Source organism: Chlorocebus sabaeus, chromosome 24 (genome assembly GCF_047675955.1).
Source record: "Chlorocebus sabaeus isolate Y175 chromosome 24, mChlSab1.0.hap1, whole genome shotgun sequence".
Classification (NCBI taxonomy): domain Eukaryota; kingdom Metazoa; phylum Chordata; class Mammalia; order Primates; family Cercopithecidae; genus Chlorocebus; species Chlorocebus sabaeus.
Window position 1 is genome coordinate 12,721,607 of NC_132927.1, and position 288,358 is coordinate 13,009,964.

General features: G+C 39.6%; 3 protein-coding genes, 1 long non-coding RNA gene and 1 other non-coding gene across 24 annotated transcripts; 2 read left to right on the forward strand and 3 right to left on the reverse strand.

Moving 5' to 3' along the window:
* Positions 1-14,636: 14,636 nt before the first annotated feature.
* On the reverse strand, positions 14,637-36,711 carry MBIP (MAP3K12 binding inhibitory protein 1). Of its 7 annotated transcripts, none has more exons than XM_007986505.3 (9): positions 36,507-36,711; positions 32,718-32,837; positions 30,721-30,945; positions 30,545-30,641; positions 27,978-28,043; positions 27,592-27,744; positions 24,088-24,185; positions 16,850-16,888; positions 14,637-15,257 (listed from the first exon to the last, which is right to left on the reverse strand). In XM_007986505.3, exons 1-9 carry the CDS (start codon positions 36,633-36,635, stop codon positions 15,153-15,155), a joined length of 1,032 nt encoding a protein of 343 aa, XP_007984696.1. In that variant the 5' UTR covers positions 36,636-36,711; the 3' UTR covers positions 14,637-15,152. The 7 variants fall into 7 exon arrangements, with proteins under 7 accessions (XP_007984696.1, XP_007984695.1, XP_072867035.1 ...); XM_007986504.3 differs by having other exon boundaries at positions 14,637-15,260; XM_007986506.3 differs by having other exon boundaries at positions 15,165-16,755.
* A 118-nt stretch (positions 36,712-36,829) lies between these two features.
* Positions 36,830-138,614, forward strand: LOC103228833 (uncharacterized). 9 transcript variants are annotated; one of them, XR_005235334.2, is made up of 8 exons: positions 36,844-36,954; positions 56,942-57,098; positions 57,987-59,249; positions 61,613-61,775; positions 66,521-66,753; positions 71,454-73,313; positions 75,718-75,834; positions 79,837-81,005. It is a non-coding gene; the product is annotated as an uncharacterized lncRNA (long non-coding RNA). The 9 variants fall into 9 exon arrangements; XR_495768.3 differs by lacking the exon at positions 57,987-59,249 and having other exon boundaries at positions 36,830-36,954; positions 56,942-57,031; positions 79,837-81,006; XR_012090943.1 differs by lacking the exon at positions 79,837-81,005 and adding an exon at positions 136,203-138,614 and having other exon boundaries at positions 57,987-61,775.
* On the forward strand, positions 117,918-117,978 carry LOC119619123 (U7 small nuclear RNA). Its single transcript, XR_005235561.1, has one exon. It is a non-coding gene; the product is annotated as a U7 small nuclear RNA (small nuclear RNA).
* Positions 138,615-184,205: 45,591 nt separating the features above from the next.
* Positions 184,206-225,429, reverse strand: LOC140708546 (surfactant-associated protein 3-like). Of its 4 annotated transcripts, none has more exons than XR_012090945.1 (4): positions 223,559-225,429; positions 201,842-201,932; positions 187,699-187,854; positions 184,206-185,972 (listed from the first exon to the last, which is right to left on the reverse strand). XR_012090945.1 is itself a non-coding variant. In XM_073010936.1 (4 exons), the coding sequence occupies exons 1-4, from the start codon at positions 223,598-223,600 to the stop codon at positions 185,960-185,962; spliced, it is 297 nt and encodes a 98-aa protein (XP_072867037.1). In that variant the 5' UTR covers positions 223,601-225,428; the 3' UTR covers positions 184,206-185,959. The 4 variants fall into 4 exon arrangements, 1 of the variants encoding a protein (XP_072867037.1); XM_073010936.1 differs by having other exon boundaries at positions 187,699-187,849; positions 223,559-225,428; XR_012090946.1 differs by lacking the exons at positions 201,842-201,932; positions 223,559-225,429 and adding an exon at positions 188,466-201,311 and having other exon boundaries at positions 187,699-188,191.
* Positions 225,430-226,826: 1,397 nt separating this feature from the next.
* Positions 226,827-231,970, reverse strand: NKX2-1 (NK2 homeobox 1). Of its 3 annotated transcripts, XM_007986514.3 has the most exons (4): positions 230,511-230,617; positions 229,924-230,068; positions 229,441-229,826; positions 226,830-228,478 (listed from the first exon to the last, which is right to left on the reverse strand). In XM_007986514.3, the coding sequence occupies exons 3-4, from the start codon at positions 229,811-229,813 to the stop codon at positions 227,736-227,738; spliced, it is 1,116 nt and encodes a 371-aa protein (XP_007984705.1). In that variant the 5' UTR covers positions 229,814-229,826; positions 229,924-230,068; positions 230,511-230,617; the 3' UTR covers positions 226,830-227,735. The 3 variants fall into 3 exon arrangements, with proteins under 3 accessions (XP_007984703.1, XP_072867036.1, XP_007984705.1); XM_007986512.3 differs by lacking the exon at positions 229,924-230,068 and having other exon boundaries at positions 226,827-228,478; positions 230,511-230,852; XM_073010935.1 differs by lacking the exons at positions 229,924-230,068; positions 230,511-230,617 and adding an exon at positions 231,012-231,970 and having other exon boundaries at positions 226,829-228,478.
* Positions 231,971-288,358: the final 56,388 nt, after the last annotated feature.

The following is a 288,358-nucleotide window of genomic DNA, read 5'->3' on the forward strand; positions in this document are numbered from 1 at the left end:
GGTAATTTCTCATACTTTTATTTTGCCGATTAATTTTCCTACCTTTGGCCTATACATTTTCCCTGTTATTCTGTTTTTACTCAAGGTTATCTCAGCCTTTCTCCTACTCATCTGCTGCCTAACTTAGCAGTTCTATAAATGTATCTGCCATTTGTTACAGAGGCAAGAACATGGCCTTTGGAGAGGATGAGGGCAGGCTCCCCAGCCCTGTCTCTTACAGAGGCCTTCTCACCTTTCTGAGTCTCAAATTCCTGTCTGCAAATAGAGATAATAATACAGTAACCTCTTTGCTTATTGTAAGGATTAAATAAGATAATGCATGAGAAGTCCTCATGCACTACTCAGAATTGTTAGTTCCTGCCAGTTCTTTCTTCCTTTTTCTCCATTTTTGCCTCTTATCTATTAGTAAAAATTCACTGAATTGAATAAAATTGCAGATGTTTGCTATACAGATAATTACCTTAAAAACTACATTTAAACAGATGATAATAAGATATTTAAAAACAGGTCTGTGGCTTATTCAATACCCTTTTCTGAAATTTTTGCTTTGAGGCCTAGAGGTTAAGATCCTGTTTACAATAATAACTTGTTAACCAAATGTAGTGTACCCGAGCATAGTAATCCATTCTGCACACTGTAGCCAGAAGCCAGAGTGATTTTTCTAACAAGCAACTCTGATCCGGCCATCCACCTGCTCTTCCCACCGACTCCTTAAGCCAGTGTTTTGCAAGGCTTTTAAAATCTAGACCCTTCTTCCCTCTCAAAGGTCCCTCTCACACTCTTCCTGCCTCATCGTATCACACAGTGCTGCATGCATGACAGCTAAACAATGACAATAAGTTCAATGAATAAATGAAGAACAAGGTGGTTACATTTTCTATAGCTTTTACTGAATGACAGAGTTCAACAGATGGCCTTTCTACTGCAGAAAAAAGTTTATTAATTTTAAATATAATAATTACCTGTATTTGGCTGCTATGAAAGAAGGGACATAATTGGGCAATTCAATCAAAATGTTTTGGATTTTTTTAAAGGCAACCATTATTTCCCCCCATTGGAATTCTCTCTTTTGTCAACTATGTGTATGGTGTGTTTTTTGGAAGATATACTTCTTGACTACAGTTCACAGCACATAGTTAGCTTTGAATGGGAATCAATTATATTAACCTATGTGCCTATGTATTAGATGTGTACCAATATTAAGAGTGGAAAGATAGAAACACCTATGTTTTCCCATGTGCTTTCATAAAAAACTTCCAACTCCAACACAGTGGGAAAAAATATGCTGAAAAATAAAATTATTTCACCACAAGTTAAATCTTGCTTTTCTGCTGGAACTGGTTACTTGAAGATGATTTTCCAGAAGAGGGAGACAGACAATACACATGATATTTAAGTGAATTAGGTAGTTTGTTGGAAGATGCTGAGTGTTACAAGGGGAAAAAAATATAGAGCAGGTGAGAGGAGTCTGGAGTTGGGGTGAAGGGGAGGTGGGATGTGCCTGCCTCAGGGTAGAAACCGTTGTAAGGCTACCAACTAGAGGAAAACAGTAAAAAACAACAACAGGACACCCAGTTAAATGTGAATTTCAGATATATAGCCAAAACTTTTTCTGTATATGTGTGTCCCATGCTAAATTTGGGAATTTGGGGCATGTGCTAAGATGCTATTCATTGCATATCTGAAATTCACATTTAATGGGTGCCCAGTATTTTGTCTGGCAATGCTATCCCATTGAAAGTAAGATTTCAGCTAAGATATGAGGGGATATGGAACAGTAACCCAGGAGAGCATCTAGGCAGTGAGAAGGCTAGTGTGGTGGGGCTCAGGAGTAAAAGGGGACTTGTCAGAGGAGGAAGGGTGGTGGTGTGGGCCAGGCAGATCATGTAGGGGCCTATAGGCCTTTGGAAGGACTTTGGTTTTTATTCTTGAGTGAACTGAGAATCCATTGTAGGATTTTCAGCAAAGAAGTGACGTGAACTGACTTCCGATTGTGAAGGATCATTCCGGCTGTTGTGTTAAAAATAGAGAGCCGAATGGCAAGGTCAGCAGGGGGACCACAGGGGGCTTTTGCAGTGATCCAAGGGATTAGCATGATGGCGGCTCAAGCTGGCGTGGTAGCAGCGAAGCAATGAGAGAGGGTTAGATTTTGAATATATATTGAATGTAGAGACCACGGCATTTTCTGACAAAATGTAAGATAGGAGTTAAAGATGGCCTCAAGGTTTTTTGACCCAAGGGCCTGGAAAGAAGGGAATTGCCATGCACTGAGATGAGAAAGACGTGACTGGAGCAGGTCAGAGGAGAAGATCAGGAGTTCGGTCTTCAAAGTGCAGAGTTGACATGACTCCAGACATCCAAGGAGGAGATTTTGAGTGGGCCACTGGATACTGGAGTCCGGTCCAAGCAGGAGATGTAAATTTTATGTTCTCTATAATCTCCACTTAAATCAGCGTTCCCAAAGGGAAAAGACATGTCACAATTCTCCCAAGGAAATGTTTGTTCCTCCCTTCTAGCTTTAGTTTAAAAAAATATATCTTTCTTTGAACCTATTGCTTTGTTTAGCTTCCTATCAACCATCCATCACTGTTGAAAGATAGGGGCTGTTTGATGCTTCATGACATTTCTTTGCTTTTCTGCTCCTTGAAATCCAGGAAAGTGGGAGAGTTGTTTTTCCTACACTAGATTCCTTCTAGTGAGATTTTTCTCAAATTTGCCTTTTCCAGCCCAATTTTAGGTACTCTTGGTCTTTTTCATTTTGACTTTTGGCTCTTTCCAAATATTTTCAGAACTTTTAAAGTAGGATTTAAAGTCACACAAGTGTCCAGGCTGAGGCTTGCTGAATTCTGAGTTAATATGGAATATGTATCTAAGAGGGAAAAGGGATAGAACCATTTGGAAAAAGAACATTTGAACCTAAAAAAATCTAAGGTCCCTAAATTTCAGGGACCTAATAGCTGGGGCTAGATTGGAGAAGGTAAAATCTGAAAGAAGATTTTACATTTGAATTTATTCAGAAGTGAGATTCTGATTATTTTTAGTTTTTAAAATAGCCTTGCATAGCATCACATAATTTTAAAGTACACAAGATCTTGCCAAATTGGTCCAAAAACATTGGATGAGGAATAAAGTAATTCAGTTTTAATCCTGATCCTTTAACTACTTAGCCATGAAGCTTGGGTAATCTTTTAACTCTTGACATGTCCCAGTTCTCCCATCTAAAAGATGAGGAGTCAGCACTGTTACATACTCCTTCCCGGAGTAAGATGAGATGTAACTCAGATTATTGTATGAGAAAGCACTTTGAAAACATAAAATATGCTACAAATTCAGTGGATTATTGCTCTATTGTCAGCAGTATCATTTTATCCAAGAAGAATTTCTTCTACTATAATAATTAACATAAAACATAAAATTCGACTCATTGGCAAAATATAAAACAGGAACATACTTTTATTTCTTGAGGGAGAAGAGTGTCCTTTCAGTAACGGTGTTTCCTTGATGAAATGAATAAGAGTTTAACTATTGAGTGATGCCTAATTTCTGTTATATTTCCCATTTGAAGTTTCAGATTTGTAATTATTGCTGAGAGCAAGAAAATATCAGGAAGATTTGTGGTTTATGGAAGAATAGGCACCTTCCAAAGTTAATCTTGTCTCCCTATTGCAGGTAACCAGTATCTTCAGCTAGGAATATCAAATGCAAATCTGTTAATCAATTTGTTTAACACAGAGATTTTAATTTCCCATTCATATCAGTGTCTGAATACCCCTGAGTTTTACACAATGCTTGTCCTCCTTCAGTTGGTTTGTACAGTATTGTTTTTTCCAGTTACAAATAGAGAACATTGGGCATGTGGGTTATCATTTTTAATTGAGCTAAATTAAGCTAATCATAAAAATTTATTCTTCTTGCCAGTGATTAGTTTAGGAAGAAACATGTGATACAATTCTGGCCAATGAGACATAAGAGGTCTATTTCTTCTGTTGTCCTATATTGTTTTATCTGGACGTGGTACCTGGAAGTGTGGCAGCCATCTTGCCACCATGAAGTGGCCTAGAGGCTTCAGATCAGAAACATGAGAACTTAGGTCCTCAGTGACAATGTTACAGAGCTTGTGAATTAACCAACTTGAACTTCTCTTTACATATAATAATAAGCCCTCCCGTAGTTTAAGCCAGTTGAATAGAAGTTGTCTGTAATTTGCATACAAAAGCTGCATAATGAATACAGGTTAAATATCACAAATCCCAAAATTAGAAATCTGAAATGTTCCAAAATCTGAAATTGAACGCCAGCATGGCACCTCAAGTAGAAAATTCCACGTCCGACCTCACATGAGGAATCTCAGTCAAAATGCAAAACTTCATTTTGTGTACAAAATTACCTTCAGGCTGTGTGTATAACGGGTATATGAAACAGAAATGAATTTCATGTTTAGACTTGGGCCCCATCCCCCAAGATACCTTATTATGTATATGCAGATATTCCAAAATCTGAAAAATTCTGAAATAGAAAAGTCTTCTGGTTCCAAGCATTTCAGATGGGGGATACTTAAAACTATACACAAACCCTAATAATGTTTACCTCTCCTGCTTGTTTTCATTCATGCCTCCTCTTGATCCTGTTAATTATGCTTCTTGGGTGTTTCTGGAACCCCCTAATTTTCTTGAAGCAACTAGGGCTGTTGTCAGTGCTATGGGGAAGAACACATACTAGTTAAAGCTTAGGAGGGCAGAAATTCCATCAGTGTATTCCCAGCCCAGCACAGTCCTTGTTATTCCATATATGTTGAATGAATAAATAGACTTTCTATAATTCTGTTTTTTAATCACAATAACACATTGATTTGATAGTCTCAGCCAAGTGACGAAGGTTAACAGAATGAATGCTCTTTTAATTCCTTTGTTTGGATTTTACCTTATACAGGTAAATAAAGGTCAGAGGCCATGACCTTTCAAGCATCAGTCATATTTTTTTCTCTAGATTTGTTAATTGGCATGAGAGTTCATCTACCCCTTGTCTTTCTATTGAGGCAGAAAAATGAGATCAGGATTCTGAGAGCAGGAGGAAAAAAAAGGCAGTGAATAGCTGCTATTTAATAGGCTGCCACATGAAGGCTGGAGTTCTTTAGCAATGCAGTGAATTTCAAAGCATAATTCCCAGGCTATTAAAGCCTAGATGTTTAAATTAACTGAGATGATATAGGAAAGAAACAGAATTGCCATAGTTAAATATCAAAAATACACTTTATGATTGGTTATACTTTCCTGTATACTGCTAGATATTTGTATGGTTTTGTCAGTAATACATAAATAACTTGTTAATTTTCATCCCTCTTTTAAAATTACATTCTAGCAAATCTTTTAGGTAGCTTATTTTCCATAGTTGGAAGCTATATGCTGGGATAGCTACTCACTCCAGAGGCTAGTACATACAGGTCAGGATCCTGTACAAGAAATACAAGAAGTAGAAACAACTTGGGTATCTCCTGCTTGGGAAATGAATAAATAAACTCTGGTTTATTCATATATTTGAGATATTTAAATAGCAATTAAAATTGGTAAAGTAGAGCTACATCAATCAGTATGGTTAAAACTCAAAACCAATATTTAGTGCAATGTAGCAAGTTTCAAATATGATATAATTAACAGAATGTGTTAAAAACAAAACAATGCTAAAAATGCCTGAGAATGATGCATATGAACTTCAGGAATGTGATTCTCCCTGGAGAGAGAGAGAGAGAGAGAGAGAGAGAGAGAGAGAGAGAGAGAGAGAGAGGTATGTTTGAGAGGAAAAGAGAGAAAGAGAAAGGGATAGATTTTATCTATGTCTGCACTTGGCCTAGTTCTTTAAAACTAAAAACTTGAAGCAAATATTAACATTTATTAAGTCTAGGTGTCAGGACACAGTTGTTTGATATATGATTTTTTTGTACTTTTCTGTATGTTTGAAAAGTTTATAGTTTTTTAATGGACTCCTAATTTCACAATTCTAGAATGGCAAAAAAAATCTATTAACTTGATAATCTAAAATTATATACATAATTCAAACTTTAATTTTTAAGATAACTTGGAAGAAAATTCTATTCCTTAGTGATTTAAAGTGGTGTAGACAAAGACCATCCTACAAAGGCCATTTAAAGACAAGAAAATAGTACTTGTAATAAATTGGATTTCTCACATAGTGCTGTGGTTACCAAAAACTACAAGTCACAAGGATAAGAACATTTGAAGCATTCTGTCATGTAAGGATGGGTTATTTTTGAAAGTGTCCCTACATAAAAGGACTTTATTTTTTAGAGAGGTTTTAGGTTCACAGCAAAAATGAGAAGGTACAGAGATTTCCCATATACCCCCTTCCCCCACATAGGCATGGACTCCCCCATTATCAATATCCTTTATCAGAGTGGTACATATGTTATAATTGATGGACTTATACTAACATGTCATTTTCACACAAAGTCCACACTTCACATTGATTCACTCTTGGTGTTGTACATTCTATGGGTCTAAGCAAATGTATAATGGCATGCACCTATTATTATATTATCAGGGAGTATTTTCACTGCCTCTAAAGGTTTCTGTGCTATGCCTATTCATCTCTACCCTCACTTTCCCCCACTCAACCCTTACAGTCTTCATAGTTTTGCCTTTTTCAGAATATGGTATAGTTGGAATCATTTAATATGTAGCCTTTGCAACTTGGTTTCTATCACTTAGTAATATGCATTTAAATTTCTTCCATGTCTCTTCATCATTTGATATTACATATATATATTTTTTTTTTGAGACAGAATCTCACTCTGTTGTCCAGGCTGGAGTGTAGTGGTGCCATCTTGGCTCACTGAAGCCTCAAACTCCTGGGCTTAAGCAATCTTCCCGCCTCAGCCTCCCAAATGGCTGGGACTACAGGCTTGAGCCACTATGCTTGGCTCAAAGGTTTTTTTTGTTTTTTGTTTTTTGTTTTTAAATTTAAGTTCTAGGGTACATGTGCACAACGTGCAGGTTTGTTACATATGTATACATGTGCCATGTTGGTGTGCTGCACCCATTAACTCATCATTTATATTACGTATATCTCCTAATGCTATCCCTCCCCCCTCTCCCCACCCTACAACAGGCCCCAGTGTGTGATGTTCCCCTTCCTGTGTCCAAGTGATCTCATTGTTCAATTCCCACCTATGAGTGAGAACATGCAGTGTTTGGTTTTCTGTTCTTGTGATAGTTTGCTGAGAATGATGGTTTCCAGCTGCATCCATGTCCTTACAAAGGACATGAACTCATCCTTTTTTATGGCTGCATAGTATTCCATGGTGTAAATGTGCCACATTTTCTTAATCCAGTCTGTCATTGATGGATATTTGGGTTGGTTCCAAGTCTTTGCTATTGTGAATAGTGCCGCAGTAAACATACATGTGCATGTGTCTTTATACCAGCATGATTTATAATCCTTTGGGTATATCCCCAGTAATGAGATGGCTGGGTCAAATGGTATTTCTAGTTCTAGATCCTTGAGGAATCGCCACACTGTCTTCCACAATGGTTGAACTAGTTTACAGTCCCACCAACAGTGTAAAAGTGTTCCTATTTCTCCACATCCTCTCCAGCACCTGTTGTTTCCTGACTTTTTAATGATTGCCATTCTAACTGGTGTGAGATGGTATCTCATTGTGGTTTTGTTGGCTCAAAGTTTTAAGAGGTATTGCATTTTGGCAATGCAAGCACAAGAAGAAATGGAAGTAATAAGGAACTGGGACCTAAAAGAAATATATCTGAGATATGGAATCATTATTTACAAGGTGGATATCCTCCAGGTTCATTCACGGCACATATTGAGCAGTTACATTCGACCAACATTGCCCATTTTTACCTTCAACACTAAGAAAATATAAAATAAAAATTATGTTTACTGTGTTTAAATTCTTACTAAAATTTCTAATAAAGTTGATTTTTTAAACTAGCTCTTTATAATTCAGCATATTATTCATAAAATAACTTAAAATATATTTTCTTTATTTTTTGAGACAGAGTTTCACTCTTGTTGCCCAGGCTGGAGTGCAGTGTTGTGATCTCAGCTTACTGTAACCTCTGCCTTTCGGTTTCAAGTGATTCTTCTGTCTCAGCCTCCTGAGTAGCTGGGATTACAGGCACTTGCCACCAAGCCTGGCTAATTTTTTGTATTTTTAGTAGAGACGAGGTTTCACCATGTTGGTCAGGCTGTTCTCAAACTCCTGACCTGTGATCCGGCCACCTCGGCCTCCCAAAGTGCTGGGATTAGAGGCATGACCTTAAAATATATATTTTTTAAAGTTTTAAGATTCATTGGAACTACTAGATGGTAAATGGTGATTACTGTTTTTCCTGGCATGAGAGTTAAGATATATTTTTTAAATCTGAAGATCTTGGTAAAGTCCAAATGCCTAACATGAAATTTTTTAAATAGTATCAACATTTTTTTAAAAAATCTATATTTAGGCAACATAAAATCACTTTCAAAGGATTATTTTTTTAAAGTGGCTCCAGAAAATTTGAATACATGTAAGATTGCTTTTCCCCCTCCCCCTGACACTTCCTCCAGGAAACCTTAGCCACAAAGAATGTATAAAAGTGTTAGAAAATGTGAGGATTGTGAAATGTTCACATGCCTCTGCTTTTTAAAAAAGTCAACATGCAAGGCTGGCAAACTGCTTTCCCTGTGTAAAAAGTAGGGACAGTGATTCAGTGCTCAGAAGAAATGAGCTAACAGGCTGGGTGCAATGGTTCATGCCTGTAACCCAAGCAGTTTGGAAGGCCGAGGCTGGTGGATCACCTGAGGTTGGGAGTTTGAGATCAGCCTGGTTAACATGGTGAAACCTTGTCTCTACTAAAAATGCAAAAATTAGCTTGGATGACAGAGTGAGACCCCATCTCTTAAAAAAAATAAAAAAATAAAAAAATAAAAATAAAGTCTAAAGCTTTAATGACATAATTTTATTGAATGATGGCGATTATTGTAAAGCATTTTCATTTGTAGATTTATAAGCACCAATTAGAATGATTTTTTTTCATTTCTAAATCTTTTGATTTTTTAAATCACCTTTGTGCACATAGCTATCTTTAGCATTTTTCAACTTCGGAACTATGTCAAGTAAACTTTGGTGGATAAACATCATAAAAGATCAAATACTGTTACAGCATTTAGCAAAATCAAATGGTCCAGGTTCTTGTCACAAAATATTGCATGATTAAGCTCTTCTCATTGAGTACCTGGCTGGAAATACTATTTCCTTGTTGTCCTTGGAAATATATGGTTCACTCCCTCATCCTTGAGTATGAGAAAACTCATCTAGAACGTGCATCTTTAGACTCATGGTCTGAGATTTTGCTTACATGATCAATTTCACCAACGTCATCTAGGGTCTAGAGTACTGCCTGCCCTCTGTCTCCCTGTGTTCAGCTTCTGCTTTAATGATTGTGGAAATTCTTCTGTTTTCTTCTACTTGCTATTATGGACAAAACATGAAAAATTCTGAACTCTTAACTGTATTCACTGAAAGCTTAAACAAAAAGGACTCTAAAGATGGTGTTTCTACAGACTTTCATGCCTTCTTGAAAGATGATGTAATACTTTGGCAATGCTATATTAAAACTGAAGGATGTTATAATAATGATCATTTATTTTCCTATCACTGTATCTTTTTAGGTAATTCCATCAATGTTCCATTTCCTTTTTATTTTAGTCTTTATTTTTATAGCATAGTTTGGAATAATTGATTAGCAATGATTAAATAATTCCTAGGATAATGAGATAGTAAGTTTTGAAAGATACAGAAAAGTTCTCATAATATGTCTTAGATTTATGAATCCAAAGAACCCATATGATATTTACAAAATAGGAGCTTTATTCTATTTTTAAAAAGTAAATTTTCTCTTTGTCATTTGGAGGATAGCTAAGAAAGAGTAAAAGTCGTGAAATATTAATTCTTACAGTTAGAACTGCTCAAAAAAGAAGCCCCAAACTAAAATTTTTTACAATGAACCTGGATGCTATCTCTCGGATCAGAAAGTATTTCCAGTTAATATCACTGAAAAAACAGTATTTTTTTCAGGCCAGCTGCATTTTCATCAGTCTAGGTAACAGGGTCAGGGGTCTTAGCTCATGCTTTCTTTGTTGGAAGTGCCCTTCATTCCCCAAAGGTCTGGGCACATGAGGCTATTTTGTTCTTGGAGATTCTACCATTTGAGCCACAGGTCATTGTTCTGGGGTGGACAGTTGGCCCAGGTTGAGAATATCAACTCCTGTTTCAGATTTTGAATCGTAAGGAACAAACAGGGTATACTGGAAGCAAAGAGCTAGGTCAGAAATAGCTCCACAGAGCCCAAAGCCCTGGGAAAGCCTAAATTGCAAGGAAGCAGAAAGGAGGAAATCTTCAGAGAAGGCAAGCTCCAAAGGGAAAGAAGCGGGTGTGCAGAATCCAGACAATGTGGCCCAGTGAGGGATAAAGGGTAACAAAATCTGCCTAAACTTCCTGCAGTTTGGATTCCTTACATTCTTTATACCACCACCCCTTTATTTTAGAATTGGGCTACTGTTTCTTGAAAACAGCAAATCTCTAAAACAGAAACTAGTGCCAGGAATAGGATTGCTCAAGCAACAGATCCTCAGTGAAAATGCAAAACTAACCGTGGAGTTAAAGCCAAGAGGAGGGATAGGGGTTGGGGGTGGACAGAGAGGATACCCTGTTCTATGGAAAACTGGTGCTTTGAAGGTAAGTGATAACAAAAGAGCTGAGCAATGGCCTATTATCTCTTGGGACCCAAATCACATGTGCAGGTTGTCTGACTAAAAGCAGATAAGAGAAAGGCAGGGAAAATGACCTATGTTTCAAAAGGGAAATCTGCTGAGATTGCTGGAGACCAGGTCCAGATATTATTCATGAGTTTGAAAAAGCTCAAGGGGCCAGCAATTGAAAGGAGACTATCTAACAGTACCCAGACTAGTGTGGGAATCCTAAGCCTTTCCCACAGGATAAACATGTTGATGCCCAATCCCAGCCCCACCAACCCCTTGTAAAACACTTTTATAGACTGGAATGTAACCTGTGGAAGGGAGAGATCTATAGGGCAGAGTAGGGAAGAGGCGCTTTCCAGTCCTTGCAAACAAGCCTCTTTCCAATCACTTGTGCTCCTTTATTCTCTCGAGGACAAGGCTGTTAGAAAGAAACAATGGGGACAGAAAGCTGAATAAGGAAAGTCCTGACGGAAAAAACATCATCAGGCAGCCTTGTGATGAAGGGAGCAAATTTATCCCACAGAAATTCCTGGCAAAACATTTCAGTCAAAGATGTACTCAGGACAATGATTAAGAGCCCACTAATGTTCTGGGGTAGTTATCACCAGAAGAACCTTAGTCTTGGACAAGTACCTATCCCAACTCCTATCAAGATGGTGTTGAATCTTGAGCCTTTTCTGCAGGCTCCAGACTCAAGTAGAAAAGGCTGCTGGCACCAGACAATAATTACTCAAATGGAGAGAAGACTCCTCTCTTAGGTCCCTAAGAAGGGTAGGCCTGAGGATAATGGAAAGAGGGAATCCTAGTGAGATCCTAGGACTCCCAAAGCATGACTTAGGAAGTTATTCTATTACCCAGGCAAGAAACAGACTCATGACATTTATTGGTCTGGACTAGTGATCAGTGTATGATCCTGTTTTCTAAGTTCCTTCCCTACCACCAAGTCAACCTCCTTTTCTAACTGATAATTTTTAATTTTTCATTTTCCCTACTGAATGGCTGGTGTGCTGATAGTAAAATGTGTCACTAAATGTGGAGGATGTCATTCTGACAGGATGATGATCACATGGACCAGATGCAGAGTGGGGAATAGGTATTTGTAGCTGTACTTATAATACGGGATCATGTTAGAAAAGAACATCTTGAGGGGTAAGTTTGCTCTGCAGAAATGAAATACAGTGGTAAGTCACTGGTGGAATCCACCTAGCCCACATCTTCTTGGGAATGATTCCGAAGCCTACATTTTCTATGAGGTGACCACAATTTCAAGGCTGCCACAAATGGTTGTACAAGGTTGTATGTAAATTGCAAACTTCTACAAAGAGGTTCGGCCCCATCTGGCCACAGTTGACTGAGATGCCTGGTCACACTGAATCTGATTTAATCTCTGGAGAATATGAGCTAAGAAACACAAAACATGAGGTAAGCAGCAGTCACTGGAGTTGTGAAGTTCTAGAGCTGAGTTCAGAGTTTGCACCATAGCAGCTCAAACACATTAATAAGCCGAGGCTCTGAAGACAGGACTAACACACCCCATGTGGGGAAGCAGAGATAAAAAGGTCTTCGGAGAAACCAGTCCACAGAAGGATAATACAGTAGGTATATAGACGATTATGTTTAAGATTAAAAAAACAAAGGCAGAGTGACAGAGACAAAGGCAGAGGGAGAGCAGAAAACAAGGTGATTAGAGGACAGAGACAAACAGAGTAAGGGGCAGTCAGAGACACAGAAAGAGTTTAATTGCTGGTGACTTTCTAGATCCTACAATGTTTCACTGTACTTCCTGCAATGAAGTTCCAGATTTCTGCTCCTTTTTAACAACTCCTCTTTTCCAAACTATTGGTAGGTTTCTGACTCTTGTAACCAAACCTTTTTTGTTTTTTAAGACAGGGTCTCACTCTGTCACCTAAGCTGGAATGCAGTGGGTTACTGCAGCCTCGACCTTCTGGGCTCCAGCAATCCTCCTACCTCAGCCTTCCAAAGTGCTGAGATTACAGGAGTGAACCACCAAACAATTCTTGACCTCAACAACTGCTACATGAAAGAATTTCCACATAACAGTAGCTGCATCTTTCAAATGTTTAATTTGTAACCGTGGTAATGAGAGGTGACAATGTGCTAGCAGCCCTCACTCTCAGTGCCTCCTGGGCCTCCGCGTCCACTCTGGCGGCGCTTGAGGAGCCCTTAAGCGCACCACGGCACTGTGGGAGCCCCTCTCTGGACTGGCTGAGGCCGGAGCCGCCTCCCTCACTTGCCGGGAGGTGTGGAGGGAGAGGCGCGGGTGGGAACTGGGGCTGCGTGGGCACTCGCAGGCCAGTGTGAATTCCGGCAGGCGCAGGCAAGGGCTGGGGGCCCCATACGGACGCTGAGCGGCCGGCTGGCGCCGCTGGCCCAGGGCAGTGAGGGGCTTAGCACCGGGGCCAGCAGCTGTGGAGGTTGTGCCTGGTCCCCCAGCAGTGCCAGCCCGCCGGGGCTGCACTCAAATTCTCACCGAGTTTAGCTGCCTCCCCGCTGGGTAGGGCTCTGGACCTGCAGCCCGCCATGTCTGAGCCCCCCAACTGCAATGGGGTCCCGTGTGGCCTGAGCCTCCCCTATGGGCTCCGCCCCCTGCTCCGTGGTGCCCGGTCCCATCCACCGCCGAAGGGCTGAGGAGGGAGGCGCGGCTCGGGACTGGCGGGCAGCTCTGCCTGCAGCCCAAGTGCAGGATCCACTACGTGAAGCCAGCTGGGCTCCTCAGCCGGGTGAGGACTTGGAGAACTTTTACCTCTAGCTAGAGGATCTTAAATACATCAATCAGCACTCTGTATCTAGCTAACCTAGTGGGGACTTGGAGAACTTTTCTGTCTAGCACTCTGTGTCTAGCTCAAGGATTGTAAATGCACCAGTCGGCACTCTGTCTAGCTCAGGGTTTGTAAATACACCAGTCAGTACTCTGTGTCTAGCTCAAGGTTTGTAACTACACCAATTGGTACTCTGTTTATAGCTAACTCTGTATCTAGCTGACCTAGTGGGGACTTGGAGAACTTTTCTGTCTAGCACTCTGTCTAGCTCAAGGATTGTAAATACACCAATCAGCTCTCTGTAAAGTGGACCAATCAGCAGGATGTGGGTGGGGTCAGATAAGGGAATAAAAGCAGCCTGCTGGAGCCAGCAGTGGCAACCCGCTCTGGTCCTCTTCCATACTGTGGAAGCTTTATTCTTTCACTCTTTGCAATAAATTTTGCTGCTGCTTACTCTTTGGGTCCATGCTGCCTTTATGAGCTATAACACCACGAAGGTCTGCAGCTTCACTCCTGAAGCTGAGACCACCAACCCACTGGGAAGAATGAATAACTCCAGACGCGCTGCCTTTAAGAGCTGTAACACTCACCACGAAGGTCTGCAGCTTCACTCCTGACAGCAAGACCATGAACCCACCAGAAAGAAGAAGCTCCAGACACAGCTGAACATCTGAAGGAACAAACTCCGGACACACCATCTTTAAGAACTGTAACACTCACCGCAAGGGTCTGCGGCTTCATTCTTGAAGTCAGTGAGACCAAGAACCCACCAATTCTGGACACAATAATGTATGTACTGCCTAATAACTGGGGTATTGTAAAGGTGAGGCTCTCAAAAGAGAAGTACTATAATTTCTTTGTAACATCCTAATTGCTGTCCAAAACCAGACCTGGTTTTATAATATTAGCTAACATTTACTGAGCAATTCCCTTGGGACAGACAGTTTCAAACATACATGATCTCACCTCTTCTTCATAACAATAAGGTAGTTTCTATTACTGTCATTCCCATTTCACAGACTGGGAAATGAGGACAAAGACAGATTAAGTAAGTTGTTCAAAGTCACACAGTCAATAAAGGGATAAAGCTGGATCTATTGTTTATTTACATGAATACTGACACCTTAGAAATTAAGAAAAACAAGTTCATATATCCATTTAAAATTCATTTCAGTCAATAAATTTTTGTTGAATGCCTATTATATGCAAAGTACTGATTTAAACTAATAAACTGGTTAACACCAATGTTACAAATATAAAGTCCTTTTAAAGTATCAATATCAAAATAAATTTTCTTTTCTGTGGTCCACAAAAGAAAAAAGATGTACCAGCACTTTTAAATTAAGTTTTTCAATTTCCAAAATACCTCCTTTAAAACAGAAGGGAATAAATTCCAACAATGCTATTTTCAACACATTCATTATTTCAAAACTTACTGGAATATCTGAAGATTACTTGCTGCAAGCTGGACTCGTGAAAATAAACCTTGACTTCACAGAGAAGTCTACATTGATAAATATATATCCGTTGAATTAATAACAGTGTAAGTTACACATATGTATACAAAAAAGTAAAATGACAAGGATGGAGGGGAGTTTTTCATGGAAGGTGGTGGGTTGCCATGGATTCTGCTTCTCTTGATTTTCTGAGGAGGGCTTGTTTGAGGGCACTAATTTTCTCATCAAGTTCAGCCAGTGAATAGTTCTGCTGTAAACAATAACGACACAAATTGCTGAATAAGATTCTGAAGTATCTTAATGCAGATAAAGTGCCAAATGAACTATAAATATTTAAAATATTCAAAAGCATGATCAAATGGGTTTTTTTCCCTCATGAGAATAATCTTAAAACTGCACAACTATATATGTTGACTATATCATAAATTTAAAGGCATAAAATAACAAGGCTTAAAAATTTCTTTTTCTCTTTTCTAATGACTAAGCTCTCCTGAACCTTTTATACTTTGAAAGAGTAAGTTTACAAAAAAAAAAAAAAAAGCCTGATTATTAGACACTGGAGCCTATTTGAAGATGGGAGGAGGGAGAGGACTGAAATATTGCCTATCGGGCATTATGCTGATTACCTGGGTGACAAAATTGTCTGTACACCAAGCCTCCGTGACATGCAATTTACCCACGTAACAAACCTGAAAACTCCTTGAGCTTAAGTAAAAGTTGGAAAGAAGAAGAAAAATGCTAATTATACTACTACCAGGAGAAAAAAATCATTTGAGATCCATCAGCTATCCCTTTTAATAGAAAACTTTCTATGTTGATTACTAAAGTTAACCTGAAGTGGAAAACAGTGAAGAAAACACTCCTTTTGCTTTCCAATAAAAATTGGATTTGTTCAAGTCTATCTATGTGAACACCCTCACTTACATTAATATTTCTAATTTAGACACAAGTATTATGTGGTGACTATTAGGGGGTAAAGAGAAAGGGCAATTGGGACTGAGTGCTAATAGGTACAGGGTTGGGGCGGTGATGGAAATGTTCTAGACTTAGTGGTGATGGTTGCACAACATAGTGAACATACTAATAGCCATTTTAAAATTATGAATTTTATGTTATGTGAATTGTATTTTTAAAGCAGCAACAAAATGTTACAGTTTACTACATAAGAGAGTAACTTTTAAAAACCTGATTATTCTCATAATCAATAGTAAAAAAAGTTAACTTTAAAAGTAACTGCTTAAAATACCTAGAAATTCTCTCTTGAGGGATCAACTACAATAATTTACTTCTGGAAAAAATAATTGCTATCAAAAAATTTACTCAGAATTTTGTAAGAAAAAAAATGCTACTCTTAAAAATTAGAAAGTCTTCTCCAACTTTAAATTCACATTACCCCTATTAAAGTCTAGCAAAGCCTTACTATTTAAGGTTCAGCTAATTAGTAAAGTAGCACTTTAGACAGGGCCAGCTGAAGTCAAACTCTGCCAAACACCCTTTTTGATGTAGGTGCTGCTAATCAGAAGTGTTCACAAAAGGAAGGGATGGGGGGAGACTGAAATTACTTGAGCACTTACTATTTTTAAGCACCTGATGAATGACACATCCTTGTACTACTAAAAGCAGGACAAAGGTTTTATTTATTTAACCTATCTGAGTCATTCCATGCCCTTAAAAGAATTTTTCTATTCAAGTATATTAGTTTATACTGCCCTTTTCTTCAGTCGTAAATTGTACCAGGGTATGACCTAAAAGCAACCATAGTAGAAACTTTTATTAATAAGAAAGGTATAAAACTAATCAAACTATTTCAGAAACCAAAATGAAAATGCAGTAACTTACTTGAGGTGGTTGAACTTTTCTTCTTTTTCCAGAAAAGCTCTAGATTAAAAAAAAAAGTAATCAACGTTTAAAAAAATCTAAGCATTATTTTTTTCTTTATAAAATACCGTACAAATTATGTACAGCCTTGGGAACTCTGACAGAAAGAAAGCCAACCAATTTACCAATACCAATTATTGTCTGTAACCAACATCCACCTTATATTCTGCAAGTTACCCTCTAAAGAGGATGACATTAACAATATATAGTAGTAATACTGCAGCAACATGCTTATCTTTGGCAATACATACTTTCCCATCAATTACCAGCTTCTAATGAGCCTGGGTGATTGTGGAAAGAGGTGCTCTGGGGATTTTCTGCTTAGTTTTTTTTCATAACCTTTCCATCCCAGGGTGTTGAACAAGCGAAGTGACAATAGACAAAGGAAAAATGTAATCTGGTATATGAGGCCAAGAGGTGAAAACACACACACACACCCTGGACTGACTATAATGGACACTGTGGTTGTTTATGCAAGGAGCTACCTATCCACTGCTTCTCTGTGTGGCCCAAGCCAATGGCTTCCTGGTCTTATCAGTGACTGAAATGGGCATGGGTCCAGTTCTGGCCAATGAGTAAAGGAGAAGACTGCTGGAGATTAAGAGGAGAACCTCTGGAAAAAGCTTCCTCACGTCTTTTGAGAGAAAGCCCTCAAAGAAGGCAGTTTCTCAGGATACTGCCGTATCTGGGCAAGACACCTGAAAGTGCTGTAGCCATCTTGCCACCTGCCTGGGAAAGAAGGTAACACCAAGCAGAGTTAAGAGGGGAAAGAAACCTATTTTCTTACAATTATGATTTAGTCACTGAATCAATTAAATCTGAAGCTTGTGCTACCATGGACTTCCTATTTTATAGTTTACATAATGTTTAAGCCAGTTTTGAGTTCAAATTTCTTACAGTTGAAGCTGACATTCTCATTGATCCACTAATGAGCCTTTTAAATCTTGGTCTAATGAATTCTTCCTAGACTTTTTCTTAGTTTCACACAAGCACTAGCTTTTAAATGGCAAATTAGTAAATTAGTATATTTGACAAACTGAATCTCAGAGACAAAATGTTCTCAATGAGCATTTCTAACTATTGAGATTTTGAAGATAGCATTAAAACTCACATTTTCCTTTGTGTCAAAAGTTGATTCAAAGAACATCTAGGTATGCTTCTTATCAAGTTACAATAAGTTGGAAATCATTAAGTATTAGTAATTATGAAATAATAGAGTTCAGATAATTATGCTCCTTCCTTTGCCAAACCAAGCTGCATACCTGTGGTAGGGCCTATCGGCAAATAAGGAATCAATGTTTAATTTGGCAATTGATCAGTCTCCTAACTTCCTAAGAGGTGGCTTTGTATACACTTAATGCAAATATAATTCCCCTTGGCCAGGCGCGGTATCTCATGCCTGTAATCCCAGCACTTTGGGAGGCCGAGGTGGGTGGATCACAAGGTCAGGAGATCAAGGCCATCCTGGCTAACATGGTGAAACCCCGTCTCTACTAAAAACACAAAAAATTAGCCAGGCATGGTGGCGGATGCCTGTAGTCCCAGCTACCTGGGAGGCTGAGGCAGGAGAATGGTGTGAACCCGGGAGGCGGAGGTTGCAGTGAGTCGAGATCGCACCACTGTACTCCAGCCTGGGTGACAGAGCGAAACTCCGTCTAAAACAAAACAAAACAAAAAAAATTCCCCTTGTTCTCCTAGTCATTTAACCTGTAATATATCGACAGTTTCTATGCTATTAAACAGTCAGATTACTACTGTATCATAGAACCAAAGCAAGAAATATCAAAATAAGGAAAGTAAGGTCATCAGTGGTTCAATGACTTAAAAACAGTAAAATGTGGCCTTTTGGGCTTGTTTTACGTCTGAGCAGAATATTTTGATAAGAAGAACACTTAGAAATACCGTATCTACTATGGACACACCAGATTAACTTTACTATTTGTTTTAGGTGTAAGGAAATCTCAGTACAGTTCCTGACTTACGATGGCTAGATAAGGCTTTTCAAATTTACAATGCTGTGAAAGTGACACACATTCAGTAGAAACTGTACTTCAGATGCTGAATTTTGATCTTTTTCTGGGCTAGTGACATGTGATACGATGCTCTCTTGTGATGCTGGGCAGTGGCAGTGAGCGAAGCTCCCAGTCAGCCATGTGGTTATGAGGGTAAACACCCAATACTCTACAGTGTACTGTGCTGCCAAGTGACTTTCCTCAACTGTAGGTCAGGGTACACATTCTGAACATGTTTAAGGTAGGCTATGCTAAGCTATGATGTTTGGTAGGTTAGAGGTATTGAATGCATTTTAGACTTGATAATATTTTTAGTTCTTGATGAGTTTATTGGGACATAACCCCATCTGTATAGAAGTATAAATAAAAGGTGGACATTTTAACAGGTGTTGTTACCTGAGAGAAAATACTTGAGAGCACAGCACACTAAAGAAAGAGCTGGAGAAAGGTAATGCAAAATTGTCTCTCCTCACCCATTATTTTACCTTAGTACGTTCCTAGTCATGCATCGCTTAATGATGGGGATATATTGAGAAATGTGTTAATTTTGTCATTGTTTGAACATCATATACTTATAGAAACCTAGATGGTACACACCTAGGCTATATGGTATAGTCTATTGCTCCTAGCATACAAACCTGTACAGCATGTTTGTGTACTGAATACTGTAGGCAACTATAACACAACGGTATTTGTGTATCTAAACACATCTCAACATAGAAAAGATACAGTAAAAATACCACACTATAATTTTATGAGACCACTGTAATATATGCAGTTGACTGTTGACTGAAACATCCTTATGCAGAGCATGACTGTCATACACACACACACACACACACACACACGCAAATCCAGGGAACCAGTGCTCTAAGGAACCTCAAGGGTAAGGAGGCCTCTTCCATGACTGGCTGCTTTCTTTCTGTCAGTTGTAAAAGGCAACTGATTCTACACGTGCAGTATCTAAAATGTTTTTCTTCCCTTCTAGTCCCAGAGCCCTGATTCAGACCTTCATTTCTCTCTGGCTTGGATAATGACATGTTTCCTAAACTAGTTTCCTTGACTCCAATTTCTCTCCAACTCAGACTTTATAATGCCACCAGACAGGGACCTAAATTACAGGTTTCTCTTTCTCTAAAACTTAATTGTGCTCCAATGATACTAGAAGTGCAAACTGTTTAGTATGACCTTCAAGGCCCCCTGAAATATGTTTACAATCTAATTTTCTAGCTGAATCCAGTTGTTCACTCATGCTTCAGACCCAGCACATGTTCACACGCACATGGCCTGTGTACATGATGTTGACCTGGTTTTCAGCATTCCCCTCCCCCGATGCTTCCTTAAGAACCAGGAGTTACTGTTACAGACTAAGAATTACACCGAGTCAGTGCTTTGAACAAAGTTAACACACCTTCAAAGTCCAGTAATGAGCTATCAGCCAAGTCCTATCCATTCATTTGCACATCTACTTGATATCTACTACATTCTGTGTCTCAAAGATGAACAAGACACAGTTCCTGCCCTTGAGAGTTTCAAAATATAAAGTGAAAAACATGTATAAACATATAAGTAATAAATGCTATAAAATGAACAAAATACTTATAAAAGCATGTTGGTACTTACTGTTTTCAAGTATCATACTTTAAAATCAGTAAGTCTTTGGAAATACTGAAAGATCATATATTTTAAATGAACTGTTAAGGCCATGCCCTTAAATTTCTGAAAACATTACATTTAAAGCTTTCCATGGCTAATGCGAAGAATAAAGACCTTTAGAATTCTTACATCAAAATGTCCAAGAAGTATTATTAACTTTTGCCATAAATCCTGTTCTATACACATTATAACATATTTTGGAGTTTTATGTCTGGCTCATAAAATGAGAACTTTATATAATCTGATTACATTTTATAAAACAAATATAAATGACATCTTTTTTCCCAACAAATATTTGTTTTTCTATGCCAGCCTTCAATGTTACCCACGATAATCAATCTCCATCCAACTGTAAGAAGCTCCCCATGTTTAGAATTCATCTACATGTGAATCTGAATAAACACATTTCAATGAAAATCTTTTCAGATTTCAGGAGTTCCAACAAAAGTTCAATCCTTAATAAATTTAATGGGCTCAACTTTTCTATCTTTAGAAGCTATAGGACTGTGCTACATATGTAGTTTCTTCTGTATACTTTTGAGGGATAAATATGTAAAATTATGCAGTTACCATACATGTACTCCCAGCATGACAGTGAGGGTGATGAATAATGTACTATGTCCTCTGTAAGGTATGTGCTCAACTCCTCCTGTTTGCAAGGACACTCTTAGAGCTAGCTGTATTCCAAGTGAGGTTCCTAAAGATGGCTCATTCATCCTATTATAGAAGGGTGAGTATGAAATCTTCTTTCCCATAGGGCTTGTGTCATGTATGTTCACAGGCCTAAAGGACAGAATGAGTCTGAATATTTAAACCTTTCCAGTGTTTTGTTCTTCCTTGTAGCTCACTACTAATTTGATATGTCACTTCCAACACTAATCCAGAAGCAGTTCTTCTAAAAGATATATAGATTTTTTTAACATATTTGGAAATACTTTTAAAAAGCACCTGTTTTATCACAGGTTGCCACCATCCATCCTTTTCTGAATGCTTAATACATATATGCCAGTCCTCTGTTTACATTTACAAATGCTTCTTACCCCTGAAATTAGGCAGTCACCAACCTTCAGACTTCAGGCCTCAGACAATCTCAGTGTTCCTATCCATCGATGGACTCTCACCACTACACAGACTCTCCCAATTGTCCCAAGTGTAAGTGCTATATCTCAAAAAGCTTACCTGATATTTTTACCTTCATAACCTCCTCTGCCTTCAAATTCACATTTCCCCCAAAGTATCTCTCTCTCTAGATTTTCTTATTTCTATCAATGGTATCATTTTTCCAATCAGAAACTGGACTCTATCCTTGTTCTCTATTTCCACATCCAATCATCAATATTTGTCCATTTTTTTCCAACCTGCATCAATCTTTTCCATTCTCACTCACGTCCCTATTTTAGGATCTAACTTCACATCTAAGCTAGCATAACACTATCTCCTTGTCCTTAGTTTCTCTCTTTTGTCTCCCACAACTGTATTAGATAAATCTTTCTAAATATCATGTTCACAAATTACTTCTCTGCTCAAATGCTTTCAGTAGATTCCCCCTGCTCCCTGCCTGGAAAATAGATTTTAAACTTCTGAGCACAGCACTTAAGGTCCTAACAATCTGGCTACTTTACCTCTTTACCCACTCCATCCTATGTGTAACAGATCAAAACAAAACAAAAAGATTATGATGTGGAAGGCTTATTCTTTTGTTAAACAAATCTATTAATTTTTTTTTTTTTTTTTTTTTTTTTTTTTTTTGAGACAGAGTTTTGCTTTTGTTGCCCAGGCTAGAGTGCAATAGCGCAATCTTGGCTCACCACAACCTCAGCCTCCTGGGTTCAAGTGATCCTCCTGCCTCAGCCTCCCGAGTAGCTGGGATTACAGCCATGTGCCACCACGCCTGGCTTATTTTTATTTTATTTTATTTTTGTATTTTCAGTAGAGATGGGGTTTCTCCATGTTGGTCTGGCTGGTCTTGAACTCCCGACCTCTGGAGATCCGCCTGCCTTGGCTTCCCAAAGTGCTGGGATTACAGGCATGAGCCACTGTTCCTGGCCTATGTTAAATTTTTATAAATCAGAATCAGAGAAAAGAGATGAATGATACTGCAGTAAGTTCTCATTGGAGGCATCTGATACTACCATACTCTATTGAAAGATCAGTTCTATTGTTAGTAAGAATTATATTAACAAGGTATGAAATTGAACTAGAAAAATAACTTTCCTAGGTTACTAGAATGGGAAAAACTTATGGTAGACTACTGTAGGAAAAGTCATTAAAAATCTTTATGAAGTTTCCTAGGAAAACATTCAAAGAATAATCCTAAAAGTGAAAAGACCTTTGTAATTATGTAGTACAACCAACATATTTTCTAAAATTAGACATCTTGAAGGCCAGAGGAATACAGTGACTTTTCCAGGTTTATACAGCTACTTCATAGTTCTGAAACTAAATAAATGCCAATGAGGTTTTTACCATGTGGTAAGCAGTATGCTAAGTGTTTGATCGGCATTATCTCATTTGATCTTTGCTTCAGCCCTTAGTATTTTTATAAACCTCATTTTACATTTGAGAGCAATAAATCACTAAAACTCTTCTCTGAAATTTTGTCATTTAAGACTTGCTGCTCCCTTTTGTTACGTGACCTGCCTTCTTCCTCTGGAAATACTTCTTTTCTGTAACTCATCTAATATTCCATCTATAACTTTGGAAGATTGCTGTCATATCTAAAATAAATTTTAAATATATTTTCACCACTAACTTGCATGATCCATGCTAAAATGGGCTATCTCACATAATTTTTCAGAAATAGGAGTTTTGGTATAATCTCACTTTGATATTATTTTAGTTCCAATATGGTACTGCTTTAAAAAAAAACTTAAAGAAGGCAGGTATTATATATGATCACCTCAGAAGACTGAAGAAAACACAATGAGCTCAGGATCATTTTTCTGAAAAAAGCTGATGTGCCAAAGATACTAACTTACTAGCACAACACTGTTTCTTAATGTTCTTGGAAAAAGGGGTAAGAATGAATGAATGCTAGAGTTAAGGAATTACAAAAACATAGAAAGTCTGGTGGTTAAGGTAAAGAGTAAGAATGGCAGCTTGAGGTGTGCGTTTGTTTAGTATTAACTGCATGTGAGCTGAGGGAAGGAGCCTGGTGGGGAAGAGAGATTAAAGAGGCAGAGGGATCACTGACAGAGCAAGGTTCCAGAGGAAGCCTCTGTTTTACAAGGTAGCAAGTTCAGAGTAAAAGGCCCAACCACCACCCAGTTTGACTTACTATGCCATGAAAATGGCCTAAGTTTGAGAATGTGGGTAATATATAATAGAAGTATCCCTTTTTAAAAATTCTAAATTTTAAAAATATTCAGAACCAGAGTTTTTAAGGAACTAGATATATCCCCTACACAGGACTATGTTCATTCATCTTTGAATTATTAAAATAGTTTTGCTTATAGATCAATGAGTGACTGTAAAACCACAACGAATCCAGAATAACATTTTAATTTATTTTTAAAAGACACTTATACTCACTACAGACTGAAAATATTCAGGAGAGATGCCTTCCAATTCAAGGATTTTATCCTCGAGCTTTTTAATTCTCTGATAAATGTCTCTTGGCACTGGACCACCTAAATACATTGAAAAAAATTCTGAGATGCTGTTGAATAATTCTTTCTTCTTACAATTTTTATTCTTAAAATACCATGCAAAGACACTTATGCAAAGGAATGGAAAATACTTAATAAAAAAACAAAAGTAAAACAGAATGAAGTCCTTAGGTCATATTTTCATATTATACACTATTGGACATATTGTACTACACTTCCTCTCTCCAAACCCCATTTATGCTTCCTATATTCTAGGAGTTTCATGTTAAATTCATTTTACAAGATATTGTGAATAGCTTCCATATAGAACAATTTATATTTCTGATATGCTTTGATAACATGGGAGGACAAAAATGCATAGTGACAAATGATGATAATTCAATGCAGTGGTTGCAATATGTCATATTAGTTTCTTCAATTAATACTTCTTCCTACATGCCATATTTTTTCCTTTGACCTAAAAGAATGTAAAAAAGGGGCTTTACCATAATTTTAAACTAATAAACTTTCTGAGGAGGGGAACAGTAAATTATGGCCACTCAAATTTTAAATTTATGATTATATCAAGAATCCTTCTACTTCTCACCCCCTCCACACTGTGGCCTTTTTGGTCCAGACCACTTCCACCTCTCCCTGGATTATCGCAACCCCCAAACTGGTCTCCCTGTTTCTGCCATGCTTCCATAGAGTGTATTCTCAACACAGGAGCCAGTGATCCTCTAAAAATGTAAGTTAGATCACGTCATTTCTCTGCTTCCAATACCTGATCATTTCACTCAGATTAAATACCTTCCAATATCTGATCATTTCACTCAGATTAAATACCAAAGCCCTCACAATGGCCTACAAGGCCATATACAATTTGGACATTCTCCCTATGCCCACATGGTTCCAGCCACTTGATTCCTTTTTTCTGTTATTCAGGGAGGTCAAGCACCCTGTAAGCTTTAGCTAGTTCCCTCCACCTCCATAATCCCAAGTCAATTTCAAGTCTTGGCTCAAAAGTTACCTTATCAGTAATGCCTTCTCTCACTATCCTGTTAAAAACACCAGTACTACGACTTCCCTACCCAGCACTCCCTTATCCTCCTTACCTTAATTTTCTCCATTCCATTACTACCACCCAACATTCAGTATATTTTCTTTCCATATTGTTTGTTTCCCCATTCTAATGTAAGCTCCAAGAGGAGAGTTTTATCTGTTTTGTTCATTAGGTAGGGCTGTGCAGTTTGTGCACTGCACAAACCGAGGAAGCATTAGTTTGTAAGACTACAATGCCTGGCAAAGAGCTGGTGCTTAATATTTACTGACTGAATGAATACATGATTAGCCAATCATTATGCAATTAAAGAATATAGGTACATTTTTATATCAAAATTGTCAACTTGTTATGTATAAAAATTCTAGAAAGTTTTTTTGAGGATTTAAAAAAATCTTAGGACTCTGGTTGTTCTTGTTCTTGAATAAAGTAATTTGTTCATTTGACTTTGCTCTTGCTGCTCCCTTTACCTACAATGTCCTCTGCCTTACTTCTGTATCTGTCAAGAGCCAGTTCAAGCTTCACTGGGTGACGCAGGCACTGCCTAAACCTCTTCATTCGCATAAAGGCTCCTTGTGCCCCCCTGCATTCTTCAGTGCTCCTGAGTTTTTTGGGACGGACTCTCACTATATTGTCCAGGCTGGTCTCAAACTCCTGGACTCAAGCTCTGTTCCCACTTCAGCCTCCCAAGGAGCTGGGATTATAGGCACACACCACTACACCCAGCCTTTCATTACTCCTTTAAAACTCTACTTCACTATTAATCTTTCTCTCATCAGATTATAAAGTCCTTGAAGCTGGGGACTATGATTATATCATCTCAGTATCCCTTGTGCCTAAAATAGTGCTTGGAGAATAGTAAGCATTCAACAGATGTTTTTCCAAAAAATTAACTATTTCATATTATTGAGACTTAACCAGTCAATCCTTTTATACAGTGGCATTTTAAACCCACCCACTTCTGAGGGAGGAGATTAATTCTTAATGCCAATGTCTTATTACTCTCAAAGATTTACTCATTCTGTTTTCTTCTTCTACCTTCATCTGGTTAGTATAGCTTCAGATAGCTAGTATACTCCGGCTATACTGGATTCAGATATCTCCTGAACCATATTTTGTGTTTTTGTCCTTTTTTGCAAATGCTGTTTCCTCTTTTTGGAATGCTTTGCTTCTGCTGTTCCCTCTTTTGGGAATGCTTTGCTCTGGGAAAATTCCTAGTAATCCTTCAAGGCTTCAAGTGTCACTTCACAAGGATGCCATCATCCCTTGACCTACCCTGAGAGAGTGAAACGCTAACTTTCTGTCCCTCCTACATATATCCGCAAAGGTAAAATGAGCAACTGTTCATTCAATAAACATTTGAGCACTTGTTTTGTGCCAGGCACTGTAACAGGTACAAAGTAATTAATATGACAGGCATAGTTGCACTCTCACGGACTATCTAGCAGAAGACAGACATTAAACAGAACCATGATAACTGCTTTAAAGGGCAGCAGGGAATACCAAGTGCTATATAAGATTATACAAAAGGTGAATGTGCACTGGTCTAGGATTAGGAAGAAAAAGCATGGACAGAACGGCATGAGTATAAAGATCCTAAAGCAGCAAAACAAGTGGGAGATGGGAAGCCCAGAGGTGTAGCTGGAACTACAGATGTAGATAATACTATTTAAAATTACAACCCCCTCCAATCCCAATCTCCAAATTTTTAGCTGGGAAGAAACAAGATCAAATTTGAGTTTTATAAAAAGCAATCTGGCCACAGCATAGAGAATGATCTAGAGTAAGTCTAGTGGCAAAGAATCCAGTAAATATCCTTCCATCAGTCCAAGCAAGAGATCACAGCAGCTTCAACTCTAGTAGCAGCAGTAGAGATAAGACAGAAGTGGGCAGATTTGAGAGATATTTATTCAGAAAACAGAATCAACAGACATGGTGACTAAATGGAGAGGGAGACTCAGGCTCTGCACCCAGTGAAGATTTAGGTTTGAGCAGGGTGCAGTGGCACATGATTGTAGTCCCACTGACACAGGATCCTGAGGCAGGAGCATCACTTGAGCCTAGGAGTTCAAGTCCAGCCTAGGCAAGACTGGACTATCTCTGTTCCTTTTTTTTTTTTTTAAAGAGTTGTCACTTACTATCTGAGGCGTGTTGCTTGGGCTCTTTAAACTTCAATTTATTTATCTGTACAATTATAACAGCACCAACACCTCAGAAGGGTATATGACCTTTTAAGTGAACTGACATATACATAACACTTTCTGAATGACTGGCACTTATCGTTCAAACAATGTTAGGAGCTACAGGAAAATTTGGTGACTAAATGAACTGCAATTTTTTAACCATTTGCAAAGGTTCATTATGAGGTCCACTTAGCACTCTGCTTACCTGTCTGTAACCGCAAGTGGGCCTCAATATTTTGTAGTCGTTCTTCTACAGCCTGATTACCACAATCTCGAAGCATGCTGTTAGGTTTATGACCTGACCCTGGAATTCCTTCAGGTCTAGTCTGTGGTCCGTATGTATTCACAACTCTAGAAACTAAATTAACAAACTTTTGAGCCTATATACATTTATATTTCAAAGATCAGAAATTCTTATTCCCTAACAGCACTTTGTATTTTTTTCATAAAGACCATCTAACCACAAGTATGAAGGACGGCAAGATGTTTTTGTTTTAAAATAAAATTTAGATGGGAAAGTTATTTCTATTCCATTTTGCTAATAATCTAGACTTCTGTCAGTGACTCGGATGTCATGTGGTGGTTACTTACCTTTTACGTGACTTTTAAATCCGGGGTAAGGAGTAAAAATCGCATCAGTTCTTGCACAACTATTTTCTAAGGAGAATTTAGATAAATATAAGTTTAAATATATTCTTCCCTTCAAATGTATGAGATTTTAATAAACTTCCAATCATTCATATTAACATTTTACTCATAATAATTTTAATAAACAATAGTAACAATAAATTACCATCGCACACAGGATAGAATTTAGTGACCTTCTTTACCTGTCAAAATGTATCATGATATCTAATATTCTTACCTAATATTCAGATTTATATACAGAAAAGCCATCAACATTAAGTGGCACAAATTGATACAGTTTTGAAAACCAATGTCACTATTCGGGCCTCAGGAGAAAATAATCTACTGTAGAGTATTTAAATTCTACTTCATCGTAGAACTAGAACTCATCATTTTTACTAGAATTCTTTTAATTCAGCATGTTTTATTTTAATGCCAAATTAGTGAACACCCAACACAAAGAATTATGTATTTAACACATTTTTATTTCAGAACTCCACATAAAGATGACCTCAAAACCTCAAGTACACACACATTTCCACTCTACCTAGACTTCCAGTGCTCATTTTAGAAATCCGTCATCACAAAAGTCATCTACTTCTTCTCATCCTACCACTTTCAAAAAAGTTTAATTTTAGGAAAGGTCTGTTGTGAAAATTTGTTCCTATTTTTTTCCAAGCTGAAAAGTATAGTTTCTTTCAAATTAGATATCAATGCATAAATTACAAAGGGGGAAAATTGGAAAGATGTTAACATATAATACAACTAATATATTAACATAATTGTTATATATTAACATATGGTACTACATAGTAATAATATATACTTGTGTTTGAAACAATGTATAAAAGCCACACATTGGCAGTAAGTCTCCTGTAAAATTCCCTTGAATATTTTGTAAAAAATGGCTGGTAAATGAGATTCTTAAAAAAAAAATTCCTTCCCCCACCATGAAATTTGATTTTTAAAAATTCCACTGCTTATAGTTAGATTTGTACTATTAAAATTCCTTTTAATAAAAAGGAACACACTAACATATTAAAATACATTTATATTTTTTCAGTTGAACTTTCCTTAGTAGTTCTGTTGATAAATCAAATAGTATGCATAAAATTCCAAATCCACTTAGCTTTTATATCCAGAGACTAAACAGTCATCTTTCTTTCTTTTTTTTTTTTTTGGAGGCACCTCAAAATATGCTTAAAAGGCCATCCTTTCTCCATTCTCTTCCTACCATTTCATGGGGCTAAGGGTTAAAAAAAGAAGCTATCATCCATTCCAGAACTATATTCCAAACATATAGATTAACTGACCCATCAGTGAGAAATTCAGCATGGTGTGAGTATATGAGTGCTAGTCACTCTCCACAGCAATTCTTTCTAGCACTGTTTTGAGCCAGCAAGGAATTGAATGGGCCAAGGAATCCTGCTGAGCATTTCAATTCTTGTCAATTTCTATCCCCTGGTGGTTTATAATAATAGAGTTAGCAGGGAGAACAGAGGAATAACATTAGTGACACATGTGCTTGCTCTCGCAACAAACCCTTTCTCATAGTCGCTTATAGCTGGTTGTAGTACCTGAGATTTTGCCATTGCTGCACCTGTTCTGAAAAGCTAATAGGAAAATATACCAAATTTAGAGATGCACATGTGTAATGTTAATAGTAGCACACAGCTAAATTCAGGACCCAATACCAGCCTATATTATTTCATTATTAAGAGAATCAGTGTACCAATGTGATATGAGTCAGTTTTAGGTTCATCTGACAATTCTATGTTCATAATAATTAGTCATGAGATATTAGAGGCAACAAGAAACATGTTCATCCCAATTATGAATTCTTCTCCATAATTTTTCCTAAGAACTAGTTGTTCTGATTATTACTATGGTGCCTAAGTATGATCTATGGCACTGCTTTGCAATATTTTGTATTCTGCAGCATAACTGCAGATTTGTAAATGTACTATAGCATCAAGTAGAGAGGTAAAGGAGAATCTGATGAAAAACAGCAAACGTATGCACTATGGCAGAAAGGAAAAAAGCAAGACACCATAGTCTTCATGATAAATTGGTTGCATTGTGACATAGGACATTTCAAACAGCTCAGGAGTAGTGAGAAAACTGCTCCCTCTGGAGGAATATTAACTTTAAGTTCACTTATGTATTAACATCATGATTTCACAGTACATGTATAGGTTTGAAATTCATAGAGCTCAGTTCCTGTTACTAGTGGGATTGATCAACCTTGTCACTCATACCTCACATTCATTTCCTAAAGGAACTTTAAAATAATCTTCGCCAGTGATAAACACTTTTAACGTTAGCATTTACTTTGTGTAACCAAAATGAAAACCAGTTTGCAATATAGTCTATTATTAAGCAGAAGGAAACTCTACTATCTTAGTTCCTAACTAAACCCGTGAAATAACTTGAATTGTGTTCTTAAAGCTATTCATTTAAAAAATAAAAGATTAGAGCAACTATAAAAATTGTGCTTAAAACCCTATGAAAATTAATTTCTAGGTAGTTACCTTGATTACAATCAATAACATTGCAAAATTCCCTGACGTTGTTTTCATTGATTTCAGCTTGCTTTCTTTCAATAAATGCAGATATTCGTCTGTCAATCTACAAACAACAAGTTTTAACAGTGTAAACATAAGATTTTTAAAAATAATACCCTCTCACCCCCGCCAGAAAAACTTACTTCTGCTTTTCCAGCCTTTATCTGAACTACTTCTGGATCAAAATGGAGCTGTGTCTTTTTCACATCTCCTAAATCACTTTCTTTGTGTTTTTCTTCCTCTTGTAGGTCACCAATGGAAAATTTGTCATTTGCTTCATTTTTGTTCCCCATTTCTGTTTTTCCTATCTCTTCAACAGCAGTTGTATTCTCCTCTTTAATTGGAGACTGAAGTTTTGCTAAAAAAGGCTGAGAACAACACAATTCCATCTGCTGAGGTTCAAACTGACCAAAATTAATTACACATTTAATATATTTACATAAATTTCTGCTAAGTAAATGAAATACTTAATATCAGTTAATAAATATAAAAAGTTGGTATACCAAGACACATAGATCTGACCACATGTATTTACTATTCTCTGCTATTGTAACCATTATCATTTGCTATAGTTTTAAAAAAGGAGAGGAAAAAAGAAAAGAAAAAAGAAAAGAAAACCTAAGGAAATTTAAAATTTTCTTTGAGAGAATCATTCTGTCACTCATCTTTTATTTTGTGCCAAATCAAAGCCTTCAGCCTCTGGCACCAATGCCACTTAATTAACATGTCATTCAAATGCCTCCTCAGAACACTAAGGCTTAGTATTTTTCCTCCTTAACACGAGAGCCAGTGCTCTCACTCAGCAAAGCCCTGCATTATCACTATATCACTGGAGATTCTCCACTTGAAACTGCAGTTGGCCAATGTGAATGAGGAAGATAGACATGAAATATATAGGTGTTAGGTTGAGTGAACACTCAGACATTTCCTGACATGGCAAGATCTCTTCTTGGGTCATAAAATTAAATTTTAAAAAAGAAAATGAACAAGAAAAAAAAAAAAAGATCTATAGCTGAAAACAGGCAGAGGCCTATCGCTATACTACAGGGGAAAACCCCTGTTGTAGACTATAAACTATATTACCCATTTACTGTTCCCCTCCCCCGCTCCCCACAATTAGGCCTCATTTGAGTTCTACAGCTCACTGCTCTGCCCTTTAAAACAGGGTTAACTATTACTTTTAACATGGAACAGTTAAAATTTCCCACAAAGTCAATGAATGGAGGGCTGAAAATTAATGCCTTATTCCATTAGTCAAAACACACTAACACTGATAATGTTCCAATTATTTTTTTCATACCCACAATTTTGCTTCCATTGTTTGCTATACTACTCTTTTGAAACCTTGTAACACCTTAATCACAGTAAACTGACCAATCCAAGCAGTTCTTCCACTTGTCTTTTTGACACTTCACATTTTACACTTTGATTAGAGATAAACTGCAAACTTACATCAATTATAATTGCAAAGATGTTCAATTAGAAACCAGCAAGGTCATAATACTGTTCAGTTATTAACATGAAATATTTAAAAATATAACAACATTATTATAAATACAGATTCAATATTAACTTCTAATACAAAGAATGAATTATTTCAAATTGTTAAGGAAAAGAAATGATAAAATAGTGACTGGCTACTTACAAAGATGAGACATTAATGTCACAGAAATTACTTTCTTTTTAAAAACTATGCTGAAACTGTTTAATTGCAACAGACACTCCAGGATGTGTCATGCTGGGATAATGCCCCTTCTTGAACCACTGAAAGCACTCCATGAGCCTCCAAACTCACCCAAGGCATGGAATCATTATCATAGCATGACACACACCTGCCGTGTCTTATTGCTTAATTATAACCCACCATAGATGGAACTGTATTGACTTTTCAGTGCAGGTCTAGAATTGAATAGAATTGCATTCATTCACGCTCATACCCACATTGGTCTTTTGGGCTATATTCCCTTAACTGTCCTGATCACTACTGAAATTAACAGATTTAGATTAAATCTGGATGTAAATAACCTTTTGTTAGCAACACTATTAATATAGTGTTTAGAACTGTCAAATACTCCAACTAATTTAACCACAATTAATGTCTATTTTCAATATCAAGTTATCATTTTAGCAAGAAATTTACCTGTAAATATAAAATGTGTTGTTCAAGTGCACTAAAGAGCAATGCAGGCTGGAATGCTGAGAGGCTCTGGAGCTTGTTCCAATCAATTGTAATTTTCACCACATCATCTCTGAGGTTAAGCTTCAAAGGGGCAAACCAGCAACATCACAAAAATTACACAATTAAGCTGTACATATGAATTGTCACAAAAATAAGATTTCTAGAGTAACGGGTCTATTTTGCTCTAAGTTATCAAGTTTTTAATAATACACTGAAATGCTCTACGCAGTTACCATTTTAAGAGGCCAAGAAAGCTACAGATTTTCATAAAAAACAAAAACAACATGACATGTCATTCAAATTCTATTCTTGGGTCTGTGTAATGCGACCATTTTAGAGGTAAAAACCATTCATGAAAGATGAAAAGATGAAGGCTCTTTTGATACTTCAATATCTACAAACCTTTGGATGGAGTCCAATATAGGCCTGCCCTATTCAGAATCCTACTACTTCTAGCTCAGAGCCTTAAACAGAGGAAGTACAACTGTTTTGTGAAAGTTTTAACATGCATCTTTCTCTTTAAGTAGGTACACAAATACATATCAGAAATATATCATTATTCTGATGTCCTCCAAATCACATTTTTAGTTTTTTAACTTTTAACCAATTTTTAAACTAATTTAAAAGTCAAGATTATTCATACATATAAAGTGTAGGGATAAATGGCAACATGTTTATTTCAAATGAAAAACTATTATTTAGCTACGGAAGTCTGAAGCTGAAAAACAAAGACTTCTCCACTATAGTGAAATAAGTTGCCAGACTGGATGAAATGTCCAGATCTTTTGCTAAATGCTAAGATATGAGTGCTCATTATATGGAAATTTCTATCAGTTGGTGATCTAATAGAATAAAATCATACCCAGAAAACTACCAACAACCTGAATATAAGATTATCATCAAAATGAGTGAAAAGTTTACAATGAGAGCGCCCATCTGCAGTCTTTTGAGTAAATAAAAGTGAACCATCACAAACTTTTCTAGGGACATGTGTTTATAGCATAGTAGAAGAATACACTTCATAGTGGAATCAAGTTAACATAATTTATTCAAAATGAGTCATCTTTTCTACAAAATAAAGGTGTTACATGAGTTCAAATACAGATTTTATGAGTCATAATTATAATAAAAAAGATGAATCACTGTACAAAGATCAAAAAGATGTAAGGTTACCAATAAAAAGATAATATATTGAATACTTTGTGACAGAAATGTACTCCCTTTGAAGATGAGAACAGAAGCATTTAGAAGTCCATATTAGACAAGCGTAAAGATACATGAAATTTCATGTAGGCTGCACTGGCAAAGATTAGAATGTTAAGATTTTACGTTAAAGTGAATGCATTAATTTACATTACTTTAATTCCTATAAAGATTTTGTTAGACAACAACCTGTATTATGTACAGAAGTAACCTATTATTGTACTTTCATAGTCTTCAAAGAGATCTACAGTTGATCACAGAAAACTTAAGAATACAGCTTGGGAATAAAGCAGGCAAATCCTCAACCAAAGCAAAGTATCACATTTTCTAGAGAAAATAACTTATAGAAAAATAAGTCTTAATGTTTCATTCATAGTGTCATTTCAATTCAGCAGAATTACATAAGCTTCAAGTGCAATTAAGAATAACTGGTCTTTTAAGAAAATCACATAATAATGTCACAAATTAATTTTAAAACTATTCTAATACATCTAACTATTCATTCAACAAATTCATTATTAGTAATATGAATTCTATGCATTTTGCCCTACAGAACTTGGAAGAGTAAACCATTCACTCGAAAATCTCTATTAGTCTGCTATTAATATAGACTATTTAAATAAATATTTTCAGTAAACACTTTACTAAATTAATACAAAAATCCAAGCTAAAAATAAATAAGTGTTTAGCTTGGTAAGATGGACCATCCAGAGGCAAGCAAAAAGGTTAAAATTAGTAAATTTTGTGATCTTAAGTAAAAAATTCTTTTTAACATTCAGTTTTATGTTTCCTACTGAGATCTAATAATACAATGATACTTAGGGATGTCACAGGATGAAGTTAGGCATGTTACAACATACCTTCTAGAAATCTTTTAAAGTGGTTGCAAAAGAAAATACTGATTTCTCTGGGGGCAATTTTGTAAGTGTGGAACTCTGGCTTTCACTCTTAATACTTCTCAAAATATAAAGTATTATGAAAACAGTTTGCATTTAACTGATGAAACAATCATATTTTTGACACCTGTATAGGAGGTCCCTTCACTGTGTCATGGTAAAGTAACCAAATATTTACTGTCAACATTTTTGACAGGTGACACAAATAAATTGTAATCGCTTCTTTACTTGTAGAGTACTTGAATGTTTAAAATTTTCTAATGAGTTTGAAAAATTCAGTATGCAAAATGTTTCAAAAGAAACGTTTAAATCATTGCTCAGTATTTTTTAAAAATATTCCATCTTCTGTTAATAGGTGAGCATAAACTTTTTTCATCTTGACATTAGAAAATAAACAAACTTAAGTTCCAACGTCGCCATAAAAAGTTCTCTAACTTTTAAACCATTTAAAAGGTGTTGGGTCTTAAGACTGGAATATATAACAAAACACCCCAAGCCTTTAAAAAACGATTTCGGTAAGCACTTGGCAAACAACTGAATTTAAAAGTTGTATCTTTAAGCAGACTCCATTAATAATTGCGTCATTACATAAAACCGTTTAACTTACAGTAATGTTCTTTGTAAGACACAACACACTACGATTTTTTAAAACTGTAACTTTTTAAAAAGCTGATTGTCCATCTACTCAAGGCTTTAAAAATAATTTTCACAAATCAGACAAATGTTCTATTTTCATAAGAATTTACCATTATCTTAGACACAAATGCCTGCCGTGTCCACATGCGCTAGTGCCAGCCTCAAAACAAACTTTTACGGCTAGAAAATGGTCTATGTAAGATAGAAAATATTTCCTTTTAAAAGGCAGGTAAACAAGCGTACTTTTAAATTGTTTCTCATTTAAAACTTGCTTTGAATTTTACACCGTGAAACGAAACAGTGACTTGATCGAAGAAGCCCACTAAATTCAAAACCAATTTTACTATGACATTTCTGCAAAAGCGATTTATCAGCCAGTTAAACTAGTTAATAGTTAAATAACGACAGTTCTAACGCAAACAGTATCAATGATGGATAACTCATCCAACTTTACGCTAGAAGTATTTTAAACGAATTCCTTTTACTTTCCTCCCCATTTGAAAGGGTTATAGATGCCCAAAACAGCCCGAAGGAAAAAAGAAATGAACAAAACCAAGTAACTCATAAGAACAAATTACTCCTTCCCCCCGGCCAAGAAAAAGCTAATAAGCGCGCGCTTTTCTATAAATCTCAGGCCTACTGACCAACCAATTCCCATAAAGAGTAAGTTGGAGGAAAAAGGACCCTGAGCGCTAGGCGCCTCCTAAACTCGCAGTGAAGCTTTTCCACATTCATTCTCCCCAAGCCTGCCTCTTTCGGAGCCGAGTTTTCACTTAGACCAACCTCACCCACTCTTGGGGAGGACAGCTGCAAGGTAAACTACTCGGCAACGGGTACCGCCGTCCTACTCACTCCGAGCGAGGCGGCTGGGCCCGCGCTCCTCCCCGACCTCGGCTTCAGGGACCGCATCCCACACCTCAGCAGGCCTAGCTGCCCCCGGCCCCTGCTAGAGGAAAAGAATGGAGGGATGGGCCGGATGGCTTCCATATTCCCAGTCCCTCCGGCCACCTCTCACCTGTCCAACCAGGGTTTGTAGGGAGCGAAAGATTTCGTAGAGCACCTCTCGGGAGAGGTTGGGGCTGCATCTTCGCTCCAGGCTCCTGTCACCGCTGTTCGGGCGACTAAGCTCCGTGGCAGCAGCCATGATGCCTTCTCAGGCCGCCCCACCACCACCACCACCACCACCACCACCACCGTTTGCTCACAACCCCGCTCCCTCCCTTCCAGCTTTAGTCGCTTGGCGATGACGTACAACACGGCGTCTCGTTTAGATCAGGCTTTGAGGCCCCACCCTCTCTATGTGACTGACAAGCACGTTACACCAATCAGTTGCAACTGTGACATTACGCCGAGGCTCTGAAGTGGGTAATTGCAGACCAAAGCTAGGCTGGAAGGCTATATTTGAGGTGGTCATTAGCGTTGTGGTCTGTACCTTGACTCCCAGATGTTCACTGTGAATCTTGGTAAGAGGAGACATAGTTAAATTTTGTAGTTTGAGTCCCCAAATTAAAAGTTGACATTTTAACATGGCGGTGTGGAGTGGGTCTGGAGGAAGCTTGCTGGTCAGGGAGGGAGTGGTGCCCACACGCGTTTCTAAACACTGGAAAACTCACACGGAATTGTCATGATTGGATAGAACATTTTCATCTCTTCAAGTTTTAAGTTGTTGTTTTGGAGGCAGAGTCTCACTCTGTCGCCCAGATTGGAGTGCAGTTGCGCCATCTCAGCTCACTGCAACCTCCGCCTCCCAGTTTCAAGCGGTTCTCCTGCCTCAACCTCCTGAGTAACTGGGACTACAGTTGATATTCTCCGTTATAACTGTAGAGACTCTTAACCCTAAAATTGTTTCAAAGAAATGAAACACTGTCAATATAATCCAACAGGAATTTAACCTGGATAAATAATATGCAACCACAGTCTTTGAAATTAGGAGGACATAAAACCGAATTGAAATTTTACAAAGTATTATTTATCATAATAGCTTTATTATAAAGATGTTCGTGGGGTTTTGTAATCTTTTAGTCAGACTCCAATATTTTTAAAAAGTGTTATCCAATTTTAAAAAAATTACAAGAATTTTTAGTGTTAAATTTTATTCAAAAACACTTTAAGAAATAAACATCAGCTTAGAGATAAGGAAGGTGGGATTTAAAGCTCTTCATTCTGTTAATAGTCTAATGCATTTACAGTAGAGAAAGCAAAGGTGGAAACTTGCACAATGTGTATTCTTTAGTTTTAGGGTAGACTACATTAAAGGGAAGGACTAACGCATGGAGGAACTAGGATAAGGACGATGGAGATAAAAGAACTCCTTTGACCTGTCCCTAGGGAGTCTCTTAATTAGGCTTTCATTTCCAAAGACAAATGGGATCACCAGGCTTGACAGAATCTTGGAAAATCTTTTCTGTTCCCTTGTTGGCAGCAAGATATACAACTGATATTCCAGCCTATGTCTACAGCTGGAAAGATACTTCGCAATGTCCAATCTCAAATTGAGCAACCTTCTTATTCAAGCCACTCATCCCCATATCTAGCCTAAATTCATGATTCTTTGCCATGTTAGCATGTTTTGTTTGCTTCTGGTTCTCTTGTTAATAGAGAATAATTGTAATGGGGTAACTGTAAGTTTTTGTTCTGTACCAAATTAGCAATCAGTTTCAGATCACTTGTTTACATTGAGGTGTTTCATATTTTTTCAAATATGGAGAACACTGATATGCAACACATTTGGGAATATGCTTTGTACATTAAAAAAATGTTGTCTTCAACAAGGTGCTGCTCATTCCTTTCTTTGCCATCACTGATTTTGAATTTTCAAGTTTTACTTGTTCTTTTGAGCCTCTAATATATAATTAACTGATGACCATTTGATTTGTGTATTGCTTCTCCATGTAATTCTGTGATTTGATATCCAGACCTGCACTTGTATCTTAGTATTCTTTACTTAGGTACAGGTTGAGCATTCCTAATCTGAAAATTCAAAATCCAAAATGATCCAAAATTTGAAACTTTTTGAGCACCAATACCTCAAGTGGAAAATTTCACACCTGATCTGACATAACAGGTCATAGTCAAAATGTAGTCAAAACTTTGTTTCATGCACAGAATTATTTAAAAACATTATATAAAATTACCTTCAAGTTGTGTGTGTAAACTATACATGAAACATAAATGAATTTTGTGTTTAGATTTGAGTCCCATCCCCAAGATAGCTTACATGTATGCAAATATTCCAAAATCTAAAAAAGGTCTGAAATCTGAGACACTTCTGGTCCCAAGTAGTTCAGATAAGGGATGGATACTCAACCAGTAATACTTAGAATTTGTTAACTCTTTTGTGCATTATTCTTTCTAAGGACCTTTCTTATTCCTTCTTGATGCCTATTACCTTCATTTTGGAAATTTTTCTCTTTTTCTTGTTTTATAATAGAAAATTCTATTTTAAATAGAAGAGTTTGTAGCTTGAAAGATTTGGATTCCTCTGGGCTAACTCAAAATAGAAATGTGTAGATATTGTATGTGTGTATGTATGTATAACAAAAGTATAATACAAACTATGAAATTTAGAAAGGGAATAAAGGGAATAATTTTCTCTTTATGGAAAACTAATTACAGTTTATAAAGTGGGTTGCTGAAAAATCTGCTGCCTGGCAGAAATGATTCAAAGTGTTGGTGTTGGCGTTAGCAACAGAGTTAGAAATACTGTCCTGCAGGCTTATGCCAAGAATCAATTGGGAGGATAGAGACTATAAATGAAATCTAGGCTATTTACCTTATCAACAAAAATGTCTTTTATAATGAGCTTTTATGGCACAGCTCTATTAAATAACCCAGTTCCCAGCAAAATACCTGAGGTATTATAAGGGCTCAACTGATGTTTGTTGCATATATAATAATACAGATTTTATTTCAATGCAGAAGAGTAAAAATAAATGGTATTTGTCATCCCTGTCTCCCCATCACCTGCTGCATGAGTCCAAGTTTTTTAGAGCGACATTAAGGCTCTTATGATCTGGCCTTTGCCTAAATTTCCAGCCTCATTTTCTGCCACAAACCATCTGGTGCTTAACTCTTCTGCTGAAACTGCTTTTATGTCTTCAGCACTTTACTATTTCTTGCCTCCATGCTTTGATTTTTACCCTGTGCCTGTTGTCTGCTTGAGAAACTCCTTTTCCATTTTCAAACTCCAGTTAGAAAATCTTTGGGAAATCCCTCCTCATAAAGAGCTTATTTTCTCCTCTGCTAAACTACTCCTACAACTTGTATATACTTCTATTATTGTAGTTATCACAGTGATACTTGAATTTATTTGACTATATCTGTCTCCCTATTGAACTATAAGCATTTATATGTTGGTGTATGTAAGGCTTAGCATAGTTTCTGGCACAGAGTTAATTGCTCAGTATATGCCTGTTGAGCTGAATTTATTTGCCTTCATAAGTGAACAGATTTATAAAATGGAAAAAAGTAGACAAGTGCCTGTTGTTGGAGGAAAACTGTAACATATAGGCTGCTATAAACAATTTATTTTAAATAATGAAATGTCTGTTTATTCTCTTTTGTGGCAGCAGATTCAGAGTGTTCTAAGTTTTCTTAAGGGAGTAAATATAGCTAGTCTTCATAACCATTCTCAAGAATTTTACCCATACAAATTAATTGTACCCACTATATACCAGGCACTATAATTGACATTGACCTGCAAAGATGAATCAGACAAGGACTGTTACTTAAAGAGCTCCAGTTCTAGTGGGATAGGTAAATATATAAACAAACAACTATTCATATAATGTGACAATGGCCATATTAAAGGTATGCATAAAGTAATACAGCCAGTAAAGCCAATTAGTTCCTTTGGGGTGGGGGTTGGGTTCAGAATCAGGAAAAGCTATAAACACTTAAAGTAAAATATGAATTGATGTTGATAAAAATATGAATTTGATATCAAAATATGAATTGATAAATAAGAATTCTCAAGGAATTTATAGAAAACATGAATAGCAACTTGAACATGCTTACTATGTTCAGGGAAGATACATTAAATAGAGAAGTATGGCTATGCAAGCATTTCCTAAAGTGTATTTTATGGAATGCTAGTCTATAAGGTGCTAATTTTAACAAAGTAGTTCATGATCAAGTAAATTGGGATAATAATTGGCAAATGGTATTGCCATTTCATGCAATAGATCTTCCTGTCAGCAAGGAGTTTAGCAGTGCAGTCAAGCCCAAGGACATAACTAAACCAATCTCAAACTCCGATTTTTGAAGATTTGCTTACTGGGATAAATAAATCTCATACCAATTTCTGTATCAGTTGAGGTTTAATCAGGAAACAGAAGCCATACATGTTATCTGAACAGAGAAAGTTTACTATAAACACTGTTAATTATGGTAAGTGGTTAATTAACTGAAAAGCCAATAAGAAAACAAAGTATCACAGAGGTAGTACATTCAGGAAGCATTTAATCTCTAGGGCTGGGGGAAACAAAAGAAAGAGGAATTATTAAAATTGTGAAACTTAGAAGAACAGCCCTGTGGAGTCCCTCAGAGAAGAGGGTGTTGCTTTGCTACAGATGGTTGGGCATCATAAGAAATGATTTGGGAAGTACTGAACACTGCAAATAGCATCTAAGCACTGACGGACATTATTCAGTCTGAGGTACATGTAACTGAAATCCTAAAAGGAGACTAGAGAGAGAAAACAGGGCAAATAAATATTTCAAGAGATGATGACAGGAATTTCCAAAAATAGCGAAGGACGTCAAACCACAGATCCAAGAAGTTTGGAGAACCTCAATATTAGATATGCACTACTGAGCAACAAATCACCTCAAAATTTAGTGGCTTAAAACAACATTTCTTATCTTGTAGTTTCTGTGGGTCAGAAATTCAGGAGTGGCTTTGCTTGGTGTATTATCACCCACTCTGAAAAAAAAAACTAGCAAGACATAAGCCGTATCTGTTAGGATCTAGTCTCTCAAGTTACACATTGTTGGATTTTATTTATTGGAAGCAAGTAATTGTGTCTGGCTGACACTCAAAGGAAGGGAAATTAGACTTCACATCTACATTTCGGAAATGAAAGATAAATAAAGATTTTTGGAGGCTGAGGCAGGAGAATGGCGTGAACCCGGGAGGCGGAGCTTGCAGTGAGCTGAGATCTGGCCACTGCACTCCAGCCCGGGTGACAGAGCGAGACTCCGTCTCAAAAAAAAAAAAAAAAAAAAAAAAAAAAAAACACTAATATAATTTATTACCAGTAGAACTGCCCTATAAGAAATGTTAAAAGAAGTTCTTCAGGCAAAAGGGGTATGATACGAGGAAGACACCTGTATCTAAATGATGAAACAAAAATCTTAAGAAATGGTTATGACAAAGTGACACATGAGATATTTATTTTTGTTTTTATTTGCCATCAAGATAATTGACTGTCTAAAGCAATATAGTGGCAAATTACTGTGGATTTATAGCATATATAAAGAAATATGTTACACCATAGCACACAAATTGGAGGGAGGAATTGTAAGTACACAGTTGTAAGGTTTCTACAATATAGCAATATAATATTAATTGAAGGTAGTCTAATAAAGATATATATTGTAAGACCTAGAGTAACTAAAAATATTTTTAAGAGATATAAATTATAAATTAATAATGGCGAATCGTGACAATAGTTTATTCAAAAAGTCGTGAAAAGAAATCCCAGAAACAGAAGAAGAGATGGGACAAATAGAAAAGGAAGTAGATTTTAATCCAGCCATATCAGTAGTTATATTAAATGTAAATTATCTAAACAGAGATTGCACATTGCATTAAAATTAAGATTATGCTGACTAAAGGAAACTCACTTTAAATATAAAGACAGAGGTTAAAGTATTATAAAAAGATGGAAAAAGATATACTATGCAAGCATCAGTAAAAATAAAGCTGTAAACATTTTAATATCAGACCATGTAGTTGCCAGAAGAGCATGATGTAATGTTAGAGTTAATTCCCCAAAGGACACTTAATACTAAATGTGTATTAACAACAGATCTTCAAAATACTTGAAACAAAAACTGATAGAACTGAAAGAGGAGAAATATACAAATCCACATATATACTTGGAGACTTTAACACGCCTCTCTCAGTAATTGGTAGAAAGAGTAGAAAGACTGTGTGAATTACTACTTTTAGTGGACTAAATCAACTGAAAGAAAATAAATTCAAGGAGAAAAGGCACTTTTAAAATTTCTTTTCTCATTATAGTTATTATATATAGTTATTATATAGAAATACTTCTATTGAAGTTCCATTTGAGGCCGGGCACGGTGGCTCACGCCTGTAACCTAGCACTTTGGGAGACCGAGGTGGGCGGATCACAAGGTCAGGAGATTGAGACCATCCTGGGTAATAACATGGTGAAACCCCGTCTCTACTAAAAATACAAAAAAATTAGCCGGGCATGGTGGCGGTCACCTGTAGTCCCAGCTACTCAGGAGGCTGAGGCAGGAGAATGGAGTGAACTCGGGAGGTGGAGGTTGCAGTGAGTGGAGATTGCGCCACTGCACTCCAGCCTGGGCAACAGAGAGCGACTCCGTCTCAAAAGAAAAAAAAGTTCCATTTGAATCTTAATTGTGTCTTCCATTTCTCTCCTCATTATTATCATGTTTTCTCATATTTTCTTGAACATATGGAGCATATTTGTATTCGGTATTTTAATATTTTTCTTTGTTAGTTACATTATCTCTTTTTTCTGGGTCTGTGTCTATTGGATGTTTTTCTTATACCTTCACACATACTTAGCCTTCCCCATATAATGATATTCCCCCACCAAAATGGTAATATGTTACAACTGATCAACCTACATTGATACATCATGATCACCCAAAGCCCATTTTTACATTAGGGTTCACTCTTGGCATTGTACATGCTATGAATTGGGACAAATGTATAATGATATTCATCTACCATTATACTATCATAAAGACAATTTTCACCACCCTGAAAATCCTCTGTACTCTGCCTATTCATTTCTCCCTTTTTCCCATATGGAGCTTTAAGAAAAAAAAAAAAAGTTTTGCTGTCAGGAGTACATGTGCAGGTTTGTTATATAGGTAAACCCGTTGCATGGGGGTTTATTGTACAGATTATTTCATCACCAAGGTATTAAGCCTAATACCCATTATGTTTCCTGATCCTCTCCCTCCTCTCACCCTCCTCCCTCCTCTCACCTTCCTCCCTCCAGTAGACCCTGGTGTCTGTTGTTTCCCTCTATGTGTCCATGTTTTCTCATCATTTAGTTCCTGCTTGTGAGAATATGTGGTATTTGATTTTCTGTTCCTGCAATAGTTTGCTAGGAATAATGCCCTCCGGCTCCATCCATGTTCCTGCAAAGGACATGATCTTGTACTTTTTATGGCGGCATAGTACTCCATGGTGTATATGTAGCACATTTTCTTTATCGAGTCTACCATTTGTGGGTATTTAGGTTGATTCCACAACTTTGCTATTGTGAATAGTGCTGCAGTGAACATAAGCGTGCATGTGTCTTTATGACAGGACAATATATATTCCCTTGGGTATATACCCAGTAATGGGATTGCTAGGTAGAACAGCAGTTCTGTTTTTAGGTCTTCAAGGAATTGCCACACCGTTTTCCACAATGGTTGAACTAATTTACTCTCCCAGCAACAGCGTATAAGCATTCCTTTTTCTCTACAATCTCACGAGCACCTGTTATTTTTTGACATTTTAGTAATAGCCATTCTGACTTGTGTGAGATGGTATCTCGTTATGGTTTTGATTTACATTTCTCTAATCAGTGATGTTGAGCTTTTATTCATATGCTTGTTAGCCACATGTATGACTTTTTTTGAAAAGTGTCTGTTCATGTCCTTTGCCCACTTTTTAATGGGATTGTTTTCTTGTAAATTTGTTTAAGTTCCTTATAGTTGCTGGATATTAGACCTTTGCCAGACGCATGGTTTTAAACAATTTTCTCCCATTCTGTCGACTGTCTGTTCACTCTGTTGATAGTTTCCTTTGCTGTGCAGAAGCCTAGTTTACACAGATCTCATTTGCTGATTTTTGCATTTGCTGCAATCGCTTTTGGCATTTTTGTCATGAAATTCTTGCTCGTTTCTATGTCTAGAGTGGTATTGCCTAGGTTTTCTTCCAGGGTTTTTATAGTTTTTGGGTATTACATTTAAGTCTTTAATCCATCTTGAGTTGATTCTTGTACCATATGGAGCTTTTTAAAATTAAATTTGCTCAGCATGAGATAAACTTTTAAAATATGAAGATGAAATCTTTTTTTTTTAATTTCTGGGAAATTGTTAGTTGTTCTTGCTTAAGATGTGCCTTCTCATCATTCTCTCTATTCTTTCTTTCTGAAAAGATTTATCCTAAATGTCTTATAGTATTTCTTTTATATTTCATATCTTTTTATATGTTGGTGCTGGGAGCTTTCTTTAGTTCCATCTTCTGGCTCACTAATATGCTTTTCATCTGTATTTAGTTTTCTATTTAGCCTATCTTTTGAGTTTTTTTAAATTTCAAATAGAGTTTTATTTGTAGAATGTCTAATTGGTTATTTTTCCTATCATTCCTGTTTTATTATATTCTATTTTTGCCTGCTTGTCGATTTCCTCCTTTTTCTCTTTCTGAAGGTATTAAAATTATTCATTTAAAAATTCTTTTCACTCTCTTACCTTTAGCCTGGAGTAAATTCTTCTATTTACTAAATGTATTTGTTTTTTCATTTTTTGATATTAGTCTTCTATTTTTTTTTAACTGGACTTTTTATGTGTTTGATTGCTGATATACTTTGACTTTACTGGGTTATTTATTTATTTTTAGAGACAAGGTCTTGCTCTACAACCCAGGCCAGATTTCAGTGATGCATGCATAGCTCACTGTAACCTCAAACTCCTGAGTTTAAGTGATCCTCCTGCCTCAGACTCCAAGCACCTGGGACTACAGGCATGTGCCACCATGCCAGGCTAATTTTTTTTTTTTTTTTTTTTTTTTGTAGAGACTGCGTCTTTCATATGTTGCCCAGGCTGCTTTTGAACTCTGGCCTCTGAAAGTACTTGGATTACAGGCATGATCCACAGGACCCAGCCCTAGGTTTTCTATTTTTGATTGTGAAATAACCTCTGATTGTGAAGACACCTGCTTTAAGAGCTTTTTTTCCCCAAAAGAATTATAAAAACGCAGTTGTCTCTCAGGGGATTTAGCCTCATCTTGCATGAGAAAAAGGTGGAGGTGTATCGTGAGACTTTGGACATGTGGACTTCTTCCAGTGTTGGACATTTAGTTTCAGCTTCTCTTACAGTTAGATGCTGGTATATGACTGAGTTTTAACCAATGAAATGTGGGCAGAAGTGATGTGCATCTTTTCCAGACTTGACTCCTAAAACCTGCTGCATGGTTCTCTGTGTTCTATCTCTTCTCTATCTGCTGACAAGACATAGAGAATCCAGGACACGCCTTTGAGGTGTAAGGAATGCTACAGTCACCAGTTTAGGAGTTTCCATTCTAGGATCCACAGATCCCCTAAACAATTTACGGAGAGAAATCAGAGAGTCCCTAAACTTGATTACGGAAAAAAAAAATCACATATTTATTTTCACTATCTTTTATCTGAAATTTAGCATTATCTTCAGTCATGATTGAAAGCAAAAAAATCCTACCAAATTAGTACCTGTAACTTTGATATCAACAGAATTCACAGGTTTTTTTTTAAATCACAGGATAGTTGTAGATCATTTGCATTCATTACTTCTTTGAAATTATCATAATTACTGATTCATTTCTGGATTTTATTTCAATACTTTAATAAAGAAGCATCTATTGCTATTTTATTATTTTGATAACTGTATTTCAGTATAATTGTTTTCATTTGTAATTCTAAGTGTTTTGTTTATTATAATCTTATTTATTGTCTGCATTTTACTTATACTTAAGAAAAAAAATCATCCTGAGAACAAGTCCAAAGCATTCACCAGACTCCCGAGGGGCCCATAGCACCCAGGTTGACCTGTGATGTGAATAAAAAATAAATCTCTGTTGGTTGAGCATCTGAGATATTAGGGTTGTTTGTTACAGCAGCTGATGGTGAATAAAACAGTCTAACTGTAGTGGATTGAATTATGGCCCCTAAAAGAGATGTGTACCCAGAACCTCAGAATGTGACCTTAATTCAAATAAGGGTCTTTGTAGATCTAATTGAGGTAAAGATCTCAAGATGAGATCATTCTAGATTAGGGCAAGTCTTAAATCCAATGACAAGTATTTTTATAAGGAACAGAAAAGAAGGAGACAGTGAGAGAGAAGGTCCTCTGAACATGGGAGCAGAGATTGAAGATATGTAGTAACAAACCAAAGAATGCCAAGGATTGACAATGGCTTAGGAAAAAGGCGGGGAATGGTTTCTGTTTCATAATCTCCAGAAGGAACCAACCCTGCTGAGAACTTGACTTTGCACTTCTTTCCTCCAGAACTGTGAGATAATAAATGTATGTTGTTTTAAGCTACCAGTTTGTGATAACTTGTTACAACAGACCTAGGAAACTAATACACTAACCATTTTTTTAAAACTTAGCATCTTAGTATCATTCTTCTATATGTAAGTATCTACCTTTGGTTTATCTGTTGTATTTATTTTTCCTGTCTCTTCTTTTGCAAATTCTAACACTTAATAGCAGTACGGTTTTAAGTAAGTTAGATCAGGGCTCCCCAACCCCTGGGTTGTGAACCAGTACTGGTCTGTTAGGAACCAGGCCACACAGCAGGAGGTGAGCAGTGGGTGAGTGAGCATTGCCCCCAGAGCTTCAACTCCTGTCAGATCAGCAGCATTCACTACTCATAGGAGTGTGAATCCTATTGTGAACCATGCATGTGAGGGATCTAGGTTGCACCCTCCTTATGAGAATCTAATGCTCGATGATCCCAGGTGGAACAGTTTCATCCTGAAACCGTCCCCTACTTCCCTCATCGCCTGACAATCCCAGGCCATGGAAAAACTGTCTTCCATAAAATTGGTCCCTGGTGCCAAAAAGTTGGGGACTGCTGAGTTAGATAACCTCTCTGTGCCTGTTTCCTTACCTGTAAAATGGGAATAACTATAGTCCGACCTTATATGGTTGTGTAAGGAGTAAATTTGTTTGCTTGCTTGCTTGCTTGCTTGCTTGCTTTTTCTTTCTTTCTTTCTTCCTTCCTTCCTTTCCTTTCCCTTCCTTCCTTCCTTCCTTCCTTCCTTCCTTCCTTCCTTCCTTCCTTCCTTCCTTCCTTCCTTCCTTCCTTCCTTCCTTCCTTCCTTCTTTCCTTTCTTTCCTTTCTTTCCTTTCTTTCTTTCTTTCTTTCGGCGGAGTCTTGCTCTGTCACCCAGGCTGGAGTGCAGTGGGGCAATCTCGGCTCACTGCAAGCTTCATCCCCCCTGGTTCGCGCCATTCCCCTGCCTCAGCCTCCCGAGTAGCTGGGACTACAGGCACCCGCCACCACGCCTGGCTGATTTTTTGTATTTTTAGTGGAGACGGAATTTCACTGTTAGCCAGCATGGTCTCAATCTCCTGACCTAGTGAAACGCCTGCCTCGGCCTCCCAAAGTGCTGGGATTACAGGCGTGAGCGACTGTGCCCAGCCAATTTTTTTTTTAATACATGTGACGTGCTTAGAAATCATGGCACTTAGTAAGCACTCAATGTTAGTTACCATTACTTTTAAAATTTCATTTATTTTTTATATATTTTTATTTTTAATTTTATTTTATGTTTTGGGATACATATGCAGAATGTGCAGGTTTGTTACATAGGTGTACATGTGTCATGGTGGCTTACTGCATCTATCAACCCATCATCTGGGTTTTAAGCCCTGCATGCATTAGGTATTTGTCCTAATGCTCTCCACCTTGCTCTCCACCCTGTGTTCTTTCTCTCCCCGTGTCTATGTGTTCTCATTGTTCAACTCCCACTTATGAGTGAGAACATGCTGTGTTTGATTTTCTGTTCCTGTGTTACATTGTTGAGAATGATGGCTTCCAGCTTCATCCATTCATTCATGTCCCTGCAAAGGACATGATCTCATTCGTTTTTATGGCTGCATAGTATTTTATGGTGTATATGTGCCACATTTTCCTTATCCAATTGTTACTTTTAAATTATGGTGTTTTTCGGCATACAACATTAAAAGCTTTGCACAAAAATCACCAATAAAAGCTATGACTTTTTATTTCCTTTTTGGAGAACTTAAGATATATGTGACTAATCATAATTCAGGTTGGGGAAAGAATTTTCTGTTAGAAGAGTAAAATATGTTGGTAATTAGACCAGCAATCACGAGTTCATGTGGCAGGGAGTAGCAATTGAAGCCATATCTGATGAGGGTTGCTTTATGGGATTAGTAATTTTTCTAGGTAAATAAAGGAGTTGTACAGGTTAAGCATGGTATGTATTTTCAGAGCAAAACATACGTGAAATCAAGCAAAATAGCAGCAGAAACTGATAATGAATTAATCACAGAGTTCACTAGGTAGAATGTGTTGAATGATGTTCAGCCTTCAAGGTAAAGGCCATCCTGAGAAAATCTTGCCTGGAATATTAAGAATGGTGGAGCATATGTAAAGGGAGTGTGCTCATTATGGGATGTGGTTAGTGTGACAGTAGTAAGGCTGGGGTGAGGGTAGGCTTGCTATATCAGCAAAAGAACATAGGGCAAAGTCACCCCCTTAAATCTTGGAGCTACAACTTGTTTCTGTGATCATGCTAGTCCTAGTGATGAACAAAAGTCACCTGACAGGTCTTCAAATGCATAGGTCGAAATCACTGTGGTAATCCTGGGGAATAATAGCAATAAAGTAACATTTATTAAGCACTAACCATGTGCCTAGTTTATTCAGCCCTAACCCTGTCTGTGCATGATCTAACACATGTAAATGACCATGTGGAGGATAGGTCCTGCTTTCAGGTAGTAAAAGTGATATTTTCTCTGCCCTGCCACTTTCTCTCCTGAAGCCATTGCCCAAGGATTTAGATATGACAGAGAATATACAGAAGGCATTTGAGTGCCCATGAAAGCTTTGATACGAGAACTATCTGTTGCCAATGTGGTACTTTACCCTTGTCTAGTTGTTACTATAGAAGTTACCCCCTTTACCTACATTCAGGAACAGGCTCAGTTTCAGACCTGGTAGTTCTCTTCCTATTGATTTTTCCTAGCCAGTAACTTTCTGCTACAGGTAAATGTCACCTTAATACAGTCTCCATTTGCCACAAATCTTACTATAAAACAACACAGTACATAATGGGTATCTTTCCTCCTACGAGGTACATTTTCATGTCCTTTTTTTTCTCCTAAATATAGCCTCGAAAGTCAACATGCTTTATCTTTCACCCACCAGAACCCTGATTGTCTCTCATTCCTGCAACTCCTAATAGTGCATATCAGTGAGGGCAGAGCACTGGCACCAAGGGACTGACTAGCAGTTCAATTAAGAGGGTAGATTGATTTTCCTCTAAATGTGTAGGTTATCTTTGATTTACCTTTGCATATTTGAATCTGCAGATTACTTAAGTATGTACATTTTAATTTTCACATTCTTATGCACATCCTTCTTATGGTATAAAAATAAATTCATGTTTTAAAAGAAGAATTTGAGAAAATCTTATGTGGATATGACATTGAATTTTTAAAAATACTTATTTTCAAGTTCACTGGCTTAACCATTCTATGATTTTTTTTTTTTTTTTTGTCTCAGTCCATCTTTTGCTAGTAAAATACATTAGCTTCTATCTACTGGTAATGCCATTAATAAACCATGGATGTCATACATTTACTTTCTCAGCTTAGCCCAGACAAGCATAGCCTGTGGCATTTTTGAAATAACTACTGGTGCCATTCCAACCGGATCTTCAAGCACCCTCCTATACACTCATTATCTCAAAATATATTTGCAAGTGTAGCTTGACTGAACTACTTGTGCCTGCCTGCTTGCTTTCTCTCTCTTTTTTTTTTTTTTAGCAATAAGATACCAAATTTTATTTATTTATTTATTTATTTTTATGCTCAGATTTCATTTTATTTATTTATTTATGTATTTATTTATATACTTTATGTTCTAGGGTACATGGGCGCAACGTGCATGTTTGTTACGTATGTATACATGTGCCATGTTGGTGTGCTGCACCCATTAACTTGTCTTTTACATTAGGTATATCTCCTAATGCTATCCCTCCCCCCTCCCCCCACCCCACAACAGACCCTGGTGTGTGATGTTCTCCTTCCTGTGTCCAAGTGTTTTCTCACTGTTCAATTCCCACCTGTGAGTGAGAACATGCGGTGTTTGATTTTCTGTTCTTGCCATAGTTTGCTGAGAATGATAGTTTCCAGCTTCTCTCTCTCTCTCTGTCTCTCTATGTCACTCTCTCTCCCTCTCTTTCTTTCATTTTTACTGTCTTTGGGGCTTTCTTTCTGCTGTGCCCTGAAGTCCTGAATGCTCTACTTTTTGCCAGTCCAAGACTTGCGGTCCTTTTAAAGGTTATCTCAAGGTCCATATATAACAAGAAACTAATTCTTATAGTCCTTTGCAATGTACCAGATACCTTATTATTTATATTGTCTGTTTTGTCATGTCAGATTGCTATATCTATAATATAGCAATCATATAGATTATACAGCAATTATATAGAACAAGACAGAATATAAATGAATATAATACATTTCATGCTCTACTTTATGTTTGACTTGTTTCCTTTCTAAATACTTCACATTTGAAAGTCTTCTAAAAGACAGTGGTGTTTAAGGACTTTAGAATTAACTTCCCATGTGACTTTAGGAAGTTTACCTAGCCTCTTTAAGGGGCAGTTTCCCCATTATTTGGGTTGGAGCAATAAGACCTGCCTCACAGGGATATTTTAAGGATTCAATGAGATGTGTGTATAATGGCAGGCAATTAAATAAATAAATAATTGTTGTTACTATTTCTCTTAAAGATTGTAGGCTTATAAGATCAGGGATCATGTTGTTTTTTTCAGTTGTTCTTTTTCCATGGTGACTAGCCCAGTGTTACAGGAAAAAAAAAAAAAAAAAAAACTTGTATAATAGGTATTGAGTAAGGACAAACAATTTTCACGGCTTTCTATATTTTATTCAGTTTTTAAAGACAGATTTATTTCTGACTGCTTATCTTTTTAGGGCTCCCCTTGTCTCAATTGTTTATTTTTAATAAAAATTTTATATATCCATTTATTTCACTTTTGCCCAGCCATCTTTTCCCCTTCCCAACCCAGACTTCTGTACCCTGTAATGCATTTGCTGGTCAGTTTCTTCCCTGGTTTGTGTGGGAATAATTTTACTTACTTCATAGCATTGTGAATATGAAAATTAGATAACATAAAAAACTTCTCAGCATAGTGATTGGCACATATAATAAGCCTACTATTTTATCACTTTTTTCAAGACATTTGATTATTTTCCTTTCTTTGATCCACATTTATTTATTTATTTATTTATTTATTTATTTATTTGAGAAAGAGTCTTGCCCTGTTGCCCAGGCTGGAGTGCAGTGGCATAATATCAGCTCACTGCAACCTCTGCCTCCCAGGTTCAAGCGATTCTCCTGCCTCAGCCTCCCGAGTAGCTGGGATTATAGGTACCCGCCACCACGCCCAACTAATTTTTGTATTTTTAGTAGAGATGGGGTTTCACCATGTTGGCCAGGCTGGTCTCGAACTCCTGACCTTAAGTGATCCACCCGCCTCAACCTCCCAAAGAGCTGGGATTGCAGGCGTGAGCCACCACGCCCAGCTGTTTTTAATTTTTATTTTTCGAGATAGAGTCTTGCTGTGTTGCCCAGGCTGGAGTGCAGTAGCATGATCTCCGCTCACTACAGTTTCCACCTCCCAGCTTCAAGCATTTCTGGAGCCTCAGCCTCCTGAGTAGCTGGGTTTACAGGTACCTGACCTCATGCCTGGCTAATTTTTATAATTTTAGTAGAGAAGGGGTTTCACCATGTTGGCAAGGCTGGTCTTGAACTCCTGAGCTCAAGTGATCTGCTCGCCTCAGTCTCTCTAAGTGCTGGGATTACAGGTGTGAGCCACTGTGCCTGGCCATGATCCTCATTTATATTCCCATTCTTACTCTTCTTTTTTCAGCCATCTATTATTTTAGAAAGAAAGAAAAAGGGTACTCAATAAGTCATGCTCCTTCTGCCAATTGTTTTCCCCTTTCATTTTTAGTAGTCTCTAAGTATAGATTCTACAACAACCCTCAAGATCAGGAAGTGTCTTTTTGTGTACCTCTTGCAGGAATGAGAGACAATCAGGGGTCTGGTGGGTGAAAGATAAAGATAAACTGAAATAGGTAAATTCTTGTTATCAATAACTGAAGGGTAATACAATTTATATTTTGAGCTTTTGTAATGAGAGCTCTCTTTTCAGTCAATTTCATCTCATTTATTTTTGTCAATACAAATGGGTTTCCAAAACGCTTGGAAAACCTCCCTGAAGAAAATAAACTGTATTATCTCCTTTGTTATTGTTTTTAAACCCTTTCACCTGGCTTTACCTCCTATCCTTACACCCAAACAGCAGCATCATCTCCTTCACAAAGAAAAAAGGAAAAACTATTGAGATTAAAGTATAGTTTTACAGCAACTTTCTTGAAAAGGTAAGTTAGTTAAATCATGGGCAAAGAAAATACTAAAATTTATACGAACAAATGCGTGCCTATTAGGCAACACATTAACTGCAAGCAATTTCATATGTAAATTACCTATAATTTGAATGCAATTTTCTAAATTTTTTTAATGTGAGTAGTTCCAAAAGTTCTTTGGTGTTTAATAACATGTGCTATTATTAAGACAGTTGTTAAAGTGCAGATGTTTTGTTCAGTGCCTGGCCCTTTCAGTATACTGTCTAAGAGAATGTTGTTACTTAGAACTGAAGCTAACTGTCTTGGGCCTTTAGGCTTTCTTTCTCCTCAACATTAATTATATGTCTGATGCTTTGGTAGGCAATGGAGATTCAACTGTGAACAAGTCAGATACAGCCCTACTCTTGGGTTGTGCAGAGTCTAGTCACACAAATATTCAAGTATCTGGTGTGAGTCTGGCCCTGTCCTGGGAATTTTAAAGGAAAAGATACTCCATGTGCTTGAAGAGCTTCTGAGTTCTTATCCTCTTGAGTGGTATTTTCCTGAGAACTTCACAGCAACTTACACTAACCCATCCACCTAGTTTTCTAAGAGAGGGGAATTGAGAACACTGTCATTCAGCTTCTTTTCATTTAAAACTAGGAATCCATTTAAACTGAGGAAAATCCAGGTGTCAGAAGATTGGTTAAAATAAAAGATACGGCCGGGCGCGGTGGCTCAAGCCTGTAATCCCAGCACTTTGGGAGGCCAACACGGGCGGATCACGAGGTCAGGAGATCAAGACCAGCCTGGCTAACACGGTGAAACCCCGTCTCTACTAAAAAAATACAAAAATCTAGCCGGGCGAGGTGGCGGGCGCCTGTAGTCCCAGCTACTCGGGAGGCTGAGGCAGGAGAATGGCGTAGACCCGGGAGGCGGAGCTTGCAGTGAGCTGAGATCCAGCCACTGCACTCTAGCCTGGGCGACAGAGCGAGACTCCGTCTCAAAAAAAATAAAAATAAAATAAAATAAAATAAAATAAAGTAAAATAAAATAAAAGATACTAACTCTGCCATAGTTTTAAAATTGTGCTAGATTCAATCATATCATTTTTGAATAAGCTAATGCCATATTGCCATATGTTCTTACAGTCATTTCAAATATGGAGACACATGGAATATGTAAATTCTAGGTAGATAATGAACAGCATAAATAAAAATCATAGTAGCTAAATCAGTGGAGGCTGTTCTTTAATTTTTATAGATTTAATGTCCTCTAAAATGGTCTCATTTATTCAAAAAGGGAATTTATAGGGTTTGTTGTATGGAATTTCCAAAATCTCATAATGGAAGAAGTAAATATTATTTATTACTTTAATACTAATTTTTATAATATCTTGCATTTAACATTTATATACTTTTACAAAAGTTCAGGGTAGGAGTTTGTCACGAAAAGACACTTCCGTGGACATCCTGATAAAAATAAAGAATTCTGCAGTAGGTTTAGTAATGTTACTGCTATTTCAGAAGTCATGTTGAAATGCAATTTAGAATAGAACAGTTTAGAAGACAGTAATCCATTTTTTTATGGGTTAATAATATGAGGGAAATATCATGTAGCATCAAGTTATTTGGGGGAGAGAGGGCTTGCCTTTAGCAAATGTAAAACTCCACTTTCCTTTTATTAAATCCCTATCTTCTCTCCAGGCCAGTTCTCACCTTCCACCACCACCCTACGTATGTGTTTCCCCTGATCTTTTTCCTGTACAATAGAGAATTTTGTTAAAACAGTATTCTTGGAGAAAGTCATACCACCATATGTACCTTGGCCTACTACAAAAATCAATCTCTCCTATTCCAGCTGGGTTCTCATTGCTCCTAGGTTATCTTGATATTGATCTCCTGTTTATTCCCCAGCACACTTCCCTTAGCCGATGCTTCAAGTCTCTCATTGCTCACACGTCTAATTCACTACTTACCCTTTCCATTCTCACCAGATAATAACCATCCTACTTTACTGAGAAATTCACAGGTAACTGGTGTGTGCTTTCTCATTTCTGTTATCTCTACCTTAAAGCAGCAAATGTTTATTGAGTATCAACCATATCCTAGGCAATGGTATGCCAATAGTGATGTAGCTGATTGTCTTCGTACCCATCATATCCAGAACAGTTCCTGGTACATAGTAGGTGTCCAATAAATATTAAAATGAAGGTACCTATGAATGAAAAAATAGATCTAGTGGCTGAGATGCTTTAGCTAGAGGAGAAGGAAAGTAAGGAAGCACACAATAGGTGTTGTGACCTCCTCAGATGTTCTTTCATGGTAAAGTATGATTGTTGCTCTGTCAAAGGAAGAAGTGTTTTTTATTTCCAAGACTAAACTCATACCATCCCTTCATGCTTCCTCTGTGAACTTGATTTATCTCTCCCAAAGGAGGACATCTTCACTATTCCTGAACACATATACTCATATGCTCACACACTATACACCACCAGCTTCAACAACTAAACCTCCACCATGCCTTGTTGACTGGAAACATCCTATTTTCATAGTTCTATTTTGCATAAGTCGTTTGCAGTTTCTACAGTATACTCATTTCCTTGCCATCCATGTTGTCTCCCTGCATTTTTACTTTTGTTTTATTACTCATATATAAAATAGGTAAAATCTCACCTATTTTTTCTAAGACTCAGCTTGAGACTCACCCTTTCCACCAGGCTTTCTCTGGCCTCCTCATAACTGGAAGCTTCCTTGAGAGAGCTAGCATTGTCTGTGCTATTCTTATGACATATATCATTACCTGCTGTCCTAGTTGTTTTGTGTTGCTATAACAGAATACTACAGACTGGGTACTTTATAAAGAAAATTTTATCTGGCTTATGGTTCTGGAGGCTGGCACTGGGATCTTCTCAGCATCTGGTGAGGGGTTGCCGTGTCATCTCATAGTGGAATGTAGAAGGGCACAGAGTGTGAGAGCAAGAGCAAGCAGGAAGGGGGCCAAACTCATCTGTTTTATTAATATAAGGAATCCACTCCTGTGATAACTAACCCACTCCTATGATTACTAACCCACTCCACCCACTCCTGTGATAACTAACCCACACCTGAGATAACTAACCCACTCCTGTGATAACTAACCCACTCCTGAGATAACTAACACACTCCTGTGATAACTAACCCACTCCTGAGATAACTAACACACTCCTGTGATAACTAACCCACTCCTGAGATAACGCATCATCACTACTTAAAGGTAGGTCCCATGTCTTAATACTGTCACAATGGCAATTAAGATTTAATGAGTTTTGGAGGGGACATTCAAACCATAGCATCTGTTTTCTATTTCCATGCAATGTCATAGATTTCATTTCCCTAACATAATCAGGGTTCAATAAATATTGGTTGAATGAGCATTGATAAACTGAATACCTTCAATGGGAATGGCAAAAGAAAAAAATGATTAAAGTTTTACAATATACATATTTTTGTATAATAACTCCAACAAACAATTTTAAATGCCATTTCTATTCATGTCTTATCACTCAAATGAAGTTTTCAGAAATTTGTCTAGTTTCAGTCTTAGCTAGCCAGACATTGTTAGAAATGGTAATAGTGATATCATCTTAGTTCCTTCCTTCTATTGTGGGAGGAAACTAATGTCTAATATAATGTGTGTTACAAAAGACTCAATTTATCCAATAAAACTTCAAGACAATTTCAAAGGACCTCTGAAAGACTGATTTCTGAACCAATTCCAAGACATATTACTTAAGACTACAAATGAGGATTTCTGGTTTGCTTTCAAATGGTTCTGATGTTCCTCATTTTGTTATGTTTTTCAGTTGGTGCTGGTATCACTGTACCTCTCAAATAGCTTCCCCATTTTGACTAAGAATGAAGAGATTCTTGGATAAAGAACTTGTAAAAATCAGGTACAATAATAAAGTTGTGAATGGTTCTTGGAATTTGCTAAAATGAAATGCTGCATCTAAGTGCAATGTAAGTGCAACGTCTTAGCCATGTAAGATCATTATCATAAAGTAATCATCGTGATTAAAAAAACCCTAATTGAATCATTATTCTTTCCAAAAGATCAGAATTCTAAGAATACTTCTCAGAAGCTCTCAAGTTTAATATGGAGCAGGAAATATTGCAATGAGTCCTCAAGAGTGAGAAGTTAAAAAAAAAACAGTTGTGCCATTCTTTCATTATGCTTTTTAATCATTTCATTATTCGTAACTATACAGTACTTATGTGTGGTGAAGGATGTAGTCATAGAGGAATGTATCTGTCAGCATATTGATATATAAAAGAGAATAAAAGTAAAAAAATAAGTATACTCAGTAGGTTCTCATATTTCATATTTGAAACTTTAGATATGTGTTCCTTTTTTGAAACACATGAAAACATTTATTTATTTATGCTATAAATAGGTAAAAACAACTCTTAAATAGATCAGCAGAGCCAGACCAGCGATTTCTTATCTTGACTAAATGGACATACTAACAGCAAAATAAAGTCAAAAATAGGCATATAATTTTACAGCTGCATCTATGAGGACACGAATGATATTTTAATATTCAATCAGAAATATTACATACAAAAGTTACAGAAATCTACCACTAAATTTTCTGGTGGTTTAAGATTTTAGTGGAGTCTGTGGAGTTTATAAAATTTTAAAATTTCAAATTAATGTGCCAAGTGTGAAGGGGCGATGCATACCAAAGGGGAGAAAGAAATGTAATTGTGAACAACTCAGAAGATGTTTGAAGGATCTATAGAGCTTAATTCTTTACCTACAAGTTTCAGAAATGAAATGCCTAATCTAATATACTTCTGGATCATATTTGAAGATGCTTTAATTTAGCCAATCATTTTGTTTTTCAGTCTCCTCCAATTTTGGCATACTGTGTCCCACCTTGACATTAAGAAGTTATTAGTCAGCACTGGAGAGGCTGTGCTGCAGTAATGAATGTTGGTGACTTAAAACAGGGCAAGTCTGTTTCTTACTCCTTTTACATGGTGGCTGTAAATTGACCAGGAACTCTGCTCTACATTTTCCTCATTTAAGGACCCTGGCTGAGGAGGGGGCTCCATCTTCATTCTTCCACAAATACTGCAGCAAAGAAAAAGTAAAATGGCAAATAGCACACAGACTATTAAATCTTCTCCCTAGAATGACTATTTGTCACTTCTGATCACACTAATTGATTAAATCAAATCACGTGGCCATGTTAATTTCAAATGGGGTCAAGAAGAGTAATCCCCTCATGTGCCTAGAAGGAAAAAAGCCAGAATGTTTAGTGCACTAATGATTTCCACAGGAAATTTCCACAGGAAAGATTAGAGATGGCAACTCTTCTAACCCATTCTTAGTTCAAGCCAGATTTCAGTGTGGAATTTCTTCCTTTTCTAGTTGTAGAACTCCAGGAGTATAACAATGGATGATAACTCTCTTCAAGGATTTATGAGAGAATAGTATATGAAGCATTAGGATCAACTGTTTTACTATTCATTCATTTATTTATATGGTCTTTCTTTTGCCCCCAAGTGAGAGTTGAAGCCAGCTGGACTTCCTGGGTAAAGTGGGGACTTGGAGAACTTTTCTGTCTAGCTAGAGGATTGTAAACGCACCAATCAGTGTTCTGTGTCTAGCTAAAGGATTGTAAATGCACCAATCAGCACTCTGTAAAAACGCACCAATCAGCACTCTGTAAAATGGACCAATCTACACTCTGTAAACTGGACCAATCAACAGGACGTGAGCAGGACCAAATAAGGAACTAAAAGCTGACCACCCAAGCCAGCAGCAGAAATCTGCTGGGGTCCCCTTCCATGCTTTGGAAGCTTTGTTCTTTCCCTCTTCACAATAAGTCTTGCTGCCGCTCACTCTTTGGGTCCACACTACCTTTATGAGCTGTAACACACACCGCCGGGGTCTGTGGCTTTATTCCTGAAGCCAGCGAGACCACGAACCCACCGGAAGGAAGAAACTCTGGACACATTGGAAGGAGCAAACTCCAGACTCACCATCTTTAAGAGCTGTAACACTCACCGGGAAGAAGGTCCCTAGCTTCATTCTTGAAGTCAGCAAGACCAGCAATCCACCAGAAGGAACCAATTCCAGACACACAAGGAGGATATAATTTGGTAGAAAATATAGGTCTAGTCTCCATGAATCAATTAGGAGGGCGAGGCTAGCCATCATATCATTCAAGTGAATGGTGATAGGCCACATAATGGAAAAATAAGGACAACTCACGTCTGTAATCCCAGCACTTTGGGAGGCCAAGGCGGGTGGATCATCTGAGGTCAGGAGTTTGAGACCAGCCTGGCCAACATGTTGAAACTCCATCTCCTAAAAAGCAAAAAAAAAAAAAAAAAAAAAAAATTAGCTGGGCATAGTGGTGGGTGCCTGTAAGCCCAGCTACTCAGGAGGCTGAGGCAGGAGAATTACCTGAACCTGTGAGGCGGAGGTTGCAGTGAGCCAAGATCACGCCACTGTACTCTAGTCTGGGTAACAAGAGTGAAACTCCATCTCAGAAAAAGAAAAAATAAGGACAGATGAAATTACATGAAAGATTAGTGTTAAGTGGAATCAGTTAAGAACATTTTGTTGAGAAAGTACACCATTAAGTAGACACGAAAGACTAGATTTAGATTGATAGAAAGAATAAAAGAGGGTATTTCTAGTCAGAAACACAGTGACTTTAAGAGTCCAGAAATGGGAATGAGCAAGGAAGAAACAGAGATGAGATTTGCTCAGTTGGGCAAGGATGAGATTAGAATCGAAGTGGCATATCAATTCAGATCAAGTTTTCTATGAATTGAAACATGAGGCTAAAAAGTTCAGATGTTTAGAAAAGATTTGTTTTGGTAGGCAACACTGACAAACTCTGGATTCAACAAAAGCCAGAATAAAAAAGTGTTTTAAGTTGTAGGAGTTTTATGGGGTACATCTAAAGATGAGACTCCTAAGAGGCTGTGTTTTGTCACAAATCTTGAGAAAGTTGAATACAGGGTTCCTTTTCAACCTTAAAGAACTTCAGTCTGGTTGGGGAGATAGTGTTTAGTCTTTGAGTGAAAATTTTCAGGTGTAAATTTGGTCATGGAGAGAAACTCTTTCACTTTAAATAGTTAAGAAAAACAAAACCCTAATTCAACTATCCAAAAAAGTTTTGATTATTTTTCCTGGAGATAAGAGGTTGGTTTAACTTATGTCATAATGATAAAAATACACACATATATCATAAAACAGAAAATGTACACATGCTACCTAATAAAAGAGCATGTTGCATTTTCAAATCATAAATACAAATTTATTTTGTTCTGTTTATTAAAACATAAACCATGGTTTCATAGGACAAGTATGGTCTTTAGAAGGATACAGACCTGAATCCAAATCCAAGCTCTGCAACTTAGTAGAAAAGTAGAGAAGGTTAATTCATTTTATATCCCAAAACCTCAGTTTCCTACCTGTAAAATAGGGAAAATAATTGTACCTGACTCAGATGGTTGTTGTAAGGATTAAATAATAAAACATTCATAAAATACTTAGCACAGAATAGGCGTACTGGCAGTAATGATGATGATTATATATAGGCACTTTCTAAATATTATTTAATTGAATTAAATTTAAGGAAAGGTTTCTTAATGTCTTTATATTTATAAGGATTATAAACTTAATAAATCCTAATTTGCTATTTATTAACTAAAGTTGACTTCATAATTTTATTTATATTTTATTAAACAAATATGTAAAAAGAAATAAAGAAGAAAATAAAGCTTAAGTCAGAGAATATATTGTTGTATTTATGAAGTATTCGTGAGCCTTTATTGGTTTCGTTCCATTTGTTGAGCATTGTATTCAACAAATAGGAATGTTAAGCATTACACTCCTATTTTGCAGATGAGGAAGCTATACAAGATAATAATTGCTTATTTACAAAGTTAGTTGAAAAAGCAGTCGTTTCAACTTTTGCCACTGGTTTGGATTAACTACTATCTTGATTTCTTTTTCCCCAGTAGTTTTATAGTACTTGCCTTTTAGGTTAAAAGTTGTAGTTTTGAGTGTGTCGATTTTCAAATTGTATCCTAACAACTATATTTTAGTCAATCTGAGATTCCTAAGAACTTCACCACTTCACAAAATTGCCTTCCTGGTTCCTTCCTCATATGTGTACCACACTTTAAATATAGAAGAATTGACAGTGTGATAATCACTAAAATGAAAATGAAGAAATAAAATAGAAATTCTTACTTAACAACTTAAAGGTAGTAATCATGAAATTTTAATTTGAAAATGTTCTAAGAACAGCCATATACCAGTATGCACATTTTAATGTCATATATGGTAATAGGGCCATTAGCGTAATGAAGTATTAAGGTCTGATATTTCCTCTGATTGGATAGAAATCCACAGTGTGGAAATAATGTTCTTAGTCTGAGCACTTATGAAAAAATAAAAAATGCTAATTATTTTTCTGAAATATTTACTTTGGTGGTTCCTCAAGAAATGGTCCAGAGTTTCTGCTTTCCTGGAGAATCATTCACCCCATTACCCCTCTGGCATTACTGATCCCGGATCTTAAAATGAAGAAAGAGTGAATGTGCAAGTGTATAGGAAAAATGGCTTCAAGTGACAAAGTAAACCCTTTTGTGACTCAGTTGGACCAGGTAAGTATTTATTTCAGCCTTAGTGTTTCACACTAAGGCTGGGCAAATGCGTTTGATAAGCCACCAAGGAAAAGATGGCCTTCGTTGTTATACTTGAGTGCTGTTATGCCATACAAACAAACAGAAATCAACTCCCCCGCCCCCCCCCCAAAAAAAAAAACAGAGAAAAGGAAAGGAAAAAACTCCACAGCTTAATATAAAGATTTTGTAAGTGTTTGGCTGTTTTATCATTTCTCAGTTGAAACTACAGGTTTTGGTTTTTTTTTTTTTCATCTTTCTAGTTTTACACACAGCCCAAAAGATGGACATTTGGCAAATCATAATAGACTGCTCCTTTCCCAGGTATCTCCTGTTTGTTTCCTTTATCTGTGAATAGGAAATGGCTTAAAGGCACCTGTGTGATGAAGGTCCCAGGGGCAGCTGCCTGACTAGTGAATGCCTGATTATGTGTTAACATGCTTTGTCAGATATTGGCAGAATCTGTTCTCTTCTTTTGCCTTTTCAGCGAGGGTACCATTGACAGCCCGGCTACCCATTTATAGAAATGTTGTCCATCAAACTGTGAGGAAGGACAATAGTGTTTTTCTGTGGCCAGTGACTGTGGGAAACTTTTCTTTGGCTATTCAGGCAATTTTTGTAGCTTGCTCTGAAGAGGAGAGACTGATGAGTGCAAAAAGTACAATTAAGCAAAGCCAGACTTCAATTGAAGGCTGTAGTGTAGTCTGCTGCTCTCATTTTTTTTTTTTTTTTTTTTTTTTAGAGGGGAAAAAAACCCTATGGGTTTTCACGTTGCTGTGTGGCATTCAGCAGGGGGCTATTACAATCCTAAATTTTTTTTTCTAGACCACCTAATTCTAAGTTAAAATTAAATGTAATGAGAGCCACTTGGAGTTCTGAATATTTTAAAGCATAATTCCCACAGAAGGGATTCGACCTAAACTGCAGTGAGCATCAGTTGGCTAATTATAGCTGCATTTTATATTACAGCAGGTGTCAGATGCAGTCATCTCAATAAAGTCCACATAATACTCTGGAAAATAACAAAGACTTTTCTTTGAATGTGGGTACTAATTTCTTCTAGGTGTCATATAAGCCTTGATACTTCTTATTGGCATTAACAAGAGCACTGCAGCACTCAGAAATGCTTTTTGCTTGGGATGAATTGATACTGTAAAGCACTTACCAGTCAGAGTTGGCAGATGTCAGTAGTTAATACTAGTGTTGCAGAGGTTGGAATATAATGCAAAGAGTCTTATGTAAATACTCTTAGATGATGGGCTGGTTTTGAGAAGGCGCCTGAGCACTGCACCAGCTCACTTAATGAAAGTTAAATAGATAGCAGTGGGGTATCTGCATTTACTTTGGCTCCTGCTTTATTGAAAGTCCTCCAGAAGTAAAGGGCAGATGGTACAGCAGTAAACTAGGTGAACAAAATACCCTGGACTTGGATAAGGACTTGTTATGTTCACAGTGCTTTCCTTGAACTTGTGTAGGTGATTCAAATTATTGAAGTGATAGCAAGTACAAAAGCATGCCTGGAGATAAGGACTCCTTATAGTATTAAAAAATAAATTTAATTTAGAAAATATGTCTTCACTTGAAATACAACTGGACAATGGGTTAGGCAAAAAGAATGTTACTTTAAAATCAAGACATTTGTTCTACACTGCTTCATTCTTCTAGGAGAGTGACAGTTTATCCAACCTGTTTAGTCACATTAGTTCATAGCAGATGAGATCAAAATGAAGGATCTATTTAAAATCGTATTGTGGAATACCAACTAAGATACAACAGATGTGAACTCTTTACACATATTCCGTTCTGGAATCAACTCTGGGTTTTTTGTTTGCTTGTTTTTCCTTTTAAAGCTAATTCACAGCTAGCAAAACAAAGATGGGTTGCCCTTAATTTTGATCCCCAGAAGCAGCTTTGGGTTCCCATTTTGGCAGATTGCAATTTATATATATCTCATAGCAAACCCTGTAGGGTGTTGTCAGCAATTAACTCTGACATCAAGGAGTTTAACAGTCATTCAACGTTGATCCAATGATTGAGCACTGGTAGGCACAAAGCAGCATGAAGCCCAGCAGTGAAATTTAAGATGAGAAAGATAACACAGTGTCTGTCCCCAGAGTGCTGACTATCTATTCACAAGAGTAATGTCCCTAATAGCTCTTTTGCAGATTTCTGTTAATTTTTGCTTCGATCAGATGTCCATGGACTTTGATAAAGCCTAGGACAGAATTGTGAAATAGTGTAAAAAGTCACAGAGAAATCACTCCAAAGGAGCATAGATAATCTGCTAATGACAAATTGTTTCCGCATAGTACCCACTCTTAGTAATGTTCAAGTATTTTTAACACCAAAAGTCTCAATTGTGAATAATTTTTATTTCTTATTTTTCTTACATGAATGTATGATTTGTTTTTTATAGAACATTTAGGAAACATTTAAAATACAAAAAAGAAAATCCATGTTTCTACTATCTAGGCTCAAATCACTTTATTTGTATTTTTGTGTGTATCATGGTTGCTTTTTCTCCATTTATATACATATAAAATCCCATTTAAGCAAAGGAATTTTACTATTTTATAATCTTTTAAAACAAACCTCATGACATATTTATAATATCTTTTTAGTTCATAGTCTTCCTCAACATCAATTTCAGTGCTTTCATAATACTCTAGTGCATGGATATGCCATACTTTATTTCTATCATATTTTAGAATTTCCTATTACTGCACATTTACCTTTCAATTTTTTGCTACTATAAATGATACTGTGATGAATATACATGTAGCTAGATTTTTTTTCCCAAGTCTATGATTATTTATTTGTTTGTCACTGCTAGTGGAAATGCTGGATCAAATGACCTCTCCAATTTTAATTGAAGCTACAGATTCTAAGACAATTTTCATAAAGAAGGAAAATACGGTTAGCATGAAATTTTTAATTCTTTTCATCTAGGTCTCATATTTTGTTAATAGACTTTGAATTAAAAGTCAAGAGTTTCACATAAAATACTAAATTGTGAGTAAAACAAGATCTTTCAGTCTGACTAGGAAATCAATCAGTTTTTTATCTGATAAAAAACATAAGGTTTTTGGTATAAATAGGATCTATACACTGCACTTAAAATATGCAGTGCCTGGGCTTGGCGCAGTGGCTCATGCCTGTAATCCCAGCACTTTGGGAGGCCAAGGCAGGTGGATCACTTGAGACCAGCCAGGACAACATGGTAAAACCCTGTCTCTACTAAAAATACAAAAAATTAGCCTGACATGGTGGTGGACGCCTGTAATCCCAGCTACTCTTGAGGATGAGGCAAGGGAATTGCTTGAACCCGGAGGCAGAGGTTGCAGTGAGCTGAGATCGTGCCACTGCATTCGAGCCTGGGCAACAGAGCAAAACTCCATCTCCAAAAAAAAAAAAAAAAAAAATGCAGTGCCTGGCAGCACAGTGTAAATATCCAAGGTTACTGGGCCATTATTTAGACACTTATGTGGAAACAGTTCTGGTATATATTTAAATGTTATACATGTAAAGAGTCCTGATGTACATTTAAGTATTAGGTGTATATTTTAAAACTAATACTATGCCATATTAAATGGTGAGTTCATTTAAAGAGTGAAAAGGCCATTAGGCTTTAACTGTTTCCAGTTTAAGCCATCCAGTTTCAATTGGCCTTAGCTGTGACTTAGGATTCCTTTGGTACATCAGTTCTTCCCATGCTTCACACAAAAATTAATCTAAAATCTTCATTCTTTCCCAGGCTAATCCAAGAAGACTCTGGAATTAGAGAGACTAAAGACATTCATTTCTGTTTTGCATTAATAATAAAATATGAAACATTTTTGCTTTAATAGAAAATCAGGGATAGTAAGTGATGTTGGAAATATTGCTGGGCTTTACCTTCTTTCTGAGTAGGGTACTATAACCATAATCATTAATCTTAAAAACTTGGAGAGGTTAACGGATCATATAAATCCTGCATCTAACCCACACAGAGAGCTGAGACATTTCTACTTTGGAATATTTTCTTTTTTTTTTTTTTTTTTTTACTTTCTTTTTTTTTTTTTTTTTTTTTAATTTATTTATTATTATTAAACTTCAAGTTGTAGGGTACATGTGCACAACGTGCAGGTTTGCTACATATGTATACTTCTGCCATGTTGGTGTGCTGCACCCATCAACTCGTCATTTACATCAGGTATAACTCCCAATGCAATCCCTCCCCCCTCCCCCCTCCCCATGATAGGCCCCCGTGTGTGATGTTCCCCTTCCCGAGTCCAAGTGATCTCATTGTTCAGTTCCCACCTACGAGTGAGAACATGCGGTGTTTGGTTTTCTGTTCTTGTGATAGTTTGCTAAGAATGATGGTTTCCAGCTGCATCCATGTCCCTACAAAGGACACAAACTCATCCTTTTTTATGGCTGCATAGTATTCCGTGGTGTATATGTGCCACATTTTCTTAATCCAATCTGTCACTGATGGACATTTGGGTAGATTCCAAGTCTTTGCTATTGTGAATAGTGCTGCAATAAACATACGTGTGCATGTGTCCTTATAGCAGCATAATTTATAATCCTTTGGGTATATACCCAGTAATGGGATGGCTGGGTCATATGGTACATCTAGCTCTAGATCCTTGAGGAATCGCCATACTGTTTTCCATAATGGTTGAACTAGTTTACAATCCCACCAACAGTGTAAAAGTGTTCCTATTTCTCCACATCCTCTCTAGCACCTGTTGTTTCCTGACTTTTGAATGATCGCCATTCTAACTGGTGTGAGATGGTATCTTCAAAGAGAATAAAATACCTAGGAATCCAACTTACAAGGGATGTAAAGGACCTCTTCAAGGAGAACTACAAACCACTGCTCAGTGAAATCAAAGAGGACACAAACAAATGGAAGAACATACCATGCTCATGGATAGGAAGAATCAATATCGTGAAAATGGCCATACTGCCCAAGGTAATTTATAGATTCAATGCCATCCCCATCAAGCTACCAATGAGCTTCTTCACAGAATTGGAAAAAACTGCTTTAAAGTTCATATGGAATATTTTCAATTAAGCCTCTGTGTCCTGCCTTAGTAATGTCATAATTTAACATAGGCTCTAACTTCCCAAATCTAAGTTATTTCATATAGTAGGCACAAATTGAGAAGATTGCTTGACACTTGGCATTTCTGCAACAGCCTGTCTGGGCTATCTGCCACTTGTCTTGGGGGGAACCACTTCTTCCCCACCTCTAGACATTAGTGGAGTTTAACATCTGAGTGTGGTCATGGAAAGAGTGACTGTGGGCATACCCTGAGGTTTCCTCCCTGAAGAGCAACATCAGTTTGAACACTGGGGCATAGAAGGGAAGGAATTCACTAAAATAATCTAGCCAGTCCAATTGAAGAAGCAAATAACAATAACAAAACCCAGAGCAGGGAGAAAAGTACGTATCTTATGTGATCCTCCTTCTTAGACATGATGGTTGATCCAGAGATGGGCAAAATACCAAAGCAGGGCCAAAAAAAGCCTTCCCTGATATGTTTTATGATGGGATATGTTGGGTAAGATTTCTCTCCTCTCTTTTTGAGAGGATCTGGGGATGTGAGCTTAGGGCTGCTGGCAACCATGGCGCCCATTGTACACGGAAACTTCCTGCAGTGGGAAACAACAAAACTAACATGCAGGAGAGAAATAGAACGAGAGGCAAAGGGTGAGGAGCAAGACCAAGAGAGAAAGCATGCAAGAAACAGCTGGGCTCTGCTGTTTGTAGATGGACACAAATTCTAGTTTGGGATAACCTGATTCTAGTTATCCCAAAGGCCAGCTTCAGTGCCTCTCCTTGTGTTGTAGCTGCATAAGCCAAGCACGTCTCCTTTTTTCTGTTACATAAACTAATTAGAATTGAGGTTCTATTACTTTCATACAAAGTCGTAGCTTTAAAACATTCTCTTTCTTATTTATCTAGCCTGAGAAAAATCTCTAGCTTTTATAGTGAAAAAATAGAACTTTCTCTTCCTAGAGCTCTTAACTGGGAGCCAAAGAGAAATCCTGACAGAGCTCACATGTGAGAGTCCACAAAATATTATCATTTTTGTTTTAATGACTGTGTAATTCTCATGTTTATTTTAGTTCTCAAATGAAAGAATTCCATCATTAGTTGTATAATCATTTATTGATATTTTTCCATGTGTAAGGAGCAGAAGTAAATAAAATAACTCCCCTTAACTTCAAGAGGCTTACAGTTTAGTATAACCATGCTAGCAAATGCATGTCAGGGTATTGCCCTAAGTTTAACTTGTCAATTCCTTTAATGCCCACAACAATCCTGTAAAACAGGAGTAATTATTGCCTTCTTTTTATGAAGGGTGATACCAAGTCGCAGAGATTGTGCATAGCTTGTCCACTGTCCCACAGCTCAAGAATGATGAAGCTAGGGTTTAAAACCTGGGATGTGTGGCCCAGTGCCCAAGCTCTAAACCTCTGCTGCCTTTTCTAGTACTGAAGACTCAAACTTTATAATAAGGATTCTTTATATAAGAAAATATTTGAGGTGATGGATATCCTAATACCCTGATTTGATCATTACACATTGCATGCATATATCAAAATATCACATGTACTTCATAAATACGTATAATTTTTATGTGTCAAAAAAGAGAAAGTATTATCATCATACTTAATATAGCATATTAAATTCTTTATATAGTAAGTTTCAGAAGTACTAGATCCACTTAATTGTACCTGTATAAAATGAATTTACAAGTTGTTAAAATATTTACATATGCAGAAACATCCATAACATGGCAGTAAATAGGTTTATTTACATGTTTAGCAATTAAAGCTTCTTCTCATGAGCACAAGGCTCCTTAGTCTTTTCTAACACTTAACCACTATTTTATCTGATTCCAGAGATGATACATTTATTTTAAATACATCAAAAATACAGAAAATTTTAAATTACTCATAATTCCATCATCTGCATATATCCATGGATAATATTTATTATCCCTTTCATGTTATAATCTTATCATTTTAATTTATGTCAGGTAGAACAGTAATACCAGCAAGTTATATTTCTCTATTTATTGCAGATATGAGAATGTTGATTTTAATGCATTATAGAGTTTCTATTCCAATTTAAATTCCAAGAGATGCTTTTCAGTACATTATTGGTTTTTTTAAAAAATAATTTCCATTGAGATTTGTTGATGCAACACCAAGCTACATTAACATAATTCCTAGAAACTAAGAGTGAGCACTAATTATATATTTTACAGCTATTATACCTCATTTAATTTAATTGCTGGATACCAATAAGCAGGGAAAATAGGCCACTGCTTATTTAGGAAGCATCAATCAAATTCCTTTTCTTCAAAAAACAATTCTCCTTACCTCCTTTCTGAAATACAACTTTAAAAAAATAGACTCACGTGATATTTAAAGGGATTCGATTCTTAAGATTGCATTATTAAAATATGAGTACTCTGAAATCTTAATAACTCTAACTAATATCAACCAATGTCATAACATGTAAACTGGAAATAGTTGAGTTAGTGCTCTGAAAAAGAAACCAGTTTCTGGGAGTGAGGAGAATGAGAATGAAAGTTTAATAGTCAAGTGGCCTGGGTTCACATCCTGCCTCTGCCATGGTCTGATTGTATTTAACTTCTCTGTACCTCAGTTTCCATGTCTGAAGAGCAGGAAACATTATTAATAATTATTTTCATTGATTGTTGTTACTATTAGTGATCATAGGTCAGCATTAGATGAGTTAATACATGTAAGATGCCAAGAATGTTATCTTATTGAATATATTTTTAGTGCCCACCATGTGTAGGACCCTTGAAGGTGCTAAGGATTCAGCAGTGAGCAAAAGAGATTAGGGGAAAGAAGCCTCTGACCAAACACAGTTTGTATTCTTCTGGAGTGAGAAAGACAAAAACCAAATAAGTAAATATACAGTATCATAGATAGTGATGAATGGGGGGGAAAAAAGCAAAAGAGGATAAAAGTGCCGGTTTGGAAATAGAGTTCAATGTTAAATAGGGTGTTAAGGGAAAGCCTTGCTAAAAAGATGATTCTTGAGCAATCATGTGAAGGAGGAGAGAGAGTAAGCCCTGTGACTATCTAGGGAAAGGGAGTTCTATACAGAGAGAAGAGACAATGCAAAGGTCTGAAAAAGCTGCAATTGTGGATAATGCAAAATAAGTCTCATATTTAGAAACTCTGAAATGTATATGGGCTATGGGCCATGCCTATTTAAAAAGAATGTAGCCAGTTAAGAAGTTAAGCATTGAGTTAGGGAAATCAACTGGCATGATAGCATGAGGAGCTTTGCTGACCCACTTTCCAATGAAACTGGTTAAAATTTTAAAGACAGGCCGGGCACGGTGGCTCACGCCTGTAATCCCAGCACTCTGGGAGGCCGGGGTGAGCAGATCACAAGGTCAGGCGATCGAGACCACAGTGAAACCCTGTCTCTACTAAAAATACAAAAAATTAGCCGGGTGCAGTGGTGGGCGCCTGTAGTCCCAGCTACGCAGGAGGCTGAGGCAGGAGAATGGCGTGAATCCGGGAGGCGGAGCTTGCAGTGATCCGAGATCATGCCACTGCACTCCAGCCTGGGGCACAGAGCAAGACTCTGTCTCAAAAAAATAAAAATAAAAAAAAAAAAATTTTAAAGACAAAAAAATCAACCATTCAAAATATCTGGAAATGGTCCTAAAGGCAAGTGGCAAGTGAAGAAACAAATATTCTATAAACTCTGTAGTTATTTCTTGTCTTCTGCTAGCTTTGGGATTTGTTTGCCCTTGGTTCTCTAGTTCTGTTAGTTGTGATGTTAATTTGTTAACTTGAGATCTTTCTAACTTTTCGATGTGGGCATTTAGTGCTATAAGTTTCCCTCCTAGCAGTGCCTTAGCTGTGTCCCAGAGATTGTGGTACGCTGTATCTTTGTTTTTACTAGTTTCTAATAACTTCTTGATTTCTGCCTTGATTTCATTATTTACACAAAAGTTACACAGGAGCAGGTTATTCAGTTTCCATGTAATTATATGGTTTTGAGTGAATTGCAGCACTATTCATAATAGCAAAGATATGGAATCAATCTAAATGCCCATCAATGATAGACCTGATAAAGAAAATATGGTATGTATACACCATGAAATACTTTGTAGCCATAAAAAAGAACAAGATCATGTCCTTTGTAGGGACATGATTGGAGCTGGAGGTCATTATCCTCAGCAAACTAACACAGGAACAGAGAACCAAATATTACATGTTCTTACTTATGTGTGGGGGCTAAATGATGAGAACACATGGACACATCAGGTGGAATAACACACACTGGGGCCTTTTGGAAGGTGGAGGGTGGTAGGAGGGAGAGGATCAGGAAAAATAATGGGTACTAGGCTTAGTACCTGGATGATGAAATAATCTGTACAGCAAACCCTCATGACCCAAGTTTATCAATGTAACACACCTGCACATGTACCCCTGAAACTCTACTCCAGCCAAGAACACAGGGCTCTCTCTCTCCACTGGGTCTCAGGTAGAGTGCTTACATCCTGAAAGGAGCAGGATTTTGGTATTTCTCATCCTTTCCCTAGCAGCTGTTGCTGAGGCTAAGTTCTAGGATTGCAGTTTAAAATTAAACTTTTTCTCTCACAGATACAGACTCTACTTTGTGTGTGGCATGCTGAGACTACTGGGACCCTGATAGCCCTATTTCTGGCTCCTGAAGTGGTGGTTCCATGCCAGACAACCTGAGAGGACCTCAGGCTGACCCCACCACCAAGCACTCAGCTCCTACAGCAGGAGTGTAAAACAGAGAGAAGCACTATTCTCCCTGCCTGCAGTTCCAAAGTCCTGTTTCAGAGATTTTGCCTGAGAGTTAGACCCATAAACCAGATTGTTCCTAAACTCTTCCCAAAGGAACTGACTTTATTTGCAAGAGAGTGTGAAAAAATTTAACCTACACATGATCTGAAGAACAGGAGAGATTGTGGTAAAAGGTAATGAGGAGATTTGTTAAACTAATGAAGATAAAACAAGACTGTAGGGTGGCTAGTTTGTAGGAGAAAAGGATGAATAAGATAGCCAAGAGGAGACCTAGGCTCAAAACTAATATCAAATTCTGACAAAAAATATTTCAAAGTAGCTATTGTAAAAATGTTCACAGAGCTAGGGAAAAGCATGATTAAAGAAGTGAAAGGAGGTGTGATGACAATGGCACATCAAATTGAAAATATCAATAAAGAAATTATTAAAAATAACCAAACAAATTCTGGAGTTGAAAAATATAATAATGAAAATTTGAAGAAGTGCTCAGAAGTAGATTTGAATTTGAGTTGGTAGCGGATAGAGTTTGTGAACTTGTATATAGATTAATAGAAATTATGCAGGCTGAAGAACAGAGAAAAAAGAAAAATGAATAGATTTTCAAAGAAATGTGGAACACTATTAGGTATGCCAATGTACAAGTAATGAGAATATCAGGAGAGGAGAAAGAAAGAGAAGAAAAAATATTCCAAAGAATAATAGCTGAAAGCTCTCTCAGTGTATTGAAACATAATAACCTGTGCAACCAAGAAGATCAACAATCTCCAAGTAAGATAAATGCAAAGAGATTCACAAACAGACCCATTACAGCAAAAAATGCTGAAAGTTAAACATGAGAGAAAATCTTGAAAGCAGCAAGATAAAACAAATGAATCAATTATAAGGGAGCCAATAATAAGATTATCAGCTGATTTGTCAGCAAAAACAATGGAGGCCAAAAGGCAATAAGAGAACATATTCAAAGTGCTCAAAAAAAACCCCTGTCAACCAAGAATTTTATATTCAGCAAATGTATCTTTCAAAGTTCAAGATAAAAGAGACTTTCCAAAATAAACAAAAACACAGATAATTTGTTGCTAGCAAACCACCCTGTAAGAAATACTAAAAGAAGTTCTTCATGCTGAAAGTAAGTGACCTCAGACTGTAATTTAAATCCACACAAAGAGCAAAGGCTCCTTGGATTAATGTGCCTAAAAATAGAAATTGCTCAAAGAATGATAGAGGTATGTTAAAGAACACACAAGCCAAACTGAAGGGACTTCCACTGGATAAATTGGGGATAAGTTGACCACCAAAATTTTAAAAAATTGATTAATTGATTATAAACTATTAAATAGTGAACCATGAACACACACTGATTAAATACATAACTTTATTGATTGATTGGAAGTGTGATGAGGAATGGGATTTTAACAGTTTTAAAGCATATTTCTACCAAACGTTTATTAATTACATAAAGAAAAAGAGTAAATCCTGGTAGATAATACTTCATTTAAATAATAGATATGAACTCCATAATAGGGCAAACTGAAATTACAAGCCACTATACAGTGTGAAGAACTAAACATCTTTTTGTGGTATTCTGGAAAAAGAATCTTTACCTGGGCATGAGGAATCATGAGAAAACTTTGGACAAATCGGAATGGAGAAACATTTTACAAAAACCTGAATTAAGGAAGATTCCAGAAGGTAATATTCAAAAGTGTCAAGGCCACTATAGTGGATAAAACCTAAGATGATCAGTCTTTCCTCCCCCTTGCCTCCCTGACCCCCACAGTGATCCCTGCCCTTTGGTGTTCATGCCTTTGTATAATCTCCTATCCTTCGGTTTGGTAAGGATCTGTGACTTGCTTTTAACCAGTAATATATGGCATAGGTGATAAATGTCACTCCCATAATTACATTATGATTTTTATATATGTAAAATCATACAAAAAGTGATATATATACACATATATATGTCCTCTGTGTGTGTGTGTGTATATATATATATAACTCTAGCTTACTAACAGAGGTGCTAGAGAGACAACTCCTTACTGTCCTTGAAGAAATAAGCTCCTGAAGTAAGTGGCTATGTTGGCGAAGCCCACATGACGAGGAAATGTGGACACGTTGTAAGAGCTGAGGGTGGTGTCTAGAAGGAAACTAAAACTTCAGTCTTGAAGCAGCAAAGAAATATCTGCTAACAAGCTGAGGGAGCATGGAAGCAGATCTTTTTTAAGTCAAGGCTCTGATGAGACCACAGCACTGGCTGACACAGGGACTTCAGCCTGGTAAGACATAAAACCCTGTCAAGCCTGATCCACAGAAATTTTAGATAATGAATGTGTGTTAAATTTTATCTTAAATAAATTTTAAGATAATACATTTAAGCTGCTAAATTTATGGTAATTTGTTATGAAGTATAGAAAATGAATGGAGTTAGAAAGTCAATGAAAGACTGAGAAGCTGTTCCAATTAAACAAAACTACAGTAATATGGCAACTAAATGCATTTAATTATTCTGAACTGGACCCTTGGGACAGATGGAAAAACTTGAATGGGGTCTGCGTATTAGATGGTAGCAGTATATTAATGTTATTTTCTTGATTTTGATGGTTGTTTTGCGATTATGTAGAGGAAAATGTGATAGGAAGTAACATAAAATTATTCAAGAATGAAAAATATGTAGTGAGAGTGTTGTTTTTTCCTACACTGTGCACAACATGATTGACCATTTTTCTGATTAATTAAAGAAATAATGTGGTATCCTGTAGACAGAGCTAATTAAGCATTGGTTCCTTTTGCCTTCCTTCTAATGGTTAGAGAAGGGGATAAGATAGCGGGAATTAACATTTGGTGATCAGTTACTATGTGCCACAAGTGTAATATCCATGTTACGTGACTTATCTGGTTCCATCCTCACAACACGTGCTAAAATAAATGTAACTATCCCTCCTTTGTAGATCAAGTAGATAAGATTCTCATCCTCAATTCTTCACTGCCTCCGTTTGCTGTGTGATTTTTCAATATTTCCCACAAGAGAAAGCGGAGGCTATTTCTTCACTGCAGTGATGTTGAGATTGGTCATGTAACTTACTTTGACTAAGTATATGTGGGAAGACATGATGTGAACCATAGGTTAAATGTTTGTGTGAATTAGCTTCTTTCATCCTGTGCTTCTGCTGTTCACCATTTAAAGAATCTACCTGTATTGCTACTATTTTGAGGAGAATAATGAAAAATGTGGAGTAGACCTAAACTTAATTCAGAGACTGAAGCCAAGCCAAACCAACCCAATCCAAGCTGAGCCCAGAACTACAATCCACCCAGAGACTTGGTGAATGAATAATATATGCTTATTGTCACAAGCCATTGAAATTTTGGAGTTGTTACACAACATTATTGCAGCAATAGCTGACTGATAAACTGGCTTAAAAATCATACTCTCAGTTAATTGGTCTGTTTCACTTTAAAACTTGTCCTCTTTATTACTTACTACACTACTATAACACAATTCAGTCTACAGTTATGAAAAATATTAGTGTTAATTGAAATCATTTCAGTGTCTTGATTAACTTATTTTTGCTTCCTACATTACATATTTATATATATAAATGTTTTTATATGTATATATATTTATTTGTGTATATATGTATTTATATATCTGTTTATAAATATGTATTTTATATATATATGTATTTTATATGTATATATATGTATTTTAAACCATCATCTTTTAATAGTGTCCTTGGGCATTTATCATAAAATCTAATAAACTTGACATATCCATACTGGTAACTTTAGGACTGAGCTATCTTGGTATAGGATATATTGCTTATGCTTTTTAAATGAGAAAGAGACAGTATTAGCACTCCAGGAGAATTATTTAGGATGTTGCCAAAGAGTTACCCTCCAAATAATTAAATCCCTAGGTGGCTTATGGGGATTTGAAAATTTTTCAGGTTAAATTCATTTGGTATAAGAGAAGCCTCTGGTACCTCATGTTGTATCCTCTCAGCTTATTTCAGCCATGACTGTGGTGGACAGTTGATGCAAGTTTAGTCTTAGTCTGATAGTGTCTCACTTCAAGCATGCACTGTGTGTTTTTCAGCCTTCTGCCCCAGAGTCTTCTCCAAAGATACAGGAGCTTGCTGGACCCACTTGCAAGGGAAGACTGGAAGTTGGGGAGTTAATGCCGTCATGACACTCTCAACCAGTGAATCATGAGGTTAGTGGACAAATGCTCTAGCTTTCTGCCACTGGGTGGGCCATTCTGGAAGGCTTATTTCTCAAAGGTCCAGGTGTAATTTCTCAAAGGTCCAGCCACCTTTGCCCAGCAAACGCATTGATAACCTTTTATTGATAGCTTCTCCTTCCCTGCCCTGCTCTCTTTACTCTTTCACTGCTGCCTCCCAGGTTCATCTCCCAAGTAAACTACCTGCACCCAAATACTTCTTAGGCAGGAACCCAAACTAAGACAGAGGCATTTCCTAGAAGTTTAGGAATAAATGCTTCCCTTTTAAACCCCTATCGTGGCAGGGGAGATTAGAAAGGCAAGCTCAGAGCTCATTGGGTATGCCCTCATGTTTTGTTACTTGTGTCACATTGCCAGATGGCCATTTGGCACCAGGAGTGTACCAGTGCCACACACTGATCTTGAAAAGGATCTGGACCACATTCCCAGTTATTGGCATGTGCTTACCTTGGTTTTTTATTAAGGAGACATGTTGCTGTGACACAGAACAGCAATGAGGAGGAATGACCTTTAGTGCTTAAAGCCTGACTCTGTGACTCAACAGATACCTTTGAGCCTGTCGCTAAACCTCAGTTTTGACTTCTGGAAAGTGAGGATAATAATACCAACCACATTAATTTGTTGTGAAGATAAAATGAAAATCATGTAAATGTGACATTTTATAGATTGTAAAAGACCTTAGAAAATATTAGAGTCCCCACTGCATGTTCATTACGAACATCAGGAGTAAAACTACTTGTGTCCAACTTACTAGTTATGTAACTTTGGGCAGGTTGCTCTTTGTACCTATTTCCTCTTCATTCAATGGAGATAATAACAGTACCTACTTCAGAGGGTTCTTGAGAAGATAAAATGCATGGAAAGAATTTAAATGGTACCTGAAACATGGTTAATAAATATTAAGTATTATTATTAATAAATGTTAAGTATTATTAAATGTGTGTAATTAAACAAGTTATTGAGTGCCTGAAGTAGGCAAAGTTCTGTGCAGGAAGCAATATTGTTGTGTTGTATTGTGTATTGTATTGTAAGCATCTGATGTTACTTACCTTGATAAATATAGCCCTGTATTCAAATATGTACAATACCAAGCAGTCTGTACAGAAAGCCGATGGAAGGCTAGAGTTGAGCAGAGCAGGTACTGAAGGATGGTTACTATTGTGACATATGGAGATGCAGACTGGGTGTTTTGGTCAGCAAGAGGTACAAAAGCAAAGGTACAGATACAGGAATGTCGTGGGATTTAAGGCTAGAGAAGTGTGTTGGGTCCAGATTGTAGAGTTCAGAATTGCAGGCCCTGGAGTCTGGATTCTCTCTAGAGAGCAGGAGAGACCCACTGAAGGACTTTTGAGCAATGTGATGTGAACAGACCACCGCTTAAGAAAATCAACCTGACGGCGCCTTGTGTGAAAGAACAGCAGAGGGAAGGCCTAGACACCAAGAGATCAGTTGAAGGAAATGTGCAGTACTCTAGAGGTGAAGTGATAAGGGCCTGAACCAAACTAGGGCAGTGGTAGCAGAAAAGTCAAGACAGATGTGAGAGGCATATTGTTAAACAAGCCAAGAGGATGATAGGTTCTTTACTGGGTACTCAGAACAGAGCTTACCCACCTGGTTCACCTTAACACATAGCATAGTCAATATACAAATAACCAGGGATTCATACACAGGTGCACAGCACATTCATACTTATGGTATACTTTTGTGGGGTTCACAAAAGGTAACCTCTCCACCATGAGGCTTGTGCTTTATCATGCTGAAGAACTCTGAAAGGTGACACCGGAAACATTTAAAGAGGAGTTAACAATAGGTAGTAGCAAGTGTACACGTTTCTTGAGCAGTAACTATTCCTGCTGATGAATTATTCATGACGTTAGATTGACCCTGTAAACATTACTGCAGAGTCACTAGTGAGTATTATTATTATCCTTATTTTACAATTAAGAACATAATGGTTCAAAATGAGAACGTTATATGCTCTCAAATCCTGCCCATCCTTTCATTCTTTTCGCAAATGTCATTTCCTTCCTGAGAAATTTTCAGAGTTGGAAGCAATCTGAACTCACTGAATGCTTATATTCTTTCATCACATATAGAACTTGCACTAGAGTCATTTGTGGGTATGTGTTATTTCATGTATTAGATTGTAAGTTTCTTTAAGATAGAGGCTTTTGTATTCATTTTTGTATTCCCCATAGAATCCTAGTGCCTGACACATAGTAGGGGACTCAATAAATGTTTGTAGAATTGATTAAAGTGTGAACACTAAAAAGCCCGAGTCTGCTATGGATATGTTTATTTGGATGTATAATTGGTAGTTTCCCCATGGATCCCTTCAAGAGTGTGTTGATACCCTAGCAGCTCTTTGAAGTTATGGTGCATTTAATTAAATGTGTTATCTTTTTAGAGTTCTTGTACCAAGAAAATAGATTGCATATTATAATGTATTCATTGTTCATTCCAAAAAAAGACCTATGCATCTGTTTAAGTATTCAGTTAACAAAGATACCAGAGATGAGAAATAACAGGTGTTCCAAGTAATTACCAATTCTAGTCAACCAAAAATTAGATATTTTAAAATCTTCTCTTTTCTGTTTCATATTCTTTTTTTTTTTCCTTTTGATCAGAAGTGATTCCTTCCTAGATAATTCCACATGGTTCTGTTTTTCCTATTGTCTTGACATTGTGTAAGAATTTGAAAAAGAATGTTGCAATCTGTTTCTCTGAACTGTGGTTTATCAAGAGGATCTGTTTTAAGCCAAAGAGAGTTTCCTTGTATGGGATTATGCCAGAAGGGTGTGTGCACCTTGCAGGCCTACGGAGGACTGCAGCCTCATGGACTGATGCTGCTGTGGGGGCTGTAGGCTCCTGGCCCTCTTGGAGGGTGGATATTCCATGCCTTCTATCATATAGCCTTTAGCTGCTGGCATCTGCTAGGCTTTGGAATACCCAACTCTGATTTTCTGGGAGGCTTTTATGGTATTACGGCACTGTTTCTTAAATAGGGTTGATCTTAAGACCCACTTTGGTTGCTTGTAAAAATGTTAAATCTCAGGCCTTACTCTAGAAAGAAACTCCAGGGGAAGGACCTAGAATGTCTGTTTTGTTTTTGTTTTTGTTTTTTTGTCAAGCGCCTCAGACAAGTCTTATGATCAGGCAAATTGAAACACTTTCATATACTGGCTTGAAATAACTGGCTGCAGTAACTTACACTTAACTGGCCATGTGAATCTTTTCTTTTTCTTTCTTTCTTTTTTTTTTTAGACCAGTCTCTCTTGTCACCCAGGCTGGAGTGCAGTGGTGCTCACTGCAACCTCTACTTTCTAGGCTCAAGCAATCCTCCCACCTCAGCCTCCCAAGTAAGCTGGAACTATAGGTGCATGACACCACACTTGGCTAATTTTTTATAGCAACAAGGTCTCACTATATTGCCCAGGCTGGTCTCAAACCCCTGGGTTCAAGTGACCCCCCTGCTTTGGCTGCCAAAGTGTTAGGATTTCAGGAGTGAACCACCGTGCCCAGCCCCATGTGAAACCCCCACTCACATGGGACTTTCCAGTCTGAATGAAGAGCAACTTACATCCCCTCTCTAATTTAGTTTCCTCAACTGCAAAATGGGGATAATTATAGTATAATCCTATTGTTAGGATTTTAAAGAGGATTAAAATAAGTGATATGTATGTTAAATACTTAGCAAATCACCTGGGACAGAGTAAGTACTCAATAAATGTCAGCTACATCGTGAACTCTTCTCCCCTATTATTATATCAGCAAACTTGCCTTCTAGAGGATGTTTATGTACATCCCTAGTTCACTTTATTCAGCAGGAAATCTTTCCTGTCTAATCTGAAAAGATTATTTGAAGATCCCCTGGGAGATCACAGTATTTTAGAATTGGAAAGGACTTAGATGCCTTATAATCCAGTACCCGAATTTTGTTTGCTCATTTTTGGTCTACTCCCTCTTCATTTTCAGCTAACTTCTGACTCATGTGTAGTTGAAGCTTATCCTTCAAGGACAGTCACCCTCCTACCAGCCACCTAGACTGGGAACCTGGATAACCTTCCAGACAAAGCCCTCTCATGCCCAGAAAAGGCCCTGCTGTGCTGTTCCTTTGATGGTTAGTAGGTTTGCCCATCCGGCAAGCATAGCAGCTTTGCCTCCCTTCACCAAAGAGAAGTTCTGTAAATGCTTGTCCTGAATTTTAAAAACCAACATGTTTTCCTCACTATTAGCCATCTAAGAGTTAGTCTTACTAAATTTTTGTTATATTTGCCTAGTTCTCTGTCTGCTTAGATAAACCTGAATCAGTGTTATCTTTATTAGACCATGTATTCTTGAAAATCAAAGATTTCCATTTTTTCCACTGGAAAAATTCTAATTACATCATAAAGGCACAAAAACATAATGCTGATGCTGATGCTGATCATAAATACTCAGACTATTATAATGTCTTTGTCTCAATAAAATTCTTTTGGTCCTGTGATTCCATCTCATTTTAAAGACAATTTAATGCACAATTAATCTTTGTCTCCTGCATTTCTCGAACCACTTCTTTGTGTGTGCTAATTTGTCAAGCAAAACTTTAACCAACACCTCCTGGAAATTTAGAATAGAGAATTTTGAGGCATTCATTTGATTTCCTTGTCATTTACTTCCTTAAAGAAGTCAAAAAATTATCGAAGCATGACTTTTTCATTCCAGAGACTGCATTGGCTATCCTTAATCAAGCTGTGCTTTTCTCAGTGTTCCCCATTTAATCTCCTAAAATACTTCCTAAGACGTTGCCCCCTACAATGGAATCAAAACTAAATGGTCTGTAATTTCCTCAAGTGTTCCCAGATCCTGTTGTAAATAATGACATTGTGCTGGCCACTTTCCAGTCTGAATGAAGTGACCTTGTAAAAATGTCTGCTTACTCTTCTATAACGTCTTTTTCTACTTTCTGTAGGGCTCTTGGATAGAGCTTGGCAAACAATACCTATTCCAAGAAACACCATTCTTCACCTCAGTCATGTTATTTCCTTCATATAGGCAGTACTGTATCCAGAGCTAAAAGACTTTTGCTTAAAAGTTAATTAGTATTTTAAAATAAGGAATTATAGGTACGCTGTGGCAGAAGGCCAGCCTGTATGACCTATGAATATTTGAATTGACAGGAAGAAAATCTATTGTGGTTTGTAAACTCTTCAAGAAAATGTTGAACTTCCATTCAATCATTAGATAACTTTTATTGTAATCATGTTCAGTATCTTTTTTTGATTAAAAAAAACCAAAAAACATTTCCTGCGTTATAGCACAAAACTAATTATTCCAAGCTGGCAGTTAGAAAAGGAGTATTTCACTCTCTTGGTAGAGACAGTTGTTCTTTCTGAGCAATTACATTGTATTCAAATGAGAAATATGTGATTTCTGGTTAAACCAATGCTTTCCCCCTCTTCCCTGCAAAGAGGATCAGGACATCTGGTATTGCCTAGGAAAAAGCAGCTAAACTCACTGAAGGGGCAGGGTACTTCTCACATGAAGACAGACTAAAAATACAAAAACCTATTAGTGTGAAATAACAAAAGCTGAAAGGGGAGAAATAACTAGAACCTCTGAATCCCAAGCTATGTGGGACCACCAGCTAGACAAGCTAATTAAAATTTGCAGCCCCCTTTTTTTTTATGGCCCACATGGGCATACGAGTTTTGTAAATTAGATGCAAGTTACTGCAACTAAAAGAAGTTAAATAGATGGAGATATTGGTAGTGTTCAACCCAATGGCAGTGATTTTATTATTTTCTTTAAGAAAAACCAAAGGGTAATAAATTTATGGGAGCATTTTGGACTTGAGAAATCAAATCAAGATTTAAAAACATTCTTGGAAGTTATAAAGCTTACAAATAGACCGGCAAAATTTTTTCTTAATAAGATAAGTGCAAAATAACTATTTAAAAAATGGCTGTTTCTGATTTTCGGCAAAGTGATTACCTTTGCTTGTGCTTTCATAAATATAAACATTACATGCATTTGTGGGGGTCAGTGTGTACTCTTTTACCTTCCCTTGGCATTGCTCATCTCTATCAAACACCTACAACACAGTGTGCTCCATTATAGGAGACAGGCAGCACGGTTCTATTTAATTAACTAATTGGATGACTCATCCTACACCTAAATTAGCATTATTAGGTCTTTCATAATGATTGTTGAAGCATTGTAAATTAATTTTCTTACTGGCTATAACCATTATTTGCTGCTATCACAATATTAAGAGATAATCCCATGCACAGTGGGAAATCTCTATGGGCAGAAAATCAATGTGGTCATCCTTGGATCACCAATTAGGAAACCTATTGTGTGGCAAAAACATCATTTCTATGCTGTAATATGATCAGATAACCATTAATTACATTCACTAGTAAGAATTACCTTCTTTGTTGGAGAAGTATTGCATTCCATATTATAGTTCAAAAATGTCAGAGGAAACCAGCAACAAAAACATCAATTTCTAAAAATGATACATGTAATCTAAATCATATTAACCTAACACGCTACATGTCAAGTTAAATTAGCATAAGCTTTGTTACAGAACCTGAATAATATAGCTTATCTCTTAGCCTTTAGATGTATTGATTAAATAGGTCATCCTCACCTGCCTACAAATACAAATATAATCAAACTGCACTGTTCTCTAGGGAACTGAATGGCAAAAAACCTCTAGTAAGTGTCCAATCCAGGCCTGTTTCTTTGTCTAATACAGAGATAACAGAATGAAGATAAGCAAGTCCCTGCAGCCTGGTGTGTTAATGTGTGTGTGTGTGTGTGTGTGCATGTGTGTGTTTGTGTCTATATGTGTAAATATGCATACTTCCTATGGACAGAATCCAGGAGCTTTCTTGAGATTCTAAAGGGGATCTATGACAGACCCCTTGCCCCTCTAAAGTGCGCTGACTTGAAAGGTTTATGGAAGCAGCCACTGTGCCAGACTTCTTCTGCATGATTTCACCATTCAGCAGCCATGAATGAATGCAAGTGCCAACCTGAGGTCTGTCTTGCTTAGCTTGGCCGTTATAGCCTCCCTGGGCAGAGGTATGGTATGATGGTCAAGAGAGGGAGCCCTACATTAGACTCTAGGGCATGGTCCTAACTCCTACCCTTTATAAGCTGTGCCACCTTAGGCAAGTTACTCGAGCTTCTTTGTGGCTCAATTTTAAGACATTACTCACCTCAAAAGTTTGTCATGACTATGTATATTCTCAGGGTGATCCAAACACCGGAAACCATAAAATGAAAGTTTAATAAATTTGAATACACAAAATTAAAATTGCTACAGGACTATAATGATCATAGATAAAAATGATACAAAATGATATATTTATTTTAAAATAATTCAACAGGACAGCAGAAGAGAAGCAGTGTGGTGGGAGTGGGGGATGGGTATTAAATGAATTAAGTTTTTTTATATATTTTGATAATGCTGGGTAGGTATTTGGACCATAAGAATTTATTAAGCTATTCTTTCTATTTTGTAAATGTTTGAAATTTTCTGACGAAAACATTTAAAAGTAAAAATAAAGCATTTAAAAACATAGACAATATCATAAGAATAATGACAAATTAAGAAAAAAGATATTTGTAAGATATATAACACCTAAGGGACTAATTTCTCTAATATATAAAGAAGCCAACAAATCAATAGGAAAAAGAACAACAAAGTGACATTTTAAAAAGAGAAAATGGCTAGGCACTGTGGCCTATGTCTGTATTCCCAACACTTTGGCAGGCCAAGGCGGGAGGAACACTTGAGGCCAGGAGTTCAAGACAAGCTTGGGCCACATAGCAAGACCCCATATCTGAAAACAATAAAAATAATAAGTTAGCTGGGCATGGTGGCTCAAGTCTGTAGTCCTGGCTGCCTGGGAGGCTGAGGCTGGAAGATTGCTTGAACCCAGAAAGTTCAAGCTTCAGTGAGTCATGACTACACCACTACACTCCAGTCTGGATGATAGAGTGAAACCCTGTCTCTAAAAAAGTTCAAATTAAATTTAAATTTAAAAAATAAAAATAAAAACAAAAGAAGTGCAGTTGATTTACAGAAAAGAGGAAAACTACATCAAGTAATGCTTATTTTATTTTTATTAATTTAATAAGATTTAGATATTATTTCTTTTAATTTAAATACATATATTTGTTATAAATTTCTATTTATAGTTTTATGAACTGAAATTTTATTGTATTTAAAATACATTAAGTAATGATCATTTTATTCATAACAGGAGAAATACAAATTAAAACAGTGAAAGCTGACTTTTGACTGATCAAATTGACAAAGATCAGAAAATTTGATAGTACATTGTAGGCGAGTATAAAGTAGCACAACTTCTTTGGAGAGCAATTTTATAATATCTGTGAAAAGTTAAAAAGCACATTCCTTTTAACTCATAAATTCCATTTCTAGGAATTAGCTTCATATATACTCACACATGAATTCAAAGCAAAACATATATGGATATTCAATACAGTTGGTTGTAACAGCAAAAGATCTGCAATATTCTAAATATCTGTCAGGAGGGAAGTGGTTAAATAGATTATAGCACATCTGTAGAATGGAATACTAAGAAGCAGTCTTAAAAATGAAGCTCATACAATAGCAGTATGAGCTGATCTCTAATACATTGAAAATGAAAAAAGCAAGAAGTATAACAGTATATTAGTACATGGTCACTTGTGTAAAAACATATACATGTATATGTTTGCATATGCACAGAATATGATGTATCTCTAGAAGGATATACAAAAAGTATAGCAGTGGTTGCCTTAGGAAATGGGAAATGAGGTAGGGAAAGATATAAGCATGAGAAGGAGTCTTACCTTTCACTCCATATGCTTCTGTTCTTGTAAATTTTTTTTTTTACCATGGTTTTATATTAGCTATTTGTAAATTTATTTTTTACATTTAAGTACTTAGAATAGTGTTGGTATGTATCAAATACTCAATAAATGTTATCTACTCTTATTATTATTCCACTGTTACTCCAACCACCATTTCTGGCCCTATCTTTCACTACATCACTGCAAAACCTTTTTACAACCATTAAAGCGAGTAATAACCAGTCCCCAAATATTCCATATGGTTTGCTATTTCCATGCTTATATTCACATGCTTATGTCTACTTGGAAGGCCATTTTTCCATCTTTACCTGTTGCAATTCTACTCATCCTTCAAGGTCCAATTCAAATAACACCTCCTTCTAAATTGTATACTACCCCTATAACCTTGAAATGTTTATGTAATTGTATAAGTCTCAGTTTTCTTATCTGTTAAATGAGATATAATAGAAACCATAAAGATTAAGTGTGATAAGGTGAGTAAATCTACTCATGCATTTATTCAACATCTATTTCTTGGCTGGGCATGGTGGCTCATGCCTGTATTCCCAGCACTTTGGGAAACTGAGGTAGGCAGATCGCTTGAGCCCAGGAGTTCAAGACCAGCCTGGGCAGCATCATGAGATCTTGTCTCTACAAAAAGTACAAAATTTAGCCAGGCACTATTCAGGAGGCTGAGGTGGAAAGATCACTTGAGCCTGGGAGGTTGAGGCTGCAGTGAGCCTTGATCACACCACTGCACTCCAACCTGGGCAAGAGAGTGAGACCCTGTCTCAAAAGAAAACACACACACACCCATATATTTCTTGACCAACTATTTTATATAGGGATTACAGTATTCACTAGGGCTAGAACCATGGAAAAGTTGACAGTATCTCTGTCCTCATGAAGCTCACAGTCTAGAAAGGAAATTTGAATACAGTTGATAAATGCTATGGCAGCTTTAAGCATAGGGTATGGAAGTACAGAGGAGGGACATCTAACCAAAAAAAAAAAAAGCAAACCCACAGGGGAGAAATAGTTGGGTTGGAAAGAAGGTCAGAAACAAAATCAGATTTGTTTTGTTTCAGAACTTTGAGTGATCTTAAAGAAGTTACAAGCAGGAAGCAGCAGAGAATTTACAAAGACTAGTCTTGGTACCTCTCAGGGTCATTTGTCTCTGTGCTTCTGATAATCTAAGGAAATTCACAGAAAACAGCGAGTATCCACCTGCTCTTTGCCCTGACAGTTCTCAAGGAAATTGTCCTCCTGCTGCCCCAAGCCTGTCAGCCTCCGTGAAACCAAACCTTCCAGACTATAATACACAAAAGTAAAGTCTTTGACTGAAGAATCAGGCAGATGTAGTGTAGTAGTGTAGCTAGGAGAAACAAAAGTTGAACTTAAGTGTTCCTTTGTACCAACCAAGGAATGGGGCCTTCCAGTATTAGGAGTTCTGACGGATACCCCTCCTCAGCTCTCCAACATGCTGGCTTTTGCCAGAGGGGCCCTCCTCATCTGAGCTCCCTTTCCCCCCTCTGGTTTCCCCACCCCTCCTCATCTCAGATCTGTCTTTAAGTTCTCAGTTAGGTGACCCCAGTGCTCTCTGGGAGAAACCCTGCCTTTTTCCTCAGGAGGGAGCTACTTTCTATGGCTCCTTCTCATACTTACAAACTCAAGCAGGGCTTCAGGTTTGGTCCGGATGTAAGTTGAAGTTCTCCACTCAGTCTGTAGCATCCAGAAGACTATTTTCATTCCCTTAAGAAAATTTACAGAATTTGATAAAATCAGCCTGCCCCACAAGTGTACAACTGATAAGCTGTAATACATTTGAGCACTGAATTTTTCAGGAATATGTCTCTCCTCAGTTCCAATCCCTTAGGGCCATCAGGTTTGGCAGGCAAGCATATTGAAGACTGAATATGAAGTTTGTTTTTATTAAATAGAACATCATTGGCATTTTCTTCCAAGATAAAATGGCTACATAACTAGATATGTCAATTCACAAAGATGGAGATAACAGAACATAAGGTGATATGGTTTGGATCTGTGTTCCCATCCAAATCTCATGTTGAATTGTAATCCGTAGTGTTGATTGTGGAGCCTGGTGAAAGGTGATTGAATCATGGGAGTGGTTTCTAATGGGTTGGCACCATCCCGCTAGTGCTGTCTTGTGATAGAGTTCTCAAGAGATCTGGTTATTCAAAAGTGTGTGGCACCTTCCCCTCCCCTCTCTCTCTCCCTCTCTGTCATATGAAAAAGGTGCTCACTTACACTTTGCCTTCTGCCATGAGTGTAAGTTTCCTGAGGCCTCCCCAACCACACTTCCTGTACAGCCTTTGGAACTGTGAGTCAATTAAACCTTTTCTTCATAAATTAAAAGAAAGAAAGAAAGAAAATTTAATGACAGTCTAGGCTCCCCACTGGTGAGACATGTGTTCTCAGTGAAGTAAGTGCAACTTGTAACAACAATCGTTCATCTTCCTAGACTCCATAAAGGAAAGAACATTGTTTTTAGCTTGATTTTGACCTTCACCTTTAGGAACCACCACTACCATCAGCCCCTGCCATCATTATGCCAAGAAACATTTTTCTCTTACAACTGAGGCCTGACAGCTTTACAGAAGCACCAAGTTAAGCTTGTTGAAAGAATGGGAACTAGTTCACATAGAGTAGCTCTGATGTGATCCTTTTGACTCTAGGGATCCTTCTGGTGGAGGTGAAGAGAAAGTTTTGCCAGTCCATACAGCTACAAGTTGAATAATTTCTCTTTCAAGTATTTAAGTTTGGTTTACCTTTTTTCGGGGAGGGGAGTAGAGTTTAAAAAACAAGCAAACAAAAGAAAACACAAACAAACCAAAAACCGCCAAACAAATATCTCTAAGCCAAAAATGAACCTCTGTGATCCTGCAAAAAAATCCTGGAGTAGGCTGGGGTATCTCCCCATGGCCTCTACAGCCATGCCCAGCTGAAACAATAGGCAAGAGAAGCTTGTATTAGTTTTGATCAAGAAGCCATGAGTTGGAGATATGATCTGGTTCAACAGCATGCACAATCACATGGCGTCCCAGTGGCACTTGTCAGACACACCCCCGGTTTCCAGTCTGCCTTTCATTCAGGATGACGCCCATAGCCTCTCTGAGCATGTGCAAGGCAACAGATTTATGCTGCCCTCTGCTGGTGAGCAGCTCTACTGCAAATCTTTTACAAGGAGGACTGAGTCTGGGTTGGTTGACTTCTTCTCTTCTCCCAGCCCCACCTCCTAGTAGACTCAAAGATAAATAACCCTGCGAGACTTAGAAGTTGAGTTCTGAGTGGGGCTGAGGTAAGAGTAGAGTGGTGGAGAATATAGACCAGGAGAAGCAGAAAGACCACAAACCAGGGATATGTCACTGTCATAATCCAACCTAGCCTAGGGGGCTCATCTGTGTATTTGCTTTCTGGGGGGAAATTTTCATTCGAACTCTCTCATGACATTTGAGTTACTTAGTACTGAATGCATTTTGTGACGTATTCAGAAAATGCATTTCACTAATGCTTCCCTAATTCATGAGGGCTGCTGTTTTACCAGTCACCATGATCCTTAATCAGTGGAGTTGTATAGCATGTAGATAGTCTGTAAAAGTGCTTAATAAAAATCATTTAATTCTAAATTACATGAGTGCACTTAACCCTAAAGATATTAAAACTGATTGTTTGATGTATTGCCATGAGTAGGTAGAAATTCAAAAATAAAAGCTTCCTGCACTTAAATCAAAGAGCACCAAGCTCATAGTCACTCGCTACAAGCACATGCATCAGTGTCATGAAGCTGGGCTATGATAAACTAACCCATTTTGGGCTTTTAAACTGTAAATATGAAGTACTTGAATTTGATCAGAGATGAGATACATAAGTGAGTTTTTCTGAGCAAAGTACTGTGTGTGACCTGATAGTTTGCTAAAAGCCTGTGGAGAGATCACCTGTCACTTATTTGCAGACTTGGTGAGGGTGGCACTGGGGCAAGCTGCTGATGTTTGGCAGGGTTAATGTGCACTGCTAGTCTAGACCCTAGGCTAGAGGCAGGCCTAGTGTGAGCAAATAGGAGAGTGGTGATTTTCATTGACTGAGCTGTTATCCTTGGGTTCTCATTGTAGCTACATTCACAGTTGCTTAACTTGCTCAGTACAGCCCTCAACACGATGCCCTGTCCACAAGGAAACTTAAATCAGTCTTGATTACAGATCACAATAAATTTTGGAGGGATATGTCTGTTAAATTTGAGGGAATCTCAATAATTTCCATGGTTTAATGAGTGTGGCAAAAGAAAGTTATAAAATGCATACAATCTCTCATTATCTCTCTCTTTCTGTTCTAGATACTAAGTATGCTTACACTGAAGCATTAAAGGTTTTTTCACAGTTAAGAGACTAGCTTTCTGGGTTTTTTAAATAAAAACCTTCTTCTAAGTGGTTAACCATAGATGAAAAGAAAAGGGGTATCTTCTTTTCTCCTTCCCTCCATGTTAGCAATGCTTTATGTTTGACTTTCAAGGCTTCTGTGAATCCTTGAAAGAAAGGTGGAGATTTCTAGAAATATCAGGGACAATATATGGATCCCATACATCCTGTTGAGAACCAAGCACAGAGCTGGCTAATAAAGTAGCCGTTGCAAGTTATCTATGCAGTACCGGTTGAGTGCACTGTAATATGGTAGCTGGTAATGCAAGGCATCAATAAAGAAATAGAAAATAAGACACCATATTTTTGGAGAATGCAATCTAACAGGTCTAATTCTGCTAGAAAAACACGCACTCTGTTAAATTATCCTGTAAGTGCATTACTTTTATTCTCAACTGACTATCTAAGGCAGTTTCTTTGGAAACAGACCGAATTGAAGATTGTGGGCAGGAGGTTTATTGGAAGAGTATAGGAAGTGAGAGAAGCAAAATTGGGCAGAGAAAGAAGTTGAGCTACATTGCAGTTTCAATAGAGGTCTCAGCTGGTCTGATGGGGAGCTCTGGGGCTAGGATGGTCTTTCAGAGTGGTCTCAAGTTGAGGCAAATGAGCCTGGATTTTGTACTTCCCTGCCTTGACTGGTCACTGGATGCAGGCTTCCCCATGGAGGGAGCATAGTCTTGAGTGAGACAGTTCCCTTTGGCCCAGGGAAATGTCCAGAGAGAGAGTTAGCCTTGAGGCTTCAGCAGGCAACACTCCCAGCAGTTACAGGAAATGAAGGAGGAAGGTCCTGAAGGGAGGTTTCTAGGTGGTGCATGATACCAGTAATCCCCAACCTTTTGGCGTCAGGGTCCAGTTTCGTGGAAGACAATTTTTCCACAAACCAGGGAGCAGCGAGGATGGTTTGGGGATGATTCAAGTGTATTACATTTATTGTACACTTTATTTCTATTATTATTACACTGTAATATATAATGAAACAATTATACAACTCACCATAATGTAGTATCAGTGGGAACTCTGGGCTTGTTTTCCTGCAACTAAATGGTCCCATTCTGAGATGATAGGAGACAGTGACAGGTCATCAGGCATTAGATTCTCATAAAGAACACATAACCTAGGTCCATCTCATGCAAAATCATGATAGGGTTCACAACCCTATGGGAATCTAATGCCTCTGCTGATCTGACAGGAGGCAGAGCTCAGGCGGTAATGTGAGCAATGGGGAGCCTCTGTAAATACAGATGAAGCTTCACTTGCTTACCTGCTGCTCATCTCCTGCTATGCGACCCGGTTCCTAACAGGCCACTGAATGGTGCCAGTCCATGGCCTGGGGACTGGGGACTGGGGACTTTTGCACTATAGCATCCCCAATAGTCCAACCTGTATGCTTCTTGGATTTACTTGCTTCTTACAGTGAGTTTACTTTACGTGGAAACAGCTTCTCCAGGGTTCTGGTTGGTGTTGCTTCTTGGGTACACTTACAGAATGAAAATAGGAAAAAAATGGCATTTCCTGCTGCTGCAGCAGCTGGTCTCAAAGATCATATCTGATACTCTTTGTCTTCCTCCTCTATTACCCATTCTAGATTCCTTTCACCCTTGGCTAGCACCTCTGCTGGTCTAGGGAGCTTAGTTGGTGGGATAATCTAGACTCAACCCTGTGGGGGATGAGCCCCTGGTCACCATGCACTTCTCTGCCACATCGCTGCTGCATGTGTCCTTTTGCTGCCAAAATTGGGCAGGGGAATTCAAAAATACACCACTGCCCCTGCATCCTTTATGTCATTCTCTCCAGGATATGATAATGCTGTTGATTAGTTGGCAAGTGTGGAAACAGATTCAAAGGCTTCCACTTGGCCTTCCCACCTATAATAACTCTTACTCCACAGAAGAATGAACCACAGTCAGAGTTCTAACTACCAAATATGTTCATTACAAATGAGCGTTCAAAGACTTGCAGGCTAGGTGCAGTGGCTCACGCCTGTAATCCCAGAACTTTGGGAGGCCAAGGCAGGCAGATCACTTGAGGTCAGGAGTTCGAGACCAGCCTGGCCAACATGGTGAACCCTGTCTTTACTAAAAATACAAAAAATTAGCCAGGTGTGGTGACATACACCTGTAGTCCCAGCTACTTGGGAGGCTGAGGCACAAGAATCGCTTGAGCCCGGGAGGCAGAGGTTGCAGTGAGCTGAGATTGCACCACTGCATTGCAGCCTGGGTGACAGCAAGACCCTGTTTCCAAAACAAAACAAACAAACAAATGAAAACAAAGACTGGCAAAATGAACACTAGTTCAGTGGTCTCAGTGGTCCTAGAGCGAGTTAGTCAGGATCCCATTTCTTATCTAGTCCCAACACATTCCCCAGTAACAAAAGGGTTATTCAAATATTTCAGATCTCAGTTTTCAGTGTCAGCTCAAACCCCATGTCTAACTGTCATCAGAATGTCTAGGTATTACCCATATCTGCTCTGCAACTACCTTAGTATTGATATATGGTCTTAAGTCCCTTTGGGGAAGGACTAGGGGAGTCATTACTGTATGTACCAGCTGTGATGCTGCAGTGTCATAGCCCCTTATTTAACAAATGGACTTCAAAGTCTGAGAACTGGCTCAGGTCCAGAAACTAGACAGGGGATCATGGTTTTTTTTTTTTTTTTTATTCGGGTGGTTACCCTGAGCTTCTTGGTCATTCATCCTTGATTTCTGCTGAGTGTATAAGTTAAGTAATATATTCGTCAGCTGCTCATCTGTCAGGCAACTGTCTCCTTAATTCTCTGACTACCCAGGTTGCCACTCTAACATAACTGTTCATTATGAGAACTGTGTTCACCTTGCTTTTGACAGCTAAGTGCTACCACCTAGCCTCTGCACCTTTGGGATATTATTAGCCCCATTCTACCATTACCAGTTTTGTAATAAATTTCCTACCATGAGCCATGGCCCACAGAAGACAGCCATAATCTCTGAAAGTCTCAGCAATGCTAGCCTTCCCTCTCACCAGCATGTTCCTTATCACTTTGGCAAACAGAACGCCCTCCAGGCCATCCCATAACACATTGTCTATTGGTGCTTATTTCTGGCCCTTTGGAGTATGTCTGCTGTGACACGTCCCTTTCTCTGTGCTTTTTGAACCTATCCTCCACCAACTGTCATGGACTTCTCATTTAATGTGGGCAATTGCTTTTTCCCAGATTCCCACAGCATACTAGTGAGGTCCTTGTCAGAAATTAAATCCTGTGTCCCAGGTGAGTGTTCCCATACTGATACATTCTCCTTCATACAACTTGACATTCCACTCTTCTTTATCCAGAGTCTTCAGGATCCAATCTTATAATACTGTCCTGGCTTCTGCAAGTACATTTTGTCTAGATTGCAAAGATTCTTAGTATATAGGCTTTCCTTTCTTATCGGCCCAGCACTTCCTCGGTTGGGTTATGTTGTGACTTGATCCTAGTTATTGGCCTGGTGGTCAGGAGGGAAGGTGAGGGTAGACCCTGAGCAGGATTTGTGTGATCTGGCAAGCAGAGGCCTGCGTCATCTTCAGTGAGGGGTGAGGGTGCACTGGCCATTAGTGCGGAGGAGTGGTCTCCTGCAGGCCTACATGGTTTAGGCTGATCTGTTTTTAATGTTCTTGAGAACAATGGCCCAGGAAGTTCCAAGATCCCACTCCTCAATCAATCTTGGTGTAGGAGACTTGGTGGGGTTCAGAAGTTAACCTTCTCAGGGACTTTTCCACCCTTAAAACTGGGTCCTGGTCCTGATCCTCAGCATTGTCTGCCCTCCAGCTGTAGGAAATGAGAAACTATATATGGCCAAGGAGACCTTCTGACTTTTACACTTTGCCTTTAGTTGGTGATTAATTATCCTCTGTTTTTCATTGTCTTTCTTAAATATATTGATAATACCCAGCACCAATCAATTGGTTTCCATAGTCCTTATGAGTAGTACTTTTCCTGTACCTCTCAAACACCTAAGATTTTGTACCAGTCAGTACATCCCCTTCCGCTACCTGTGAAAGTTCTTACTCACTACCTGTAAAAGTTCTAAGAATTGCATGGATACAGCATGCCAGGGCCTACCAGTACCTCACTTACTACAAGTTATGGTGTGCTTATTACCAGTTGGACAGTGAATCATGCAGCCAATTGGAAGCCTCAAAATTCTATTGTACAGGAAGTCTTAGCCGAGCAATCAGGCAAGAGAAAGAAAGAAAGAGCATCCAAACTGGAAGATAGGAAGTCAAACTATCGCTGTTTGCCAATGATATGATCTTATACCTAGAAAACCCTAAAGACTCCCCTAGAAGACTCCTGCATCTGATACATGAATTCAGTAAAGGCTCAGGTTACAAAATCAATGTACATAAATGAGTAACACTGCTATACACCAACAATGACCAAGCTGATTATCAAGTCAACTCAATCCCTTCTACAGCAGCTTCAAAAAATAAAATAAAATAAAATACCTAGGAATATAATTAACCAAGGAAGTGAAAGATCTCTACAAAGAGAACTACAAAACACTGCTGAAAGAAATCATAGATGACACAAACAAATGGAAATACATCCCATTCTTATAAATTGAAAGAATCAATATTGTGAAAATGACCATACTGCCCAAAGCAATCTCCAGATTCAATGCAATTCCTATCAAATACCAACATCATTTTTCACATAATTAGAAAAAAAATCCTAAAATTCACAGGCAACCAAAAAGAATCTGAATAGCCAGAGCAATCCTAAGAAAAAAAAAATTCTGGGGGCATCATACTACTTGACTTCAAATTATACTGCAAGGCTATAAGAAACAAAACAGCGTGGTACTGGTATAAAAGTAGATACCTAGGCCAATGGAACAGAACAGAGAATCCACAAATAAAGACAAATACTTATAACTAACTTATCTTTGACAAAGCATACAAAAACATAAGTTGGGGAAAGGACACCCTATTCAACAAATGGTGCTGGGAAAATTGGATAGCCACATGTAGAAGAATGAAACTAGATTCCTATCTCTCACCATATACAAAAATTAACTAAAGGTGGACTAAAGACTTAAATATAAGACCTGAAACATAAAAATTTTAGAAGAAAACCTAGAAAAATCTCTTCTGGCATTGGCTTCTGGCATTGGCCTAGGCGAATAATTTATGACCAAGACTCCAAAAGCAAATGCAACAAAAACAAAAATAAATAAATGATACCTAATTAAACTAAAAAGCTTCTGCACAGCAAAAGAGGTAATCACCAAACTAAACAGAAAACCTACATAATGGGAAAAATATTTGCAAATTATGCATCCAACAAAGAACTCATATCCAGAATCTACAAGGAACTCAAACAAATCAGCAAAAAAAAAAAAAAAAAAAAAAAAAAAATCCCATCAAAAAGTGGGCTAATGACATGAATAGACATTTCTCAAAAGAAGATATATACAAATGGCTAACAAACATATGACAAAATGCTCAACATCACTAATCATCAGACGAATGTAAATTGAAACCACAATGAGATACCACCTTACCCCAGTCAGAATGGCGATTATTAAAAAGTCAGAAAACAATTGATGTTGGCATGGGTGCGATAAAAAGGGAACACTTATACACTACTGGTAAGAATGTAAATTAGTACAACCTCTATGGAAAACAGTATATAAATTTCTCAAAGAAGTAGAAGTAGATCTGCCATTTGATTTAGCAATCTCACTACTGGGTGTCTACCCAAAGGAAAGTCAGTCACTGTATAAAAAGACACCTGTGTGCATAAGTTTATCATAGCACAATTACAGTTGCAAAGATATGGAATCAACATAAGGGCCCGTCAATGGATAAATAAACAAAATGTGGTTATCTATCTGTCTATCTAGCTATTCTGTCTGTTATCTATATATAATTGAATACTACTCATCCATAAAAAGAATGAAATAATATCTTTTGTAGCAACTTGGATGAAACTGGAGGCCATTATTCTAAGTGAAGTAACTCAGGAATCAAAAACCAAATACCGCATGTTTTCATTTATAAGTGGGAGCTAAGTTATGGGTATCCAAAGTTAAAATTGAGTGATATAATAGACATTGGAGACTCAGAAAGAGGGAGGTTGTGAGGGGGCTATGGGATGAAAAACTACCTATTGGGTACAGTGTACACTATTTCAATGATGGGTGCACTAAAAATCCCAGACTTAAGCACTATACAATTTATCCACGTAACAAAAACCCACGTGTACCCCTAACGCTATTGAAATACAATTTTTTAAAAATTCTATTTTATGATCAGCATCCTAGGACCATTCTTGGTGCCATCTGTCTTAGATCAGGTTTCAGGAAATAGACTGTGAGACGAAGAGTTGCTTGCAGGATGTTTATTGGAGATATTATTGAAACAACACCTGTAAGAAAGTGAGGGAAGCAGGATTGGGCAGAGGGAGAAGCTGAACTGCAGAGTGGTTGCAATAGAGACATCAGCCAATCCCATAAAAAATGCTGGTGCTGGGATGGCCCTTCTGAGTTATCCCAAACTGAGCCAAGGGGGCCATGTTTTTGTACCACTGCACTAGATGTGGACTGGACCTGGGGAGGGAGTGTGACATTGGGCAAGACAGCTTCCTTTGGTTAAATCAGGGTTTCTCCACAACAGTACTATTGACATTTTGGACCAGACAGCTCTTTCTTGGAGGAGGGAGGCTGTCCTGTGCATTGTAGGACACATATCAGCATCTCAGCCTCTTAAGTACTAAATTTCAGTAGCATTCCCCCTTGATAATCATAATGTCTGCAGATATCACGCTGTGTGTGTGTGTGTGTGTGTGTGTGTGTGTGTGTGTGTTTACATTTGTGTTTGTGTGTGTGTTTCCCTGCCATGTGAGGACACATAAAGAAGTATCCCTCTGCAAATTAGGAAAAGGGCCCTCACCAGAATCATCTACCACCTTGATTTTGGACTTCCCAGTCTTCAGAATTGTGAGGCATACATTTCTGTTGTTTAAGCCACCCAGGCTGTGGTATTTTTGTTATAGCAGCCCAAACTGCCTAAGGCAGACCTTCATCATTTTTCACCTTGATAACTGAAATAGCGGACACTGTCTACAGCTTCGGAAGACCATTCCCCATACATCTTCCTTGTGTTCTCAGAGTATCTTTCATAAATGCAGGCATGAGCATGTCACTGCTGAACTAAACACCTCTCACCTGCTGTAACATTTTCCAAAATGGGGTGTGCATTTGGTATGCTTTTCAGAAATGCTGATTCCAAGTCCTAACTCATCAGGCTCAAAGTCTCTGGGTGTATGGCACTTAAAAATTACAGTTAGACAACCTTAACTCCTTTTTATTCTAAGTGCAAACTCCTTTTCATGGCACAGGGTACCCTTCAGAAACTGAAATCTCAGCCTATCTTCTTGGCTTCATCTCCACCATTCACTCTCCTGTTTGTACTAAAAGCTGTGCCCAGCTGAACTACTTGTGTTTTGTTGAAGCATGCCAAACATGTCCCCATATCTGCACCTCTTCACACATTACTGCCTTCTTTTCCTCTAACTGCTAAAATTGCTGTGTGTTTTAAAACTCAGCTTCTCCTTGAAGCCTTCCATGATTATGTTCTTCACCAGTGTCTTCTTTTCCTTGGGGCTTCCATAGCACTCACCCTGTTATTCTGCATGTTATTCTGTTCCTAACCTCACCCCTGGGCTATTCCCCTGTAGATACCTGCCTCTCTCCTGGAATGGCAGCCCTCTGAGAGCACAGCCCGGGTCTTTATTCTAGCATGTTAGTCACTCAATAAATGCTGGCTGAGGGAATGAATGAGCATTATGATACTCACTCTGGGTCAGTACTGTCTAATTGAAGTATAACGTGAAACGTGTGTAATTTTAAATTTTCTGGCCACCACATTAAAAAGAGAAAAAGAAACAAGTGAAATTAATTCTAATTATGTTTTTATTTAATCCAATCTATCCAAAATATTGTTATTTCAACATGCAACTCATACAAAAATATATTGATATATTTTACATTATCTTTTCCTACTAAGTCTTCAGAATTCTAGTATGCTTTCATACTGAACACATTTCAAATTCACATGCTCAGTAGTCACATGTGGCTAGTGAGTACTGTATTGGAATCACTAAACAGCATGATTCTATACTAGAGAGGATGCTATTGAGATATCTGTGAGAGCTTTTGCCTATCAAGTAAGCAGTAGTCTAGTCCAGGGTTCATACTTGGTGGTTACATGGCACTTGAATGGTTTTTACCAAGACTGTGTTAACCTTGGTCTCCTTTGTGTGCTGCATGTAAATGCAAGAGCAGGTCTGACTGAGAGAGTACTGCGTGTGAGCTATGCACGGCCTACAGAAAGTCAGCAGGACTGTCAGCAGCTAACAAACCTACTTCTCAACCAGGTAGTTGGAGCTGAAATGCACAAACAACCTATTTTGGGAACATTAAAGGCATTAGATGAGAATGCGACATTCTTTGGCGTGCAAAGCCACACCCTTCAAAGCCATCATCAGTGAGGTTCTACTTACCAAAAGAAAAAGCCACAGAAATGTAAATACAGTTCATTTGTAGATGCCTTGGTAGAGGTGTATCCACGCCCTCTAGGGACATCATTCCATCTAAGGGAGGAGATAAATAACATTTCTTAAGCAGGAAACTTAGAACCATTTCAAGATGTGAACTATTTATCTTGCTCAGGCCTGTCTGCTGGCTCCATCTAACTCAGACGGCAGTGAGTGTTTGCTGGGCCCAACCTCTACTCTCTTGGAGTCAGAACTGAAAAAAGAAAGTGATTCTCCAACTCCCGGCCCCACACTCTGGTGACCTCAGTTGAGAAGCCTGGTGCCAACTGGCAGCAAGCATAGGGTGGAACTGAGAGACGACTTGGCACTCTCATCCTGGCACCCTCTTGGTGGGCAGGAACCCAAAGCAGCCTTTCCTTCTGCTTCTGCTCCCTTAGAGCAAGAGGCCTCATTTTCAATCAAAACAGTCAGATACACAAATTAGCATCAGAACCAAAATGGTTTCCTGGGAAACTAATGACAAAAATTCCAATTTTAAAACATTTTCTTTGCATCCTAGAGAGAGAAGCCATGTTTTTCACAAGGACAAAAGTCCTGCACCAAAGAACTCCATCTCATATAAAGAAGTGTCATTGACCAAAGACTCTGGAATAGATGAAAAGTACTATTTGAGGCTTTCAGGACATGCTTTATGTATTTTTCTATACCTCGTTCCCATATAATCCTGACCCATTCACTCATGCCTGTTTTTACAGAAGTGAAACATTTCCTCATTAATTTCTTTTCCCAGCTGTCCTTTGTCCTGTAAGAAATTGAACTTTTTAGCATGCAAGCAGCTGGAGAACAGGTCAGAGATTTTAAAAAATTATTAGTAGGTAGAGAAGACTTAGAATTATCATACCTCTACCCATCAAAACCTATCCCTTGGAAATTATCTAAGAAAATAATTCACATTCCGATGATGATAATATACATTTGTAGAGTGGTTGATAGTCTACAAAATGCCTTCACATATATTTCCTCAATTCAACAGTTTTCTACTCAATAGTTTGAGTAGAAATACAAGGTCTAATCTTTATGTTCTGTCTCCTAGGAGCATTTATTCAACTGACAAACACATACTGAGAGCCCTCTCTGCGCCTGGCCTTGAGGAATGCGCTGGGGAACAGAGGCATCGGGCATCCTCCCTTCTGGGATGAGCTGAGTCTTGGGAAAATAGAAAGCAATTAAAATTCATTAAAAATCAGATGTATATACAGCATGCTGCAGGAACATATAAGAAGGGCCCTCAATGCAGCATTTTAATATTGAGAAATCTCTTAATCTGAAGAAATTAAACTTCTTAAGGGTGGAATTTGTGGTATCCTAAAAAACCAGTAAGGGAGGTATTGGCAGGGAGGCCTTCCCAAGGCCCTCTAAATCACACAACATTGGCAGTGTCTCACCTGAGGGTATAATGATGGTATGTGTATAATATGTGCATCAGGCACACCCCCTTTTATTGTGCTTCACTTTATTGCATGTCACAGATATTGTGGTTTTCACAAATTGAAGGTTGCGGCAACCCTGCATCCAGGAAGTCTATTGGTGCCATTTTTCTAGTAGCATGTGCTCACTTCCAGTCTCTGTGTCCATTTTGGTAATTCTGTTAATATGTCAAACTTTTCCATTATTATATCTGTTATAGTGATCTATGATCAGTGATCTTTGATGTTAGTTACTATTGTAGTTGTTTTGGGGCACCATGAACCGTGCCCATATAAAATGGCATTCTGACTGCTCTATCGACCAGCCTTTCCCCATCTCTCTCCCTCTCCTCAGGCATCCCTATTCCCTGGGACACAACAATATTGAAATTAGACTGACTAATAACCCCTACAATGGCCTCTTAGTATTCAAGTATTCTCACTTTAAATTTGAAGTTAGGAATGATTAAGCTTAATGAGGAAAACATGTTGAAAGCTGAGATAGGCTGAAAGCTAGGCCTCTTGTACCAAACAGCCAAGCTGTGAATGCAAAGGAAAAGTTCTTGAAGGAAATTAAAAGTGTTACCCCAGTGAACGCATGAATGGTAAGAAAGTGAAACAGCCCATTGCTGATATGGAGAATGTTTCAGTGGTCTGGATAGAAGATCATACCAGCCACAATATTCATTTAAACCAAATCCTAATCAACAGCAAGGCCCTAATTCTCTTTAATTCTATGAAGGTGGAGAGAGGTTAGGAAGCTGCAGAAGAAAGTTGGAAGCTAGCGGAGGTTAGTTCAGGAGGTTTAAAGAAAGAAGCCATCTCTATAACATTGAAGTACAAGTGAAGCAGCAAGAACTGACAGAGAAGCTATTGGAAGTTATCCAGAAGATCTAGCTAGGATCATTGAGGAAGGGGGCCACACTAAACAACAGATTTTCCATGTAGACAAAACAGCCTTATATCGGAATAAGATGCCATCTGGAATTTTTATCACTAGAGAGAAGTCAGTGCCTGGCTTCCAAGCTTCAAAGGACAGGCTGACACTCTTGTGAGGGGCTAGTGCAGCTGGTGACTTTAAGTTAAAGTCGATGTTTCTTTATCATTATGGAAATTTTAGAACCCTTAAGAATTATGCTAAATCTACTCTGCCTACGCTCTATAAATGGAACAACAAAGCCTTGGTGATAGCACATCTATTTACAGTATGGTTTACTGAATATTTTAAGCCCACTCTTGAGACCTATTGCTCAGAAAAAAAGTGATTTCCTTCAAAATATTACTTCTCATTGACATTGTACCTGGTCATTCAAGAACTCTGATGGAAGTGTACAGGGAGATGAATGCTGTTTTCATGCCTACTAACACAACATTCATTCTGCAGCCCATGGATTGAGCAGTAATTTTGACCTCAAGTCTTATCATTTAAGATAGGGGTATTACTGCCATAGATAATTATTCCTCTGATAGATCTGGGCAAAGTCAGTTGAAAACCTTCTGGATAGGATCCACCATTTTAGATGCCATTAATATTCATGATTCATGGGAGAAGGTCAAAATATCAATGTTGACAGTTTAGAAGAAGTCGATTACAACTCTCATGGATGATTTTTTTCTGGGGTTCAATATTTCAGTGGAGGAGGTCACTGCAAATGTCATGGAAATTGCAAGAGAACTATAATTAGAAGGGGAGCCTGAAGTTATACAATCCCGTGATAAAACTTGAACAAATGAATGGTTGCTTCTTATGGATGAACAAATAAAGTGGTTTCTTGGGATGGAATCTATTCCTGGTGAAGATGCTGTGAACCTTACTGAAATTACCACAAAGAATTTAGAATATTCCATAAACTTAATTGATAGAGCAATGGCAGGGTTTTAGAGGAGTGACTCCAATTTTGAAAGAAGTTCTACTGTGGGGGAAAATGCTCTCAAACAGTATCACGTGCTAAAGAGAAATCTTTGTGAAAGGAAGAGTCAATCAATGCAACAAACTTCATTGTTGTCTTATTTTAAGGAATTGCCACAACCACCCCAACCTTTAGCAACCACGACCCTGATCAGTCAGCAGCCATCAACATCAAGGCAAGATCCTCCATCAGCAAAAAGATTACAGCTTGCTGAAGGCTCAGATGATCATTAGCATTTTTTAACAATAAAGTATTTTTTAATTAAGGTATGTACTTTTTTTAGATGTAATGCTACTGCATGCTTAATAAGCGATAGTATGGTGTAAACATACCTTGGCCTTGGCCACTGAGCCCGGCCAAGCAACTACTTCTGAATGTAGATATTGCTTAAAACATTTTATAATACCCTTTTATTGGCATTCTCTTCAGAGTCTAGAGGTAGTCTTTCCCCTATTCTTTTTCTCTTGTTTTTTTAATTGCACGGGTAATGCACATAGATACTCATGTAAACAATTTATTACACAAATATACAATTTTAAAAACAAAAATCTCACAATCATCTCCCCAAAAACAATTAACAGTGTGTGATATGTCCTTTCAGGGTTTAAACATGTCTCTGTTTACGCATATTTTTTAGGCCAGAATAGAACCACATTGCACAACTTCCTTAAGAGACATACAGCTCGATGCTTATCTTAAATATAGATATCTTTCTGTGTTGGTAAAGACATAGTATTCTTTTAGATGACTATATAGTCACTCAATATATAGATGCACCATAATATATTTAAGAAGTCTTCTACTGATGAACCCTAGGTTGTTTTTATAATTTTTCATTCTTATGAACAAAACTGTGACTAAAATCCTTATACATATTGATTTGGACATTAGTTTGAGTATTTCTAGAAAATAAATGTCTAGGACAAATTCCTAGCATATTCTCTGCAGATCCTCAATGTGAGCAAAGCTTTAAATTTAAGACTAATAAGTCATTTAAAAGTATTTTTGGTCAAAATAAAACTTTACAGTAAGTGGGGTGACTAGGTACTAGGCATATTGAGCAGCTAAGATGCCTATACCTCTCATGCTGCTAGAAACTAGCATTATCTCATCACCCCTGGAAATTCTGACAATTGTGGCATTACCGTTCCCATTTTAGAGATGAAGAAATTGAAACACCGAGAGGCTAAGCTTTTCCAAGGTTATGCAGTTAGCAAGGGGCAGAACCAAGACTGGACCTAGGTCTTTCCAATTCTTTTGACTATAGCACCTGCCTCTCAGTAGTATAAAGCCATGTTACTGGTTTCTTGGTTTAAATTCCAACTGCCTCTAAAGAAAATATCAAAAGTGTTTTAGTCAATTTCAGAAATGCTGAAATAAATGTAATCTTTCCAAATCTATATATAAAAAATACTTTGCATTTGAATACATAAATTTTGCTATGTTAATTATAAAATGTCTCAAGTTTAGTCATGTCATCTCCCTTTTCTTACTGAATAACAGTGCTGTACTATAAAAAACAAGGCACCCAAATACATACATTTCTTTATCCTAAAATGTTTCAGGTCTGGATTTATACAAATTATATTATTCAGAATGGATAGTAAAGAAGCAAGCTCATTACGAAGTCAATTTGGCTGCCAGCTTCATTGTACTTAGAACTAACCTGTCATCTGAGAGTCTGTTCCTTGCTGTTTAATTACCTCTTTCCTTTCAAGCCCCTTTTGAAAATTCACCAGTTCTATAGTATTTTTCAGAACTTCTCTCTAGGGACAGGCTCCTCTGGAAACAAAATACAGATACTGTGAGAAAAGGTGGGTTAAAAAAAAAAAAAAATAGGGAAACTAGGAGACCTAAAGAACAATATTCAAATGCTACTCTTCAGAATGGTTGTGTTTCAGTTGGTTCATCTTGGATTGTCAACTCACAAGGCAATACTAATGTTTTCCAATGAAATGGTTTAATTGTATATTATGTGCTCATTAGCACTGAGTTCCCCCTTTGTCCTAGTGTCTTTCCTGGTACCTCATGCACTCCCATAGCACACCGTGCATGCACTCATCATATCATTGACTACAGTTTCTCATCCTCCTTCCTCATTAGACTGAGAGTTTCTGGATAATATAAACCATGTTTCTGTTATCACTACGTTCTTAGTTCATAGCACAGCATCCAGCTCATGATAGCTGCTCATTTCATTTGTTGCTCAAAAAAAGGTCAGAAAATTTAAGGGCAGCTTTTCCCAAATGCAGTCTCTGTTTCTACCTTTCACCAATATTAACACAAAGCTCAACACCTTTACATTCCCCCAAAAACAATTCATTCACACCATGACCATTAGTGAGCAATGTGGATTTTGCTAAAGATTTTGTAGGCATATTAGGGGAGGGTGAGCCATGTAAAACTCAGGATCTAACATATTTGTTTCCTGCATTGTTTTTCCCCATTGTATATGTTTTAACATATTTGTTTGTTGTATATGTTTTAACATACTTGTTTTTCCCCATTGTACTTCAACCTCACAGGCTTCCTCCTCCTAGTAGACAGAACAACTCAGTGTTTTGCCAAACTCTTCCTCCAAACTCGCATAGCCATGCCCAGCAGAGCCCATGGTAGACACATACCTTTAGAAGTGGTGGGTGGCTGTGTTTAAAAAAAAAAAAAAAAAAATTCCCTATTACATCAGCATTTGCAGCTATTAGTGCTTAGATTTTCCAAAAAGCTTTATGATATCTAATGTAAGCAAAATCATGCCTCTTCCAGGCATACCATTTTGAAAGTCACCCTCCACCTCTCCAATCCAAAGAAGAACAAGTCCTTATGAGTCAAGTGAGGTCCTTCCTGCTAGGCCCTCAGCTGTGTTCACATCCACTACCCCTGGTGCTTCATGGTTCCTGGTCTCCAAGTAAGAAGGCCTCCTCACCTGAGGGCCTGAGCTCACTATGCCAACCGAGGCAGAAACCTCTCACCTTATGACTGATGTTTCCCTCTCTCTGACCTCTAGGAAATCTTCTTTTCTCTTATTAATTATAATTAATTAAATTTATATATAATTATATTAAATTATATCATTTAATATATATAATTATTATATTAAATCCATTGTTATATTAAATATAATTAATAGATGTAATAATATATTATGCTGCAAATTTACTAATCTGCTGCTGTGTGCCAGACACTGTGTGCAGCACTTCTTTATAAGTTGCCTCATTTAGTTGCCAGGGCAACCCTGTAGATGGTTACTACTGCTCCTCTTTCACAGATAACAAAACTTAGGTTAAGCAAAATTAAGTCATTTGCCTAAAGGTGTTTCACTCCTGTGGAATTTGAACACAGTGTGTCTGCAACACCTGTGTATGCTTTGACCCCTCACTCCCTGTATAGACCCAGCATTACATCCCTGCTACAAGCACAATCTGAGTGTTCCCCTTCCTTTTTCTATCTTTTGTGGATCTAAGAACCTTGCCCTGCTCTGCAGGCCACCTCTGCCATGGTCAACTGTCTTGCTGTTAACTCAGGCTGTGTCTCCCCTCAGGATGTGGTTTCCTCCCTAGCCACTGTCATAGCCAGCTCTGAACTCTTCTTTTTCCTTTTTTTTTTTTTTTTTTTAATTTAAATTCTACGGCCTTGGCTGATTTGCTCTCATCTTTTTTCTACTTCCTCTTCAGTATTTCTACCAGTTACTGGATACCTCCTGAGAAAGATTTCTGGCTCTATTCACATCTGGCCGAGCCCCAAGAAACTTCCCAATTTTCCTTTGTTATAGCATCTTGGAAAGTTCCCTGCAGTTCTTAAAGGTCTCCCAGTATTTAGTCTTATGGTTCCTAAAGAATAATAATTTTTATCAAAAGTATAGTAACTGAGAAAAGATATCTCTAAGTCATATTATTAAGTGAGAAAGACAGAATGCAGAAAAGTAACTATGATATGCTACCAACCACATACAAAGGACAGAAAAGTTACCTGTTTTGGGTAGTTTTGGAGTGAGATGATTTTTACTGAGCAGATGAAGAATAGGAGCAGGAGGAGATTTCACTGTGTATCTTTTACAGTTGATGTTTGAACCATATGAATATATTACCAATGTCAAAACTAGATGACTGATTTCTTTTCCTAAAGAAATGCAAGTAATTTTCCTGATGGGGAGGAGAGGGCATTTTGCTACAGTAGTTTATGAAAAATAATAAATGAAAAAATAGTTTTGATAAGGAAGACAAACAACTTGTTCCAGAAGAATGTTCAGGTCAGTGAATATTTCACATAAATCTGGCAATCCAAAACACCCAGCATTATGGGTAATTTGGACAATGGTCTAAAAGCAGTCAGTTAGTTGGTAGTGGAAAGTACCAGTCCAACTATATGTGTCCTGTTTCTTGCACTGTACACGCCTAGGGGTTAGGAGGTTTCCTCTCTCATACAGCTAGAACTCAGTAAGTGTTTAGTGGTAATAGGGAAAAATTGCCCCACAGAATCCCTTCAACACTAAGGGGAGCAAGAAGCCATTTCAGTGTGATTTGTTGAGTCCTAAAAAACAACAGAAACTTTTAAGCACAATCAAGTTGACGTCAATTCAATCTCTGCTTAATAGCATAAAATAGAGGGTGGTTGAATAAGCAACTGTGCCCTCGCTCACATTCCTAACCCTAGTCTTGGAGAATGCATAATAACCATGCTCTAGCCCAGTCCCACATAGTGACCAATACATGTGACTGAGGAAGCTAGGGTCAGTTCTCAAGAGCCTGAAGACTACTAGCATTCACTTCTTACCTCCAAATACTCTTGACCACATCTGAGGATAGAATAAATCCCCAAAGCCATCCCCCAAAATGACTGGCCTTCTTAGTTTTCTTTGGTTTGGAGATGACCAAGGGTTGACCTCCACCCTGAGATTGGAATAGATTGGACATGACTCCAGGCCTTTTCTACATTTAGATCCATCTTCCTGGGAGCAGAATAAATAGTAGCCTATTCCTGTCACATTATTATTCTAGCAGATGGGATTTCATCCAGATAGTATTTTTTTTTTCTAAGCAAGGGAAAAGATTCCTACTTTTTTTCATACCATAGATGCAATTTACACTAAATTGGAAAAGCACAGGGACGCCTCAGCCTTTTATTTTTAAAAAGTTTTAATTGACAAATAACAATTATCATATATATTTATTGCATGCAACTGGTTGTTTTGAAGTATGTATACATTGTGAAATGGCTAAATTGAGCTAAATTATCATATGCATTACCTCAAATACTTATCATTTGTGTGGTGAGAGCACTTAAAATCTACTTTCAGTGATGTTCAAGAATACAATACATTGTTAGTAACTATAGTCATCATGTTGTATAATAGATCTCTTGAACTTATTATTCCTAACTGAAATTTGTATCCTTTGACTAACATCAGAGAGAGATGTTGGGCAGATAGTGTTAAACCTTATTTTAGACATCTTGAAATGACTAAAAACAATAGAAGCTATGTGGGTAGAAAGCTGACTTTCAACTCTCCCTAATCCTGAGAGTTGTAGACAAAGTCTAATGAATTAATCGAGACCCAAGTCATTCCAGACGAGGAACACATGGGAAATTGCCAATGGATAGTTGGATCCTCTCATTACAGAAACCTAAATCTGAGATAGTCATTGAAATGTCTAATCACCAATCTGATTTTTTTTAAAATAAGAAGACTTTAAAAATAAAACAATTCTACAAAATCTATATGAGGTTGTGTGCAGAGTTTATTGTAGGGATGCTGTCAGTAATAGTACCTATAAGGGAGTGAGGGAGACAGGATGGAGCAGAAGGAGATGTTGAACTATAATTCAGTCACAACGGAGACTTTATCTCATCCCTTGGGAGGCTCTGAACCTAAGATGACCCTTCAGAACTTTCCAAAATTGAGATAAGGGGGTGTGCCTTGTACCACTCGATAGACCAATCACTGGATATGAGCTGCCAAAGAAAGTGGGTATAACCTTATGTAAGGCAGCTCCCTTAGGCCGAAGGCAAATCCTGGGGAGGGACTCAGCTGCACGTCTTCCCCAGGCAGTGCTCCTGGTGGCTGTGAGAGTAAGCTGGTAGCTTGGTCCTCACTGGGGATCTTGGCAGTGTGCAAGATCCACTCCATAATCAAATGCCAAAATGAATACCAAACAAAGACATCCTGGTTTTGAAAGTTAGCCCAGAAAATACAGTAGTATGAAATTCAATGGAGTAGTGCCCTGGCTAAATATGTTAGTAAAATTCTTGAAGCCATAATTGTCTGTGTATGATTACCTTCTGACTGAAATTGCCAGTTCAGTAAGCAAAAGGAGGTTGATTAAAGTCATATCTATTCTAAAACCCTCAAAGGCGGGGCCTCTCAGAAACAATTCAAAAGGATCATTCTTACTACAGATTCTTCCACATTTTTTTCCAGTTCTGTATATTCCATGGGCAGGTGGTCACTACCTGCAGCTGATAATTATAGGCTTTCTGTATGCTGCATTATGAAAGGAACCTGTTTATGCTGCCAGGGCTGACAGGGAAGCATGCAGCATATGTTTGACCCTGTAAAAGTGGGGAGACTCTTCTTTTATTATGGGCCATAGGGTTTTCAAGGCTGCTATCCATGGCAAATGTTCACCATGTTCAAGGGCTAAGGGCCAAGCACATGATCTTTTAAGAGCTTGTCAGCAGAAATTCCTTTCACTGAAAGCCTTGGTTGTCCCACACAATCGGCTAGTAATCAGAGCTACATTGTGCACCCTCTTTGTAAGAAGGCAAAAGTTCTATAGCTTCCACCACTGAAAATATTTAATATTGCACCTTTAATTTTCAATAATAATAACAACAATAGATAAAATGCTGCCATGGACTTTGTAGATACAAATGGAGGTTTTGATCTTCAGTGAAACATTTCCTTTCTAGAATGGAGCAAAGCAACCATTTTGACAATAACTAAGAAAATTACACAGAAGTTCTGGGCAAGAATGTTGTGAAAATGCCACTGAAGCTGGGCACAGTGACTCATGCCTGTAATCCCAACACTTTGGGAGGCCAAGTCAGGTGGATCATGAGGTCAGGATTTCAAGACCAGCCTGGCCAACATGGTGAAACCCCGTCTCTACCAAAAACTACAAAAATTAGTTGGGTGTGGTGGCAGGCACCCATAATCGCAGCTACTTGGGAGGCTGAAGCAGGAGAATCACTTGAACCCGGGCAGCAGAGGTTGCAGTGAGCCAAGATCTCACCACTATACTCCAGCCTGGGTGACAGAGCGAGACTCCATCTCAAAAAAAGAAAAAAAGAAAAGAAAGTGTCATTGAAGCTACAAGAACAGTTAAAGAACTGGTCCCAACATGGGTAGTTATGTCTTCCCCTCTCACCCCACTCCCAATTCACATCCACTGATAGCCATCAAACTGACGTTTATTTATTATATGTACTGAACAATATTGCATTATTGTGTTATTATGATTAGAGTGTTTTATTCAGTATTAATAATCAGATCATTTATAATAAGATGCTAAATTAGGTCACAAATTGATAATAGGGAAAAGTGAAGTGAGTGTTTTCTACTGTGACAGCAATAATTTTGTTCTTTCTGATTTCTAAAATGATTACTTGAAAATATGAGAATGTGCTGAAAAATCACATACTATTTATTCAATCATATGAATATTGGGGGGTTTAAGACAAAACTGTGAAATTTTAGACTTATAGGTTACCTTTGAGATTACTAGGTACAAGTCCATCTTTTACAAATGAGGAAAGAGGGTTTGAATTGCTCGGGTTTCTATTCTCAGGACAGTGATCCAGGCCTCTAGTTCCCTGGCAATCTTCTTTCCACTGGAAGAAACATTTGCTCTGGTTATTAATATTATATGTACATGTTAGTGGAACATTCTCGTCGGCTAAAAATAAAAAAAAAGAAAGGCTTAGATGCCTTTTGACTAGACTAGGTTCAGAGAAAACTCAGACAGTGTGAATCTCAGATTGATTTGACCCTTAGGCACACCTGATTACTACCTTGACTCAATAAAGCTCATTGACATGTGACTCCCAGCATACAGGCTGGAAATTTCAGCATTTCTGGCTTTCACATCCCAGTGACCAGAATCCTTGCGGACCTTAGAGAGTGATTATGACAGCATCACCTAGTGAGACTTCTAAAACTTCTAATAGATACCAATGTATGTGGAGATTCCTGTGTCTCGTTTTATTTAGATTCCCACATAATGGTAAGCATTCATTCTGCCATGGCTTGGATGGTTTCTTCTACCAAGAATCTATCATTCTGCTATCATTGTGTTCTGCTGAGGCTAACCCTACAGATCCGGCTCCGTATACTCCAATGTCTAGAATGGTGAAAAGACAGCCAGAAAGGTCAGGATGCAAGTAACTTGTATGAAAAAGCTCCCATCTTTAGTGTATAGCCTTGAAAGTGGTACAGAGACCTTCAGAATAAAGCACTAACCTTGAGAGCATATTTCTTACTTTTTATTTCACAGGACTTTTCCATAACTGCTAAGTTCCCAGTTCTCTGTATGTCTTGAAAAGTCCAGTTTGGGAGGTGAAGGTGAGCATGAGATTCAGGCATTTCCTCTAGAATGATATGCAGCTCATCCTAACTGATCCACCTGCTCTGCAATACCAGATGATAGTGCATGTTGATTAGTAAGCAATGTGCGTATTTCTTTAAATGAAGGAGTTGCAGATTTGTGTTGCCAGAGACAGATGACAAAATCTAACGGCTGATGACTGATGCAGTACCAGTTGAATTTGTGTTAAGTCTGCAAATACTGACTTAATGTGCCTGTATCTTCTGGCAGTCTGCAGTTTTCACAAATATCCCTTCCTTTCCCTTTCCTTCTTGCTTGATCCAGGGTCTCTATCATGAAAAAGAGGGATCCCTGAGAGAGCCTTCTGACTTGTGAGTGTGAACTACAGCCAGAACATTTCAGCCATCCTGAGCTTCACATGAAGCTGGGATCTTGGCATTAGGATTTGTAGTAGGTTCCTAGTACTGCTGTAATAAAGTACCACAAATGCGGTGGCTTAAACAAAGAAATCACTTGTCTCACCATTCTGGAAGCTAGAAGTCCAAAATCAAAGTGTTGGCAGGATTGATTCCTTCTGAGAGCTGTGAGGGAGAAACTTTCATGTCCCTCTCCTAGTTTCTGGTGGTTTCCTGGTAATCTTTGGCATTCTTGGCCTGTAGATACATCATCCCAGTCTCTGCCTTCATCTTCACATGGCATTCTCCCTGTATGTGTGTCTGTTTCTAGGTCCAAATTCCCCCCTTTTATAATGATACAGTCAATTGGATTAGGCCCAATGCTAATCATCTCATTTGAACTTGATTATATGCAAAGCCCTTTTTTCGAAATAAGGTCACATTCACAGGTTGAGAGCTAGGACATTAAAATCTTTTGGGGGGACATAATTCAGCCCATAACAGGGCTTCTAATGTAGGTCCAAGGAAAAGGATATAAGCCATTGGATTGTGCAGATCCAGCCTTAATCTCCCACTTTCGTGCCCTGCCAGGTGTTTCTTTCTCTACCCCCACCCAGCCATCCCATGGATGGGCTTTCCCAAATGAAGCCTCCTATTGGCTTAGGCTGGAGGGGAGCTTTCCTCTGTCTACTGAGGCCTTGGGCCTGTTGCCCAGATTCTAGGCCTGGATTCTGGCTCTGCTAATACTCAGCCTGTGCCTATGCTGCTGACATGTAGTGGTGTGGAAGAATTGTCTGTTCTCCTGGCCTTTTTCATCTAAACTTATACATGACATAATATAACCTAGGAGCTAAGAACATAGACTCTGAATCCAGCATCTCAGCTCTGAAACTTCCTAGATGTGTGACCTTGGACAAGTTCCTAAAGCTGTTTGTCCTACTTCCTCATCTGTAAACCCATCACCTCAAAGATTTGTTAGGATGATAAAATGAAATAATTCATGTAAAGCAGTTTGAACAGTGCCTGGCACATAACTCTAAAGTTAGCTGATACTATTATTAGCTTTTCCCTGACCCAGTGAATTAACACTGGTCCTTGGAAGGACGGGCCAGGCAAGGATGAGAGGGGAAGTGGGATGAGCAATGAAGAAGATGATCCCCTTTAGGGCAAGCATCTACAGTGAGGATTGGAGGAGGCCAGGCCTTAGCAATGAAGGAGTAGAGAGGGCAGCAGGGCTCAGGGCCCTTCTGCGCAGTGGACTCCCAGAGGTAGCTAAGCAAAGAATCTGAGGAAAATCTCCAGGACTTCTTGTCTGCTTCCTTACCACAAACAGAATGACCTCAAAGTGTGGACAAGCTTGGGCCTCAGCAGACACACATAGAGGTAGATCAGTAGCACAGGTATGTGTGTGTATGTGCATGTGCATGTGTGTATGTGCAGAAGTCACCAGGAAGTTCTTTGTCCCATTACCCTATTACCTGAAGTGCTGTCCTATATTCTGTACTTACAGTTTAAGAAGACTTTGGGGGACCATCCTCACCCTTTGAGCTTTCCCTTCACTCTCCTCAGTGTCAAACCCATGTCTTTCCCTCAGGACAGCTGCCACCCTGGGCTGTTGCTGCCAGCAGAGGTGCTCTGCTTGCAAAATCCTCTGTTTAGTTGTCACTATTTGGTTATTACCCTACTGCAAAGGAACAACTCAACAAATGACTTTAAACTATTCACTTTTCAAATATTAGGTTAAGGCTATCTGAAGTTTGATCAAGATATGGTGGATAAGAAATCACTGCCCCTCCTAAAAATTTAGGTTATGATTCAAGTGCTCTTTTAAGAGACATTTCAGAATGTTGACTGTATGCATTATCCCAGTGCCCAGCAACCGTGGCATAGCTACATTTAGGCAGTCTTTTGTGATGAGACATATATATGGGTGAAGCATTTGGTTTTTCAAAAAAGCACCAAACTTCCCCTGACCCTGCTGTTACCTTAAAGTACCACCCTAGCTCTCACTTTCCGCCTACTCCCCAAATTGTCAACTAGTCCATACTTGCTGTTTCCACTGCCTCCCCACCCACAACCACACTGGACTGTATAATTCTTAACTCTCTGCATCCTGATCACCCAGGTATAATTGCTCTTTGGAGGTGGTCTTTACCTGTCTCATCACCAAATCCAGTGGCTACACAATCATCTTTAGGCTTCTTAACTACTCTGTACTTTTAAAATCCTCTCGTCAGCCACCCTAGGCTTCCTGTCTTCCTGGCAGTTCCTTCCCTGGATCCTTCTTTAGCTCTTCTTCCTTCTTCCTCCTAAATGCAGGTACATCCAATGGATATGTCCTCATGACCTTCTTCCCTCTCCTTCTACCATCTTCCTAACTGTTTAGTTTATTGGATATGGAAGCCCTCCCCCAACAGTGGGCTGTTGGAAACACAGACTATCCAAAGCCAGATACGTTTAGCCATGAGACTTTGCAGAATCTCCTACCAGGAAATGAGAGTAGGCACTGGCCCAAACACCAAAGCAGAAGAATCCAGCATAACAGTGCTGCCCTGGGACACCATGCTGGATGCAGCTTAGGACAGGGGATGGGCACAAAGGGGTTTGACCATAGAATAAAGTAGAGGTCCAAAGCTGTAGGTCAGTCAGTGTGCTTGAAGAAGCTTATTTCTAATGGTTGTATATAGTAGGCTTAAGTGTTCCCCAATCTCTTCACAGGGGTTAGGTATCCCTCTTGTACTTCTCCATCATGTCCTTTATCACACTGGATGCAGGGTATTGTATATTTGCTAGTCTATATCCAGCTCTAGACTATAAGATTTGGAGGGCAAAGACCATATATATCTTTATCATCATTATAGTTTCAACACCTAGACTAATGCTTGTCCCAGAGAGGGTGCTAAATGAATTTTTATTGGAAGAGTGAATGAACAGGATTTTTAAATTTGGGAATTAAGTTAGTGGGAAGTATGGGAAAGAAAACATACGTAAACCAAGATAAAATTTGTACAAAGTGCATACCATACAGTCATGTATTATTGCTAGAGGTAGACTGCAAATTTCACTCTGAACTGCCTACCAGTGAAAGCAAAGAAAAAATATCAGTGATAAAATTTATAGTGACTGTAGGATTTTAAAAGATATGCTGCTCAGATGGTGTATAAGTATCACTGTGTTGACTTAAGAGAAATGTCTCCATGGACCCCAACAGAGTGTTACTGGCTTGGCCACAGACAATGTCTAACAGGCCATCTTTATAATAGTGAATGCTATAGGGCTATTTTTTACAATGTCCTTCAATATAGGCTAATCACATACTATAAATTTAAAGTAATTCTATGAGAAGGGAGACCAGAGTAAAGTAATCAAGTGCCTAGAATGCTGATGACCTGGCATAAAATTTAGAATATCCAGTAGTATAAGGTGTATCCTGAGGCACATGAGTATTTTTTTTCTTTCTTTTTTTTTCTTTTCTTTTTTTTTTTTTTTTTTTTTTTGAGACAGAGTCTTGCTCTGTCACCCAGGCTGGAGTGCAGGTGATGTGATCCCGGCTCACTGCAATCTCTACCTCCAGGTTCAAGCGATTCTCTTGCCTCAGCCTCCTGAGTAGCTGGGATTATAGGTGTATGCCACCATGCCCAGCTAATTTTTGTATTTTTAGTAGATACAGGGTTTCACCATGTTGGCCAGGCTGGTTTTGAACTCCTGACCTAAAGTAAGCTACCCGCCTCGGCTTCCCAAAGTGTTGGGATTACAGGCATGAGCCACCACGCCCAGCCACACATGCATATTTCTCATAATATTATCTAAGAGCTCTGTGATCAAGTAAATTTGAGAAATACTGCCTACTCAGATTCTTATTTCTTGGATATTTACATGTACATTGACATATACTAATGTTTCAAGAAGTTCTTCAGTAAAGAAACTTTGTCTAATCTAGAGTGTTACCAAAACAATTTGATCATTTTATCATATACTACCTGTTTACATTTCAGGGAAATTTAAGGATGACACTTTGGGAAACAATCTTCTAGGGAAATTATGGACTGCACGTCTACAGACAACCCTGTGTGAATGTTGTTTCTCACAATTAAGTTCTTGATAAGAATCTGTCCACAGAGTGTTCCAAGTGACAGTCACTTGGCAAGAACTTGGAGTGCAGATAATCTGTGCTGTTATTTACAAATGGGCCTTTGACAGTTAACTGAATGGCAGGTCATCTGAGGAAATTAACAGCTTCTACTCAATCTTTGTTTCCATACCCTTCCCAGGGAGATCCCAAGGGAAGCTGAGTATTATGTTAGAAAACAGTCATGACTCCATTCTACTGAAACCCAGTGAAACCATCTCAGTAGAGAACAATCTGAAAATCTAAGCTAGTCTGAACCGCAGTAATAGTATTCTTCCCAAGAACTTCCACGTGCTTCTAGAAGTGGTGAAGAACACACTGCTGTTGTTATTGAAAATAACATCTATTGATTATCTTAATCAATGACTATTCTCTATGGGTTTATGTGCCAATAATTTAGGCTGCTCGGTTTTCTCCATTGAAACTTAAGATTTAAATCACTAGATCATAAAAAAATCATACAATGCATTGCCCCTTCTATCTGGGCAGGCATGCTTCAGATGAACAACAGTGGGAAAATATAATTTCTATGACAAGAGGGAGGAGAAACAAAGTTTATGTCCTGGTATATTCCTTCCTTCTTACTAGCTGACGACTTCCCTCTGTAATAGGTCAGAAAACCGTCAGCTAAATGAGGAACCAGAGAAATACACAGTCCAGATCATCTGAGCTCTTAAGAAAGAGGAGAAAGAACTAACCTTCATTTTTTTGTTACTAATCTCCTTAAAACTTCTAAAATATTTTCTGCTCTAACTTACTAGGCTTCATAGAATCAAGAAAGGTAAAGCATCATATAAAAGTGTCACATAAGTGAGCTAAAAACATTTTACATTTCACTCTAGAGTTCATTATATTTTTGGCAGGAAATTTATCTTCCTAATTATGTTTTACTTATGTTGAAATTAATTTTAATTGGTATTTCCTGTGAACACACTGAGTAGAAAGCAGGAAAGCCTGTCTAAGATTAAAAATCGGGCTTGGATAATCCAAAATTCACACTCATTCTGAGTGATCTCATCTATGCCCACAATTTCACCTATTCCTGATGCTCTGAGGACTTCCACACCAACATCGCTCCTCCAGTCTCATTCCTGAGCTATGCAGTGCATTTGAACAGACTCTCGGGCAACTTCACCTATATGTTGACATATGCAATGTGAATTCATCTTTCTGGCCATTTCTTACCTCTGTTCCCCTCTCCCTATAATCCCAGCCTCAATGATTAGATCCACCTTCCACCCAACTGCCCAAGTCAAAATCTAGAAGCTTCTCTAAACTCCTTATTCCTATTCACCACCCTTCTTGGGACTAAAATCCATATCCCTTGGCATGACATTGAAGAGCCTTCACAGTTTAGCCCCATGTTTCCCAATGAAAGCCGTGTTGGCAATTAGGGCACAACAGTTCTTCTGTTTGCAGGATTGCCCTTCTCATTTCTAGTCCCACCCACTAAATGCCAACAACAATCCCCATTCCCCATCATAACTGGAAAACAAATAAACAAATTTAAAAAGATCATCTACATTTCCTAATGCTGCTTGTAAGGTAATACAGCCTCTAGCTGAGAATCACAAGTCTAGCTTCGCCTACCTTTCCAGCCCCATCTCTCCCTGCATTCCTCCATAGACTTGACATTCCAGCCACACTGAATGATTTGCATTTCCTGTGTATGCTGTGCTCTCACAAGCCAAGCCTCTGTGCCTTTGCACATGCCGTTTTCTCTGTCCCTCGTGTCACCCGTCTCCTTACTGAGGGTGATGGCTAATTTTATGTGTCAACTGGACTGAGCTAAGGAATGCCCAGATAGTAGTAAATCATTCTTTCTGTGTGTATCTGTGAGACTGTCTCTGGAAGGTGTTACTCTCTCTGAGCAGAGTGTAGGCTGAGTAAAGAAAATCCACCCTCACCAATGGGGGTGAGCATAATCCAATCTGTTGAGAACCCAAACAGAACAAAAAGGTGAAGGAGGGGCACATTCTGTCTCTCTTCTTGAGAGAGATATATATCTTTTTCTGCTCATGGATGTCAGAGCTCCTCATTCTCAGGCCTTTGGACTCTGAGACTTACATCAGCAGCACCCTCTCCTCTCAATTCTCAGAACTTTGGTCTTGGACTGGGAGTTACACCATCAGCTCCCCGGTTAAGGTTTGGACTGAATTATACCACCGGCTTTCCTGGTTCTCTAGCTGGCAGATGGCAGATTGTGGAACCTCTTGGCCTTCATAATCATATGAGCCAATTCTTATAATAAACTGGTTTTGTTTCTCTGGAGAATCCTGACTAATACGTTGGGCCAACCAAAAATCAATACCTCAAGATTCAATTCAAACCCTTTTGTCCTGGGGAGTGCCCTGCCCACCCTCTACCACAGTAACCTCTTCTCCCTGTAAACTGTAGCTCCCCTTTGGACTGACCTAGACAGACCAAGCTTCAAAATACCTGCCATAGGCTGGGTGTGGCGGCACATACCTGTAATCCCAGCACTTTGGGAGGCCAAGACATGGGGGATCACTTGAGGTCAGGAGTTCGAGACCAGCCTGGCCAGCATGGCAAAACCCCATCTCTACTAAAATTACAAAAATTAGCCAGGTGTGGTGGCACGTGCCTGTAATCCCAGCTACTCAGGAGGTTGTGGCAGGAGAGTCACTTGAACCCAGGAGGCAGAGGCTGCAGTGAGCTGAGATCGTACCACTGCACTCCACACTGCAGCCTGGGTGACAGAGAGAGACTCCGTCTCAAAAAACAAAAACAAACAACAAAATACCTGCCATGCCCACATCCCACTTTGGGAGAACTGCCCTCTCTGTAGCCCTGCCCTATGTAGATCAGCCCTTTGTAAATAGTGTGATATCCTCACAGCTGATGGACCAGGAGTGGTACCTGAAGCAAGGGTGGCCAACCCATAGGCCAGTGCCCTATGATGTGCCCTAGCTTGAAAAGATGAACTGGGCCCATCAGATTCTCTTTCTCTTTCCCTCTTTCTTGGAAATTTCTAGGAAGAAGCACTCTTTCTTCAATTGATTCATACTGTTTGTATGAGTCAATTGTCAGGAGCTGCTATCACTGAGGAAAGGGCCCTAACTCAAGAGTCTATGTGGGCCATGAGAGTGATGGGGAGACCAGCAGTGTCACACAGGTAGCATGTGGACTGGACTCCTCTCCTCTATTGCTTCACCAGTCCATGGAAACACTGCCAGTAGTATCGGGGGACCCCAAGGAGAAAGAAGCACAGAAAGAAAACAGGGCACCAGGAGAACTGAGCAGCAGAGAGTGAGCCCTATGCATAGAGACGACACTTGTCCCTGATCTGCCTCCAAAGAGCCTTCCAAACCCAAATGTGACAGGGCTTTATTGCACCGTACTGACCTACAGAGGAAAAAGTAGACTGAAGGGGTAAGCTGTTTCCTAGTTCTACTTCCACCAATTTCAAACCCCGGGGCCACAGGCAAGTGTTTCTGGAGCACTTTTCTGATCTGTAAAATGGAGGTTCTAGTTTCTTCTCTACTTTAAGACCTATTCAGTGATTAATTAACTGTATTGACCTTGGACAAGTCATTTGGCCTCTATGAGGCCAGTTCCTGCAATTTTAAAATAAAATCAATAAATTTCACTTTGCAAAGAGGGTGCAGTAATCAACATAATATATATAGAAAGTGTCTTGTACTATGACTTCTTTTTCCAAACATTACAAAAATCATAGAAGACATTTTTGTTGGTATCTATAGTTATAAATATGTATATATAGCATATTGATTAGCATTATTCTAAAATCTTACTGAAGTCTGCTGATTTGATGTGACTTAAATCTTATACCAGTTACAGCTCTTCTAGAATTTGTCCAGCAGTTCTCCTGGATTTTACAGGAAAACCCCACACAGCAAAAAACAAACAAACAAACAAAAAAGCCCACCTTACACCTACTTTTATACTATTCTGTAACTGAAGAATTATCATTACAGTTGAGCAGTCTCAAACAAGGGATTGCTATACTTCTAAAAACTGTTTATCACTTGCTTTTTATTGCAACACTTTGAAATCCTTCTGCAGGCTATAAATCAGTGCTCTTTTTTCTGCTTACTACCTACTTTTTCAGTTTTGCTATTAATAATAGCTTTAAAACCCTTATAATAGCTGTGGAACAATTTTTCTGAAACTGCTTATTATATGATTTCCATTAGTAACAGCTGATTTTTTTTTCTAATCCTTTTGGACATCTAGAACTCTGAGAGTCCCTGAAGTCTGGGGACTCTTGACCTTTCTCTTTCCCACCATCCAATCAATTATCAAGACCTGTTTGCCTATTTTAAAAATATCCCTAAATGAGTGCACTGCTATTAACCTAGGCCCAGACCACCAGTACCTCTCACTTGAATGATTACAGCGGTTCCCTAACTGGTCTCCCTACACTCAGTCTCTCATGACGGTGCTCTGGATATGCCAGTGAGTAACACAGGCAAAGTATGAATTTCCAATGCTATGGAGCATTTTTGTACTAGTGAGAGAAAGACAAAAAGGGGTTCCTCAAGAAAACCCCAACTTGCAAATTGTCATGAGTGCTATATAGGAAATAAGCAAAGTGCTGAAATAGAGAATATGGGGAGAGGGCATTGTAATTATGAGGTGGTCAGGGAGGACCTCTCTAAGGAGGTGACTTTCAAGGTAAGACTACAAGAGTAAGAATGAGTCAACCAAGTGAAGAGTACGAGCACTGCAGGCAGATGCAAAGGACCCAGGAAGAAAGGCATGTCTTTTTGGCTCTAAGAGAAGCCAACTTATTCTCTATGGCAATGAGCAGGGTCAGCACCTCTCCACCCTCCAGCACAGACAACTAAAGTGTGGAAATGAGAGGAAGCATCCTACCTAGATGGATGAATGCCTTTTCTACAATATAAATGTGATTAGGTACTTAAAGAGCTTCATGATTTCCCATAACCCTTAAATGTTCAAGCAATTTAATTTGTAAGAATCTTCACACTCAGGTCCCTACCACTTTCCCACCCTTATCCATACCCATTTTCCTTGTCACCCTGCAATAATCACCTTTTGGTTCCTTGAATGCACCATGCTTTTCTGTGTTCAGTACTTGCCTCCTCTGTCCCACTGACTGAACATGATTCCCCTTGCCTTCATTGATGGATCCTTTCTCACTTCACCTTTGAAGCCTCAGCTTAAACATCACTTCTTTCAACAATGCCTCTCATAGCACTGTGTGTCTAATTCCAGTCATGAATTAACTTCAGATCTCTGGGAAGGAACTTCATCATGTCTCATTACGACTGCCCCTGGTGTGATTAGCATTATATTCATCAACTATTCTTTGGCCGAGGATCCCAAACTGCTCTATGACCAACTCATTGTTTTTAAAACCCTTTTAGAATGCACAGATGAAGTACACTGTACCTTGCCATTACAATATTGAGAATGGCGTGTCTGTCTAGGCTCTAATCCAAGGTGGTTACAGATGTACCAGAAGAACACCCTCCTTAAGTCAACCCAGGGACAGAGTATGGCTAGAATAGCTTAAAATTAGCAAAGTCTGTTTGGAGGTTGCAAGCAGTGGAAGGAAGAGAAATTAATCCAGGTTTCTAAGATCACATTCCCAAGCTAAATACAGAAAAAAATATTCTAACATTCACTTCTGACGGCAACCTTTTACAGACAGAATCCAAAGGCTAGGAAGGTGGATTTCAGCTGCTTAAAATCCTGCTACAGTGAAACAATGATTTATATTAATTTTCTTTCACTAAATTTATATGCAACTAGCCCTCTTCTAAAGCAACTGGTTATCAGAAATATGACAGCATGTTTATATGCCCACATCTTTTTTTAACCCACTTGGCTTTAGATTGCTTGAGACTAAACCTTGAAATAATATAGAATGTTTATAGTTCTGAGCAGAAATGTCACAAAGTAATGCAAATTAATCATTTATTAGTCAACCAGTACCTCATGCCTGACAGTTTACTATGTAGCATATGCAGAAAAGACAAATGAGAGTATGATGATGTGTAGCTAGCTGCGTTAGGGGACTCACATGATCTGAGAAGCCTGCCTTCCATCACTCTGGTAGGAAACCACTTCCATGTTAAATTCCAGAGGTGGCTTATAAAAGATTTTCCTGCTGAAATGTCAAGCTTCCTATGCTGGTTCTAAAGCCACCAACTGCATGAACCCTATTTATTTTATGTATATCTGGCTTGTTATAAGAAAGAATTTGAGATGATGTATGTGTATGTGTGCAACAAGATCAAAAGTAAATTAAATAAGGAAGAAGAGGCAGAGATAATGGAGGGTAGAAAAGTAGGATGAAGCTGGGAATGAGGCATCATGTTATTTCCATGTCTTAAGTTTCACAACTATTTGGGAGATTAATTTTTATATATATGTATATATATGTGTGTGTGTAATGAGATTTGTTATTATTTCCACATTATATATACCCTTAAAAAAAACAGAAACAAAACCAAAAATCCATCTTTTTAGAATTTATCAAGTGGACACAGTGGCTCACACCTGTAATCCCAACACTTTGGGAAGCCAAGGTGAGTGGATCATTTGAAGTCCAGAGTTTGAGACCAGCTTGGCCACCATGGTGAAACCCCGTCTTTACTAAATATACAAAAATTAGCCAAGTGTGTTGGCGCCCACCTGTAATCCCAGCTACACAGGAGGCTGAGGCAGGAGAATCACTTGAACCTGGGAGGCAGAGGTTTCAATGAGCCGAGATCGCACCACTGCACTCCAGCCTGGGGCACAGAACAAGACTCTATCTCAAAACAAACAAACAAACCAATAGAATTTATCCAGATCTTTTTCTCTAATTTTGTTTGTAAGCACCTAAAAGTAGACTCTCACTGATTCTACTGTCAGCATTTGGTTCATCTAGAGCAAATTTTTTCTAAATTCCTCTATCTATAATAATACAGTCAGTGAATGTAATATTGGTGATATTTTAATAGTACTTTCAATCATCTGAATGACATTCCCTGTTAACGGGAAAATAAATGAGACACTGTTAGTCAGATAGTTTGTTTCTCCAAACAAAACCCCAAAGCTCCTAATTTATGACAGGTGGGCATCAACCCTAGGAAGAACAGACAACTTCAGTGCTGCCTACAGTGTGGCATCATGTGCTCTATTTCCCAGCAAGCAGAAGCTCAAAATTGTGGCCAGGTTTAAAGGCACTATAATGGCAATTTCCTAGAAAGTCACTAGGTGGAAGGGATTTTTATTATGTCTTCTTTCACAAAGAGCATTGTTCTCTCAACCAAAGCCATACCCTCCAGTGTACAAGAGTTTTAGATTAAGGATTTGTTCTGATTTTTTCATCACTGCATTTTCCAGATACATTTTTTTTTCTATTACAAAGAGACTCGTTCTTTGTAAGGAGTATGTCAGCACTTTCTCACCAGTTACCCTGAAAGAGGAAATGTACTTGAAATGAGAAGCAGTAATTATTGAGATCTGTCTGCTTCTCACATGCTAGGGCTGTGTTCAGGATACTCTGTTGGTTAAAGAACAGCAGTCAGGTTGCATGTGACCCAGGAAGGTGGAGTCCTCATGGCCATGGAAAAGGTGCTTCTAGAGGCAATGGAAAATTGCTTGAGGGTATTAAGAGTGTGTTGGACAACACTGCCTGATGCGAATAGTATTAAATAGCAATATGAGGACAAAACAAAAGGAAATGATGAAAGCATTTACACTTTAACTATAGGAAATAAGAAAAGAAAGATGTTGTTCCTCCTTTGTATCCCATCTCCTGTCAATATCAAGACCCATGAGGCAAGCATGTAGGCCTTAGGGTAGCAGTCTTGGACTGCAGGATTTGGTTCAATGAGCTAAGGAGGCCTTCAGAGATTCCATGGTTCATTTGGGGGTATTTAATCCCAGCCTAGGGAAGTCTTGTCTGACTGGCTCAAAATACAGGCATTTTCCCAAAGTTTTGTTCTACATCCTTAGTTTCACATTAATTGTTGTCAGCCTACACATTTGAAAAAGGTGATGAGCAAGTCTGTTCCAAGATGGCCAAATAGGAACAGCTCCAGTCTGCAGCTCCCAGCATGATCAACACAGAAGACAGGTGATTTCTGCATTTTCAACTGAGGTACCTGGTCCATCTCACTGGGACTGGTTGGACAGTGGGTACAGCCCATGGAGGGTGAGCTGAAGCAGAGCAGGCCATCACCTCACCTGGGAAGCACAAGGGGTCAGAGGATTTCCCTTCCCTAGCCAAGGGAAGCCGTGACAGACTGTACCTGGAAAAATGGGACAATTCTGCACAAACACCATGCTTTTCTAAGTCTTAGCAGCTGGAATACCAGGAGATTCTCTCCTGTGCCTGACTCGGCAAGTCCCACACCCATGGAGCCTTACTCACTGCTAGTGCAGCAGTCTGAGATCAACCTGTGAGGCTGCAGTCTGGTGAGGGGAGGGGTGTCTGCCATTGCTGAGGCTTGAGTAAGTAAACAAAGTGGCCAGGAAGCTCGAACTGGTCAGAGCATACCGCAGCTCAGCAAGGCCTACTGCCTCTATAGACTCCACCTCTGTGGGCAGGGCATAGCTGAACAAAAGGCAACAGAAACTTCTGCAGACTTAAACATCCCTGTCTGACAACTCTGAAGAGAGCAGTGGTTCTCCTAGCACAGCATTTGAGCTCTGAGAACAGACAGACTGCCTCCTGAAGTGGGTCCCTGACCCCTGTGTAGCCTAACTGGGAGACACCTGCCAGTAGAGGCCGACAGACACCTCATACAGGCAAGTGCCCCTCTGGGACAAAGCTTCCAGAAGAAGGATCAGGCAGCAATATTTGCTGTTCTGCAGCCTCCACTGGTGATACCCAGGCAAACAGGGTCTGGAGTGGACCTCCTGCAAACTCCAACAGACCTGCAGCTGAGGGACCTAACTGTTAAAAGGAAAACTAACAAAGGAATAGCATTAACATCAACAAAAAGGACATCCACACCAAAACCCCATCTGTAGGTCACCAACATCAAAGACCAAAGGTAGATAAAACCACAAAGATGGGGAGAAACCAGAGCAGAAAAGCTTTAAATTCTTAAAACCAGAATGCCTCTTCTCCTCCAAAGGATTGCAGCTCCTCACCAGCAATGGAGTAAAGCTGGATGGAGAATGACTTTGACGAGTGGACAAGAGTAGGCTTCAGAAGGTCAGTAATAACAAACTTGTCTGAGCTAAAGGAGGATGTATGAACCCATCGCAAGGAAGCTAAAACCTTGAAAAAAGATTAGAAGATTAGACGAATGGCTAACTAGAATAAACAGTGTAGAGAAGACCTTAAATGACCTGATGGAGCTGAAAACCATGGCACAAGAACTATGTGATGTATGCACAAGCTTCAGTAGCCAATTCAATCAAGTGGAAGAAAGAGTATCACTGATTGAAGATCAAATTAACGAAATAAAGCGAGTAGAGGAGTTCAGAGAAAAAAGAGTAGAAAGAAACAAACAAAGCCTCCAAGAAATATGGAACTATGTGAAAAGACCAAATCTACATTTGACTGGTGTACTGCAAGTGATGGGGAGAAGGAAATCAAGTTGGGTCTCACTCTTCACGATATTATCCAGGAGAACTTCCCCAACCTAGCAAGGCAGGCCAACATTCAAATTCAGAAAATACAGAGAACACCACAAAGATACTCCTCAAGGAGAGCAACCCCAAGGTACATAATTGTCAGATTCACCAAGGTTGAAATGAAGGAAAAAATGTTAAGGGCAGCCAGAGAGAAAGGTAGGGTTACCCACAAAGGGAAGCCCATCAAACTAATAGCAGATCTCTTGGCAGAAACCCTACAAACCAGAAGAGAGTGGGGGCCAATATCCAACATTCTTAAAGAAAAGAGTTTTCAACCCAGAATTTCATATCCAGCCAAACTAAGCTTCATAAGTGAAGGAGAAAGAAAATCTGTTACAGACAAGCAAATGCTGAGAGATTTTGTCACCACCAGGCCTGCCTTACAAGAGCTCCCAAAGGAAGCACTAAACATGAAAAGGAACAACTGGTACCAGCCACTGCAAAAACATGCAAAATTGTAAAGACCATCAATGCTATGAAGAAACTGCATCAATTAACAGGCAAAATAACCAGCTAACATCATAATGACAGGATCAAATTCACACATAACAATATTAACCTTAAATGTAAATGGGCTAAATGCTCCAATTAAAAGACACAGATTGGCAAATTGGATAAAGAGCCAAGACCTATCAGTGTGCTGTATTCAGGAGACCCATCTCACAGGCAGAATCACACATAAGCTCAAAATAAAGGGATGGAGGAAGATCTACCAAGCAAATGGAAAACAAAAAAAAAGCAGACATTGCAATCCTAGTCTCTCATGAAACAGACTTTAAACCAACAAAGATCAAAAGAGACAAAGAAGGCCATTACATAATGGCAAAGGGATCAGTTCAACAAGAAGAGCTAACTATCCTAAATATATATGCACCCAACACAGGAGCACCCAGATTCATAAAGCAAGTCCTTAGAGACCAACAAAGAGACTTGAACTCATACAATAATAATGTATGACTCCCATACAATAATAATGGGAGACTTTAACACACCACTGTCAATATTAGATCAATGAGACAGAAGGTTAACAAGGCTATCCAGGACTTGAACTCAGTTCTGCACCAAGCAGACCTAATAAACATCTACAGAACTTGCCACCCCAAATCAATGGAATATACATTCTTCTCAGCACTGCATCGCACTTATCCTAAAATTGACCACATAATTGGAAGTAAAGCACTCCTCAACAAATGGAAAAGAACAGAAATCACAACAAATTGTCTTTCAGTCCACAGTGCAATCAAATTAGAACTCAGGATTAAGAAACTCAAAACCACACAACTACATGGAAACTGAACAACCTGCTCCTGAATGACTACTAGGTAAATAATGAAATGAAGACAGAAATAAAGATGTTCTTTGAAACCAATGAGAACAAAGGCACAATGTACCAGAAACTCTGGGACACATTTAAAGTAGTGTGTAGAGGGAAATTTGCAGAACTAAATGCCCACAAGACAAAGCAGGAAAGATCTAAAATCGACACCCTACCATCACAATTAAAAGAACTAGAGAAGCAAGAGCAAACACATTCAAAAGCTAGCAGAAGGCAAGAAATAACTAAGATCAGAACAGAACTGAAGGAGACAGAGACACAAAAACCCTTCAAAAAAATCAATGAATCCAGGAGCTGGTTTTTTGAAAAGATCAACAAAATTTATAGACTGCTAGCAAGACTAATAAAGAAGAAAACAGAGAAGAATCAAATACATGCAATAAAAAATGATAAAAGGGATATCACCACTGATCCCATAGAAATACAAACTACCATCAGAGAATACTATAAACAGCTCTATGCAAATAAAATAGAAAATCTAGAAGAAATGGACAAATTCCTGGACACATATACCCTCCCAAGACTAAACCAAGAAGAAGTTGAGTCTCTGAATAGACCAGTAACAGGCTCTGAAATTGAGGCAATAGTTAATAGCCTACCAACCAAAACAAGTCCAGGAGCAGATGGATTCACAGCCGAATTCTACCAGAGGTACAAAGAGGAGCTGGTACCATTCCTTCTGAAACTATTCCAAACAATAGAAAAAGAGGGAATCCTCCCTAACTTGTTTTATGAGGCCAACATCATCCTGATATCAAAGCCTGGCAGAGACACAACAAAAAAGAGAATTTTAGACCAATATCCCTGATGAGCATCAATGCGAAAATCTTCAGTAAAATACTGGCAAAACCAAATCCAGCAGCACATCAAAAAGCTTATTCACCATGATCAAGTTGGCTTCATCCCTGGGATGCAAGGCTGGTTCAACATACACAAATCAGTAAACATAATTCATTACAGAACCAATGACAAAAACCACATGACTATCTCAATAGATGCAGAAAACGCCTTCGACAAAATTCAACAGCCCTTCATGCTAAACACTCTCAATAAACTAGGTATTGGTGGGACATATCTCAAAATAATAAGAGCTATTTATGACAGACCCACAGCCAATATCACACTGAATGGGCAATAACTGGAAGCATTCCCTTTGAAAACCGGCACAAGACAAGGAATTCCTCTCTCATTACTCCTATTCAACATAGTGTTGGAAGTTCTAGCCAGAGAAATCAGGCAAGAGAAAGAAATAAAGAGTACTCAATTAGGAAAAGAGGAAGTCGAATTGTCCCAGTTTGCAGATGACATGATTGTACATTTAGAAAACCCCATCATCTCAGCCCAAAATCTCCTTAAGCTGATAAGCAACTTCAGCAAAGTCTCAGGATACAAAATCAATGTGCAAAAATCACAAGCATTCCTATATACCAGTAACAGACAAACAGAGAGCCAAATCATGAGTGAACTCCCATTCACAATTGCTACAAAGGGAATAAAATACCTAGGAATCCAACTTACAAGGGATATGAAAGACCTCTTCAAGGAGAACTACAAAGCACTGCTCAACGAAATAAAAGAGGACACAAACAAGTAGAAGAACATTCCATGCTCATGGATAGGAAGAATCAATATCGTAAAAATGGCCATACTGCCCAAGGTAATTTATAGATTCAATGCCATCCCCATCAAGCTACCAATGACTTTCTTCACAGAACTGGAAAAAACTACTTTAAAGTTCATATGGATCCAAAAAAGAACCCACATTGCTGAGACAATCCTAAGCAAAAACAACGAAGTGGGAGGCATCATGCTACCTGACTTCAAACTATACTACAAGGCTACAGTAACCAAAACAGCATGGTACTGGTACCAAAACAGAGACATAGACAATTGGAACAGAACAGAGGCCTCAGAAATAACACCACACATCTACAACCATCTGATCTTTGACAAACGTGACAAAAACAAGAAATGGGGAAAGGATTTCCTATTTAATAAATAGTGCTGGGGAAACTGGCTAGCCATATGTAGGAAGCTGAAACTGGATCCCTTCATTATATCTTATACAAAAATTAATTCAAAATGGATTAAAGACTTAAATTTAGACCTAAAACCATAAAAACCCTAGAAGAAAACCTAGGCAACACCATTCAGGACATAAGCATGGGTAAGGACTTCATGACTAAAACACCAAAAGCAATGGCAACAAAAGCCAAAATTGACAAATGGAATCTAATTAAACTAAAGAGCTTCTGCACAGCAAAAGAAACTACCATCAGAGTGAACAGGCAACCTACAGAATGGGAGAAAACTTTTGCAATCTACCCATCTGACAAAGAGCTAATATCCAGAATCTACAAAGAACTTAAACAAATTTTCAAGAAAAAAACAACCCCATCAAAAAGTGGGCAAAGGATATGAACATACATTTCTCAAAAGAAGACATCTATGCAGCCAATAGACATGTGAAAAAATGCTCATCATCACTGATCATCAGAGAAATGCAAATCAAAACCACAATGAGATACCATCTCATGCCAGTTAGAATAGTGATCATTAAAAAGTCAGGAAACAACAGATGCTGGAGAGGATGTGGAGAAACAGGAATGCTTTTGCACTGTTGGTGAAAGTGTAAATTAGTTCAACCATTGTGGAAGACAGTGTGGTGATTCCTCAAGGATCTAGAACCAGAAATACCATTTGACCCAGCGATCCCATTACTGGGTATATACCCAAAGAATTATAAATCATGCTACTATAAAGACACATGCACACATATGTTTATTGTGGCACTATTCACAATAGCAAAGACTTGGAACCAACTCAAATGTCCATCAATGATAGAATGGATTAAGAAAATGTGGCACATATGCACTATGGAATACTATGCAGCCATCAAAAAGGATAAGTTCATGTCCTTTGCAGGGACATGGATGAAGCTGGAAACCATCATTCTCAGCAAACTATCACAAGGCCAGAAAACCAAACACCGCATGTTCTCACTCATAGGTGGGAATTGTACAATGAGAACACTTGGACACAGGGTGGGGAACATCACATACCAGGGCCTGTTGCGGGATCGGGGACTGGAGGAGGGACAGTGTTAGGAGAAATACCTAATGTAAATGACGAGTTGATGGGTGCAGCAAACCAACATGGCACATGTATTATACCTATTTAACAAACCTGCACATTGTGCACATGTACCCTAGAACTTAAAGTGTAATTTGAAAAAAGAAAAAGGGGATGAATGGAAGAAGGATGCCAAGGTTGAGAAATGTTCAGATCAAAGATATTTTGCTACATGTCAAAAGCTATTGATGCTTTTCTTAAAAATCCACAGCATCTCAGCTTACCTGATTGACTGAATGAGACATGACTGAGGATTAAAAATTCACTGGTGTGAACAGGGTACCCAAGCCAACCAAGACAAGTTTTGGGCTTGGACTTACCAGGATGTCTGATATGTGAAAATCTATTATAAAACCCTTGTTGAGTCAGAGAAGCTTGAATCCTTTCAAATTCAGAAGTATGACAAGTCAAATGAGCCTGGACACAAAGTCTGAGGCCCACTTTATTGTATGCCCCTAGGTATAACAAAAAGCAATCCCCTTTTCTTTCTCCCTCCAGGTATGGGAAGTAAATTTCATTAAGTAACAGGAGGTTGTAAGGAAGTAGGATAAGGGAGAGAGTGGATGGGAGTCTCCACTTGGAGGTGAGGTCCATGTAGGGGAACAGCTAGAGCTGTGCTACTGAAGGCTTTCCTACTGTCAGCTCCATTGGCTGGTATGCCTTGTCTGACTCTCTCTGCCTTACCTCAGAGCAGCTACAGGACTCCTATATTCTCACAACCAGGAGCATCCAAAAGCTGATGGGACCTCATCCAAGTTCTGGCTGCAGGACACTTCCCTCACAAGAGCATCAGCTGTTTCAGCTTATTTTCACCTAACTGTAGAGGGATATAGAAACAGCATAATATAAAATGCTTACCCTGTAGAATTTACGATCTAGCTAGTGATGTGGAATAGAGAACAGATGACAATCTATGGTCATGTAAAGTTAATGAGAACAGTACAGGCAGTCTAGTCCATACCTGCAAAGTACAATGAAGTCAGTCAAGGAAGGTTTCTTGAAGAAATGAATTTTGGGTGCTGCTTTGGAGGATGATTCAGATGGGAGCAGGAGATTCCTTGAGGGTCAAAATGGAACTTGCCAAGGTCAAATCAGGGGAGTGAGGAGGCTCATCCTGCCATGGCACAGAACAGCTGTTTCTGGGATGGAGGCAAAATGGGCTCTGGAAATACACTTCTAGCTCGGCTGGCCAAGTTCAAGATGGAAGTGGGAAGGACATCAAGTTCTAGGCAAGGTGGCTGTCACCCGGTATGAACCCTGAATAATGCTGGCCTGGTTAGGGTAGGGGAGAGGTCTACATTGAGAAACAATAAAAGTAGCAGTCACTGTGGAGGTTAGAAGGTTGGCCTGGCTAAATGAGTTTAGATTTCAAATGATTGACACTAGGAAGCCCATGGAAGTTCTTGAGAGAGAAGTGACATCATGCAAAGGGGTCTAAAGAAGCCAATTCTAATAACTGTCCAATGGGTTGAAGAGGAAGACTATGTGTGTATAAGGGTAGAAAGGGCACTAGCTCAGAGGTTGTCTTTGTAGCCCAGGAGCACAGTTGTCCATCTGACACTAAAGCAAGTGTTTGCTGATTTGGGACCAAACCACAGGATTAAGCTTTCTGGTGTAGTATAGTAGGCATCAATTTTTCAAGTTAAAAAAAATTGATGCAATCTATTGATCTCTTGCCTCAAGAAATAGGGTAGAAAAAAAAAACATGGTAGAAAAAAAACACCATTGAGATTGTGGCTGCTTGGGGTCATCCATTATGCCAAATAAAATGTTTTTATAGGGCCTGAAGTTTGCTAGACATGACTGCTAGTGCTCTGTATCCCTGCTGAAATAGAATGTTTATCCAGAGGGGATAAATGACCTCACAAAAAGGTTAATTGTATTAATTAAGAGGGTTCTACTTTTGCTAGAGTGGGCTGTATTTTGGTAAAAAAATAACACTATTTCAAAAATAAGCCCCGAGCAGTAAATTTACAGATTCAAGAAAGCAATGACTATATTCCATATATGCAATCAACCCACGTGTAGTCTTGTCACCACACTGTAGCATGCAGCTGATTGACACTCAGCAGGGCACAAAAGCACAAGTGGAGCCAAAGATGTAATGATGAGGGTCTCCAGTGCCTATTTTTGCTTAGACTAGTGATTCTCAGCCCTGGTAGGGGCATCCTAATCTCCTGGGGAGCTTTTCAATGATAGAGGATGCAGGGCCCTTGCCAAAATCTGAATCTCCAATGATGGAGCCTAAATGTATCTATGTGTATGTCATCTTTTTAGGTCCCCCAGAGGACTCTGGCATACTGCTGGAGTTGTGAGCCACTGACTTAGACGGTAAAGCTGAAATTGTCTCCCACAAAATTGCATATGCTTGAGCGCGTGCACGCACACACACACACACACACAGACATCTGGGAAGGCCAATCAATCTTGCTCATTTTTTCATACAAACAGAAGTGTTTGTTCACAGATATTCTGGGGATATTGGTGTCTCAGAATCTTTACATTCTTCAACCATTGTAAGATCAGTCTCCAGGATTTTCTTAAACCTGAGTACTATTGTGACATAGGATTCCCAAACACCATGACCTTCTTACAGATAAGTTTTCCTGAGAGTAGATGAGCCCTCCCTCACTGTCCTGTGGGATAACTGGAAGGAAAACCCTTCATTTGCATTCTATCCTCCGCCCTGCAGTATTCTCTGGAATCCACATTCCTTCCTGATCCCTCTTCCAAGAAATAAGAATGGGGGAGGAAAATAGTCTCTGAGGGAAGAATCTGTGTCCCAGAAACCAAGTCACAGAGGAGCTGCTGAATTCCCTGAGGTAATCTCCATTGAATCAAAACACAAAGAGGGAGGTTAATTCAATTAGCAAGTGATGCCTTCTCCTAGAATAAACTTTTTGGACTAATTTGGGGAGGGAGCCCCGAAGACTGGTACCCACACTGCAAACAGAGAAAATACTGGAAATGCTTAGAGTCTGCCATCTACCTGGCAGTGGCTGTTCACCTTAATATTATTTCTTGAAAAATGGCCAATGCGTTGGACTCTCTAGGACACAGAGCTGTGGTCACAAGATAAAGTACACAGATAAGACATGGAGATATGGAAGGGAAAAAAAATACTCTTCAGGGAAATGGGGGTCTGCAGTACAAAGGTTGAGAGCTTTAGGGGAACATTTCATGTTCTGGCTTTTAAGTACACTGAAAACACACTTCCTGAAAGAAATGCATCTTGAGAATATACTCAGCAAGGAGGAAGAAATTCTTATAAGACAGTTTTTGGGAGGAAAGGAAGGTTATTTATTCAAGTCAACATAGTGTTTTGCATGTAATAGAACCAGAGAAATATTCGTTACATTGAACGTTATTTCAGTATAGATTGTGGTCATGTTTTCATCCTATAATTTGAAAAAGATCCTCAGAATATTAGAGATGAAAAGGATCTTGATATTATCAAACGTCTTTTCCAGAGCCCCAGTACTTACTCGATTCAGGTGGGATGAGCATCTCACTGAGGGTCTGGGATCTTCCTGCTGGGTCTTCCTTCTGCAGTGGCCCCTGAGCAACCTTGAAGAAGCCCAAAGGCTTGGGCAATAATGGTTTGGAAGCCTTCAGTCTAGCACCTCAGTTTTTACAGATGAGGAAACTAAATTCAAAAAGTGTGAGAGTCTAAGCCAACTGCTCTTTTCACCGTATCAAAGTGAGGTTCTGCTAGAGGTTCTGGCCCTTTCTTTTCCACACCTGTGGATATTTTGCCCTGGACTTGTGAAGCAGGAATGCAGTGAAAAGAGTATGGGCTTGGTGATCAGTCAAACCTGGGTTTGAATGTTGGCTCTGCACTTATTTGCCCTGTATTCTGGGGCAAATTATTTATTTATATTTTATAGTATGTATGTTTTTCTTTTTTAAAGCTTTTTTGAGGTACAGTTGATAGACCTAAACTGCATGCATTTAATGCATACCTCTTAATGAGTTTGGACAAATGCATGCACCTGTGATACTATCACCACAACCAAAGTATTAAACATGTCCATCACTTTGAAAAATTTCCTTGTGTTACTTCCGTGTGTGTGTATGTGTGTGTGTGTGGTTTTATTTGCTTGTTTGGTAAGAACACTTAATATGAGATTTATCCTCTTAACCTATTTTAAAGTGCACAATATTGTGTTGTTAACTATAGGTACTATGTTACGTAATAGATCTCTAGAACTTATTCATCTTGCATAACAGAAACTTTATAATTTAGACAAATTATTTAATCTCACTGAGCCTTCACTTCGTTTATCAAGTGGGGATAAAATTCACATTTTAGGTCTTAGCAATGTGTAAAAAGTGCCTGGTGTGTGATTTGGGCTCAGTATGCATTAACACCATCTTTCAGGCAGGCAATTGAATATTTGAACATAGAGACAAGAGAGGTGGGGGTGCCGTCATAATAGTAGTAATAATAATGATACATAATACTTAATACTATGCACCAGGTTCTACTCTTGGCACTTCACATAGATTAGCTCATTTAATCTTCAGAACAACCCCATGCAGTAGGTACTATTCTTTAATCCCCATTTTACAAGGAATAACACTGGGGCACAGATTGGTGAAACTACTTGCTCAAGGTCATAAAGCTAACAAGTAGGGAAGTTGGAATGCAAATCCTGATGTGGCTCCGAATCATATTCTCAATCAGCATATACCATGTCTGCAAAGGTGCAGGTAGAAGACAAGAGAGGGCCAAAGTAGGGGGGAAATGGAGATGATGCATGGTTGGTTTGGTGAAAGGAACATGTAGACTTGGCATTAAAAGGCATCTTTCCATGGACAGAAACATCTATAGAGCAGGGAGTTCAGAATTCTAAAGCAGGAAAAACTGCACCTCTCTTTTTCTGTCTCTCTCCAAATATGTATTCAGTCATGTGCTTCATAACAATGGAATACATATGCAATGGTGGTCTCATAAGAACATAATGGAGCTGAAAAATTCCTGTCACCTAATGATATCGTAGCTGTTGTAACACTGTAGTGCAATGCATTACCTTTTTTCCATGTTTAGATATACGAAAACTTACCATTGTGTTATAATTGTCCAGAGTATTCAGTATAGTAACATGCTTTACAGGTTTATAGTCGAGCAGCAATAAGTTACACCAGAGAGCCTCAGTGCGTAGTAAGCCATACCATCCAAGTTTGTGTAAGTGCACTCTACGATGTTCGCATAATGAAGAAATCACATAACAATGCATTTTTTAGAACATATCCCTGTTATTAAGCAGTACCTGATGGTATAGTTTATATCTATCTATCTATCTATCTATCTATCTATCTGTCTATCTATCTTCTATCTATATTTCAGTACTTCAAACTATCATATATTGAGCACTTACTATATGTCAATACTTTCATGTATTTCCTTATTTAATCTTCACAACAGAATCCTGTGAGATAGGGCTTTTGTCCAGACCTTAAGAGGTAAACTATCTTGCCCACCACCACACACTTAATAAATAGTGGCGCTAGTATTTAAGGTAGCCAGTGGGCTTTAATGCTGTGTGATCCCCAAGTGTTTTTCCCTATACTAGTTATGAAACTACTTTTCATACCCCTTCTTTACTTCCAAATTATTTTTATCTACCAGCACTAAAATAGTGTATCAATGTCAATGGTTATATAAGTCTTCACTTGTGGCCTCCCAGGCCCTATTCTAAGTTTACAAATGACATTTTAATATTTCCTTTTCTAGGGAGAGCCTCTCCTAGTGGGCCACAGTCTCAAACTTCTTTAAACATATGACCTTTGCCCTATTGTCACTCTTTTGTACAGCACCACAGTGGGTCAAATTATCTCCCCTGTCCATAAACAACTGCACTTGTGAAGTAGAAATGACTATTAAAAAGAGTGGTGGGACCCCCGTTGGGAACTCTAATAGGCTCTGCCAGGGACCAGAGAACACTACTATCACATCCATATGTGTCCTCTTACCAGGGTCAGCCTCATGGAAACAGGCACAATAATAGCTTCAGACAAAAGCCGGGGATGATATCGAACTGACTTTCCCGGGAGAATCCTTTCTCAGAAGGCCATCACATTCTTGATTAGAGGCATTGAGTCAAAGAGGAGGAATGGATGTGAGGTTTTTTTTTCCATATTTAAAGCTGGTGAAATTAATTCGTACATGCTCTCCCAGGGCTCTTTATTTTTTTTAACTGAGCCTTTAGTTTGATCACTCAAAGTGAGGTACTCATCCAACACAAAGCTTGTTCCTTTCACTGTGAAGAGTGTAACAGAAAGTATGTTGTTACTGGTATCTATTGTTTAAGCAAGACAGGCAAACTAAAAGCTCTGCAACATCAGTCATATCACCCACCTTCACTCTCATCATAGTTTTACAACTGCATGCTTTTTATTTGACTGATTGGAGGCCAGGTTTACAAAAACTTTTTAAAACATAAAGCAGGTATTTGCACCTGGATTAAAAAGACCATTTGTTTTAAGCTTAGGATGCTAATGATGATGGAAAATAGAAACATCTTCATTTCTATGGAACACATGAAGCAATTCCACAAGGACATTTTCTATGTGGATCCAGTTTTCTTTTCTGTTGCAATGAATGTAATTTTATTGTCGTGTGTCAAAGTTTATACTCCTGCTGTAAAGCATCTCTTCAACTTTAACAGCATAAGTGAAATCACCCAAGTGTATGGCCTCACTAGTAATATGGCTTTTAAAATATTTAAGCCCTTCTCCTTTATACCCCTTGTCATTAACTGGTAAATTACTAATTTATTTCCTATTAGAATTTATATAGTTTGCAGCAATTAAGAAGAAAGGGATAATTGCTGACAAACCCAGGGCACTATTTAAATCACTTCCTTGTTGACAACATATTTCTCTTTCCTCAAACTGAATGTCACTGAAATCTGATTTGTACAGAACCCTTGTGGACGAGCATGCTGCACCTGTCACCTGGGCGCTAGCATTCTGCTAAGGATCAATTTACATAACCTCATTTAATGGTTCATAAATCATACCCATTAAGCCCAGCTAACAGGAACCAAGGGTTCTAATTTATGCTGCCTTTCATAGCAGAAAATTGGGAGGCTGGAGCCTGTGGATAAAGAACCCAGGTCTTGCCTTTGATTGTTGATTGTGATGGTAAATGTATGGATGATGAGAACAGATTTTCACTTTATTGATTTCCTGCCAAAGCACAGCATGCTTTATTGTGAAAGGGCGCCTTTTGGCAGCAATGCTAAAAGTGGCAGTTGTTTAGGAGCCCTTTGCCAAGATGAGGTCTAAGACAATACAGAGTGGTAAATACTAAAATAATATCAAGATGAAATGTTATTCTGTAAAAGAAAAAATAAGAACCTCTAACCTTTTGGAAATCAGTGACCTTTTCTCCTCAGTAGCGCCCCTCCCCCACAAAAGCATGTACATCCAAGAATCAGTACAAGATGGTTTTAAGAAATGAAAAAAAGCAATGTTTCTATATCCTGTCCTAAGTTACTTGCTGATGGTGGCTCATGCAAAATAATGCAGATGTCTAGAATCCTTCAGATAATGACATTTCAGCCAGCATGCTCTACTGGGCCAAGTCTGCAGCCTCCGCACTCTCTCTTCTGCCATGTACTGCTTTTTGGTTGAAAATCCGGAAGAACCATTTTTCTTTCCATTTAATTTTTCCCTTTTAGGTCAAAATATTGTATCCAACTATATATAGTTTTCTGCAAAATGCAATATATAAAAGGTCATCATCTCACAAGTGCTTGGGCTGGATTTCAAAATAGCAAAAGTGGTTCTAAGATCATTTTCCAGATGAAAAACATCTCTTCAGTATTGCTAAGGCATATTGATTCCCTTCTCTCATCTCAGTTCTGCCCTATAATGGACAATGTATATTCTCATTTTAGCTGGTTCTCAAAATCTTTGTTAAACATGTGATTTTTTTCTGATAAAATGTAGTGCCTTCTTCCCACCCCCCCAATCCCCATTTCTCTCCTCAATACAGGCTTTTCTGAAACACTTTGACTTTTATTCCAGGTTGGACGTCACTGAGGATAGTCACTGACATGGATTACAAACACTGTGGATTCTGCCCCACCCCTATCTTTAGATTCTGAACCTGCCCTGTAGAATATTGGTTGGAGCCATGCAAGACAATGGAAGCAAGCTTGGCAATCACTTCTGTCTGCTTTTCAACAGGAAATGTCTACTACTTTATTACACTGATCCTTCTTCATAAGAAAAAAGTCAATGGTATCTACATCTTCTCTGCTATTTCAGTTGGTTTATCTATAGTTAAACAAACCCTACAGCTAGTGCTACGAACAGAATGTAAGTAGACATCTGAAGTTTTAGTGTATCCAGAACAACTTACCTCTACTTTTCTGGTAACAGAACCCTCTTTTCCCAGAGGACTTCATTCTATATGATGATGACATTGGCCCTGCTCTCCAGCACCATCCAAAGGGATAGTGACTGGTTCAGGAATGGGCACTGGACATGACCCTAGGAATTATCTGGAATTGCTATCAGGAAAGACCAGTCTGTTCTCTGGAGTTACTAGTCTGGCAGTGAATAGAGTCTGTCCAAGAAAGGGAAGGAGAGTGGCAGAACTTCACGAATGTCATTTGAGCCTGTGGATCCAGCCATATCTAAAATTAGAGGCACCTCTGAACTTGCCAGCTTAATGAATCCATAGATTCTACCTTTTCTCTTTTTTATTAAGCTAAATTTGGCTGGGTTTCTGTCATGTGAAATGCTAAAAGTTTGACTTAATTCAGAAAGAAACTCAATACAGAATAATTGAATAAGTGTGCAAAATTGAGCTTTTTTGTACTAGGAGTGAAAATACAGATTCCAGTCATCATATTGTCAGTAGGTTGCAGTTTTCTCATTTTAAAAAAGAAAGGGCCATACTAGAGAATGTATAAGGTCCTTCAAATATACTTTACTCATTCATTTATTCATTCACTCACTTATTTAAAAAATGTTTAATACAGACTATTGACTGGCACTCTAGTAAGCACTAGAAACACAGAAATGAACAAAATAGAAAAAAAAATTCTGCCCTCATAGCACTTACATTCAAATTAGTAGTGACAGATAGATAAATAAGTAAGTATCAGGAAACAGTTGAAATTTCAAATCGTGCTTCAATTATCTATTACTATATAACAAACCTCCCCAAACTTCGTGACTTAAACAAGTATTTGTTATTTTTCCACAATTCCACGGGTCAGTAATTAGGACTGAGCTCAACTGAGAGGCTTTTCTGCTGATCTTGCCTGGGGTCACTCATGTGACAGCAGTCATCTGGCAGCTTGGCTGAGGCTGGAGAGTCTAAGATGGTCTCACTCAAGTGCCTGGGGCTTGATGCAGGCTGTCTGCCAGGCCTCTCCCTTGATGTAGCCTCTCATCTTTCAGCATCTAGCCAAGCATCCCAAGAGAGCAAAGGCAGAGTCTGCCAAATCTCTTGAGGCCTAGGCTCTAAAACTCATAAGTATCACTTCCACCACATTCTGTTAGTCCAAATGAGTCACAAGGTCAAATAAGATTCAAGTGATGGGAAATCGATTCCACCTTTTTCTGAGAGGAGCTGCAAAATATGGCCATGTTTTTCAATCCACCACAGGTAGCGTGGCCAGAGAAGTCCTCATTGAAAAAAGTGATCTTTGTATAAACTCCTGAGCTATGCCTGTATCTGGGGGAAGACCATTCCAAGCAGAATGAATGAGTATAAGGACCCAAGGTAGAAGCAGGAATGTATTAGTTCATTCTTGCATTGCTATACATACCTGAGGCTAGGTAATTTATGAAGAAGAGAGGTTTAATTGGCTCATGGTGCTGCAGGATTTACAGGAAGTGTAGTGCTGACACCTGCTTCTGGTGAGGGTTTAGGAAGGTTACAATTATGGCAGAAGGCAATGGGGAGCCAGTATGACACATGGTGAAAGTGGCAGCAAGAGGGGCGGCAGGAGGTGCCACACACTTTTAAACAACTATATCTTGCATGAACTCAGGATGAGCACTCACTCATTACCAAGGGTAAGGCACTGAGCCATTCATGAGAGATCCACCCCCATAATCCAAACACCTGCCACCAGGCCCCACCTCAAACACTGGGGATTACATTTCAACATGATATTTGCAGGGGAAAAACATCCAAACCATATCAAGTAGGAGATGTGGGAGGCAGAAGAAGAAGGCCAGTGTGGTGGAATGAGCAAGGTAGAAAGTAGGAACCTATGAGCTCAAAATGATTTTGGGGAGCTGGGCCTTGTAGAGGGTTTTAAGACCTCTGCCTTTGAGTCAAAGGAGAAGCCCCTGGGTTTTTGAGCAAAGGAGTGATATCATTTGACTTACATAGTGGAAAAGGATCGCTCTAACTACAGGGTTTGCAAAGATTAAATGGGTCAAGAGCAGAAGGGAGATCAGTTAGGAGACTATTGCTATGAAACAGGAAAGGGAAGAGAAGATGGTGACATAGCCTAGGTAGCCATGGTGGCAGTAATGAGAAGTGGTCTGTTTCTGGGTATATAGAATTAATATAATTTGCTGATATAGGGTGTGAAGGAAAGAGAAAAGTTGAGAATTTGTGTAAGGTTCTTAACCTAAGCAGCTGAAAGAACAGAATTGCCATTCATTGCAATGATAAAAACTATAGGAGGAGCAGTTTGGGGAGAGAAGATTGGGAGTTTTGTTTTGGATATGTTGCATTTGTGATGTCTGACAGGGATACCAGTGGTGCTGTTGAGTAAGCAGTGGCTGTTTCATCAGATTATTGTGAACATCCACTCTAATAGCTTTGAAAAGTATGATCATGAAAAAATGCTCATCATCACTGGCCATCAGAGAAATGTAAATCAAAACCACAATGAGATACCGTCTCACACCATTTAGAATGGTGATCATTAAAAAGTCAGGAAACAACAGGTGCTGGAGAGGATTTGGAGAAATAGGAACACTTTTACACTGTTGATGGGAGTGTAAACTAGTTCAACCATTGTGGAAGACAGTGTGGCAATTCCTCACGGATCTAGAACTAGAAATACCATTTGACCCAGAGATCCCATTACTGGGTATATACCCAAAGGATTATAAATCATGCTGCTATAAAGACACGTACACACGTATGTTTATTGCAGCACTATTCACAATAGCAAAGACTTGGAACCAATCCAAATGCCCATTAATGACAGACTGGATTAAGAAAATGTGGCACATATACACCATGGAATACTATGCAGCCATAAAAAAGGATGAGTTCATGTCCTTTGTAGGGACATGGATGAAGCTGGAAACCATCATTCTCAGCAAACTATCACAAGGACAAAAAACTAGATACCTGATGTTCTCACTCATAGGTGGGAATTTAACAATGAGAACACTTGGACACAGAAAGGGGAACATCACACACAGGGGCCTGTCGTGAGGTGGAAGGAATGGGGAGGGATAGCATTAGGAGATATACCTAATGTAAATCACGAGTTAATGGGTGCAGCACACCAACATGGCATATGTATACATATGTAACAAACCTTCTCGTTGTGCACATGTACCCTAGAACTTAAATTATAATAAAAAAAAATTTTTAAGTATGATCGTCTATGCAAATACAATTTTTAAACCATATTCCTATAAACACAGTAGAGCCCATGTGTTTATGTCAGCATTTTCCAAAGGGGCACATCCATCTGTTACAGGTTTCCAGGTACATCTGCCTATATATTTCATAAGCTTTTAAAAACTTGCCAATCACTCTAAAAAAATTATCATATTGCAGTTTTTTGTTGCCACTCTTTAAAATCAGCATCTGTTGATTTTTTTTTTCTTTTAAAATCCTCCTTGTCCAACTATTTCTTTCCCTAGACTTAAATGGGAAAGAAAAAGTAAGGTGAGCCAGTGAAGCATTGTGTTACAGAAGACAAACCCTCCCAGGTAGAGGGTAGAGATTTTTCATAGAGATTTGGTACTGTGGATTGTGGCTTATGGGTGCTTATTCTGTGCCAGACTCTTGATAAGCACTGGGGATATGGAAGTCAATAAAATAGTACCTAATCTAAAGGGCTCACATTGTGGTGGAAAAGACAGATGGTAGTAGATGATTATAATATTTAAAATTATTACAGCTGTGGTAGAAACATGCACAGGGAGAACAGGAGATGGATAACTTGCCAAGCCTGTGAAAGGGTCTAGTTAAGGAAGTTTTCCAAAAAATACAATGCCTGAACTGAGAAAGGGTAAATGGAAATTAGCCAAGGGAATTGGATATTCCATGAAAGGAGGACGGCTCAATCAAAGGCCCAATGACAAGAAGTAATCTTGTGTATTTAGGAAACTGTAGTTCAACACAATAGAACCAAAAAGCTGGAGACAGGTAGTAGCACAAGGAGCAACTTGAGAGGTAGGCAGGAAGCTCACCATGAAAGACCTTCTGTGCCTTGAGAAGACCTCGACTTGTATCCTAGAGGTGACTGGGAGACATTGAAGGTAGAAAGAAAAGGAATAAAATGGTAAGATTTCTATTTGGGAAAGATCACTGTGGTGATTAGATTGGGGTGGAGGTAAAGGTGTCGGAAAGTGAGTGGGGCTGCTGCAGTGACCCTGAGGAGAGAGGATGAGATGGGTCTGGAGGGACTGTTATACAGAATGGAAAAAAGGGAAAGAACCAAGAAATATTTAAGATACAAAATTGTTAGGATCAAGTAACCAATGGGAGCTAGGGGCTGAAGGAGAGAATTTCAGTGGATATTGGTGCCCAAACGGATACAGAGAATTTGGGAGGAGGAACTCATTCAGGAAAAAGGAGATGAACTCAGGTAGAGACAAGGGTAAGTTGGGACATCCATGTGCATCCTTTATTCAATCTGTACAAAAAACTTGCATTTGAGGCTTAAAAACGGTGAATAGATTTGCCCACATTTACCCAGAACCAGGATTACCAACTCAGGCCTTCTTGACTCTAGTCATCACCATCCCCTCACCTCGGCCTACAAGTACATGCAGCACCTTGAAGGTTTTGCAAAGCTAGAATAATAATATGATGATTCATTGAATACTCATTCAGCCCCTAAATATCTTAAGTTGCTCTGGTAACCCAAAAGTGAATTGGAGACAGTCTCTATCCACCAGAGTTCATACTATATTGAGAGATAAGAGATATAGATAAATTATTATGATACAATAGAAAAGAGAAGTAGAGAAAAGGAGTCACAGTGTTGTATCAATTTAGAAAGGAGAAATTATCTTATGCAAAGACACTTGTGAAGTGCTTAATGCTAAGTACTAAGCCTTGTGGATATCCAAGCATACAACACTTGTAATACCTACGCTCAGTGGTTATTCACCTCAAACTTGTGGGAACAGTGGTAAGTCTCAAACAACATGTGGAATTTAGATACAAATGCAGGATGCAGATGGGGTTAGAAAAGGCATTCTGATGAATGGAGCCCAGGAAGAATAGCATGGAGATGTGAATACTTCCCAGTGACTTTGGCAGGTGAAAATGCAGGAATGCAGAGCTGTCGGATTTAGCTGGCATGGAAGAGCATTGAAGGAGAAGAGTGAAAAATGAGCTCCAACAGTAGTTTGGAGCCACTTTGTGGAATATCTGGAATGCTAAGGAGTGGGTTAGCATAGGCAATGTGTTCTTCACAGTCTGAATTCTGAATTTCTTGTCACACACAAAAGAAATAAAGGAGGACAGGTAGTGGGGAATAGTTTCAGTCTGTGAGCTATATTCACTATTTCAGAAAGTTTAAAACATTAGTTTTTTCTTTTGCTTTTGGTTAGAATTATGTATCACCTTTTCCTTAGGGAAACTCTGGTTAGATCCTGTTGGGAGAAGCTTGGCTTGACCGTTACTGGCTTCATAGGCATTTGTGAGATGGGATTGGGACACCTGGCTGTGTTAGCCTACCAACAGGCTGGCAGTCACTGCAGAGCATTTCACGAGCAATAACTTCATTGCTTTTTCACATTGTAGGTTGATTATTTTACATGATTGTGCAACTCTGATAGCCATTGGTTATTCATGAAAACTTGACTTGATATTTAAGTGGAAAGTATGCCAACACTTACTAAATGCTGTTTGTTTGGTACATAGCTTTCAGAACATGGTGTCCATAGGCAGTGTGGATGTTGTCCAGGAAAGTAAGTGAAAGAGGTCCTTAGTGGAAAAAAAATTAGGTAACACTAATATATGCCCTGCCATGGGGACATTTCACAAGAAACCTTTTAACTTAAATTGATTGCTTTTAGTTTAAGAGTAATAATGGAAGATATTGATCTTTTGTTGTAATTCTTGTCGGACCTAGATGAGGCATAAGTTATAAATAATAATGTCCAATATGTCTGATTTTTTAGTTGTTATATAGTTTTGGTATCTTAGGGGAGAAAATAGAGAGAAAACAGTCTTCTTCCTTTTGATTTTGATCTATGGACAATTTCTTAGAGTCACTAACCTGATGGAATTACTTTTCAAGCTATTGAAACTTTCAAAGGTCATAAATATGTAACACTAGGGGATTAACTGATATATTATGGAACATCTGTAATGGGAATACAATATAGCCACTAAAGATGATTTTGTAAAACTTTTATTGAGGAAACAAATTTAAACTGCAAAACCTTGGACATTTTATGATTACATTTTTTATAAATGTGTATGTGTGTGTAAATGTAAATATACACATATGTGCTTTGGAAAAACAGGTAATTGTTAACAGTAGTTATTTCTAGGTGGTGAAATATAAGGGCTTTATTCTAAAAATGTATATATATATTTGTGTATAATGAGCATGTGTTTGTATAATTTTTACTGTTTGACACAAAAAATTAATGAAGAAGACATTAATATGGTAAATTTACCTTTTACACCAGCTATCTTAACTTTGGCTCATCAGGCAAGATGAGTTATTACAAAAGGCAGCCGAGACCCTCCCAAGTGATTCCTTCAACCACTGTGTGTGACAGGGGTCTGAGGAGTGCCTTTTGGCCATCTGGAATCTCACATTGAATTCTTTTTTATAAAACATCTATTAACATCATCAAGGACTGGGGTTCAAAGAAATTCAATTTGTGAAACCCAATCTAGACATTTTCAAAATTGCAAATCATGGCTATCGAAAGCTTTCTAGAAAACGCCTTGCAACAAGACTGATTAAATACATTGCAGTGGGGAAGGAAGGGCTGGCAAAGGTGAAGGAGGTGAAGAATTTTTAATAAAAATTATAATTGAGGAATCTGAAAGATAGAAACCCTTTTCTTATTTGTACTTATCTTAATCTTATAAACCAGAGCAACAACACATCAATAAAAGAGATTTGGTTGAATCTGCTAGATTGAACTGTTAAAAACTTTTATTTAGGAAGCTTTGTAATAATAAGAATTAACTGCCATCTCCCTTTGTAATAGAAGCACAGTTTTAGATTTAGATTTACTGCCAGTCTTCTTTATTCATGACCTTATTCTCTTGCTTTCTGCCACATCTAGAGAGTATAGTTATGGGTTCCTTTGAATCAAGAGGCTAAAGAAGTACCTGTAGTTCTCAGGAGTTGAGTGATACTTTGGAACAATGCAGAAATGAGTTGCATATGCTTTATCTTTACTCTCATGGCATTCACTTAGGGCATTAGCACTATGTTTGATATCATCAAATAAATAACATTCTATATTCATACGGATATTATTTTATTAATGTTGATTGTTCTTGATCATGGGAAATGCAGTCTTTCTCTTTAGGGAAGGATTTTTGGCCAGCTGATCTTGTGAGAATGGAGAGGTTTAAGAACAATGATGTCTGTGTTTCCTCTTTTAAATCAAAGTAGCCTTGATATCATTTAGCAATTGGATTATATGAAAAATCCCAACACGGCATAGCTCTTCTGTTGAAATTGGATTGATTTCTTTAGAGACCATCTGATCTCAACAGCAGTCTGTAAAAAATCCTCCGGACCTCAAAAGAAACTAAAATTAATGGATTTTTAAAAACCTAAGCTCTCAGTTTTTTGAGCATGAAAAGACCCCTCCTCCCAGTAATTTGCATCTAAAAACAAAAGTGAAAGTGTGCGTGTCTGTACATATAAAAAACCTAATACTTCACTCTTACCTTGTGCTGAATTTTTTGATTTCTCTATTTACTGAAGAGAATAGCCATATTTTCAAACATACTAAAAAATGTTTTGAAATACCTCATCAGCTCCAAACTCCAAAGTTCTCTGAATTGCATATACTTTTTAAAAAGTGAAGTACATACTTTTGTATTGCTTTGTTTTATTTTTTGAAACAAAGTCTCACTCTGTCACCCAGACTTGAGTGCGGTGATGCAATCACGGTTCACTGTAGCCTCAATCTACCAGGCTCAAGCAATCCTCCCACCTCAGCCTCCTGGGTAGCTGGAATTGTAAACATGTGGCACTACAACTGGCTAATTTTTGTATTTTTCACAGAGGCAGGGTCTCATCATGTTGCCCAGACTGGTCTCGAACTCCTGAATTCAAGCAATCTGCCTGCCTCGGCCTCCCAAAGTGTTAGGATTATAGGCGTGAGCCACTGTGCCCGGCCTGCATACACTTTAGAAAAGGAACTATAATGTGCCGGTGCAGAGACTCATTAGGTATCCTTCCACCCTACATTAGGACTCTAAATTGGAATGCCTATGTCCTTCTCTTAAAGCAACTTCAAGTCAAAATATGAAAATTTGAGACTTTACTATAAAGTGATTATATTATATTAATAATTCAAGTTACAAAAAGATTTATTATAGTTTTTAAAATTAGTGACCTTCCCTAAAAATTTTAAAGCAATTTAATTTAATTTGGAAACTTTTTGTACTTTTTAGAAATACATATATTGTGTGACACATTTCCCAAACCTCTATTTTTTGCATATCATGTTTTTTATGTGTGTGTGTGTGTGTGTGTTTTGTTTTGTTTTTTGAGATGGAGTCTTGCTCTGGCACCCAGGCTGGAGTGCAGTAGCACAATCTAGGCTCACTGCAACCTCCATCTCCTGGGTTCGAGCGATTCTCCTGCCTCAGCCTCCCAAGTAGCTGGGGTTACAGGTGCCCACTGCCATGCCCGGCTAAATTTTTTTTGTGTGTTTTTAGTAGAGAGGGGATTTCACCACGTGGGCCAGGCCGGTCTCAAACTCCTAAACTCAAGCGATCCACCCACCTTGGCCTTCCCAAAGTGCTGGGATTACAGGCGTGAGCCACTGTGCCCTGCTGCATACATTTTTTGCCATATCTGTACATCAGTCATTTATTATTGGCATTATGGTGTTCTTTAAAAGGCTGTTAAACAAAGTCACTTTTGTTATTGTTTTGTAACTTAGACTCATCCTAAGAAATAATATCCATGAAAGTATGGGTTTGATTATGTTCATTATTAATCTTCTGATATAAAATAAAATAAAGATATAACCATTAAAATAATTATTTTCATGGATATATACTCTCAGGAACCAATGATATACATATTCTAGTTTGGGAAATGCTGGCATTGAGAAGCTACTTCTGTATCTCCTTGCCTTTCTTCAACAGTAACATGAGTTTTCTTGTTTGCCGGTGGCATATGTGGGTAAGCCTTGTCCTAAACCTTCCACAGTTAACTAAGAGTTGCAATTCAGTCTGCCGTCTTTGGACTAGAGGCCCACAGTGAGGTCTTGGTATAAAAGACCATATTTCCCAGCATTCCTAGAGTGGACTCTGCACACCACCTGCAGTTCTCCACACCTGCAGCTTCTCACTGCTCAGGACAAGGAGTCCCACTTACTTGGACAAGTGTCTCACTTTCTTATGGTGATTTTGGGTCTATACGGAAAACTAGAGTTGTCGGCTTTTCTAGATCTCTGGAACTGCCTTGAATTTCTTTTAAAATGGGTCCAAATGACCTTGGCAATATGTATCAAAAGCCTTGAAAATGCACATGTTTTTTGACCTGGCAATTCCACTTCTTTTTTTTTTTTTTTTTTGAGACAGTGTCTCGCTCTGTCGCCCAGGCTGGAGTGCAGTGGCCGGATCTCAGCTCACTGCAAGCTCCACCTCCCGGGTTTACACCATTCTCCTGCCTCAGCCTCCCAGGCAATTCCACTTCTAAGACTCTATTCTGGGAAAGAATCAGACATTTGGACAAATATTAATTTATAAGGATGTTGATTGCAGTATTATTTATACCAGTGAACATAAGGAATGTGAGAAACAATCTGAACTATAGGAGATTGATTAAAGTGCTGTTCATACATGTGATGGCATATTATGAAGATATTTCAAAAATCAACTTACAGCATTTACAAAAATATTCATGACATAGCAAGCAATATATAAAGGTCAGGGAGGGATATGGGAACTCTCCATACTTTCTACTTATTTTTCTGTAAACTTAAAATTGCTCTAAAAAATAAACTATATTATTTTTTTAAAACTCTGTGAACTATAAATAAACAAATGTTACAAAGCAGTATGTTTTGTATGATTCCTATTTATAAAGTCAAAAGTCTATGTTTTGTATATATATTTTTTGAGACGGAGTCTTGCTGTCGCCCAGGCTGGAGAACAGTGGCACAATCTCGGCTCATTGCAACCTCTGCCTCTCAGGTTCAAGCAATTCTCCTGCCTCAGCCTCCCGAGTAGCTGGGATTACAGATGTGCACCACCGTGCCAGGCTAATTTTTATATTTTTAGTAGAGACAAGGTTTCACCACCTTGGTCAGGCTGGTCTCAAACTCCTGACCTCAGGTGATACGCCTGCCTCAGCCTCCCAAAGTGCTGGGATTATAAGCATGAGCCACTGCTACTGGCCTGTATTACCAAAATATTAATAGTGGTTTTCCAGTATTACAAGTGATAATGATTTTCCTTTTTATATATTTCTATATTCTTCAAATTTCCAAATGATAAGCATAGCAATTTTAAAATCAGAAGAAAACTAGACAAGCAATAAATATTATTTTTTAAAAAGTAGAGTGGTTGTAGGTTCGGAGAGACTGTGTCCTGGGTGGCTAAAAACTAGTCCAGACTTTAGGGACCAAATGGAGAAAACTCAGGACTGCGTGAGCTCTTCCACTGAACTTAGTGAAATTTATCAAGGGAAAAAAGGTCTTCAGAACAACAAGTTATAATTCCTAGAGGAATCTTTCAGAATGTCACACTACTCTAAAGACCAGGACTCTATTTCAGCTCACCTCATACCATCTGTAGTATCTTAATCTACACCATCCTTTCTTGCAGTAACCTCTCAGAAGATCTCTTCAAGGAAATTGTCTTGGGCAGCAAGGACAGTCTAGAGAGCTAGGAGCCCATGAGCAGGATATAGATTTTTAAAGTTTTGCCCTGGGCTTAAGGGAGAAACTCTAGTTTCCCTCAAGGATGCTCCCACTGGTTCTTCTGAGAAGGAATGAAGGCCAGGGTTTCTGGCAGAAGCCCTGTCCAGAAATGAATTTTTTGTCTTCGATGCAGATGTTTCTGTACTGATTTGGAAATGTGTCCAGGGTACATTGTTAAGGAAGAAAAATTGGGCTTAGAACAACGTAGAGTATGCTAATTTTGGCTAAGAAAGAAAGTAGAAAAACAAAATAACAACAAATATACATATACACTTACATTTCCCTAAAGAAATATTGAGATAATATACAAAAACTAATAAAAGGATTTATCAAAGGGGAGATGGGAAATGGAGTGGGCAGAGATGCAGCTATGAGCTATGAGCAAATTTTCTCAGTGAGTATCTTTATATCATTTTGATTTTTGAACAACATTGTCTATTCAAAATAAACAAAATTCTGCCAAAGATTAGGGGGAAAATAAGAATTATCTCTCTGATGGGGATGGCCATGTGCATATCTCTCAGAAATCCCACATGGGGAGCAGGAGGCTAGGACTTCCAGGTGGCACAGCATTTTCAACACAAGTCATTTTCATAACAACGTGGGGGAATTATCAGAGGGTTCTTTTGATAGATGGGATGTGGAGGTGGTCACTTACGGTCTGGAGGTCAACCTCACAGTATGCTGGGAATCTATTTGGCATCTTACCAGATTCTGACCGTTGTTGCCAGCCAGGTATTTGGACCCATAGCTACTTCTCCACAAGAGAGGCCAAAAAGGCATGTAGTGCCTGGGATACAAGCTACTGACCTACAACTCTGGGATGCACAGAACCTGGGATGTGTCTAAAACAGAGCACCTATAGCTGGGCCCAGATTATAGGCCACTTCTAGTTTAAGAGGCCATGACCTGCAGCTTCCCCTGCTAATTCAAAACCACCTAGGGAATCTACTACTGCCACTGCACCTTACTTGTTCATGAGCAAGAAAAGATTGGAAAATGTGACTCATATACCCTTAGGTATATGTGTTATGTTTATATCGATAGTCAATTCTTGGTTACCTACAAGTGGAATTGTCTGGCTGGCAAGAATATGGTCAGTCAGAAGAAGGTTGGGGCTGGATATGACAAATTGAATTTGTGTATAGGAAGGATAAAAAAGTTAGTGTACTGAGGAGGAAGGAGAGAGGGATTAACTGCATGCCAAAAACAATAGAAAGAGTTCTACTTCCCTTTTCATTAACCTGGATATGGAGAGGTCAGATCAGACGCCAGAGAAGTTTAGGTGTTGGAGGGATGTTAGAAATAAACTAGTGGATCTGCTTCATTTTATAAATGAGGAAACCGAATATAGAACATCCATGCAGTTGGTGAAGGAAGGTGTATACGTATGCACAGAGATAGAACACGTATGTATTGTCTACTCAAAGATACATCTTAGAGTGCTTTCCCACTTCTCAGGCAACTTAATGTATCCTCAGTTTCCTTTAAAATTTTATTATTAGCTCATTCTCATTGCCAAAATGAGTCATGAATACCAGGTTTCAATGTCCATTTATTATTTTGAAGCAACTGCCAAACCCTGTGGAAATGGTTCCACTTACCTCCAGAATTTGCCAAAAGAAAAAAAAAGTCCAATGATGACTGAAACCAGTAATGACTATTTTCTATTTTCTTTTCCCTAAGTAATTGACCATTAATTATAATATCAATAGGCAGTGGGTAAGGAAAGCAGACCCATGTAAGGGCTACATTTCATTTGTAACTGTTTTGTATATATCATAAATCTCTAATATTGGGCTATTGTCACCCTTGATGAATTATTGTAAGCATGTCAGCACATGGTGGAAGTCAAGTACATTCAAATACTACTCAGTCAGAATTGAATTTGGCATGATAGTCTCATAAAAGGGGGCTCAATTGAGAGTTTCCACTTGCCTGCTCTAAACTTGTCACTTGTAGGTGCTAAAGAGCTTGTTGTGTTGGTTTAATTAGTCAACAAATCGGTCCTTACTTGATTGCGTGGTCGTATCACATATGTTAACACTTCAGTGTTTGATGGAGATATTAACAAGTGACAAGAGTCTCTTGGTCTGTGGACTTTAAAGAGAGAAGCTCTTCTATATTATTTCATTTGGCCCTGCCAATATTTATTAGATCATGCAGCCCGCAGGCTGCCAGTTAAAGAAAGACAACACAAACATTTTTCAGGGTTATGCTCATCTGTATCCCAAAGAAGGGTCACAGAACAATCGATGGGAGAAGAGCATAAGAAAGATAAGTGTTTTCTTCCACCGCTTACAAATTCATTATTTGATACAGTTTGCTGCAGACCTCCTTTGAGCTTTTTTCACTTAAAGATAATTTATGACAAGAACAGAGAGGTTCTTGAAAATGCTATAGCAACTGAAGCTGAATGATACCACTCTGGTGCAAGACGCAGCACCAGAGGCTGGTAAATAGGAAGTTTGCATTTGCATGAGGAACTGTGTGAGTTAAGCATTCACTCATGGTGGATAAAACAATCATATTAATAGTCAACAAGAGATTAAAGGGAAACAAATTAATAATCAAAATGATTATTTCCAGAAGTGGGGGTAGGAAATAAAAAGTCAGCACCCTGAAAGTTTGCAAAAGACCCATCTATTCATTTTTTTCTATAGCAGAACAAACAAAAAGGCAGTGCTTACTTTAAAGGACAGGCTTCATTTGTTCCATCACTGTTCTGTTATGACTTTTATCTGTGCATTAGCAAGAATGAGGTCTCCACACCATGTGTAGTCATGATGTGTAGTCATGATGTGTAGTCATGATGTGTAGTCTATGGACCAGAGCCACCAGATAGTTCTTTTGGGCAGGACATTGCTTTGCAAAAAACACTTAAATGACTGCCAACAATTCGAAGACTGCTAGCACTGACTTAACTAGTGAAGATAATGGGACATAAAATCATGAGTCAAGAGTTTTCTGTCAAGACTCCCTAGTGGGAACTTTAAAAATCCAATTTATTTATCTCTCTTAGGAAACTGCTTGACAACCAAAAGATCCTTGTCTCCTTACCTCACAAAGTAAAGAATTTGCCATTCCTCTCCTTGGAAGAGCTCATGTTGGTTTATTCAGGTTTTTTATTTGTTTGTTTTTTGCTTTTTGGTTTTTTTTGAGACAGAGTCTCACTCTGTCGCCCAGGCTGGAGTGCAGTAGCTCCATCTCTACTCATTGCAAGCTCCGCCTCACGGGTTCATGCTATTCTCCCACCTCAGCCTCCCGAGTAGCTGGGACCACAGGCACCTGCCACCAGGCCCAGCTAATTTTTTTGTATTTTTAGTAGAGACAGGGTTTCACTGTGTTGACCAGGATGGTCTCAATCTCCTGACCTCATGATCCGCCTGCCTCAGCCTCCCAAAGTGCTGGGATTACAGGTGTGAGCCACTGCACCTGGCCAATTTACTCAGTTTTTAATTACCTGGTGGTCACCACTTTGTCAGAGGATCGAAGCCCAACCCTTGTCCCTTCCTTAATTACCATGTGGAAACTCCCCTGGGCCTAGCCTAAATGTTCAGCTACTGACAAGTGGGAGGAGGTGGACAAGAATAATTAAAACAACGGTGTCTTTACACAAATATTCTCTACACATACAAATGTGAAAAGCACAAATAGCAATAAGTTTATGAATATTTTATCTAGGTTAAAAAAAAATACTCTTCTGATAGTTATAGCATCTTCCCAGGGCCACTCCAGTTTTAGCCAAGCCCTGGGGTTGGAGCAGCTGCAGCCTCCCTGATAATGCTGTTTTCCACTCTTGAGTTAGCAAAGAGAGTTAAAGGAGGGATGCACTCTTTGTCACTTACCTTCACCTCAGTTTTTGCTTAACCTAAACTGCAAACTAAGGCACTTTAGAAAGTGATTAAACTTCATAACTTCCTTATCCCACCCTCCATCATTGCAAATATTTTTCATTAGAATAATAAATCAACCCCCCAAACCAGCCAATCAGGTTTTACTGGGAAGCAGGCCTTCAGTGAATGCTCGTTGATTAATTGATTGATTGACAAGGGTAAAGTATGGGTGTTAGCCTAACCAATAGAAACAAAAAATAATTTGACTGAGTGACAGTGTTAATTGTGAAAGGTTAAAGAGGGGAAGATGGGGTGCAGTATGAGGTAACACAGATTCTTACGTTAAGAATGTGAAAGCTTTGGCAGAATATTTTACTTTGAGGAGAAGAAGGAAAATGGGTTGGTTGGCCTGCAAAAGATATGGGTACCCTCAGTGCAAGAATTTTTCTTCACTGAGCTCTAAAGAAAAAAAGAAGAAAGGCAAAGGATACAGAGAATAAAAAGCCATTTGATGTGAGGTGAAGAGGGAGGATTAGGGGGAGGGGAGGGCAGTAAAAGCTGTTTAAGGGAAGCAAAGGAAGGAAGAAGGGAAACAGGCTCCTGTGTGACTTAATTTAAAGCTCAAACTCCTAGTGTTTCCCATTTTTTTTCTATTCTCACTATGCTGTAAAGAACATCCTTATGCATATAGCTTTGTGTACTTTGGAAAATTACTGGAGGGAATGGAAATATAAGAGCCTTCCTTACTACTTTCTGTAATTCTTTAATGTTCGAATTTCATATAATCAAAATGTATTGTTTTTATAGTCAGAAAAAAAACAGTTCAGAAAAATTAACTTTAAAAAAAGCTTCAGAGCTGTGACTATTCTCAAAGAGGAGAAAGTAGGAATATCAAATAGGTTTAGCAAGTAAAAGAAGTCATGGCTATTAAAATTTTTAGTTTACTCAGAAATATTTACGTTGGCTTCCAGAAAAGGTTTTCTTTCTTTAAGCATATCTACTTTCAGAAAGCTTTATAATTTCCTTCAGTTCTTTGCTTACTGCCTCAAACAAGAATGAAACCTTTCTCAAGCTGGTAGAAAAACCTTATTTCAATTATTTTTTCTAGTCTTATACTTCCAGAATCTGGCAAACTGTTCTTAAAAGTGCAATGGGCTGACAGAAAGCAGATCCGTGGTTGCCACCAGGGCTGGGGGGAGGGGATCAACTGCAGAGGGGCACACGGGAATTTACTGAGGTGACAGAAAGATTCCACATCACAATTAAGGTGGTGGCTACATGATTGTATACCTTTACTACATGTACAATTAAAATGAGTGGATTTTGTTGTACATTGCTCAATAAAACTACTTTTAAATAGCTTTAGTAATACGTGAACTAGTGTTTTTTTAGTGATCATTTGCAAGAATACTCCAAATTCAATAAGAACCAGGATTCTCTTTTCAAAAGTCCAAAAACTAGTACCAAGTGTTGTGTTAGATTTGAAGAGCTGGGAGGACCTTACATACTTAAATTCCATTTTAATCTAGTTGAAGCTCGCATAGAAAGAAGAAAAAAAAAATACATTTTTAAAGTATAGATTTTTATTCAAAAATTCTTTAGTTCTTTTCTCTTTTAACTTCCCTGGGGAGAGCAGGAAACTCTCATTCTGGTACCGATATTTTGATTAAAACAAATATCCACCCATTCATTAAAAGTTTCTCTCATATAAAGGAATTCATTTTTTTTTTTTTTCTTGATTAGTGCTAGACTCACAGACAGACAGAAATAAGCTGCCATTCTTCCATTTGATAGCCAGACGCTGCCAGTTGTAGCCAGGGCAGTCATGCTGTTAAATTAGGTCTAATGAAGGAGTAATTGCTTTAGATATAGTGAACCATTTCAAAGAAAACAAGGATTCTAATTGATTTGCAATTTGTTTGGCACATTGCATTGTCTGCGGCTATTGATTAGTCTTCTGGATTTCACACTGCATGTGTTTCCCTTTATTAAGGGAATAACAGGTTACTGATTACTTTCTTTCTGGGTTTAATGTAGCGGTTAATGTCTACTTTGTTCTTGTGTCATGTCACAGGCGAGGAAGAAATAATAGGCAAGTGGGTGGCCCTTTGCTAAGCAACTTCCCTGCTGCTCTGAGCTGTGTGCTCCGAGACAGGCTGAAAAGCAGATCAAGAGAAAGGGTTAGAATAGCAGGACTCACAAGTTAAGGCCTGAGTCAGGCTAGACCCAGCTCGAAACTTGGCTTTCCCCTCCCAGTCAAAGCATAGCATGGGACAAAGCAGCTGGTGGTAGATTTGTTCTTGTATCATTCGATTATTTGTAGACAGGATATGAATCTATGCCCATTGTTTTGTTTAATAGGTATGCATACTAATTGGGTGCGGAAAAAGAATATTTGAGGGTGAGGCCTTTTGGTTCATTTAACCCTTTGGAAAGTGACATTTTGTTGGCACCTGGGAAGCACTTGTTGCTGAGGTGTCGATATGATCATCAAAATGGCTCTTATGTTTATACCAACTGCAGGGGAGGGAGAAAAAGTTCTCAGGGTTGCAGTCATTTCATTGCCCTCAAAGCACAGCAGGAATTATTAGCTTACCCTGGCGTGCCCCTTTGTTTTCCTAGGGCTTTGCTCCTCCAGCAGATACTCATTTAAGACGAATCCACTGCTTTCTGAAATGTGTTTTGCAATGGTGCACAGAACAGGCACTCACTTAGCGGATCTAATCCTTTCACGGCTCAGCTTGTTAATGTAGCAAACTGCTGAAAATGGGAAATGGATTCTTTAATGAGAACAGTCCCTTCATGGCTTTATTCTCCCAGTCCAACCCCCAGGCATTCATTCAAGTCCCCTCACCCCCGACCTCCCATACCAGGATCAGGCACCCCCACTTCCCACCCAGCAAGCAGCCCATTTTCCAGCATGAAGTCCCCCATCTCTAGGCCCCTTGCTTCCCCACGACCTTCCCAGAGCCCTTGGAAGCTCACAAATAACAAAGGGGTGTGGGCAGTAAAAGATTCCCTCTCTCTGCTTCAGTTTTCTCCTTCCTAAGCCTGAGCCCATCTTTTCCTGTGCTTCAAATCTGACTTGGTTATAGAGAGGAGCCTTTTCCTGATAAATTGCAAAGTAGCTAACACCCAGGGATTACATTTAAATTGATCAAATAAACACACTTTTGATATAAACATACTACCCAAGGTATTATAGATTTAATATCTTTCTTTAATATAGCTTTTGTACTATACAGGTTGAATATCCTTGGGACTAGACATGTTTTGGATATTTTTGGATTTCAGACTATTTGCATATACATAACGAGGTCTCCTGGGATGAGACTTAGGTCTCAACATAAAATTTATTTACGTTTCATATACACCTTTTACACGTAGCCTGAAGGTAATTTTAGACAATACAATATTAATTTTGTGCATAAAACAAAGTTTGTGTTAAGTGCTATTAAGCCTTTTTTAAGTGTTAAGACTTTTCCACTTGTGGCATCATGTGAGTATTCAAAAAGTTTTAAATTTTGGAGCATTTTGGGTTTTGGATTTTCAGATTAAGGATGCTCAACTTGAATTGGATTTTATAATGATACTGATTGCCAAGGGTTTCAAAATGGAGCCAATCAGTGAAAGTTAACTTGGACTCTGGTCTTAATTACTTTTCTTTTACGAGTTTTACTCCTGTGGGTCTTCCCGAAGCCTTGGTACTTCTCTAGAAATCCACTCCAAAAAAAAAAATCAGACCTGGCACAGTGGTTCACACCTGTAATTCCAGCACTTTGGGAGGCTGAGGTGAGAGGATCACCTGAGGTCAGGAGTTCAAGACCAGCCTGGCCAACATGGCAAAACCCCATCTCTACTAAAAATACAAAAATTAGCTGGGCATAGTGGTGCACACCTGTAATCCCAGCTTACCCGGGAGACTGAGGCAGGAGAATCACTTGAACAAGGGAGGTGAAGGTTGCATTGAGCCGAGATTGCCCCACTGCACTCTAGCCTAGGTGACAGAGGGAGACTGTCTCAAAAAAAAAAAAAAAAAAATACTCAAAGCAAGTAAAATTTAGGTTAAGAAGATATTCAAGATTCCTTGGAAGTCATGACAGGGCACCCTGCAGTTTGAAGTGTGCATTGAAAAGAGAAAATGAGGATAGTTATGCCCATTTTGCCTTAGAGATAGGAAAGTAAATTATGTATACGTGAGCTCAGGTCTTTCTCTCGTGCAAGTTCTTAACTTTGTGTGTGTGTGCCGTGGAATCCTTTGGCAATCTGGTGAAGCCTGTGGACCCCTTCTCAGAATAATGTTTTTAAATGCATAAAACAAAATACCCAGAATTACAAAGAAAACCAACTGTATTGAAATAAACTTATTAAGATACTTTAAAAACAAATTTATATTCAGCAAGTTCTTTATTGTTATTTGTTATTAATGAATTTATTGCTTTAAATAACAAGATCTATGGATGTAGCAGCTCCCATAATTTTGAAGTTAGAATGAGTGAGTAATTAAATGTTAATATCTATAATAACTTTACATGTTATTTTTAAAAGCTGTGATTTCTCTTGGTGACATAGTCACAGGTACTGATAACGATTGTTTTCATTGCCCATATCCATAATTGAAAAAAGTTATGAAAATAAATAGAATTTTTTCCATCTAAATTTATGGGCCCCCTAAGTTCTGTCTACAAACCCACAGGATTCTGCCTCCTGCAGTACTAGCCTCTTCCAGTGCTCCATTAGGTGACTGTCATCAGAGCTGTAGGGAGAAGAAACCCAAGAGAAATGGGCATTGGAGGTGCCCAATTGATGATGCCCTAGACCTTACCCCATCCCACATTATGATTGTCCTGACTTTCATGGAGCAGAGATTTTTACCAAATCTTCCCAGGCTTTTGCTCCTCTCCTTGTCCCCCCATCTATAAAACTCATGTCTATGTAAGTCAAGCACATGCACCATGATACATGAAGAGAGGAGACACTGGCAAAAGCAAAACAGAACAAGCAATAAATTGTGCTTCTTTGCGTTATAGGCACCTGATTACAAGACTCCTGCAAGTTTACAAGAACACCTACAATTCAATGAATAAAATCTTTGCAGAGATTAATAAAATGTGAAAGTGATATAGAGATTATCAAGGAGAACTTAGTTCACATTTAGTTAACGAGAGTTGCCAGATTTAGTAGATAAAAATACAAATATTGCATGGAACATACTTACACTAAAAAAAATTTCTTGTTTATCTGAAATTCAGATTTAACTGGCTGTTCTGTATTTTATCTGGAAATCCTAAATTAACATATTATATGTGGCAAGTAAATCCAAGCAGAGATTATAATTAAGTGACATGAGAGAATTTTTATCAAATAATTTGAACTAAATTCAGAAGTAGCAAGTAAAAACTGCAAGTAAAAAGAAAGATGATTTGTTTAAAAATTAAAGAGGACTTTGAGAATTGAAGGAATAAACAGAGGAGAGGGAGTTAAAGGGTGAGAAGGAAGAATAAGGTTCGTCAAAAAGCAGGATGGAGGATAGCTAGAAATGAGCATAGAAAAGTGTCCTGACCAAAAACCCAGGGAAAGCCAGCTTCTGGCAGCACCTTATTCACTAACTTCCTGTCTCATGACCACCACTCTGCCCGGATTCTTTTGAAATGGAAACCGATGTTGCCTGGGTTTCTGTTTAATCCTCTCAGAAATAAAGGAACCAAGGCTCAGAGACATTAAGCAATTTGCCAGAAGTTGCCCAGCGGGGAAGTTGCAGAGCTGTGATTCAAATCCAGGACTGACACACAGTATCTTGCTGCCTCTGTAGCAATTAATGCCTGAGGATTTATTAACCCTACTCCTTCTATTGCCAACTCTCCTGTTTAATATAGAGGATGGAAACTGACAGGGCCCAATAGGCTTGTACCACATGTCAAAAACTCTGAAAGCCCTGTTCTCTGGGGGCCTTTCCATTGTCCAAGGGAGGGCAATTCAATTAATCAGCTGGAAAGCTCACTTCCTGGGAAGGAAGAGACAAGCTCAGTCTAGTTCCTTATTAGCAACAACAACAACAAAGCAAAGCTACATCGTGCCAACATATCCCAGCTTTTCATTTACCTCTGGGTCTTGTGAACTTTAAAACTTAAGAGTTTAAAAATCAGGAGGGCAGTCTTAGATCTCAGTAGCTGTTGGTAGATCTGTGGGCATCTCTTCCTTGCCAGTGCTGCATCATAGAGATATCTGGAACAACAGGTTCTAGAGGCCCCAAAATAAAGATCCCCTTATAGCAAGGGAAAGTGTTATTTTATTATTTCTTTTTATGCCCCAGAGCACAGGAGTAAAGGCACACTTCAGGTCTTCTCTTTGGAAGTCCAGACTTCCTATAAAACACCTAAGATGATGTGGGGTCATCCTAGGTGTTTTATAGGTGTTCGCATCTTGGATGTGATGTGGGGTCAGCCCAGCCAGAGCCCTGCCATCTCCCACAGGGAGCATGCCTGTGTTTAAAGCTGCTCCAAGGAGAAGCTCCCCTGAGTGAAGTTCCAACCATCTGACCTTATCTAAACCCTGGATCCCATCATCCCATTTGATATTCAGATATTTCCCCCCTTTGTAGAGACATTTTTTCTTGCTTTATTACAAGTGGTATCAATAGGTTATTTATATTTTGAACCCTATTGAAAAGAGGATTATACCAGAGCATTTAATTTCAGTTAAGAAAATATAGAAATTACTCCCACGTATGAAAAGCAGTGCTTTAAAATGAAAGAAAATAGTTCACTTCTCGCTGTCACAGCAGTTGCACTGGTAAGTACTTCTAAATTGCTCCACTTTGCTATTGTCTGAGGTCCTTGATAAGCATTCTGCATTTTAAAGCTTTATCTATTTCTCATCATTAAAAAGCTCATTAGTTAGTCAGCATACTGGCACTTTCTTTACAGTTCATAAATTCAGATTAGAACCTTGTGTCCTCTAAATGGTGCCACTCATTAAATCATCCAAAACACTAGTATGGAGATATTTAATGGTAAGATTTAAAATTAGATTTCTAGATTTAGAAGTCTCAATAAAATACGCCAACTACCTAAAAGTTTTTAAAATGAGATATAAAATCAACAGGATTTTTGTATGTGACAGAATTCTGAGCTTCTCAATGTGCTATTGCAAAAATGAAATGAGATCACCTGTGATCGACACTGCATGTGTTGTACTTGAATGAGGACATAGGGAGTTAGTGCATCCAGGACTAAATTTCTAAGGCCAATTAGAAATTTCTAATGCCAATTTCTAATTTTCTTTTCCTGATATAATGTAATAATACTTCCTGTTTCCACAGTGGTCAAATTTTGTAGTGCTGTCCCTTCCAATACGACTTTATTATGAAGTGAATATGTCCTCATTTGAACCCAGGTTATTTTTTAAAATTTTATTTATTTATTTATTTTTATTTAATTTATTGAGACAGAGTCTCACTCTGTCACCCAGGCTGGAGTGCAGTGGTGCAAGCTCGGCTCACTGCAGCCTCCACCTCCCGGGTTCAAGCGATTCTCCTGCCTCCGCATCCCAAGTAGCTGGGACTACAGGTGTGCACCACCATGCCCGGCTAATTTTTATATTTTTAGTAGAGACGGGGTTTCGCCATGTTGGCCAGGCTGGTCTCAAACTCCTGACTTCAGGTGAACCACCCACCTCGGCCTCCCAAAGTGCTGGAATTACAAGCGTGAGCCACCACATCTGGCCTATTTATTTTTATTGAAGTAAAATACACAAAAATTTACCATCTTTACCATTTTTAAGTGTACAGTTCAGTGGTAATAAATATATTTATATTCTTTTCCTTATTAATCTCCAGAATTCTTGAACACTATTTGGACAGTCTATGTCCTGGAAGCCCATCAGTCACAGAGCAACAAACCATGGGGCAGGTAGGAACCCAGTGACCTCATTGGCCCTGATTCACCCCAGGTAACCTCAAGATGTGGAGAACCTGCCTGAGGATATGGCATAGTGCTGGATATCTTGTTCTGACAGTAGTAATTGGGAGGAAGAGGGGAAAGTGGCAGAGTGCCTTGGTTAAAAGTGATGTACATAGACAAAACATTATCTGTCGTTCTGGCTTAAACCAAGGAGCAAATGCAGCCATGTCAATCTGTGTCTGAAGTGGAAGTTGAGACAACTAAGCTCCCATAAAAACCAAGATTGACATTGTACGAAAAAGAATCAAGAGAACAAGCATTTCTGAGAGTCCCTAATACACACACACACACACACACACACACACACACACCTCCTTCATATTCTCCTTTTTTCCTTTTTTTTCCATTTCATTTTGAGACAGGGTCTTGCTCTGTCATGCAGGCTGAAGTGCAGTGGCGCCATCATAGCACACTGCAGCCTCAACCTCCTGGGCTCAAAGTGATCCTCCTTCCTCGGCCTTCTGAGTAGCTGGGACTACTGGCACACACAACAATGCCTGGCTAATGTTTGTATTTTTTGTAAAGACAGGGCCTCACTTTGTTGCCCAAGCTGGTCTAAACCCCCTGGCCTCAAGCTATTCTCCTGCCTCGGCCTTCCAAAGTGCTGGGATTATAGTTGTGAGCCACTGCACCTGGCCTCTTCTTTCCATTTGCTATTTCACCCTGAGCTGGGTACTCTTGACCCACAATCGATCTATAACACATTTATACTGCATCTTTCCCTCAAGTGGCCTACCCAGTTCCATTCCGTGTCCCCACATAGTGAACTAGCTCCTGGTGCAGAGGGGTGAGATAACAGGACTAAAGGAGGATGGCAGAACAGTGTGGGGGCAGGGGCACAGGTGGGAGTGGTTCTGGGTGCATACCTAGGAAGCATGGTGTCCCCCAACAAACTGCTGTAGGCTGGGTACAAAGTTTTTTGTGGTGGAGAACTTTAGGGATTGTGCCTATGTCCTGTGCTGAACTTGACAAGTAGGCAAGTTAAGTTATTTGAGGATGAACAAACTTGACTTTTATTACTGTGCTCACAAAAACTATCTAGAGTGGGGAGAGTGGTCCCTTCTCTGGCTACTTAGCCCCTTGTCCTTCCATGTCCTTCATGGTGACTTTTTGTTTTCTTTCCGAATGGAATCCTCTATTTTATTTTCTTATTTATTTTGTTACTTGACAAATACAAATTGTATGTTTATGGTGTACAAGTTATAGTGACTTAGCAGTTTCTCTCCTCAGCCATCCCTGACCACAAGGTGGCATTTAGTGGATGGTTAATCATTTTTATCCATTGAAGCTTGTCTTAAAGAATCTTCTGTAACCCCCCAAGACCTGGGGTTGCATGGCCCCTTACTTTGGAAAAAGCATGCATGGTTCATTGTTTCCTAAATACTATCCTCTCCCTCTCCGCTGCCACTCCCCCACCTTCCATGCCCATATACCCTGAACTTCTTCACCTCCTCCACCCCCATATTGTGAACATGAAGCCCAAAGAGACCAGTATGAGAGTACAAGTTGAGAATTCTAGGTTCTCTTCCCAACTCTTCCAAGCATCTGGGAACCCAAAGTATTTTCTAAACCACTGTCTTGGCATTTCTATCTGTAAATTAAAAATAATAATAATAATGAATATTGGTAAGATGTCACCAGTGAAGAAATACTGCTAGTTCTTGGAGAATGAAAAAGGCTGTCTGCATGCTATAAGCCACTGTAGCTCTTCTACATAAGCCACAGTTTTTCTTATGTGAGATAATGAAAATCCTCTGGTAAGGAACCTTCAAACTGGAATACATATTTCCTTAGACATGCTGCCCTGCTTTAGTGCCATCATTCTAATACCTTGCTTCACCACTGGAGGGGTGTAGCCTCTCCCAAACTTTCCTCCCACACCTTGGTCAGCCTCTTGAGCTGCGACACACACCTTGAGAGTTTAGCAAAACATTTTGAATCTTTGGTTCCATCCTTCCCGAAAGTTCTCTTGGTCCACTGTTTTTCAGGAACCTTAGCTTATATGGATATATGGATAGCTCACTTTATGCAACAGATGTGTTTTTGGGAGTGGACAATACATTTTGTGTGTGTGTATGGAATTCTGTGTTACACACATAAGAGAAGCTCACTGTATCTACAACCTATTTATGTTATTTTATTTTTTTTGAAGCAGCATCTCACTATATCACCCAGGCTGGTCTCGAGCTCAAGCTCAAGTGATCCTTCTGTCTCAGTCTCCTGAGTAGCTGGGATGACAGGTGTGAGCCATCACCCCCAGCTTCAACAACCTGTGTGGTGAATTATTTTGTAAATCAAAGTATCCAATACATTTCTATTTCGAAGAGTAGGTTTTCTTAAAACAAGGCACACCTCCATACCCCATGTCTTTTTGCCATTTAACAAGGACCATCTTAGGCGGTGTGGTCTCACCTTATTGAAACTCAGTAGTGATTAGCTCTCAGGATGCCTGCCTACCTCTTCTGGGCAGATCCTACTCATTCCAGTTTCCTCCCACTTAAACAAACAGAATGTGTTGCTGTGTTTTCTCACCACAAGGCTGGCTCCAGCCTCTTCCACAGCTCACTTCAAACTGACCTCTCCTGCTAAGCCGGTCCCTCCTGAGTCTCTGCAGCCTGCAGCAGGTCCCAAGGTCCCGATTCTCTGGGCCTTGCTGAGAAACATCTGTCAAAGCCATGTTGAGCCCTGAAAATCAACTCACACCTGGACAAGGTGGCAGCACTTCTCAGGAATGCAGCTGTACCTCTCTGTCGCTACATTTTAGTAGTTAGGACTGCAATGGGCAGAGTTCCTTTTGTTGTTCAGGGTTTCTGTGGGCAGCAGCCTGTATCACTCATTCTCACAGTAAGTACGTCAGAGTGCTGCAGCCCAACACTGTAATAAAGCACAGAACACATGATGATAGCTCTTAGCCAGGCCAAGCCTGCACTCTGAAAAGTGCCACTTCCAAGAAGAGGGTGAGAAGGCCCTCCAAACTCAGGAGCTTGGGAGCGGTAGGACAAAACACGACCTGCACTGGCTCCATCTTCAGTTGGGGGACCTGGCACAGGAAGGCCAGAAAGAGTTTATTGTCTATGGAAACCATGGAAATCCATTATCCCACCCTCACCCCACCACTTCCAAGTAATTCAGTCCCTGACATTAAATGTGCACTGACTCTCTAGGGTAGAAAAGCACAAACTTACTCTATGTATATTTTCATTGGTTTGTGTGACAGGCCGAATAATGGTCCTCCAAAAATATCCGTGTCCTAATCCCTGGAACCTGTTACATTACATTACATGAGAAAAGAGACTTTGCAGACATGATTAAATTAAGGACCTTGAGAGGAGGGGATGAGCTTGGACTACCCAGGTGGGCCCAATGTAATCACAAAGGTCCTTAAAATTGGAGAATTTTCCCAGCTGTGGTCAGAGGGAGGCTTGGCTGCAGAATAGTGAGAGAGACGCAAAGTTGCTGGCTTTGAAGATGCAATGGTGTTTGGCTCCTTTGAGCCAAGGAGTGAGGAAACAGTAAGGAAACAGATTCAGTCCCAGAGCCTTAAGAAGGAACGCAGCCCTGGCAACATCTGGATTTCAGCCTAGTGAGACCTGTTTTGGCCTTCTGACCTCCAGAACTGTAAGCTCTTAAATGTGTATTGTTTATGCCACTAAATCTGCAGTAATTTTTTGGCCACGATAGTTTGGAATTACAGTTTGTTAAATTTTTTGCCACAATTTATCTTACTTGAACGCTGTGAGTGCCTTAAACACATTTCTGTCTCCCAGAGGATTTCTGGAAACAAATGATTCCTTTGCCTTTAATTCTTTTCCTTCGGCATGTAGGCTGAGGCCTTCTTTATTCTATCCATTAAAAGGCTCTAGCAGTATTATCTCAGCATACACCCCTGACGAGAACAAGCCACACAGGATGCTACATTTTCTCAGTGAGGGCGGGTGCGGGGGCAGTGAATGCATTAACCAAAGACACACTCCAGGGAAGAAGAATGAAAGGAAGATGTTTTGACCAGCTTGACTGTGGCACTTCATCCCTGGAGTTGTTCCCTAGAGTCTAAATTGCCGCTGACTGGGCAGTTTTTCTTCTAAAAGCTTCAGGATGGCTGAGTGTGCCGGCCAGGGAGGAAGGCCCTAGGGAAGAAGACAATAGCTGTGAGAGAATCACAGATCTCGCCCCTACCACTCCCTCCCCAACAATGAAAAGTTCAGAAAACAACCAAATGTGTGCCTCACAAAAATGCCTAGTCAAGCAGTTGTTTCACTTCTGCCTGTTGAACATTTGGGTCGCCCAATGCAAATGTTAAAGCTGTGTTCAAACCAGAAAAAATAAAAATAATAAGCTGTCAGAATAATTACTAAGAACATGCAAGGATTCTACAAAGTAAACTGCAGCCTGCAAAAAAGAGAATTGCATGTTAGCTAATTGTTAATTTTAGCGATCGCAGTGGCTAATTACCGTGGCACACATTGACTATTAGCTTGACGCCCTAGCACCTGCTTTCTCCAATGAACAGATTTCTTCATCGCTAGCACAGGAGCAAAATGTGTAATTATTGGCCATCATCGGGGCGATTTTTCAGTGATTCTTTTGTGCAATGTGAATAAAGCATAATGACATATTTTATTAGAGGGCAAATAGCTGTTTGTTAATGGAAATGATTTGAAATCCAAAAAACTAGAAGCTAGGAGCATGTTTTCGGTATCAGCGTGAATTCAAATGTATTTTCTTTTAACTCTTTATAAAAGGAGCATAGAAATCAAATCTAAACTGAGCATAATATATTTAATGATATGTACAAACACAGCATTGATTAATTACCTCAAATGCTTTCAGTAGTACACCATTTATTTTGTTTCAGTCATGTGTTAAATTTTAGTATTTCATATTTAAATCCTTATTTCTTGGTCCGAGAGTCTTGGCGAAGCTGGCCTGTGTCACACCTCATTTCCTGAAGAACTCTCTTTTTATTGGTGTATGTGACACTTGCCGAGAGTGCTGTATAAATCCAGGCTTCACCACTTCCAGAGCTAGGCATGCCAGCATCACCCTGAAGAGAAAAGCATGGATTAGGTTATCAACACCCTACTTACTGTCAGCCAAGGGGTGGAGTGTACATTGTCAATAGGGTGCCCCAAGGACAGTACCGGAATTCTTGCAGCCTTGGAAATAACATTCTTTTCCTTTTCATGACAAAATTAGTAGATCATTGCTACAAGATGCTATAAAAGCATAAAAGCAGTATCTGTTTTCACTGATAGCATATATGATCACATATGTGAGAGAGAGAGAGAGAATATGTCTAATTGGAAACTGAAGTTTCGACAAAGATGCAGTATAGGAAATAGGGTCTTTCCTTTCACCTCTGTTCGTAACCTGGCTCTCAGACTTCTGTCTACCTCCATTTTCTTTTTTTCTTCCCAATCTTTGTATTTTCGTAATCCATATTACATTAATAATAGAATAATAGTTCTAAATATGGTGCTATGAAGCTTAAGTCTAAAGTTCTCTGGAACTCTCAAAAAAACATTTGAGGATGGATTAATGAAGAAATAATACTAACTGATCAACATATCTCTGTTTTGATCAAGCTCAGGGAAAAAACTGGTTTGAAGAGAGTGTTTAATTTCACTGCATATTTAGGCCTTATTTGTATTTCTAACTCTGAACACTCCATGCTGAATTCCTCCTAAGCCATGACACAAGAAAACGCGCCTCTTGTTCTCAGGAAAGATTAAAGGGCTGCACTTGGGATGTGTTTGCCGAGCTTTCGTCACTTCGTTCCACTCTTGGGTTTGGTTATGAAAGTTGTGTATTTTCAAAGGTCATTGAAAGGCAACCACCTCTGTTTTCTGAGCATGGGGAACTTGCTCCTAATGGCCACGCTTATTGTTTTATTGCCACTGTTTACAAACAGGGAGAAACTCCCTTGAATGGGCACTTCCTTTTTTACCACTGGCTTCCCCACTATTTTAAGATGTAGATAAGTTCAGTATTCAGGTTCACTGTTTGACCCATTAAACTGGTATTGAGGTATAATTTGTGTGTTTTCCCAGTACCCTTGCACTTAGAATGGGGTTCATTTCCACACGTTTGAATAAATTTATCCAGTTCAGTGAACCTGTTGTGAAGCTCAGCAAAACTCAGTAGGTGGCTTTAAAGTCCTGTAATTAGCCCATTATAGAAAATCTGTACTTTAGATTTTTGCACATTGGTTAATAAGCATAACATGCTTCATATATAAATAACATTACATTAAATGATGTAATATAAAGGAATTAAAGGCCAATGGAGTTAAACAAAATACTTAAAAGAGACCTCAAATTAGCATGTTTAATTCCAACTCACTGCACAGGAAAAGCTGCTTGCCCTTACTGTACCAGTTCCACACCAGCTAACAATAACATGGGCTGTGCCCACAGTGACCAGCTCTCTCTACAACCAACCTGTCTTCTGTCAGCTCTGTGAGCTAGGGATAGACTTACCTTTACCTCATTTCCTTTCATTTCTGATCATGGACAAGGAGGTGAGCTGAAGGGGTAGAAGAAAATAAAAGAAAAAGTCTCGCCATGACTTTTTCGTGATGCTTGCCTGAGCACTTCCTCTGATTCACAGAGGTAGATGGGCCTGGCCAGGCACTTCCTTCGTCTGCTTGCTTTTCTCACGCAAGTCAGCTTGGCAATCATTTCAGAATGAATTGCTGTGCAAATGTCACGTATGCAAGAACTTACCTTTAGGGTTTTAAACATTTTATTAGAAATTTTACCCTCGGCGGGGCGCGGTGGCTCAAGCCTGTAATCCCAGCACTTTGGGAGGCCGAGACGGGTGGATCACGAGGTCAGGAGATCGAGACCATCCTGGCTAACACGGTGAAACCCCGTCTCTACTAAAAAAAAAAAAATACAAAAAACTAGCCGGGCGAGGTGGCGGGCGCCTGTAGTCCCAGCTACTCAGGAGGCTGAGGCAGGAGAATGGCGTAAACCCGGGAGGTGGAGCTTGCAGTGAGCTGAGATCGCGCCACTGCACTCCAGCCTGGGCGACAGAGCGAGACTCCGTCTCAAAAAAAAATAAAGAAAGAAAGAAATGTTACCCTCAAACAACCCTGTGGAATATTGCCTCACTCTGGCCTATTTGAAAAGGTGTTTTCATCTCTTTATGGAATGGAGTTATAGTTTCATTCAAATAGTTCCCAAATATGGTATAACAGTAAAGTTAACATGTTCCTATGAATCCAAGAATAAGTGAACATGTAGAAGTTGCACTATAGTTATGTAATCAATAACAGAAAAATGGTTGGACTACAACTCACTCTACAGTAGAATGTAAGCTCTATGAAGCCAGGAGCATTGGTGGTTATATTTCCTTTTGTATTCGCATCACTCAAAACGATTCATTCATTCATTCATTCATTCATCAACTATTTATGGAGTACCTACTGTACCAAGCACTACAGCAGACTTTGGAGATACAATGGTAAATAAACTTAACCCTATCCCAAATAAAAGAACTTGACCAGTTGGCCAAAAATAACACACAAAATCAGTAAGTGATCAATTTATTGAATCACTAATTTGCCAAAGTTACCAAATGCAATGATTTACCAAAAACATGTTTCTTTTAACTATGTCTAAAATTTGCAACAATTTGTATAGGATTGTTTTAGTTGACCAGTTGTTATTTGCTTTCTTTAGCAACATTTTAAGGAATAGTTTATTTGTCAAAACTAAGAATAGTTTCTTATGAATAAATTTTATTTATTTTTTATTTCTTATGAAATTATTTTATTATATATTTAATCGACAGATAATATGCGTGTTTTTAAGTGGTATAATGTGATATTTTGCTATATGTTTGTATTGTGGAATGACTAAATCAAGCTAATTATCATACCCATCACCTCACATACTTATCATTTTTGTGGTGATAACTTTTAAAGTCCAATCTTTAAGCAGTTGTGGAAGATACAATGCATTATTATTAACTACAGCCACAGTTCTGTGTAATTAGATCACTGAAGCTTATTCCTCCTATCTTGCTGAAACTTTGTACCCTGTGATCAACGTCTCCCCTTTTCCTCCTATCCACCTCACTCCTCTGGGCTCTGATAACTAACATTTTACTCTCTACTCCTATGAGTTGAATATATTTTATAGTCATAAAATATTTTGTATTTTTACCCAAAATTATAATTATTTTCTCTAGAAATATTCAGCCTTAAATAGATTTCTTTTTAAAGTCATTTACAGTTTTGTCAACTACTTAGCACTTATACGATTATTTTCTGTTAATTTTAATTAATATTTTTAAATTTTTAATTTTAATTGCTGAGAGTGATAGTGGCCTTAGTATATGATATTATTGCTTCATTGTTTCCTGGTTCTTTCTCATTTTGCCTATCTTTTAGGATTTTAAACCAATCTTTTAAAATCTTTTTTTGGTTTTTGCAAGTTTAGAGTTATGGTAATATATAAAGCAAATTTGAGGTTTTATCATTCATTTCATTATGCCAATTCCTGTGATTCTCCTGACTTCTTTCATGCATTTTAAACATGTGTGCCCTTTCATTTCAAATATTTTGGTGCATTAAAACCAGGTAAAAATATCTCAATTTCTCCTTGTTAGAAAATAAAAACTGAGCATTTCATCTTCAGCTTCTACTTCTTTTCTAATTTTTTCAAATTATAACAATGATTAATATTCTTTTCATAATTGTTCAGTGGCTGGTGGACTTAATTTTAGCCTGTAGCAATTAAAATTTTAAATTTCAGCATGACACATGGAATGAGATTGTTTCAATTGACTTAGAGTTTTTCCCTATCTTTTTAAATGTAATTTACAATTTCTCTTCTAGTACTTTTATATTTTTTCACCAAGACTTGATTTTATATTACTAATAATTAATACCCTAAATCTCTGCAATTCACATTGATTTAGTTGCTCTGAATCATTCTTTAGTAATTTAATGCTTAGGGAAATAAATATCAGAATTGGGATACTAATCTTGAGTACACTTTTTAGTACTGATTTCTAAATACACTTTCCTGAACAATTAAATATGTACTCTAAAAGGCTAAACCATTTTATCACTCTTAGCTGTTAACAAATGAACCTCTTTAAAATGATATTATGAAGGCAAAATTAAAACCAGTCAACTAAACCTTCACAGAAACCGTCAAAGGCTGTTAAAACATTCTATCCAATACAGTTTGGTGTTTAATTTATAAACAGAAAAATAATCTACTGTGTTAAACTGGTTCCTTGCTAAATGTGGCAAAGTGTTATTTAGAAAACTGTATTTTAGCAAATTATTTTTAAGTGACTTGGAGTTAAAAATAACATGATCCCTGCCCTCATGGAGTTTACAAGCAGTGGGGAGAAGGGCATTAACTCAGGAATCACATTTGACAGGTTTATGATGCCATCAGGGCACAGCCTGGTGAAACTGACCTCATTAGGAAGGGCAGACCTGAAGGAGTAAAGTTAACTGGGTAGAGCTGGAAGATAGGAAGAAAGAGAAGCTTAAGCAAGGCCCAGGTACTAAAACATAGTGCAAACAAAAGAAGTTCTCTACAACTGCAGAATGAATGAATGATTGGTTGTCAGAGACTTAAGATACTCTGAGTACTCCTTCACAAGACAGTCCTCCTTGAAGTTAAGGGGTGCTGCCTCATTCAGAGTGTGCCTGGAAGCCTGCCCAGCCAAGACCAGCAGGGGACACATGAGAGTATCATCTCACCCACCTCCAGCCAAGACCAGCAGGGGACACATGAGAGTATCATCTCACCCACCCTCAGTCCTGCCGAAAACTTTTCCTACAAGTAGACATTGAAGGAATGTAGGAAACTTTGGGGCAGTAGCCACAGACATGGTCAACCACTGCTAGCTCTTCAAAAATGAGCATTCCTGGAGAATAATATAATTAATTAGGCTTTATAGCCTGGCATGGTGGCATGGACCTGTAGTCCCAACTACTTTGGAAGTTGAAGCAGGAAGATCCCTTGAGGCCAGGAGGTCTAGGCTGCAGTGAGCTATGATCCCTCCATTGCACTCCAACCTGGGTGACAGAGTGAAACCTCATCTCTAAATAAATAAATAAATAAATAAATAAATAAATAGGCTTCACCTTAGTCCCACAGAATGTCAGCTCTCCAAGGACTCACCAGCTCCAGGGTTGTTTTCTCAGCATTTACCTCTCTGATGAGGGACATGAGAATCTCTTTGCATGTTGTCCAAAACAGAGTCCAGGAACCCACCTCAAATCCACAGAATCAGAATTTTAGGGGATAGGAACTGGGTAAATGCCTTTTAACAACTTCCCCAGGTTATTTTGCTCCCTCAATTTTGAGAACTGCTAGTATAAATGCTAAATAAATAAAACTTGAAGAGAATATTGTGTCAGGGTTTACCAGCTGGGGTCTGACCTATTTCTTTGAGAGAATTGTTCAGTTTCACTCCGTCCCACATATTGGAAAATGTGTTTGGGGCAAAGGTCGTCACTGTTTTCGCTTCCTCCCCCTACCTGCTCTAAGTATTAAGTATTGTCTCCTAATACCTAGAAGTCCTCTCCAGGAGCTGAGTTCTGGGCTCCGTGGGTCAGCATGGATCTACCTTGGCCACACCAGGGTTTGGAGTATCCTGGGCCTCAGGTGGTTCAGAGCCATAGCTGGGCTAGGGGGTCTAGGGAGTCCCCTCCTACACGCCTGGGCCCTCCTTTCTGGTGTAAACCCATTTCTTGCTCATCTGGGTGACTGTGCTGTCCCTCAGGCATGGAGAGAAATGTCTGTGCCTTCATTCTTTGTGGGCTATGGAACCACCCCCCGCAGCTCGTTCGTGTCCTTTTGTTTCCTAACTGCCCCTCCCACACAACTCACCCTTCACAGAATTAAGTAAACATGAGATTTTGTGACAATTGTTTTTCGTTGAAAATGGTGTGTTTTCCTGGTTTCCTCATGTGTCATTGCCCATAAGCCACTGGAGTTGGTGAAAAAATTTTGAAACCAGAGAGAAGGAAGAGTAAGGACTAAGAGCTCAGACTCTGGGTTTGCACAGACCTGGGGCCTGCACTGCTCTCTCCCAGAGTCGCCATAGAACTTGGGAAAGCCATCCAACCTCTGGGCTCAGTTTACTCACCAGTCACGTGTGAGAAAGAATAATCTCTCCCTCCTGTGACTGTTGTGAATACCATGTGAGACATTTTTTGTAAAGTCCTGCCACACAACCCTCAAAAACTGTTAGGTAAATTTTACTATTTTTTTTTAATAAATGATATTTTCTGCCAGATGACCAGAATGCAAATAAACATTCATGAAAGAAGCTAGGATTTGTTAGGGTTTGTCTGCCTTCAACAAACCATGGGGAGAGACTGCCACAATGTCATCCCATATTGTACACCAATTTTGTTTTGCCATAGGAAGAGGGGCACTTTAGAACCTGACCATTTCTCAAGGAAAGGAGCGTAACAGAAGCACAATTGAAACTTTCAGACTCTAACCAGCATGAAAAACCAGATTCTATAAAGCATAATCATCAGGAATGAATTGAAAAATGTTCAGATTTATTTTGTGGTTATTTAATATATAGAAATTGCTGCTTAAAATGTTTAAAATTTTGAGGGAAGGAAAAGCCAAGTCTAGAAAGGTCTTCAGAGCCTAGAACTCTAGTCCAATGGGAAGACCATTTGATAAGCCTCATCTGCACACCTCCACAGCCTCCCTTCTGAAATACGCACCAAAAACTTGTTCTGATATCTTTCCAGAAATCTCACCCCAGAGAAGTGACCAGAAAGCCAAAAGTAAGAGAAATGTGATTTTCCCCTTAAGACAATGAAGTGGCAAAATCCCTATCTAGACACCATGCAGAAATTCAGGATGTTAATTTCAGAGATTCACAGCCCTTTGTAGTAGCCTGTGGTTGTTTGGTAAACATTTTAAAAATACTTTAATCACAGGATGCATATGCTATATAAGAGAAGATTGATTTCCTCCAATGGTACCATCTCTCAATAATCCAGTATTAAAACAGAATAAATTGTATTTCTTGATTGTATGTGAATGAGCTCTCACTTTGATGTATACCTTTGTGGGTGTGATTTATTTTCTGATAATTACATCTCAACTGCTACCTCTTGCTCGTATTGAGAATAAACAGGTATCTAAATTGTGGCAGAGGCACAACCTCAACTCTTCATTCACTTAACTAGATTTCACTGAGCACTTACTATGTGCCAGGACTCAGGCACTGGGGATACAGAAATAAATAAGAGCTTGGCCTTGCCCTCACATGGTACATAGTCTAGTGATAGAGACAGACTGTTTTCAGATTATTATAATACAATGAGATATGTGTTCACAAAAGTGGGTGATTCCCTGGAACTTAGTTTTGACAGCCTTGCCATAATTTTATGATTTTTCTATCCATTAGGCACTTTTATCTCATTTAATCTAATTTAACCATGTGAAACAAGTATTATTGTCTCCAGTTTATAGCTGAGGAAACTAAGGCTTAGCAAGATATATAGCTTGTTCAAGGTCACAGAGGTCCATCTCTGTGACATTCATGATTGAGGGCTGGTTGAAAATAATTGTTAATCTATGTTTTGAATTGCTTGCATAGCAGCTCTGTATCAAAAGGTTCCAGCTGAGTTTGTCTTTGGTCCAGATAAATCCAAAGCACCGGAAATTGCCTGCTATCTGAAAACTTATGAGAATATTAGAAAAGCTCAATGCTGTATTCTAGAGACTGGATAAAGTCATTCCTGGCATGTTTGTATTTCCTTGGTTGTTTGGAGCTTTTCACCATATGTGATAATGGATCACATTAAATTTTACCAATTTATTCATTCAAGAAGTATTTTGTATACACTCACAAAGTATAAGGCACTGGAATTTGTGCAGACTTGAATCCTACTCCCAGGAAGCCAGTAGTCAAGCAGGGGGGTTATCAAGTGTACATAAATACAAGAGGAAGAAAGGTAAATTGCTCTTCTGGTTTAGGAGAGGAATTCCTTCCAACTAGGACAGTAGAGAGAGCTTAATGGGGGAGAGAACATTTGACCTAGGTATTGAAAGAGAGAAGAAACTGGACAACCATGGGTGGGAATGAAGAGAAGACTCCCGGAGTGGAGATCCCTCCTAAGGGAAGGCAGGATGAGGAGAGCAAGAAGCAACAGGGAAAATGGTGAGTCATTCAATTTGGGTGAACTGCAATAAAGCCCTTTCCTAGAGTTTCCGTGGTACAGAAAAAGTAAGGTTCTTTTTTGAAGTAGACACTCAAAGCAGGAAGCACCCCCTATATAGGTATTCTGCTCAACTTTTGAAAAAGAAAGGTTATACCCAAGTAAATGTTCCAGGTGAGAATACTGTCATCCAATTTTATAGCAACAACGTAAAACTTTCAATGATACTGAGAATAATAGCTTAATGTACAACCAATTTTCACTACTTGTACCATCCCTTTTTAAAATGAACTATCCTTAAAATCACCTGCTTACCTCTCAGGATATGTTAAAGAGCTATTAGGTGACCAAAATGACCTGAAGTATCTTGAAAAGAGTTATCAGCTGGGTACAATGACTCACACTTGTAATCCCAGGGCTTTGGGAGGCCAAGGTGGATACATCTCTTGAGCCCAGGAGTTTGATACCAGCCTGGCCAAGATGTTGAAACCCTGTCTCTACAAAAAATACAAATATTACCGGGCGTGCACATGCCTCTAGTCCCAGCAACTCTAAAGGTGTGTGCACGCCATGAGGCTGAAGTGGGAGGATCTCTTGAGACCAGAATGTCAAGGCTGCAGTGAGCCATGATCATGCCCCTGTACTCCAGCCTGGGCCACAGGGTGAGACCCTGTCTCAAAGAAAAAGAAAAAAAAAAAAAAAGAATTATCCAAGGCATTTTTTCTTAACAGCAGCAATATGAAAACACAGTTAACATTTCTTTCTGTGTTTTAACGTACCAATATCTTTACCCATACAGTTATCTATATTGCACTTACCTATACCTCACAAATATGTGGAGGAAATTTTGCTCTTAGTCCTCTACATTCTTCTCCTTTGGAAAGTTTCATGAGGAACATTTCAGAAAGGAATAATTAGAAAGAAAAATGTTATATCTCATGTTCTCTAATTTCACATATATAATTTTAAAAATTAAATTTATTCTTGTAGTCAACTACCTGAGTCTACTATAAATCACTTCAAATGTTAAAAATATGATTGATTGTGACTTGGTGTTTGCCCCATTGGAAAAAAATCTTGAGGCATTAAAGTGGGACAGAAATCATATACAATTCTTTCTGGCCAGTGGCTATGCAATTTTCTGAAGATTTTGAGCATGATCATTAGGCAAAGACAGTAATATAATGGCCCAGCACCCTCCCTGAGGCCTGATGTGAAGTCCAGTTGATAAGCCTTGCTTATTGAGCAATGAAGGATTGATATCTGCTTACTATGTGAGAACCTCACTTTACCCAGATTAAATTAACAGTGACTAATTGGGGTTATTTCCAATTTTGTAGAAACACAGGTTGGATTTAACAGATGAGTTTCATCATTTGATAATCGGTGACTTCATTATAGCATTTGGCAGAGGAATTTTTGGCACCACTCAATTGTAGAAAGAAAAGTAGTTTGAGTAAAAAGTTGTATATGCTTAGCTTTTAAGTAAAATGAAAATTAAGATAGACAAATTAATTTTGTGAAAAAAAACTAAAAATGTAAGTTTAGAGATAAAAATAATTCTTGGGCTAGAAAAGTTGCCTAGGGAATTTTTTTTAATTCTTGAAATTTAAGATATGATGCAGAATATGTGAAATTAGAATATGTAAGTAGAATGTGTGAGGGACTGGAATAAGAAGAAAGAATTTGAAAATGTAGAAACAAAAAACACAAGAAACTGACTGAAGTGATTACATCTTGTAGGAGAACTGTGGACTGGTAGAACTAGGGACTAGTGGTAGCCAGTAGGCAAAAGGGACTTTTAAAAAACTGTTTGAATAATTCACCTTTAAATTCTTTTAAATTAAAAATAACTTTCAAGGTGGTAGTCAAATGTTCCTGGTATTTGTAGGTTTGCCTTTTAAATTATTATTTACTATGTGCTTATCTAAAATCAATTTTCAGAAGTTGTTGGATTATAAATGATAAATGAAAAATTAAATACACAAAACCTTGTAAGAAGGCTATTAGAGTAGGGTGGGCTGAGGGGGATTTTTTAAAAAGTATTTCTTTGCTCTAAATTTTTTACTCACCCCTTTTTTTTATTCCACATTCTAAGCTTCATAGAATCTCTCTGCAGATTTCATAATTTCAGTTTTACCCAACTCATCTACCTTGTAATTATGAATATATGGACATAATTAACTGAATCACTTTGAGAGAGAAAAAAATACCCTACTTAAGGCTAATTAGATGGATCATGAATGCCTGGAAGACTGCATTTCAATAAGGCGAAAAACTTTTGATAAAAATTTAATGAAGTTTCCAATTGACCACAGAGAATATTGATAAGTATTCACTCCATGCAGATTATTAAATTGTATTGATTTAGGATCCCAAACTCTAAACACTGCTGTTGCCTCCAAAGGAGACCTGATTGCACTTACATGTCACATTCATAAAAAACATGGTGCACTAATTGGGAGTCTCCCGCCATCTGCACACTTGCTTCCAGGCACACATGAAATGATCAATGGGAAAGCAGGTCAATCCAGGCAGACTGTGAGTGAAATTAAAATAATAAAATGTCTAAACATTTAACTGCAAATAGGAAATCTTTATACCCACCCACACCCTATTCTGTAGCATAAAGCTAAGGCACAATTATTCATATACCTCAAGTAATTTGCAGGCTCCATACAAAATCTCATTTAAAATAAGAAATTGCTATTTCTGCACATTTATTCTACCAAATGCCAGCTAATTGCTGCAATGGCCATTATAAAGAATAATTTTCGCTTAGTGAAAAAAAAAAAGGAATGAAGAGAACATTTTCTGGTTTTGTTCCACTGCGAAGGCTCTATTCAGTGAATACTGAATGCACAGCGTTTCACTGCTACATTTATTATGCTGAGAGGTCAAGTATTACACAGCATCTTGTATTACGCTTTGCATGCTAAGTATTTCACTTCACAAATTGACCCTCCGGTGTACTTACTACATAATGCTTTAAAAACCCAGCTAAAACGCAGGACAATTAGCAATACTTTCACTCCCAGTTAACAATGGGAACACCAATGTAGGTGATTGCATTTACAGTGTAGCTTTTTTCACAAAACATTTTTGACACATTAAGGTGCTTTGGAATTGTGCAGTACCAGTCCTCTCTTGTGAATGGCTTTCCAGCATTTGCAGAGAGAAACAGTTACTGTATGTTAGAGCTTAATTGAAAAGAATTCAGTCACGGCCTATGAAGCACCAATTAGGATGATATTATATCATAAAAAGCTGTAATATCCATTTTCAGACTTGTGCATCAGCCAATAAAAAGTAGGACACAATTAAAAAGGTATACAGTTTAAACTCTTGAAACTGTTAAATTTAATTAGGAGTTCAGTATGAGAAAAAAAAAAGTGTTGTTGGGGCGGTGCACGGTGATGGTGGCAGAGAAAAGGAAGTTCTCTGTAGGGCTGGAAGACCAGCAGGCATTAGCAGCGCAGGAGGACTACGTAAGTTGGTCCTTCCGTAAACCACCTTTAGTTAATGTAAGTGTCAGGTGTTTACTTTGCCCAGCGACTAGTTTCTGAGGTCAGATGAATATTCATGCAAGTTAGAAAGCGCTGCTTTCCAGTAATTCTGATGTCTGCTGACATCTGAGAGGGAGAGAGTGCAGAACCTGCTCTGGACCAGGGAAGAGAGAGCATGATATTGAAGATCTCTTGCCTACACAGTTCAAACACAATTAAAAGGGAGTTAAGTGCATTGCTTTTCATGAAGAAAGACAGAGATAATTGTGAAATAAAATGGACATGGCCAGATTGGTGTAAGTGTCTTTGCAGGCTTGGCTGTGAACGTAATATTTAAATACTGGAACCTGCATGAAATCCCACTTTGAGGTGACAGCCAGCAGGTAATTATCAGTAAAACAACATTATCAAAGTTCTCGTGCATAGCATGTTTGACTGACTGGAGTGTTTCTCCTTACAAATCCTGCTAATATCCATTTCAATCTGCTTTAATATGTTCACAAGTTGAGGCTTATTTTGAATTCCACTGGGTAAATGAGGACAGCACACTTTGAATTTACATACTATACACATTCCTTACATTTATAAAGGGTTTCCAGAGTATTTTTAAAGGAAACTGCTAACCCAGAATAAAAAAAAAAAATGCCTCCACTATAACTAGAATGAAAATAAAATGTTCACTTATCTATTCTATTTATTCCATTTGAAGTTATATGACAGATCTATAAAACAATCTGTATTTTGTTTGAAAAAGAAAAAGTTATTTTAATACTTTACCAGTAATAATGCAATTTTCTAAGGAGATTTTTTTAAAAAGTCTGTGTTTGAAAAATGTCATTGGAAAAGTTCTCATTTCTGATCTGAGGTCTCTTTTCAGTCTATAAGTTTACTCCAGGCCTTTTTAAATGTCTGCCTCTTTCCAGTCCAACAAAGAAACAGAGCTGAAGTGATATTTTATTGATGAGATAAATCTGAGTTTTGGGTGCTTTAAAACCAGATACTTCATGTCCCTTTCTTTCTTAGCCAACTCCTCATGACCTTTAAAATATGAAACAGAAAGACGTATCTCATTGAAGATCCTAGGATGCCCCACTCTCAAACCCACTGTCAGTGCCAGATAATTCAGAAGACACAATCATTACCTTGGCACACTATCTGACACTCACCTTCGGTTTCCAATGCGTTACATTAATTTAGGATATTAATAAAATTGTGATAGGTACCATGGAAATCTGCAGGAAGATTACATCAAACTGTAAAGGCTGTTTTTGTTTCATTGGTTGAACATAAAACAAGAGGCATATTTGTACTGGGAAACTCTGCCTTTGAAAACTGGGTCAGTTAGCAGACCCTAAGGTGGGAGTGGCATGAAGATGTTTTTTCTTTTAATGAAAATGGAGCCAAATGATGAATGTGATTAACATAAGAGGGATTTCAAGGGATATGAATGTGAAAGCTTTTAGATAATGCTCAAGCAATTGCATAAGAAATTATACATTGAACAATCTAGATTCTAGACCTTTCTGTCCAATCCCTTTTTTGTTATCCTTCTTCCTAAATGAACAAAATGAGGGAGGGTCAGTTTGCAACTTTAAAAAGCAATTCAGTAGCTTGTTGTATTAAGATTCTTCCTAGGCAACAAGATATTTTGCAACTGTTTTCCTAAGTTCATTTCTGACTAATGGTATTTCTGGGATTCTCACCCTATGAGGGAGCCAAGAGAATTAATTAGCCTGTGTGGTCTGTAATTGATTTGATGATGAAAATTGCTGCTGAGGTATCAAAGACCTATTTTTATTCTTTTCTGCAGGAAGAGAAATGTCTCTTCCTCCACTGACTGGTTCTATCAAAACAATACCAAATGGCTTAGTTATCAGTACCCTACTTTTCCCTCCATTGTCGCATTTTGTCTTCTTTATGCCTAGAGCTCACTATACCCAACTGCTGAAGAAACGCAATAGTCCTCCCTTATTCTGGGTTTAGCTTTTTGCAGTTTCAGTTACCCATAATCAACCATGGTCCAAAAATATTAAATGGAAAATTCCAGAAATAAATAATTTATAAGTTTTAAGTTGTGAGCCATTCTGGGTGGTATGATGAAATCTTGTATTTTCCTGCTTGGGACATGATTCATCCCTTTTACACCCTATCCACATTGTATAAGCTACCTCCCTGTTAGTCACTTAGTCAACTGGGTTATCAGACGGAAAAAGCATAGTATATGTAGGGCTTAGTGCTATCTGTGGTTTCAAGCATCCGCTGGAGGTTTTAGAACCTATTCCCCATAGATAAGGGGGGAGCACTGTAATCAAATTTTAATTTACTATAAATCCCCAGGGGTCACCTATTCCTATGCAACTCTGAACCAATAGGAAATGCAAACGGGTGAGGCGAACTACGTGGGTGTAAGACAGTAAAGGGTAGGGCCGGGTGTGGTGGCTCACACCTATAATCCCAACACTTTGGGAGGCCAAGGCGGGTGGATCACGAGGTCGAGAGATCGAGACCATACTGGCCAACGTGATGAAACCCCATCTATACTAAAAATACAAAAAATTAGCCAGGTGTGGTGACTCGTGCCTGTAGTCCCAGCTACTCAGAAGGCTGAAGCAGGAGGATCGCTTGAACCTGGGGGGTGGAGGTTGCAGTGACCTGAGATCATGCAACTGCACTCTAGCCTGGTGGAAGAGCAAGATTCCATCTCAAAAAAAAAAAAAAAAAAGCAAAGGGTACAGGGTGCGGGGTAGGGAAACTCTGGTGAACTAGACAATGCAGTTACTTGGCTCCAGATATTTTGGTCATGCAGAAATGTGATTTTAGGGTTGTAGGATCTTAGAGTTTTTTCAAGAGAAGCCAGAAGTAAGTGTGTGTGTGAGAGAGTGTGTGTGTGGGTGTGAATGTGTGTGTGTGTGTGTGCGCTTCTCCGATTTTTAAAATACTGTCGTCAAAATAAAACATGTATGGTCCAGATATGGCCCACAGGCTACTAGTTTGCAATTCCTAATATAAATCATTATCTTCAAATGTGTTTTAAGTTTCCTTCCTTATATTCATGGACTTTCATTTTAGCAAGGTGAAGTGGCTCGCATTTAGCAGGAATTAAACTCTTAACTACAGTATAGAGCAATGTTGAGCAGGCAGGGCAGATACTTCTTTTGGTACATGTATCTTCTTAACCACCTGAAATTAAACCACATGGCAGGAAAGTCCTGTCCTGTCTCCAGACACAAGGGTAGCTTTATTATTGTTGTTATTTGCTCATAATTTTAATGATATTGGCTGGTATTTATTGATCTATAAGTTGATTTGTGACTTTGGATATGTGTTTTTATGTATGTCATCTTACATAAGTCTCACAGCATTCTCATCTCAGAATGAGCTAGGTGATACTGCAGTAACAAATCACTCAGAATCTCTGTGACTTAACACAACTAAAGTTTATTTCTTGTTCGTTCTGTGTGTCCAACATAGGTAATCAGGGTGGCTCTGCTCATCTTTGTCACTCAAAAACCCAAGCTGAAAGTTTTATCCCAACAAGTACTTCTGTCATCACTAAGATAGGAAAAGAGAGGGAAGCAAATCACATACTGCTGCTAAAGCTTCTGACCAGGAGAAACACACATAACTTCTGCTCACATTCATTGACCCTAATGTTTACTTAAATGAACAAATGCCTGAAAATATCATTTTAAATAAAAGAAAAAGAAGAATAATTAGGAAGGACATGCTTTACCAAATATCAGAAGATATTATAAAGGCTCTAAAAACAAATCAGGTACTTGCAGAGGAATAAACAAATCAGTGGAACAGGACATAGAACCCAGAAATAGATCCTAATATATATGAAGATTTAATACATGATGAAAATGATAGTTAAATTCAGTAGGAAAGGTGATTGTTTTAAAATAGTATAGAAAACTAAAGTTGAACTCATATACAAAAATAATTTCAGATGGATTAAAAACTTAGACATAAAAATAAGAGAAGTTTTTCGAGAATGTACATATATGGGCAAGTCTCCATAAGTAAAACAGTAAACCTAGAAGTTGTTTAAAAAAAAAAAAAAAAAAAGTAAAAGAAGCAAGCTTGTCCCACCTGCACCCTGTGGGCCACATGCAACTCAGGACAGCTTTGAATTTGACACAACACAAATTCGTAAACTTTCCTACAACATTATTGTGTGTGTGTGTGTGTGTGTGTGAGAGTGTGTGTGTGTTTTAAGCTCATCAGCTATCATTAGCATTAGTGTATTTTCTGTGTGGCCCATGACAATTCTTCTTCCAATGTGGCCCAGGGAAGTCAAAAGATTGGACACCCCTCACAGATTTAGATATGTTAAAATATGTCTGTTTCACATAGTAATAAAAATCAGACAAGTGATAAATTAAAAATATATTTTAACACAGATGGAAAATACAGTATTAATATATGAGCTCTTCCAACATACAACCCAAAATAAAAAGAAAACAGCTCACAACAAAGCAAAGCCAGGTGGCCTACAAACTTGGGAAAAGGTGTCTAAACTTGCTAGTAATTAGGAAGATGGAAAATAAAGTAACAATGAGGTTTAAACTCATCAGTCTGGTAAAAATATAAGTTTGATAATATCCATTTTGGTATGGCTGCTGGAGGAAAATGGTGTTCTCATTGCTGGTGGAAATAAGAATTGTTACAATCCTTTTTGGAAAACAATTGGGCAACATTTATTTTGTTATTATTGTTAATTTGTTTAGATATTAGGGTCTCACTCTATTGCCTGGGCTGGAGTACAGTGGTACAATCATTGCTCACTACAGCCTTGACCTCCTGGGCTCAAGTGATCCTCCCTCCTCAGCCTCTGGAGTAGCTGGAATTACAGGCATGTGCCACTATCCCTCGCTATGGGCAATGTTTATTAAAATTAAATATCCACATCTCTTTGACTCAGAATTTACACTTAAGAAAATCTATCTTATAAAAATGAAAGTTCCAGTACACAGGGACACATGTGCAAGGGAGTTAATCTGAGCATTATTCAATGTAGTAGAAAACTAGAAACAAAGTAAATCATAATACATCCGTACAATAAATGAAGTAGAACTGTATTTCCTTGTGAAAATGAAAAATCTGGGAAAAGAGTGTATGATATAACCCTGCTTTCCAAAAAAATGGCCCCAAAATTCTATGTGTGGGAATGTATATAGATTTTTTTGTACATATATATGCTTAGATAGGATTATATGAGCATAGATTTTTAAAATACTTGAAGATACATGCTAGTTTTTTAGCATGGATTGTGGCAGGGGTGGGGCAGCAGGAAAGGAGACGGGGAGGGAGGAGGTTTGCACAAAAAAAGCCCCAGCATGTGTGCTATAATCCCATCTATTCATTAATGCAGTGCTCACTTGACTATGATTTAGGCTTTAGACTGAGGAAGGTCAATCGCTTATCCCAGCAAACACTAGGAAGGACTTAAATTGTTCTTAACTATCTGATGGCAGGTGCCTCCCAGAGGTAGATGGCATCCATGTAGGCAGGCAAAGCTTCTCAATGCTCATGAAAGGATACCAGTTTGACTGTGTATTTTTTGGATCTCCAAAGTTTATGGCTCTGCAATCAACCAGACTCACTCTGTCTCTACTCTTCAGATTCTTGTCAGAGAAAATAACCTCACACTCCCCATTAGCCACATGGGCTGAAAGCTATGCCAGTTGGCTGTCTTCAAATAGGAGAATGGCTTCATCATAGTGGTTCTTAGCTAATAATTTTAATAATGATGGTTTAACTTAGGTTTTCTTCTAATTGATAGGTCTGGCAAACTTATCTAGGCAAAAGTTTGTAAAAGGAACAAACCACTTGTTTCACAGCAACATAGATTTGAGAAAGCTGTTGAACCTGGTTGCAGCCTGAAAGTTTTAAATAAATAATAGTCTTGCTGTAGCTACTAAGGAATTGCTCTTCTTTAATCATGGATATTGCTATCCCTGCAGACAATTTTCAACCTCTAGTCAACCACATCGTAAGCACGGGGACCTTAATCAATGAAGAAAACCGTTTTCAAAAGTTTGAAGTTTCCATTCTTAGTGCAGATCATTGGGCATCTCCCAAGGTGTCTCACAGGCTGCCCAAGGTTCCAAAGTGGTGCACAAGCCAGAGGGGAGTTCATGGCTTTCTGATTTCTATCTAACCCTTACTATGGACCTAAACTTCACAGCTAAGCTAATGAGACAGAGAGAATATGTGACCAAGTCTAGTGCCAGCCCTACAGCACACACTCAGTGACTTGAGGCAAGTCACTTTTGCCCTCTACAGCCCAGCGTTCTCATGTATACTCCAACACAAGATCTCAGGGAACCCTTTTCTTTTGTTTAATAGAACTTATACAAATTTGTAATTATATGCTTGTGTGTATGATTGTTTAATTGCCTATCTCCTCCACTAAAGCATAATCTCTATACACATAGGGACAATATACTGTATCCCTAACACCTAACATGATGGCTAGCACATATTCAAACTCAATAAAAATTTATCAATTTGATGAATAAATAAATACATAAAATGAGAAAAATGATTTCAAATATCCTACCAGCTCTAACAACATATGATTCTCTAAATGCAAAAGGCTTTTATTTTTAAAATTAGGTCATAGTCTTCCTTTGCCCAAACATCACTGAGTAGATTAAGTGCCTAAGTGAACATGGCCCTGCTCTACATAATTACTCAAAAAAACAAAACAAACAAAAACCACAAAACTTAACCTATTAATCATAGTTTCTATTAAGATTTGTTTAGTCCCACCAAATCTCATTTTGAAAGTTGATTTCCAGTGTTGGAGGTGGGGCCTGGTGTGAGGTGTTTGGATCATGGAGTTGAATCCCTCATGAATGGCTTGGTGCCATCCTCACAGTAAACAGCGAGTTCCCACTCTTAGATCCCATGGGAGTTGCCCTGAGAGCTAGTTGTTAAAAAGAGCCTGGCACCTTCCCGTCTCTCTTGTTTCTTCTCTCTTGACATGTGGTCTGTATGTGCTGGCTCCTTTTCTTCTTCTGCCATGCTCACCAGATACAGATGCTGGTGTCATGCATCTTGTACAGCCTGCAGAACCATGAATCAAATAAACCTCTTTTCTTCATACATTACCCAGCCTTAGTTATCCTTTAAAGCAACACAAATGGACTAAGACAGTCCCGTATATCTGAAAGCATTGTCAGATGCCATTTCACCCATAGCTTTGCCTCTTAGCTGAACTACCATTTATGCAAGATAGGTGTTTGTTGTGTGTCCTACTAAAAGATTCTCAATCTCCCTTGCTATGTGGTTCCTGGATCTTGAAATCCTAACAGTAATTGAAACATAGAAGGCAAAAAAACTTAGAATTGTCTAGTCCAGTGATTTTTCAAACTGTATTTTAGCAGAGAAACCCTATTTTGCAAAAAGAAATTTTATATAGAAGCCCAGTATTTCCATTCAAAAATGTATGTCTATGTAAATAGATACAGTTTGGAGGGAGGGAAGGAAGGAAGGGGGAAAAAGGCAGGCAGGCAGAAAGAAAAGATATGCCCTGGTTGACATGAGAAAGGGAACTGCAGAGCCCTCACCTGCAGGCTTTGCCTTGACCTCCCTATTGGGCCATACCTCCCCTCACTGCCCTCTGCACCTGCCCTGCCTGCCCCATACTGCCCTGTAAGGCGCCACTGAGACTAGTAGCCTATAAACAGGTTGAAAGCCACCAGTTTGAATGACTATCTCCTTTTAACAAAAGAAAACTAAGACTTAATGACTGAATCATATTCTTCTTTAGTGTTCCAAATCCTTCCTGCAAAAAGTAAACTGTCTTCTTTTTGTTTCTTATTAGATTACACAGCCTTCCCCGAAGTAATTTCATACAAATCAGATTATCAGTGTTCAGTATACTCTTCTTATAGTTAAACCACCATCATTTAACGTTACTCATAACATTTTATTTCAACAAAACAATTTTTGAAAATATAAAAATTTCATAAGCACCGTTTTCCTGTTAGATACAAAATTTATTTTAAAAACAAATAATTATATTGACCTTTACCATCACATGTCTAAATTTTACACATGTTTATTACAAAGACACAGAGGTGAATTAAAAGAGTATATCATTATGCATTGTCAAATAAAGGAAAGGTTTCCTTATCCAAATAGAGAGAATATATAAGTGATTACTTAATATAAAGCAAAAGCTATGTCTACCAAAGAACAGACATGCAGTTATTGATCTGGAATTGGCATGATTACAAACTACTCTGCAATTCTTCCTCTTCCCAATTAAGGTGTCTCTCTTGAACTGATTGAAAGCTGTTTGATAAGTATACTTTTTTCAAGAGGGTATGCTCAGTTGGGGGTCTTTTTATTAAACTGAAATTCTATCATTAGCTCTGACTAGCACCAGCTGCTGTGTAAATTCTGTGTTGATGTAGACCTCCACTGGTGTTCCAAATATTGCAGATGAATCTCTCTCTGCCTCCAAAATCCTCAGTCATACAGTATGAATAATTAACATCTGATAAATGCAGAGCAAAAATGACTTTTATTAGAAGACATGGTACCGGGATCACAATTCCACCTTAACTCCTCAGAACAATGAACCAAATAGGACTTTAGCAGTTAAAAAAAGTGTTTCTAAATCTCTCTATATTATGTTTTTCCCTATACCTGATCAGAAATGTTAACAGTAAGACATAGATTAAATGTTTTAGTCTTACAGCAAAGTTAAAGACAGAATCCAAGCGGCAGCATATTTTAACTAATGTTTTTCTGAACATTCTAATTCCAGATAAATTCAAAGCATTTAGGACTCATGTCTGTCATGATTATTCTTTCTTCTAAATAGTTCATAATCCATCGCTTTTTTTTTTTTTTTTTTTGAGACAGAGCCTCTCTCTGTCATCCAGGCTGGAGTGCAGCAGTGGCAACATCTCGGCTCACTGCAACCTCTGTCTCCCAGGTTTGAGCAATTCTCCTGCCTCAGCCTCCTGAGTAGCTGGGATTACAGGTCAGCACCACCACATCCAGCTAATCTTTTGTATTTTTAGTAGAGACAGGGTTTCACCATGTTGGTCAGGCTGGTCTGGAACTCCTGACTTTGTGATTCGCCCCCTTCGGCCTCCCATAGTGCTGGGATTGCAGGCGTGAGCCACCACTCCCAGCCAGCCCATCACTTTTAATAAAAATATTTCCTATTCATGAATCTAATATTATTTCTACAAGATGTATGGTATAAGTACAGCACAAAACAGTTACATGAAATGTCTTTATAGAGTTGAACCTATAAAAACATCTACCTTGTTCAGGAGATGTGCCAAGTGGGATTTTTCCTTAATGCATTTGATAGGCTTTAGCAGACAGATTTTTATTTTTATTTTTTTATTATTATTATACTTTAAGTTCTAGGGTACATGTGCATAACATGCAGGTTTGTTACATATGTATACTTGTGCCATGTTGCTGTGCTGCACCCATCAACTCGTCAGCACCCATCAACTCGTCCTTTACATCAGGTATAACTGCCAATGCAATCCCTCCTCCCTCCCCCCTCCCCATAATAGGCCCCGGTGTGTGATGTTCCCCTTCCCGAGTCCAAGTGATCTCATTGTTCCATTCCCACCTGTGAGTGAGAACATGCAGTGTTTGGTTTTCTGTTCTTGTGATAGTTTGCTGAGAATGATGGTTTCCAGCTGCATCCATGTCCCTACAAAGGACACAAACTCATCCTTTTTTATGGCTGCATAGTATTCCATGGTGTATATGTGCCACATTTTCTTAATCCAGTCTGTCACTGATGGACATTTGGGTTGATTCCAAGTCTTTGCTATTGTGAATAGTGCCGCAATGAACATACGTGTGCATGTGAGCAGACAGATTTTTAAACTTGTCAAAGGACATTGATAAACTTGAATCCATGAAATAATGCAATACATAATGATAAAATACGCCATAATAGTATAGTGGCTAAGAGCAAAGCATTCTGGAGATGAATTTCTGGGCCTCAGTTTCTCCATCTGTAAATGAAGATAATATTAGTATCAGGCTTAAGACCATTACTTGAAGCACGAAGAGATCATGCATATGATCATTAGCACAGCACTGTGTATTTGTTTTCTATTTCTGCGTAACAAATTACTGCATACTTTGTGGCTCAAAACAACAACTGCTTATTATCTTACAGTTTCTAGGTAAGGGCATGGCTTAGATGGGCCATCTGCTTAGAGTCTCACAACACTGTAATCAAGGTGACACCTGGACAGTGTTCTCATCTGGAGACTTGACTGAGGAAGAAACCCCTTTTTAAGCTCACTCAGGTTATTGGTAGAATTCATTTCCATGCTACTCTAAGACCAAGGATCCAGGCTTCTTTCTGACTGCTGGCTGGAGTTTGCCCAAGGTTCCTCACCATGAGAGCTTCCTTAACATGACTGCTTACTTCATCAAGTCAAAAAGGAGAGCGTCTAGAGTGAGTCTACTAGCAAGACAGCGTCTTATATTATGTAACATGATCACAGGAAGAACATCCCACCACTTTTGCCATATTCTGTTGGTTAGAAGCAACTCCTAGGTCCTGCCTACACACAAGAGTGGACACACCAGGAAGCAAGGATCCCTGGTGGTCATCCTAGAGTGTGTGTGCCAAATACAGTAAATGAATGAATAAATGAAAGTGTGAGTGAGTGAATAAGCAAATGAGTAGGTGAATGATTGAAGTTAGGTGTGAATGTTGTAAGTCCCTTGGACAACAGAAGACATGACAAATGGTTGTAAAGACGGGATAAATGGGTAGGTAGTAGACTCTAAGCTGACTGCTCAGTTGAAGTCGTAACACAAGCATCTAACCTTTGTGGAAATAATGTGTTGAATAATTATGGGGCCTGGGCTGTAAGGCCTAGAGAATGTCAGAGTAAAATATCAGGGATGGTGGGAAATAGAGACCTAAAAGAATATATAGGGCTTTTAGTCTCACTGTAAAGTGATAATTTTCTTACCGTTGGAGCAAATGGAGAAATTAGAAATGAAATAAAATGGTCAAATATAATTACATAAGTTTTTAACTTCTAAGTAATAGAAATAACTAACAATAAAAACCAAAAAAATCAACATACATGAAAAATAGAATTATCAGCACCAGGTATATGAAAAGTTATTCAAACATACATGTGAACACTAATAATATTCCCAACGGATAAATGGGCAAAGGACATGATTATATGATTCATGCACAGGAAATATGAATAGTAAAATAAATTTGAAAAACAGTTTAAATTTAATATGAATAGGGGAAAAGCCTCACAAACAAAAAAAATTCAAGTACCTATCCAATCCATCTTATTTTACCAGCTGATTACTTTAAGATGAGAGAGTAAACAGTAAAGTTAATTGCATTAGTATTGTTAAGCAAAACACCTGGTATAACTTATAACTCACCCTGGGTGGGTGGGTATTCGATAATAATTAGCTGTCAGTAGTCAGTGGTAGGAGAGCTAGTATGGATAACTGCAGTCGCCAAATCATCAAAACACTTATTTGCAGACCATAAGACCACATTAACGTGAGGCAGCTAACATGGGGGGAAAAGCTGTTTAGAATTCTTTCAATTTTACTTATACCACTTTGGTAGCTGGAATACAGTAAAACAGATAGAGATCAGACCCCAGAAGAACAAGGAAACTAGGCAAACAGGCTGGATACTCCACAGGAAGAGAATCTGCCCAAGAACAAGGTCAGCGTTCCTACTTTAACGAACATTCTGATGACAACACCTCGGCCTCGGGTGAACTTCTTTGTGACAGCGTCGTGGGATGCCGCAGGGCTGTATGGACTGTTCCTGGACTTGGCACACAAACGGCGACACAGGTGGGTATCCACTTTTCCCTCTCCCTTGGGCCTGTTCTGGGTAGACAGGGAAAATCAGTTTTGATGCCAGTGATGATATACCCAATATGTTTGTGCACGTGTGTCCTCAGGTCTCTTTAGGAGTAAGTTATGGCACATCTCTCATCATGGCCAGGGATGGAAGGGCCAACAATTAAATGAATAATAGTAAGCACTCACTAAGTATTTGTTGTGGTTATTAATGTTGCTTTTACCTTCAGTGGGAAGGAGGCAAATAAAGATGACTTTGTTCCTGGAATCTAGATGGCTTCTTGTGTGGTGTCAGAGAGGGCGGGCACCCATGGGACTGCTGCAGCAGAGGTGGGAGGAGGAGGCCCACAGGGGAGCCCAGCACCTGAAGATGATGACGGGCAGCAGCAGGTGGTGTCTGGGAGGTCTGACAGCCACAGTCAGGGCCTGTGGTTTTCAAACACAACTCCAGGCTGACTCACTGAGGGAGATCCAGTAAGCTCTTCAAACCAGTGCCACCTACCACCCCCACAGATTAAGGGCAGGATTCGCCAGGGACCTGAGGCAAGGCTAGGGGACAGAAGGTGATATGGCAAAGAGGAATCAAGAGGGAAATGGGGGAAGAGGTTGGAGAGCCAAGCAAGTGGTGGTCACAGTACCTTTCTGAGAGCAGTCATTGGTTATTATGCTCTGGAAGAGAGGAGGAAATATGTAACAACAGAGACCTTCGGAGGGAATGAGTAGATCGCACATTTGTTCTTTCCATATGTCCAGGTGAAGACTGGATGTCTCAGCTGGTCCCCACTCATCTCCTCCCCTCCTCCATCTATAAAATAAATGTACTTTGGTCCTAATATTTTAAGTGCAATTACCCTAAACTCATTTGGAGGTCCATCCATGGGGTACTTTTAATAGTTCTTGTCTGCATTTGGTGAATCTTCACATTGGTGTATCTTCCTTGGAATGTACATTTTTGGAATGAAGGAATCAGAGCTATGTAGTTCTCTGAACAGTGTATAACACTGTAAACAATTAGATGACTTATATTTTTAAAATGAAGATGATGCTACTTATAAAATGAATGAGATTCGTAAAGCCATTCTTTTTTGCTGTAATATCAATGGGACTTGAAAAGTTAGTAGTCTGCTGGTGAGAAAACAGCAGTATCACTTCTTAATGTGATATCAGTTCTTAATATGAAACTAGCTTTTGTATTCCTCTTAAATTGCTTACCATTGTAATCCCACTTCTAGAAGCCTCAGGTAGGGAAATAATAAACAATGTGAACAAAAATATATGTGTAAACAAATGAGCACCTAAATGTTTGATTATAGGAAAATGGCCAGATGAAGCTTGGTATAGCTGGTATATCTAGCAGTTATCAAAATTATAGTTAATAATTTTAACAGGAAAATAGTTATGTTAAAATAGCAAGTGAAAAAAGAACGTGCAGTAATTTTTCAATTATATTTTTCCAAAGCATAGAAATAATTGGAAAGAAACATATCGAAATGCTAAAAAAAAAAAAAAAAAAAGAGGGCATGAGGAGGAGGGCCTGTATGGCAGAAAAATGGCTAAGAAGTGAGCAATGAGGAAATGAAATGTGTCAAACAGAACTAAGGAAAGGAAAATTCAGTTTTTTGAATACCATGTGCAAGCAATGAACTAAGTATTTAATAATTCTTGTTGATAATTAAAGATAAACATTGGAATACGTCTATGAGGAGAAAAGAGCCTCTTTCCACGATGAACAGAAACCTCCCATCTTAGCTTAGTTGAAAAAATGGAAAGCTAAGATACTTTGAAGTCTGAAAGAGTACATGAGATGACTCAGGTGTGGTTAGTAGCCCATCACCTCTGCTGAGCAGCTAAACATGACAGTGAAAATGAGAGTACACATTTGAGAAATGGGGTTTGCTGAGGCCATATATGGGAAGAGGGGACAGGCAAGTCATTAGACCAGTCTCTGCAAGTTTCTAAACCTAGATGTCCATCCAGAATTGCTTGGGTAACTATCCAAAACCACAGGTATGCAGCCAAAAAGGCACAGGCCAAAGTAACTATATCAGGGCACAGATGAAACAAAATGGGGGATGGGCAGTGCATAGAGAATGAAAGGAACGAACAATGGCACAATCACCACTCACTGCAGCCTCAACCTCCTGGGCTCAAGGGATTCCCATGCCTCAGCCTCCCAAGTAGCTGTGACTACAGGCGTGAACCACCATGCCCAGCTAATTTTAGTGTTTTTTGCAGAGACAGGGTTTTGTCATGTTGCCCGGGCTGGTCTTGAACTCCTGAGCGCAAGCTATCTGCCTGCCTCAGCCTCCCAAAGTGTTGGGATTACAGACATGGGCCACTGTGCCCGGCAGAGCATAATGCTTTACATGGGCTTACTCACTTATCCCCTCACAACAGCGTTCCATACTAAGTGTGGGTTTCTGTGTTTAACCCCCTCATTATTTCCTCCCTTACGTTTGCAGCCTTTACCTTTCTACTGACTCATCTTAGTAATACTTAAATATGTTCTTCATCCCCTACTCTTCTTTCAGCTATTCTGGAAATTCCCCTACTCCGTCCTCCCCTTCAAATCCCAAATTCTCTAAATGATTAAGTACCCATGGTCATTTCCTCATGCCCACACGCTCCCCAACCCATTACCATTGGGCTAATGTGCCTACCTGCTTTCTAAAGCTGCTTTCACCAATGTTACCAGGGACCTCCTCATTGATAAAACTCATTGCATCCTTTCCATTCCCTACCTTATATGACTTTTTGGCCCCTTTAACCACTGAGATCCAGTTTTAGAGTTACATGTCTAGCTACTTAACGGACATCCCACAGCTTCATTAGACCTCAAATTCAATATATTCTAAGTTTACTTCATCTTCTTTCCAAAGCTACTCTTGTTCCATGTTCTCTATTTCAGCAAATGACACCATCACCAAAGCTGGTCTTCCTTCTTTCCTTCACCCCCAAATACACTTGGTCAGTAACCCCTGTACAGTCTACCCCCTACCTGCCTCTCAGAGCTGATGTGTACTCTTCTCTATCCCTATAGTACTAGGCTCATTTCACCACTTCCTTGGTAGCCCCGTCACTGGACTTCCCTACCCTTCACCCCTCCACTGCCCTACCACCATCTCTATTCTGGTCCCTGGAATGCAGTCCAGGGGATCTTTCTAAAACACAAGTCTGATTTTGTCAGTCCTCTACTTAAAAATTTTCCGTGGCTTTCCACTGTCCCTAAAATGAAGTCTAAACTTCTTAACATGGCTAACATGATCCTCTCCAAGTTTCATCTTCAACACATCCCCTTCTGCACGCCACACTCCAGCAATACTTCTTGCTGTTCCTCCAATGCTCCTCTCTTCTCTCTCTGGTTGTTTCCAGTGCTTGAAACAGTTCTTCTGACTTTTCTTCTGGGTAAGTCCTTCCACACCTTTAGATCTCAACTTATGTCACTTCCCTTGGAAAGACGTTCCTCAACCCCCAGTCCAGGTTAAGCATCCTTCTTCTGGACATCCACTGTATTACAAATGCTCTTAAAGTGGCCTCTATTTAACCAGCTTACTTGATACATGTAATTTCGTTTGTAAAGCACACTGACTACAGCCCTGCCCTCCCCAACGCTCAAAGCTGATAAGCTGCTGTCTATACACTCATCTTACTACTGCTCTCACCAGTTGAATTGCATTGTATGCCTACCAAGAGTCAGATGTGTTTAGTCTAAATTATTTTATAATAGTTTTACTATGGTTATAGCTATGTTATTTGAGGAAATCTTATGTAAATTCATAAAATATAAGTACAGAAAGTTGTTTCATAATGTACAAAGACATAAATGTAAGCTTCTAAAAGTTACTCTCATGGATATAAAATTGGAAATGGAAAGAAATCATTAAACATCTAAACAGATTCTACTCTGACATAGATTTGTCAGTATCTAAGTTCTTGCTCCAATTTAAAGAAATTAAAATAGAAATAAAACATGTGTATATATTATGGATGTGGTTTATATCAGAAAGATGACCGGGACTTCAATTGCTGGACATATATTTAAGGAAAAGTCCTTAGCCTTGCATCAAAAATTTGGCAAAATAATATACGTTTATATTTTATTGAAGTGAAATTTATATGACATACAATTAACCATTTGAAAATATACAAGTCAATGGTATTTAGTGCAGTCATGATGCTGTGTCACTACCAACTCTGTCTAGTTTCAAAACTTGTTCATCACCCCAGAAAAACGCCCTGTACTCTTGAGTAACCACTCCACATTCCCCTGCTCCCGTCTCCTAACAACCTCTACTCTCTTTAAATTGAAATAGAACATTTAAGGCATGTAGATAACATTTTTAATGACTCTCCACTTTACTGACTTTTTGGATGAGTCTATTAACTATTGGTCCAACACAAGTTGGATGAGTGGGCATATGCACATCTGATTTCCTTGCAGCTCTGTATTAAAATTGCTCATTTCGCTGCCTCCCCTGCCTCCTAGACATTGCACGCTTTGTAGGCAGGGGCATGTTTGAGCTGTTTATACATGGGTCTGCAGTACTTGGCACAATGCTTGGCACACAGTGGGCTCCATATTTGTAGGGTTAATTCAGATTACCCAGAAATTAAGTAATATGTCCAAGGACATTAATGGTGAGTCACAATTTAAGGTTAGTGAGCACACTAAGCAGAAAATGAGACCTGTCTGGGAGGTGAACTGAGGCAGCAGTCATATTAGAGTTAATACTGAAAAGTGCTTACTATGTGCCTGGCACTGTGCTGAGCTCTTAACAAGTATTACACTGTTTAATCCTCTTAACAACCCTACAAGGTCAATATTATTATTAACCCAGAAATTCTAGGGAGAGAGTCAGAGATTCCTTAATCCAATTCAAGTATTATAGGACACCAGAGGAAGGCTGTGAGTTCAAAAATAGTTTAGTCAAATGACTGGTAAGGACAATCATTTTGTTACTTTAGTAACACCTTTTAGGACTGGTTTTAGGAAAGAGGAAGTCAGGTCAGATGTCTGCAATGGAGCCCTCTCTAGAGTTTTTGCCCTTCTCCGCACACACACAGACACACACATGCAACACACATGTCTTGGGTTGTATCTTGCAAGTACTTGGTTATAATTCTTGGGAAAGATGTCACTCTTATGATTTTGTTTTGCTCTATTGATTACCACTGTGTCCTACAGGTACAACCACATCTACTGTAAACTGGAATACTTCTAGATCCCACTGGACTTCAGGGCTCTACCATGTCTGTGCCTCTCTGGAAACCACTGCCTCCTGTATAGCACCAGGCCACTTGCCCCTCTGCTGGCCACCACCACTGCATGTTCTACTGGCGCTGCCACCAATACCCCAGAGCACAGATGGGCCAATGCTACTCAGTGATTTATGGTGCAGTGGAGAAAAATGCCTCTTTCTATTTATTCTCTCCATCGAGTTATTTCCAAAGCAATATTGCCCGCCTCGCCAAAGCCTCAGAGGCTTGGGTGAAGATGTGTCTTCTGATTTTTATGTACCATCCCCTCTTTGTCCCAGGATCCAGAACTGAGTCCATGGAAATCTGCACCTGGGGCAAAGGCAAACAACCTGAGGTACTTAGGGTAACTGCTCCACTCCAACAAGTAAAGTTTGATGACTGGGCCAGGCTTATCCCACTTGATCCCTCTCCACTCAGTCCCTCAGATGATCCTGAGTTCTAAAGGTAGACACTTTTAATGTAGCGCTGGAACCCCAACTCCCTTACTTTTATGACCAAGTGTGGGAAGTGGAAGTGGAATTCGAGACCCTGTAAAGGATGGAGCTCAGGATTTGGTGACAAAGACTTTTAGAGCCAACCTAGATGCCTTGGTTAAAATGTGTATGTTAAGTAACACCTCCATGCAGACTACCATAATAGGCCTCTTTGGGGATTCTGACAGAGCAGGATGAACTCTGTTCCCTCACAGAGCTCACAACTCACGTGGGGATACAGTGCAACACAAACTAGCATCTCACGAGCATTCCAAAGCTCTGGACGGGGAAGAGTTAGGGGTGACTGTTAAGTTCTCTTTGTTTGCTTATCTATATTCACTAGTTTTCTGTAACATGTATGTGTTGGTTATATAATAAAGCCTGAAGTAAAATTCAACAAGGATAAATACTCTCCAGTCAGAGTTGGCATCCAGTGCTCAGACAGCTCAGCACCCCCGCAGTCTTCACCAGAGCTGGCCTGGGAGCCCCTCCACCCTTCTCCTTGAGCATAGGACACAAGTGCCAAAAAGGAACCCTAGGGCATACAGCCCACCTCTTCTCTTGCTCCATCCTCTCTATTATCACTGAACAAATAGATACACTCAACATCTCCTCAAAGCCTTCACTATGCACTGAAAACTCCAAGCTGATTATGGCAATAATAATAATAAATGAGTCTGAAAAGACCTTGCTAATGCTTTTTATAAAATAAATAGGCTGAGTATCGAATGAGTATTGACCCAAAAATAAAAGTAAATGGCTTTAAACAAAATGTTTCTCAGTGTTCTTCTCTGTTATCCATGATTTTAATGTGATCCTAAATATTTTACTCTAAACATCCCATTTTTAGACACATAACCTTTTAGTTAGCTGTTTTCTAAAAGTATATGAAATTGGGTTAGTTTTTGGTGTCTTTTTTCTTTTCTCAACCCATATAAGAACAATACTCTTATATATATAGTTCTTGTGAACCAAGTAGGTAGTAAAAAAATTGAGAGTCAAAATTTAAATATCTTTAATAATTGACTTGTATAATGTTTATGTCTTGACCATCATCTTCATCATCACCACTGCAAGCATCTGGATTGGACTTGAAGTTTACAAATCATTTCTACAAATAGCATGTCTCTTTTGGGTGGCCCTACTATCCCTGTTGTATTGAGGAGGAAACTGGCAAGTCACAGAGGCTAAATGACTTGCCTAGGATCTCACAGCTACTTCTGGTACAGAGCTAAGACTTGATCTCAAATCTGCTAACTCTGCAGTTTTTATTCTTTATCCTACCAAATTGCTGTTCCTTTTCTTTAGTTCCTGTATTTTAGTAGTAGTGGCATTTGGTTTGACTTAGAAAATCTTAAATTAAACCTTTGAGTAGCTCCTTTACCACAGTTCCAAGAGACTAATCTAGAGGTACAAACGTAGTCTGTAAAGCACTCTCCTATCTCGTTTCACATCTCTCTACTCTTTAAAATGTAAGCACCAAACCATAAGAACATGTTTTTGAAAAATCAAAATTGGGCCAGGCGCAGTGGCTCATATCTGTAATTCCAGCACTTTGAGAGGCCAAAGTAGGTGGATCACTTGAGGTCAGGGGTTCAAGACTGGCCTGGCCAACATGGCAAAACCCCATCTCTACTAAAAATACAAAAACTAGCCAGGTGTGGCTGCATGCACCTGTAATCCCAGCTACCCAGGAGGCTGAGGCATAAGAATCACTTGAACCTGGAAGGCAGAGGTTGCAGTGAGCCAAGATAGCGCCACTGCACTCCAGCCTGGGTGACAGAGTGAGACTCCGTCTGAAACAAAAAGAAAGAAAAATCAAAATTGCATTTAAGTTCAGGAAGAGAGAGAGAGAAGAACTTAGATGTTCAAATGTTCTCTGTATTGCATTTAGCGGCGAGGCAATTGATGTTTCTCTTCAAAAACAAATGTTTAAAAATGTCTTTGAAAATATGTGGTATAAACAAAATGTTATATGGGGAGGGAACAAGCTTAGGTAATAGGCAATATCCAATAAGAGATCTAGACCGTGGAGCTAGATTGAAATTCTGGATTTGGTCTGGGCGCAATGGCTCACGCCTGTAATGCCAGCACTTTGGGAGGCCAAAGTAGGCGGATCACGAGGTCAGGAGATCGAGACCATCCTGGCTAACACGGTGAAACCACGTCTCTGCTAAAAATACAAAAACAATTAGCCGGACATGGTAGGGGGCGCCTGTAGTCCCAGCTACTCGGGAGGCTGAGGCAGGAGAATGGCGTGAACCCGGGAGGCAGAGCTTGCAGTGAGCGGAGATCGCGTCACTGCACTCTAGCCTGGGCGACAGAGTGAGACTCCATCTCAAAAAAAAAAAAAAAGAAAAAAAAAGAAATTCTGGATTTGAGGATTTCAAATCTGTAAGGCATTTTATCTCAGAGAGTGAGTATGTAAGAGTTTAAGCATGTGTCCATATGATTGAAAGATCCAAGTTCAGTCATGGTGGGCAGGGAAAGGAGGTATTTGAGTATTCTTCAGCACCCGTGGGATGCCAGATTTAGAAAAAATGAAAATAAAAAACGTCTAATTACATTTGAATTTCCAATAAACAACTAACTTTTAAATGTAGTATGTTACATTCAATATTTGAGACATGTTTATACTTAAAATTTTTCACTCTTTATCTGGAATTAAATTTAACTGAACATCCTGTACTTTTTCTGGTCAACCTACCCTAGGGGCTAATCCATAGGGCGTCCTTGAGCCAGGCTCAGAGAATACTTCTTTGGGGCCATCCCTGATAAGCCAAGAACTAGAACTGAGATAAAATGAGAAAGTCTGAATTAAGTCCTTGGTTGTATACATACATCTTTTTTAAGTGTTTCATTATCTGCTTGGGCCTTTTGTCTTTGATTGAAAGTTGCTATAAACTGTGCCTGAATACCACAGCGTTAATCACAAGCCTCCTGAAGTATTTTCATATTGTGTGTAATAAATGCCCATATACTTAGGATTTAAAGTAAGAACTACTCACCACAATATTTAGTTAAAATTACAAAGCGAGTACAAATTAAGCCATCATTTTGTTAAGGTGTATATTATAAGTCTTATTTAATTTCCCCATGTTCTTATGTGTATGTTTGTGTAACTGTTGTGTCAAGACTTTCACTGATAAAGTATTTCAATTAACTGCTAAAAGAATACATTGAAGGAGTTACAACTGATGTACATTTGGGCTAAATACCTATAATCAGAGTTGTTTCTCACCTGAGTCCCTCTTACTGATGTTATGTAACAAGCGGTCCTGATTGCTAGCAATAACTTGCTTAACATGTTCACATTTGCGTGATAATCATATAAAAAATAAAATGACTCACTAGTACTTCAAAAAAGAAACTGATACTAGGTGTAGGCTAGATATGTTATATGGTCACTTTATCATATCTGAAAGCCTCCTTCCTAAATCACTAGGATTTTTCAGACTCTTGTCACAGGACTGATTTGAGACCAGCTGAGAGATGAAATTTGTGTGGGATGACGGAAGCAATGAGAGAAACTGGTGAATGGAAGGCAGGGAATCACCCCTTCATGCTCACCTACCCCCATGCTTCCTGGGTAACCAGAGCTTATCACCTAGGTATAGTCTTACGGCCAAAAAGGACTAAAATGAACTGGAAAGTCAGGGAAGTCATAGTAGTAATGAGCTTTGGTGCAGAGATGTACGGGGAAGTAAAGTCCTCCTCATCCACCAGGGGCCTTTTATGTCCTTGTGTGGCTCCTGTGATGATTATATCACTCTTTAACAGTCTTCTAACATTATAATCATGAAATCATCATAAACATTTTTCCTCGCAAATTATTTATTCTCTGCCACCTTCTTTCAAAACTTCCTGATTTCACTTTATGGAAGAGACCAGAGAATTCTCAAGATCTAATTCTATCCCACAACCTTTCTATAAATCACTTTAATGTGATGTTCTAGAAAATTTATGGGACACATCTTTGTTAAATAAAAGAGGCATTTACTTGGTAAGGCAGCCAATTTCTCTTATTCATTGATCAGCATGAGACCTTTATTTAAAGCTTTTTGTGTGTGTATGACAGGGTCTTGCTCTATTACCCAGGCTGGAGTGCAGTGGGCCAGTCATGGCTCACTGCAGACTCCACCTCCTGGGCTCAAACAATCCTCCTGCCTCCACCTCCCGTATAACTAGAACTACAGACGCATGCCCCCACGCCCCACTAATGTTTTGATTTCTTGTAGAAACAGGGTCTTACTTTGTTGCCCAGGCTGGTCTCTAATTCCTGGGCTCAAGTGATTCTCCCACCTTGGCTTCCCAAAGTGCTGGAATTACAGGTGCGAGCCACCATGCCCAGCCTATTTAAAGCTTTAGGAAGAAAAGTTTCACATTGCTCAACCTCATGACTTAAGCAGGTCAACTCAAGGTATGGGTAAATCATGCCTTTCCTACCACATCATCATGGGAAACCTGAAGTGGCCACTCTCACAGCCTTGCCTATAGGATGCTAAAAGAATGAAACATCTGAAATTATTCCCATATCTTACATGTGTCCTGTGTATAAGAAATTTCAGGCTGGGTGCCATGGCTCACGCCTGTAATCCCAACACTTTGGGAGGCCGAGGTAGGCAGATCATCTGAAGTCAGGAGTTCGAGACCAGTCTGGCCAGCATGGCAATACCCCATCTCTACTAAAAATACCAACAAAACAAAAAATTAGCCAGATGAGGTGGCACATGCCTGTAGTCCCAGCTACTTGGGAGGCTGAGGCAGGAGAATCACATGAATCCAGCAGGCAGAGGTTGCAGTGAGCTGAGATCGCACCACTGCACTCCAGCCCAGGTGACAACAGGGAGACTCTGTCTCAAACAAAACAAAACAAAAACCCAGAAATTCCATCTCTCAGAATTTTGTGAAGAATATCTATTCTTTCTCCTAGCTCTGCTCAAAATCATCTCCATGAGATAGTGGATTTATGAATGTGGTAAGAAAAATTCAGTAGACTCTAAGAAAATTTCTTTATCCTGTTCAGAGCCTCCCTTGTCCAGTCCCATGTAATGTTCTTTATCCCAGATAAATGTAGCCAAGCACTTCCAAACACCTCGGGAAATGCAGAAGTTGAAGGGGGGAAATCTTATTTTACTATGTAAGTTTCGAATATGCTATTTTTGACTAGATAACACAATCACATAGCCCAAGAATTAAAACAACATTAAAACATATACATTGAAAAGCTGTATTATGTTCCCTTTTCCTATCCACCCCACTAATCCCTGATGCCCCCTATAGGTTAACACTTGCCCTGTGTTCCTCCGGGCTCTTCCAATGTTTTTATGCATATACAAGCATTAATGCATTATTTTTATTTCCTAGATTTCTTACACAAAAAGCAACATACACCATACGTCTTCTGCAGCTTGATTGCTCATATAAAATATATCCCAAAGATCACTCCATGTCAGTATATAGGACTCATAAAATGTCCTTGTTGACAGGGTGTTTCTTAAGTCTTCACATAACATGCAATGCTGCAGTGAACAACTTGTCTGTAAGTCCTTTTGTAGGATAAAGTTCCAGAATTGAGGATAAATTTCTGTAGGATAAATTTCCAGAATTGAGACTTCATAGAATTTTTTAATTAAATACCTCTGTTCTAACGCTTCTCAGAGTGGCTTGCGTTTGTTAGTGCTTCCTCCTCACTATGGTATACACTTCTGAAGGCATGAACTGTGTTTTATTCATCTTTGCACCCACAGGGGCTACCATAGTGCCTAGCATGTTAATGCTAAATACAAACCAAACTTCTAGTGTAACTGCAACCCTGAGAACATTCAAGTAACCCCTCAACGTAAAGGCTGAGATCTAGGTGTAGATTAAGAGGCACTTCCCAGTTTCTACTTCAAGATGAAAACAGGACTTATAAAGATAAAAGTATTGAATAAGGAGTCAAAGTTTCAAGGATGAGGCTGTCTCTTCAAATCCGGGGACTGGGTCAATGTCGGGCAAATTTTCTGGGTTAATCATGCAGAGACAAACTAAGTGGTAAAATAGAGAGGAAGCCTAGAGAACTCCTGCCTGCTGATGAGCAGCCACAGGTGACTGAGAATAGCACTTCCCTAAAAGCCAGGATGAGCTATGGAGAAAAGGTAAATGCATACGTGGATTAGAATCTGAGCAGAGATGGAGAGTGTGCGCAGAAAGCGAGGCTGCACATGGTGCTAATGTAGCTGCTTCTCCACTCTCATGACAGCCTGTGGGAATGGCTCCTGGTTTTGCTCTTCAGCCCCCACCCGTGTCAGGAAGGCTTCTAGGAAGTGGCCTTGGTGAAAACTCAGGCCCAGTCCTAAACTGATGGCAGCTGTACTTCCCTAGCTATTTCTCTCCCCATCCCAGTGCTGCTCCTCCCAGCCACAGCTGCTATTCCGAGCACATAGGCCATAGGAGGATTCTTTCTTTCCACGAGATAATCACTAAGCCTCCCAGCTGCCACTGAACTCTGTTTAGCCAAGTTTGAAGACATGGACTAGAAGGCAGATGTGTCACACACAGAACTCGTTTCAGTGCTTGTCAAAATCCTCACCTCTCAAAAATTGTCAGTGAAAAATGAATGGTTACAACTTCTTATGTCAATAATGTGGCAATATAATTCAAAAATTGTAAATGTGTTTTTATCTAGCAATTCTACTTCAAGGAATTGATTCTGCAAGTACACTTATAGAAGAACAAAAAAAACTATACATACATTTGCTGAAGTATTATTTGTAAAAGCAAAGAAATTAAATAGAAATTACCTACATATCTATCAACATGGTAGTGGTTATATCTATAATACTATATTATGTAATATCTTTTGCAGCTCTAGAAGAATGAGATAAACCCATGTGTAGGGCATGGAGCAACAGTCACATACACTGAGGTGAATAAAAACAAGCTTAAAATAGTAAATATATTGTATGATTTTATTTGTGATTTAAAAGATGATGTGCTTGCATATGAATTTTTAAAAATTGGTAAAAATATATGAGAGACTATTAAGGCCACCACTGGGGAATGGGATTGAGGAGACTAGGGGAAAAGAAAGGAACAACTTTTTATTTTTTTAACTTCATATCCTTTTTGTATTGCCTTTGAGAATTAAAAAGTTCACTTGCAGCCCACATATTATTTCTAAGATTCCTGTGGTATATAGATTATGTAGGATTTGGTGATTTTCTTTTTTTTTGAGACAGGGTCTCATTCTGTCACCAAGGCTGTGGTGCAGTGGCATGATCACAGCCTGCTGCAACCTAGATGTCTGAGGCTCAGGAGATCCTCCCACTTCAGACTCCCAGGTGGCTGGACTACAGGTGTGTGCTACCATGCCTGGCTAAGGGTCATACTATGTTGCCCAAGCTGATCTTGAACTCCTGGGCTCAAGCGACTTGCCCGCCTCGGCCTCTTAAAGTTTTGAGATTACAGTTATGCGTCATTATGCCCAGCCCTAGTGATTGTTTTTGGTCTTTTTCTCCCCCCGAGACAGAGTTTCGCTCTTGTTGCCCAGGCTGGAGTGCAATGGTGCGATCTCCACTCACTGCAACCTCCACCTCCCGGGTTCAAGCAATTCTCCTGTCTCAGCCTCCTGAGTAGCTGGGATTACAAGCGCCTGCCACCATGCCCAGCTAATTTTGGTATTTTTAGTAGAGATGGGGCTTTACTTCGTTGGCCAGGCTGGTCTTGAACTCCTGACCTCAGGTGATCTGCCCACCTTGGCCTACCAAAGTGCTAGGATTACAGGCGTGAGTCACTGTACCTGGCCCCTGGTGATGATTTTTTTAATCAGAATAGCTATCACTTTAAAAAAAAAAAAAAAAAAAAAAAAACTTTTAAAAGGTTCTTCTTGGCTGCGTAAAACATCTGTGGTTGACCTTAGTTGAGGTTCACAGAACCAACTTCAGCTTTGTGGGCATATACTCAAAACCCAACTCACACAGAAAGCCTAGTATAATTTTCTATGATTAAAAAATCAATGTGTTGAGTCTTCAGACTATTGATTAGGTTGTCAACAATTTTAGTAACACCCTTGACCACCCATAAACTTCCATTTGTCACTTACCTGAACATATCTTTTAAAGAATGCTTTTTAGTTCTTATGTTGCATTTCCTGCAAAATCTCCCATGCAGTGGACTTATTAATCATGAAAAAATTTTGTCATATTTTACAAGGTCAGAGAGAAGTAAAGAAGAAAAGATGATCCCATATTATGTAAGTGTCCTGTTGCTAAAGAAAACACTGCTCAGGGCAGACTTACACAAAGTGGTAGATTCTGATACTGGGTTTTCAAATCCTGATAATTGGAGCCATTCAGTCAGTCTCTGTGCCTGATCCTGAATAAAAAGAACCTGAGACGAAAAGCAAGAAGATGAGAAAATGTTCAGACAATAAAAAACATTTGGCAGATGCAATTGGCAGTAGACTCAACATACATTCTCTTGAGGCAAAGCTTTAATGAAGAAGCTCAAATGTAGCAGAATATTGTTTGGAACATCAATTTCCAGGTCACCTACCTTCTCCAAGACTTTCTGTTGCTAAGATGATGATGTCTTTGGTTACCATAATTTAACAAAGTTTTCCAGTATCAAAAAGTTTTAGCAATTTGCCTTTCTGCAATGCAGGGGAAAAAAAGCTGTAGGATGTGCAATGTTTATTCAATTGCCTTGTTGTATTATTGCTCTTCTTTCTGGAATAGTATTTTGGGTTTGCAAATGTAGAGAAACCTACATTTTCCTGGTATAGACCTGTGATGACAGGTCTACCGTATAAGCGAATAGACAGATATATCAAGCAAGTTGATAATTCATCTTGCTGTAATTAACCAGATATAGTTTATGGAAGTGATTTAAGCCTAAAATTCACAAACAAACTCATGAAATTATCAGAACCAATGTATACTTTTGGGGTTAGCCTCAAAACCTTTGAGAGCTTCCACTTCACAGCTAAATGCTAAAGCACAATAATCATGGGAATAAGGCAAAGGGAGAGTAAATGATCAGCAAATGAAGAAGAAACAAAGAGAAAAATAGAGAAAGCAGTGATGTAGCTATAACGAGAGCCTTACATGCCTAGTTCACTTATTCTCAGACAATTCATCTTCTACAATAATAAAAATTGACTGTAGCCTTCCAAGAAAAGTTGCTTCTTCAAAATGAATAGGTTCTAAGCGTGTTTGGTAATTTAATTTCAAATAGATGTGTTGGTATAATTTGGGTTTTAAGGCACTAGCCCTCAATATTTAGATCTTGGTCTCCAGAAATAAATTACCTTGACAACTAACATGAAGGCCAATCAATGTATACTGACCCCAATTATTGGAATGGTATGAATGAATGAATATTTTTAAACTCAATTATCCAGGTAACTTGTACATAAATATAACAAACCAAAGACCACAGGGTGGGATACTGCCTCAACTTCATTTTAGTACAGATTGTTTTCTCCTTTGAATCACTAATCAACTTTACTATATGCAGTTTCTACAATACAAGCCTATTTGCCTCAACATCTTAGCATCATAGTATCCTCTCATCAGAATATTGGTTAGGTTCCCTAGTGTGAATCACTTATCCAGTTGCTTGCCTGATTATTCACATGTTTTTGAGATTTGTGAAATGTAGCAGATAAACAGGTTTATGCTGTGTGCAACTTGGAGGGCAGCCAATGTCTGTCTGCCTATACTGTATATTTACTCTCCTTCCTCAATCTCTCTCTCATACAGAGAAGCTGTATTTTAAGACTAAAATCAGGGTAGAATGCAATCCAGTAATGTCACTGCAGAAAACAGCAGGTGCTCATCCACTCATTTGCAGTGATTCTTGCAGTGAGGAAAGTGAATCAATGATTCATCTAATGGACAAAGAAACGCCACAGTGAACATTTGGAAAAATCAAATGAGGGAAAGGAACATTCTCTTATAAAGGTGGGCTCTGATTTTGGAAAGCAGAACCTCCCACATGAAAATCAGGAAGTTTGTTGTGTTCTGGTTGTAACTGTAGTAAGCAATGGCATGTTCCCTCTCTCCCTGCTTCCTCTGTTTTATTGCTTTTGTGTTGCACTTCTAAAATAAATATCAATAAATCATTGCAGTTAGATACTCTAATATAGACAGAAATGTACTTGACTCCCTACAGTCATTACAATTGGAGGGGACTCTGATTAGGATGCTTTACTTAATTAAGTGATATCGTCTAAAGAGAGTTCTTCCCTCCATTTTCTGTTTAACAGTCTCACAAAACACCAACAGAGGAAATTCATTCTGTTGTTTGCTTTTCTTATTGTAAATGGTTTCTCCTCATTCATATTTTGCAGAAGATGATGTCGTGTTGATGAAATGGCTAATAAGCCAAAGACTATGGTTACACACAGAGTCTTGTTCAAATCAGCCCAGGCTACACAGACTGAAAACATTTTCTCCCCTATCTCAAAAACGTGTTTTTAAATTTGTTTTTACAGCATCTGTAACCTAAAATTAAGAAAATCCAAAAGAAAATCTTTTCTGAAAAATCATATTTCACCTAGTTTATGTATGGTTCAGCAGAGACCTTAAAAATCTGTTTATTTGAGAAAACAGAAAAAAAAATGGGCAAAGAATAAACAATCCTTATGCATTAAATGTTATTTGTGAGGCACTTTGATTTTACTGAAAGAAGTCATTAAATTTGGATTGCCAATACAAATATGATTATATATGTTTTCCAAATAAAATGTTATTATGTTGTAACTGAACTCATCCATTTATTGTTTGTTTACCTAGTGCTCAAATCCATGTTTTATTCATAGATGTCTGGGAGAAAAAAATTTTGCTTGATAATCACACCAAGCATATTTAACAAAAGCGATTCCCCTTTTATTAGTGAACAGGTTTAAGCAGAATGATTTCATTTTTTTCCCCATTTAGTTAATTCAGACTTGCAGGATCCTTAGCTTACAGCTTTTGTTTCTCCTCCCACGGCCTTTTATGCCTTTAATGTATGCATGCCTATCCACTGATGGGAAAATATCATTTCCTGAAACTCTTCCTTTTTCCATTCTTGACTATTCTCTCCGTTGATTTCTAGCTTTGGTTAGTTTTCACTAGTCAGTTCTGTCAAATCGCTGTATGTACAAGACAGATAAATTGAAGCCAAGCAAATAGTTAATTATCCTGTTGAAAAATTTAAACTCTCAAATTAGAATTGGAATTCTAATTTGCTCATTCCTTTAAAAATAAATAATATATTTATATATTTAAAGCAATTAAAAAGTGTATAGGATAGAAAGTCATAAAGTGAAGATTTATTAATATCTATGTAATTTTTTATTGCCAAAACATTTTAACAAAATTTTTGCAACTTTAACAAATTAACAATTGCCTTGTATTGAATTTAGCAACTTTATTTCTGTCTATTAAAAAGCAACATTAAATGTAAACACTCTCTTAAATGAACTCAACCAACTTACAATAGATTATTTGCACCTTAATACAACATGCAGCTAAAAGCAATTAATAAACTGTAAAATTTAAATGCATGTCTCAAGATATAAAAGTGAATATTCATGAATCACATGCAAGGGGTTTATAATTAATTGCTAAATTATTAAAAGAACATTTTATAACACAGCTAGAAATCTGAATTATTTGAATTATTTAATAGCTTGATCATTAATCAAACAAAATAATAATAGCAACAATAATACATAATTGCCAAATGAGTTAATTAATGTTGTTTGACTCTAAGATTTTGTCTTGTCTTGTTTTAACTGGGTACCATCCTGCATAAAAATGTTTCCTTAAGCTGGATACATTCTGAAGTTACATAATTTTTCTTAATTAGGAAGTTAAGAAAATCACAGAAGAATAGTAAAACAATGTGCCTGCTTGACATGTTATCCAAAGTGGATTCCAGAAATTGTTCATAATTGCTTCTATTATTTTTAAAAGATGTTCTTTATTAAAAATTAGCCTCACATTAGTTTTAAAGTTCGTTAAATGTTAGTTTTTTCCCCCTGGTTTTGATAATTTTAACAACTAAAAGCTTAGTTAGCCTACTCTCTGTTAAGCAAACTTCTTTATAGATTTTGTTTAAGCTCTTCATTTTAAAAGGTGCCTTTGTCCTGAAACTAAACATATGACACTCCTGTCCCCTAAGAAAATTTTTGAGAAATTGAATAACAGCAAGTAAATCTGATAGAGAAGTTTTATCCCATTCCTGCTGTTTACTTATTTTAAAATAATTGTTTAAAGATAAAGAATGTGTCTTTTTTCTTAAGTCTTTAAGAAGAAGGAGAACTGGGTCTAATAAAGCACTACTGAAGTTAGAATAGCCGCTGAATTATTATCTGGCAGAAGAATGTGAGTTCTATTTTGCCTGAACCAATTATCTTTATCAAATGACTTTTCTATCTAAATTATTTGCTTAAGATATTATAGATAAGCAGAGTTATTGTAATATGCATTTTAGGCCATTATTATTTAAATTCCTATAAATCAAACTGGTGTAACAGAGCCAATTTCAGGTTATTTGTTGAAACTGCTTTTCTTTGGAGCAGTTAACATTTGGGGCTAATGCTTCAATCCTAATGGGCAAATATATCAAATGTTTAAAATATAAACACAAATATTATTGCCTTTAAAAGGCTAGTTAGTAAGAAAAAGATTTACATCCTAACATGGGCTTTTTTCTGTGTTTGTAAGATGAGTGCTCTAAATAAAGTATTTGTCATCAAAGCTGTCTCTGTAAATTAGTAGAAAGAGTAACTTTTCTAAAGAGAACCTAGCTAAGAGACACCTCCTGCAATGGAAGTAGATCAAATCTGTTCAAAGAAAAGGACAAAGAACAAAGTTTATTTGCTAGCGTGAAGACAGTTTCTTGAAACTATTTTTTTTTTTTTCCTACGGAAACCAGAGTGTTCAAGAAAGACAATATTTAGCAATGGGCTTTTGGGGGTTGGGAGGAGAAAAACATCTTGTGTGATGTAAAGGGAGAAAACATACAGACCACAACGAAATAAACAAACATTTTCTTTTGGCAAGAGATGACTGCAGAGTTTGAAGAGTAAATTACTTCCATCAGCGAGTTGTACCTTATAAATTTAGAAGAATGGATCATCAACTCATTTGGAAGATAATTCTCTTTTTAATAGCAACAGTTTCACAGCTAGTTTTGTCTCTAAAAACGATACCTGCTAGACATCCATAAATTAGCTTTTAAGAGGAAGCAAAACTTGATGACAAACTATTGTCAAGTTGTATATATTTCTGATTCAAGTTAAACGTATTTTTAACAAACTGTTTTGTGAATCTGTTTTGAAGCACTTCAGCGGCCCAGAGGGAGCTCTACCTTTAATATATAGACAAGGTTACAAAGACTGTCAAAAAAAAAAAAAAAAAAAAGAAAAGAAAAAAGAAAAAGTAAGATGCAGGGAAGAAAAAAAAGGAAACAAATGTCTATAAGGAACAAATTATGAACTTAACAAAAATATGACAAAATCTATACAATATTTTTTCCTAGTAGAACAATTTGTGAGTATAATAAATGAAACTAAAGCAAAACTTTTCTGGGTTGAACCAGGCATTGAATAAACTGTAGAAACAGAATAGTGTTAAATATTGCATATTCGTTTAAAACATTTATGATGTAGATGTTAATGCAGTTAATTTAGTTCAGTGTTCTGTTAATATGAAAACAGCTATAATGTAGTGCTTCATTATTTATAGTGTACTAATTAATCATTCATAATATGATGGTTTACCCAAGAAAAGCTCAGTTATCTTTCATAAGTACAACAGCCATATATAAAACATGTAATAAAACAAATTCATGTCCTAAATATTAGTCTTAAAAATCAGTGTTTTTCTCAGGTTCAAGTACAGATAAAATTAAAACAAAACAAAAAAGGTAACTAAGATTATCCCCCTTAGAATGCAAATAGAACAGCCTTTGCAGATTTTCAAGATCTTATTTTCATAACAATAACTTGAAAATAATTATTAGAAAGCACAGTTAAAAAGCATCATATATTTTTGATGAGTTAAATATTTATTTCCAGTCCTTTTTGCATCAAGACTGTGGGAAATGTGTATTATGAAGATCAGATGGTGCACTGATGTGAGAAATGTTGCAAAGCATCCTGTTGATTGGTTCTAATTAACTGCAATGCTCTTGTGTTCTCAGTTTTAGCCGGCATACACCACACAATGCCTTTTATTTTGCTTTGAATGGATTTTTACTTAAAAACAGCTGATCTCAGTAACCACAGTATTTTGGGATTTTTTATTTTTGTGAATTTCCCTGCAATGTTTTCTTTTCAATTTTAAAAGGCAAATTTGAAAATATTTCTAAATCATAAAGTATAACCAGTTGAATTACCAGCACTTGTGCGGTCTTCCACATGTATTTTGCATGTTCTGTAGTATGTAACTATATTCTCAAACTACATTTCAATCCCTCTTTAAAAGTTATATATCTGAGCAGTGGTTTAAGCAGAAAATTCTGAAAAGCAATTTAGAACACACTGCTAATTTTTTATTTTTGTAATCAGACTGTTAAGTAGAACAGAGCTAAAACCTGGGACCATGAGCAAGGAATGAGAAAGATTCCAGAATAAAAGTATTAAATAAAATTCTTTGCACTCACCTTTCTCTGATGATTTAAACTCAAGCAGCTCTGACAGAGAGGTCATGAATTTTCATCAACTTCACACATGTTATACATTTAAAAACATTTTGATTTGCCCTGGGACCCCTGTATGTCTCTGAAGCATAGTAATAGTGCTGGGATGTTTTCTAGGTACAAACCCTATAAACTCCCAGGGCTCTAGAAGATATATTACTAATGTAAACAGGCCCTTAAGTGGAAAAAAAATTAAATAACAGGAAATTTCCAAAGAAATGCAGAATTTAAAATAAGGAGGCTATTTTTAGAAGCAGCACACTTTCTATGATTTTAAGGGTCACAACTGTATCCATACACTAGCCTTTTGAGAACATGCAGTTATTTGTCTTGAGAAATAGAATCATTTTGGACAGGAAAATCTATAATCTAAAAATTAGAGCTAAATCATTCATTAGCCTAGTAGACCTTAAAAGTGATTAAATAGTCATCTTTTTGTTCATGTAAGGATAAAATGTGACTCGTGAGCAGTCCAGTGTTTCAAAATGGCTACCAACACCCTTACTCTTTCCAGGAGAAAGGCTAACTGTATAAAGTGGAATACAGTCAACACAAAGTTTTACCCCACATAACACCTCTAAAAGTTATCTTCCAAATATTTCTGTCCCTCTTAAAATTGTAAAAGAAAAAAAAAAAAACAATCATTAAGATGGAGTAAGAAATAAACATTAGGAGAGATTAATAAGTGCAAACAAAGCTGCCAATATACAATAATATAAATAAAGTGCCATGACAAATAATTTACATTGTGCTCCTCATTTTACAACTGAGGAAATGAAGGCTAAAAGAGGTAAAGTGACTTTCCCAAGGTCTTACAAAGACGAAGGTGTAAAGTTAAACTACAGGCAATTCTTGAGTCCTGGTAATACTGTTTCTACAATACTACAAAGTCTTTCTTTTGTTTAATACAGTAACAAAAATGTCCTCAGGTGGGTGTCAGTCATATAATTAAGCAAAACAAGTATGTATGTAAAAGGTATGTGCAGGTCTTACCAAATTAGTTGGCCATCTTTACCCAGTGTAGTCTTTTTCTTTAAAAAGATGTTTCTTTGGAGAATATCTTTACGCCTTCATTCTTGCCAGGCTTTGAGGATTTATATTTATTTGATGGAAGGTGGTTCTCTTTAGCACACTTATACCAAGCAGGCAGGTGAAAACAATCACCAGATAGTCTCACTGTCACTAGTTTGCCCCATTTCCATTCCATTCTTCACTCTGCTGACTGGCTGGCCTTTCTAAAATGCACATCTGATTATGTTTGAGTTTTTTTCATTGGCTTTCCATCTGCTACATAAGATAAAATCTACACTTCTTAGGCTGGCATTCAGGGCTCTTTGAAATGTTTAGCCTGTACCGCCACTTCAGTTTCACTTCTAACACTCTCCTCACATTTTATGTTGTGGCAATGCAAACTAGGTATGATTCCCTGAACATGATATGCCTTCTCATTGCCCCTGGGCCTTTGTGCATGCTGTTCCCTCCACCTGCAATGTCTGATAAAACCCTACTCCTCCTTGAAGAGTGAGCTCAAGCACCACCTTTTCTCCTCCTGCCAAACATAAATACTTCTGGAATTCCACGGCATCTTGCACAGACCTCACATTGGTCCACCCATTGCATTGAACTGTAAGTGTCTATTTACATGCCTGTTTCTCCACACACATTATCTTTGAGGTTAAAGACATATCTTTCCCTCCATGCCTACTACTTTGCCTGGTGTAAACACTGAGTGGATGTTTACTGACTAAATAAATGGATCAGTGTAAAGAGACCACCAATTTTGTTTTCTTGTCACAAAATCTGTAAGCCTTGGGGTGATATCCCCCAGCTCTTTTTTATGGGTCTAAAATGGGTGCACATGACAAAAGAATATTTTTACCAACCTCTTTTTAAGGTTTCTGTTATATTAACCATTGCCTACAAGTACACTTTTTAAATCACTCTTGCTTTATAGTGAATTGACTTGACTTTGGCATCAAGTTGGTAGTGAAATATGAATTGATATCTTCATGTGAACGAAGAGGAGAATTCTCAGGTAAACAGTGGGCCACTGTTGTTCCAGATGTTAAAAAAGAGAATTGCCTTTTACGGCTCCATTTCTTATTAGGAACACAAGTTAAAGGATAACCTGCAACCCATTAAGACTGTAAATGCACATTTGGGTATAAACATGAAGTGGCATCAGAATTTTTATGCCAAGTGAGTGCTTTAAAAGAGAATTTTTGTTTTGTTTTGTTTTGTTTTTTTACTAGAGGCAGGGTCCCAGGCTACCATGCATTGGCTATTCACAGGTGTGATTACAGTGCACTGCAGACTTGAACTCCTAGGCTCAAGCAATCCTCCTGCCTCGCCTCAGCCTCCCAAGTGGCTGGGACTACAGGGGTGTGCCACCATGACTAGCTGAGAATTTTTAGTTTAAACTAATGGAACTTAGATTTCAGATTTAGCTTATTTGAGGTTCAATTGCTGTTTGACTCTGTCCAGTCGTCCGCATTTTGCTGAACAGACACTGCCAATGATCCAAATGTCTTCTAAAGGAGCCTGCTCAGCTGAAGCCAGGGATGCCCTTGATACAAAAACACACGCTTTCCACTTGCAATGATACCCTCATATTTACTGGTAAAATAATTTGCATTTAAAATTAAAAAGATTTTGCCAGCATATTCTTCCTCTAACATGTAGATAATCTTGAACCAGGCCCCCAAGTTAATGATGAAATGCTTCAGTTGTTTAGGTTACTATAAGGCACAAGGCATCTCAATCCTGAAGCCACTTCCAATCTTATGATTCCCCCTGTCCAACTCCATGACAATGGCTCCATTGTGCCCCAAGGCAATAGCCCCAACTCACATGTGAGGAATGTTTACCACGGGACAGCAATTAGGAGGACAGTAATAGTAGACATTGCTCTTGTGTAATGAGTTCCCCTTGGTCATCAGATCACCTTCTACAGAGCAGCCCTATGCGGCATTATCATTAACAATTAACGCTAGTTTTTAAATTCTTTTCTGGTCGATGAAAAGAAATTGTCAATTCCCACCTTTACTGCCTATAGAATGATAGGATTTGTGACCCCCTCATCATTTTAGAAGACGGTTACCCTTTAGAATCTTAAAGGTCTTGAATGGTGGGTGTGTTATGGAAAGCTTAAGTCTGGAATGTAGAAAGAGATGAACTCTAAGGATTTTCCAAGTTATTGTTAGAATTTATTTTGTGTTGTATCTGGGATTTTGTTTGTTCTAAACAGCACAGCCTCACCTCACATAGTTTTAATTTGTGTAGCCAGAGAAATATAAGAGACTCCTCTTTTACTAACTAACAAAGAATTGGCCCTCTTTTCTGTCATTTTGAATCAAACTGATCTAGACTTTTAATAATGTTTGTTTACATAAAAAGAAGAAAAATGCTAATAATACTTCATTATCTTTACATTTTGTGTATCAGAAAGGATTACAACAAGAGAAGTACTGAAAAATGTTTTCCAACTTCTTTGATTCAGAAAGTATTTACTGAGCAAATATTATGTGCCAGGCTCTATAAGAAGGTACTAACAGCAGATTTACAGCAGATAAAGAGAGAAAGAATATGGTTGTTTACAGCTCTAAATTTAAGAATGTAAAATGTGACCACCTATCAAATCACATAGTCTTGGAATTTCCTTCTGTCTACTTTCTCTCCACTCTCATAAAAGAAAAAGCTTTATTCTTATTCATTAGGATAAGTTTCAACTTTCTAACTTAATAAGAAAAAGTATATCTGTGTCTCCAACTTGGGTGGGGCCATTTGAAGTTCTTTGTAAAGGTGCAAAAAAAAATGGGCTTTGGTTTTCTTATACGTCTGAAATGAATCCATTACATTAAAATGATTTTTAGTAGCAAGAGCAAGTAATGATTTGTGTTATAAGCTAATAAAATGGGGGTTTAGGCATATTTGTACAATAAGGTCTTTTTAAATTCACTTGTATAGACATTCCCTCTCATTCCTGCTTAAATGAACTTGGAAGATTGTTCATCATTCAGTATTGTTTAAATTACAAGGCACAAATCTGTCATCTGATTTTAAAATATTTTTCTCCCTTGGTAATGTAGATGACTAATGTCTATCTTTATTCTTCAAAGAATATGATAATGTGATAACATAATTTGGGGAAAAATTAGTTTTTTAATATCTCACATCTAAAGACCCCTTGGCATATTAGAAAATATAATATTCTTCTAAAAATACATTTTGCTAGCCATCCTGGCCACTCATACTTCAATAAATTGTGCCTTGCTTTTCTGTTCAAAAAGTGCCACAAGGCCTCTCATACAAGCCAGTCCCCTTCATTGATGAAACCAGCCTACTTTCCATGGTACCTAATAATAAGTGTTACGGCTTTGCCTTTAGTGGTGGTAGTTCATTTTAGATCCCCAAACCACTTCCAATGTAAGAGTATGAGAAAAGAGCCTATCTACCAACAAAGGGAACCCAGGATGTCTTGTCTCAGCCTTACGATTCTTTTATGTTACATTCCCAGATTTTACATCCTCAAGAACACAACGCTAATATTTGAGAGAGATATGTTTTGCTTTTACAATGCCCCTGTATGCAAGATACCTGCTTGTTTTAATTTGAGGAAGAAAAGAACTATGTTTATCTAATTTCAATTTCACATTACTCTGAAAGTTGAGTACCTGAATCTTATCCATGTAGTAATAATTTCTCTATTAGTGTAATTGTTAAAAGCCAGAAGTTTGCTCTGTGAAAAAAAGTGATAGTCCTCCAAATTTCATTGAAAGCTCTTGATTTTTTCCCCTTATTACTGTCTGATAGGGGAAACTCTTCCTGATTTTTGTTCCCTATTAGTAATGAGAATCGACTTCTATTTGTGACAGTTTTCAAAACTGGAACTATCAAGTAATGCACTTAAACTTACTTTCCAAGGAAACTGAGTGAGAGCTCCTATACCTAGGTTATCTCTTATCATTCCCCTCCTTGCCCTTCCCAGAGTGAATTCCCCCAGTGATTTATTATATGAGATAGTAGACTTAGAGATGGGGCTGACTGGTGGACCTGCCCACTGCCACTGGTTTTCCTCGTACCTTTTAGATGCTCCCACAGGATTTCATGAGTGATTCACTCCTCTCCATGTCTCCTGGCAGCTAAATGGGAATATTGGAGAGCTGCCAGAAGGGTAGGTAGCCAACCTGCTTGCCCCTAATTGTGCCTGCCAGCTTTTAAATAACAGAAGTAGGGTCAAGTAAGTGAAATCACAACTGAGGAGAGTATTCTGAGAATGCAAAGGCAGTTAATGTCCTTCCTCAGATGGCTGGCAACCCTTGGCAGAGTAATCTATGATTTGTGGCACCTGACCCTTCCACTGTGACTGTTATCTGTGTATTCACTAGAAACATATTTACAGAATCTCTCCATTAGCAAAGATGCCTTGTGTGTGATTACCCAATTGTCATGGTCACACTAGGGTTTTGATACAGTTCCTATTCACAAATGAAAAACTGCACTAAACTGCACACAGGATTAGTTTGGAGCAGGAATCCTCAATCAATAGACCAAGACTTCTCCTGGTAGATCTCAAAGAGATTATTACACCATGGCTGTGCTCCCCTTCCTCTCTAAAACTGCTTTCCCACCTCCCCACCATCCAATCTCAAGACAGAACCTCTCTCATTTATTCCCTTGAATTCTTAAAGATTCTTAATAAAGTTAAGAGTAACTAGCTATAAGAACGATCTAAAGAGGTGGATCTGTTTTTAAGCAGACTGCACTTCAGAAAGTATTGGAAGAGAGGACTCCCTGCTTAAATCAGTTACAATAGCTCTGCATTTACATAGTACTTAGTTTCAGCAAAGTATTTCCTCCTCAAAATTTTTTAGTCAGGAATACAGATAGAGATAGGTTGCAGGCTGACTTTATTCTTACGGAATTAAATACAAAGAATTTTTAAAAAATATCTTCTTTGAGTCAAGTGACCATGAGAGCACCTGTTATTTAAAAGTTTATTGAGTAGTTTAAAAAGCGGTGTCTCCCTCTTCCCCCTTCAACAATAAATGGCATTGAAGTCCTCCGTTTCTCTTGTTAAATCCTGCAGTTCGCTCGCTCATGAATATTAACTGAGAAAGGTGAAGCAGTAATTTAGGGAATCGAATCAAACTCACTACGAGCAAATAAGTGGTCCTGAATCAAAATGGAATAAACGATAACCCAAAGTCATTGTCAAGTCTCCCAAATGAAGAGATGTTCTGGGTAAATAAAAGTGACAAAGTCGTACCACCTAAACAAATGTAGAAAATAGATGCCACAGATCAAGAAATACTACTAAGGTGACCTGACTTGACAGTAATTGCAGGCAGCTTCTGAGAACTGCATCGGGGTTAAACGACAGAGATCCTGACGACCTGGGCGACCGGCCCTGTGCAGCCCGGCAGGAGGCTGCGCCCAGAATCCTGGGCTTTGGGCCTCTGGGGCCCAGCGAGGAGATGAAGAAGTCAAGTCTCGAGCTCTCCGGAGGTGCGACGGCCGCCGGGCCAGTGCTAGCTGAGAGGAAGACCCTGCCAAAAAGAGCGCTCACCCCCACCCCTGGAGCCGACCCTGCGCAGTAGGGCCGCAGCCGGTCCCCGCGGGCAGCTCTGCGGGCGCTGGCGGGAGGCTACCGGAACACACGCTGAGGTCAGGCTGACCACGCCGCCCCCTCAGTCGCCGTATCGGGGGGCTGGCGGCCAGCGCCTTAGAAGCGCCTGCTGTGCCGCAGGAAGAAAGACGCCCGACTGGCGCCCACTGCCCAAACCCACGCGGGGGCCAGTCAGCCAGCGGGCCGGGGCGGGAAAGCTCCGCGCGGCAGCGGAACATAGGATCGCCATCGGGGACCTGGGCGACGGCTGGAGCTTGGGCGCCCCTCCAGTTGGACGTCATCTCCACGCGGTTCTTCCCAAGCGCCGCGAATTCAGCCCCCTGTGAAGATGCTTTGGCGAGCAACAGGGGGAAAAAAGGAGTCACTTAAATGGGAGAAGGAAGGGGGTGGTCATGAGGACTTGGAGGAAACCACACGGAAAAGAAATCCCCATCACTACCAAAAGCATTTCTAAGAAGTCCTAAGGTTTTATGCCTGGAGATTTCACTTTAAAAGCTGGAAAAAAATTATTCCACTGCTTTTAATTGAAGTAAACAAAGTGCAACAAATCCTAACTCAAATATGATTGCAGTGAGATTAGGGTCTAATTGCTTAGGGTTCAGGTGGAATCTGCGGGCTAAATCCTACAGGGCCAATCTGAATTTCACAATCATTCTGTCAAAAGGAGAGCGATGAGAGCCCACACGCTTCCTAACAAGTCATTTTTAACAGTTACAAGCTTCGCACAAAGACCACACAGGGCGTCTAAGAGATGCAAATCTAATCCCTGGTCATTCTACAGGCCTTCAACAAAGATGTGCTAAACCCTAATAGAAAAGAAATCAGTTCTCTGTCACCAGCCCCTGGTAAAATCTATTAGAGAATGGACAGAGCCGCATCTACAGCAGTTGCTGCAAAGGTTAAGGACAAGTACAAATAAGAGGGACCCAGTTTTGTTTTCCGTGTGAAATATCGGGAGAAGCTAACCCCCAAAGAGTGACGGGATTCGATCCGTGGCTTCGCATTCATTTGAATGCTAGAAAAAATAAACACACATTAAGACTTTTGAAGGCTCTGTTTCTGAATTCAAGAGAGATGAAACAAATTCGCCCAAAAGATGGAAATCTTTGCCTCGGAAATTATCGGAGAATATTAACCGGGAGGGAGGGGAGCGCGCAGGTCCCCGAGGAAGGACGCGGGTGCCGCCCTTTGCTTTGGGGTGACAGAGCTGGGCTCAGGAGCCGGCCAAGCTGACTTCGCGAGGTGGCGCCTGAGCCTTTCCGGGGAAAGCCCCGACGGCGGAGCCGCGGCCGGGAGGGGACTCAAATGCTGGCGGCCTCTAGGCTGGGGCTGAGCAGAGGCTGTCGACCGCAGGAAGTCTGGGCGGCCGCCTTCCCACCCAGACTAGCCGGTGCTGGGCCGCGGTCCCTCTCAGCTACCTCGGTTGCCCGCCTCGGGGCCCATGGAGAGGGTTCTGTGCCTCCCAGGCAGGGAAGCGTCTTGATGTGCACCCCGGCGTTCACCAAGCAAATAAGGGCCTCGTTCACACAGTCGGTGTCATACTGGGTATTAAAGGGGTTGTGTTGCAGCTAAAATATCTCACAGTGTGTTGAACCTCATAAAAAGGAGTACCCGGGTTCCAAGCCCCTCGAAGTCCCCAAGCAGCCTGGAGGGTGGGGGGCGGGGGACTCCCCTCTCCTTCTCTCCACGCTGAGCCACCGGGCAAGCCCAGGCCTCCTCCTGCGCCAGGGTCCCCGGGCTCCGAAACTGCGAGAGCCCTGCGGAGCCCGGCCAGCGGGGCAGGGGGTGGGGGCTGGGGGCGGGGACCTGAGGGGCGCAGCCCAGCCAGAACCTGCGGCCTAGCCTGATCACGGGGAGCCGGGATCCTCCTTCCATCCTGGGAAACGACTCGGGTTAGGGAAGCGGGGTGGGTTCCGCTCGAAGTTCCCAGACAGCTGGGGCTCCCTCCAAGTGACGCCTTTGTCCAGGCCGCGTTCGCGGAGAATAAAGGGGGCGCTGTCCAACCGCAGGGTCGGGGAAAACCAAGGGGCTCTTTTTCTAAAATGCCCTCTCCAAACTACAGGGAGGAGGAATGGGACACGTGTGCAGAAAAAGAGTTTTGCCTATCTCCACAGAAGTTTCTAGAAGCTATTTCCTCTCCCCTTGGCCTTGCCCTCTGCCCCCAGGTTCCCTTGAATCTGTTCCTCCACAGGGTACAGAACCCGGAGCTGTCCAGGGTGGAGGAGCAGGCTGGGGTTCGGCAGGCGAACTCCCGGTCCTGACCCTTGGACTCCACAACCTTTTAATTTGCTCTGGCAGGACAGTTCCCCTTCTTAAAGCCTGGAAGAAGGGAAGGCCAGCTTTTCTAGGTTTTGCCCCTCAGCTCAGAGACAGACTGCCATACACACATCTGCTTCCCCCTTATCCCTCTCTATGCCCCTCCAGGGGAGGCATATGCCTTGGGTCCCGGCTGTACTCATTCTTCCCTATCTACTGACATTAATTGAATTTCTCCAGGCTGCGGCTTCTCTTTGCTTCCATCATTTTTCTCCTTAGTCCTCTGATAGGCTGACCTTGGCTGTTCTCTGGTCTTCTTACTCCCCAACTGGTCTCCCATATGGACCTTACTGGCTTTCATTCTTTATTACCTAAGCCATCCACTTTCTCTACTTTTCCTTTTAGTACTGACATTAGGATAAACAATGCCGAATTACCTATAAAGTAGGACTGCAGCCATGACTGGAACTGGACAAGAAAGCAAAGAAAACATAGGCATTGCAATAAAGAAATAGAAAATAGGGAAGGATGAAGAAACAGATGAAAAGTAGATAATAAAGCCACACCAGGCTGTAAATACAAGAATAAGATGCTTGATGCTTCTGCACATGATCTTGGGGTCCTAATGAGGGTCTCACACACCTACACTGGGGAGGCAGGAGGGGTCTCCCTGAGAAGGGCAGGCTGAAGTTTCTTCTCTCTGACTGGGATTGCACCTGAAGATTTGGGTTATCGAGCGCCTGTGCATCCTGGGCCCGGGAGGGTGTGAAGGGATCAACACAAATCACAACCACTTCTAGAAATAGTCATGTGGGCAATGTATCTCTATGGGACTGTCAGATGACTGCAACTTCCTGTCCTGGATCTCTGCTGCTTTTGGGCACCACATTCCTGTCCACCCAGCCAAGCCTGGTCTGAGGCTGTGTCCTCAGTCATGGGAGCCTGTTTCCCTTTCCCCTAGCAGACTAGGTCCTGTGGGTCCCAGCATCCCCCTCACCTCCTGCCAGTTATAGGAGTTCTGTCCTCCCAGTTTGCAGACCCAGGGAGCTTGTAGGAGGCCTTACCTCCACTGCCACCCCCACCTCACCCCAGGGCAGATTAGTGCCTCTAGGTCACTCTCAATTATCCACAGGATGGGTTCCAGAAACGAAAAAAAAAAATCTAGAATTTATAGCTAGGGGTGGAAGGTGCAGTGAAGGAGGTATAGGGAGGAAGAATGAAATATTTAGCTCTTTGGAGTTCTTGCCATTTGGCCCCCATTAAAGAGAACCCTGGGGCTTTTAGAATGAGTTTTGCAGGAAATTGAACAAGCAGGGCCATGAGCTGTAAAGAATCCCACCTCCGTCTCCCGACATACACACATCTTATCTATTGGTTCTTCTGAGATCTTCCCAGAAGCAAAAATGCTTTACAAGGATATCCAAAAACACAGCACCTGCCTATGAGGCACCACTTTGAAGAGGCTGATAAATTACCCCCCTTTGAAATAAAAATGGAATTAGCATTAAGCACATACTATTATTAGCTTGAGTTTCAGTCTCCTAGAAAATTCGTTAGATGTTGATATCTGGGCAGAGACGGAATCTCTCTTTTCCTTAAGAAAATTCACCAGGGAAACAGCAGTACTTCGCTGGCTTTGTTTGGTTTCGTTTATTTGTACAAAGAAAGATTGTGCGTTAAGATCTTTTTTTTAAAGCCCTACAAGTTGGAGTTTGCATCATCGTCGTTACCTAGTGAACTAATATTTGTATATTCTGGGATCTAAATTCCCGGGAAGTTTCTACTCTTCCGCACACCAGACTTGCCGGTGTGATCTCCAGGAGGGGTTGGGGGCCCCGTCCGCAGGGGGCGCGCGGCCGAGGCTGTTCCCAGCGCGGGAACTGGAGGAAGAACCTGGGCAGGGGCGGGGCGGGGCGCGGGGACGTGGGGACGCGGGGACGTGGGAACGCGGGGACGCGGGGCGGGCGGGGGCCGAGAGCCAGGCTGCCGGCTGGGTGTCGGGAGAGAGGCCGCGGGTGGGCGGGGTAAGGACTGGGACTGGGGAGACTGAGAGGTGGGGGGTGCGGGGAGGAGGAGGCTGCGGGGCAGAAAACTAAGCGCCTGGGACAGCTGCTTCTCTTGGTCCTGGAAATCAAACTTTCGCAGCGAGAGACCCTAAGACAGCTCGCGATTTCAAGTGCCCACACTTCTAGTTTAGACACTTGGCAACCCATTTGGAACAGCCGGGCCGCGAGGGGCCCCCAGGTCTTTGGCGGCGTCGTTGGGAGGTCGCAGAGTTAGCCCTGGGCTTCCCTGAAGGCCCCGCAGACTCCCTGCCAGTCCCGGCCACACCCAGCCAGGGATTCGCAGCTCCAGCCTGAGAATGTTAACCCCAGCAACCCCTTCTGGCGACCATTCCCTTAAAAACTAATTCAATTTTTCCATCAAGTCTTCTACCCAATGGGTAGACTCTTCATTAAATGACTGTTAACCAGTACCGAGGAGAAGCACAATCAACAAGGTTTTTCTGTCACCTTTCTTGCCGGTTTTTTCCTCCCAACCATGGAGTCTCCATTTTCTAAGCAATTAAATTATATATTCAACAGGAATATTCCGTTTAAAATACTTCGGGACCGAAGACTGATGCCCAAGGTCTGAAGCTGAAAGAAAATATTTAGTGCTTGCCTACAGATTCTGTCACCCATCATCTGCTCGGAATGCGCTCCGTATCTTTCAGCGTGTCCGGCTCTTATGATTGCAAATGGCCCTGTTTTCAAATGGAAATAAGACTTGCAAACTGATTATGTGTATTGAATCAGAATCACTAGCTAGATCCTCTTGTTTAAAATGTATTGAAAAAAGGATGATGGTTGCAGACCTCTGTAACCAGCTCTGTCTCTTCTCTGGGAGGTCGATCTATTTTGCAACTTTTTGCCATTTGAGCGTGTTTCAGCCAGATAATTACATTGCCTTTGTGTTACCGGCCCAAAGCTCAGACATGGTACACACACCACCTCCCAGCCGTCTCCCAGGCCCTTCCCTCTAGGATCACCCCCTAAACACCACAGGCACAGTATATACACAGTCATCCACCATCACCCCCACCTCCCCATCACTTTGACCTAGCTATATGTAACCAGCACTTCTCAGCTGCCGCAGCCTCCCTCAGAAGCCCACACACTTTCACCAGGAACAGTTGTTTCTCTTTTCTCCTTCTCCTTTCCAGCCCCCTTTCTCTCTTCTGTCTTTCCAATGAGCAGAACCACATACACAACCCCCAACTAGCTTTCACAGACGCACCACCAATGCAATCTAAGTATTTAGCCATGTTGAGAATTTTCAACAACTAATTGTGTTGATGTGGCATTGTAATTGATAGAAAATGGTTAATACAGGAAGGTTAATGTGAACATGTTTGCATGCTACCATATATCTCAAAGGTTTTCTCTTCCTCTTTACCCCCACCCAGTGCTAAATGATAGCCATAAGTGGGTTGGCTTTTTGTTAAATATTTCTAAAAAGTTTTTCTGTTTGATTTCAGTATGAAGTGAATGGACTATGTAGATGTATAGAGAGATGTCTGAGCTTTATCTATTGTGTGAGTTGTAGGTATGATACAACGCAGCACTTCCAAAGTTTACTGCACCCAGGCCCAGGCTCAGGAGTCCTGCCAGGGAACAGTACTGCCAGGGAGCAATATTTCAGTTAATACTGCCAGGTCAGTGGGTAGTAATGAACTAGCTACAACTTCTGTTTGCTGTGGCTTGCGGTAGGAATGTGTGCTGTGTGCACCACAGTGGTTTGAGAGTTGCAATTCTTTCTGAAGTAGAATCAGAAGGGAAGGAAGAAACTGTCACTGCACAGCCCCCCAGGCCCTTAGTCGCAACCCAGGTCTTGCAGACCTTGAGGCACCATCAAGTGGCCAGGCAGAGAGAGAGATTTAATCCTCTGCGGCTTGAGTCTCCTCTAGAAAAGTCTGTGGCTGCAAGTCTCTTCAGAGACCTAATGCTCTGGAAGCCTCTGTTGGGACCATAACTTTGCGAGGTTCGCTTTACACATAGGTATATCCAGTTCCTTAGACACTGACTGAGTCTCCAGGTTTATGGCAGAGCGTGCAGTCAGCTCAAAGGAACTAGCTCTCGGTCCTCTTCGTGTCATTACGGTAATTCCCAGGTTTACTTCTGCGCGCGCGCACTCAGCCCCGTGTGTGCTGGAGAGATCAGGTACATCAGTAGCACGCGAGCCAAATAAAGTCTTGTTTTCCTAGAGCTTTGGACCTTTAGAGCAGTAGTATTAGGAGGGAGAATGCAGGCAAGGTAGAGGCCAACCTGTTGTGGGTCGTTTTCCATGGACTGGATCCAGAGCACAGGGACAGGGGAAGGATATCTAAAGATACTTCACGGCCTGATATCTCTGATTTTATAGAAATGAATGATCAGCAATCATCAAAACTCTAGAAATAGAATGTTTAACACTCCACCAACAGCCTGCTGTTACTAACAGCAAGGTCTAACAATCAAAGACCAGATTCTCTGGAAATGTGTGAAATAGAGGGGAAAAGGGAGAGGAAAAAAAGTTTGCCTTTTTCCTTGCTTGTCAGACAACACTCAGACCTGCATTCTTATTTCCGCTACTATGTGAAGGCTTAAAGGCTGAAATTAAGAGGACGTTTGCAACCAATGCAGAGCAGAAACAGTTTTCATTTGTTTGTTGCTGTTGTTGCCCCAGGGCAGTAGTATTTATACCAATGATTTTTATAGGTGGATAAGTTCAGCAAGGGACAATATTTTTTTTGTTATAGAATGCCTCAAGAAGTCTTATCCACAGCTGTATCTCAGACACCAAGTTCAAATTCTTTAGGAAAAAATTTTAATATTTCCTAAAACATAATTAGTTATCCAGAGTTTCACATGACAATAAATAAATATTCTGACTTAAAGTGGGTAAAACTAAAGGGTTTTGGTCTATTTGAATTTTTCAGGGAAACTAATGAGACACCTTAATTGAGGTAGTGAATTTATTCAATGTTCTTGCATCTAACGGGTTCTGTAAAATCTCTGATAATTCTATATTACAATTTTTCATTTCGAATGTCTTATAAAATAAATATATGTGTGTAAGACAGATCGATATTTATATATACGTGTGTATAAGATAGATACATATGTATATATACCTCTATACACACATATATATAAATACATAGAAATCTGTGTGCAATCACAGAGTAAGCAGAATCAGATGTGGATTTTATGTGGGAGGCAAGAGTTTTCTTTAACAAGTCCTTTCGCCTGCCACATTTATGTTGTGTTTTATTTATATTTCAGGCAGAGCACTAACAGTGATCAATTTATGTTGAAGTGTCCTACAAATAACAAAAATAGATAAAACAGCAAAATGGATTTAAATCTAACCCTTCCCAAAACTTGGCTACAACTCATAACAACAAGGGTAATAAATGCTTAGGTAGCAGAGGTCAAACGGGAAACATTATCAAACGAGGAGAGGCACAGGAGCCCAGGATCATGCCTCGATGCCCACCAAGTTGGGCATTAGGTCACTATCAGAGAGAAATACAGCCAGCCACTTCAGCTATGGCTTCAGCTGAGGCAAGAGCTGTGCTGCCAAGTTGCTGAGCCTGCTCTTTCTCCATTCGTTTGAGATTCATTAAAGAAAGTTCAGAAACACAACTACATGAGGTGAGGATAAGGGCACATGCAGACCCCCTTCAGTAAAACTTACTTTCATCTACTCCCATCCATATCCAATTCCCTCAGCTTGGGTGGACAAACTTTCCTGAGAGGGTGACTGAAAATAAGACTCCTTCTAGAAGCAACTGGCCGAAGGGGCACCAGAAAACTTTCCTGTGCTCCAAGTTGAGGTAAGCTACTAAACCGGGCCCCACAGAGGGTGGCCTGAAGTCTCAGAAACACAACTGCACGAGGAGGAACGCGCCAGCCAGGAAGGCAGGGAGAGCCAGAGGAACATGGTGTCCAGCGTCTCCTAACCAGAATCTAACAGCAGAGAAAACATTCAGCCTCCTCCCTCCCAATACCCGTGTCTGTCACTTTCCTTCCATTCGAAAAGAAAGTCCTAGTTGAACTAAACAAGCCAGTAGCCCATGCCTAAGAACCACATCATCTCAGATTCTCATCTCCCAATGGGCTTCCTAGTTCTCCACAAATAAAATCGTCTACTCTGCTTCCTCGCGCTAATAATTGGGGGGTGGGGAGCAGGGAAGGGAGAGCGATGTCTGGAGACATACGATCAGAATTCAAGGCAGCTTCTAACAACTCTCTTGTTTATAGAAAATGAATGTCTGCCTGGCTTGCTTTTAGTTCAGAAAAGAGGTCAGTCTTTATCAGCACGGTTCACACAGATCCTAGATTTTTTTTCCCTTATCTTAAATTGACCCGCTTTTAAGATAAAGACATAATAGAGAAAGCATTGACCTTACCTGGTCCCTAATGAGTTGGAAGTCAGAAAACCCCGCTCTCATTTCCTCTTATCTGGATCGCCTGAGAAGAGATTCGCGCTACCTTTTGTGCACTAGCGCCTGGAGATAGCCCCTCACTGACGCCTGGACGCGGTGAGCGCGCTGAAGGCTGTGCGGCCTCTAAAGTCTGAGAATTCCTCCCTGCGGCCTCAAAATTGGAGAGTTGGATGCCAGACCAAGACACCGTCACTAGAGCTCGCTCCCAGCCCTGGCCCAGGAAGATTTAAAATTCCTTAGAAGGCTCACGAGCAAGTCTTTCCCTATGAAAGGCCAAACTCTAAGCTTCGGGAAGAAGCCTCCTACAAGGACACTGGTCTGGAGCGCCCGGGGCATCCGCGTCTCCAGGAGTGCGCGCCCAGAGCGTTTCTAGCGGAGACTGCCCGGGCCAGACTCGGATTTCATTCGCTGGGCCCCAGGCTACTTCCCACCGGGCCAGCAGCAGGGCCGAGCCGCTGCCCTGTTGGCTGAGGCATTCCCTGCCCCCATCCGCCTCCTGGCCTTGAGGACCGCAGTGTGTGCCCTTGTTGGTAGTCGCAACAGCCCGGGATCCCTGTCTCCCCTACTCAGAGCGTATCTGTCTCCCTCTTCTCCCCTCTTCTGAGCTTGGCCCAGTCCCTGACCCCCTTGCTAGCTGAGAGAGCTGCTTTCCTTCCTCTCCTGCCCACAGCTCCCAGTTCCCAGGCTGGGGCCAGGGTGGGGAGCCGCTTTGGGATGCTAAACATCAAACAAGCCCAGTCTGGGGTTTCAGGGCCCGAAGCCACTAGAGCGGCTCTCCAAGGCTCTCGAGAAAGTCCTCGTGTTTACATGGCGAAGTGGGGGTGGGGAGAGGAAGAAGGGGGGGTGCAGTGTGCAAAATCTCCCCCACTCCTCGCAGCCGTTGGGGCCTAGGGATTGGTAGGGTACTTTGGCGGAGGCAAAGCTTCGCAGTGATCTCGGGGTGAACCGTACTTGCTCCCAAACCTCGAAAGCTTCCAAGCACCTCAGCGCCAGGGGCATCCTCAGAAGGCCGATTTCTCCGAGAGGGGAGGCCAGAAATTGGGCACGAGTTGATGAAGGAGATTCCCGGAAAGGAGGACGGTCGGCTTTCCAGAAGCCGACGGTGCTGTAGGGGCGGAGGGTGTCCCCAGGTTGTGGAACCCTCTTGCACTGCTCCCAGCGCCACCTATTTCCCTAATGAAACGCTTCAGATTGCGTTCTAGGTCTCTTCCTGCAGCTGCTACAAGTCCCCCGGCCGGGAGCGGGAGCGGATGGAGCTAGCGTGATTGATGGGGAGAAAGAGACTGAGGTCCTGTTTGTCTCGGTGCCCAAACCCAACTGAGTTCATCTTTCCCCGGGACAAGTAAACAGACTTCAAACTGTGCCGACTCTAGACGTCGAGGAGAAGAATGTACTTGTTGGAAACTCCATCCAGTGCAAAGATGATGAGACCAAAGGTACCACAGCCTACTAAAATTGTGACTCTCAAAGGCTTGCTCCCGGCTGGAATGGGGTGCGGGGCAGCCGCCTGGACCGCAGCCGGGCACTGCCAGCCAGGTCCCCGCCCGGGCTTGGGCTAAACTGGGGCAGGTTTAGCGAAGCTCCAATTCCGTGGGATCCGGACCTAGAGCCAAACAGCAGCTGCAGTATCCACGTCCCCTGCCCGGCCAGCCTGAGCTGGGTGCCTTAGCCACCTACACTCCCGGTCCCAGAACCACAGCTGACCATTCCAACGCAAGTGGTCAAACTTTACGGGTTTTTGTTTGTTTTCCAAAATGTGAGACCTGCTAAAATCTCCCTTCCCCGCCTTTCAACCAGCACACTCACTAGACCCAACCATCCTCTTGGGTATCTTCGAGTCCCTCTGGATATTGGAAACTGTATCTCAGCAGTGAGGCCCAGGTTTCTGAGGGAGAAAGTGCGGCCTAGCCCCCAGTCCTAAGGCACCACCCCAGAGGAGCCTCCAGGAAGTCAACAAAGAGGACTACTGGGACCGGAGCGAGGACTCCGGCCAGTCTGCTTTCCTCACAAGCTGTTGGTGGGGGAGCGGGAGGGAGGGATTGGGAAGAGATGCAGACATAATGAAATGAAAGAGGGAAAGAGAGGAAGAAAAAGAACGTTGAAAATCTAGGCGAGAAGTGAGTACATGCCAAATAAGAATCAAGTGCCCATAATCCAATACTTCCAGGCCTAGAGGAAAGTGCTGGGAGGGGCATCTGCCCGCAGCTCGCTCAGCTCGCTCAGCTGCCTTTCGTCCGTAGATTTGGCAAGGGTGACCCGGAAGGGGCTACAGCCCCTCCAGGGACTACAGTTTTTCTATGTTCAAAACCATTCCTTCTCCCCTCCCTCTCATCCCTGATGGGTCTCCCAACACAAACGCTAAGCACTGAGGAAACCAGGAAATTAGAGGTTGGAAGAAGGAATCAAAAATGATTTTTTTTTCTTTGCTTGGCATGGGAGGTAGTGGCTGGGAGGTGAAGAACTGCAAACAGGAGAAAGATTCATTACTACAAAAATTTAGGATCCCAGAGAGAAAAACCGGTACAACAAAGAGTGAAATCTCAGCTCACAAAGTCCTTCCTGGGACGTCCTCAGGCCTGTCACCCAGTGTTACTCCATTGGAGGCCAAAGGAGCCAAAAGCAGCAGGGGCTGTGCGTGTCTGCTGCTGGTCCCCGAGAGGGATCCCTGTTTTAGGGCAGAAATAAAACCCCAGAATGACTTCCTCACTTTTGAAAACAACCTCCCACCGAATTCTGTGAAGGAGCTCAGCCACGGATTAGAAATAAAGATTTGATGTTCAAATCTACAGAGGCGATCCATTCGCTAAAAACCATAACTCACTCAGAGTTATTTAAAATGGGTGTCCTCTCTCACTGTTTTAAAACTTTGGCTCAGGTTTGTGAGACCACAGTAGATACTTCTGAAACTCCTATCAACAGAAGCCTGACTCAGAAAATGAATTCTTTGGTCTCTTTCTCTTTCTCTCTCCCTCTCCCTTTTGGTGGAAGTAGTTTGGTATTTCGGTCCTCCACTGCAGTCTCAGGACTGCTCTAGGTTTGGTTCCACACAATTTCTAAAGAACAAAACTCCCTCTTCCTGTGGGGCAAGGACTCTCGGCCTGGCCTCCTTACCTCCTTACCCGGTTCAGAATCCTTTGAGCTCAAACCCAAACAATTTGAATCTCATCAGACCAGAGACAAGATCCTCCCAAGCCCCCGCCCTCAAAGCCATTTAAAGCCAAATCAAAACCAAACAAAAAGGAGGGTTTTAATCAGAAAAAGAATCTTTTTAATTTGTATAATTTATTAGAAGCTTCTTAGGAACTATATTTAAGCCAAATATCTACATAAGTTACAACAGAAAAAGACTGACGCCGCAAATACCAAACTGCCAAATAATATACACAGATTTGTCAATGCCCATAAAAAAAAGTGAAGGGCTGGAGACTGGGAGTGGTTTTTCTTTTTACAACAAAATGTACAGATTACTAAAAACTAGGCATTTAGTCCAACTTTTGACAGCGTTTTACAGCTACAAGTTCACATCAAACATAAACAATTTTCGCGGAGGGCGGTCGCCGCTGAGCCTAGGCGGCCAGAGGGTGCCAGGGAGGGGGCACTTCCTTTGTGTCAGTGACAAATGGGTTATGTCGAAGATTCTTTCCTCTCCCCAGCTCTCGTCCTCCCTTCAAAAAAAAAAAAAAAAAAAAAAAAAAATCCTGGTATTTACAAGTGAGTCCACTTTGCTGGCAGAGTGTGCCCAGAGTGAAGTTTGGTCTTTAGAGTCCAGAGCCATGTCACAGAGCCCTCTCCAATCTGTGCCCCGCCCTAGCGTGGGAAACCCATTTGAATCACCAAAAAAGACAACCCCAAATCTGTTTTATGCCTTTCTCTGCTTAAAGATTCCTTAAGAAATTGGATGCGCTTGGTTGTTTTTATTTTCTATAAAAAAAAAAAACCCACAAATTTTAGGGGGAAAAAAAAAAGAAAGAAAGACGTCCAGCAGTTTGGCCTTTGTGGTTTTTTTGTTCCTTGGTCTAAACGCGGCCAGGTTCTTAAGAAAAGTCGAAGCGCGTGGAGCAGCGGTGGATGGTGGTCTGTGTGGCGGGCAGGAGGGAAGTGGTGAGGCAGAGCGCTGGGCTAGGGCCGGCCCGGCGTCCTCTCACCAGGTCCGACCGTATAGCAAGGTGGAGCAGGACATGGTGCCGTAGTCCGAGCCCGAGGAGTTCAGGTGGGACAGGCTGGATACCTGGCCCTGCAGCGCCGCGGGGCTGGCGGCGTGGTGCGCCAGGTCCGGAGACTGGCCTGCGCTGCCTGGCTGGTGGCCCGGGTGTGCGCCAAGGCCAGCGCCACCGCTGCCCACGGAGATGGCCGCTGCCGCCGCCTGCGCGGCCTGCGCCTGCTGCTGCGCCTGCTGCTGCGCGTGGCCTTGTAGGCTGGCGGCGCCCGGCGCGGGGGCACCCGCCTGGCACGGTTTGCCGTCTTTCACCAGGACCGGCACCGCCACACGTCGCGGCGACTGCTGCTGAGCCTGTTGCTGCTGCGGGCACCCGGCGCCCCCGCCGCCCCCGCCGCCGCCGCTGTCCTGCTGCAATTGCTGCTGCGCCGCCTTGTCCTTAGCCTGGCGCTTCATTTTGTAGCGGTGGTTCTGGAACCAGATCTTGACCTGCGTGGGGGTCAGGTGGATCATGCTGGCCAGGTGCTCGCGCTCCGGCGCCGACAGGTACTTCTGTTGCTTGAAGCGTCGCTCCAGCTCGTACACCTGCGCCTGCGAGAAGAGCACTCGGCGCTTCCTGCGCGGCGCGCTTGGCAGCGGGGCCATGTTCTTGCTCACGTCCCCCAGCGAGCCCAGGCCGCCCATGCCGCTCATGTTCATGCCGCTCGCCGGGCCCATGAAGCGGGAGACTGTAAGCGACAAACGCACAGCGTCGGCCGGGGCCAGGCCGAGCCAGGCCACCCCTGTTTTCCGCGCCATTGGCCCGCCCGGCCCGCCCCAACCCGACGGCGCCCTCCTGACCCAGGCAGCCTAGCGCTGGGCCCCAAGAGGCCCATCCGCGGGGAACTGCCAGCGCCTGCCCCAGGCGGTGCCGTCTAGGGCTGCACTAGAGCGCTCACAGCATGAACCCTGGCTGCCCTCCCTCAGTCTCAGTTCCCTCTTTCGAACCAAAAGACGCATTGGGGGAAAGGCCGCTTCTGCTCCTTTCGTGCCCAGCCCAGGTCAGAGCAATGGGATTAGCTGGCCACAGGCGGCGAACTGGGCTCAGGCAGGGAGCTGGGGTCCGACGGTAGACCCCAGTTTGGAGAGGTTAGAAAAGGGGGTGTTGACTTCCAAAAGCTGGAGCCCCCAGACGCTTTGCCTCTTGGCTTCTCTCCTGTCGGCCTCAGTGAGGGCAACTGCTCGGCCCCTTAGAGTCCCCTCTGGAACTGCGAGTCCTCCCACCTGCCCAGACTCCGCTGGAGAGAGGGCCGGGACAGGCGCTCGAGTGCCTCCCAACAGGGCAGCCTCCCTCCTGGCCGGGCCTAGCCTCTCCGCGCTCTGCTCGCCCCTGCTCCTTGAGCTCGGGGTCGCTTCCCTCGGCTCCCCGAGGTCTTCTGCGCGGAACAGAACTGCCAGTCCACCGCGCCTAGGAAACGCCGAGTACCCGCATCTGACCGCAGGACCCCAGCACTACCAAGTGCCTGTTCTTGGATCCCCAGCCGAGCAGCGGGAAGCACCCCCAGCTCCCGCACCCAAGTCCCTGGCGCCGCTGCCGGGCCGCCCTCCCTGATGCCCAGCGCGCAGCCTGCCGGCGCCGCGCCTTCTGGACGGCTCTCGCCTCATCTCCTGAGCTCAGCCCGCGGCCCCGCAGTGGGGCGGCCTCACTTACTGGCGGGGAAGCGCGGGTCTGGGTTGGCGCCGTACCATCCGGGGCCAGAGGCGCTGTTCCTCATGGTGTCCTGGTACGGCGGCAGCTCGCTCATGTTGCCCAGGTTGCCGTTGCAGTAGCCCCCCACGGCGGAGTGCGAGAGCTGGGGCACCCCCGCCGCCGTCATGTGGTAGGCGGCGGTGACGGCGCCGTGGTGCCCCACGGCGTGCTGCTGCATGGCCGCGGCCGGCGGTGCCGCCTGGCCCTGCCTGTACGCCGCCAGCGGAGCCCCCAGGCCGCCGCCCTCCATGCCCACTTTCTTGTAGCTTTCCTCCAGGGGACTCAAGATGTCAGACACTGAGAACGGAGTCGTGTGCTTTGGACTCATCGACATGATTCGGCGGCGGCTGGAGGAGGAAGGAAGAGGAGGAAAAAAAAGGGAGAGGGGGAAGGCGAAGCCTCGCTGCTTTTTTTTTCTCCCTTTGCCAAATATTCTGGTGTTACCTTAACGCCGATCTTGTTGGATGTACACGTAACGGAGTGGACCGAGTCCTCCTTAATTGGCTTGAGTGGAGGCTCGGGGGCTGCCTCGCGTTTGTTTTAGCCCGGCGCCAGGTTTTAGGCAGCCACCAGAGGCGGGGCGTAAGCGCTAAAGCAACAAGACAATAGAAGCCTACATCTTGCCCGAGATAATTAGCTTACATGCTGATGACAAGGTAAACACCTTTAAGTTTCACTTGTCAGGATTTTTAGGTCTCAAAGAGAGAGAGAGAGAGAGGCAGAGACGAGACCCAAAGCATTTCCCCCCTCCCTTGGACACCCCCACCCCCATTTTTTGTGGGGTACCAGCGGAGCGCGGGGAGGAGGTGGAGGGGTGGGGAAGGAGGAGGGAACCGAGAGCGGGGAGGGCAGGAGGTGGGGTGGGGGAGTAACCGAGGAGGAGAGATGGTTGGGAGGAAGGAAGGTGAATGCTGCTTTGCAACCAACTTGCGGAGTTACAAAGTGGAACCACTTTCCAATTCGGTCGGGGTTCCCCGGACATGAACGGGTCTTTAGGAGAAGAGGGCCGAGGGACGGGGTGGGGGTTTCACCTGAGCCTGCCGGGGCTGCTCCTCCCTCCCGCCGCGGCCTCCCAGCCCCGCGCCTTCCCACTGCCTCCGGACCACATCGGGCTTCGCTGCGCTGAGCCCCAGTCGCCAACAAATGAGCGAGCGAGTCTGGGGACGAACCCTGGGGCCGCACTGTTGGTCTACGTGTCTGTCAGTCTGTCTGCCTCTCTTCTGCCGCCGTCAGAGGGACACCTCTGCTCCCCGCCCCCTTTCCCCCTACCCGAGAGAATCCGAGCGGGCGGAGGGGGCGCTGAGTAGGGGATCGACTGCCTCCCGGAGGCTGTCCCGGATCCCCGAGCCACTACCCGCCCCCGCAGCTCAGTGGTTTTTCAGTGGGCCACCCCCGCCAACACGCCTCCCCCCAGGTCTTTCCCCACCCCCACCCGCGGCCGAGCAAACACAGCACTGGCCCCCCGAGCTGGGATGATGGGAAGGGGTCTCACGGGAGGGTCCGTCACTGAAGTTGCCCCACCTCGAACAAACCTGGTGTCCCTGACCCTCGCCCATCTCCCAGACACGCGGGGTTCTGGGGCTGAAGCTGACTTTCCGAGGACATCACAGCCCCAGCACCCGAGCCCAAAGCCACGCCGTTTTCCCCTCTGATGCTTCAGGGAGGGCGCGGGCAGGGAGCGGAGTGAGTGCCCGCCAGTCTGTTGCCGGGCGGAACTGAGCCTGAACCCAGGCGGCGGGAGCGCTGGCCAGGAGGGGGCGAATGCCGAGGTGCGGGAAGCTCAGCGGGCGGGAGGCTGGGCTGAGGCTCGCCTCCGCCCGCAGCTCAGCCATGCAAAAGTGCACTTGCTTCCCTGGAATAACCAAATATCTTTGTTTAAAGTGGTGGCGTAAATGGCCAGTCGCTTTGTGGCCACGCTGGATATTAGTAGATGAGGATCATTCTGCTTCAATTGGGCGCCTCTCATCCGACGAGCAAGAAACTGCTTAGGAGGAAGTGGGTTTCCTGTCTGCGCGTTCCCAGGCTTCAAGTGTGGGCCCCGCGCCTTGAGGGTCCTTGGGCGCCTGGCGAGGGGGAGCTGTGGGCTGCGATCCCCAGCGGAGTCAGGGGTGTCCCTCGCGTTGTTCGGACCAGGCCGGGGCCTGCAGCCGAGTCGACTACCGAGTGGAGCCCTGAACGGCGCGGATTTTGAGACCGACTCCGGTTTTTGTCCGTGGATTTTAAACGTTTTTATTATTGTTTTTGTTTTGCTTTCTCTTTGGTTGTTTTAGCCTCCTCTGCGCGCCGGGGGCTGGGAGGGCAGAGCGCTCCTCGGCCGGGCCCGGCGGGTACCTCCAAGACAACCGCGCTGGTCAAGGAGCTTCTCGAATTTAGTTTTTGTTTTCACATTTTCTTTCCCCTCCTTGTAGAGAGGGAGCTCCTGATGATGAACAGGCAGTTTTGAGCTACTTAATTCATCCAGGCTCCCTTTTAAAATTATTAATAGCAATTATAGTAGAGAAAGTTTTATTTGTTTTTAAAGATTTCAGCCCTGTCCTTGAAGAGTGCTCTTACTCCCTCAATACAAAGCCAACGTCTATACTAACATTGGCTTTTCTCACAGCCTACCTTCTTTACCAGGCGAAAGAAAGCTCAGGGCACCCTCCGCCCTCCCACCTGCGCCCGCGTTTTTGTGTGGTCCCCACGGCAGTGCTGGGGAGGCCACTCTATGTTTGCGCAGGGAGACGCGCTCGCCGCTTGTGTTGCGAAAGACCAGCGCAAAGCCCCGCTCCTTGCCCTTCCTTCCCAGGGGCTTCTCTGGGGGGCGCTCTCAGGACCGGACGAACTGAGCATTGATTACTGTGGTGGCTAAGCAAGGAGGGGAGGCGACGCCGGGCTTAAGCGAACCACAGAGGAGAACTGGCAACGCTGAATACAGACCTTGTCTGCAGGCGCGACCTGGCCGGCCCTGCGTCCCGAATGGGGTCTGATTGCGAAGGCGGGGTGGGTTTCCCTGTCACCCAGCTTCTTTCTCTGACTCGCCATTATTTCATAGTTGTTGGTAAGTTTAAGAAACACTAAGTGTAGAATGTTGTACATCTCTCCCAGTCTCAACACCATTTAGAAATGGAGATCAATCTTCACAATGTTTTTGTGAGATTCAAGTAAGATGGAGCACATCAAAGTGCTTTGAAAGCTTTGAATGTTTTTCAGCTCAGTGCCAGCACTGAAGATTGCGGTAGTTATTATCATGACGATCCCCATCCCCTCTTTAGGTCCCCAGACCTGAGTAAAAGGAAGAGTTGGGTGAATCTTCCACAGACCCTGGGTCTTCGTCCCTCGGCAGCTTTTCAACCTCTCAGCAGGCCACAGGCGCACGTGGCTGGCAGCTCCCTGGCCTCCGGCTCTGAGAGTCCCGGGGCAACCGGGCCTGCAGTTCTCGAGGAAACCCCCTCTCCTTTCTGGACAAGGAACCCACTCCCCAAGAACCGCGCAGCAGGTGGCGAGTTTGGGAGCTGAACTGGAGCCAGGTGGCGAATGGGAGCTGAACTGAAGCGGAGCTCCAAGTGGCTGGGGCGGGCAAAGACTCCCGCTTCACTCTGGGACCAACTGGAACGGCGCTTCAACCTCTGCCTGCAAGGGTGCTTCTCGCGCGCACCAGCAAGCTCTCGTCTCCACCTCGCCTGGGCCTTTGCAGCGACCTGCCGCCCAGGCTTCAGCACCTCTCCTACCCTAACCTTCTCAACGCGCGGCTCTGCCTTCTTCCCCAGTACCGCTGCACTGCCAAAAATAAGCCCGGAGACTAAGGCACCTGTGGGGAAGAGAAGGATATCTGTATCTCCGAGCTTATCCAAGCAAAGACCTCGAGAGTCCCTCCCATGGCCCAAAACACCTCCTTTTGACCGAAGAGCGTCCTTTCTTTCCGCCGCCTCCTAGACTCATGCTAAATAGGGCAGACCCCGGCTAAACCAGTGATTTTTTTTTTTCCATGAATACGAATAACCCCGATTCCACTTCGCGAAGTCTGCGCGTCTTCCTTTATCCCGCAACTAACTTGCTCCGGGGTGGAGTGGGCACAGTGGGGAGCAGGTCAGGGCAGGGCCCAACACTGTCCCCTCGCGGAGCTTTCCCTGGCGCAGCCTCACACAGTCGCTGCCTCAATTCCGACCACGCTCTGCTTCGCTGGCTGCGGCTCGACCTCGACCGGGAATCCGAGGGGGCACAGGCCCAGGATCGGCCCTAGATGCGCGGAATCGCCATCAGCCTTTGCTTACACCAGCGTGGCCACAGGGAAACTCCCTTCTCTCCCTCCAGTGTCACTTCGCTAGACAAGAACAGAGGGCTCATACAGAAGGCTAATTTGGGGTCTGTAGCTTGGACCGGGTGGAACTGTGAGGAGGAACCACCTGTCTCACCGCCCCACTCCACAACTGCTTTTTCTAACTCCCTTTGTGGTCCTCCACTCCTCTTTAGGGCGCTGAGCGACTCTGTCTCTTGGTAGTGTTATTTTGCTTCAAGTTTTATCACAATTTTTGATTCACTCAACAGTATTTATTCAGCTAGGGCTCTGTGCCAGGGACTACGCTAGGCCTGAAAATTCAGCCTTAATCTAGGTGCAGCTCCTACTCACACGGAGCTTACACATTCACAATAAATCACCCAGATAATATGTAGTTACTTTCTGACAGATGTTACTGCAGGATCCAGTGAGATACAGAGGGTTGTAATGGAGGTTTGTGTGTGTGTTTTTGCATCATTTCTTGATCTCCCAGCATTCCAAGGTCGTGAGAGGAGCCCTTGAGTAGAAGTCAGTCCTAGGTTTGAACCCTGGCTTTGCCTCTTTCCAGCCGTGCAGTACCGCCCTTGTGGGCTCCTGCCACACCCTGGAGTCACACCCATCACAGCCAGAGTAAACCAGTGTGTGTTTTCTGGCTTCCCTCCTTGAGGGTGAGCCCCATTTTTATCTTTGAACCCCCCCTCTCCAGTGCCTGGAGAAATGCTAAGGAAACACAGCCTCCTGGCACCTGTTTCCTGAGTGTAAAAAATGGTCACAACCTGCCCTGTGTACTGGCCTGGTTTGTGCTAGGGATCCAAACAATTCAGGATAAGATCATGTGCCTGAGTTTGTAGATCACAAAAGTCGCTAACAGAAGGAGTTATTCCTTCTGATTCTGTATTTTGGATTTATAGAAACTGAATCTAGGCCTCCCACCTTCGACAATTCCGAAGCACTTGGGCCCCTCAGTTGCTACCGCGGGTCTTCCATAGCTAGGCACAGGCTTCTAGGCCGGGCTGAGCTGGGCTCGCGAGTGCCATCGAGGCAACCAGGCTCAGGGAGCGGAAGGCAGGAGTGCAAATGGGCGCTGGGGGTCGCTGCTCCGCAACCCCAAAATCTGAGGAATGCCTCCGGGGGATGATTTTTCTCTGGAGGGGTCTTGCAGGGCCCCCTCTGCGCTGCTTTCTCAGGCACCAGAACCGAAAGCCTCGGGAGGGACCGCTGGAGCCCGGGGCGTGCAGACAGTCGGCTTTCACAGACGCAGTGGAAGGAATGATCCCTCTACTGCTCCCTCTCCCGACTTGACTGTCTAGAGTCTTTGAGGGGACTTTCCTTTTGGGAAAGCTTTTCTCAAGTCGTGGCCTGTGGGCAGGCTGGGAGCGGGGCGCTGAGACATCCTAGCGCGGCTTCTGCTTTTCAGTTTCCCTCACAGGCGTGCCCTGCGGAGGCAATGCGAGGCTAGGGCGCGTCTATGCGGGCCAGAGTCAGCCGAAGAGAGTCAGGCCCTTGGGCCTTTGGTGTTGAAGAATCTGCTCCTCTGTCGGGTCAAGCCCCACTAGAAGTTAACACCTGTGGTCTCCAAACTTGCCTATTTTCCTGTCACGCAGTTCAAGCCAAGATTCAACTCGTCTTGAATTTTTGTATTTAGAGCCCCTACCTCCTCCACCGACTCCAGGGGCGCCCTCTGGCGGGAAGAGGCCTGGGGTAGGAGGGAATCTGGGGAGCGGGTTACAAAGCAGAGAGCAGCGGGAGCTCAGCAGCCCCCTTTGAACTGCGATTAAACCAAGACGGAGACGGGAGGTGGGAGCACGGGCCTGAAACGGTCAGGCGACCCTGCGAGGCCCGAGCTGCAGCCCTCCGCGGCGAATCCGCCAGATGCCCCCGTCGGAGGGGGCGGGGACACCCTCCGGGGCGCTCTAGGGCTCGTGAGGCTCTAAGGTAAGTTTCGCAGCTGCTCCAGATAATTAAAGGACAGATTCCGGAAGTATCCTGGTGGCGGCGCGGCTGTTTTCGCCCCAGGACCTGTGCAGCCTCATTCAGCTTCAGGTAGTCGAAACCTATAGCTCTTTCTGCCCCCCATTCCCCAACAAATCTCAGTCCCAACAGAGTGAGCCCCTGGGCCTTGGGTGTTCGCGTTTCCCGCGGGCTTGCCAGCAGCGCTGGGGTTCCCTCCTCCGCTCCTTTCCTCCTCTCCAACCTCCCACCCCAGCCCGTCTCCCCGACACCCCCAACACTTGTCCCAGGCAGTTTCTGGTGGCTGCAGTACCGATCCCAGGCCAGTGGGATGGGGGTGGGGAAAGGGTGGAGGGGGAATCTCCGAGGCCCAAGGTTTTCTGGGACTTGACAGAGGCTGGATTCCCCCTCGCTGCTTAGGACTTGTGGGCTGAAGGTTGCAGACCGAGGCGAGCCGCAGCGCCCTCTTCCGGCCGCCGTCTGGAGAACTGCAGCCTTGGAGCGGTCTCAGGGAAGCTTTGCTACTAGGTCCCGGGCTAGGGAAAACTAGTAGTGGTCAGAGACTGGTAGTACATCCTCCACGCATTCGCTCATTCTAACTATCCACCCGACCATATGTCAGGCAGTCTCTTGGTCCACCCAAAGCCAATATAAGTTATGACTGACTCTTTGGATCATCCAGTCTCCTTGCACCTGCTATTTGAAAGAGCCCAGGTGTAGATCAGGGCTTGGAAGCTGCTCTTATGCCTAAAGTCCTCTTTTAATTATGCTTTGCCTCGGAATCTCATTATGAGAATGTCCTATCCATGTCGGAGGGCATTTGGAGGCATATTTGGTGACCAATGGAGTAGCGTGTACTTGCTGCATGTCCTTTCTGGAGGAGCAGTGGCCCTATTAGCTTGACAGCCTGACACAAGGAGTTTCTGCCTTGTGTTGGAGCAGTAGGAGCATAACGCCTAGAAAATATTGGAGTAAGAAAACTTCTGGGACTAGCTACACTCGGTGATGCCTTCCGGCTTTCCATTTGATGGCACCAATTCACTCAGGCAGGCTTTCCCCCAAATTATTCCCCCTTCTTTGGACTCTGGTCAAAACCAGATCATCTCCACCCTCCCAAACCCATCCCAGCCAAATATGCCCATGTTACTCTGCTTTTGTTCTTTTACACTTAGCCAGGAAATCATTCTTTCCAGCCCCACAACTAAGTCATACCCTTCTCTTAAAAAACCCAATTGCCTCTTCTGACAACTAAATGTCTGACACATAGTGGGAGCTCAATATATGTGTGCAGAATAAATGGATGAATCTCTATTACAAATTTCTGTTACATTAGTAAGCAATTCATCCCAATTGAATGATTTCCTAATTGCCATGTGTTCGTGTTCTTTTTAGGTAGACCGTAAGCTCCTTATTTTCTGTTTTTTTGTTGTTTTGTTTTTTCCCCCCAAGACAGGGTCTCTCTCTGTTGCCCAGGCCAGAGTATAGTGGTGTAATCATAGCTCACTGCCACCTCAAACTCCTAGGCTCAAGCAATCCTCCCTGCTCGGTCTCCCAAAGTGCTGGGATTACAGGCATGAACCATCGTGCCCCGCCAGCTCCTTGATTTTAAGGGCCATTTCAAAATACTTAGACATGTTCCTAGAAATGTGCCCAGTGCTCTGAGGCATTTGACAATGTTAATCACCCCTTTCTGAAATTCTCTCATTGGCTGCAGACTCACCACTCTATCATGGTTCTCTTCCTCCATCTCTGGACATTTCTTCTCAGAGACCAGGGTTGAACTCCCATCCTGCACTGTATACCCATCCCCATGGCTTCAGCTGCTACCTGTTTTTGATGGCTCCTAAATCCATACCTCTAGCCAACCTCTGTTCAGAGCTTCCAATCTGTACTTTCAGTTGTTTACCTCCTTATGTGAATTTCTGCCAAACTTAACATATCCAAATCTGAACTTACACTGTCCCTATTTGCTTCTTGTCCTGTGTTCTTGATCTAGATGAATGGCATGAACATCTCCCAATTCCTGCCACCCCACTCCTTCACCAAGCTCCTGTGCTAGTCAGTTCTGTCTGCCATAACAAAATACCACAGACTGGGTGGCTTACACAATGAAAACTGGTTTTCTTACAGTTTTGGAGGCTGCAACGTCCAATATCAAAGCCTCGCAGGATTTATTTGCTGGTGAGGGCGCTCTTACTGGCTTGCAGAGATGCCTTCTTGATATGTCTTCGCATAGCAAAGAGAGAGAGATCTTTTTCTATATAAGCCACAGTCCTAACAGATTAAAGCCCCACCCTTATGACTTCTTTTAACCTTAATAACCTTCTGCTAGGGTTTGCATATGTGCCATCCAAAATTCTGGTGTTGCCAACGTGGTAGTATTAAGAGGTGCAGCCTTTAAGATGTGATTAGGTCATGAGGGATCCTCCTTCCTTAATGAGATTAAGGATCTTATAAAAGAGGCTTCATGAAATATTTGGCTAGCTTGCAGTCTTGCTCTTCTCACATGTGAGGACACAGTGTTCCTCCCCACAAGTCCCTCACCAGGTACTAGTGTCTCGACCGTGGACTTCCAAGCCTCCAGAACTGTGAGAAATAAATTTCTGTTGTTTTTAAATTACCCAGTCTCAGGTATTCTGTTATATCAGCATAAATGGACTAAGATACCTTCTAAAGATCCTATCTCCAGAGAGAGAAACATTGTGGGGGCTAGGGCTTCAACATCTGAATTTTAAGGGAACACAATTCAATACCTGCTCTGAAGCCAAACACCTCGATATCCCTTTCCTTTCCCTCATCCAACTGGTCATAAAGTCATTTCCATTCCACATCTTAGAAGTCTCCCAAATCCAGCCCCACTTCTTCCTCACCAGTTCTTCTCTCTGTTCGCTGCCTCAACCGAGGCCATCCATCATCTACTACCTAATCGTCTAGCTCTTATTCCTACCTAGGCTCTCCCAGTCTAGTCCACAATCCTGTCCACAGGACAGAGTCCAACCTCTCTCTCCAAACTAATTTCTTCCTGCCTCCCGCCTATCCCCTCACAACCTACTTTTTAACTACTCTAAACTTCTCACTTTTTTTTTTCATTTTGTACAACTTTATTAACATGTAATTGAGAGAGAGAGAGGGAGTTGTTTGTTGTTGTTGTTTTGTTTTGTTTTTTGAGACACAGTCTTGCTTTGTCACCCAGACTGGAGTACAGTGGCCAGATCATAACTCACTGCAGCCTTGAACTACTGGGCTCAAGAGATCCTCTTTCCCCAGCCTCCTGAATGGCAGAACTACAGGTGCACCCCACCATCCACAGTTAAGTTTAAAATTTTTTTTTTTTTGTAGAGACAGGGTCTCACTTTGTTGTTCAGGCTGGTCTTAAACTTCTAGCCTCAAGCAATCCTCCCACCTCAGCCTCCTAAAGCACTGGGATTACAGGTGTGAATTACTGTGCCCAGCTTGATTTTCTCTATTGTTTTTCTGTTTTTTATTTCAGTGATTTCTGGTCTCATTTGTATTTCTTTTATTCTGCTAACATTGTGTTTAATTAGCTCTTCTTTTTCTAGTTTCTTAACGTATAAGCTGAGGTCATTGATTTGAGGCTACACTAGCTTCTTGTGGCTGTTGTAACACATTACCACAAACTCAGAGGCTTAAAAGATCAGAAATGTATTCTCTCACAGTTACGGGAGCTAGAAGTCTGAAATCAAGGTGTCTGCGGGTTGTACTCTCTCCAGAGGCTCTGGGGAGATTCTGTTCCTTGCTTCTTCTAGCTTCTGGAGGCTTTTGGCATTCATTGGCTTGTGACACATTACTCCAATCTGTCTCCATTCCCACATGGCCTTCTTCTTTGTGTGTGTTTCTCTTTGTCTGTCTCTTATAAAGATGCTTGTGATGACGTTGAAGGTCTACTCAGATAATCCAGGGTGATCTTATCTCAAGATTTTTAATTATATTTGCAAAGACTCTTTTTCCAAATAAGGTAATATTCAAAGGTTCTAGTGATTAGGATGTGGGCTTATCTTTCTGGAAGCCACAATTCAGTCCACACAGAGACCTTTCTTCTTTTCCAAACAGGCATTTAGTACTCAGAATTTCCCTCCAAGCACTACTTTAGCTGCATCCCATACATTTTTATAGGTTATGTTTTCATTTTCATTTTCAAATCAGTGAAAACATGTTCATATTTCCCTTTAAATGTCTTCTTTGACTCTTGAGTTATAGAGACTTATGTTCTTTAATTTTTAAATGGCAGTTTTCTAGAAATCTTGCTGCTATTGGTTACTAATTTGATTCTGTTATGATCAAGGTACTTGGTATGACAGGAATCCTTTAAAATTTATTGAGGCTTGTTTGATGGCCCAGAAAATGATCTGTCTTGGTGGATGTATATGCACCTTTGAGAAAAATGCTTGCTCTGCTGTTGTTGAGTAGAGTGTGCATAAATGTCAATTCAGTCAACTTGTTGCATAGTGTTATTCAAGGCTTCCATGCCCTTATTGTTATTTTGTCTACTTATTGAGAGAGATGTGTTGAAATCTTCAACTATAATTGTGGGTTTCACTATTCTCCTTATAATTCTATCAGCTTTTGCTTCATGTATTTTGAAGCTGTGTTACTAGGTTTATAAACATTTAGGATTGTTATGTCCTCTTGAATTCAATATTTTATCATTATGAAATGATCTTTTTAAATCTCTGCTAATATTCCATGTTCTGAAGTCTTTTTCTGATTATTTAGACCAGTTTCATTTAATATGGTTATTGATACTGTTGAGTTTAAATATACTATCTTGTTGTTTGTGTTCTATATGAGACTTAAACTATGTATTCCTTTTCCTCTTTTTATGCCTTTTTGGGGGATTGAGCATTTTCCACAATTTCATTAAATCTCCTTTTTGCATATTAACAAAACATTTTCATGTGTTATTTTAGTGGTTGCTTTGAGATTTAATTTAACATCACAGTCTACTTTCAAATTATACTATACCACCTCATGTATAATAGAAGACCCTTACAACTGCACACTTCTATTTTTTTCTCTTCTGGTTTTTGTGCTATTGTCTTATATTTTACTTCTAAATATACGCACAATAAATGTTTATTATTTTTGTTTTACACAGTCAGTAATCTTTTAAAGAGATGTAAATACTAAAAAAATTCTTTTTTTTTTTTTTTTTTTTTTGAGACAGAGTCTCGTTCTGTCGTCCAGGCTGGAGTGCAGTGGCCAGATCTCAGCTCACTGCAAGCTCCACCTCCTGGGTTTACGCCATTCTCCTGCCTCAGCCTCCCGAGTAGCTGGGATTACAGGCGCCTGTCACCTCGCTCGGCTAGTTTTTTGTATTTTTTAGTGGAGACGGGGTTTCACCGTGTTAGCCAGGATGGCCTCGATCTCCTGACCTCGTGATCCGCCCGTCTCGGCCTCCCAAAGTGCTGGGATTACAGGCTTGAGCCACCGCGCCCGGCCAAAAAAAAAAAAATTCTTTTATATTTCACATATAGTTACTATTTCTGGTGTTCTTCACCCCTTTGTGTAGGTCCATATTTCCGTCTAGTATTGTTTTCTTACAAAGAATTTCTTTTGAACATTTCTTATAGTACCGGTCTGATGGTGATTAATTCTTTCAGCTTTGTGTGTCTTTATTTCATCCTCATTTTCCAAAGATATTTTCATTAGGTATAGAATTATAGGTTCACAATGTTTTTGGGTTTTTTTCCCCCCAGCACTTTGAAGATGTTGTCCCACTATTTTCTGGCTTACATTGTTTCCAGGGACAGCACAAAAGTGTGGAGCATTGGGAGGGCTTCACCTATACCTCAACAGTCTTTGCAAACTCCCTCTAGTCTCTGATATGGAAAGTTAATTTGTAGTAGGTTGTGTAAGTGAAGTTTTATAGCCCTGCTTCCCTTCCACCCAAATGGCACACAAGATTGTTTTCCATCATTGTATCCTCACTGTATATGGAAATTGTGGAACTTCCACCAATTGCTTCCAGAGCAGTGGCACATATCAGAGTTAGATATACTATAATCCCAATTTTGAGCCCCTTCGAGGATATAACTGCCATTATTAAATGGTTATTTTTTATTACCTAAGACTTATAAATTATCCATGAAGATGCACTCTTTTAAGGATGTAAGGAGAGAATTACAGCATATGTTTTTAAGAGGTTACCTTGTGCTTAATTAAAGTTATTCATTAAAATCTTAAAAACTATGTCTTAGGAGAACATAGAATTCCAGACCAATAGTAAGAAATGCATTAGCCTGGGCCTTTTGAGACCAAAGCTTGGGGAACACTCTTAGATGAAGGAATAGTCTCAGTTGGACCCTTCCTTCTGGCAAGATACATTCCAGGCATTTTGGCATTCATATCACAAGAGAGAGGTAATATATTCCCTATTTTTATAGATGAGGAAACCAAAGCCCAGAAAGGTTAAGTAAATTGCTGAAGATTACATGACTAGTAAGTAGTAGAACTAAGTTTTGATTGTCAACATGTCATATTCTAAACCACAAGAGGAGACATTGCCTAAATAATCAGACCTTTAAAGAATTCTCTACCTATCCCCCAATTAACATCTTAGAATTTTATAGTTATTTTGACAGCAAGATAGTTCAATGCCTACTCATCTGCTTGGGGAGTTTCTTTTTATTACTCCCTTGTCTAGCTCCATAGATGTCAAACTTTAATGTGCACAAAAATTACTCTATCAAAGTATAAACTCCATTTTTGTTACCATTTTATGAGTGTTCTAGGGTACTTTTGGTATGATTAAATTTTTACCTTAAGAAGTGTCATATTTTAAACCTAACAACTAATAGTTTTGGGACCACACTGTATTTTTCCACTATATTCAATGTTTCTCTAATTTTCAACACATAGTTTCCAGTCCTTTTGGGAAAATGTAGTAATAAGGAAAACACTGTGGGAAAGAGTATATTTACCAAGTTTATATGACTTTACTTTTAGATTTAAGGGAGTGTGATTAATGTACCTGAAAAGTTTAAGTTCTTCTTTGTGGTGAGGAAGATGACTTCTCGAAAGACAAAGGTAAGCATGGAAGTTTAATCTAAGACAGCAGCTCTCAAACTTTGGAGTGCATAAGAATAACCCAAAAAGCTTGTTTTAAGCGTATATTCTTGGACGGGAGTTCTGAGTCCAGTAATAAAAAGTACTTTATCTGACTATGCCTTTTTCAGATAACAATTATAAACTCTGGACAACACACACACACACACATCACACACATACACATAAACACACAATTATTTGAAGGCACCAGAAAGTGGTCAAAAGCAGAAAGAAACTGAAGAAGTTTCTAGTCATTAATGTAACTACTCACTGGGTGAAAATTAAGCTTACAAGGATATTCCACTGAGGATAATACTCATACCACACAGCACAGGGCAAATGGAAGGTAAGCAAAAAGGTCTAGTGTTTTTTATTTGAAGTGTCAGAGGATGGAGTTAGGGGCTGAAAGAATATCTGAGAGATTAAGGTAGGGAAGTCCTAGAACAGAAGAATCTAGAGACTCTAAAATGTATTATTCACAATGGCAGATTAAAATAAAAAATTACTAGGCATGTGAAGACATAGAAGATAATTTCCAAAATCTGAAGAGAATGCAATCAATAGAAACAAATCTCTAGGTTTGGAATTAGCAGAAAAGTACATTTAAATAGATGTGTATATATATATTCAAAGACAAATTAAAATATTATGTCAATAACTGAACACATTGGGGAACTCTATCAGAGAAATGGAAGCTATTTAAAAAATGAATTCCATCCTGGCTAACACGGTGAAACCCCGTCTCTAATAAAAGTACAAAAAAATTAGCCAGGCCTGGTGGCGGGCGCCTGTAGTCCCAGCTACACGGGAGGCTGAGGCAGGAGAATGGCGTGAACCCGGAAGGCAGAGCTTGCAGTGAGTGGAGATGGCGCCACTGCACTCCAGCCTGGGCGACAGAGCGAGACTCAGTCTCAAAAAAAAAAAAAAAAAAGATTTGAAAATTCTCTAACTAAAGAGCTGTAACATCTGAAATGGAAAAGAAAAATCTCTGGGATGAGCTGAAAGAAGACTGGCAACAGCAGAAGAAAGAGCCAACTTGAATATAGAATTTATCCAGTCTGAGAAGCAGAAGGAATAAAGAGTCAAAAGAAAAACAGCCCCAGTGATCTGAGGGACAATATCAAATGAGTGTAAACATAAAGCAAAGATTTATTTTATGCCCTATTAGATCATTAAACATGCAGATATCGGTCAGGCGCGGTGGCTCACTCCTGTAATCCCAACACTTTGGGAGGCTGAGGCAGACGGATCACCTGAGGTCAGGCATTCCAGACCAGCCTGGCCAGAAACTCCGTCTACACTAAAAATGCAAAAATTAGCCAGGCATGGTGGCACATGCCTGTAATCCCAGCTACTCAGGAGGCTGAGGCAGGAGAATCACTTGAGCCCAGGAGACAGAGGTGGCAGTGAGCGGAGATCATGCCATTGCACTCTAGCCTGAGCAATAAGAGTGAAACTCTGTCTCAAAAAAAGAAAAAAAATGCAGAGATGAATTTTACATTAATAAATTATATCTTTCAGTGAATATTATTATTGTTGTTTGCATGGCCATCAAAATTTTTACCTTTGAATAAAGGTATTTGTTAACACTGGATTGGTTATAGCATGGAAGAGATTCAATCACTCCACCAATGTGGCAAATACCTCACCAGCAAGATCAGTCCTTTCATGTATGGCTGCCTTGATTAAGCTTCAATAATAAAATTTAACACACTTCTAGACAATATACCTCAAAAGAGATTCTTCTACTTGCTTCACTAGCTAACCAAACAGAAATAATTATTACTTTGCTTGGCTTGGCTTCTCCTTCCAGCAGAAAATTAACACTTTTGTTAAATAGGCTGTATAGATTTCTCTTTTTTCTGGGGGAGTGGGGAGACTGTTGTTAAAGTAAGTCATCTCACCTCATTTTTCGACTTCCTTTAGTTGAATCTCATATTTTTGAAATTCATGAAATGCTTCTTTCATCAGTTGTCTAGATCTACTTTTTGCCTTGAAAGTCTACCTAGGAATTTTGTTTTCAGTATAATGGATATAACCATTAGTAACTCCACAGTGATCTGTCTGTAGCTATATATTAATAGCTAGTTAATATTTCCCAACATGTCTTCAACAAGAAGAAAGAAATTCTTAGAGACAGACACTCCTCCAATTATATTCTCTTCATATATGATTGTATCTCACAGGTTGATTGCTATGGTATTTGATTTCTAGTTACCATGATACCATTAAGTGTTTGCTGCAGAAGCTGCCATGCATGGTCACAGAACTCAGTGGAAGTTCTATTAAAAGACTTACCAATTTGATGCCTGTTCAGTCAACGTCTTCCATTCTGTTGAGGTTGGAGAACTTCCAACAGAAGTTAAGCAAAGTTCAGTAGGTATTGAGCTGGTTCTTGCTTAAACTGGTGGACTTTATCAACCTGATGCATGCAACAGAAAAGAATAACTCTCATACATTTTAAAGCTGAGCTCATGGGTCTTTCCTCATCATCATTAATGTGCCTTTATGTGAAAGTTAAAGCCCAAGTGCTGGAAGCACAGTATAGGTTGTACTTTATCTTGATATTTTGGTCAGCATCACATGATTTAATGGGAAAAAGACCTGTGGTTGGACTTTGAAACAGCAGCAATGTTGAGTTGACAGTTATTTCAAAATGATCCAGTTTATTCCACACAATGTTTAATTATCAGATCTTGGAAGATTAATGATTTTAAGAGAGTCATAAGCTGAGATAAACCTTAAGAAATTAGATAAAGAGGATATAACTCCATCAAGTGAGCTGGCAATGCCAAATTAGTGAATCTAATCATAAGCATCATAAGCTAAACTTAATGGTTGGCGTGGACAGTCTCTGTTCCAGAAACCTCCAAGGACACTTTGGACGTGAATATCACACTCCTACCATTGTACTCAGGTTACTGCCTTGACATTTGATTCTTATTTAAATTTTTCTTTTTTTTTTTTAATAGATGGAATCTCACCATGTTGCCCAGGCTGGTCTTGAACTCCTGTTGTTTTTCAACTTCCTTTAGTTGAATCTCATATTTTTGAAATTCATGAAATGAATTTCATGAATTCATTTTTTAATTCATTTCATTCAAGTGATCCTCCTTTCTCAGCTTCCTGAGTAACTGAGACTACAGGCATGTGTCACCATTCCAGGCCACTTGGTTCCTTTTATAGTTTCTATTTCTTCATTTATTACAAGCATATTTTCCTTTATGTCCTTTGAGCATAGTTATAACAGCAGCTTTAAAATTCTTGTCTGCTAAATTTAACATCTGGATCATCTTGGGGTTGGTATTGATTGTGTATGGGTCTCATTTTCCTTTTTCTCCATATTTCTAGTAACATTGGATTGCACCTGGTCCTTGTGAATGATTCATTGTGGAGCTCTGTGAGTTTGCTACTGGAATTTATAGTTATCTGAAAAAGATTTGGTTAAATAGAAGCTACTTTGCCATTATGAGAAACTTTTTTTTTTTTTTTTTTTTTTTTTTTTTTTTTTACTTTTCATCTTTGTTGTCGTTTTAGATATGGTGTCTCACTATGTTGAGCAGGCTGGAATGCAGTGGCTACTCATAGGGATGATCAAAGAGCACTGCAGCCTCCAACTCCTGGCCTCAAGTGATCCTTCTGCCTCAGTTTCCTGAGTAGCTGGGACTACAGGCATGTGCCACTGTGCCTAGCTTTTTTTTTTTTTTTTTTGAGACAGTTTCGTTCATTGCCCAGCTGGAGTGCAGTGGTGCAATCTTGGCTCACTGCAAGCTCTGCCTCCCAGGTTCAAGCAATTCTCCTGCCTCAGCCTCCCAAGTAGCGGGGATTACAGGCTCCCACCACCACACTCGGCTAATTTTTTGTATTTTTAGTAGGGACAGGGTTTCACCATGTTGGGCAGGTTGATCTCGAACTCCTGACCTCAGGTGATCCACCTGCCTCAGCCTCCCAAAGTGCTGGGATTACAGGCGTGAGCCGCCGTGCCCAGCTCTGTGCCTAGCGTTACTTTTTATCTGTCTGTGTCTTTATTTTTTTCTTGTAGATAACATATACTTGAGTCTTGCTTTTTTATCCAGGCTGATAATTCATGCCTTTTAACTGGGGTATTTAGACCACATATAAAGTAGTTTTTAGTACAGTAGTTTCAATTCTGTCATACTTCCATTTGTCTAATATTTGTTCTCTCTGTTGTTTGTTCTTTTTACCCCTTTTTTCCAGCCGTATTTTGTAGTTCAGTATTTCTTTAGTATTCAGTTTTATCTTTGTCGTTGGTTAATTGCTCTAACTTTTTAAAAATGATTTCTCTACAGTTTACAATATACATCTTTAACTTATAGTTTACTTTCAAATATTATTGTACTTCACATATCATGTAAACACCTTATAACAGTATAATTCAATATTTCTGGTGTCATACATTTTACTTCTATATACATAATAAACAGTCTATTATTTTTAAATAATAAATTTTAAAACCAGGGAAACTATCTTTTATTCCTATTCATATATTTGCCATTTCTAGCACTCTTTATTCATTTGTGTGGCTTTTATTTTCTCTCAATATGAAGAACTTCCTTTAACATTTTTGTAGTTCAAGTCTGCTGACAACCAAGGTTTTGTTGGTCAAACAATGTTTTCTCCTGCGTTCCATTTTGAAGAATATTTTTGTTTAATATAGAATTCTAGGTTGAAAACTTCTTTTATTTCTGAAACTTAAGGATGTTGTTCTATTTTCTTCTGCCTTTATTATTTTTGATGAGAATTCACCTGTATTCTTTTTTGTGAAACAGGGTCTTGCTATGTTTACCAGGCTGGAGTTTATTGGCTATTCACAGGTGCAATCATAGTATGCTATAACCTCTAACTCCATTATTCAAGTGATCCTCTTGCCTCAGCCTTCCAAGTAGTTGGGACTACAGGCATATGCCCCCAGACCTGGCTTCTGTCATCCTTATCTTTTGTTTTCTGACTGTTTTTAAATTTTTCTTGTTATTATTTTCAGCAGTTGCATATTATGTGCCTTCATGGTTCTTTGTGATTATCATGCTTGAACTTTGTTGAATATATTGGATATGTGGGCTTATAGTTTTCAACAAATTTGAAACGATTTTGGCCATTATTTATTTAAATAATTTTTCTGTCCTTTCTCTTTTTGGGCTTCAATTACAAGGACACTAGACTGCTTGAAATTTTCTTACAGTTCATCAAATATTTGGTTTTTTTTCTTCATTGTGCTTTAGTTTGAATAGTATTGCCATGCATTCAGGTTTATTGATTTTTTTCCCCCTAATCCGTCTAATCTTCTTTTAAGCTTCCAGTAAATTTGTAATTTCAGATATTTTGTTTTGCCTGTCTGGAAGTTCTATTTGTTGGTTTTCATGTCTTCTATTTCTTCACTAATTATGTTTATGTTTTTCTTTAAATCTTTGAACACTTATGTAATATCTGTTATGTGTGTGTGTTTTTTGGTTTAATTGTTTTTTGTTTTTGAGATGGAGTCTTACTCTGTTGCCCAGGCTGGAGTGCAGTGGCCCAATCTTGGCTCACTGCAACCTCTGCCTCCCAGGTTCAAGTGATTCTCATACCTCAGCCTCCTGAGTAGCTAGGATTACAGGTGCCTGCCACCATGCCCAGCTAATTTTTGTATTTTTAGTAGAGACGGTGTTTTGCCATGTTGGCCATGGTGGTTTCAAACTCCTGACCTCAGGTGATCTGCCCACCTTGGCCTCCCAAAGTGCCAGGATTATAGGCATGAGCCACTGCACTTGGCCCTGTTTATTTGTTTCTCGAGACAGAGTCTCAGTGTATCACCTAGGCTGGAGTGCAGTGGTGCAATCACAGCTCACTGTAACCTCAAACTCCTGGGCTTAAGTGGTCCTCTTGCCTCAGTCTCCTGAGTAGCTGGTACTATAGGCATGTGCCACTATGTCCAGCTAATTTTTTGATTTCACTATGTTGCCCAGGCTGGTCTTGAACTCCTGGCCTCAAGCGATTCCTCCACCTTGGCCTCCCAAAGTGCTGAGATTATAGTTGTGAGCCATAGCACTAGGCCCTATAATAGCTATTTTAAAGTCCTATCTACTGATCCTATCATCTCCATTATTTCTGGATTTCTCTCTATTGTCCAATTTTTTCTTTTGGGTAACATTTTCCTGCTTCTTTACATGCTGTCATTTTAAAATTGGGTTTTAAATATTGTGAATATTACATTGTTGAGTGTTAAGATTTTGTTACTTTCCTCAATGAATGTTGGATTTTGTTTGATCAGACAGACAACTTTCTTGCTGATCAGCTTGGTCATTTGAGGACTTACTTTTAAGCTTTTAGAACAAAGCTAGATTAGCCTTACCCTATATGATTACCTCAACTCTACTACTAAGGTGTGACATTTCTAGGATCTCTACTGAATGACCAGTGCAAACAAGAGCTCTTCACTCTGTCTTATTAGAACCCAAACACTTCCCAGCCCAGTGTAAGCTATGGGAAATTTTTAATTTACAGTTTCATTCATTGCCTAGCCTTCTGGAATCTCATCCTACTTATGTACTGCTTTTATTCAAAGACTCAAGAGGGCACTATGAATATTTCTGGAGCTCTTTTGTTGGCATAGCTCTCTTCTAGTGCTCTGTCTCACACATTCCACCTACCTCACCCTCCTCAAACTTTGATCCCTGTCTTCTCAACTTAGCAAGACTGCCATATACTCTTGGGATTCCTTTCCTGTGTCATTGTCCAGGTTCTTCTTGCAGACAGAAAGCTTGGGTGATTGTAAGGCTCTCGTCATCTGTTTCTCTTTTCTCAGGGACCATAGTCCTGAACTATTTGTGACCTAATGTCTGAAAAGTTGTTTCATATGTTTTATCTAGTTTTCTGCTTACCTACAGTGGTTGGAGATGTTTGTCACTAGTTAGACATAGCTGGAAGTGGCACCAGTGACCTAATTATTTTTACCTCCAGCAATTTTCTTCAAACCAAGAGCTAGAGTTAATGGAGTCACATTTGTATGAGCATAGAACAGACAAAATTGGACTTGGGTTGACAATCTTTTTTTCCTAGGAGGCAGCTGGAGAAAATGGTTACATAAGCCCCAGCACCTAAATCTTTTATGGAATGATTGTTATTTCTAATTTACTAAGCAAAGATAATAACATGTGCCAGAAAAGTAAATAAATTTCTGCTAAATAAAGTGTATATTCAATAAGACTGAACAAAGTCATTGAATGTTGAAGCGAAAGCCCCTTCTGAGAAACAACAAAATTACCAGAGAATTAAATCAAAGAGACTTTGAGAGAAACTAACCAATATTCTCAAACTTTGCAATGAAGTAACAGGAAGCAAAGTGGGTCATGGATCAGATGAGAAGCTTTTTTAGTCAAGATTCAATTAGAGAAGCAGGACTACTAGAAAATATAGATAGAGAGAGATGACTGATTGATTGGTATAAATATAGATAATATTGAGACATATATCCCAGATACATATTTAACACACATACATACATGCACACGCACAGAACTTTGTTACAGGGATTTGATCTCAATTGTGAAAACCGGTCAAGAAGTCTTTGTAAAGTGATATTAGAGCTTGAAGTTTCTCAGGACAGGCAGTTAGGAAGGGATGTAAAGTGCAAGAGAGAAAGGACAAACAAGAACCAACAGGCACATCCTGAAACCTGAAAGGATAAGTTAAAATTTGTGTTAGTTCTTACTGATGCTGATCTTGATGGCATGGATACCCTACAAAAGAAATTGGTGCCTTTAGTCATGGAGCTGAAGACACACCTAGCCTAGGAGTTAGAGAAGCTGAAGAATTGATGGGAAGGTGGAGCTTTTACAGACTAATAGGTGAGCCAGAAGGTAAGTGACAATGTGTATGTCACTTTAAAAATTGGCTTTTGCTTCATTTTTGTCCTTTAAATCTCACACAAACATATATCTTGTGAGTTGGGCATGATGGCACATGCCTGTAGTTCCAGCTACTTGGGAAGCTGAGACAGGAGAATCCTTTGAGGCCAGGAGTTAGAGCCTGTAGGGTGCTATGATCATACCTATGAACAGCCACTACATTTCAGCCTGGGCATTATAATGGGACAAAAGTCTCATCCATTAAGCCAGAGGAAACTGAGCTGCAGGGATGATAATAGTCTTCAGAGATAGAAAGCATGATCACTTAGCAGTGGCAAGGAGTTCAGTCAAGGCCAATGAGAGACTCTAGGTTTGCTATTAGTTCATTCAGCACTAGAAACAAGTCTGAGTCAATCGTCTATGCTCAAGTAAGCTGGGATCCTATTAAGAATAGAGGTGACCGAATTCACTCTCATCTGATTACTCAATCCCTAGGAGCCCCAGTTTCCTTGTGTGTAAAATAATAATATCTTGGTTTGAAAAGCTGTTGAGGTCAGGCACAGAGGCTTACACCTGAAAATGCAGCACTTTGGAAGGCTAAGGCAGGATCTTGATCCCAGGAGTTTGAGACCAGCCTGGGCAACACAGGAGTTTCTATACAATTTTTTTTAATTAGCTGGGCATGGTAGTGAGGGCCTGTGGTCCTAGTTGCTCTAGAGGCTGAGATAGAAGGATTGCTTGAGCCCAGAAGGTCAAGGCTGGAGTAAGTAATGATCATGCCACTGCACTCCAGCCTGGGCAACAGAGCAAGTCCCTATTAAAAAAAAAAAAAAAAAAAAAAAAAAAAAAGGCTGTTATGGGGATAAAATGAGATAATATAAATAAAACTTTGTATCCTCTGCTCCTTCTAACACCATAGGAGGAATTCAGTAAAATGTCAGTTTTCTTTTTCTTCTTTTCCCAGAGGAAAAACTCTGATGCTGTACTAACTAGAAGCCACTGTCTGCAGGAACATAAGAGATCCTTAACAGGAAGGAGACACCACTGAAATCCAATTCATGCAGGCATTCAAACCCATTAAAATTGTTATTTTTTAAGGGTCATCCTTGTAGGAACCATGACTCCACAAAATTTCCCCAACCTGTTTGTTGGTGCCTGACATATCTTTAATAAAAGATACTTCTATTTTATGAATAGCAGCAGTGAAGGTAGAGAGATACAGAGCAATAAATACTCTATATTGGAAACAGTGCCATCCTACTCTAATGGACTTAGGCAAATCACTTAATCTTCTCTTTTTACAGACAGTAAAGCACAGTCTTCATGGTGCACAGTTCTGTTCTGACAAGACATAATCATATAATCACCACCAGAAACAAGATATGGTACAATTTTATCATCTCAAAAATTTCTTTGTTCCATCCTTTTGCAGCCAAACTTAGCCTCTGGGAACCATAGATCTGTTTTCTAACACTATGATTTTGCCTTTTCCAAAATGTCATATAAATGGAATCATATAGTACATAGCCTTTTGAGGATGGTTTCATTTACTTGGCATAATGTTTGAGATTCATTAACATTGTTGCATATTTTAGTAGTTCTTTTTTTTTTTTTTTTTATTGTTGAGGGGTATTCCATTGTATGGAGGTACCATACTTTGTTTATTCATTCACCAGTTGAAGAACATTTAGGTTGTTTCCAGTTTTCTTGTGATTAAGATCAAAGTTACTAGAAACATGCTACATATTTTGTGCGAACATGAGTGTTCATTTCTCTTAGGTGAATCTGTAGGCATGGGATTGCATGCTGGGTCATATGATAAGTTCATGTTTAACTGGATAAGAAATTGCCAAGTTGTTTTCCAAAGCAGCTATACCATCTTGCATTCCCTAGCAGTGTGTAAGTTTCATTTGTTCTGCAATCTCTCTGGCAACCTTTTCAAGGCTAAATTTTCTGACTCTGCAATGGGAAGAATAAATCAAATAATGCAGTGACAATAAAATTGAAGAGTAGCTGTAAAATGCTTAGAAAACTATAGAGGCACTATATAATGTATATAGATATGCAGTGATATTTTTAAGGTGAACAAAACAGATTTAGGAAACACTTGAATTCACAGAAAGAATAATTGGGCAAAAAAGTCCTATAATTCAGAGGGGTTTGGTTTCCTGTAATCACAACTGTATATTGATGAATCAACTCCTACATAATTAATTTTTTCTTATTTAAAAAATTACAATTAAAAAAGTCAAAAGGTGTCAACAGAAGACAAAAATCATCTGTGATATTACCACTCAAATTCAGTTATTGATGGCATTTGGGAATAATTTCTTTTAGTCTTTTATTCTTACATGTATTTTTTTTTTTTTTTTTGAGACGGAGTCTCGCTCTGTCACCCAGGCTGGAGTGCAGTGGCACAATCTCGGCTCACTGCAAGCTCCGCCTCCCGGGTTCACGCCGTTCTCCTGCCTCAGCCTCCCAAGTAGCTGGGAATACAGGCGCCCGCCACCTCGCCCAGCTAATTTTTTGTATTTTTTAGTAGAGACGGGGTTTCACCATGTTAGCCAGGATGGTCTCGATCTCCTGACCTTGTGATCTGCCCATCTCGGCCTCCCAAGGTGCTGGGATTACAGGCTTGAGCCACCGAGCCCGGCCACATGTATTTTTACCTGATAGTAATTATTATTTATATAAAGTTTTATATCTTTATTTTTAAATTTTATATTAAATTCTAAGTACTTCGCAATGTTTTACCATGATCTTAAAAACAACAATTATATAATATTTTATAAAGTAGATGAATGTGCTTATTTAATTGATCCTTTCTGATAGTATTTTACCATTGCCCTCAATTTTACTATTATAAATAATACTGCAATAGACATGTCCATGCATATAGATTTTTTGTTTTATTTTTTGTTTTTATAATTATTTCCTTAAGATAGATTCTTAGAAGTAGGATTACAGTATTTAAAAGATTGGAATATTTTTATGGATCTTAATGTGTCTAGATTGCTTTCCAAAACACCGTATCAATTTATATTTGCTGTTAACAAAGCATGTTTCATAATACTTTGGCAATTCCTGGACATTATTATTTCCAAAGTCTTTTAATACAAACAATTAAAATGGTACTTTGTTATCTTGTGTTTCTTTGACTGTTAGTGACCCTGAATATTGTGGTAAGAAGCCTGGAAGATGGCCTTTCTGATCCTACTTTCTGAGATTCATTTCCTTGTGCAATCCCCTCCTGAGTGTGGGCTGGACTTACTGTCTTGCCTCTAACAGAGAATATGGCAGATATGATATAACAGATATCAACCTTTAGAAAAGACTCCTTTCATTTTGGGAAAATAAGAATCAGTCCTTTACTGAAAAAAAGTACAAAGTAAGTATCCACCAAGTTTTCTTAGGTAAAACTGAATTTTTTAAAAGTCTGATTGCAGAAGCTGCTTACCTTTTGTGAATTGTTTCCATGAGAAGTTGGAGCATTATATTTGCTTGTTTTATAAAAATAACTTAGAAATGGACTGGAATACCCATAATTCAGATTTTGGGAGCCTGGCTTCAGGCATGGAAGCCATGGAAGCTAACGACACTGCATTCAGCAGACCACAAAGTTTGTTTCAGGTTCACTGATGGGCAAGAACAATAACTTAGACTTGGTTCAAGGTTGATTTAACTTTGATTTACTCCTAAAGCAGCCAATAAGCAGGGCAAAGTTTATAGACATGATAAAGATGTAGGTAGACAAATATGACTTTCCTTTGCCTCTCTCACATGGCGGGGGCACACTAGAAATTTAGCCCCTCTTGTTAGCCTGCCCAGAGCAAGATGTTGCACCCAGCTGGAAAAGTGAAGATCTTTACACCCGCAACCACACCAGCACACACTACACTCCTCCACATAGAGTAATAATTCTGCTACATCATTCGTGCATAATGTCCAGGTTTTGGAACGTGAAGTTCTTTCAATGACAACACTTAGAAAAATCCCCTTATCAATCCCTCTCCTATTTTCCAAGTCCACTGGGCAAGTCTGGCCCTAGGCTGCCCCATTCATCCTGTCCCACCCAGTCATACTTCCCCAACTGACAGCAAGCATCTTAAGGTGACTAAAATCAAACGTCTTTTTCTGGACTCTCTAGGGACACCTATACCTATGTAATATATATAAGAGTGCTTTTAAGCTGAAAAATATGCTAAAAACATGCTAAAACATGCTTCAGTAAGCATGAAGTAGTGGTGCTAAACATAGTTATGTTGATTTATCCAGGTTCTAATGCTGATTTGGATAATTCCCTTCTTTGTATCATAGCTTCTTCTGAAGGACTAGGAAAAATTATACCGGATTTTAATAAATATTACATATAATTCTTAAGGGACCTTAAATTATTTTGGAAAATACATTAAAACCAGACTATCAACATTACTTATTTTGAAATGAAAGTTTTGAGTTTCTCATACATGAGGGTTCACTGAGGTTATTTCCTGTATAATACAATCCAATGGCACAAATTCTTTTTTTTTTTTTTTTTTTTTTTGAGACAGAGTCTCACTCTGTCGCCCAGGCTGGAGTGCAGTTGTAGGATCTCTGCTCACTGCAATCTCTGCCTCCTGGGTTCAAGCGATTCTTCTGCCTCAGCCTCTCAAGTAGCTGGGATTACAGGCATGCGCCACCACGCCCGGCTATTTTTTTGTATTTTTAGTGGAGATGGAATTTCACCATGTTGGCCCGGATGGTCTCGATCTCGTGACCTCGTGATCTGCCTGCCTCAGCCTCTCAAAGTGCTTAGGTTACAGGCGTGAGCCACCGCACCCGGCCCAATGGCAGAGATTCTAATGGCCTCATCACATCCTAGATTCAGCAGAATTATTACTGGGTTTATTTTTGCAGCCACAAACCCTGCTAGTTTGAGTGAATGACAATCTTTCTTCAAATCATACCCCTAAGTTCAGAAACTCATTTCATTCACTGATCTTGTTTTTTGTAAGAGCATTTAAATTTAACAAATTGCTGCATGTGATTTATTTTGAATTTAATTACAGTGCCAAAATGCCACATATAATTATGGATGTAAGTAAGCATCAATTCTTTGCCCTGATGGCTTGAGAAAGGCTGTAAAGTGTAGCCTAGCCTTTCTACATAATCTCCTATGAGCCTTTTCTGCCCGCTATTGAATCAGTGCTGACAAATAAAGTATCAGAATAGCAACTAATACAAGGTCACGCCTTTGTGCCAAGCCCACTCCTCACTCCTCATTCATGTTGATGCTAATGTGATGCCATCTAACACAGTTCAGGAAAATTCATAAAATCAGCCTGCTTGGGAAGAACTTTAATCAAAGATGGACAAATCACAACACTCCAGGGGTTGGTTTAAAATAAGTAGTAATATGACATATTTCCCTTTGTTATGAGTTAAAGCTCATTTTTATACTCTGGGAGAAGCAATTCAGCTCTCTAGAACAGCATAAGCAAATATATATATGTAAAAACAACTAGCCCATCCATGATACCACCAGCCTTAATTCTATAACATTAAAATAGTGGGTTTCAAAATGGAACTTCAGTTCTTACACATTCTCTGGGATTTAGACCACACAGGTAATTTTCTGGGGTTCTTTACTGAATGAGAGGTCTTATATCTTCTTAACATTATATTTATCACTATATATATAATGTTATATATTATATACACTATATATTTATATATAATGTTATATATTATATATAGTATATATAATGATATATATTATATATATCACTATATATATAATGTTACATGACATTAAATAAATATATTTCTTCTTATAACAGTGCATAGGGATTATTTTACTAGCTATGAGGCCTCAGGCAGGTTATGTAACTTCTTTGACCCTCAGTTTCTTCATCTGTATTTTAGAGATACAAATACCCCGTATGATTGTTGTGTGGATTACTAGAATGTGTGTATAGCACTTAATACAGTGCCTAGTGCATAGTAATGGCCAATAATAGCACTTGATATTATTAATTTCTATTTAGCTTTCCCCACTTGCTTTTTCTCATTTCAGTTCCTGCAGCCAAGTAATACATGTTTAGGAACTGCATATGTATTCAAAGGTTTGTTGTTGGCAGCTCCTTCTCCCAGTGGCTGTGAGCACTGGGGAACTCTGGCTCTGCTGGCCTTAGAAGCCCTATTTTGGGCCAGCTCCCTTCTCTACTTCTTCCTGGATGTTTTTCCTAAAACAAATGTACTTTAATAAGGGCTTAAGTAAATCTTTCATACATATAGACATATTTAAAGTTTATTAGGCAAGGTTGCCAATGTAAAGGAACTAAGGAAGAGTTCATAAAACAAATCCTAACTTTATACTTTAGTAATTGTTCCCTACTTTCTTAACGTTATATTTTTCTATGTATTCAGTACATTTTTTAAAGAAAATTTGGGATGTTCTTGGTTATAGATTGGCCAGATGAGTTCTAGAATACTACTGTAGGAGGAGTAAAAGTAGACACTGACCAAAAGAAAAAGGAGAGGTGAAGAAGAGGGGGAACTAGATTTAGATATATATGTCCAACAAAAGCTAATGTCCAGTGATTTTATTTTTTAAACCACTTTATTAAGATATACTTTACACACCGTAACATTTTCCCACTGTAAATGTGTAATTCCATGGCCCTAGTATATTTAAAGAGTTGGGTAGCCATCACAGCAATCCAATATTAGAACATTTCCCTCCATTCAAAAGGGAGCCTCTTGGACATTAGGAGTCACTCCCCATTTCCCACTCCCTGCCTTAATCAATCATTAATCTACTTTTTGTCTGTATACACTGGCCCATTCTAGACATTTCATATACATGGACTCATAAACAAGTGGTCTTTTGTGTCTAGCTTCTTTCACTTGGCATAATGTCTTTGAAGTTTATCCACATTGGATCATCTGTCAGTTCTTTCTTCCACTAATTTTTTTAAAGAAAATTGTATAATTTTGTTTTAATTTTCAACTGAAGATGTTCAATATTGTCTCTGCTGAGAAATGTAAGATATGTGATACAGTAATTTGTAAAAGAGTAACAAAATCTACATACACCAGGGCATTTCAGTCAAGTCCTAATGACTTGAATAAAAAGAGGAAATAGTTTCAAACAGATTGTAGGATTAACCACTAAAGGGTAAAAAGGGTTGCCTGATACTGATGCTAATCTTCTCAATTAATAGTAGTTGAGAAGAATACCTACGTAGAGGAATTAATCAGAAAAGGTAGAGGAAAGAGAATCTGTCTATGGGCAATTTGAACACAGCTTAGGGTGCTAGATTGTGAAATCCAGTTCTGAAAGTTTCCATGGACTCTTGGGAAAGAAACATGATGAATCAATAACTGATATAAGATGTAGTTGCAATGTACCAAAGGAAGAATAATGGGCAAAGTTTGCTGGGGGATGACCCCATCTCCCATTTTTTTTTCTTTCTGCACTCTTGTTCTCTGACCTTCTTAATTTGCTCTTCATAGGTCATTTTTGTCCTTTTCTGGGGGAAATAGACCTGACTGGCCAACCACCAGTAAGATATTAATGAATGAGTTTTTTTTTTTTTTACTCCACTCACAGATATTTATATTTTTAGCACCTGGGAAAGACTATGTTTAATTCTTTTTTTTTAATTTCTTTTTTATTATTATTATACTTTAAGTTCTAGGGTACATGTGCATAACGTGCAGGTTTGTTACATATGTATACTTGTGCCATGTTGCTGTGCTGCACCCATCAACTCATCAGCACCCATCAACTCGTCATTTACATCAGGTATAACTCCTAATGCAATCCCTCCCCCCTCCCCCTCCCCATGATAGGCCCCGTTGTGTGATGTTCCCCTTTCCAAGTCCAAGTGATCTCATTGTTCAGTTCCCACCTATGAGTGAGAACATGCGGTGTTTGGTTTTCTGTTCTTGTGATAGTTTGCTAAGAATGATGGTTTCCAGCTGCATCCATGTCCCTACAAAGGACACAAACTCATCCTTTTTTATGGCTGCATAGTATTCCATGGTGTCTATGTGCCACATTTTCTTAATCCAGTCTGTCACTGATGGACATTTGGGTTGATTCCAAGTCTTTGCTGTTGTGAATAGTGCCGCAATAAACATACGTGTGCATGTATCTTTATAGCAGCATGATTTATAATCCTTTGGGTATATACCCAGTAATGGGATGGCTGGGTCATATGGTACATCTAGTTCTAGATCCTTGAGGAATCGCCATACTGTTTTCCATAATGGTTGAACTAGTTTACAATCCCACCAACGGTGTAAAAGTGTTCCTATTTCTCCACATCCTCTCCAGCACCTGTTGTTTCCTAACTTTTTAATGATCGCCATTCTAACTGGTGTGAGATGGTATCTCATTGTGGTTTTGATTTGCATTTCTCTGATGGCCAGTGATGATGAGCATTTTTTCATGTGTCTGTTGGCTGTATGAATGTCTTCTTTTGAGAAATGTCTGTATATCCTTTGCCCACTTTTTGATGGGGTTGTTTTTTTCTTGTAAATTTGTTTGAGTTCTTTGTAGGTTCTGGATATAAGCCCATTGTCAGATGAGTAGATTGCAAAAATTTTCTCCCATTCTGTAGGTTGCCTGTTCACTCTGATGGTAGTTTCTTTTGCTGTGCAGAAGCTCTTTAGTTTAATGAGATCCCATTTGTCAATTTTGGCTTTGGTTGCTGTTGCTTTTGGTGTTTTAGACATGAAGTCTTTGCCCGTGCCTATGTCCTGAATGGTATTACCTAGGTTTTCCTCTAGGGTTTCTATGGTATTAGGTCTAACATTTAAGTCTCTAATCCATCTTAAATTAATTTTCGTATAAGGAGTAAGGAAAGGATCCAGTTTCAGCTTTCTACTTATGGCTAGCCAATTTTCCCAGCACCATTTATTAAATAGGGAATCCTTTCCCCATTTCTTGTTTCTCTCAGGTTTGTCAAAGATCAGATGGCTGTAGATGTGTGGTATTATTTCTGAGGACTCTGTTCTGTTCCATTGGTCTATATCTCTGTTTTGGTACCAGTACCATGCTGTTTTGGTTACTGTAGCCTTATAGTATAGTTTGAAGTCAGGTAGCGTGATGCCTTCAGCTTTGTTCTTTTGACTTAGGATTGTCTTGGAGATGCGGGCTCTTTTTTGGTTCCATATGAACTTTAAAGCAGTTTTTTCCAATTCTGTGAAGAAACTCGTTGGTAGCTTGATGGGGATGGCATTGAATCTATAAATAACCTTGGGCAGTATGGCCATTTTCACAATATTGATTCTTCCTATCCATGAGCATGGTATGTTCTTCCATTTGTTTGTGTCCTCTTTTATTTCACTGAGCAGTGGTTTGTAGTTCTCCTTGAAGAGGTCCTTTACATCCCTTGTAAGTTGGATTCCTAGGTATTTTATTCTCTTTGAAGCAATTGTGAATGGAAGTTCATTCATGACTTGGCTCTCTGTTTGTCTGTTACTGGTGTATATGAATGCTTGTGATTTTTGCACATTAATTTTGTATCCTGAGACTTTGCTGAAGTTGCTTATCAGCTTAAGGAGATTTTGGGCTGAGACAATGGGATTTTCTAAATATACAATCATGTCATCTGCAAAGAGGGACAATTTGACTTCTTCTTTTCCTAAGTGAATCCCCTTGATTTCTTTCTCTTGCCTGATTGCCCTAGCCAGAACTTCCAACACTATGTTGAATAGGAGTGGTGAGAGAGGGCATCCCTGTCTTGTGCCAGTTTTCAAAGGGAATTTTTCCAGTTTTTGCCCATTCAGTATGATATTGGCTGTGGGTTTGTCATAAATAGCTCCTATTATTTTGAGGTACATTCCATCAATACTGAATTTATTGAGCGTTTTTAGCATGAAGGGCTGTTGAATTTTGTCAAAAGCCTTTTCTCCATCTATTGAGATAATCATGTGGTTCTTTTCTTTGGTTCTGTTTATATGCTGGATTATGTTTATTGATTTGCGAATGTTGAACCAGCCTTGCATCCCAGGGATGAAGCTCACTTGATCATGGTGGATAAGCTTTTTGATGTGCTGCTGAATCCGGTTTGCCAGTATTTTCTTGAGGATTTTTGCATCGATGTTCATCAGGGATATTGGTCTAAAATTCTCTTTTTTTGTTGTGTCTCTGCCAGGCTTTGGTATCAGGATGATGTTGGCCTCATAAAATGAATTAGGGAGGATTCCCTCTTTTTCTATTGATTGGAATAGTTTCAGAAGGAATGGTACCAGCTCCTCCTTGTACCTCTGGTAGAATTCAGCTGTGAATCCATCTGGTCCTGGACTTTTTTTGGTTGGTAGGCTATTAATTATTGCCTCAATTTCAGAGCCTGCTATTGGTCTATTTAGGGATTCAACTTCTTCCTGGTTTAGTCTTGGAAGAGTGTAAGTGTCCAGGAAATTATCCATTTCTTCTAGATTTTCTAGTTTATTTGCATAGAGGTGTTTATAGTATTCTCTGATGGTAGTTTGTATTTCTGTGGGGTCAGTGGTGATATCCCTTTTATCATTTTTTATTGTGTCTATTTGATTCTTCTCTGTTTTCTTCTTTATTAGTCTTGCTAGCGGTCTGTCAATTTTGTTGGTCTTTTCAAAAAACCAACTCCTGGATTCATTGATTTTTTGGAGGGTTTTTTGTGTCTCTATCTCCTTCAGTTCTGCTCTGATCTTAGTTATTTCTTGCCTTCTGCTAGCTTTTGAATGCGTTTGCTCTTGCTTCTCTAGTTCTTTTAATTGTGATGTTAGAGTGTCAATTTTAGATCTTTCCTGCTTTCTCTTGTGGGCATTTAGTGCTATAAATTTCCCTCTACACACTGCTTTAAATGTGTCCCAGAGATTCTGGTATGTTGTATCTTTGTTCTCATTGGTTTCAAAGAACATCTTTATTTCTGCCTTCATTTCGTTATGGACCCAGTAGTCATTCAGGAGCAGGTTGTTCAGTTTCCATGTAGTCGAGCGGTTTTGATTGAGTTTCTTCGTCCTGAGTTCTAGTTTGATTGCACTGTGGTCTGAGAGACAGTTTGTTACAATTTCTGTTCTTGTACATTTGCTGAGGAGTGCTTTACTTCCAATTATGTGGTCAATTTTGGAATAAGTGTGATGTGGTGCTGAGAAGAATGTATATTCTGTTGATTTGGGGTGGAGAGTTCCATAGATGTCTATTAGGTCTGCTTGCTGCAGAGATGAGTTCAATTCCTGGATATCCTTGTTAACTTTCTGTCTCATTGATCTGTCTAATGTTGACAGTGGAGTGTTGAAGTCTCCCATTATTATTGTATGGGAGTCTAAGTCTCTTTGTAAGTCTCTAAGGACTTGCTTTATGAATCTGGGTGCTCCTGTATTGGGTGCATATATATTTAGGATAGTTAGCTCTTCCTGTTGAATTGATCCTTTTACCATTATGTAATGGCCTTCTTTGTCTCTTTTGATCTTTGATGGTTTAAAGTCTGTTTTATCAGAGACTAGTATTGCAACCCCTGCTTTTTTTTGTTCTCCATTTGCTTGGTAAATCTTCCTCCATCCCTTTATTTTGAGCCTATGTATGTCTCTGCGTGTGAGATGGGTCTCCTGAATACAGCAAACTGATGGGTCTTGACTCTTTATCCAGTTTGCTAGTCTGTGTCTTTTAATTGGAGCATTTAGTCCATTTACATTTAAGGTTAATATTGTTATGTGTGAACTTGATCCTGCCATTATGATATTAACTAATTATTTTGCTCGTTAGTTGATGCAGTTTCTTCCTAGCCTAAATGGTCTTTACATTTTGGCATGTTTTTGCAATGGCTGGTACCGGTTGTTCCTTTCCATGTTTAGTGCTTCCTTCAGGGTCTCTTGTAAGGCAGGCCTAGTGGTGACAAAATCTCTAAGCATTTGCTTATCTGTAAAGGATTTTATTTCTCCTTCACTTATGAAACTTAGTTTGGCTGGATATGAAATTCTGGGCTTAAAATTCTTTTCTTTGAGAATGTTGAATATTGGCCCCCACTCTCTTCTGGCTTGGGGAGTTTCTGCCGAGAGATCTGCTGTTAGTCTGATGGGCTTCCCTTTGTGGGTAACCCGACCTTTCTCTCTGGCTGCCCTTAAGATTTTTTCCTTCATTTCAACTTTGGTGAATCTGGCAATTATGTGTCTTGGAGTTGCTCTTCTCGAGGAGTATCTTTGTGGCGTTCTCTGTATTTCCTGGATTTGAATGTTGGCCTGCCCTACTAGGTTGGGGAAGTTCTCCTGGATGATATCCTGAAGAGTGTTTTCCAACTTGGTTCCATTTTCCCCCTCACTTTCAGGCACCCCAATCAGACGTAGATTTGGTCTTTTTACATAATCCTATACTTCTTGCAGGCTTTGTTCATTTCTTTTTCTTCTTTTTTCTTTTGGTTTCTCTTCTCACTTCATTTCGTTCATTTAATCCTCAATCGCTGATACTCTTTCTTCCAGTTGATCGAGTCGGTTACTGAAGCTTGTGCATTTGTCATGTATTTCTCGTGTCATGGTTTTCATCTCTTTCATTTCGTTTATGACCTTGTCTGCATTAATTACTCTAGCTATCAATTCTTCCACTTTTTTTTCAAGATTTTTAGTTTCTTTGTGCTGGGTACGTAATTCCTCCTTTATCTCTGAGAAGTTTGATGGACTGAAGCCTTCTCTCATCTCGTCAAAGTCATTCTCCGTCAAGCTTTGATCCGTTGCTGGCGATGAGCTGCACTCCTTTGCCAGGGTAGATGCGCTCTTATTTTTTGAATTTCCAGCTTTTCTGCCCTGCTTTTTCCCTATATTTGTGGCTTTATCTGCCTCTGGTCTTTGATGATGATGGTGACGTACTGATGGGGTTTTGGTGTAGTTGTCCTTCCTGTTTGATAGTTTTCCTTCTAACAGTCAGGACCCTCAGCTGTAGGTCTGTTGGAGATTGCTTGAGGTCTACTCCAGACCCTGTTTGCCTGGGTGTCAGCAGCAGAGGCTGCAGAAGATAGAATATTGCCAACAGCGAGTGTCCCTGTCTGATTCTTGCTTTGGAGGCTTCCTCTCAGGGGTGTACTCCACCCTGTGAGGTGTGGGGTGTCACACTACCCCTAGTGGGGGATGTCTCCCAGTTAGGCTACTCAGGGGTCAGGGACCCACTTGAGCAGGCAGTCTGTCCCTTCTCAGATCTCAACCTCAGTGTTGGGAGATCCACTGGTCTCTTCAAAGCTATCAGACAGAGTTGTTTGCATCTGCAGAGGTTTCTGCTGCTTTTGTTGTTGTTTACTGTGCCCTGTCCCCAGAGGTGGAGTCTACAGAGACAGGCAGGTTTCCTTGAGCTGCTGTGAGCTCCACCCAGTTCGAGCTTCCCAGCGGCTTTGTTTACCTACTTAAGCCTCAGCAATGGCAGGCGCCCCTCCCCCAGCCTCGCTGCTGCCTTACCGGGAGATCGCAGACTGCTGTGCTAGCAATGAGGGAGGCTCCGTGGGCGTGGGACCCTCCCGGCCAGGTGTGGGATATAATCTCCTGGTGTGCCTGGTTGCTTAAAGCGCAGTATTGGGGTGGTAGTTACCCAATTTTCCAGGTGTTGTGTCTCAGTTCCCCTGGCTAGGAAAAAGGATTTCCTTTCCCCTTGCGCTTCCCAGGTGAGGCGATGCCTCGCCCTGCTTCAGCTCTCGCTGGTCGGGCTGCAACAGCTGACCAGCACCGATTGTCCGGCACTCCCTAGTGAGATGAACCCAGTACCTCAGTTGAAAATGCAGAAATCACCGGTCTTCTGTGTCGCTCGCGCTGGGAGTTGGAGACTGGAGCTGTTCCTATTCGGCCATCTTGACTATGTTTAATTCTAAGAAGTAATTGTTAATTTGGAAGTATTAGGCACCATAAAGAACAGTTAAGGGAGATCTTGGATGCAGGAGAGGGTTTCTTTTTCATTCCTTTTATTTGCACATTACTTTTTTTGATACAACTTCAAAATATTTTATTTTAAAACATAAACAGAACCCAGCTGCTAACTTAATTAGTTCCCAAAGCAACCCATTTATTTCTGGGACAAGCTTTGGACTTAATCAGATATTTTAAATGATAAACTATTTAGATAATTGTATATGACATCACTGTTTCACAACTGTAAATTAGAAAGAGAAATAGAAAAATAGCCATTTTTTAAACATGAATGAACTAACCACTCATTTTGACAGAAGTTGCCCGTGCATCCTCAGTGCTCAATCCTGGAATAGTGGCAGTTTACAGGAGGAAAACTCCTTTATGTACTGGGAAGCACAAATTTTATTTTATAGGTACAAAGCCAGAGGAGGTGGCAGTGGTCACCTGTAAAAGAGCCCTGAATGGGTAAGCCAGAGTCCATGGCCTAGCTGAAGTTACACCTGCTACCCTAATTTGAGTGACCAGGTCACCTCAGCTGAAGTTGTATGTCCACACAAGTGTCCTTTGGGGATAAGCAGAGTCACATCTGCCAAATCCAAAGGGTTGGTGATCAATGCTCTCAAACACACTCTATTGCTAAGTCAAGTGTCACAAGGGTTTATCACATGGAATCAATTCGTTCATTAGTACAGGAAAAAGATATTCAGAAGTTTAGCAAAAGATACATGGTAAGTGCCTGTAGTCTATGACAAGTACAATTTACTTCATTTGCTGACTCATTTGTAGTAGCATTTGCTGCAGCAGCTTCATAAAAATAATTGAGGAGCTGGGCATTTCTGAATAAAAACAACCTTGAAGCCAGTGAGTTGGCTTGTACCTTTATGTGTCCTGAAGACAAACTGCAGCTAAAATCCTCAGCTATTCCAGAATTGGTCTGCTGTATTGTAAATCCACTTCCTGTTGAACTTGAATCATTTTTAAAGCCATGTATGAATTGTCCTTGCTCTTAAAAGAGCAAGTAGCAAACAGCAGGGTCAAAGGCCAGGCTAAAAACACTTAGAAGTACCTTCCTCTCTCAAGCTGGTGAATAGGATGCAAAGCTGACATATGGAGCAGATTTTGAACCAAGTCACCAAGGTAGGCTTCAAGGGCTTGCCACCAGTGCAGCCCTAAAGGCCGTGGCTCCAAAGGGCCCCATGCTAGGGATTTCATATTCTGTCTTCATCTTGAAATTCTTAACAATTTTGTTTTTTATTTGTGTTATTTAAGTGAATTTTGATGGGACAATGGAGTATGCACCAGAGGCTTGGGACCTCTGCTCACTTGTGGTCTCACCTCTCTTCACCTCCCCACCTCCCCCAGGGGTTCTGTGTCTCCCCTTGACCTGGCCACATCAGTGCAGTATAGCAGGGAAGGGGGGGATTTTGTCATTACCCACTGCAGGGAAGGTTGAGGTTGGGCACTTGCCTCTTGGTGTCTCAGGTGGGGAATGTCAGCAGCTGTCTGCTGGGGCTGGCAACTCTGTGAGTCGTTCACTGGGTGACTTAGTGAGGTGAGCCTCTCATCCGTGCCCCCTTCAGGTACCCAGTGTGTCCTCAGCATGAAAGCTGCAATCTTTCAGGGATCATCCATTCACCTGGTTTGGGGCTGGGAGCCCACGGGAAGGGGAGATTGGCTTTCCTGCACCCACTCGGAGACCAGCACAGCTGGTAGATGGTCAGCTAATGCTGAGTCATGGGGTGCCCCTCACCCCAACTCCACATCTGTGGGGATCTGCACTTGCCCGGTGAGTACCCTAAGGCCTAAGGGAGGACATTAAATATCTAATATTTATGTCTAATAATCTATATTAGAATATATCTAATATCTAATTAGCATCTAATTAACATCTATATCTAATTAGCATTAAATATCTAATAAAACATCATGAAAAGAGAGACTGAGGAAGAAAGAAAAGTATTTTATATTTCAGTAGATTTAATTTTTCCCTGCTTTTTGAACAAAATGTCTGGCTTATTTTTGTTTATTTATTTATTTTTTGCACTTGCTGGGCTCTGACAAGGGCCCCTTTAAAGGAAGAAGGATCCGGTTGCTAGCAGCCACGACTGGCCTGAGAGAGAACAAAATAACCAGATGAGGGCCAGCTTGATGGTCATGGGTCCCACGAGTGATGGACATGAAAGGCAGAACTTATGGGAGATAGGCTGATTTGTGGACACCCGCATGGGAAAGGGTGCATACTGCCGGAAAACCCAGCATCTCATGGGTGAGGGGTCCTTTACTTTGAGGGTAAATTTTTTTTTATTTTACTTTTTGCAAGTGAAAGATAAGGAAAAAAATTTATCAAAGGCCTTTGAAATGTTTTGCAAGAAGTCCAGAATGTGTAGATATTCTGCTAACACCCCTGACATCTGTCCTACATATATTTGTTCTTTTATTCAGCCAACATCAAGGAATAACAACAGCACAGGAAGCAGACTCTTAACATTATTATTTGGTGATAAAAGCAGCTTACTTTCTTTGTGGTCCAATTAGTAGAATCAAATTGTAAATGTAAGTTTGAAGGATCCTTAGTTTAGTACACAAACAACTACAAAAGTGGGAAGTGCTCATATAAGATATAATATGTATTAAGTAATATTTGATAGTTAATGTATTTCTTTTCAAAGACACATTAATTCAGAATAAAGTCTTAAAAATTTATCCAAAGTCCAACTTGTTATATTCCAATATTGAGATTTAGTATTCCCAGGTGCTAGCAAAATTATTTCGCTTTCCCTTCATGGTAGCATACTGTCAAAATTACAGTTTATCTCAGTAACTTAAGGATGTAGTTCTCCACCTTGAACTCTACATTTTCTTAAGTTTAAGGTGCCTCTCAATGTATTCTTTCCCTGATACAGAGGGATTTATACTTATAACTCTTAGAACATTGTGATGAAAATATCCTTGATTTTGTTGGTCATGAAGAGATCATCCTTTAGTCTGTGCTAAGCGTTTGTGTTCCAGTTTTCATCTTAGTTACCATAGCATAAATAACATGGAAAAAGCCATGTTAGAAAGTGCATTATTTCCTCTCCATTACTGCCACCTTTTTTATTTGTCAGTTAAAATGTGATAAATATATTTAGTTAAGGTTACTAAACTTTGGAGAGAGTTAAAAATCTACAGATATCTTGCCACATTTTGATATTTCTAAATATCCAAGATTGTATTCGATCTAAAAGAGAACAATACCCTGCCACTATGATTTTCAACTCCTCCCTGCTCTCTTAGTTTAATAACCTTGGTTAGTGATCTTTACAACCTTTGAGGTCCAAGTGGCCAACCAACGGGGGTTTAAGTGAGTGATGGGAAACTGGCCCACAGGCCAACCTCTGTCTGTTTTTGTAAATAAACTTTTGTTAGGACACAGTTACACCCACTCATCTGTTTGTTGTCCATGTTTGCTGTTGTTATAATAGCAGAGTTGAATAGTAGAGACAGCAACTGTATGTCTTGCAAAGTCAAAAATATTTACTATCTGGACCTTTACAGAAAAAATTGTCAACCATTGCTTTGTTGATAATCTACTGCATGCTCTGTCTTACTTATTCCTGTTTAAAAAGAGAGGCAAGATAGTCCAGTTTCAGAAGAAAAATAATGTGAAGTAAGCACCATATGACAGTTTTGTCCATTTACTGTTGACATTCATCCACTGAAATGTGTGTAATCTTCTCATCCTTCCATTCCCAGGCAAAAGGAAAGAGTAAAACATTGACGTGATTGTTCAACTTAATACCATTTTTTAAGCTGAAAGGTCGTCTCCTGGTATAAAGTTATTTTCAACTTTAAACTGTCAAGGCAAATCAGAAAGAAAAATCCTTGTTGTCAATCAGCATTTTCTTAATATTTCTTTAAAATTGTAAACCAAGCATTTGGGACTTAAAACTTCAGTGTACTCCAAGGAATAGTATCTTGAGTTTCAATATAATCCCTTGAAGTACATAGGGATAAATATTTCCATTTTATAGATGAGGAAACTGAAAATAAGAGTTGTTGTGTTTATGGTTTGTTGTTGTTTTTGAGACAGAGTTTTGTTCTTGTCACCCAGGTTGGAGTGCAATGGCATGATCTTGGTTCACTGCAACCTCTGCCTCCCGGGTTCAAGCGATTCTCCCGCCTCAGCCTCCTGAGTAACTGGGATTACAGGCACCCGACACCACGCCCCGCTAATTTTTTTTGGTATTTTTAGTAGAGGCAGCATTTCACCATGTTGGCCAGGCTGGTCTCATACTGCTGACCTCAAGTGATCCACCTGCCTCAGCATCCCAAAGTGCTGGGATTACAGGCGTGAGCCACCACGCCTGGCCGTGTATATGTTTTAAGGTTAAGGTTAGTGAGTAATAAGTTTGGTTCTAATCCAAATATTGGTGCCTGATTCAGTGTTATTTCTAACTGCCTTGTAACATCATCCATTTTGTTTTACTGTTAATCATGGCATGTACCATGATTAGTTCCTGAGACTCTCCCAACTGCCTGGTGGCTTATGTGCTGTCTTATGTGATTCTCATATAGTTCTTTGAGGTGACTGCTATTATATACATTTTATAAAGGAAGAGACCACAGTCAGAAAGGCTGACTAACTTGCCCAAGATCACACAACCAGTAAATCTGGCTGTGAGACAGGGTCTCGCTCTGTGCCCCAGGCTGGATTACAGTAGTGCGGTCACTCCTCACAGCAGCCTCAACCTCCTGGGTTCGAGGGATCCTCCCACCTCAGCCTCCTAAGTAGCTGGGGACTACAGGTGTGCACCACTATATCCAACTAATTTTTTTAAAAAAAAGTTTTGTAGAGACAATATCTTACTATGTTGCCCAGGCCAGTCTCAAACTCCTGGCTTCAAGCAATCCTCCCATCTTGGCCGCCCAAAGTGCTGGGATTTACAGGCAAGAGCCACCGTGCCTGGCTGATTACTATATATTTTTTAAAATCTTATATCTAGCTACTTTTTCAATTTAAGTTATTAATTCCAATCATATTTAACAGAGTCTCACTGATTTTCTAAATGTGTAGTCAAACCATCCATGGGTATTTAGGAAGACATTTGGATCCCTTTAAGGTAGGAGGGAACTTACATAAGCCAGAAATTCAAAAGCCATAAATGATGAACTTGGCTGCATATTTCTAATTCTCATGAATAATAATAACCAGCATATATTGAGCATTATTTTAAGTAGTTTACATTTAGAAAATGCCTAGAAAATGCTAGCTAAAAAAAATTAGTTCTATTACTTTTGACAACTATTAAAGCCAGCTAGCGATCTCTGTCTTAGGCACTTTTGTAGCTTTCAGTCATGGAAGCAGGACTGAGGCCAAGCAAAGATAAATATGAGAAGAGGTAAGAATTACCAGAGAGGGAAAAAGGAGCCCTCGAATTTCCTGGAGAGTATAACAAGTGATGTGGAAAATAGCAGGATCAGAAAGGAACCCAATACATCGGTGAACTCCATTGTACGGAGAGCTATTTAAGAGGGGTAAAAAGGACCCAAATCTCTCTTTTTAACCTACCTTAAGAGCAACAGGTTACCTTAGCTTTATGGAGGCAACCGTGTGTGGTTGTGTGTCGGCGAGGAGGTGGAAACAGCACTGGCATTTGTTTTCTAGCAACATGCTCAAACAGCCATTGTCTTGAATTTAGTGCAGACTTCTGCCAAGCTATATCACCTCTTAAATGATACAGCTTGAGACCATCTCCCATCACAAAGAATGCTTCTAGATCTGCCTGGGGACCTGGGACCTTCCATTTCTTATGCCATAGAACCACAATACAAGTATCCTTCTAGTTAAACTATCCTTCTAGGGTCCTGTTAATAAGCCTAGTAACAGAAACTTGGTATCACCACAGCAAATATTAATCAATATAATAGTTAGTCTCTGCATTCTTTGTGATTCCATCCCTTACTACCTAGAGAATTTGCATGTTACATTAAACAGTGGTGTTGGTATTAAAATATGTGACCAATCCTGAAATTAAAAAAAAAAAAGTTGTGCTCAGCATCTTGCAGGTAACAGTCCCCTCCACCAGAGGTCTCTAGCTCACTGACATTATCTGAATTTATAATAGCTCTTCCACTAGGATATGCTGAATCTGTGCGGTCCAATAGAATAACCACCAGCCCCATGCATCTATCTAAATGTAAATTAGCTAAGATTAAATAAAATTAAAAATTTAGTTCTTTGGCTACCCTAGCCACATTTTAAATGCTCAATAGCCACATGTGGCTAGTGGCTCCAGTATTGGCTAATATGGATATCTAACATTTCTACCACTGCAAAAAGTTCAAGTGGATCTGTTATACTAAATTCTGTTAACTCGCAAATGTAGAAATAGCAGTTCGGGGTCACAGTATTAAAAGGACAAAGAGGCAGTATCTCTCCTGTACTGTAACTGAATCCTCCCTTTATCCAGGTGGCATCCTGGGTGGACGATGACAGTGTTCTTTGTGATTATACTCAGCTTATTCTCCCCCTCACAACCAGCAAGTTGTATCACTATATTTTAATAATTCGTAGATATAATTTCAATTCTTCTCTTATTGAGAAAATCAGGGCTGGCAAATTTTAAGAAAGAGATACGGTTTAAAAAAAAAGCAGAAGGCCTTAATGCCATCCTCAACTCTACACCTAACAAACTGAGAGCTCTAGAGAATGTTGTTGGACTTCTCTGGGCCTGCATTTGCTCCTGAATATAATGAGTGGGCAATTAGATGTTCTCTAAGACCTCAAACACTTGAACCCATACCCACAGTGCAGCAGGACTGTTGTGGGTACTCCTGGCAAGTAAAACTAATCTCTGACCCATCCAAGAGGTTCCAATATGCTAGACCATGCGGGAGGCTTCTGCCTCATGTCAAGCTGTGCTCTAAAGTCACAGAATTGTGTTGCTTCAAAATGGCAGTGGTCAACAAAATTGGCTGGTAGTTTAGACCGTATTAGAAGATAATTGCTATTTTTAGTATAAATATTATTTTCCTTTTTGAGATTTTCATCTTAAGAGATAGTACCAATTCCATTCTTTATTGCTAATAAGTTACCAGTAGTATATCACTGCAGTGCGAATGTTTCAAAATAACACTGTAGCTTTATTCCAAAGACCTCAGTTATAGACTTACTCTAACTTTGTGGTCACTTCAAAAGCAAAAACAAATCCTCCCTAGGCAGATCCCTCAATTATTCCTCTCTGTAAGACATCATTCCTTGAAACGGACATCACTCTTTTCATAAAAACATGACATGGACTGTATTCTATATTCTATACACTCTCATAGAACAAGTAGGATTTTTAATTATTTTAAAGAAAAAGATGAGCTTATTTTCAGTTTTTAGATTCCAGCTTTTCTCAACCTCTGGATGAAAATATTTTTATACCTGGAGTTTCTCTTGCAGTTAGCACTCATCCTTCAGTAAGTGGGCTAAATCCTTGTTCACCTGCATGTAGTCCATGGCTTAACATGTCTATAATTCCCAGAGGGCTGAATATGGGGAAAATAAATAAAACTGAGCTTAAGGAGAGAAACACTGTGGGAGGCAGGAAGCGGATGATTAAAATGGAAATGGTGGTCAGGAGCTTCAGTTATTCTCCCAGGTGCTTTGTTGGCAGAAATAAAAAAAACTTTTCTACCAAACCCCACCTGAATTCTTTCAACTACAATGATGCAAAGAAAATACACGCTAATTATGAGCAGGAACATTATCTATTAATATGTTAATGAAGCAGGTTTGCTAATGGTGAAAGACCTGAATTTTAATAAAATTTTAAGAGCTTCTTGATTACGTGTTTGTTAGTCGATATCATCATTTAAAATTATCTCTAGGTGGCTTTACATGGAATAAAACCTACATTAGAACTGTATTCTAAACAGGCCTTAATGAAGCAGGTGAGGATACCATCTGTGACATGAGCACTGTCAGCCAGAAATTCACTTCAAAAGAAATGTAAACTAGTTAGCAGGAAACATGTTATCATATCTGCCAGTATCAGCTTTCAATGGAGGTAATTTATTTATGCATTTACTTGCTAATTTTTTCAAACATATTTGCTTATGAAATAATGTTCGATTGAATTAATGGATACTGCCTTTCAATATTGGAAGTGTTATTTTTCATTAAAACAAAAACAACTCTAGTGTCCTGTTTTGACAACATCCCATACATAGATGAAAACTGTCTTATCCACCCAAACCCCATATTTTTTTGAGAAAAAGTCACCAGAAATCCAAAAATCAAACCAGAATGAGTATAGAAACCTCACTGGTGTGTCTCTGTGAATAGTAGAAATTGTGTTATCTTTTCTCCAAGATGACTGTGGCATCAAAGTGACGGGTAATCCCTATCTGCCTCTCTAGAACTTAGGTGAAGGCAGCTGGCATCCTCTTTCATTTTGCATAGTAGAACCACAAGCCTCTGATTAGCAGCTGGGCCTGGATTGCAACTCAGAGCTCCTGAAGACAGAAAGACACTGAGGAGGCGGCATGAAGACTCGGGTGTAAAACACCAGTGCTATGTGCCCAAAAAGCTTGAGAGATGCTGGGCTAGAGAGCCTGTGAAGCGTGTGTGCAGTGGGCCTCATCATATCATTGGGAGGATTTGGGGTCTGGACGTGGGTGAGGCCTGTGTTTTCTCCATTATGTATGAGTCAGTGATGAAGGTGTTAGTGAGGGAAAGTGAAAGTTAATTCTAGAAACAAAAGAACATTGGGTAAGAGCCCAGGCTCAAAAGTGCCTTAAGCACCCTTAACCTAACGGGCCAGGGCCAGGAATGACGGGAAGTGATGGAGGCAGGTGGGTGGGATGAGGAAGAGCAAGGACCTCTAGCTCTCACCTTGTCACTCTGAGCTCTGAGGAGAGTCGGAAGAGGAGAGGTTATGGCAGGAAATCACTTTCGAAGGAGCAGCTTCATCTGAGAAACCAGCAGGGGCTTCCTCCTGAGTAGAGGTTCTTCCACAAAGGTGACCTCTGGTCACCAGGTTTCTTAATTTCCTGGTCACTTTATTTATTTGATGGTCTCGATAAAACATGCTTCTGAGGGAGTCATTAGAAAGTGCCGGTAACACTCCCTTAAATTCTGGATAGTGTGCCTAATGAGTTTCAAGGGTTATTTTTAAGGTCGATGAGAAATAATTCAATTGAAGGTAATTGGCCATTTAGATGGATTCTAATTGGGCCCTGGGTGAATTTCTTTGAGGGCATGCTGCCCTCTAGGGGTAGAGGCACAGTGCATGGAGGGAATGAAATGTTTAAAATGGTTCAGTCTTTTGATATAAAGTATCACTATTCTAAAAGCCTTAAAGCAATATCAGATCAATATATTCTTTTTCCCTTTATTTCTTTTGCTTTTCTCTGTTTTTAAGAATTGCTATATGTCATGAAGTGGGGTCAGAACAGAGAGAAAATGTGCAGGCATGTTAAAAACTCTAATCGCCCATTTTCTGATTATTCAGTGCAAGTCTCTTAACCCTTATTGGGTGGCTACTTTGTGTAGGCCCTCCCACATACATGCCTTTTCAGAGTAAGGCACTTAATTTTTGCCTCAATTTTTACTGACATATTATAGACCACGAAGCCAGGCAACTGCAGAACCTCTGTTTGAACCCGTGTTTTCTTATTCCAGAATCAGTGCACCTTCCATTTTGCCACCAGCAAAAACGCAACTGGCTTTCCCTTAGCTTTTCAAACAACTGGTTATTTGACTGTTTTATGCTTCCAGCTTTCTACAATAATCACGAATTGAACTTTTTAATAAAGGAAAGAACTTATAGATAAATATTTGACCACCATACATTTTATCATTTGGCAACACTTTTATTCAAACTTCAATTTTGCTAACACACGTAGAGGGAAAAACAAATGTGAAAATTCATATCGTAGTACAGGCCAAGAGCCAGAGAGAAATGTAAGTTCTAGAGATTCAGGGAGTAGGCAGAAAAACTTATAATAATACAAACTAAAACTGGAGATACAGGGTAGGCTGCAAGAAAACCAGCATCAAATAGTTAAACAGTAAAATTCTGATCTCCGCGGCTGTGGTGCTTAATACACTGTAGGAGGACAGATCAGAGAATCTTAGATCTTTCCAGGTAGGACCTGTGTTCCATGCCCGGAGGGTGCTCCCAGCTAGAACACTTCTCCTTTCCCCTCCGCCCCACTCCCAGCCCATACTAAACAGCATCAGCAACAAAAATGTCAGGGCAGGCTATAAAATCCTCCTTGCAGCTACAGATGCTGTGTTAGTGGAGAGTTTGTGGTGTGGAAAGCCACAGCACAGAGAAGAGAAGCCATTTTCAGAGTAATAAACAGCTGCAGCTGGCACTTTCCACACACTGTGCCCTGTACACACACACACACACACACGCACACACACATACACACACACACACAGAGTAATAAATAATAGCATCACAGCATCTTAGATTTGAAAAGGACTTTACCAACTGGTTTTCTCATCCAACTATCTAAACTGCACAAATCCTTGCCTGACTTTCCCTAGTAACCCTCTAATTTAGCAGCCACCAACCTTTTTGGCACCAGGGACCAGTTTCATGGAAGATAATATTTCCATGGACTTGGGTGGGGGAGGGTAAGTAGTAGTGGTGGTTTCACTATGATTCAAGCACATTACATTTATTGTGCACTTTATTTCTATTATTATTACATTGTAGTATATAATGAAATAATTATACAACTCACCATAATGTAGAACCAGTGGGAGCCCTGAGATTGTTTTCTGCAGCTAGTGATCCCATCTGGGGGTGATGGGAGACAGTGACTGACAGATCATCAGACATTCTATTCTCATAAGGAGCACACAACCTATATCCCTCACATGCACAGTTCACAGTAGGATTCATGTTCCTGTGAGAATCAAATTGCTGCTGCTTATCTGACAGGAGGTGGAGCTCAGGCGGTAATGCCAGTCATGGGGAGCAGCTGTGAATACCAATGAAGCTTCACTCACTCACCTTCCCGCTGCTCACCTCCTGCTGTGCAGCCCGGTTCCTAACAGACCATGGACTGGTTCTGGTCTGGGGCCTGGGGGTTGGGGACCCCTGCCCTAACTTTCAGCAAGTGCTTGCCTAAACTACAGTCACTTAAATCTGCCTTTATCTTGACATCTATTAGTCCTGTCTCTGGCTGGTGCTGGCAGATTTGATATCAAGAATTTATAGTCAAATATATTTCCCAAATTCTGGTTAGTAACACATAATAACGAGGAAGAGGCTTACCATTCCCAGAGACCACCCCCATACACCACCCAGAGTGCATGCATACCAGCTTGATTGCTTTTCTGGTGAGGGAGCTGATGTTATCAGCGATGTTCACAATTTCTGAAAACATTTTCTTGAAATGGGCAAGGCAATGCTGACAAGGTTCCAAACAAGGGAAATCTAAAAGTGTAGAGTCCCCTCCTTTTACAAAAGGAACTACTAGAGGAAGAAAAACACCTGTTACTTGATGTTTAAAGTTGCCTTGGAAATAGTAGCCTGGATATACCCTTGTCTTTTAAACAAACTCAGTATACAGCAATCTGCTAATGTGTGTCAGGGGGGTGTGTGTGTGAGAGAGAGAGAATGTGTGTGTGTGTTTGTGAGAGAGAGAGACAGAGTGAGAGAGAGAGATGGATCTCTTGATCTCTTCCTCTGCTGTCTAACCTAATATGTCCTACTGTAATTTTAGGCTAGTTTCTCTAGTCTAGACCTCAATCAAAATGTACTAAAGCTATTCAGCACCTCCACAGCTTCTTCCCCATCTCTTGTTCCTTTGTAGATGTGTGAGTAACTTCCTTTCCTATACAGAGGTTTCTTTAGCATTTGGAGATTTCTTTCTCAAATATTTTTAAAATTTCATTCTTTCTTTCGAAAAGATGGCTTAAGCTATAGGTTCAGAAAAATGGACATGTAATATTTATCACCTCTGTTCAATGCTGAAATTGAAAATAAATATCACAAAGTTTATAAAGTGTTATTGCACTTTTTTTTTTCTTTTTGAGATGGAGTCTCGCTCTGTCACCAGGTTGGAGTGCAGTGGCACTATCTTGACTCACTGCAACATCCAACTCCCTGGTTCAAGAGATTCTCCTGTCTCAGCCACCTGAGTAGCTGGGATTACAGGCATGTGCCACTACGTCCAGCTAATTTTTGTATTTTTAGTAGAGATGGGGTTTCACCATATTGGCCAGGATGGTCTCAATCTCCCGACCTCATGATCTGCCCACCTCAGCCTCCCAAAGTTCTGGGATTACAGGTGTGAGCCACCACACCTGGCCTATTTTTTCTTCATAACACTGCATTTCTTATGACTCATCTTCTTTTGTTATATATAGTCATCCCTTCCCTGATTTTAAACAAATTTAAGATCAGAGCACTCACTGTTACTGATGGGTGTATTAACTTGTTTGGGCATAAAGAACTAAATGACCAAGAGTGAACTTACTGAGGACAAATTTCCCAACAAAATGCTATATCTCCTCTTCTCTCTTCCCTGGAGACTAGTTTGGTTCTAATTCAGTGTCAGTAATGGTTTATGACCTCCCCAACCTAGCCCCAACTGCAGTTATCCCAGCAGAAAGAGTTAGAAGCCTGACACACTTCTCAGATCAATGTCAACTCATGCCCCTTCTGGGAACACCTAAATCTCACCCAGGCCTAGTCCTATAGCATTGCTACTTCATTCATTTACATGCATTTTAGATATGTTTCCTGAAAGACTGCCATGGGCCATGCACTGTACTAGGTGCTGCAAATACAGAGGTGAACACAACTTATATGGGAGCTGTCGTCATGGCAAGTGACAGAAGTAAATAGGCAATTATGGAAGTGTGGTTAGAGCCACGATTGGGAAGCAGAGTGCTGTGTGAAGATTGAGTGGGTCCCCTGAGCAAGCCTGGATTGGAGGACAGTCAAGAAAAACCTCTCTGAGGAGGATATGCTCGAGTCAATTTCTGAAGGATTATTCGAAGTTAGAACAAAAGGGGAAAAGTGTGAAGAAAGAAAAAGGAGACTGATGTTTTTAAAGAACTGGGGGAAATTCAGTATAGCTGATTACATTGTGTGTTTGGTGGGGGACAGGATTTGGTGCATGTAGGGCATGGGGGGGTGACTTATGGCAAGAAATGAGACTAAGTATTAGCTGAATCCCATGTTAGGAAGTTTCAGCTTGATTCTGTGAATAATGGGGAGCCACTGCAGAGTGTAAGCGGATGAGCAACATGATGAGACATGCATCATAAACATTACCATGACTACAGTGTGAAGAGGAAAAGTAAAACCAGCAGCAAGAAGACTATAGAGACGCAGCTGCGAGAAGACAGTGGCCCATTCACTACAGCAGCTCTGCGTCCTGGTCTCTGGACTCATGACTGGACCAAGCCCTCCAGGTATCATTTTGTCTCCCATCTCTCATTCCCTGATGAAGACAAGTCTCTGTGAGGTTGGTCAGTTTGTTATAGTTGTGTATTAGTCATGGGGTTTTTTTTCCTGCATTTTATGATGCTTTGACAACTTGGGACCTGCCCCTTCCAGGATTAATTAATTTCTGAGATAGCAAACAACTTGCCTGTGAGCATGCCTTTCATATGCAAACTCACCAGTCCAGAACTCTTACTTCAAACCATCTCTAGCTGTTTTTACACTTCAGAAGGCAATATTCCTCTGCTCTAATCACTCCAGGGCCATGCAGTGGACAACTGAGGACCACCCCAATAACCCAGAGCCCATAGAAATTATTCAAACCATCCAATCCTACCCCTGCTTGACTCCTTCCCCTTTCTCTCCCGTACTTTCCCATGACAACCACAATCAAGACTTCTGCCTGTGCTTTTCCTTTTCTCTTTCCACCTCCAATCTGATCCACATTTCGAAATCTATGTGTCCCTGTGTGGTACTGCAAGCCGCCTCCTCCTGAGAACTGTGAGAAACAAACTACCTTTTCAGTGGCAACTGTCTCCTCATGTGTTGGCCTCACCATACCTGAATAAAAACAATATTCCAGGTGCATTTCCAAACAAATACATTTCACCTAGGTAAGCCCCACACTGTTTATGAAACTTTTAAGAATTCATGATTAATTTTATTTAAAGTGCTAAGCAGTACTCAACGGTCTTGAGGTGTCCAAAATAAAAAATAAAACAAAATAAAAATAAAGTGCGAAATAGGTTTACTCAGTGCTCTTACATGTCATTCTACTTCTGCCATCTGTAGTAGTTTTATGAGTTCTGAAGGAGAGTTAACTGTCTTTTGTGAATCTTAAATACAGGCAATATTAGATTTAGCAATCTGGAAATCATTGGTGGCCTTCATGAAAGAGTTTCAGCAGAATGGTGGGGCAAAATCTAACCGAGGGACTTCTCCTTTGACCAAGGAGAATTAGCAGTAGTAAGAATTGCTCTTCAATTATAAATAACTCTAAAGCTTGATAAAAATAGATGAAATAATGGTTTTCAGACATTGGACAATAGGCAGCATAGAACTGATCACTGAGAGAAGGAAAACAAATGAGATGCACTTTAGGATGTCCTAGCTTACTACTGAGAGCCAGTGTTCAGCTGCAGTGCAGGGAGGGGAACATAAAGAACCTGACATGCCTGCTGAGCTAAAGAGATCAAGATCAGGTCTGAGGATACCAAAATGGCTAGAATTTATAAGGCAGAGTACCAAAAAAGAGTGTTGCACACAGAAAAAGCTCTGAAGATCTGAAGAGGAGTCCCTTTGGGACTTTGAGTATTAATCTGAACATACATAACAGAAAACACCCCCAGGCTGGGAAAAGACTTTCCAGAACACTTCTGAAGAACACACAGAATCAGAAGGCATTCATGTTCCCACTAACTGAAATAAAGAGACCCCATACATTAGTTAGCATCCCCAGAAGGCTCATGCCTAATGATGGAACTCAATTAGTCCCAAAATAAAGGTTTCTCTGGATGCACTCTAAAAGAAAAAAAAAAGCTTAAAATCCAGCCTTAAATGATACCTAAGTACCTTAACTGGATGCCAGGAAAAACAAAAAACAAACAAACAAAACTCTACAATCTTTAAAGGAATACAATAAAGCCAGCAGCAAAGAAAGCAAAAATCACAATTCTGTATCCAATTAAAAATTACCAGGCCTTTAAAGATGCATAAAACTATTACCTATAACCAGAATAAAAAGCAATTAACAGAAACGACCCAGAAAAGACATACATCATGGAATTCATAGACAAGAACCTTAAAACGAGTACCACAAATCTTATAAATATGGTAATATGTAAAGGGAAACATAAACTTGATGAGGAGAAAAATGGAAAATTTCAAAAGAGCCAAATAAAACTTCTAGAGGTAAAAAATGCCATACCAGGAAAGACAACTGAACTTGAAGACAACGCAATAGAAACTAACCAACATGAAACGCAAAGAGAAAATGATACTGAAAAAAATGGCACAAAATCTTAGTGAGTTGTGGGACTAATCAAAGTGTCTAATATTCATTTAACTGGAGTCCTAGAAGGAGAGAAGACTTGAGGAAGAGAAGTGGACATAAAATGTAATTGAAGAAATAATGGCCTCCCAAATCCAAATTTGTTGAAATTTTAAAAACACATAGATCCAAAAACCCCAAGCGGAATAAATATAAATTAAACCTCTTTAGGCACATCATAATCAAATTGTTGAAATCCGTTAATAATGAGAAAACATTTTTAAAGCAGTCAGGGGAAAGAGATACACTACATAAAGATAAACAAAGATAAAAAATGACAGCTGACTTACCAGAAACTACACAGGTCAGAAGACAACAGAACATCTTTAAAGTGCTGACGGAAAAATAAAAAAAAATAAGCTGTTGGCCCAGAATACTACACCCATGAAAATATCTTTCAAAAATCAAGGTGAAAGAAAACCATTTTAAGACCAACAAGAGGGGAGGAGTTGCTATTCGACAATTATAAAATTTCAGTTCTGTAAGATGATTAAGTTCTATAAATCTATTGTCCAATCTATAGTTAACGATACTGTATCGTACACTTAAAAGTTTGTTAAGAGGGTAAATCTTATGTTAAGTGCTCTTACCACAATTTTTTAAAAAAGAAGAACAATGATAACAAAAGCTTAGAAAGTTAATTGCTAGTAGCCCTATACGACAAGAAACAAAGGATTCCTGGATCTACACAAAGAAATAAGTGCCAGAAATGGTAAACATGTGAATACATAGAAAAGTTTTTTTCTTATTTACAAAATTTCTTTAAAAGGTAATTGACTATAAGCAAAACTAACAACTCTGTATTATAAGGTTTACAGCATACATAGAAGCAAAATATCTGAGAACAATAGAACAAAGGAATGAGGGGGAATTTGGAAGGATGCCTTTGTAAGCTTCTTAAACTATACATGAAACGGTACGATATTTTTTGAAAGTAGACTGTGATAAGTTAAAGATGTATACTGTAAACCCTAGAACAGCTATTTTTTGAAAAACAAAACAAGTATAGCTAGTAAACCAAAAGTGCAGATAAAATCATTAGGGAAATGCAAAACAAAATCACAATAAGGGACTAAGCATAGTGGCTCATGCCTATAATCCCAGCACTGTGGGAAGCCAAGGCAGGGGGAATCACCTGAGGCCAGCCAGGAGTTTGAGACTAGCCTGGGTGACACAGTGCCTCGTCTCTACAAAAGATTTTCAAATTAGCCAGGTATTGTGGCATGTACCTGTATTTTAGCTACTCAGGAGACTGAGGTGGGAGGATCACTTGAGCCCAGGAATTTAAGGCTGCATTGAGCTATGATTATGCCACTGCACTCCAGCCTAGATGACACAGCAAGTCTCTATCTTAAAAAAAAATCACATGAGATATTACCTCACACCTGGTAGGATAGCTGTTATCAAAAAGATGAAAAATAACAAGAGAAAAAGAGACAAGGCAAAAATTATGAATGTGAGGAATAAAAAGGGGGGAGTTCACACAGATCCTAAGACATTGTAAGGATAATAACGGAATGTTATGAAAAAAATGTATGCCAATATAGTCAATAACTTAGTTTTAATGAAAAAATTGCTTTAAACACACAAACTACCAGTCTTACTCAAGCAGATATGCATAACCTGAATAGTTCTATATCTATTAAAGAGGTTGAATTCATAGTTTAACACCTTCCCACAAAGAAAATACCAGATTCATGTGGTATTACTGATCAACAGAACTAAACAGAGAAGAAATGGTACCAACTCTACTAAAACTTTTTCAGAAAGTAGAAGAGGAAGGAACAATTTCCAAGTCATTTTATGAGGCAAGCATTAACCCCAATACCAAAACCAGATAAAGATATTTTATTCTATTTTATTTAGTTATTTTTTGAGACGTCATCTCATTCTGTTGCCCAGGCTGGAATACAACAGCGCAATCTCAGCTCACTGCAATTTCTGCCTCCCAGGTTCAAGCGCTTCTCATGTCTCAGCCTCCCCAGCAGCTGGGATTACAGGTGCGCGCCAGCACGCCAAGCTAATTTTTGTATTTTCAGTAGAAACAGGGTTTTTCTCTGTTGCCAGGCTGGTCTCAAATTCCTGGCCGCAAGTGATTCGCCTGCCTCGGCCTCCCAAAGTGCTGGAATTACAGGCGTGAGCCACAATGCCTGGCAAAAACCAGATAAAGATATTTTAAAAAATAAAAACGAAAACCCTGCAGACCAGTATCCCTCATGAATATATGCAAAACTCCTTTATAAACCTTTGAGAAAATTGAATCCAGCACATATATTTTTTTAAAAAATCACAGTAAAGTTAGGGTTTATACCAGGAATGTGAGGTTGGTTTAACATTCAAAAATCAGAAAAAAATTTAAGTTCTTATACCACAATATTTTTGTAAAAACAGAAAAAGTCAATGTAATCCATCATGTTAATAGACTAAAATAAGAATTGTATCAGTAGATACAGAATCAGTAGATGCAGAAAAATCATATAAGAAAACACAACATTTTTTCACAGCAATCTGGGAATACAGGAGAACTTTCTCAACTTCATAAAGGGCATAAAAAACCTTGGCCAGGCATGGTGGCTCATGCCTGTAATCCCAGCACTTTGGGAGGTCAAGGTGGGAAGATTGTTTGGGTCCAGGAGTTTAAGACCAGCCTGGGCAACAAAGTGAGACTCCATCTCTACAAAAAATAAAAATATTAGCCAGGCATGGTGGCATGTGCCTGTGATCCCAGCTACTTGGGAGGTTGAGGTGGGAGGATCACTTGAGCCCAGGAAGTTGAGGCTGCACTCCGCAGTGATTACGCCACTGCACTCCACTTTGAGTGACACAGAAAGACCCTGTCTCAAAAAAATAAAAATAAGTAAATCTTACAGGTAACATCATATTTATTGATGAAAGATTCACTGCATTTCCCCTAAAATCAGAAACAAGGCAAGGATTCCATTTCAGTCCTTTTGCTTAAGATTGCAGTAGAGGTTATAGGCAATGCAATAATGCATAAATAAAAATAAAAGGCATACAGAAGAAAAGAAGTAAAACTGCCATTATTTGCAGACAACAGAATATCCTAAGGCATATATATATAAAGTTAAGAGAAATAATAAGTAAATTCAGCAAGGTTGCAATATGCAAAATCAATAAACAACACCTAATTGTGTTTTATATACCAGTAATGAGAAATTAGAAATTAAATTTTTTAATACCATTATAAAAATGCCAAAAACACAAAGTGATGGCCAGGCGCAGTGGCTCACGCCTGTAATCCCAGCACCTTGGGAGGCAAAGGTGGGCAGATCACAAGGTCAAGAGATCGAGACCATCCTGGCCAACATGGTGAAATCCCATCTCTACTAAAAATACAAAAAAAAAAAAAAAAAAAAAAAATTAGCTGGGCATGGTGGCGCGCATCTGTAGTCCCAGCTACTTGGGAGGCTGAGGCAGGAGAATCGCTTGAACCTGAGAGGCGGAGGTTGTAGTGAGCCGAGATCAAGCCACTGCACTCCAGTCTGGCAACAGAGCAAGACTCCGTCTCAACGAAAGAAAGAAAAAGAAAGAAAAGAAAAGAAAGAGAGAGAGAGAGAGAGAAGGACAGAAGGAAGGAAGGAAGGAAGGAAGGAAGGAAGGAAGGAAGGAAGGAAGGAAGGAAGGAAGGAAGGAAGGAAAAGAAAAGAAAAGAAAGAAAAGAAAAGAAAAGAAAAGAAAAGAAAAGAAAAGAAAAGAAAAGAAAAGAAAAGAAAAGAAAAGAAAAGAAAAGAAAAGAAAAGAAAAGAAAAGAAAAGAAAGGGAAGGAAAGGAAGGAAAGGAAAGAAAGAACCGTAAAGTGGTGAGGGATACATTTGACAAAGTATGTGCAATACTTCTACAATGAAAACTATAAACATTTTTGACAAAAATACTTAAATAAATGGAAAGATATATTATATTGATGGATTGGAAAACTCAGTGTTATTGAGATCCCAATTCTTCCTAAATTGGTCTATACATTCAAAGTAATCCTAATTAAAATCCTCACCAGCTTGAAAAAAATACAAATTGACAAGCTTATTCTAAAATGTATTTGAAAATGCAAATTACTATTCACAATAGCAAAGACTTGGAACCAACCCAAATATCCATCAATGATAGACTGGATTAAAAAAACGCGGCACAAATACACTATGGAATTTGTTTTTATGCAGCCATAAAAAAGGATGAGTTCATGTCCTTTGTAGGGACATGGATGAAACTGGAAACTATCATTCTGAGCAAACTATCGCAAGGACAGAAAACCAAACACTGCATGTTCTCACTCATAGGTGGGAATTGAACAATGAGAACACTTGGACACAGGGTGGGGAACATCACACACTGGGGCCTGTCATGGGGTGGCGGGAAGAGGAGGTATACCTAAAGTAAATGATGAGTTAATGGGTGCAGCACACCAACATGGCACATGTATACATATGTAACAAAGCTACACGTTGTGCACATGTACCCTAGAACTTAAAGTATAATTAAAAATAGAAAAAAAAAAACATTAAAAAAAGAAAATGCAAATTATTTAGAATAGTCAAAACAATTTTGAGGAAAAAAACATAGTGCTTCAGGGTTCACATTATCTGATTGCATGACATACTGTAAAACTACAGTAATCAAAAGAGTGTGGTATTGGTGCAAGTATAGAAATATACATCAATGGAAGAGAATAGAGGGTCCAGTAATAGACCTACATATATAATCAGCTGATGTTTAACAAAAGTAGTGAGATAATTCAAAAGGAAAGGATAATCTTTAATAATGGATTGGGATCGTTCATCTATGTTAACAGTTGGGAATACAAAATATGAGGAAATTCTTATACTGGTAAGGCAACTAGATATCTAGATTAAAAAAAATGGATCTTTATCTCCCAACAAGGTTTAACTTTAAATGGATCATAGACTTAAACATAAGAAGTAAAAGTATAAAGCTTCTAGAAAAAAAACTTTATGATCTTAGGTTCATAAAGATTTCTCAGAGCATAATAAACTTGAATCAAGAAGAGAAATAATAAATTCGATTTCATCAACATTTTAAAATGCAAGTCACTGACTGAGAGAAAAATATTTGCAAAACTCACATCTGATAGAATAGAGAATTTCTATCCAGAATACATAAAGTACTCATAACTCAATAACAAAAAGACAAACAACCTGTTGATTTTTTTTTAAATGGGCAAAGGATTTGAAGAGGCATTTCACCAAAGAACATATATGATGGCAAATAAACACATGAAAAGATACTCGACATTATTAGTCATTAGATTAATGCAAATTAAAAGCATCATAAGATACCGCTACAACCAACACCACTAAAACTTTAACAAACTGATAATTCCAGTGTTGTTGAAGACATGGAATAACTAGAGATCTCTAGTTGTAATTGAAATTGCAGAATGAAACAAACAATTCGGAATACAGTTTGGGGGTTTCTTTTACAGTTAAACATACACTTTATTATATGATCTGGCAATTGCATTTGTTAAGTATTTACCTAAGGGAAATGAAGACATATGTACACACAAAGATTTGCTTATGAATGTTCATAGCAGCTTTATTCATGAGAGCCCAAAACTGGTAACAACTCAGATGCTCATCAACTGCTGAATTAATAAACAAATCATGGTACTGGCAATATAGTAAAATAATATTCAGCAATTACAAGGAATAAAGAACCACAAGAATGAATCACAAAGTATTATGCTAAGTGAAAGAAGTCTGACAAAAAGGCTACATACTTTATGATTCCATTTTTATAACACTATAGAAAGGGCAAAACTATAGTTATGGAAAGTAGATCAGTGGTCCTTAGAGCCTGGGGGCTTGGGGAGAAAACTGACTACAAATGGCATGTGGGAAGTTTCCAGGGGTGATGTCAGTGTTTCTATCTTAATTGTTGTGGTTGTTATGTGACTGTTTACATTTGCAAAATGCATCAAACCAGTGAATTTTATTATGTGCAAGCTCTACCTCAATGATGACTATATTTAAAAAATGGAAGGGAGAAATTGAAGACTGAGTACAGACAAAATAATTTAAAGAGTTTTGCTAAGGGGATGATAGTTGGCAAAGGAAGGAGGGTCAAGAGAAAATAGTTTTATTTTTAAGATGGGGGAATGGCAGCATGTTTGTATGCTCATAGGAATGAGGCAGTAGAGGAAAAATGATAATAAAGAAGCAAGAGAGCACCATTGCTAGAGTGATATCCTTGGAGTAGCCAGGAGCAGGGACCACTCATCTATGGTAACAGCTGGGAAGACAGAGTGTAATGGAACACTTGCCATGAAAACAGTAATGTGGTGGGAGGAGCCTTGAGTGTTCTCTCTTCTGGTTGCCTCAGTTTTCACAGTGAGGTAGAAACCTGAATGCAAACATGGGAGAGGAGGCAGTTGAGAAAAATAAAATCGTGTGAAATAGTCAAGAATAATAGTGGGAGAATGAGTGGTCTGAAAACAACTAGCATGATGACCTGCCAACATTAAGGACTCATTTGAAGTTGGTGGTCATAACTTTAACATGAGACCAGTCAATATGGTCGTGCGTTTTTCTCCAGCTGCCTGGCTGCAGGTGCAATATGGTACAGCCAATTTGAAAAATAGTTGGGAAGTTTCTTTTACAGCTAAATGTTTACTTATTATACATTTCATTCTGGGACCGAAAGAGAAGGAACAATTCCCCATATAGGACATTTCCGTCTTGTAGCAGAGAGGAAAGAGATCATGGCAGAACCACAAGATGGCTGTTAAAGCTTCTGAATGCAAAGGGTGTGTCTCACTTCTCACATTTCATTGGCTAAAGCAAAGCCACATGATCAAGCTTAATAGACATGTCGGAGAGGGACATTGGAGAGTAGCTGAGTGCAGGTACAGAGTAGATGAGAGTTAGATTTAACAAGAGTTAAATTTTGTCACAAGTATAATAAAATGAGGGGGGATGGGGGTTGAAGGTATGTGCAAGGGAGTAATAATGATTTGTTGTGAAACTTAACTTGGGTAAGGTGGGAAGTGACAGCATCAGAAGATTGGGAGATAGTGAAAGATGGAAGGACCAATGGTTTGGAATCAAAAGCCCTAAAGATACATACACCACTTCAGCCAACAATCCACATTTAGAAATTTATCCTTAAGAAATATTGATGCAGATGCTCAACACCTATAAGAATGTTCATTTCAGTGTTTTATATAACAATAAAAATTATATAAAATACAATTATATAAATATTCATCAATTGACAATTGGTTAAAAAATAATTGTGGGCCTAAGACTGGACACAGTGCCTTATGCTTGTAATCCCAGCACTTTGAGAGGGCAAGGTGGGCAGATCACGCGGTCAGGAGTTTGAGACCAGCCTGGTCAATATAGTGAAACACTGTCTCTACTAAAAATACAAAAATTAGCTGGGTATGGTGGCATACGCCTGTAGTCTCAGTTACTCGGAAGGCTGGGGCAGGAGAATCGCTTGAACCCGGGAGGCGGGGGTTGTAGTGAACCAAGATGGCGCCACTGCACTCCAGCCTGGGCAGCAGAGTGAGACTCCATCTCAAAAACAAAACAAAAAAAAAAAAATTGTGGGCCTAAATTAAAAACAAGTTTTGTGTGGTTGTGTGTTTATCTCTGTCAGGTAATATACCAGGCTATGCTGTGGATTTATCTGGAAGCTAGACTGACAAATTTATCTGCTGTTATTTTGAATTACTGTTGTTTGTCCTTGCATTGTTCTAATACCCATATCATAATATAAGTCCACTGCCTAGAATGATTAAGTAATAAAATAAATGAGAATGCAATTGGGTCCTTGCAGTGGTTTTTGTCATCCTACATATGAGTCATGATAGAATAATCTCCACAGGAACAGCCCTCAAATTAAGCAGATAAACACAGTGCCTTTCCTCATTCCTAATGACTGTGTTCTGGAGCCATTCGACCTGCCTGTAAAATTGAGTGATGAACACTCTCCCAAATGTCACCAAGAGCCTGTGGCATAGGCATTGCTCAAAGTAGTGGGAAAAGACATAGTTCCTGAATTCTTCTGGAGTCTATAGTGTAAAGTATATCGTGCATGTAGTATATGCTTTATGGTGTGAAATATCACATTGCCATAGTTGTTCTTCTGGAAGTTTAGAAGATAATTAACATTGCAAGCATGCATAATATTTGGTTATAAATTATATATTTAAGAAAAATACAAATGTCATAGAGTGTATTATTTTCCAAAATCTTATCTGTAATGCCCTTCCCTGTCATGTTAATCTCAAGTTTGATCATGTGGCTTTGCTTTAGCCAATGAAATGTGAGAAGTGATACATGCCCTTTTCAATCAAAAGTTTTAACAGCCATCTCATGGTTCTGCCATGTTCTCTTTCCTTTCTGCCATAAGACTGAAATGTCCTATATAA

Coding starts and splice junctions, on each gene's coding strand:
- MBIP (XM_007986504.3), bottom strand. CDS start 36,635: ATGGCTGCTGCCACGGAGCTTAGTCGCCCGAACAGCGGTGACAGGAGC. Junction 32,838..36,506: donor TACAAACCCTGGTTGGACAG/GTGAGAGGTGGC, acceptor GCCCCTTTGAAG/CTTAACCTCAGAGATGATGT. Junction 15,261..16,849: donor GAAAAGTTCAACCACCTCAA/GTAAGTTACTGC, acceptor TATTGTTTACAG/CAGAACTATTCACTGGCTGA.
- LOC140708546 (XM_073010936.1), bottom strand. CDS start 223,600: ATGAGAGCGGGGTTTTCTGACTTCCAACTCATTAGGGACCAG. Junction 201,933..223,558: donor TCCAACTCATTAGGGACCAG/GTAAGGTCAATG, acceptor TTTTCGTCTCAG/GTTCTTTTTATTCAGGATCA. Junction 187,850..201,841: donor ATCAGAATCTACCACTTTGT/GTAAGTCTGCCC, acceptor TACCCAGAACAG/GCCCAAGGGAGAGGGAAAAG.
- NKX2-1 (XM_007986512.3), bottom strand. CDS start 230,587: ATGTGGTCCGGAGGCAGTGGGAAGGCGCGGGGCTGGGAGGCCGCGGCG. Junction 229,827..230,510: donor AGCAGCCCCGGCAGGCTCAG/GTGAAACCCCCA, acceptor TTCCTCCTCCAG/CCGCCGCCGAATCATGTCGA. Junction 228,479..229,440: donor AGACCCGCGCTTCCCCGCCA/GTAAGTGAGGCC, acceptor TGTCGCTTACAG/TCTCCCGCTTCATGGGCCCG.